Source organism: Budorcas taxicolor, chromosome 7, assembly GCF_023091745.1.
Source record: "Budorcas taxicolor isolate Tak-1 chromosome 7, Takin1.1, whole genome shotgun sequence".
In the NCBI taxonomy this organism is placed as follows: domain Eukaryota; kingdom Metazoa; phylum Chordata; class Mammalia; order Artiodactyla; family Bovidae; genus Budorcas; species Budorcas taxicolor.
The window spans coordinates 9,322,895-9,590,483 of NC_068916.1; the positions used below are offsets into that span (position 1 = coordinate 9,322,895).

A 267,589-nucleotide genomic window follows, 5' to 3' on the forward strand; every position below is an offset into this window, starting at 1 on the left:
GGTAACTCCCAGCAAAGAAGCAGCACAGATGCCTGCATCCGCCTCTAGCAAGCAGGGGCTGGGCAGGGAGGCACGGGCTGCATTGCTTAGGGTAAAGCCTGGGCCTGAATGCCCCAAGGGCAATCTGAGGGAACTAACTTGAGATAGCAAACGAGACTGTGGGATAGCTATCTCACGTAAAGCCCTAACCTAAGACACCGCCAGGCCCACTCACAGAACAAAGGACTGAGCAGAGCTAGCTGGCTGCAGACCGGGCCATCCCCCGCTGGAGACAGGCAGGCAAGGGCAGCCGGAGCCAGAAGGGGGCAATTGTGGCCCCAGAGAGGTGTCATCTACCCAACTGCAAGCAGGCTTCATTGATAACCAAGACTTCTTGGGATTCTGGATGGTCGACATCCGCCAGGAGGGTCGCAGCCAGAGATCAGCTCCCCAGAAGAGACACACAGCACACCTGAGAAGGTGTGCCCATTGTACACCAAGAAAACTGAGCAGCAGGGATGGGGGAGGTGATAAGTCACAGCAACCACGCTTGCCAAGCACCTGGTCACCTGAGCTGCTCGGACCTGGGAAGGGCACAAAATGCAGGCCCAAACAAGTCTGTGCCTTTGTGGAGCACCCGAGTACCTGAACCTGAGCAGCTTAGACCGGGGAAGTGCATACAACCCAGGGCCATCCTCAGACAGTTCCCGGCAGAGCAACCTAGAGCCTCAGCAGCGTAGACAGGGAAAGCACATACGCTGTGAGCAGGGGCAAACCCAGTGTGGCCAAGACACTGCGGGCACATGCCAGTGTTATTTGTTTGCAGTGTTCCTCCCTCCCCACAGCACGACTGAACAAGTGAGCCTTAAAAAGTGTCCACCACCGCCCCCTTGTGTCAGGGTGGAAATTACGCACTGACGAGACCAGCAAACAGAAGAAGCTAAATCAAACAGAGGGAACTGCCTTGGAAGTGACAGGTGCAGTAGATTAAAACCCTGTAGTTAGCACCAACTACATAGAAAGGGGCCTATAGATCTTGAGAACTATAAGCTGGATCAAGAAACTATCTGAAAATGAACTGACCCCACATTGTCCACAACAACACCAGAGAAAGTCCTAGATATATCTTTACTATTATCATTCTTTAAGTTAAAATTTTTTTTATTTTTGAGTCCTCTATTACTCTTTTAATTTTCATTTTTATAACCTACTGTTACTTTGCATTAAAAACTCTATTTTTTAAAGCAAACTTCATACATATATATTTTATATTTTTTATGGCTTTGTTTTTTTCTTTAATATTGTATTTTTGAGAATACAACCTCTACTCTAGATTTTTAATCTTTGCTTTGTGGTATTTCTAATCAATTTTGTACCTTTAAGAACCCAATCTTCATACCCATTTTGACTTGGGAGTGAGATTACTGGCTTGACTGCTCTCTCCCCCTTTTGACTCTCCTTTTTCTCCACCAGGTTGCCTCTACCTCCTCCCTCCCCCTTCTCTTCTCTACTCAACTTTGAATCTCTTTGTGTGTTCTGGGCTGTGGAGAACACTTAGGGAACTGATTACTGGCTGCATCTATCTCTCACCTTTTGATTCCCCCTTTTATCTCCTGGCCACCTCTGTCTCCTTCCTCCCTCTTCTCTTCTCTTCTCTGTGTAACTCCATGAACATCTCTGAGGGATCCACACTGTGGAGAGCACATAGGGAACTGACTAGCTTACTGATTACTGGCTAGCTCACTCTCGTCCTATTTGATTCCCCCTCTTCTCCTCCTGGTCACCTCTATCTCTCTCCTCCCTCTTCTCTTCCTCATGTAACTCTGTGAACCTCTCTGGGTGTCCCTCACTGTGGAGAAACTTTTCATCTCTAACTTAGATGTTTGATCATTGGTGCTGTATAGATGGAGAAGTCTTGAGGCTACTGTAAGAATAAGACTGAAAACCAGAGGCAGAAGGCTTAAGTCTGAATCCTGAGAACACCAGAGAACTCCTGACTCCAGGGAACATTGCTCAATAGGAGCTCATCATACGCCTCCATACCAACACTGAAACCAAGCACCACCCAAGGGCCAACAAGTTCCAGAGCAAGACATACCATGCAAATTCTCCAGCAACACAGGAATATAGCCCTGAGCCTCAATATACAGGCTGCCCAAAGTCACACCAAACCCATTGACATCTCATAACTCATTACTAGTCACTTCATTGCACTCCAGAGAGAAGAAATCCAGCTCCACCCACCAGACACCGACACAAGCTTCCCTAACCAGGAAACCATGACAAGCCACTGGTCCAACCCCACCCACAGTAAGGAAACTCTACAATAAAGAGAACACCAGAAACTGCCAGAATAAAGAAAGGCCACCCTAAAAACAGAAATATAAACAAGATGAAAAGGCAGAGAAATGCCAGCAGGTAAAGGAACAGTATAAATGCCCACAAAACCAAACAAAAGAGAAAGAGATAGGGAATCTCCCTGATAAAGAATTAAGAATAATGATGGTGAAAATGATCCAATATATTGAAAACAAAATGGAGTTACAGATAACTAGAGCAGAGGCAAGGACTGAAAAGATGCAAGAAAGGTTTAACAAGGACATAGAAGAAATAAAAAAGAGTCAATATATAATGAATAATGCAATAAATGACATCAAAAACAATCTGGAGGGAACCAACAGTAGAATAATGGAAGCAGAAGATAGGATAAGTGAGGTAGAAGATAGAATGGTGGAAATAAATGAAATAGAGAGGAAAAAAGAAAAATGAATTAAAAGAAATGAGGACAATCTCAGAGACCTCTAGGACGATGTTAAATGCTCAAACATGCAAATCATAGGAGTCCCAGAGGAAGAAGACAAAAAGAAAGACCATGAGAAAATACTTGAGGAGATAATAGTTGAAAACTTCCCTAAAATGGGGAAGGAAATAATCACCCAAGTCCAGGAAACCCAGAGAGTCCCAAACAGGATAAACCCAAGGTAAAACACCCCAGGGCACATATTAATCAAATTAACAAAGATCAAACACAAAGAACAAATATTAAAAGCAGCAAGGGAAAAACAACAAATAACACACAAGGGGATTCCAATAAGGATAACAGCTGATCTTTCAATAGAAACGCTTCAGGACAGAAGGGAATGGCAGGACACACTTAAAGTGATGAAAGAAAATAACCTACAGCCCAGATTACTGTACCCAGCAAGGATCTCAATCAAATATGAAGGAGAAATCAAAAGCTTTACAGACAAGCAAAAACTGAGGGAATTCAGCACCACCAACCCAGCTCTCCAACAAATGCTAAAGGATCTTCTCTAGACAGGAAACACAGAAAGGATGTATAAACTCAAACCCAAAACAATAAAGTAAATGGCAACGGGATCATACTTACCAATAATTACCTTAAATGTAAATGGGTTGAATGCCCCAACCAAGAGACAAAGACTGGCTGAATGGATACAAAAACAAGACCCTTATATATGTTGTCTACAAGAGACCCACCTCAAAACAAGGGACACATACAGACTGAAAGGGAAGGGCTGGAAAAAGATATCCCATACAAAGAGAGACCAAAAGAAAGCAGGAGTAGCAATACTCTTATCAGATAAAATAGACTTTAAAACAAAAGCTGTGAAAAGACAAAGAAGGACACTACCTAATGATCAAAGGATCAATCCAAGAAGTGATATAACAATTATAAATATATGTGCACCCAACATAGGAGCACCGCAATATGTAAGACAAATGCTAACAAGTATGAAAGGGGAAATTAACAATAACACAATAATAGTGGGAGACTTTAATACCCCACCCACACCCATGGATAGATCAACTAAACAGAGAATTAACAAGGAAACACAAACTTTAAATGATACAATAGACCAGTTAGACCTAATTGATATCTATAGGACATTTCACCCCCAAACAATGAATTTCACCTTTTTCTCAAGTTCACACGAAACCTTCTCCAGGATAGATCACATCCTGGGCCATAAATCTAGCCTTGGTAAATTCAAACTATTGGAAATCATTCCAAGCACCTTTTCTGACCACAATGCAGTAGGATTACATCTCAGTTACAGGAGAAAAACTATTAAAAATTCCAACATATGGAAGCTGAACAACACCCTGCTAATAACCAACAAATAACAGAAGAAATCAAAAAAGAAATCAAAATATGCATAGAAATGAATGAAAATGAAAACACAACAACCCAAAACCTGTGGGACACTGTAAAAGCAGTGCTAAGGGGAAGGTTTATAGCAATACAGGCATACCTCAAGAAACAAGAAAAAAGTCAAATAAATAAACTAACTCTACACCTAAAGCAACTACAAAAGGAAGAAATGAAGAACGCCAGGATTGGAGGGAGGGGTGTTCAGGATGGGGAACACGTGTATACCTATGGCTGATTCATGTTGATGTATGGCAAAACCAATAGAATATTGTAAAGTAATTAACCTCCAAATAAAATAAATAAATTTATATTTTTAAAAATTAGGACAGAAATAAATGCAAAAAAAAAAAAAAACAAACAAAAGAGACCATAGCAAAAATCAACAAAGCCAAAAGCTGGTTCTTTGAGAAGATAAATAAAATTGACAAACCATTAGCCAGACTCATCAAGATACAAAGGGAGAAAAATCAAATCAATAAAATTAGAAATTAAAATGGAGAGATCACAACAGACAACACAGAAATACAAAGGATCATAAGAGACTACTATCAGCAACCAGATGCCAATAAAACGGACAACTTGGAAGAAATGGAAAAAATCTTAGAAAAGTACAACTTTCCAAAACTGAACCAGGAAGAAATAGAAAATTTTAACAGACCCATCACAAGCACAGAAATTGAAACTGTAATCAGAAATCTTCCAGGAAACAAAAGCCCAGGACCAGACGGCTTCACAGCTGAATTCTACAAAAAATTAAGGAAGAGCTAACACCTATCCTACTCAAACTCTTCCAGAAAATTGCAGAGGAAGGTAAACTTCCAAACTCATTCTATGAGGCCACCATCACCCTAATACCAAAATCAGACAAAGATGTCATGAAAAAAGAAAACTACAGGCCAATATCACTGATGAACATAGATGCAAAAATCCTTAACAAAATTCTAGCAAACAGAATCCAATAACACATTAAAAAGATCTCCATATTCATTTATTATCAAATATGTAGTTTGTGGGATTGGCTGGAGCAAAATACTATAAATAAACAGAGAACCACTAGCAAAAAAAAAAAAAAAAATCATATTCATCATGACCAAGTGGGCTTTATCCCAGGGATGCAAGGATTCTTCAGTATCCTCAAATTAATCAATGTAATACACCAGATTAACAAATTGAAAGATGAAAACCATATGATTATCTCAATAGATGCAGAGAAAACCTTTTCAAAATTCATCATCCATTTATGATAAAAACCCTCCAGAAAGTAGGAATAGAAGGAACACACCTCAACATAATAAAAGCTATATATGACAAACACTCAGCAAACATTATCCTCAATGGTGAAAGATTGAAAGCATGTCCCCTAAAGTCAGGAACAAGACAAGGGTGCCCACTCTCACCACTACTATTCAACATAGTTTTGGAAGTTTTGGCCACAGCAATCAGAGTAGAAAAGGGAATAAAAGGAATCCATATTGGAAAAGAAGTAAAACTCTCACTGTTTGAAGGTGACATGATCCTCTACAGGGAAAACCCAAAACACTCTGCCAGAAAATTACTAGAGCTAATCAATGAATATAGTAAAGTTGCAGGATATAAAATCAACACACAGAAATCCCTTGCATTTCTATACACTAATAATGAGAAAAAAGAAAGAGAAATTAAGGAAACAATTCCATTCACCATTGCAATGAAAAGAATAAAATACTTAGGTATATATCTACCTAAATAAACAAAAGATCTATATATAGAAAACTATAAAACACTGATGAAAGAAATCAAAAAGGACACTAATAGATGGAGAAATATACTGTGTTCATGGATTGGAAGAATAAATATAGTGAAACTGAGTATACTACCCAAAGCAATCTACAGATTCAATGCAATCCCTATCAAGCTGCCAACGGTATTTTTCACAGAACTAGAACAAATAATTTCATCATTTGTATGGAAATACAAAAACACTTCGAATAGCCAAAGCAATCTTGAGAAAGAAGAATGGAACTGGAGGAAACAACCTGCCTGACTTCAGGCTCTACTACAAAGCCACAGTCATCAAGACAGTATGGTGCTGGCACAAAGACAGAAATATAGATCATTGGAACAAAATAGAAAGCCCAGAGATAAATCCACACACCTATGGACACCTTATCTTTGACAAAGGAGGCAAGAATATACAATGGAGAAAAGACAATCTCTTTAACAAGTGGTGCTGGGAAAACTGGTCAACCCCTTGTAAAAGAATTAAACTAGAACACTTTCTAACACCATACACAAAAATAAACTCAAAATGGATTAAAGATCTAAACATAAGACCAGAAACTATAAAACTCCTAGAGGAGAACATAAGCAAAACACTCTCCGACATAAATCACAGCAGGATCCTCTATGACCCACCTCCCAGAATATTGGAGATAAAAGCAAAAATAAACAAATGGGACCTCATTAAAGTTAAAAGCTTCTGCACAACAAAGGAAACTATAAGCAAGGTGAAAATACAGCCTTCAGAATGGGAGAAAATAATAGTAAATGAAGCAACTGACAAAGAATTAATCTCAAAAATATACAAGCAACTCCTATAGCTCAATTCCAGAAAAATAAACGACCCAATCAAAAAATGGGTCAAAGAACTAAACGGACATTTCTCCAAAGAAGACATACAGATGGGTAACAAACATGAAAAGACCCTCAACACCACTCATTATCAGAGAAATGCAAATCAAAACCCCAATGAGGTACCATTTCACGCCAGTCAGAATGGCTGCGATCCAAAAGTCTACAAGCAATAAATGCTGGAGACGGTGTGGAGAAAAGGGAACACTCTTACTCTGTTGGTGAGAATGCAAACTAGTACAGCCACTATGGAGAACAGTGTGGAAATTCCTTAAAAACCTGGAAATAGAAACCCACAGCAATCCCACTGCTGGGCATACACACCGAGGAAACCAGAACTGAAAGAGACACGTTCATCAACCCCAACGTTCATCACAGCACTGTGTATAATAGCCAGGACATTGAAGCAACCTAGAATGTCCATCAGCAGATGAATGGATAAGAAAGCTGTGGTACATATACACAATGGAATATTACTCAGACGTTAAAAAGAATGCATTTGAATCAATTCTAATGAGGTGGATGAAACTGGAGCCTATTGTACAGAGTGAAGTAAGCCAGAAAGAGAAACACCAATACAGTACAATAACGCATATACATGTTATTTAGAAAGATGGTAACAATAACCCTGTATGTGAGACAGCAAAAGAGACAAAGATGTATAGAACAGTCTTTTGGACTCTGTGGGAGAGGGCAAGAGTGGGATGAAATGGGAGAATGGCATTGAAACACGTATATTATCATATGTGAAACAAATCGCTAGTCCAGGTTTGATGCATGATACAGGATGCTCGGGCCTTGTACACTGTGATGACCCAGAGGGATGGGATGGGGAGGGAGGTGGGAGGGTGTTCAGAATAGGGAACATATGTACACCCATGGTGGATTCATGTCAGTGTATTGCAAAACCAATACAATATTGTAAAGTAATTAGCCTCCAACTAAAATAAATAAATTTATATTTTAAAAAAGAGGTAAAAAAAGATATCTCCTCCTTTCCCTTGCTGTTGTTCAATTTCCAGATCTGACCCACCTCCTCCAGGAAGTCCTTTCTGATTGTCCTAGCCAGTCTCCCCTCCCTCATCTATTCCTTTGGGTCTATGTCTCATGTTCCCAGGCCCTTGGCCAAGACTCACTCTTGGCAATTGCTATCATAACTGAAGACGCATTTCTGCAAACTGTCCAGGGTCATGAGGCTGATGTGTTCAAACATGTCCAGATGGGTGTGGCCTTCTGTGATCAGACGCTGCCACTTGGCCTGGACAGAGAAGGGAACAGTGTTAGAGCTGAAAGCTTGTTTCTCTGAGCCTCTCCTCAGTCTGAACCACTTGGATGGACTCCCCCAGATCCTGCATCCTGGGCCTGGACTCCCCTTTCCAGGAAGAACCAGGCTTGGGTGGGAGTGAAAGTTGTTACTGTTAGGACATTAAGTCTCCATGGCTAGGAGTCAGGAGATCTGGGTTTTTTAAATCCTGGCTCTGCTTCCAACATCTTTGTATCCTGTGGTAACAATGCATAAAGTGGGTACAGAGCAAATGTTAACTTTCTTCCTGCTTATTTTGATAAATTGATTAAGAAAATGTCCCCTATGTTGAAAGAAGTAGTCTTACATGAACCCTGAGTAACCCTGCCCTTTAATGTTGGGTATGCAAAAAAAAAAAAAAAAAATTGCAAGACCTCTACATTCTTTACCTTAACCATTTTGCAGAGTTATATTTATAGGCAACAACCTTGAGGGGTGAGGTTATGTCTCCCCCTGGACAAATATCAAGCTTCCTCCTAATTCTATAAAATTCAGAGTCCCTAAACCTATACTCCTACCCCCAGTAATACAGCATGCTACATGAACAGGCAGCAATCAAAGTCCACTTGTGGCATCTACATGGGATTTGGTGACATGGAGGAAGAATGCAACCAACTAGAAGCACATGCTGTTTGCTGTGCCAAAAGTAAGAAACTGTCCTTTGTCTCTGACCCAGGATCTCATGTATTCTGGCAGAATCCATGAAACAGTGGCAAGCTCACTTGAAGCTTGTATGTAGGAAAAAATCCCAAACGCTTCACAGAAACCTGCCTTCTAGTCCTTCATTTCCCTATGTATATATCCCAAGCCTTTTCAATGTAATTTTTCAGAAGCCTCTATTATGAGATGGAGCCTATTTCACCATCTTTCATTTATGACCTGCTTCTGGACTTGTTTTGGCCAGTAGACCATGCTGAAAATGATGAGATGCTCATCCCAAACCTAGATCCCAAGGGACATTGCAGTTCCTCTCAATCTGATGGAACCCTGCTTCTGTGATGTGAACAAGCCTCAGATACCTTCTAAAGGAAGACAGTCATGAAAGGAAGTCCATTTGCCCCAGGGGAGGTCGTCCTAGATCAAATTGCAGTCAGCCAAGCTCTTAATGTGACAGAGCACAGAACTTCAGCTCAGCAAAGCTTCCTATCTGACCCACAGCTGATCACAGATACACGGGCGGCCCCGTCCACCTCCACAAGGACTGGCCAACTGACTCACAGTCCTGTTGTCAATACTAAACTCTTATTGTTTCAAAGCTGTTACTCAGGAATAACCACTACACAGTGTGCATCATTATCACCAAACGTGTTCCCAGATTTCAAGGCTTCCCTAGTGGAAATAGAGAAACTAAAACCTACTGTGTGCCAGAGACATGGCTTCATATGTCTTGACCCCCTGCAAAGCAGGGATCACAGTGTACAGCTGAAGAAACTGAGGCTCAGAAAGAAAGAACGATGGACTCAAGCTTCCCAGAAGAGGCAGAATTCCAAAACAATATCTCTGAGTCCCCATTGTCCCCAAGACTCCAGATGGGACCCTAGGTTCAAGAGACTCACATGCATGATGTCTGCGCTCTTGGTGAAAATCTTCACATAGGGCTTCAGGATGTTGAAGTGAAAGGCAGGTGTCAGCATGCGACGGTGCCTGCTCCACTTGTCACCAGCACTCAGCAGGAGCCCATCCCCTAGCAGAGATAGCCATGGGGAGTGGGCAAAGGAAGACCTTCTCCTGGGTCCCCAGGGTCATCCCCAACCCCCTTTACAAACAGTTACTCACCCAGCCATGGCTTCAGAAAGTCATAGAAGATCACATCCTTGGGTGCAGCAGCAGCTGACATGAAAGAGGACCATCAGGGGCCAGGGAGAGGGGGAGGGGAGGATTTTTTGTGTGGAATAGAGGATCCCAGCCAGGAATCTGCCCTTTCTGAGCCCTCCATAGCAGGAATGGGATCAAGAGCATAGGAAGCCAGAAGCCAGGTGGAGAGATGACAGAAGGCAGGGACCAGACCAGGCTGAAAACCAGAAAAGAGCAAAGCAGAGTCCATAAACACAACTCTGTGTGCTTTGACACACCCCAATAGGACACAACATGCCCCAACATTCCCTGACATGGCTCCTACATGGTCCAACAGGTTATGAAGACACAGGCATAACCCAGCACTCTACAAAACATCATTATGGGGACCAAGGACACCTCATCTGCCCAGTACTGACCTCTCCTGAGACATCTGACATGGCCATATGTGTTAACATGTCCTGACATGGCCCCAACATGAATGACACAACCTGATATGACCCAACAACTCTGCCATGGACCTGAAGACCATCTGACCTGACCTCAGTGTGCCCCAGGCAGGCTCCAGACAGGACTTGAATATACTGATGACCTGAACCATACCTGAACCAGGTGTCCCAAGCATACCCTAAAACCTGCATCAGATGAGACTCACATAAGGTCTCAGGCATTTCTCAGAGTGACCCTGAGTCCCAGACCCCAGACAGACCCCAAATGTGGCCCAAACATGACCAGCAGGAGAATCAGACAATCTCAGAGAAGAACCAGTCAGGCCCTAACATGCCTCAGATATCTTTGGCCACAGCTGAGCCTCAGGTATGAATCTCTGAGCTCAGGTGTGAACATATATCAGGTGTCACAGCTGTAACCAGAGTTCAGGGAGAAACATAAACCTGACCAGACATGGCCATGCATCCCACATCACACAGACATGCCCTAGGCATGAGTAGACATGTCTGGAGGTCAGGCAGATGAGGGGTCCAGGTGAGAGAGACACGTTGGTATCTCTGCCGCGCCCCCCTCTGCTTGCACCCTGGTCACTCACACACCTGAAAGTAACACTTTGTCCATGGCAACAAGCAAGCTGTGGCCAGGGAGGCATCTACCTGGAGCAAAGAGCACAGGCTTGATGCAGGTGGCGTGGAAGATGCGGATGATCACATTCCAGGAGCCGACCTACTAGCAGTACACATCCCCATAGGTGCTGGTCAGGCCCTGTGTGTACAGGAGACCTTCCTCTTAGCTCCAAATCTGGAGAGGAACAAAAAGGACCCAATTCACAATCTTCTAGGCTGCCAGAGGCAAGGACTGGCAAGGCAGTGATTGACACCTGCACCTGTGGATCACCTCTAGCAGCTGCTCCTCTGTTCTCAGTCTCTTCCCAGGGTCCCTCCCGCACTTTGTATGAACTGGGATCTGTTGGGTACAGAATGGGCTTCCAGGTGGTGCTAGTGGTAAAGAACCCACCTGTTAATGCAGGAGATATAAGAGATAGGGGTTCAATCCCTGGGTCAGGAAGATCCCCTGGAGGAGGGCATGGCACCCCCACACCAGTATTCTTGCCTGGAGAATCCCACAGACAGAGAAGCCTGGTGGGCTACAGTCCATGGGGTCACACAGAGTTGGACATGACTGAAGCGACTCAGCATGCATGCAAGGATACATGATAGAAAGGGGACTTCCCTGTTTGGACCCCAAACACCATTTTCATGCAACTTCTCTTCCGTCCCCATATTCCAGGTGGAGAAACTCTGGCTCTACATAATAAAGTAATTTGCCGACATTCTCATAGACAGTAATCCTGAGGTGGAAGTCCAAGTCTGTCCAAACACAGAGCTTGAGTTCTTAGCCATTAAACTGATCTGAACCCCAAAACAATAGCTCAGAGGACCCTGTGCCTCCAAGACCAGGCACTCAGAGGCTTGTGGATGCAGGAACTGGTCCTATGAATCTGGCAAGGGAAATTAAAGGAAATCTTATCATTTTCCTAGAAATGTTGTGAATGAGCTGACTTTTCTGTGGGAATTGAGCTTCTGGGCTTCATCTTAACCAGGATGAGAAGGAAGCCATCACAGATGAACTCGGGACTAAATGATGAAGACAGATGTCTGATGACATTATTTAGTATCTGGAGCCCAGCTAGGCCTGAATATACCCTCAAGGAGAGTGACTTCAAAGTCAATTGATTTTGTGGCAAAGTTCATAGTAGGGTGGTTTTTTTCCCCACTACTAACAATGAAAAATAACTTCAGCAGCCAGAGGCAGCCAGGGTGCTTCCAAGGCTCACCCAGCATTCTGGTGTCAGAGCCAAGGTTTCTGCAGCATGTTGCCTGTCCCCTTTGCTTGCTTGGACTGTCGAAGGGTGGGAGGGGCAGAGGACAAAGGAAGGGAGCCAGGGTGTGGTAGAGTCTCCTCAGGAAGATTCCTGGGGACTGGAGAAGGAAGGCACTGAATTGGAAGTGGTCAAGCCCAAGGACTGGGTCAAAGAAACTGACCCTTCAGAGAGGTAGATGTCATGGAAATAGCAACCCGGATCCTGCACCAGCTAGAAGCCTTTGTTGCTCTCGGACAGGGGATGAGTGGGATGAGGACAGACCTGGAAAGGGGTCTAGGAGGCCATGGTTGCGATTGACATCCCTCTACTCTCTGCTTGAAAAAATTTCTGCTCATCACTCCAGACCCAGTTCCAGAAACTCCACCTCCAGGAAGCCTTCCAGCATGCCCCAGCAGAGAGCCTTGCTTCTTCTCTGCATTGTCACAGACCAACATCTTCCTCTGGCCAGGTCCTGACCTACCACACCAGATATGTGACCTCAAGACTAAGGGTGTCCTTCACCCAGAACACCAGGGTTGGGTAGAGACTGCTTTGGAAGGAGGGAAGAGGCAGCGAGAATGGTATTGGTGAATATTTGAAGGAAAGAGAAAGATGGCTGAGAGAGACGAGGGGAAGTGTAGTGGGGTTGGTAGCGGCCCCATAGAAGCTTGGCAGGAAGGAGCTGGAAGCCCAGAGGTGTGTCATGACACCCACCATCACAAGCTCTGCATGGGTACCTGAGGCGTTGGCGACAGTCCGGATCATGTCAGGGTGGCAGAAAATGATGATGGGAATGGCAGGGCCAAGGCAGATCCTAAATCCATGGGGGTACTTGGCTACAAGCTGGGTGAAGTCCCGCATGCCCTTCTCCGTGGGTGGGTACTGCAAGCAAGGAAACAGCCATCACTCTTTTAAAGAAGCCACTGCAGCGGACAGTGTGTGGGATTCTGCACAGATGGAGGGAACTTCTGCTTCCTCCTTCCCTCTGGGAGAGAGAGGGTCCTGGAGCATTTCCAAGTCCCAAGGATATACCCCAGAGCACAGGAAAAGACAGGCTCTCTGCCCACAGGGAGGCTGACCTTGGCTTGAGAAGGCAAGTTTTTCTTGACCTGGGAGTGATTTCAGCCCCAAGGGGTGGCCATAGAAGGAGATGCTCATTGGGGAGAAGGGATGCCCACTGGGGAGGTTTGTGGATAGCAGGGTGGCCTCAGGACTCCTCCCTGGGTTTGTTCTCACTTTATTTCATATTCTGTTCCATCTACATAGCCTCCAGTTCCTGGCATGCTGAAGGGTCTGCAGATCTAGGACCTTCCAGTCCTGATCTACTGCAAGGGACAGATGTGAACTCTGTTTATCCATCAGGAGAACAGCTCTAATCTCTGCTGGCTGGGCTCTGCATCCTGTCTAACTTATGGGCATACCATTTACACAGAAGAAACAGAGGCCATGTTCCCCAAAGGGGGTAGAAGAGAGGGTTGTCTTCTGGTGAAACCCTCAGAATCCTCCCCGTCTGGATGCTCCATTCAAGTGTGACAAACACCCCCAGATGCTCTTGGCAAGTGAACATAAGTCACTTTCACCTCTGTGACTTGCTTTCCTCTGACCAAAGGCCAGCTGAGCACTCAAAGCACTTGAGATTGGTCTAGAGAGGAAGAGTCACTTATCTGAGGTCACACAGAAAGAGAGGCTAGAGAAAGGAAGACTGACCAAGACCAGACCCCACTGCCAAGCTGTTAGAGGGGACGGCAGAACTGCAGTGACTTTGTAACATTCCTACTTCCCCCAGACTTGGCCGAGACCATTTCAAGACCCAGAATCTCAGGAAATCTTCCCTGCAGGCTTTAGAATCTATGTCCCTTCTGAATGTTGCCATAATAAACAGTAAATTTGCAGTAAGTCCTCGCCCAAATTGTAGTTCTCATCCCAGGAAGGAAAGAAAAATTGCATTCATCTCTTAGCTGGGCTGCTAGGCAGAAGGTGCTGGATACCCATTCATTTGACTTTGACCGAGCGAGGTGATGGAAAGTTCATTACCTAGGTCCTCAAGCATTTATTTTGCATGCCAGCCCTGCACTTGGCAATGTAGTGTCTGCTCACCAGAACTATCATCAAATTGGGAGGTGGTTAATAAGTAACTGGACAATTCACTGTTCAATTATGAGAAAGGCCAATGAAAGTCCAAGGTCTGGGGTACAAGGTGGGCAGGTGTGGAGGAGAGGAAGGTCTAAAAAGGCTTCTGAAAGAGGAAATGGTTGACCAACTTTATCCAGATGGGGCAAGGAGACCAGTGGGACCTCTTAGTTGGGGGGCAGTAAGAGAAGAGGGAGGGATCCCTGAAAGGGGAGGGTGTGAGTAGCTCTACGCCATAGGTGGGGATGGGAAGGTGATAGCTGTTTCCTGGAAGAAAGCTGTAACCCAGAATGAAAAGACACAGGAAAGTGGCCACATGCAGAGCAGACCCTGGACAACACCCTTGAGGAGGTCTCAAGGCCACCATGCAGACTAGAGAGGCCAAGGGACCAGGTTCTATGCAGCCTGGACTCAGAGGTGCACAAATGTGTGCAAGGCAGGCAGGAAATGGACCCCAGAGCAGGCTAGGGCTGGAAAGACAGGATGTAGGGAAGGTCTCGATGGCAGAGCAGAGGAATGAGTGAGGGAGGGAAGAGGGGGCTCCCTGGCCTCCCTGGCTTCTCTGATGTCCTAGACCCCAGCCCAAACCCTGAGGCCTATTCATGAAGTCCATCCAACCTGATCCCCCGGATCTGTCCTGCTGCTCACACTCACCTGGCCCATGTGACCCAAGAACCAGTTGCGTTTTGGGGGCTGCGGGAAACATCGGAGGCGCCGAGAGTTGTTGTAGGAGGTGTAGGTCCAGGCCAGGACGCGGGCCAAGATCCAGGAGGCACCAACCAGCAGCAGCAGCAGCCACGGGGAGGCTGCCACCAGCCCGAGCCCCAGCCAGGACAGGCTCAGCTCCAGCATCCTGTGGTCAGATGGGGTGGAGGGTGAGTCCTGAGGATTAAGGAAGAGACAGTGATGGTGAGCTGTGAGGCAGAGATGGAACGAGGGAGAGGAGCAAGGGAGTGAGGGGCAGGGATGGAGAGTGATGGGGACGGGCAAGAAGGGGTCAGAGACAGGCAGACGGGCTGGGAGAGGGGAGGGAGAAACAGAAATTCAGAGGAAGAGGGAGAGAGAGACTGAGGCTGGAAGAGGAAAGGGAGAACCAGAGAAATTCAGAGGAAAGACAGAGAGGCAAAGAGAGAGAGACAGAAAGACATGCACACAGACTGTGTGTATTCACTTCCCAGGCCAGTTTATTGCCTGGAGCCACTGCCTAGGGCAGTCTTCCCCATCCCTGGCTATGGCACCCCCGCCTCCTCACCACCTGCCTCTTGTCTCCCAACCTAGCACTTTGTGTCAGGAGTGGCTTGCTGCCACACGGATTCCTGCCCCCCCCCCCCCCCCCCCCCCGCCCCAGAAAGCCTCTCTCCCTGGCTTGACCTCTGATCTAGGGGAGACTGGGCTTGGTGGCCCAGTCAGCCAATCCCCACAGCCTCTTTACCACCCCCACCCCACTCCTGGCAGCTGCCCAGATAGACTTTGGAGGAAGAGGGACTATACTGAGAGAGGTCTGCAAATCAGCTCAGAGTACCATAGTGTGAAAATTGGATCTGCAGGACTCAGTACCTCCCATGATAACGAGCTGGGGGGCGGGAAAGAGTGACTCTGAATCTCAAGTTTACAGCCTCCCCTGCCCTTCCAAGCTCAGGGTGAAGCAGGCAAAAGCATAAAGGTTCAGGTGCCAGGTGAGCAGGGGAAACATCTCCTGGACTCTTTGTGGGCCAGAAGGACATGATGCACAGATGGGCTTCCCTGGTGGCTCAGATGGTAAAGAATCTGCCCATAATGAGGGAGACCTGGGTTCAATGCCTGGGTCGGGACAATCTCCTGGAAAAGGGAATGGCAACCCACTCCAGTGTTCTTGCTTGGAGAATTCCATGGACAGAAGAGCCTGGTGGGCTACAGTTCACAGGGTCACAAAGAGTCAGACATGACTGAGCAACTGACACACTAGGCACAAAATCAGGAAGCTCAGAATTATGAAGCCTCTGGTCTCCAGGGCACACAGCCTGGCAGGAGTTCAAGTCCTATTTCCAAGCAACCCAGGGCCTGGGGTGAGACATGACTTTTGGGAACAGAATAGAATCCAGCCTGACTGTGGATTACCTGCATCAGATTCAGAGGGTAAAGGGCCCAGTTGGAAGAGGACATCTAGAGGCATGAGGGTAAGGCTGCAAGGGGCTCATAGGGAATAGGGTCCACACAGGGGAGGGAAGAGCTGGAATATCCTGAGTAGGCAGCCTCACCGTGACTATGGGCTGTGCCGACCTTCCCTGGGCTCAGTCTTCCCATCTGGCAAATGGGATTGTTGGATGAGTGCCTTGAGAGGGGCACCAAAGAGGATTTCATGGAAAAACGGGAAGGATCAGGAGCCCCAAACCTCCTTCCCCCAACCCTGGTGAGGGGATTCAAGAGCAGGATCCTAAAACTCTCAGTGGTGTGGTGTGTACCCGCCCCCCCCCACTCCCCACCCCCACCCCAAGCCCTGCATAATCTCCTTCCCCTCTGCAGGAGATTTCACCACCTGACAGTCCCATTCACACCAGGGCCCGGCAGGCAAAGCCAGAATATGATAAACCACGCAGAGTCCTGGGACACACAAGAGACACACAAGAGACCAGTGCCCAGAGGGGCTCAGCTCACTGCAGACCTACTGTGTGCCAGGAATAGGCAGTCATCCTACAGCAGGACCACAGCCATCACACCAACATTTTTCCACATAAGCCATGGAAGCTGTTTTAAGTTCTCTAAGTATATTAACCTTTTTTTTTTTTATTTTCATTTTATAAATGAGGAAACTGAGACAAAAACTATGTGAGTGGCTTGCCCAAAGCCACACAGCTGTCAGACCAGGCTGTGCCCAGACTTCACCCTGGGTACCCTGAACCACTAAGCTCTGCTCCTTCCATATCTATAAATTGACATTTCATTAGCACCACCTCCACAGATGGTGGAAATCATTAAGGGAGACCATGAGTGTAAAACACAAAGAACAGAGGAAGGGCCCAATAAATGCAAGTCATTGTTTTGCTGTTGTTGTCATTGTGGTTGTTCTTCATGCAATCATCCAATCGACCTGCAAGATAAAATCCATGAGCCTCTTTTACAGAAGAGGGGATCCAAACAGGTGAAACAACTTTCTCCAGCCTCCCAGAAAATTAGGTAAATACGACATTAGAAATGACTGAAAAGCCTGGCATGCAGTACATGTTCATTAAATATCTGGGGAAAATAGAAAAGTTTCAAAGAGTGAATTCTAAAGTTCAGCTGCTGAAACTCTGACCCTTGAACCAGCCCCCTCCTATCATCAGTATCACCTGAGAGTTTGCAGCAAATGCAGAATCTCACACCCCCACATGGAAACACAGACTCAGAACTGCATCTAACTAGATCTGCTAGGGAACTGTGTACACTTCTTCAAGTATTCGAAAGTGTTGCTTTAAGACTCCCTGGAGTCTGGACTCTGCAAGGGATGCAGGAAGCCAATATCTCCACCCTTCTGGTTCTCACAGTTGTTTTCAGTTATAAAATAAAGAGAAAAATCTATATCTCCTGGGACTATAACCATATGATTATGCACCACGTATTATGAGCTGGGCTTCCCCAGTGGCTCAGAGATAAAGAGTCCGCCTGCAATGCAGGAGACACAGGTTCAATCCATAAGTCAGGAAGATTCCCTGGAGGAGGAAATGGCTACCCACTCCTGCCGGGGTCCAGCCCCAGTGGATCCAGGGTAATTTGAAGGGGAGACGGAATCGGCGTCCTAGGAAAAAAACTTATTTAATTACAGATATAAAGACAAATTAGAAAAGAATAGTGTAGTAAGAAATATTAGTGGAGAAAAAGAGGCTGAATAACTTGGTTTACATGGAATACCAATAAAGCTTCGAGACAAGAAGCTTGCACCACCTACATAGGCCACAGGCATCTTTCCATTCTCCCGAAGGAGAGGAGGCACTGAGGCCTCCCTGGTCTGATCTTAGAAGCCCAGGCAAAATTAGCAGGCTTGGTGAGTACCCACACTCCAGATGGAAATTCAGCCAGAAAAACGGAGAACAAGAAAGAAGCGACACGGGGGAATCAGTCTTTTCATAAACTGATCCGTTTTCTTTATTTTCAGGTTTGCTTATATAGTTTTTGTTATACATAGGGATGAATACAGAGTCACGCAGGGTCAGCAGACCTGACCCTTGTCAAAATCAGGTGCTTCATATAAAATTATACAAAGGTCTTAGGGGTTTTACATCATCTTCTGGCCATGAGGCCTGCAGACATTTTATGGCTGTTTCTGATAACGGTCAGTCAACCAGAAAACTTATTTTTTCCAGGGGTGATTTTTTTCTTAAACCAGGCCCCACCCTCCAAATAATGTTGCATTCCTATAGGGTGAGGGTGTAGCGGGTTACAATCAAGAAAAGGAATTTACTTAGCCTAAGGTTTAACATGATTAATCTTAAAGATTAATACTTATTTCTCCTATATGCTAGTTATATTCATTATAAGGGCAGGGAATGTGGAGATTTAGCAGCAAATATTGGCTAAACAAATGAAAAACCCTTCACCAATATAATTTCTAATCAACCTACTAATACTATACTAATAGTTTTGTAACTTCTCAAAAGAATCTGTATATAGAAAGTTTAAAGCATCTCGTGCCTCTCACGGTTGGGCGGCTGTAAACAATCACATGTGGCTGGACAAACCTGCTCAGGCAGGCTAGAGAACCTTCAGAGGAGTTTGTAAGTTGAAACACTCTTGTCATGCCCAGGAATTTTTATTAACTGGAGCTGCAGGTTAACTCCTTCTCCAAGAGAGGTGGTGGGGGGTCAGCCCCCTGTAAAGTCAGAGGTATAGGTGAAAGCATAAAACAGTGAAGTAGGCACTCTGGTTTGGGGGGTAGATGCTCTGGAACAGGAGGTCTCCTGAGGCTCGATCCCACCTTTGCGTATGCCGAAGCCTCCTTCCTCATGACCTTTGCCATGGGCAGAGTTCCTCATGCTGGCTCCCGGCACACTCCAATATTCTTGCCTGGGAAATCCCATGGACAGAGGAGCCTGGTGGGGCTACAGTCCATGGGATCACAAAAGAGTCGGTCATTACTGAATGACTAAACAACAACAGCAACAACATTATGAGCTAGACACTATTTTGGTCACTTGAAGCAGTGAGCACTGCAGATGTCATTCCTGCTGTCAAAAGGCTCACATCTTGTGGGGAGATGGGCTTTGATGGAACCAATGACCAAAGATGTGTCAGACAGTGATAAGTGATGTGCCTGAGGAGGGGTCCTACCATAGTCCAGGAGCCAGGGTGAGCAGAGACCTGAATGAGGAAAGAGAGCCTCCAAGAACAGAACAAGGTGGAAATCTCAGACTGCACAAAAAAGCAGGTGGGTTTTATTCTTTTGACACTGGGTCTAACATTTGACATCATGTAATTGACACTTGGGAAAGCCAACATGGGCAGCAAATTCTGGCCCCTTATGGAAGCAATAAATGAGTGTCCAACTTCCCCGTCTATCACCTGGCTCCTCTGATTTCCTAGATCAGGTGGTAATGAAAGGGACAGAAGAGGATAGTTGCACAGCTAGTTTAGAAAACACACTTGGGGAAGATAGAGAGGGACTCATGGAGATCACCAAAAGCTAGACACCAAACAGGAGATGCCCAGAACATCTGACAGCTAAACAACAATCAGGATACTTTAAAACTAAACAGACTTACTTAGACCACTAGTCTATATGATCAGGAATAAGGCATACCACAGAACAATGGATATGAGATCTGCATTTGGCCTGGTGATGTCTATGACATAATGGACTCTGAAAAACTGCTTTCTTGTACACAGCTCCCATAGGAATATGGGGGAAAGGTGAGAGAAACTAGGGCAAGGTGACATCATGCTGAAACCTAAGATGATTCACCATGAATGTGTGTATGTTGCCAGCCTTCTGCTCTTTTACATAGCACCATGACACTCCCGGTTGGGCCATATAGGGTCAAAAACTCCCCCACAAGACTTGTAGGAGGAATTAATGATGAGAACTTGACATTTACTCAAAAATGAGTAAGAAGGGGATCTTCGCCACTTTTCTTTCATTTATGAAACTAAAGCCTACTCACTTCTAAGGGGAAAGCTCTTCTGCCTGCCCGCTTGTATCTGTCACAAGCACCCGAAGCTAATAAATTCACTCTTTGTCTGTTACTTTGCCTCTCACAGAATTCTTCTGTACCAAGATCAAAGAAACGGAGCTTCAATAAGTCCTGAGATGAAGTGTGTGATTTCAGTACGAGGGGAAAGGAACCAGAACAGGAGGCAGGAAGCCACAAGTGGGGACATTCTATTCATCGATAGGAAAGTTCTGGGTCATTGTCAAAGGACTTTCATCAAACAAGGAGCATCTCAGCTGCCAACTCACACAAGCTTGGCTTATGGAATATTCCTCAGCCAGTGCTGGAAAGAGAGGACCCACTTGCCTCCTGTCCCATCTTCATGGTCCTTCCACCCCAACCCAGAGTCAGGCAGAGGGCAAACCTGTATCAAACACGTGGGGGCAGTCACTGTGAGTCACCAGCTTGGGCACAGCACATCAGCCATTTGAACCTCACTCTTCACACCTAAAATGGACCTGATAATACCTCACAGAGAGTTGCAAGCATCCCATTAGACACAGGCAGAAACAGCAGGGGAAAGTATGTTTCAAAATGGTATGTGAATAAAGGTTCTATCTATAAATAAAACTTGTGAATGTGTGTGTTGGTGGGGGGGGGGGGGGGGGGTGGGGAATGTCTGTATATCCATTGAAAAGATCCAGAAGAATCTGCACATCATGGTGGAATTGGAGGAAGTAGAATTGAAGTCTCTAGTGTATTTTTCAGCCACATTGAGCTGCTAGAACTTCTACCACTAAAACACAATCCTAAAAACAAATAAGTATTTGGCACAGTGAGGGGTACAGTTGTTGTTGTTGTTCAACTGCCAAGTCTTGTCCGACTCTTTGCAATCCCATGGACTGCAACACACCAGGCTTCCCTGTCCCTTCACTGTCTCCTGGAGTTTGCTCAAATTCATGTCCATTGAGTCAGTGATGTTATCCAACCATCTCATCCTCTGTTGTCCCCTTCTTCTCCTGCCCTCAATCTTTCCCAGCATCAGGGTATTTTCCAATGAGTTGGCTCTTTGCATCAAGTAGCCAAAGTGTTGGAGCTTTGGCATCAGTTTTTCCAATTAATATTCAGAGTTGATTTCCTTTAGGGTTGACTGGTTTGATCTTGCTGCCCAAGGGACTCTCAAGAGTCTTCTCCAGCACCATTCAAAAGCATCAGTTTTTCTTAGCTCAAGACTTCCTTATGGTCCAACTCTCACATCTGTACACGACTACTGGAAAAACCATAGCCTTGACTATATGGACCTTTGTCCACAAAGTGATATCTCTGCTTTTTAATACACTGTCTAGGTTTTGTCATAGATTTTCTTCCAAGAAGCAAGTGTATTTTTAATTTCCATGGTTGCAGTCACTGTCTGCAGTGATTTTGGAGCCCAAACAGCTGAGCAGTTCTTATTTTGTGTCACCATAAAGACACACTTCCCAGGAATCAGTCAGGGGTCTCTCTAGAGCAAGCATGCAGAATGCCTGCTGGCTGGCATTTCATCTCTCCTTTCCTTGGCTGCAGTGAAGAAATAAGCACTAGATTCAGCAGAATTGAGTTCAAATCCAAGCTCTACCACTTGCTGGCTGTGTGACCTTGGGCCCGCCGATTGCCCTCTCTAATCTTCATGTTCTCTTCTGTAAATAGAGAGGTGGGTTTATACCTCCCAGGTAGTTCACTCCTCAACAACAAACTGTACCTGACCACTCACTCTGTACCATGCACAGCGCTGGGGCCCAAACACAGAATGAACAAGACAGACAAGGTCTCTGGATTGTGTGCTCATGTCTCATGGGGGAAGCAAATAGGAAATAAGACCAAGTAAGAAGGTGGTAATGATGATGAAAAGTAATAGTGTGGCCTGCTAGAAAGTGCCCGAGGGGGCTCTTCTGAATGGAGCAATCAAAGAGAGCCTCCCTGAGGAGGTAGCCCTGTTACAGAGTCCAAGCTTTAATAGCCTGCCTCACTGCCAGGCAGGCTATTAAATCAAGAGCAGAGGTTTGAGGCAAGGTATGATGACTTTATTCGGAAAGCTAGAAGACCAAGGAGATGGTGGACTGATGTCACAGAGGACCATCTTGTGCTTGCGCTCAGTCACGTCTGACTCTTTGTGACTAGACTGTAGCTCAGGAGGCTCCTCTGTCCATTGGATTTTGCAGGCAAAAATACTGGAGTGGGTTGCCATTTCCTCCTCCAGGGTATCTTCCCTACCCAGGGACTGAACTCGAGTCTCCTGTGTTTCCTGCATTGCAGGCATATTCTTTACCCACTGAGTCATTAATTAAGCTGAGAACCATCTTACTGAAGTTAGAATTCAAGCTTCTTTTATTCTCAAAGGAGGGTTGGGGGTGTAACTGGTTGTTGCAAGCTTCTTGATGCTAGAACACTTTGTTCCTGCAGTTATCCACAAAGGTCCAGTTACAATGTTCCTGTAAACCTCCAGTAACACAAGTGTTATTCTTTATGCCACAACTTTTTACCTCTATATGAATAAAAAGTTTTATACCTTTAAATGTCAAGCCTGGAAGACAGAGCCTTGAGAATGGGCTACCACCGTGTATTTCAGACTAAGCACAGACAACGGAGCACAGAGATTAAAGGTAAAGGAATAGATACAAAATAGAATCAGGTTTGTTCTTTTCTGTTAGGACCTTTGAGCAAAACCTGAATGACATGGAGAAGTGGGTAGTGAATAAAGATCAACCCCACACACATTCCCCCAAGTCTGGCCAGCCCTGAAAGGACCCAGCACAAGATGGAGCATTCAGATGGACTTAAAAAGTGTCATTCTTGCTTCCTTCCTCAGATGTGCTGAGATAAATGGAGAAAGTGAGGCAATTTCCCTCCATGTCTAACCAAGGGGGAACTAAGAACTAATCATACTGGAGACTCACACTGATGGTGAAGTCTGGCCAGACACTCAAGCAGGAAGCAGTATTTCACTTACCATAATAAAGATTAGGACATTTAACCAGACTCTGAAGGCACACTGAGTCAGGGCAGATCTGTTAGTTGATATTGCCAAATTCTTGGCAGAGGTACCAGGAGAACAAATAAGCTGGTTTAAAAAAAAAAAAATACACAAGGAACATTTCAGGAAAGTCCTGAAAACATGAGAGTCAGCTTCAGTTTGCCATGGATGGGATTTTTTGCTGATACCAGTTCTGAAAAGTAGCCTGACCACTCCCGCCACTCAAAAGTAGGAGGATAAGAGAGAGGATTAATAGAGTATATCCCTGTGGAGGAGGAAGGGTGTTTCTCACCCCCTCCAAAGAAAATGAATGTGGGTAAGCTGCAAGAGTAGTGTTAGTTGCTCAGTCATATCCGACTCTTTGTGACCCCATGGACTGTAGCCCATGAAGCTCTTTTGTCCATGGAATTCTCCAGGCAAGAATACTAGAGTGGGTTGCCATTCCCTTCTCCATCACTCAAAAGGAGAGGAGGGAGCCTGCAGGGGGAGAGACAGAATTTTTATCCTAATTCAGGTGTCTGCTTAGTTAATGGGCAAAGGCACTGGCCAGGTATACAGCGGGTGAGTAAACTCCTGTCTGCAAGGGCATGTGGACCTGACACTGACCCAGGATGATAAAATGGGCTACAACAATGTTACTGATTCCAAGCTCATACTCCTCGCTATACAGCAGGCCAATAATTAAGAGAAGAATTGTTAGGACCAGAAAACATGACTTTAGACAGAGAAGGAGAAATAGCATATGACATCCCTTATAAGTGGAATCTAAAAAGAAATGATACAAATTAACTTACTTACAAAGCAGAAATAGACTCACAGATTTAGAGAACAAAATAATAGAACTTACGGTTGCATGGCGAAGGATTGGGGGAAGGGATAGTTAGGGAATTTGGGAATGGACATGAACACATTGCTATATTTTAAATAGATAACCAACAAGGAACCCTGCTCAATATTATGTGGCAACCTGGATGGGAGGGAGGTTTGGGGGAGAGTGAATACATGTAGTGGAGGACAGAGGAGCCTGGGTTGTGCAGCCCACGGGATCACAAAGAGTAGGACATGACTTGACAACTGAACAACAACAAATATGTATGGCTGAGTCCCTTTCCTGTTCACCTGAAACTATCACAACATTGTTAATACAAAATTTTAAAGGTTTAATTTTAAGAAAATGTGACTTGGAGACCAAATGTCTTAGAGCTTGTTGTTTCCAAATCTTCCAGCAGAAGGAGCCTCCAAAACACTCAGGAGAGGAATGGACACCCTCATAGCAGCCAGTGACAGGACCAGGGCTGGGTGTGTACTGAGAATTAAACCCACAGGTGCAGCACCATCTGGGGCCCCACAGGGACCACACCTCTCCTCCTCCCTCTGTCTCATTCATTCACCATCACAGTCTTTAGTGGCAAGTCAAAGCCTTTGTCTAGTGAAAGGGGAGACATGTGACACCCAAGTATACATAACTCTTCGAAGGGGTTAGCTCCACAGTGGGGGAAAACATAGTGTATTAACAATGGGAAAATGGGGTTGTGAGGAAGACTCTCACCAGCCCAAACTCAAAAGAATGGACTTGGAGACATGAGATGCAGCGGGAAGCAAGGCTTGGATGATGGTCTTGCAAGATCGGGTGTCTGGTGGGCAGGTACACCCAGAGTCATTGCACAGAGCAAGTAATCCTAGCACGCAAATCCCTCCCCCAGTTCCTCACTGGCTGAGTATTATGGGGTGAACAATCTTCCCAGATGTCTCCTAGGTTTGTTCCCTTCCTCTTTATGGGCTGGCCCCTCCCTAACATCTTGTTTCCTCCTTTCCTACGCATGTATTCCCGTTCTTGTGTTTTGAATTCACCAACAGAACGAACCCTTTGAAAATTCTAGGCATCCCACCTTCCCTTTGTTTGCCCGGACTTTCCAGTTTTGTAAGCCTTGTGGCTATCAGCTGTTACATCAGCAAGCTGTCACTCAAAGCTAGCTATTCTTAAAAATGGACCACTTAAAACTTTTTATTTCTTACAGGGTCAATTGAAAGTGTTTTGCTTTTTTTTTTTTTTTTAAGACTGAGGTAAAAACATCATTTGTATTCCGTTAGGAACGATCCAATAGACTTCAGGATACATGTTCAATATACAAAAATTAATTCAATTTCTGTATTCCCGGAGTTATCAAACTGTGGTCTATGGACTAATCCTGGCTTATGGCCTATCTTAGAAAGATATGCAAGAAAGTAATTCTTCTATATTTTTCAAGGATTATAAAAGAGGGGGAGGGAGAGAAGGAGGAGTTCCTGAACATGACTTGCGAGCACTAAAATATTTACTATATGGATGTTTATAAAAAAGATTAGCCAACCCACTGAGAAGGAGGCGTTCCTGAACATGACTTGTAAGTCATGTTCAGGAACGCCTCCTTCTCTTCCTCCCCCTCTTTTATAATCCTTGAAAAATATAAAAGAATCATCCTTCTATACACTAGGGGCTTCCCTGGTGGCTCAGAAGGTAAAACATCTGCCTGCAAAGTGGGAGACCCGGGTTCAATCCCTGGGTCGGGAAGATCCTTGGAGAAGGAAATGGCAACCCACTCCAGTATCCTTGCCTGGGAAATTCCATGGATGGAGGAGCCTGGTAGGCTACAGTCCACGGGGGTCACAAAGAGTCAGACATGACTGAGCTACTTCACTTTCACATTCACTTTCACTTTCTATGCACTAGCAGCAAACAATTGGGAAATGTTTTCACACACCATTTTTCAAGAATCATTCACTGGAAGAAGTGAGATATTCAGGTATAAATCTAACAAAATGTGTTCATGAATTTCAGGATGAAAACTTTAAGCCACAGATGAAAGAAATCCATAAATACCCAAGTGAGTAAAAAAGATTAAAAACCTTCATAGAGCAGAAGACTCAATATCATTAAGATGTTGAGTGGTGGTGGTTTAGTGGTGAAAGGTTGTTGCTGAATGAAAAGACGCCAGGATTCTTGGCCTCCAGAGGAGAAGAATTAAATCCGGGGCCAGAGACGAGGCTTGATCACTCAGAGCTTTTGTGTAATAAAGTTTTATTAAAGTATAAAGGGGATAGGGAAAGATTCTGACACAGGCATCAGAAGGGGGCAGAAAGAGTATCCCCCTGCTAGTCTTCAGCTGGATGTTATATAGTCACTAGCAGTCTGTTAATGAAAGAAAGGAATATCTTAAAACTCAGAATGGCACCAGGCCCCTCACCCATAAGATTTATTTTGGGATAATCTTGGCACCAGATGGGCCATAACACAATTGACTTGAATGTTGTAGAAGGGCAGATTACCATACAAATAGTTTCATTTACATAGATTAGGGGAACAATATCTGCATATAACATACTGGTTTGTCAAGTCAGTTCTGAGCCATTAGGTGGAACTGACTTGAAGACAGAGTTTGGGGTAAATGCATAGTACATTAACATAGCTTAAGACAAACATTTCCATAAGAAAAACGCATTGGTTAACTTAAGGTTTGAGAATAGTTACCTTCAGGTAAAATCAGGTGTCATTATGGCAACAGTTTTTTAACCTACTTTTAAATTTGTATAGACAAGGAAAAAAAATATTGCTAGTTTGTTTCCTCCTGCTGCTTAAGAGAGATAAAAATGTCTGACACTTGCAGCCTATTTCCTCCGTTTGGAGACCCCTGGCCTTCCTCCCTGTTACCCTCGCAGTGGCTAAGTGGTATCCGACTCTTTGTGACCCCATGGACTGTAGCCCACCGGGCTCCTTTGTCCATGGGATTCGCCAGACAAGGTGTGGGTTGCCATTTCCTTCTCCAGGGGATCTTCCCGACCCCGGGATGGAACCCACATCTCCTGCAGGCAGATTCTTTACCTACTGAACCATCAAGGAAGCCCCATTAAGATGTTAAGTCTCCTCAAGTTGATCTACAAATTCTAAGTAATCCCAATCCTAGAAGGACTTTTTGTAGAAATAGATAAACTGATCACAAAATCTACATAAAATGCCAGGGACTTAGAATAGCCAATATATTTCTGGAGAAGAGCAATGTATAATAGTTGAAGGATTTATAAGACCCCTTTCAAGATGTACAATAAAACAACAGCAATCATAACAGTGTAATATTGATCAAAAACTAGATACATAAATCAATGCAACTGAATATAGAGTCCAGAATTTTAAAAAAAAAAAATGCAGGGCAAGTCAATGTGCAAATGATAGTCTTTTCAATAAATAGTGCTAGAAAAATTGGACATCCACATGTAAACTAAAAACATCAACACATACCTCACACCTTATATAAAACTTAACAGAACTAAAAATGTAAGAACATAAAATTGTATAACTAACTTTTAGAAGAAAATATGTAAGGGTATCTTTGTGGCCTCAGGTTAGACAAAGAGTTCTTATATTTAGTACCATAAGAATAATCATATCTGGAGGAGGGCATATAACCCACTCCAGTATTCTTGCCTGGACAATCCCATGGATGGCAGGCTGCAGTCCATTGGGTTGCAAAGAGTTGGACATGACTGAGTGACCAAGCACAGCACAGCACAAGTATAATCATACAAAGAAAAAAATGGACATTATAAAATTTCTGAATGTTTCTCTGTGAACGAAACTTAAGATAATGTCAAGACAAGCCATACACTAGGAAAAAACATCTACAAATTACATATCTCATGAAGGATCTTTATGCAAAATACAATAATCAGAAGACCCAAAATTAACGAGCAAGCCTAGGGAATTCTACTCAATACCCTGTAATGGCTTATCTGGGCAAAGAATCTACAAAAGAGTGGATATATGTACAACTGATTCATTTTGGTGTGCATTTGTAACTAAATACAACATTGTAAATCAATTATACTCCAATAGAAAATTTAGTTAACTTTTAAAACTAAAAATGGGCAAAAGATTTGAATAGGCAGTTTACCACAGAAGATATATGGATGACCAATAGGCACATGAAAAGCTGTTCAACATCATTAGTCATTAGGAAATGCAAAGATCACAGGAATGTAGCAATGCATACTTGTAATAATGGCTGGGGGAAGAACTGAGTGACAGTACCAGGTGCCAATGAGTTGAAGAATCAAAGCTACTCTGTTTTGTATGGTTCCGGGAAAAGAGCCTTTGGAAATCCCCTGACCTCACCCCACCACCTGCGAGCCAATCAGAACCCTTGGCCAACCCGGGAAATTCGAGTCAAGCCTGGGAAAGGAGAACCAATCAGAACTCAACACCTACCCCTTCACCAGAAGGTGACCAATCAGACCCGGAGACTCCCGTTTTTTTAATTTTTCGCCCGATAATACCCTACATAAGCAATGTAACCCAGACCTCAGGGCTCCTCCCTATAGCTGCTGCGTCGGTATCGGTGGGAGCCCCAGCTCGAGCTTGGTAATAAAAACTCTCTTGCTTTTGCATTGGATATCGGCTCCCTGGTGGTCATTGGGAGATTTCGTGACTTGGGCATAACAGAGTGTGGGGAGAAACTGGAAATCTTATACTTAAATGACAGATATTGTCAGTTACATGTAGGCCTATGAAAAACAGTATGGAGATTCTTTAAAGACTTAAAAATAAAATTACCATATGAGACAGTAAAATTGAAATTAGTATCTATTAGATATATCTGTACTTCCATCCTCACGGCAGCATTATTCACAACAGACAAGATATGGAAACAGCCTAACTCTCCATCAATGGTTGAAGAAAATATGGTATACATTAGAATACTATTCAGTCGTGAGAAAGATGAAAGCTTGCTCCTTTGTGACAACGTGGATGGAACAACGTGAGGGCATTTGCTAAATTAAATGTTAGAGAAAGACAAATACAGGAAGCCTTCTGTATCTGTGGATTGTGCATTCACTGATTCAACCAACCATAGTTCAAAAATATTTCTTCCCCAGATATTCAGTGAGTAGGTACTATGTGCCAGGCTTTGCTGTCACCCGTCCTGTCACATTTACCTAAATTGCTGGTGAGTTGGAGCAAGTTGCTTCACCTCTCTGAAATCTCCAGCTCCTCTTCTGTAAAAACAGGTAGTGAATTTGATCTTGCAGGTCTGTCGGATGATTACAACGAAAACAATGACAACAGCAATAATGACTTCCTTTATTGAGCCCTTCCTCCATCCTATGTGTTTTACATGTGTTATCTCTTTCAGTGATTTCCACCATCTTGGAAAGTGGTGCTAATGAAATGCCCGTTTACAGATATGGAAGAGGCAGAGCTTAGTGGTTCGGAGTACCCACTGTGAAGCCTGGGGCAGAGCATGGTTCCCCCAGCTGTATGGCTTTATGTGAGCCACTCACATGATTTTCAACTCTCAGTTTCCTCAACTGTATAAAATGAAAAAAGTTAATATACTTGTGTGTGTGTTAGTCTCTCAGTTGTGTCCAACTATTTACAACACTATGGACTGTAGGCCACCAGGATCCTCTGTCCATGGAAGTCTCAAGGCAAAAATACTGGAGTGGGCAGCCAGTCCCTTCTCCAGGGGTCTTCCCTACCCAGGGAAGGGGCTTAAAACAGCTTCAGTGGCTTATGTTGGTAAATGTTGGTGTGGTGGTTACAGTTACTACTCTAGGCTGCCTGCCTATTCCCAGTACACAGTAGGTCCACAGTGAGCTGACTCCTCTGAGCACTGGGGACTCTTTCTCCTGCATGTCCCAGGACGCTGCTTGGTTTATCATATTCTGGCTTTGCCTGCCTGACCCTGATGTAAATGGAACTGTCAGGAGGTGAAATCTACAGAGAGGAAGGAAATTCTGGGGGCAGGATGCACCCCCACCCCACTGACAGTTTTAGGATCTTCCACTTAATTCCCCTGGCCAGTGTTGGGGGAGGAGGTTTAGGGTCTCCCCAGCATCCTACCAGTGTCAGGACTCCTTCCTCCCCACACTACTTTCCTGATCAGTAGCTCTGCCAGGAGCCCCATCCTTCAAGTTTTCTCTCACCAGAGCCCACCCCACAGGGCCAGGAAGAGATGGTGCATTCACTGAAGAACCTTTGGGTGGTGCACCCTGAATATGGTTGTGTGATCCATGTGATGATACAAAGACCTCAAGGTATCTCCCCCTTGGGGTCAGCACTTTGCCTGAGAGTACATCTTTATAAGTATCCCTGGATTAACAGGGCATTGTCCCTTGTGAATGAGGGTGGAGCAGCATGGCAGAAGGGAAAGACAGGCCTGGTGATATGACAGACATGGGTTCCTTCCAGTTCAGCAACTTAGGCTAGAGGCTTGCCCTCTTTGAGCCTCAGTTTGCTCTTCTGTTCATAAGTATCTCCCCACTTGTCATCACTTGGGTCTCTGCCTGATCCCAGGGTGCTGGCCCAGAGCACTGAGGGAAGGATGATGTATTATCTTGCTGACAGAACTTCTGGCACATAGCAGGTGTACTTTGTGTAGAGCACCTGACTCATAGCACGAATATTTTATATACAGTACCTGGCACATAGTAGGTATGATTCTTTTAGAGGACCCAGCACACAGTAGATATTCTTTGTGTATTATGTCAGGCATTCAACAGGCATACTTTATGTAGAATACATTGGATATGATAGATAGGATTTGTTTAGAGTAGCCAGTGTGTAGTGAGCTTCCCAGGTGACTCAGTGGTAAAGAATCTACCTACCAACACAGGAGATGCTGGTTCAATCCCTGGGTCAGGAAGATTCCCTGGAGAAGGAAATGGTAACCCATTCCAGTATTCTTGCCTGAGAAATCCCACAGACTGAAATCCCTGGTGGGCTACAGTCCATGGGGTGGCAAAAGAGTTGAACATGACTTAGCAACTAAACAATAACCCAGCATATAGTAAGTACACTTTTTGTAGATTAGCATATAGTCAATATGCATGTGTCTGTGCTAAGTCACTTCAGTCGTGTCTGACTCTTTGCGACCCTTTGGACCATAGCCCGCCAGGCTCCCGGGTCCTTAGGATTCTCCGGGCAAGAATACTGGAGTGGGTTGCCATGCCCTCCTCCAGGGAATCTTCCTGATCCAGGGACTGAACTCATGTATCGTAAGTCTCCTGCATTGGCAGGTGAGTTCTTTACCACCAGGCCCACCTGGGAAGGCCACGTAGTCAATACGCTTTATGTAAGTACTTTGCACAGAAGAGGTTTATTTTATTTAGAGCAGGTGACACACAGCAGGTATGCTTTATGTCAGGCATGTGGCGCACAGTAGGCGTATTTACATAGAGCAACCTGCACACAGTGGATGTGCTTTACGAAGATGACCAGACTCACAGCGGGCATGCTTTGTGTACAACACGTGCCATACACTAGACAAGATTTATACAGAGTACATGGCACAGTAGATGCGCTTTACGTAGAGCATCTGACACACAGTAGGCATGCTTTATGTAGAATTTCTGACCCCTGTAGGCATGGTTTTTGAGGTACCCAGCACAGAGTAGGCAATCTTTACATACAGTTGTCTGCACAGAGTAGGCTTACTATATGTGGGCTACTGGCACATGTCGTGGTCTGTGTATGGGTTGGAAAAGAATTTCCAGACATGAGGCAGAATGAGAGGAGACTATTTTATTAGAGTAGGAGATGTTTTTAGAACAGCGGGCAGGCTCAAGAGAGAGCTGAACCCTTTCACAGGCTAGTAGCCAATTTTTATAGCCTCAAGACTGCAGATGGTGACTGCAGCCATGAAATTAAAAGACGCCTACTCCTTGGAAGAAAAGTTATGACCAACCTAGATAGCATATTCAAAAGCAGAGACATTACTTTGCCGACTAAGGTCCGTCTAGTCAAGGCTATGGTTTTTCCTGTGGTCATGTATGGATGTGAGAGTTGGACTGTGAAGAAGGCTGAGCGCCGAAGAATTGATGCTTTTGAACTGTGATGTTGGAGAAGACTCTTGAGAGTCCCTTGGACTGCAAGGAGATTCAACCAGTCCACTCTGAAGGAGATCAACCCTGGGGATTTCTTTGGAAGAAATGATGCTAAAGCTGAAACTCCAGTACTTTGGCCATCTCATGAGAAGAGTTGACTCATTGGCAAAAACTCTGATGCTGGGAGGGATTGGGGCAGGAGGAGAAGGGGACGACAGAGGATGAGATGGCTGGATGGCATCACGGACTCGATGGACGTGAGTCTGAGTGAACTCCGGGAGTTGGTGATGGACAGGGAGGCCTGGAGTGCTGCGATTCATGGGGTCGCAAAGAGTCAGACACGACTGAGCGACTGAACTGAACTGAACTGAACTAAAGACAGAGAAAATTACTACTGCAATGGTGGTATTAGGTGATCGGTTAGGATGCTATGTGTGTATTCAGTTGCATACAAAGAGTTGACTCTTTGTAACCCCATGGAATGTAGCCCGCCAGGTTTCTCTTGTCCATGGATTTCTCAGGCAAGAATGCTGGAGTGGGTTGTTATAGGGCGGGTATTTCACCTAACATGGTGTCAGGAAACAGGCCAGTTTAGGTCCAGATGTTCATGGCAGCAGTTGCTATGGGACTTGGTCATTTGCAGAGCTTTTTGTCCTGTGACCTTGACATAGGGCTCCACAACACGCACTAGCACAAGTAGTAGTAGCTAGCCCTTTTCCTTCATTCCATCTTTTTGGGTGGTCTTGATCCTTACCATCTTCCTGTAGAACCCGTCTCGGTCCCCCTCTCAGGGTCTTATCCAACTTCCCATTTCCCAGATGGGAAGACTGAGCCCACAGAGGGTACACAGAGCCCACAATCAGAGCAAGGGCAGGGCAGAACACTCCCAGCTCTGCCCTCCCTCGTGTGGACCCTGCTCTCTCTAAGCCCCTCACAGCCTCCAGGAGCCCTCTTCCAAATGGGCCCTTTATCTTCTGAGTCTGATGCAGGTAATCCCCAGTCAAGTAGGTTTCTCTGTTCCTGTTCTGCAGCAGTCACGTCTCACCCCAGACCCTGGGCTGCTTGGAGACACAACCTGAACTCCTGCCAGGCTGTGTGTGACCCCAAAAGCCAGAATTTTAACAGTTCTGAGCTTCCTGATTCCAGGCCCGGAAATGGTGTGTGAAGGCTTCCTGGCCCATGTGTGGAGAGGAGCTGCAGAGAGCTTTGCCCTGCCCTCCTGTGGATGCTTTTGCCTGCCACACACTGGCCTTGGAAGTGCAGGGGTGGCTGTGAACCTGGAGGCCCAGAGTCACCTTTGTCTGCACCACAACTTGCTCACGTGGGAGGTACTGAGTCCAGAGGAGCCAGTGTCCACACAGGAGGGCAGATCCTGAGCTGATTCACAGGCAGCTCCCCCTCCCCCCACCCTGTATCCAGACAGCTGCCAGGTGGGGAGGAAGTAAGGAAGCTGTGGGGATTGGCTGATTTAGCCCAGCCGCTGGCAGCTTCCTCTAGATCTGGGGTCAGACCCAGCCATCCCAGGAGGAGGGTAGAAGAAGTTGTGTGCCACAAGCCAGCCCACACAGAAGGTAAGAAGCTGAGGGTTCTGGCCCAAGTTGGGGAAGGCAGATGCCCAAGGCAGGGTGGCTCCAGGGAATGAGATGACCTGGGAGATGAGTGGATACCAGTGTGTGTGTGTGTGTGTGTGTCTGTCTGTCTGTCTCTGTCTCTGTCTCTCCCTCTTCCTCTAAATTTCTGTTTCTCCCTCCCCTCTCCCAGTCCCTGTCTGTCTGTCTCTGAGTCCTTCTTGCCCGTCCCCAGCCCTCCCTATCCCTGCCCCTCACTCCCTTGCCCTTTTCCCTCTTTCCATCTCTGCCTCACAGCTCACCATCACTGTCTCTTCCTTCATCCTCAGGACTCACCACCCTGCACCCCATCTGACCACAGGATGCTAGAGCTGAGCCTGTCCTGGCTGGGATTCGGGCCAGTGGCAGCCTCCCCGTGGCTGCTGCTGGTGGTGGTAGGGGCCTCCTGGCTCCTGGCCCATGTCCTGGCCTGGACCTACACCTCCTACAACAACTCTCGCCGCCTCCGATGTTTCCCGCAGCCCCCAAAATGTAACTGGTTCTTGGGTCACCTGGGCTTGGTGAGTGTGGGCAGCAGACTGAGTCTGGGAAGTCAAGGTGGATGGACTTCCTGGGAGGTCAGGAATGGGGCTCAGGTTTGGGCTGGGGTCTAGGACAGCAGAGAAGACAGGGAAGCCAAGGAACCCCCTCTTCCCTCACTCATTCATTCCTTTACTCTGCCATCGGGACGTTCTCCACATCCTGTCCTTCCAGTCCTAGCCTGCTTTGGGGTCCATTCCCTGCCTGACTTCCACACATTATGCACCTGATAAGATTCACCATCCAGCATCTGCTCTGCACAGGGCCCATACCCTTGTGTCTTGTTCTCAGCCACAGCTTTCCTAAGGGAAATAACTACCACTGCCCCATTCCCACCTACAGGAGCACAGCTGCCCACCTCCTCCCCTTTCCAGGACCCCTTCCTCTAATTTAACTCTCATCCCTCCCCCGAAGATGTTCCAATGGGCCTGTTGCCCAATCTAGATAAAGCCAGCTACTCACTTTCTCTTTCAGAAGCCTTCTTAGACCTACCCCACCTCCACACCTTCCTAGCTTGTACCCCAGACTGATACTTATGACTTGACCCCACTCATGATTAATGAAATGGGTAACCATCCATTACTTAGTAACCACTTCCCAATTTGATGATAGTTTGGGGGAGCAGACACTACAGTGCCCAGTCCAGGACTGGAGCAATGTAAACGCTCAAAATAAATGCTTGATGACTGAGGTGATCAACTTGCCATCATCTCCCTCAGTCAAGGTCAAAGGGATTATATTCAGCTCCCCCAATCTCCCAGACAACTTTTCCTTTCATGCCTGGGATGAGAACTACAACTTGGGGGAGGACTTATTGCAATTGCTATTCATTAATGCAAAGTTCACAGCGGAGGGTGTCCAAAGCTCACTGCGAAGATTTGCTGAGGTTCCAGATCTTCAAATGGTCTCAGCGGGCCCTGGAAGCAGCAGGAATGTTACAAACTTCTCCAGTTCTGCCTTCTCTGCCTCCAAGGGCGTGGCCGTGGGGACTGTTTCAGTCACTCTTCTGTGTGACTTCAGCTGAGCCACGCTCCTTCTCTGGGCCAGTCTCATCTAGTGCTTTGAATTCTCACCTTAGGGCCTTGGGAGAGGGGAGAAAGTCACAAAGGTGAAAGCGTTTTATGCCACCTGCCTAGAGTACCTGAGGGTATTTGTCAGGTTTGAATGGAGCATCGTGAGGGAGAGGGTGCTTCACTAGGAGGCAACGTGCACTTCTTCCCCTTTGAGGGGATATGGCATCAGTTTCTGCTTTTGAAAATGGCACAATTGAAAGGCATGCCCATAACTCACAGAGAAACAGACAGGATGCACTCTGCACCGAGCCTGAGCAGTGAAGACCATGTTCCTCCTTTGGTTAACAGGCAGAGTTCATGTTGTCCCTGGGGGATGGCCAGGGCTATAAGGTCAGAGGTCTGCAGAGCCCTTGCCGTGCAAGAAATCAGAAGCCGAGTGGAGCAGGAAAAACATGGGAGAGTGTTGGACCAAAGCCCAGTCACCCTGCTACCCACCCTGCTACCCACTGAGGATCTCCTTTTTTGTGTCCCAGGACAAGAAAAATGTGTCTTCTCAAGCCAAGATCTGCCTCCCTGTGGGCAGAGAGCCTATCTCCTCCCTGTGCCTTGGGATAGACCCTTGGGACTTGGACAGCCTCCAGGTCCCTCCTTCCCCCAGAAGGAAGGAGGAAGCAGAGATTCCCTCCATCTGTATAGGATCCCACACTCTGTCCACCTCAGTGGACTCTCCTGTGAAGTGATGGCCCTTACCTTGCTTACAGGTCCCCCCGACGGAGCAGGGCTTGAGCAAAGTAACTCAGCTGGTGACCAACTACCCTCAGGGTTACTTGATGTGGATGGGCCCCATCATCCCCCTGGTCATTTTCTGCCACCCTGACTTGATCCGGACTTTTGCCAGTGCCTCAGGTACCCAGGCAGAGCTGGTGGTGGTGGGTGCCATGACACACCTCAGGGCTTCCAGCCCCACCCCTGCCAAGCTTCCGTGTGGCCCCTACAGGACCCCAACCCCCTCCCCCTCCTCTCTCTGCCATCTTCCTCTTTCCTTCATGTATTGATCACCGCCATCTCATAGCCTCCTCCTTCCTCTCACTGCCATTTACACCCCACCCTGGTGTCCTGGGTAAAAGACAGGACATGAAGATTCAGATTCAGGCAGAGAGATCTGTGACCTGGTGTGGTCAGGAATTTGCCAGAGGGAAATGAGCTCTGCAAACCCAGAGAAGAAGCAAGGTTCTCTTCTGGGGGATGCTGGAAGGCTTCCTGGAGGAGGAGTTAGAACTCGGTCCGGAACAATGAGCAGAAAGTTTTTAAAACAGAGTATGGAGTGATGTATGGGCATCCATAACATCCCAGGTCCCCTGCCAGACCTGCTCTCAGTCCTCACCTATCCCCAGGTGCTAAGCAATGACGGCTTATGGCTGGTGTACATAGAAGTTGCTATTCCCATGACATCCACCTCTCTGGTGGGTGGGTCACTTTCTTCTACCCTATCTTGGAGCTGGTCCACTTCTAGATCAGTGCCCTCCTTCTCCAGTTGCCAGGAATCTTCCTGAGGAGACTCCACCCCAACCTGGCTCTCTTCCCTTGTCCCCTGCCCTTCCCATCCACAGACAGATGACCAGGCAAGCAGGGGAACAGGCAGCGTGTAACACAAACCTGGGTTCAGACCCAAGAATGCAGAGTGAACATGAGAAGGGCCCTGGCTCTCTCTGGCTGCTGAAGTCTCCTCCAGCTGTTAGTGGCAGAAATGCCATGCTGTATGATGGATGGAAAGAAAAGGAATCAAGTGACTATATGAAATCCAAGGAGGGGTATCTTCAGACCCAGATCTATCCATGTCTATATAATGTAAGAAATCTGTTTTCATTGTTTAGTTGTCTGTTCCTCTGTGGTGGCTTTCCTATCATCTTGGTAAAACTGAATCCAACAAGCTCTACCCCCATGGAAAAGTGAGCTCACTGACAACATTTTCAGGAAAAGACACAGGATTTCCTTTAATTTCCCTAGCCTGTGTCATAGGACCCATTCCTGTGTCCCTGAAACTCTGAGTACCCAGTCTTGGAGATGGTTTAAGGGTCCTCTAAGCTGTTGTTTTGAGGCTCAGAGTGATTTGATGGTTAAGAACACAGACCCTGGGTTCAGACAGATGTTGGCACATGTCTCAGGTTTATTGTCTGAGAGAATGTGGGCAACAGACTCCATCGTTCAGAGCCTCAGTGTCCTTATCAGGAATATCGTGATGGAAGAGAAGTCAGGGGAACACGGTGTTTGGGATCCAAACAGGGAAAGACCCTTCCTATCCCTAAACTCAAGGGACCCCAATTATCATATATGGAGGATAAGGGGACAGAGGGTGGCAGGAGGCTGTGGACAGAGGAGCAGCTGCTGGAGGTGATTCATCATCCCAGCTCTGGATCACTGCCCTGCAGATCCTTCCCTCTGGCAGCCTAGAAAAGTGCGAATTAGGTCCTATTTGTTCCTCTCCAGATTCAGAGCTCAGAGGAAGGTCTCCTGTACACACAGGGCCTGGCCAGCAGCTATGGAGATGCGTGCTGCTGGTGGGTGGGGCCCTGGCACGCGATCATCCGCATCTTCCACCCCACCTGCATCAAGCCTGTGCTCTTTGCTCCAGGTAGATGCCTCCCTGGCCATAGCTTGCCCATCGCCATGGTCTCTGTGTTGCCTCTAGTTGTACAAGTGACCGGGATGCAGGCAGAGGGGGGCATGGCAAAGATGCCACTGTCTCCCACTGCAGAATCCCAGCTGTATGCTCTCCAGTCATGTCTGTGCAATGTCTGCTGAATGGCAATGTCTGATCAGATGTGTGTTTCTACATGGATTCTGGTCACAGTTAGTGTATGTTATACCTAGTGATACCTGGTATATGTTTAAATCTGAGTTCAGAGATGTTCTCAGTCATGTCTAGAGCTCATCTGTGGCCAAGGACATTTGAGGCATCTTGGAGCCTCTCTGGTTCTTGTCTGAGATGCTGTTAGAGATTGCCTGGTTCTCCAGTTGGTCACTTCTGGATGTTTGTCTGAGGTCTGGAACTCTAGGATCACTCTGAGAAATGCCTGAGACCTTATGTGAATCTTGTCTGATGTTTAGTAGATGTTTGAGTTTTGCCTGGTTCAGGTCTGTGTCATCAGTGTATTCAAGTCCTGTCTGGAGTCCACCTGGGGCACACTGAGGTCACGTTAGATTGTCTTCAGGCCCATGGCAAAGCATTCTGTCATGTCATGTTGTGTCATTCATGGTGTGGCCTTGTTAGGATTTGTTAAGACATGGGACCATGTCAGATGTCTCAGAAGGGGTCAGTGCTAGGGCAGATGTGGTGTCCTAGGTCCCCATAAAGGTGTTTTGTAAAGTGATGGACTATGCTTGGGAGGTAGAAGATGCAATGTCCAGTCATGTGTCAGGTTGGGGTGTGTCTAAGCACATTGTGTCTATGGGCTCTGCCTTTGCTCTGTTCTGTACTGCGGCCTGGTCTGGTCTCTCCTCCCAGCTTCCTGTGCTCTCGGTCCTGTTCTGCTATGTTGGGCTTGGAGGGGGAATGCAGATTCCTGTCTGGGAGCCTCCACTCCCCACCAAAAGACCCTCCTCTCCCCCTCTCCTTGGTCCCTGATGGTCCTCATTCATATCAGCTGCCATTGCACCCAAGAATGTGATCTTCTACAACTTTCTGAAGCCTTGGCTAGGTGAGTAACTGTGAGTGAAGGGGGTTGAGGATGACCTTGGAGACCCAGGGGAAGGTTCTTTCTTTGCTCATTCCCCGTGATTATCTCTTCTAGGGGATGGGCTCCTGCTGAGTGCTGGTGACAAGTGGAGCAGCCACCGTCGCCTGCTGACACCTGCCTTCCACTTCAACATCCTGAAGCCCTATATGAAGATTTTCACCAAGAGTGCTGACATCATGCATGTGAGTCTCTTGAACCCAGGGTCCCAGCTGGAGTCTTGGGGACAATGGGGACTCAGAGACATCTTGTCTGGATTTCTCCTTCTTCTGATTGCCTCGAGTCCGTTGTTTTTCCTTTCTCAGCCTCAGTGTCCTTGGCTATGTAAAGAGTGTAATATGATCCCTGCTTTGCAGGGTGGTCAAGATATCCTGCAAGCTGAGCTTCCCTGGTGGCTCAGATGGTAAAGAATCTGCCTGCAATGCAGGAGACCTGGGTTCAACCCCTGGGTCAGGAAGATCCCTTGGAGAAGAAAATGGCAACCAAGTGTTGCCATTCTCCAATGTTCTTGCCTGGAGAATTCCATGGACAGGGGAGCCTGGCAGGCTACAATCCATGGGGTCACAAAGAGTCAGTACATAACTGAATGACTTTCACTTTCAAGATATCATAATGGAGCCACGTCCCTGGCCCATAGTAGATGCTCAGAAGGTGTTAGCTTCTGTTTTACCTTCACAGAAGGCCTTAGAATCTTGAGACATATTTGATGATAATAATGAATATGAGTGTCAGGGAGTAGTTATTTCTGAGTAATGAATCACTTGAAAACAATAAGGGTTTAGTACTTACAGCGAGACTGTGAGTCAGTTGGGTGGTTTCTCTGGATGTGGATGGGGCCACTCATGTACCAGTGATCAGCTGAGGGTCTGGCGTGTTGGACTGTCCCCTGAAGCACTGCAAGACTCAAGACTGAAGAAAGAGCTGGAGTCAATAACACAGACACACATCAGTGGTTTAATGGATAAAGGGATCTTATGTGTCTGAAGCAAAGTCCAGGAGTGATATCCCATCATGTGTATCTGTGGCTGAGAGCAAGTATGTCAGCATTTACTGATTAGGCTCCATGAGTAAGAGGAAATGTGAATAAGGTGTAGGTGAAGCAGGGACTGGTCAAGCATGGGATGTACAGAGAACAAGAGGACAGCTGTATTGGGCAGCCTGACCATACAGATAGGAAGTATTGCTGGTCTGGGGTCAGTCCTCTCACAGGTTTGAAGCTTGGTTGGCTGTAAGCTGATCTAGCATCACCTCGGGTAGGGTAAATAGACTTGCGTTCATGTGATTCTCTCCCTTCAAAAGGCATCTCAGGCTGGTCCACATGGTAGAGGCAGGGTATGAAAAGACTGAGAGGAAGCTGCAGTGCCCCTTGGGGTCTAGATTTGGAATGATCACCTCATCATTTTCACCGCAGTCTGTTGACCAAAGAAAGTCCAAGGCCAGCTCAGAATCAAAGGATGGTGAAAGAGGCTCCACCTCCAAGTAGAGTTACTGAAAAATTACATTGAAAGGGTTTTGATATATACATAGGAAAGTAAAGAACTGGAGCACAGACTTTTGTGAAGTGCCTGTGATTTTTTTCATACTTGCAAGCCGATAAGGGAGCTTGTCACTGTTTCTTGGATTCTGCCAGAATATATGAGACTCCTAAGTCACAGACAAAGGACAGTTTATTACTCTTGGCACAGCAAACAGCATGTGCTTCTTGTTGGTTTGCATTCTTCTTCCAAGTCACCAAATCTCATACAAATAACACAGGTGAGCTTCTGTGGATGTCTACTCATATAGTGTGTTATATCACAGGGGAGGGAATATTAGTTTTAGGAACTCTGTGGCATTTATAGCAGTTAGAAGCAGATTGTTTGCTACAAACACAACTCTGAGAAATGGCCCAGATAAAGAACATAGGGGTCTTAGAATTTTTTGGCAAAACCAAAAAAAAACAGTGCAGGAGTACTCAGGGCTCATGGAGGACTATCTCTGTTAACATAGGGATCATTTCCCTAATCAACTTATAACAATGAAAATTATGAAAACCAACATTTGTTAGCACTTAACTTTATGAAAAGTTGACCAATGATGAACAAAGTATGGGCTCAACAGGTAAAGAATCCGCCTGCAACGCTGGAGACTCAGGAGATGTGGGTTTGATCCCTGAGTTGGGAACACCCCCTAGCAGAGAAAATGGCAACCCACTATACTATTCCTGCCTGAAAAATCCCAAGGACAGAGGAGACTGGGGGGCCACAGTCCAAAGTATCAGACACAGCGTCAGACATAACTGAGTAACTGAGCACACACTCATGCACATAAAGCGTAGAGGGTAGAATCAGGATTACAAAACCCAGATCTTCTGACTCCCAGTAATGGAGACTTCATGTCCTAATAGTAACAGTTTTCACTCCTACATGAGCCTGGTCCTCCCTGGGGGTGGGTGCCTCGGACCAGGAGACAGACTCCAGGGAGTGCATCTTGGTATCTGGGGTTAGGAAGGGGCACCAGGGAGGCAGTTCTCAGCATCAGCTGTGTCCCCTTCTCTGTCCAGGCTAAGTGGCAGCGTCTGATCACAGAGGGCCACACCCATCTGGACATGTTTGAACATATCAGCCTCATGACCCTGGACAGTCTGCAGAAATGCGTCTTCAGTTACGACAGCAATTGCCAGGAGTGAGTCTCACCCAAGGGCCTGGGGAACATGAGCCACAGATCCACGGGAGTAGATGGGTGAGGGAGGGTTGACCAAGACAATCAGAAAGGTCTTCTTGGAGGAGGTGGGTCAGATCTGGACATTGAAGAACAAGAAGGGGAAAGAGAAGAAGCCATCCTTTTAGGTGGGTAGAACTGTTTGATAAAGGCCAGGAGGCTAGGAGGAGCACGGTATGTGCAATAGTGAGGAGACATCTTGGAGATAAGGATGGAGCCATGGGTATCTTTATATCTTAAGAACATTCTGAAACCAAAGAGGATAAGAACTATCTCCTGGGCTTTCCAGAGAGCCATGGAAGGTGTTTGAGAAGAAGAGGGTTCTGTTCAAAGTTTATTTCAGACATCAGATATTTTAAATTGTTGCATTTTCATGCTCTCATCCTGTAGGAAGCCCAGTGACTATATTGCTGCCATCTTGGAGCTCAGTGCCCTTGTGGCAAAATGATATCAGCAGATCTTCCTGCACATGGACTTCCTGTACTACCTCACCCCTGATGGGTGGCGCTTCCGCAGGGCCTGCCGCCTGGTGCACAACTTCACAGGTGCTGTCATCCAGGAGCGGCGCTGCACCCTCCCCAAGGAAGATATTGGTGACTTCCTCAAGGTCAAGGAGAAGACCAAGACTTTGGACTTTATCGATGTACTCCTGCTGACCAAGGTGGGCTCCTCTGGGATCTGAATTCAAGAAGCAGTATAGGCCTTAGGAACTTGATTTAATCAAAGAACTTGAACTGGATGCAGAGGGTGCTGGGGAGCCACGTGAGATTCTTGTTGAAAGAAGGGCTGGGTTAGGGGTACGTTTTAGAGATGACCATGTGGAATACACAGGACTTCCCCGGTGGCTCACACAGTCAAGAATCCACCTCCAGTGCAGGAGGCCCAAGTTCAATCCCTAGGTCAGGAAGAGCCCCTGGAGTAGGAAATGGCAACCCACTGCAGTATTTTTGCCAATAGAATTCCATGGACAGAAGAGCCTGGTGGGCTTCAGTCCATGGGGTTGCAAAGAATCAGACAGAACTGAGAGACTAACACACACGCCCATGTGGGGTGCAGCCTGCAGGGGACTGCTAAGTCTGAAACTGTGAAGGCTTGAGATTTTACTCTCCTTCCCAATTAGTAAGTTAGTCTACTACAGAAATAAACTGTATATATCCATGTATACATACAGAATACTGGATCATATGAATCCATTTATTACTTTTAGCAGTAACAGTAACCAGAGTAGAATGGTATCTCTGCTCCCCCATTCCCAAATTCCTCTGAAATCTCCATGATTCCTTTATTTGCCCATGTAGCCATGCTTGACATTACAGAACAAATACCTTCAGGGTTTTTTTTTTATTAATTTATTTATTTTAATTGGAGGCTAATTACTTTACAATATTGTAGTGTTTTTTGCCATACATTCACATGAATCAGCCATGGGTGTACATGTGTTCCCCATCCTAAATCCTCTTCCCACCTCCCACCCCATCCCATCCCTCTGGGTCATCCCAGTGCATCAGCCTTGAGCACCCTGTCTCATGCATCGAACCTGGACTGGCAATCTATTTCACATATGGTGATGTATATGTTTCAATGCTATTCTCTCAAATCATCCCACCCTCACCTTCTCCCATAGAGTCCAAAAGTCTGTTCTTCACATCTGTGTCTCTTTTGCTGTCTCGTATATAAGGTCATCATTACCATCTTTCTAAATTCCATAAATATGCATTAATATACTGTATTGGAGTTTTTCTTTCTGACTTACTTTACTCTGTATAACAGGCTCCAGTTTCATCCGCCTCATTAGAACTGATTCAAATGTATTCTTTTTAATAGCTGAATAATATTCCATTGTGTATATGTACCACAGCTTTCTTATCCATTCGTCTGCCGGTGGACATCTAGGTTGTTTCCATTTCCTAGCTATTGTAAACAGTGCTGCGATGAACATGGGGTACACATGTCACTTTCACATCTGGATTCCTCAGCGTGTATGCCCAGCAGTGGGATTGCTGGATCATATGGCAATTAAAAGATGCTTACTCCTTGGAAGGAAAATTATGACCAACCTAGATAGCATATCAACAAGCAGAGGCATTACTTTGCCAGCAAAGGTCCGTCTAGTCAAGGCTATGGTATTTCCAGTGGGCATGTATGGATGTTAGAGTTGGACTGTGAAGAAAGCTGAGCACCGAAGAATTGATGCTTTTGAACTGTGGTGTTGGAGAAGACTCTTGAGAGTCCCTTGGATTGCAAGGAGATCCAACCAGTCCATTCTAAATGAGATCAGTCCTAGGTGTTCATTAGAAGGACTGATGCTAAAGAAACTCCAATACTTTGGCCACCTCATGTGAAGCGTTGACTCGTTGGAAAAGACCCTGATGCTGGGAGATATTGGGGGCAGGAGGAGAAGGAGACGACAGAGGATGAGATGGCTAGATGGCATCACCGACTCGATGGACGTGAGTCTGAGTGAACTCCGGGAGTTGGTGATAGACAGGGAGGCCTGTCGTGCTGCGATTCATGGGGTCACAAAGAGTTGGACACGACTGAGCGACTGAACTGAACTGAACTGAATGGCAGTTCTGTTTTTTTTAAGGAATCTCTTCACTATTCTCTATAGATGCTGTATTAGTTTGCATTCCCACCAACAGAGTAAGAGGGTCCCCTTTTCTCTGCACCCTCTCCAGGATTTACTGTTTGTAGACTTTTGGATAGCAACCATTCTGACCGGTGTGAAACGGTACCTCATTGTGGTTTTGATTTGCATTTCTCTGATAATGAGTGATGTTGAACATCTTTTCATGTGTTTGTTAGCCATCTATATGTCTCCTTTGGAGAAATGTCTGTTTAGATATTTGGCCCATTTTCTGATTGGGTCTTTTATTTTTCTGGAATTGAGCTATAGGAGTTGCTTGTATATTATTGAGATTAATTCTTTGTCAGTTGTTTTGTTTGCTATTATTTTCTCCCATTCTGAAGGCTGTACTTTCACCTTGCTTATAGTTTCCTTCATTGTGCAGAAACTTTTAATTTTATAGAGGTCCCGTTTGTTTCTTTTTGCTTTTATTTCCAATATTCTGGGAGGTGGATCATAGAGGATCCTGCTGTGATTTATGTCAGAGAGTGTTTTGCCTACATTCTCCTCTAGGAGTTTTATAGTTTCTGGTCTTACATTTAGATCTTTAATCCATTTTGAGTTTATTTTTGTGTGCGGTGTTAGAAAGTGTTCTAGTTTCATTCTTTTACAAGTGGTTGATCAGTTTTCCCAGCACCACTTGCTAAAGACATTGTCTTTTCTCCATTGTATATTCTTGCCTACTTTGTTAAAGATAAGGTGTCCATAGGTGTGTAGATTTATCTCTGGGCTTTCTGTTTTGTTCCATTGATCTATATTTCTGTCTTTGTGCCAGTACCATACTGTCTTGATGACTGTGGCTTTGCAGTAGAGCCTGAAGTCAGGCAGGTTGATTCCTCCAGTTCCATTCTTCTTTCTCAAGATTGCTTTGGCTACTCGAGGTTTTTTGTATTTCCATACAAATGGTGAAATTATTTGTTCTAGCTCTGTGAAAAATACCGTTGGTAGCTTGATAGGGATTGCATTGAATCTATAGATTGCTTTGGGTAGTATACTCAGTTTCACTATATTTATTCTTCCAATCCATGAACACGGTATATTTCTCCATCTATTAGTGTTCTCTTTGATTTCTTTCACCAGTGTTTTATAGTTTTCTATATATAGGTTTTTTGTTTCTTTAGGTAGATATATTCCTAAGTATGTTATTCTTTTCATTGCAATGGTGAATGGAATTGTTTCCTTAATTTCTTTTTCTGTTTTCTCATTGTTAGTGTATAGGAATGCAAGGGATTTCTGTTAATTTTATATCCTGCAACTTTACTATATTCATTGATTAGCTCTAGTAATTTTCTGGTGGAGTCTTTAGGGTCCTTAGGGTTTTCTATTAGAAGATCATGTCATCTGCAAACAGTGAGAGTTTTACTTCTTCTTTTCCAATTTGGATTCGTTTCATTTCTTTTTCTGCTCTGATTGCTGTGGCCAAAACTTCCAAAACTATGTTGAATAGTAGTGATGAGAGTGGGCACCCTTGTCTTGTTCCTGACTTTAGGGGAAATGCTTTCAATTATTCACCATTGAGGATAATGTTTGCTGTGGGTTTGTCATTATAGCTTTTATTGTGTTGAGATATGTTCCTTCTATTCCTGCTTTCTGGAGGGTTTTTAGCATAAATGGATGTTGAATTTTGTCAAAGGCTTTCTCTGCATCTATTGAGATAATCATATGGCTTTTATTTTTCAATTTGTTAATGTGGTGTATTACATTGATTGATTTGCGGATATTGAAGAATCCTTGCACACCTGGGATAAATCCCACTTGGTCATGATGTATGATCTTTTTAATGTGTTGTTGGATTTTGTTTGCTAGACTTTGGTTAAAGATTTTTGCATCTATATTCATCAGTGATATTGGCCTGCAGTTTTATTTTTTTGTGGCATCTTTGTCAGGCTTTGGTATTAGGGTGATGGTGGCCTCATAGAATGAGTTTGGAAGTTTACCTTCCTCTGCAATTTTCTGGAAGAGTTTGAGAAGGATAGGTGTTAGCTCTTCTCTAAATTTTTGGTAAAATTCAGCTGTGAAGCCATCTGGTCCTGGGCTTTTGTTTGTTGGAAGATTTCTGATTACAGTTTCAATTTCCATCCTTATGATGGGTCTGTTAAGAGTCTCTATTCCTTCCTGGTTTAGTTTTGGAAAGTTGTACTTTTCTAACAATTTGTCCATTTCTTCCAAGTTGTCCATTTTATTGGCATATAGTTGCTGATAGTGGTCTCTTATGATCCTTTGTATTTCTGTGTTGTCTGTTGTGATCTCTCCATTTTCATTTCTAATTTATTGATTTGATTTTTCTCCCTTTGTGTCTTGATGAGTCTGGCTAATGGTTTGTCAATTTTATTTATCTTCTCAAAGAACCAGCTTTTGCTTTGTTGATTTTTGCTATGGTTTCTTTTGCATTTATTTCTGCCCTGGTTGTTAATATTTCTTTCCTTCTACTAACCCTAGGGTTCTTCATTGTTTCCTTTTCTAGTTGCTTCAGGTGTAGAGTTAGGTTTTTATTTGACTTTTTCCTTGTTTCTTGAGGTATGCCTGTATTGCTATGAACCTTCCCCTTAGCACTGTTTTTACACTGTCTCACAGGTTTGGGGTTGTGGTGTTTTCATTTTCATTCGTTTCTATGCATATTCTGATTTCCTTTTTGATTTGTTCTGGATTTGTTGTTTATTCACCAGCGTGTTGTTCAGCCTCCATATGTTGGGATTTTTAACAGTTTTTCTCCTGTAATTGACATCTAATCTTAATGCATTGTGGTCAGAAAAGATGCTTGAAATGATTTCAGTTTTTTGGAATTCACCAAGGCTAGATTTATGGCCCAGGATGTGATCTATCCTGGAGAAGGTTCCGTGTGAACTTGAGAAAAATGTGAAATTCATTGTTTGGGGGTGAAATGTCCTATAGATATCAATCAGGTCTAACTGGTCGGTTGTATCATTTAAAGTTTGTGTTTCCTTGTTAATTTTCTGTTTAGTTGATCTATCCATAGGTGTGAGTGGGGTATTAAAGTCTCCCACTATTATTGTGTTATTGTTAATTTCCCCTTTCATACTTGTGAGCATTTGTCTTACATATTGCGGTGCTCCTATGTTGGGTGCATATATATTTATAATTGTTATATCTTCTTGAATTGATCCTTTGATCATTAGGTAGTGTCCTTCTTTGTCTTTTCACAGCCTTTGTTTTAAAGTCTATTTTATCGAATATGAGTATTGCCACTCCTGCTTTCTTTTGGTCTCTGTTTGCATGGAATATCTTTTTCCAGCCCTTCACTTTCAGTCTGTATGTGTCCCTTGTTTCGAGGTGGGTCTCTTTTAGACAACATGTATAAGGGTCTTGTTTTTGTATCCATTCAGCCAGTCTTTGTCTCTTGGTTGGGGCATTCAACCCATTTCCATTTAAGGTAATTATTGATAAGTATGATCCTGTTGCCATTTACTTCATTGTTTGGGTTCTAGTCTACACACCCTTTCTGTGTTTCCTGTCTAGAGAAGATCCTCTAGCATTTGTTGGAGAGCTGGTTTGGTGATGCTGAATTCTCTCAGCTTTTGCTTGTCTATAAAGCTTTTGATTTCTCCTTCATACTTGAATGAGATCCTTCCTGGGTACAGTAGTCTGGGCTGTAGGTTATTTTCTTTCATCACTTTAAGTATTTCCTACCATTCACTCCTGGCCTGAAGAGTTTCTATTGAAAGGTCAGCTGTTATCCTTATGGGAATCCCCTTGTGTGTTATTTGTTGCTTTTCCCTTGCTGCTTTTAATAATTGTTCTTTGTGTTTGATCTTTGTTAATTTGATTAATATGTGTCTTGGGGTGTTTTGCCTTGGGTTTATCCTGTTTGGGACTCTCTGGGTTTCTTGAACTTGGGTGATTTCCTTCCCCATTTTAAGGAAGTTTTCAACTATTATTTCCTCAAGTATTTTCTCATGGTCTTTCTTTTTGTCTTCTTTTTCTAGGACTCCTATGATTTGAATGTTTGGGCATTTAACATTGTTGCAGAGGTCTCTGGGGTTGTCCTCATTTCTTTAAATTCGTTTTTATTTTTTCCTCTCTGTTTCATTTATTTCCACCATTCTATCTTCTACCTCACTTATCCTATCTTCTGCCTCCGTTATTCAACTTTGGCTCCCTCCAGAGTGTTTTTTATCTTGTTTATTGCATTTTCATCATATATCGACTCTTTTTTTTTCTTCTAGGTCCTTGTTAAACCGTTCTTGCATCTTCTCAATCCTTTTCTCCAGGCTATTTATGTGTAACTCCATTTTGTTTTCAAGATATTGGATCATTTTCACTATCATTATTTGGAATTCTTTATCAGGTAGATTCCTCTTTGGTTTGGTTTGGTGGGCATTTATCCTGTTCCTTTACCTGCTGGGTATTCCTCTGTCTCTTCATCTTGTTTATATTTCTGTGTTTGGGGTGGCCTTTCTGTATTCTGGCAGTCTGTGGTTCCTCTTTATTGTGGAGGTTCCTCACTGTGGGTAGGGTTGGACAGGTGGCTTGTCATGGTTTCCTGGTTAGGGAAGCTTGTGTCGCTGTTCTGGTGGGTGGAGCTGGATTTATTCTCTCTGGAGTGCAATGAAGTGTCCAGTAATGAGTTATGAGATGTCAATGGGTTTGGTGTGACTTTGGGCAGCCTGTATATTGAAGCTCAGGGCTATGTTCCTGTGTTGCTGGAGAATTTGCGTGGTATGTCTTGCTCTGGAACTTGTTGGCCCTTGGGTGGTGCTTGGTTTCAGTGTAGGTATAAAGGCCTTTCATGAGCTCCTACCAATTAATGTTCCCTGGAGTCAGGAGTTCTCTGGTGTTCTCAGGATTTGGACATAAGCCTCTTGTTTTCAGTCTTATTCTTACAGTAGCCTCAAGACGTCTCCATCTGCACAGCACCAATGATAAAACATCTAAGTTAAAGATGAAAAGTTTCTCCACAGTGAGGGACTCCCAGAGAGGTTTACAGAGTTACATGGAGAAGAGTAGAGGGAGAAGGGAGATAGCGGTGACCAGGAGGAGAAGAGGGGAAATCAAATAGGGCGAGGGCAAGCTAGCCAGTAATCAATTCCCTATGTGCTCTCCACAGTCTGGACCGCTCAGAGATGTTCACGGAGGTACACAGAGAAGAGAAGAGGGAGGAAGGAGACAGAGGTGGCCAGCAGGATAAAGGCTGGAATCAAAGTAGAGAGAGATCCAGCCAGTAATCAGTTCCCTAAGTGTTCTCCACAGCCAAGAACACACAAAGAGATTCAAAGTTGAGTACAGAAGAGAACGGGGAGGGAGGAGATAGAGGAGACCTGGTGGAGAAAAGGAGAGTCCAGAGAGGGAGTGAACAATCAAACCAGTAATCTCACTCCCAAGGAAAAATGGGTACTGAAGATTGGGTTCTTAAAGGTACACAATTGATAACAAATATCAATAAGCAAAGATTAAAAATCTATAGTAGAGGTTAGATTCTCGAAAATACAATATTAAAGAAAAAAGTCAAAAAAGTTATAAAATATTTATATATGAAGTTTGCTTTAAAAGATAGGGTCTCTTTTTTTTTGAAAAGTAGTAGTAGGTTATAAAAATAAAAATTAAAGGAGTAATAGAGGACTTAAAAATTTTTAATTTAAAGAATGATAATAGTAAAAATATATCTAGGACTTTCTCTGGTGTTGTGGACAGTGTGGGGTTGACTCATTTTCAGATAATTCCTTGATCCGGCTTATACTTCTCAAGATCTATAGGCCCCTTCCTAGGTGGTTGGTGCTAACTACAGGGTTTTAATCTATTGCGCCTGTCACTTCCAAGGCAGTTCCCTCTGTTTGATTTAGCTGCTTCTGTTTGCTGGTCTCTTCAGTGTCTAATTTCCACCCTGACACAAGGGGGTGGTGGTGGACACTTTTTTAGGCTCACTTGTTCAGTCGTGCTGTGGGGAAGGAAGAACATTGCAAACAAATAACAGTGTCGTGTGCTCACAATGTCTCAGCCACACTGGGTTTGCTCCCACTCACGGCGTGTGTGCTTTCCCTCTCTACACTGCTTAGGCTCTGGGTTGCTCTGCTGGAAACTGTCTGAGGCTGGCCCTGGGTTGTATGCACTTCCCAGGTCTAAGCCTCTCAGGTTCAGGTACTCAGGTACTCCAGAAAGGTGCAGACTCGTTTGGGCCTGAGTTTTGTGCCCTTCCCAGGTCCGAGCAGCTCAGGTGACCAGGTGCTTGGCAAACACAGTCGCTGCAACTTATCGCCTCCCCCATCCCTGCCGCTTGGTTTTCTGGGTGTACAACTGGCGCACCTTTTCAGGTGCGCCGTGTGTCTCTTCTGGGAAGCTGATTTCTGGCTGCGACCTTCCCAGTGGATGTTGACCATCCAGAATACCAAGAAGTCTTGGTTAGCAACGAAGCCTGCTTGCAGTTTGGTAGATGATCCCTCTCTGGGGCCACGATTGCCCCCTTCTGGCTCTGGCTGCCCTCACCTGCCTGTCTCCAGTGGGGGATGGGCCAGTCCACTGCCGGCTAGCTCTGCTCAGTCCTTTGTTCTGTGAGCGGGCCTGGTGGTGTCTTGCTGCTGCTGCTGCTAAGTCACTTCAGTCGTGTCCGACTCTGTGCAACCCCATAGACGGCAGCCCATCAGGCTTCCCCATTCCTGGGATTCTCCAGGCAAGAACACTGGAGTGGGTTGCCATTTCCTTCTCCAATGCATGAAAGTGAAGGGTGAAAGTGAAGTCACTCAGTCATGTCCGACTCTTAGCGACCCCATGGACTACAGCCCACCAGGCTCCTCCGCCCATGGGATTTTCCAGGCAAGAGTACTGGAGTGGGGTGCCATTGCCTTCTCCGGGTGGTGTCTTAGGTTAGGGCTTTTCACAGGATAGCTATCCCACAGTCTGGTTTGCTATCTCAAGTTAGTTCCCTCAGATTGCCCTCAGGGCATTAAGGCCCGGTCCTTACTCTAAGCAATGCAGCCCATGCCTCCCTGCCCAGCCCCCTCTTGCTAGTGGTGGATGCAGGCATCTGCACTGCTTCTCCTCTTAGAGTTACCGTTGGACACATAATCTTTTGAAGACAATGAGCTGCTTTTCTGGGTGCCTGATGTCCTCTGCCAGCATTCAGAAGTTGTTTTGTGGAATCTACTCAGCTTTCAAATGTTCTTTTCGTGAATTTGTTGGGGAGAAAGTGGTCTCCCCATCCTATTCCTCCACCTTCTTAGGACCCAAGTGTATGATCTTTTTAATATGTTGTTGGATTCTGTTTGCTAGAATTTTGTTGAGGATTTTTGCATCTATGTTCATCAATGATACTGGCCTGTAGTTTTCTTTTTTTGTGGCATCTTTCTCTGATTTTGGTATTAGGGTGATGGTGGCCTCATAGAATGAGTTTGGCAGCTTACCTTCCCCTGCAATTTTCTGGAAGAGTTTGAGTAGGATAGGTGTTAGCTTTTCTCTAAATTTTTGGTAGAATTCACCTGTAAAGCCATCTCATCCTGGGCTTTTGTTTGGTGGAATGTTTCTGATTACAGTTTTGACTTCTGTGCTTGTGATAGGTCTGTTTCTTCTGTTGCTGCTAAGTCACTTCAGTTGTGTCTGACTCTGTGCGACCCCATAGACGACAGCCCACCAGGCTCCTCTATCCATGGGATTCTCCAGGCAAGAATACTGGAGTGGGTTGCCATTTCCTTCTCCAATACATGCATGCATGCTACGTCACTTCAGTCATGTCCGACTCTATGTGACCCTATGGACAGCAGACCACCAGGCTCCTCTGTCCACAGGATTCTCTAGGCAAAATACTGAAGTGGGTTGCCATTTCCTTCCCCAGATAGGTCTGTTAAGATTTTCTATTCTTCCTGGTTCAGGTTTGGAAAGTTATACTCTTCTAAGAATTTGTCCATTTCTTCCAAAATGTCCATATTACTGGCATATAGTTGCTGATAGTAGTCTGTTATGATCCTTTGTATTTCTGTCATCTGTTGTGATTTCTCCGTTTTCATTTCTATTTTTTTTATTTGATTCTTCTCGCTTTTTTACTTGATGAGTCTGGCTAATGGTTTGTTTATTTTATTTATCTTCTCAAAGAACCAGCTTTTCGTTTTGTTGATTTTTGCTATAGTTTCCTTTGTTTCTTTTTCATTTATTTCTGCCCTAATTTTTATGATTTCTTTCCTTCTGCTAACCTTGGGGTTCTTCATTTCTTCTTTTTCTAGTTGCATTAGGTGTAGTTAGGTTATTTATTTGATTTTTCTGTTGTTTCTTGAGGTAAGCTTGTATTGCTATGAACCTTCCCCTAGCACTGCTTTTACTGAATCCCATAGGTTTGGGGTTGTTGTGTTTTCATTTTCATTCGTTTCTATGCATATTTTTATTTCTTTTTTATTTCTTCTGTGATTTGTTGGTTATTCAGAAGTGTGTTGTTTAGCCTCCATATGTTTGTATGTTAATACTTTTTTCCCCTGTAGTTGACATCTAATCTTACCACATTGTGATCAGAAAAGATGCTTGAAATGATTTCAATTTTTTTGAATTTACCAAGGCTACATTTATGGCCCAGGATGTGATCTATCCTGGAGAAGGTTCCGTGTGAACTTGAGAAAAAGGTGAAACTCATTGTTTGGGGGTGAAATGTCTATAGATATCATTTAGGTCTAACTGGTCCATTGTATCATTTTCTGTGTAGTTGATCTATCCATAGGTGTGATTGGGGTATTAAAGTCTGCCACTATTATTGTGTTACTGTTAATTTCCCCTTTCATACTTGTTAGCATTTGCCTTACATATTGTGGTTCTCCTATGTTGGTGCATATATATTTATAATTGTTATATCTTCTTCTTGGATTGATTCTTTGATCACTATGTAGTGGCCTTCTTTGTCTCTTTTCACAGCCTTGATTTCAAAGTCTATTTTATTTGATATGCATATTGCTACTCCTACTTTCTTTTGGTCTCCATTTGCATGAAATACCTTTTTCCAGCCTTTCACTTTCAGTCTGTATGTGTCCCTTGTTTTGAGGTGGGTCTCTTGCAGACAGCATATATGGGGTCTTGTTTTTGTATCCATTCAGCCAGTCTTTGTCTTTTGGTTGGGGCATTCAACCCATTTACATTTAAGGTAATTATTGATAAGTATCATTCCACTGCCATATACTTTATTGTTTTGGATTAGAGTTTATACACCCTTTCTGTGTTTCCTGTCTAGAGAAGATCCTTTAGCATTTGTTGGAGAGCTGGGTTGGTGGTGCTGAATTCTCTCAGCTTTTGCTTGTCTGTAAAGGTTTTGATTTCTCCTTCATATTTGAATGAGATCCTTGCTGGGTACAGTAATCTGGGTTGTATGTCTTTCTCTTTTGTCACTTTAAGTATGTCCTGCCATTCCCTTCTGTCCTGAAGAGTTTCTATTGAAAGATCAGCTGTTATCCTTATGGGAATCCCCTTGTGTGTTATTTGTTGCTTTTCCCTTGCTGCTTTTAATAGTTGTTCTTTGTGTTTGATCTTTGTTAATTTGATTAATATGTGTCTTGGGTGTATTGCCTTGGGTTTATCCTGTTTGGGACCCTCTGGGTTTCTTGGATTTAGGTGGCTATTTCCTTCCCTATTTTAGGGAAGTTTCCAACTATTATCTCCTCAAGTATTTTCTCATGGTCTTTCTTTTTGTCTTCTTCTCCTGGGGCTCCTATGATTCGAATGTTGGGACATTTAACATTGTCCCAGAGGTCTCTGAGATTGTCCTCATTTCTTTAAATTCTTTTTTTTTTTTCCTCTCTGCTTCATTTATTTCCACCATTCTATCTTCCACCTCACTTATCCTATCTTCTGCCTCAGTTGCTCTACTGTTGATTCCCTCCAGAGTGCTTTTGATCTCACTTATTGCCTTATTAATTATTGATTGACTCTTCTTTGTTTCTTCCTGGTCCTTGTTAAACCTTTCTTGCATCTTCTCAGTCCTTGTCTCTAGTCTATTTATCTGTAACTCCATTTTGTTTTCAAGATTTTGGATCATTTTCACTATCATTATTTTGAATTCTTTATCAGGTAGACTCCCTATCTCCTCCTCTTTTGTTTGGTTTGGTGGGCTTTTATCCTGTTCCTTAACCTGCTGAATATTTCTCTGCCTTTTCATCTTGTTTAGATTGCTGTGTTTGGGGTGGCTTTTCTGTATGCTGGAAGTTTGTGGTTCCTCCTTATTGTAGAGGTTCCTCCCTGTGGATGGGGTTGGACGAGTGGCTTGTCAAGGTTTCCTGGTTAGGGGAGCTTGCATCGGGTTCTGGTAGGTGGAGCTATATCTCTTCTCTCTGGAGTGCAATGAAGTGTTCAGTAGTGAGTTTTGAGATGTATATGAGTTTGGTGTGACTTTTGGCCACCTGTATTTTAATGCTCAGAGTTATGTTCCTGCATTGTTGTAGAATTAGCTTGGTATGTCTTGCTCTGAAACTTGTTGGCTCTTGGGTGGAGTTTGGTTTCAGTGTAGGTATAGAGGCTTTGGATGAGCTCTTGTTGGTTAATGTTCCCTGGAGTCAGGAGTTTTCTGGTGTTCTCAAGTTTTGGACTTAAGCCTCCTGCCTCTGGCTTTCAGTCTTATTCTTGCAGTAGCCTCAAGACTTCTCCATCCATACAGCACCAATGATGAAACATCTAGGTTAATGGTAAAAGATTCTCCACAGTGAGGGACACCCAGAGTTACATGGTTCACAGAGTTACATGGTTCACAGAGTTACATGGAGAATAGAAGGGGGAGAAGGGAGATAGAGGTGACCAGGAGGAGAAGAGGGGGAATCAAAAGGGGCAAGAGCAATATAGCCAGTAATCAATTCCCTATGTGTTCTCCACAGTCTAGAACACTCAGAGAGGTTCACAGTTACATAGAGAAGGGAAGAGGGAAGAAGGAGATGGAGGTGACCAAAAGAAGAGGGGGAGTCAAAAGGAGAGAGACAAATGTAGCCAGTAATCATGCCCTAAGTGTTTTCCACAGCCCAGAACACCCAAAGAGATTCACAGATTCAGGTAGAGAAGGGGGAGGGAGGAGATAGAGGTGACCTGGGGGAGAGAAAGGAGAGTCAAAAGGGGAGAGAGCAATCAAGCCAGTAATCACACTTCTAAGTAAAAATGGGTACTGAAGATTAGATTCTTAAAGGTACAAAATTGATAACAAATACCAAAAAGCAAAGATTAAAAATCTAGAGTAGAAGTTAAACTCTCAAAAATATAATATTTAAAAAATCACAAAAATTATAAAATATATATATATATGAAATTTGCTTTAAAAATAGGGTCTTTTTGCAAGGTAATAGTAGGTTATAAAAATGAAAATTAAAGGACTAATAAAGAACTTAAAAATAAAAACACTTTTAAATGATAATAATAAAAAATATCTAGGAATTTCTCTGGAGCTGTTGAGGGCAGTATGGGGTCAGTTCAGTTTCTGATAGTTCCTTGTTCCAGCTTATACTTCTTCTCAAGGTCCATAGGCCCCTTCCAATGTAGTCAGTGCTAAATACAGGGTTTTAATCTGTTGCACCTGTCACTTCCAAAGCAATTCCCTCTTCTTTGTTTCTTTTGGCTTCCTCTGTTTGCAAGTCTCTTCAGTGTCTAATTTCCACCCTAATACAAGGGGGCTAAGGTGTTCATTTATGTAGGCTCACTTGTTCAGTTGTGCTGTGGGAAGAGATGAACACTGCAAGCAAATATCACTGGCATGTGTGGGGAGTGCTCGCCGTGTCTGAGCCACACTGGGTTTGCCCCCACTCACGGCACGTGTGCTTTCCTGGTCTACACTGCTCAGGCTCCAGGTTGTTCTGCAGCAGAACTGTCCAAAGAAGGCCCTGGGCTGCATCCACTTCCCAGGTCTAAGCTGCTCATATTTAGGTTCTCAGGTACTCAAGGCACAGACTTGGTTGGGCCTGCATTTTGTGTCCTTCCCAGGTCCAAGCAGCTCAGGTGACCAGATGCTTGGCGAGTGCACTGTCTCATGTGTGTGGTGCGTCTCATCACCTCCCCAGTCTCAGCCGCTCAGTTTCCTGGGTGCACAGCGAGAGCACCATCTCAGGTGTGCCATGTGTCTCCTCTGCAGAGCTGATCTTAGGCTGTGACCCTCCTGGCAGACATCAACTGTCCAGGATCCCAGGAAGACTTTGTTAGCAACCGGGGGAGGGGCCGCTCTGCAACCAGCTAGCTCTCCCCTGTTATTCACTCAATCCTTTGTTCTGTGAGTGGACCAGGCTGTGCCTTAGGATAGAGCTTTTCACGAGAAATTTCTCTCTCTCTCTCTGTTTTTTTTTTTTTTTTCCTCTCTCTGGTTAACCCACAGTTTGGTTTGCTATCTCAAGTTAGGTCCCTCAGATTATCCCCAGGGCATTCAGGCCCAGTCCTTACCCTAAGCATGCAACCCGTGCCTCCCTGTTCAGCCCCCCTTGCTGCTGGCAGGCACAAGCATCTGGGCTACTTCTCCACTGGGAGTTGTGGTTAGGTGTGTATTCTGTGGGTTGTTTTTTCTTTTTTCCTCCTGGTTATGTTGCCCTCTGAGATTCCGAAACTCCCCACAGACCTGCCAGTGAGAGGGTTTCCTGGTGTTTGGAAACTTCTCCTCCTTCATGACTCCCACCCCAGGATGGGTCTCCATCCCTAACTCTTTTGTCTCTCTTTTTGTCTTTGTGTGTGTGTGTCCTACCTCCTTTCAAAGAGAATGGGCTGCTTTTCTGGGTGCCTGGTGTCCTCCACCAGCATTCAGAAGTTGTTTTTTAGAATTTTCTCAGCATTCAAATGATCTTTTGATGAATTTGTGGAGGAGAAAGTGGTCTCCCTGTCCTATTCACCCACCATCTTAGGACTGCCCCCCCCCCCAACTTATTTATTTTAATTGGAGGCTAATTACTTTACAATATTGTAGTGGTTTTACTTCCAGTTTTTGAAATTTGGAACATACACAGGACTTCTCCTTCGTTCCTGTGTTCGAGGAGGGAAGGGAGAAGGAAAAAGAGAGAGGAGGGAAGGGAAGGGAGGGGAGTAGAGGGGAAGGGAAAATAGTGAAGAGGAGAGAAGAATAGACAAGAGCAGAGCAGAGATGAGAAGTTGTTTTGGAGCTTAATAAGAACCTTTTCACTGAGAAGGCAAAGACTGGATGTTCTACAGGTGTACAACCCATTCCTTATCTCCAGGAGGCATTAGGAATGGGTTTTAATCTCTACTTCTAAGGTAAACTTGTCATCAGTCATCCTGTAACCCAGGTTACATCATGTAGAAACATGAAAATATTTATGGATCATTGATTCCCTTTACCATGGATGCCACAGGAGGCAAAGAGTTCAAGGAGGAAGTCTGTGGGTGGGGCATCTGGTGGTACTGAGCAAAGGAGGTCTAGGACTTCAGGTTGAGCTTGGGTTTCTAGATGGATAATGGAGCTTCAGAGATTGTCTCAGTTTAGGCTCGGGGACTCTCAGAACTTGTGTGAATCTGGGAATCTTGCTTTCTCTCCAGGATGAAGATGGGAAGGGATTATCAGATGAAGACATCCGAGCTGAAGCTGACACCTTCATGTTTGAAGGTGAGGGTCCCAGTGTGTAACTACACAGAGGGATAGGTCTCTCCCCCAGCCCAGGAACTTGGCGAGTGGACACTGGATCACGCCATCCCTCCCCATCCCCCCATGGGCCTTAAGGTGAGGGTTTTGTCCACACTAGTGCTGAAGTAGGCCAGAGATCCAAGCCTCTCTGCATACTCCTCAGGCCATGACACCACAGCCAGTGGCCTCTCTTGGGTCCTGTACAACCTTGCAAAACACCCAGAATACCAGGAACGCTGCCGGCAGGAGGTGCAAGAGCTCCTGAAGGACCGTGAGTCTAAAGAGATTGAATGGTAAGTGCAAGTCTTTGTGGCCTTTTTCTGATCCCCTGCTTCCTGGCTTTGGAAGAGTGAAAATATTCTTGTGGATTTTGTCTTTATTTCTTAGTAGGAATGTGAGAAGATTCCAGAAACAGGGTCTGGGAAAAGTTTGCAGGTTTGGAGGACAGAAAGTCCTGCACTAACTAGCAACAATGTGTGAGGGCAGATGATACCAGTGAGCGCCTATTCAGTAAATGAACTTTCCCTCCACTTCTTTACTTTTCTCTCTGAAGTCACATGTTTTCAAAAATCTTCATTCTATTTCCTCATATCTTAATTCCTCATATTATTTAGTCCAGGATTTAAAAGGAACACCTGAGGACTAAAGTCATTCAACTCCTTTCCAGGACTATCTGCATCTTCTTCCATCCATTCCCCATTTAGGAAACACTGCAAAACTGCCTCCCTCTCCCCAGTTCTATGCCATCTCCAATTCTCCCCACCTCATTGTGTGTCCTGGAAATTCAGGAAGGACCAGTCCCAGTTTTTGCCTTCCAGGATCTTCCAGCTTGATGAGAGATAGTCCCAGGTCAGGACACTCCCAGTGTGCATGGACCAGGCTGGGGTTTGATATGATAGGCTTGTGGAAAACAGATTACTTAGTAATATTAACATGCTATTCCAGAGTGTGGAATGGATATCCATTTTTAGATATTCATATAATCTTTAGGCTTTTAATAGAGTCTAAAATTTTAGCATAGAGATCTTAGGCAGCTTTTGCTAAACAAACCCTTAGGTACCTCTTGTTCCTATGGTGAATCATAGTCTATCTGGATTGAGAAACATTTATAAGCTCATTTGGAATATAGACATTCACATGTCTTCCAGATATTTTATATCATCACCATTTTTCTCTCATCTATTATATTATTTCTAAAAAAAAAAACTAATAATTTATGGGTATAAATCTTGCCCAGTGAACATAGTAAGTGCTAGATATGGTCTTATACCAACAGGACAAAGAAAGATCATTTATAATAAAAACTCTTGTAACAACTGGACAGCTACATGGAAAAAGGTTAATTCAACATGATCTTATGTCTTTTCAGAAAATAACATATACACTAATCAAAGAGTTAAAATAAAAAATAAAAGAGCCTTGGGACATCCCTAGTGGTCCAGTGGTTAAGAATTCACCTTGAAATGCAGGAGACTTAGGTTTGATCGCTGGTCAGGGAACTAAGATCCCATGTGCACAGTAGCAACTAAGCCCACATGCAGCTAAAGAGTCCATGGGCCCAGTGAAAGATCCCACCTGACACAACAAAGATCTGATGCAACTAAGATCTGCTGAAACCAAACAAATAAATATTTTTTTCAGAAAATAATAAAATAAAGGAGTCTTAAAGGCTCTAGAAGAAACCAGGGGAAATTATTTTATAGCTCCAGAGTAGGAAAAGCCTTATTTTGGACACAAGTCCCAAGAGATGTACAAGAAAAGTTTGACACACTGTTACATGAAAAAGATACAGAGCAATGTGTATGGTATACAGCATGATACTGCATAATTATTAATGCAAAAAAGTACTCCTGGAAGGATACATAAAAAAAATAACCACTAGTCAAACTGTGAGGAAGGAAAATGAGTGATACTGAGGCATGAGGTGGTGTTTTGTGGTTTTCCGATTTGGAACTAGCTAACTATATCAGCTATTGAGAATTTAAATCACCACACAAAATTAAGGGGATAAAGAAAAAGAATTCAGTCCCCTTACTGGGTCTTATCTTCATTATTTGTACAAGATTTCCAGTGAGTTGCTTCCCTGATAGCTCAGTTGGTAAAGAATCTGCCTGCAATGCAGGTGACCCCAGTTTGATTCCTGTGTTGGGAAGATTCGCTGGAGAAGGGAAAGTCTACCCACTCTGGTATTCTTGGGCTTCCCTTGTGGTTCAGCTGGTAAAGAATCTCCCTACAATGCGGGAGACCTGGGTTCGATCCCTGGGTTGGGAAGATCCGCTGGAGAAGGGAAAGGCTACCCACTCCAGTATTCTGGCCTGGAGAATTCCATGGACTGTATCACAAAGAGTCGGATGCAACTCTCACTTTCACTTTTGCCAGTGAACTCTCTTGTTTTCTAAGTATAAAACGACTATCTGCCAAAAATAACACATTTACCCCCATGTTTCAAATGGCATTTCTCTCTTTTCCCCCCTTCTAAGCTCATTAGCTAGTATCCCTAGTGCTGTTTATAAATAAGAGTAAACATTGAATCTGACTTTTTATTTCTTTCTCATTTGCCTTTTGATTTTTCTCTTACCATAAAGAATATTTCACTTTGAAACAAATAAGTAAAGTTTCTTTTTGGTTGGTTCTTTGATGTTTTGCTTAGAAAAGCTTCTAAAAATATGTGGCTACTTCTGTGATTTTTCTTTCTTTTTAGGAACCATCTTATTGAGCTTTGATGGACAAAGAAAAAGTTGTACATATTTAATGTATACAGCATAATGGGTTTGGCACTATTTGATCCATCTGTGATTATGTAATAAACAGAAGGGATCTTATGGGGCAGTAGGAGTGCTGGAGGGTGGCATGTCTATTTTTGCTCCCTGGATGATTGTCATGGGGTTTCCTTAGGGACGATCTGGCTCAGTTGCCCTTCCTGACCATGTGCATCAAGGAGAGTCTGCGGTTGCACCCCCCAGTCACGGTCATCTCCCGCCGCTGTACCCAGGACATCATGCTTCCAGATGGCCGGGTCATCCCCAAAGGTGCTCACAATGACTATGGAATGAGGCTCCTGGTTAGAAAGGGGGCCCATCAGGCAGGTTGAACCTAATTCTGACTGCTCCCTCCTCTTCCACAGGTGTTATCTGCCTCATCAGCATTTTCGGGACCCACCACAACCCATCTGTGTGGCCAGACCCTGAGGTGATGCCTCCGCCACGCCATACCTCTATCATCCCTGTCCATTCCCTTTGGGGGACCCAAGGGCAACTACAGAATTCTGATTGGCCAATCAGACATCACCTCCATCCCATTATACACACATCCGCCTCTCTAAGGATGGATGTTCTGGGAGATACCACCCAGAAACCCTGTCTTGTCTTGCCCCCAGGTCTATGACCCCTTGCGCTTCGAGCCAGAAAACATCAAGGGGAGGTCACCTCTGGCTTTTATCCCCTTCTCAGCGGGTCCCAGGTGAGAGCATTGGGCATTTGAGGTGACGATGGAGTAGTGGGAGGCAGGGATCTGGGACTAAGATTCCAGGCTTAACTGTAGGGACCAGGAAGGGGGAACATTTAAGACTGTGCTTCCCTCCCCTCCCCCAGACATAATGGCAAGGACCTAGGGAATGGTGGGAGGGCACAAGAAGGGGTCCACAGTGTGCTGAGGGGCCGGTTTCCCTGTGTTCTGGTCTGAGTTCAGGACTGGAGTGTGGGCAAGGGTCTGGGAATATGCAAGCCCACGCAGGGGTTCCTGGCACGGTTAGCTTCCCTCTCTACCACTGTGCGTGTAAGTTGTGGGCCAGGTGCTATGGGGCCCAGATGAGGGTTCCGGGTGCAGTCAGAGCCCCTGATCTTGCCCACAGGAACTGCATCGGGCAGACATTCGCCATGACAGAGATGAAGGTGGTCCTGGCGCTCACACTACTGCGGTTCCGCGTCCTGCCAGATGAGGAGGAGCCTCGCCGGAAGCCAGAGCTGATCCTGCGCGCTGAGGGCGGACTTTGGCTGCGGATGGAGCTGCTGAGCACAGGGCAGCAATGACACACCCACCTTCTGGCCTGAGATCCGCCATGACCATAGACACCTCACCGCAGATTCCAAGGAATAAATCTGGGACTTCGCTGGCGGTGCAGTGGTTAAGACTTTGTGCTTCCACTGCAAGGGGACGGGATCCTGATCCGGGAGCTCACGTCTGTCCCAAGCCTCATTGAGAGCCAGCAGAGGGCCCCTGGGGCCTGGACGGATCCAGGCAGATGGGTGTGGCTGTGAACCTGGCGGGGGAAGTGGGGGAGGAAGAGGGTGGGGGAATGGAGGCGATTTTTTTTTATGATAGCTGGAGCTCCATCTTGGATCATTAGGACAAGATGACTTTTTAAGGAAGGTGAAGCAGAGAGCTAGATGCACTCAGGGTCAAATGACCCTGGATCCACCACTCCCTCCTTCCAAACGTTTGCCATTTTTACCTATTTGGCTGGGTTGGGGGAAATCTCTCTCTAAGCCTCAGTGCCTTTATTACATAATAGTAGCCACATTATTGCGCTGTTGTGGAGATTTATAAAAAGCTTATGCAAAATGATTGACTCAGTATCTGGTAAGCAGCCCTACAGAATGTGCATACATTTCCACACTTTGTGATGTTTTTGCATCACTTTCTCACATTTAAAATGCTTTAAAGTCATAAAAGTTATACTGAAGTTTGGGGACATGCGGAAACCTGCTGTTGAAGAAAATTGCCATTAGAAGATTCAGCAAATTCAAAATCTACATAGATCTGTCACACAGTTACAAGCTGCTCTGCTGTGAAACAGACCTGAAGCTAAGGACCAAAAAGAAATTTTTTCCCTCAGAGAGGCATGACCCAGGACTTCATTTTCATCAGGATGTTCTAGAAAGTGGAGGTGAAGAGAGTTCCCAATAGTGAGAGAAGGTGGAGAGGGCAGGAGTGGGGCCACTTCCTTCAGCACCTGGGACAGCGGCTGCTCAAGGACTAGCCCCACTGAGGTGGCAGGGGGTCCTGGGATAGTCTTAGTATCAGACCCTTTTGGGGTTCTACAAGCTGGGGTCAGAAGACTTAATGATTGAATAATAAGAAATAAATCCTATAACATGAAATTAGTAAATATTTTATTTATTAGTAAATATTTCATGTAGTCTAAACTGAAAATTGCATATGTTTCTGTTTGCCTTCAGAGTTCTTATTAAAATGGTTTTCTTTAAAAACAAAACAGAAAAGTGGGAGGAACTGCCCTGGTGGTCCAGTAGCTTAGACTCAGAGTTCGCAATGCAGGTAGCCCAGGTTCAATGTCTGGTCCACGAATGATATTCCACATGCCGCAACTAAGAGTTTGCATTCTGTAAATAAAGATTCTGCATGCTGCGACCAAGACCCAGAACAGGCAGATAAATAAGTAAATACTTATTAATGTTTTTCCTTTCCCCCAAATTATACCTTGTCATAGAAAAAACCACAGTGAAGAAAAAGTAAGAAATAAAAATCATATCTATAATCCAAACACGCCAAAGTAATCATTTCATATTCTCTCAATTATACTGCCAAATTTTAAAGTGAAAGTATCAGTCACACCCAGCTCTTTGCGACTCCATGAACTGCAGCCTGCCAGGCTCCTCTGCCCATGAAATTTTCCTCGCAAGAGTACTGGAGTGGGTAGCTATTCCCTTCTCCAGGGGATCTTCCTGACCCAAGGATCGAACCTGACTCTCACACATTGCAGGCAGATTCTTTACTGGCTGAGCCACCAGAGAAGCCTATGAAATACACTTTCTCAGAGGCCACATGTACTCAAGAGTCTACAAAATCTTTAGCAGAGGATGGTTTCGATCCATCGACCTCTGGGTTATGGGCCCAGCACGCTTCCGCTGCGCCACTCTGCTCTGCCTTCTTAACTTCAAATTTCTATATAATCCTTAACAGTAAAAATTTGACTTTACTTCTGAATGTATTACATTTACATATAATCTCCCTTTAAAATTTTTATTTTACTGGCTAAAAGCACATGGAAATATCTGAACATCATGAGTCATTAGGGAAATGCAAGTCAATGCCACAAGGTGATATCACTTCACACCCACTAGGATGACAAAATCATAAAAATGGAAGATCACAAGTGTAGATGAGGATGCAGGGGTAATTGGAACCCTAATATATTGCTGTTGTGAATATAAGAGTGCAGCCACTATGGAAACAGCTTGGTGTTTTCTCAATAAATTAAGCCTAAAATTGCTTTGTGACCATACCATCCTATGCCTGGGCATGTATCCAAAAGAATTGAAAACAGAAGTTTGAGGGGGGTTCAGGATGGGGAACATGTGTACACCTGTGGCAGATTCATGTTGATATATGGCAAAACCAATACAATATTGTAAAGTAATTAGCCTCCAATTAAAATAAATAAATTTAAATTTTTAAAAAGAGTTGTATACATCCCTTCAGTATTGGCACATCCACAGTTGCCTAAAGTTGAATATTTGGGAAACAATTCAAATATTCATTAACAGATAAGTGAATAAAGAAAATAAGTTATATCCATAACAAGAAATGTTGTTGTTGAATTACTAATTCATATCCGACTCTTTGCAACCCCATGGACTGCAGCACACCAGACTCCTCTGTCTTCCACTGTCTCCTGGAGTTAGCTCAAATTCATGTCCATTGTATCAATGATGCCATCCAAACATCTCATCCTCTGCTGCCCCCTTCTCCTCCTGCCCTCAGTCTTTCCCAGCATTAGGGTCTTTTTCAATAAGTCAGCTCTTCTCATCGGATGGACAGAGTATTTGAAATTCAGTTTCAGCATCAGTCCTTTCAATGAATGTTAAGGGTTGATTTCCTTCAGGATTGACTGGTTTGATCTCCTTACTGTCCAGGAGATTCTCAAGGGTCTTCTCCAGCACCACAATTACAAAGCATCAATTCTTCAGCACTCAGCCTTCTTTATAGTCCAACTCTCACAGCCACACATGACTACTGAATAGACCATAGCTTTGACAGTACAGACCCTTGTCAGCAAAGCAATGTCCCTGCTTTTTAACATGCTGTCTATGTTTGTCATAGCTTTTCTTCCCAAGGAGCAAGTGTCTTTTAATTTCATGGCTGTACTTACCATCCGCAGTGATTTTTAAGCCCAAGAAAATAAAATCTGCCACTGCTTCCACTTTTCCCCCTTCTATTTGCCATGAAGTCATGAAACCAGAAGTCATGATCTTAAGTTTTCTAATGGTGAGTTTTAAGCCAGCTTTTTCACTCTGCTCTTTCACTCTCATCAAGAAGCTTTTTGCTTTCTGCTATTTTAGTGATATCATCTACATATCTCAGGTTGTTGACATTTCTCCTGACAATCTTGATTCCAGCTTGTGATTCATTCAGCCTTGCATGTCACATGATGTACTTTGCATATGAGTTAAATAAGCAGGGTGACATCCTTTCCCAATTTTGAACCAGTCCGTTATTCCATGTCCGGTTCTAATTGTTGCTTCTTAGCCCACATACAGAATTCTCAGGAGTCAGGTGAGGTGACCTGATACTCCCACCTCTTTAAGAAGTTTCCACAGTTTGTTGTGATCCACACAGTCAAAGGTTTTAGCATAGTCAATGAAGCAGAACAAAACGTTTTATTGGGTCATGAAAAGAAAATAAATAGGGAGTTCTCTGCAGGCCAGGGGTTAAGACTCTGCACTTCCAATACAAGAGGTGCAGGTTCAATCTCTCGTTAGGGAACTAAGATCCCACATATCATGTTGCATGGCCAAATTTTTTTTTTTTTTTTAAGATTTGAGGTTAGGTTTTATTTTTTTTTATTTTTTTTAATTTAAAAATCTTTAATTCTTACATGTGTTCCAAATTTTTTTTAAAGGGATGAAGCACTGACACATGCTTCAGTATGAATGAACTTTGAAAGCATTATGATAAAAGAAAGGAACTGGACACAAAAGGTCACATATTGTGTGATTCAATAGATATGAAATGTGCAGAATAGGCAAATCCATATAGATAGATCTAAGAGCTGGGGGACAAAACAGAGGGTGACTGCTAATGGGTACAGATCTCCTTTTCAGGTGATGGAAATATCTTGGAGCCAATAAAGGAGAGGCGGTGGTTTCACAACACTGTGAATGTACTAGATGCATGAAATTGAACACTTTTTAATGTCATAAATTCCATAATTGAATAAATTTATTTTATGTGACTTTTACCTCAACAAAAAAAATGCTATTTTATCTTACATTTTTCTTGTTAATCTGGATTTTTCATTAAACAATATATCATGAACATCCCTCCTCAATATACAATTCCATGGACTGTACAGTCCATGGAATTCTCAGTTGGTAAAGGCAGATTCTTTACCAACTGCACTATCAACAGGAAGCCCAATAATACTGGAGTGGGTAGCCTATTGCTTCTCCCGTGGATCTTCCCAACCCAGGAATTGAACCAGCATCTCCTGCATTGCAGGCAGATTCTTTGCCAACTGAGCTATCAGGGAAGCCTTATAATTGAATAAATGTTATTTTATGGGGGTTTTAACCTCAACAAAAAAATGATATTTTATATTTTTCTTGTTAATCTGTATTTTTCATTAAATAATAAATATATCATTAATCTAGATTTTTGCATTAAATGAAAAATTGTGACATCCCTCCACAATGTGCAATCATCATCTTGAAGATCTTTAAAATCTTTAAGTGTTAAGTATTCAATGCACTCTTTGTTTTCATAAATGATATTATGATAGAAAACAATTTAGTTTGCCTTCACTTTACAAAAAATAATCTCTTTATGTACCTTGACAACTGGAGATATCATTATCAATTACTTATTGAGTTACTCTTAATCACATAAACTTTGGTGTAGAAATTTTATTTCTATAGCAGTAGCATCTTACATGCATTCATATAAGAAGTGGGTGTATTAAACACTTTTCATACAACACATAAGACTTGATGACTCCACAGACCTTGATGCTTTTGGTCCTATTAACAGAAGTAGATCACTGGAAGGGAGAAGGTGAGAACACTTCAGATCCTCCAGATAAACCCTGATTTCATCCTCACCTCAGTCTTTCATATTGGAGTGATGAGTTGATGAGTGGTGGAGTGGAAGTAAGTTTGGTTAGCTTGGCTTCAAAGGTCATGCCTCATCTCCCAGGGAAATAATTTTCAAGATGTAGCTCATTCCCAAGTGCATTAGATCAGTGGAGAGCCCCTGAAGCTTTAGTAGATGAGACTCTTTGAAGACTGATGCTTAACTTTTTAAATGTAATATTCTTTACAGAGAATACATTCACTCATGTAGAAAATAAGATGCTCAGTGAAAAGCATTGCTTCTCCATATGTACTTCATTTTCCCTTTTTCTCCATCTTTCAGTTCAGTTCAGTTCAGTTCAGTCTCTCAGTCGTGTCCAACTCTTTGCCACCCCATGAATCGCAGCACACCAGGCTTCCCTGTCCATCACCAACTCCCAGAGTTCACTCAAACTCACGTCCATCGAGTCAGTGATGCCATCCAGCCATCTCATCCTCGGTCGTCCCCTTCTCCTCCTGCCCCCAATCCCTCCCAGCATCAGAGTCTTTTCCAATGAGTCACCTCTTTGCATGAGGTGGCCAAAGTACTGGAGTTTCAGCTTTAGCATCATTCTTTCCAAAGAACACCCAGGACTGATCTCCTTGCAGTCCAAGGGACTCTCAAGAGTCTTCTCCAACACCACAGTTCAAAAACATCAATTCTTCAGTGCTCAGCTTTCATCTTTAGGTAAATGCTTTACTTTTTGTACGAGGCTTCCCTTGTGGCTCAGCTGGTAAAGAATCTGCCTGCAATGTAGGAGACCTGAGTTCAATCCCTGGATTGGGAAGATCTGATGGAGAAGGGAAAGGCTACCCACTCCAGTATTGTGGCCTGGAGAATTCCATGGATTGCATAGTCCATGGCGTCACAAATAGTTGGACACATCTGAGCAACTTTCACTCTCTAACTTTTTGCATATCATTTCATAGTATATTTATGCTGATAATATATGTGCTTAATACCCTCAGCCTCATCTTAAACAAGTATGTGAGTTTATCAAATTTATAAAAAGTAAAGATTGCTCTATTTGGTGAACAGTTCTAAGTTTTGAAGTGTCTAGAGTGGTGTAACCACCACTACCACAGTCACCCTTGATAATCAAAACATTTTCATCCCAACTCCTGCCAAACAGTGACCTATTCTCCACCCTTATCATCTAGTATCTTTCACCTAACAATGCATTTATGATTCATTCATGTTGCATTATTCAGTATTTTGGCATTTTATTGCTAAGTAATATTGCATAGTATGATGAGCCACACTTTCTTCCACAGTTGGAAAACATATGGATAGTTTTAAATTTTGTCCTATTATAAATAAAGCTACTGTGGATATTTGTGTATAAGTGGTCATTGGTCTTGGAGTGGGATGGCTGGGTCATATTATATGTGTGTGTTTAACATTAGAGGAAACAGCCAAACAATATTTCAAAGTGCACCTTTTAAAATAATTTTCCAAAAGTGAACCAGGAAGAAATAGAAAATCTTAACAGACCCATCACAAGCATGGAAATCAAAACTGTAATCAAAAATCTTTCAGCAAACAAAAGCCCAGGACCAGACAGCTTCACAGCTGAATTCTACCAAAAAAATTTAGAGAATAGCTAATACCTATCCTCCTCAAACTCTTCCAGAAAATTGCAGAGGAAGGTAAACTTCCAAACTCATTCTATGAGGCCACCATCACCCTAACACCAAAATCAGACAAAGAAAAAAAACTACAGACCAATATCACTGATGAACATAGATGCAAAAATCCTTAACAAAATCCTAGCAAACAGAATCCAACAACATGTTTAAAAGATCATATCATGACCAAGTGAGCTTCATCCCAGGGATGCAAGGACTCTTTAATATCTGCAAATCAATCAATGTAATACACCACATTAACAAATTGAAAGATGAAAACCATATGATTATCTCAATAGATGCAGAGAAAGCCTTTGACAAAATTCAACATCCACTTATGATTAAAAAAAAAAAAAAACCTACAGAAAGCAGGAATAGAAGGAACATACCTCAACATAATAAAAGCTATACATGACAAAGTGAAGTCACTCAGTCATGTCTGACTCTTTGCGACCCTGTGGACTGTAGCCCTCCAGGCTCCTCCATCCATGGGATTCTCCAGGCAAGAATACTGGAGTGGGTTGCCATTTCCTTCTCCAGGGGATCTTCCTGGCCCAGGGATCGAACCCAGGTCTCCTGCATTGCGGGCAGATGCTTAAACCTCTGAGCCACCAGGGACACTCAGCAAACATTATCCTCAATGGTGAAAAATCAAAAGCATTTCCCTTAAAGTCAGGAACAAGACAGGGTTGCCCACTCTCACCACTACTATTCAACATAGTTTTGGAAGTTTTGGCCACAGCAATCAGAGCAGAAAAAGAAATAAAAGGAATCCAAATTGGAAAAGAAGAAGTCAAATTCTCACTGTTTGCAGATGACATGATCCTCTATATAGAAAACCCGAAAGACTCCACCAGAAAATTACTAGAGCTAATCAATGAATATAGTAAAGTGGCAGGATATAAAATTAACACAGAAAAATCCCTTGCATTCCTATACACTAACAATGAGAAAACAGAAAAAGAAATTAAGGAAACAATTCCATTCACCATTGCAACGAAAAGAATAACATACTTAGGAATATATCTACCTAAAGAAACAAAAAACCTATATATAGAAAACTATAAAACACTGGTGAAAGAAATCAAAGAGGACACAAATAGATGGAGAAATATACCGTGTTCATGGATCAGAAGAATCAATATAGTGAAAATGAGTATACTACCCAAAGCAATCTATAGATTCAATGCAATCCCTATCAAGCTACCAACGGTATTTTTCACAGAACTAGAACAAATACTTTCAGCATTTGTATGGAAATACAAAAAACCTCGAATAGCCAAAGCAATCTTGAGAAAGAAGAATGGAACTGGAGAAATCAACCTGCCTGACTTCAGGCTCTACTACAAAGCCACAGTCATCAAGACAGTATGGTGCTGGCACAAAGACAGAAATATAGATCAATGGACCAAAATAGAAACCCCAGAGATAAATCCATGCACCTATGGAGACGTTATCTTTGACAAAGGAGGCAAGAATGTACAATGGTGAAAAGACAATCTCTTTAACAAGTGGAGCTGGAAAAACTGCTCAACCACTTGTAAAAGAATAAACCTAGAACACTTTCTAACACCGCACACAAAAATAAACTCAAAATGGATTAAAGATCTAAACATAAGACCAGAAACTATAAAACTCCTAGAGGAAAACATAGGCAAAACACTCTCTGACATAAATCACAGCAGGATCCTGTATGACCCACCTCCCAGAATATTGGAAATAAAAGCTAAAATAAACAAATGGGACCTCATTAAAATTAAAAGCTTCTGCAAAACGAAGGAAACTATAAGTAAGCTGAAAAGACAGTCTTCAGAATGGGAGAAAATAATAGCAAACGAAACAACTGACAAAGAATTAATCTCAAAAATATACAAGCAACTCCTGTAGCTCACTTCAGTTCAGTCACTCAGTCGTGTCCGACTCTTTGCGACCCTATGAACTGCAGCACGCCAGGCCTCTCTGTCCATCACCATCTCCCGGAGTTCACTCAGACTCACGTCCATCGAGTCTGTGATGCCATCCAGCCATCTCATCCTCAGTCGTCCCCTTCTCCTCCTGCCCCCAATCCCTCCCAGCATCAGAGTCGTTTCAAATGAGTCAGCTCTTCGCATGAGGTGGCCAAAGTACTGGAGCTTCAGCTTTAGCATCATTCCTTCCAAAGAACACCCAGGACTGATCTCCTTCAGAATGGACTGGTTGGATCTCCTTGCAGTCCAAGTCTTCTCCAACACCACAGTTCAAAAGCATCAATTCTTCGGCACTCAGTTTTCCTCACAGTCCAACTCTCACACCCATACATGACCACAGGAAAAACCATAGCCTTGACTAGATGGACCTTTGTTGGCAAAGTAATGTCTCTGCTTTTTAATATGCTATCTAGGCTGGTCATAATTTTCCTTCCAAGGAGTAAGCGTCTTTTAATTTCATGGCTGCAGTCACCAGCTGCACTGATTTTGGAGCCCCCAAAAATAAAGTCTGACACTGTTTCCACTGTTTCCCCATCTATGCCATGAAGTGATGGGACTGGATGCCATGACCTTCGTTTTCTGAATGTTGAGTTTTAAGCCAACTTTTTCACTCTCTTCTTTCACTTTCATCAAGAGGCTTTTTAGTTCCTCTTCACTTTCTGCCATAAGGGTGGTGTCATCTGCATATCTGAGGTTATTGATATTTCTCCTGGCAGTCTTGATTCCAGCTTGTGCTTCTTCCAGCCCAGCGTTTCTCATGATGTACTCTGCATAGAAGTTAAATAGGCAGGGTGACAATATACAGCCTTGACGTATTCCTTTTCCTATTTGGAACCAGTCTGTTGTTCCATGTCCAGTTCTCACTGTTGCTTCCTGACCTGCATATAGGTTTCTCAAGAGGCAGGTCAGGTGGTCTGGTATTCCCATCTCCTTCAGAATTTTCCACATTTTATTGTGATCCACACAGTCAAAGACTTTGGCATAGTCAATAAAGCAGAAATAGATGTTTTTCTGAAACTCTCTTGCTTTTTTGATGATCCAGCAGATGTTGGCAATTTGATCTCTGGTTCCTCTGCCTTTTCTAAAACCAGCTTGAACATCTGGAAGTTCACGGTTCACATATTGCTGAAGCCTGGCTTGGAGAATTTTGAACATTACTTTACTAGCATGTGCTGCTGCTGCTGCTGCTGCTGCTAAGTCGCTTCAGTCATGTCTGACTCTGTGCGACCCCATAGATGGTAGCCTACCAGGCTCCCCTTACTAGCATGTGAGATGAGTGCAATTGTGTGGTAGTTTGAGCATTCTTTGGCATTGCCTTTCTTTGGGACTGGAATGAAAACTGACCTTTTCCAGTCCTGTGGCCACTGCTGAGTTTTCCAAATTTGCTGGCATATTGAATGCAGCACTTTCACAGTATCATCTTTCAGGATTTGAAATAGCTTAACTGAAATTTCACACCTCCACCAGCTTTGTTCGTAGTGATGTTTCCTAAGGCCCACTTGACTTCACATTCCAGGATGTCTGGCTGTAGGTGAGTGATCACACCATCGTGATTATCTTGGTCATGAAGCTCTTTTTTGTACAGTTCTTCTGTGTATTCCTGCCACCTCTTGTTAATATATTCTGCTTCTGTTAGGTCCATACCATTTCTATCCTTTATCGAGCCCATCTTTGCATGAAATGGTCCCTTGGTATCTCTAATCCTGCAGCTCAACTCTAGACAAATAAAGGACCCAATCAAAAAGTGGGCCAAAGAACTAAATAGACATTTCTCCCAAGATGACATACAGATGGCTAACAAACACATGAAAAGATGCTCAACATCACTCATTATCAGAGAAATGCAAATCAAAACCACAATGAGGTGCCATTTCACAGCAGTCAGAATGGCTGTTATCCAAAAGTCTACAAGCAATAAATGCTGGAGAGGGTGTGGAGGGAACGGAACCCTCTTACTCTGTTGGTGGGAATGCAAACTAGTACAGCCACTATGGAGAAAAGTGTGGATATTCCCTAAAAAACTGGAAATAAAACTGCCATATGCTCCAGCAATCCCACTGCTGGGCATACACATCGAGGAAGCTATTGAAAGAGACACGTGCACCCCAATGTTCATCGCAGCACTGTTTATAATAGCCAGAACATGGAAGCAACCTAGATGTCCATCAGCAGATGAATGGATAAGAAAGCTGTGGTACATATGCACAATGGAGTATTACTCGGCCATTAAAAAGAATACATTTGAATCAATTCTAATGAGGCGGATGAAACTGGAGCCGATTATACAGAGTGAAGTAAGCCAGAAAGAAAAACACCAATACAGTATACTAACACATATACATGGAATTTAGAAAGATGGTAATGATAACCCTGTATGCGAGACAGCAAAAGAGACAGATGTATAGAACAGTCTTTTGGACTCTGTGGGAGAGGGAGAGGGTAGGATGATCTGGGAGAATGGCATTGAAACATGTATATTATCATATGTGAAATGAATCACCAGTCCAGGTTTGATGCATGATACAGGGTGCTCAGGGCTGGTGCACTGGGATGACTCAGAGGGATGGGATGGGGAGGGAGGTGGGAGGGGGGTTTCAGGATGGGGAACACATGTACACCCATGGTGGATTCATGTCAATGTGTGGCAAAACCAATACTATATTGTAAAGTAATTAGCCTCCAATTAAAATAAATAAATTTATATTTTAAAATAAATAAATAAAAATTTTAATTAACATTCCCAGCCTTATTATGATATAATTGACATGTAACATTTTGTCACATTAAGGTGTACACATTGATTTAATAGATATATAACTTTAAAGTGATGACCACATGATGTTAATTACCACCTCTTACACCATCACATACTTATATTATTTTTTCTGACCAGAATATTTAAGATCCCCTCTCTCAGGGACAATCAAGCTTGTGCCACAGTACCATGCAGTCACCACACTATACATTATATACTCAAACAAGCTAACTTATAACTGAAAGGTTGCATCCTTTGGTCAGTATCTCTTCATTTCTCAAACTCCTGGTAACCACTACTCCATTTGTAGTTTCTTTGAGCTTGTCTTTTTTAGATTTTTTTTAGATTCATAATACATATAGGTATTATCATACTACAGTTACCCCTCAGTACTTTGCGAAGGGGGTCGGGGTGGGCGGGGAATGGAGGGATTGGTTCCAAGACTCCTTGTGGATACCCAAATCTGGCGATGCTCAAGCCCTTCATGTAAAATGGTGTAGTATTTGCATATAACTTACACATAACCTCCTGTATACTTGAAATTATCTCTAGATTACTTATAATGCCTTGTTGTTGTTTAGTTGTTGTTGTGTAGTTGCTGAGCCATGTCCAACTCTTTTGTGACTCCATGGACTGTAGCCCACCAGCCTCCTCTGTCCATGGGATCCTCCAGGTGAGAATACTGGAGTGGATTGTCATTTCCTGCTCCAGGGGACCTTCCCAACCCAGGGATTGAATCCATGTCTCCAGCATTAGTAAGCTGGTTCTTTACCACTGAGCCACCAGGGAAGCCCTTTTGATGCCTAACACAATGTAAACAATATGTAAATATTTGCTGGTGCACAGCAAATTCAAGTTCTGCTTTTTAGAACTTTTTGAACTTCCCCTCCTCCCCCTGAATCTTTTTGGATTGGAATTGGCTGAATCTGCAGATGCAGAATCCCCAGATATGGAAGCCTAGCTATATTTGTCTTTCTCTAACTTATTTCACTTAGCATAAGGCTGCCAAGTTCCAACCATGTCATCACAAACAGATTTTCCTTCTTTCTCCTAGCTGAATTATATTCCATTGTTTATTATCCATTCCTCCACTGATACCGTGAGTAATGCTGCAATGAAGATCGGAATGCAGATATCTCTAGGAAATCCTGATTTCAATTTTGCTGGACCATACGGTAGCTTTATTTTTAATTTTTTGAGGAACCTCCATACTGTTTTCCATAGGTGTCCATGTCATTGAAAATTCTTATCATTAATATATGAGAGTTCTCGTTGTTCCCCATATGCACTTCACCTCAAGTTGTCAGTTTTTCCCCAGCCATTCTTATGGGTATGCAACAATATATCACAGTGAATCTGGCTGCCAGTGCAGGAGATGCAAGACACATGGGATCGATCCCTGGGTCTGGAGAATCCCCTGGAGTAGAAAACGGCAACTCACTCCAGTATTTTCGCCTGGAAAATTCCATGGACAGAGGAGCCTGGCAAGCTATAGACCATGGGGTCGCAAAGAGTCAGACACAACTGAGTGCGCGCACACACACACACACACATACACACACAAAATAACTAATGATGTTGAACATTTTTTCATGTGCCTATTTGCCGTCCATATACCTTCTGTGGTAAAGCATCTTTTCAAATCTTTTGCCCATTAATTTTCCTTGAATTGTTTACCTTCTGATTATTGGATTTTACATAAGTCCTTAATCGGATATATGATTTGCATGTCTTTTTTTCCAAGTGTGTGCCTGGTCTTTATCTTATATTTCTTTCACAAAGCAAAATTTTTAAATGTTTATAAAGTGCAATTTACCATTTCTTTATTTTTATAATTTATGCTGATGATGTTATATATAAGAATTTTTTGTTTAACTTATGGCCACAAAGATTCTCTTCTAGTTTTTTCTTCTAAAAGTTTTATATTTTTGCATTATTTAATTCCATGATTCATATTAAATTGAATTTTACATAAGGTATGACACAAGTTGACTTTTTTTCATATGAATGTTCAGTTTCTCCAGTACAACTTATTGCAAAGACTGTGTTTTGTGCTTTGATTTGCCTTGCTTTTTTTTTTTTTTAAGTTATGGACTCTCTGTTCCATTCAATTGATTTATGTGTCTAGTCTTTGGCCAGTATCATCACCCAGTCATGATTACTGCTGTTTTATAATATGTCTTGAAAAGGGTCTCATAAATCCTTCAACTTTATTTTTCTTTTTCAGAATAACTTTGGCTATTCTAGGTCCTTTGCATTTTCATGAAAATTTTATAATCATCTTATTTCTACAAAAATTCCTCCAGAGACTGTGATTTCTCAGAATTTGTAGATCACTTTTAGGAGACTTAAGATCTTACCAAGATTGAGTCTTCCAGTCCATGAACATTGTATATCTCTTCACTAATTCGGGTCTTCTTGGATTTCTTTTATCAGTGTCTTTAAGTTTTCATCCTGGAATTCATGCACATATTTTGTCAGATTTATACCTGAGTATTCCACTTTTTCCAGTTAATGACACTTGAAAAAATGGCATTTGAAAACGTTTTCCAATTGTTTATTGCTAGTGTACAGCACAGTTGACATATTTTTTCTGTAGGGACCCATATAGTAAATATTTTAGTGCTTGCAGGCCATATTCAGTTACTCCTCCTCCCCCTCCTCCCCTTATTTTACAATTCTTTTATATATATATATATATATATATATATATATATATATATTTTTTTTTTTTACTTTATTTTACTTTACAATACTGTATTGGTTTTGCCATACATCAACATGAATCCACCACGGGTGTACAGAATTGTATCCAGCAAAAGAGTATACAATTATTTTAAAATATAAAATGATTTTTTGCTTATATATCTTACAAAAACAGGCCACGGGTCAGATGTGGCCCATAGATCATAGTTTGCTAACCTCAGGAATATAAAAATAAAATTAATTTTTTCTATTAACCATGTATCCTGAAGTCTATTGCATCATTCCCAGTGGAATACAAATAATGCTGTTATTACATCAATCTTTAAAAGAAAAAAAAAAAAAACTTTGCTTCATCCCACTTTCCTACCAGTTAATGCAGAGTTTCTTTTCCCCACCATGGAGCGAACCCCTTCAAAGAGTTATCTGTACATAAGTTTCAAATATTGCACATGTGTGTGCACACGTGTATAAGAGTGTGTATGTAAATTCAAGCACATGTGGGTACATGTCACTCTGTTTGTATGTATCTATGTGCAGACAGTACGTATGCATATGTGATTGTTTATGTAACTGTGTACATGTGTATATGTGTGTAAGGATGTGAGTGTATGTACCTTGAAGTCACTGAACCACTCTAACAGTCCACACTGCGTTAAGTTCCTCACATCAACAGCTGTGGGAGGCCCCTACTTCTGTCCCCAGATCTCAGCCATACAGTACTGGAAGGACATTATGGAGAAATAATGCCCTTAAAAGCAACCTTGAATAAGGACTGGTGGGTGCATGTTCTCTTCTGTCCCCCATGGACTGAGACCCAGGTGCCCACAATGTGAGCTTTCCCGCTGAAGCACCCTTTTCCTGCTGCCTTCCCTTCACAGTCTCTCTTCCACAGTGCCCTGCTGGCATTTCCTGGGATCACTTCCCAAAGAATCAACATGCATTAGAAGCCTTGCCTCAGCATTACCTCAAAATAAAGTATTTACACTTGAATCCTTTCATCAGGATCTACTTCCAGAGAATGCAAACTAACACACACACATAAGCTTACTCCTCCAAACACAACAGCCTATTATTATTTCCATTTTGCTGAGGAGGAATATGAGGCACAGAGAAGGCAAGTCACTTCCCCAAGGTCATCCAGCTAGAAAGGGACGATTGACCCTAGCATTGACCATGGGTCATCTGTTCTAAAGCAAGTGCTTGTACCTTTCAAGGGAGTAAGGAACATGTACATTCATAGACTCCAAGAGAGCTGATGTCCATGCCAGTGGAGATCAAGGCTCATGGCTGGTGTCCCTGTCCTCCTTCTGTCATAAAATAAGTGAAATAAAGGCAATTATTCAGGCTTAGTGATGACTGTGAGCCTGGAAGTATTGTTATTAACAGTTGACTCATTCCAATTTATTTGAGTTTCACATTTGATTTTATTGGTCATTACCTTCAATTTGGGGGTTAGAAGTTGAGGCACAGAAAGGTAAAGAGACCTGTCCAGATTCACTGAGTGGGGCCTGATTTGGCACCTGAAGTCCTAGTTCTCAATCTCAATTCTCTCTGGTTTCTACAGATCCCATGTATTGTTGCTTCCACCTGGTTGGCATAGCACTAAGCAAGCAGTCAGCATGGTATTATGCACAATGCTAAGAATTTTTCCTTTTAAAAATATGATTTGTAATTACATAGATTACTGATCATAATGAAAAATGATGTGCAGGCTTCATCTAAAAAAAGGGAACAGTTGGTTAAATGTAGACATTTAACAGAATCATTGTTCCTCCTGTTCCGCCCTCCCATTCCAGGTGTCAGGTATAATTTTTCAAGATTTTCCATGTCTACGCAAACATGGACACTCACATGACTGGTTTGCTGAGGTGTCCTTTCCCTTTGGTCAATGTAATAGTCAGGTTCTGGCAGACCTCAAATGAGCTACATAAGAGTTGATTTAAGTAGGGGCCATTTACAAAGTATGAGCTCTACAAACAAGGACTATTGCATGTCATTGGTTCTACAAGCATTAAGGCATTCATTGAGGAATTAAGGACTGTTTTTCCCATACTCTCCTGCTCAGCAGCTCCTCTAGGAGTCCCATCCTTCAAGTTTTCTGTCTGCCTGAGACCACACCTCAGAGCAATTCTGGACAGGATCAAGAGAGGGCCAGGTAGATCCACTGGGTGGTGCATTCTGAATATGGTTATATGATCCATCCATGTGGTGATACGAGGACCTCAAGATATCTCCCCACAGGGGTCACCATATTGCCTGAGATTCCACCACTATAAATGTCCCTAGATTAACCAAGCATTGTCCCTTATAAATGGGAGTAGAGCAGCATGGCAGAGGGGAAAGGCTTAGGTTTGAGGATAGGGCAAACATAGATTCCTTCCAGCTCAACAACTTAGGCTAGAGGCTTGCCTTCTTTGAGCCTCAGTTTGCTCTTCCTTTAAATAGGTATCGTCCCTCCTGCTATCCCTTGGGTCTCCTGCCTGATTGCAATGTGTTGGCCAGGAGTACTGAGGGAAGGAGGAAGTATTATCTTGTTGCAGAACATCTGACGCTCAATAGGTATACTTTATATAGAACACCTCTCTCACACATAGAGTACAGTACTGTACTCTCTACAAGTACTGTACTGTATTTTATGTACAGTACCTGGCACACAGTAGGCATGCTTCATGAATACCCAGGACACAGTAGATGTTCTTTGTGCAGTATGTTGGCAACTCAGTAGGCGTGCTTTATGTAGAACACCTGGGATACAGGAGAAAGGATTTGTTTAGAGTATCCAGCATACAGTAGGCATGCTTTATGTAGAGTACCTGACACACAGTAGGCATATTTACATAAAGCACCGAGCACACAATTGGTGCTCTTAACATAGAGTAATTTGCACATAGCAGGGATGCTTTATATAGAGCACCTGGCACTGAGTAGGCTGCCTTCTGGAGAGCATCCAATACACAGTAGGCATGCTCCATTTGCAACAGCTGGCACAGAGTAAACCAGATTTGTGAAGAGTACTTGGCATACAGTAGACAGGAAGGAGATAAAATCAGTCAGTCCTAAAGGTAATCAATCCTGAATATTCATTGGGAGGACTGACGCTGAAGCCAAAGCTCCAATACTTTGGCTACCTGATGTGAAAAGCTGGAAAAGACCCTGATACTGGGAAAGATTGACAGCAAGAGGAGAAGGGGGCAACAGAGGATAAGATGGTTGGATGGCATCACTGACTCAGTGGACATTAGGTTGAGCAAACTCGGGGAGATAGTGAAGGACATGGAAGGCTGGTATGTTGCAGTTGATGGGGTTGCAGAGAGTCGGACACAAGTTTACCACTGAACAACAGCAAGATGCATTTTATGTAAGCACCTGATATATAGTAGGCGTGCTTTATATAGAGTTCTTGGCAAACTACAGGCATGCTTTTTGAGGTAACTGGCACACAGTTTTTACATGCAGTTCTCTACACAGAAGAGGAATATTTGTGTGGAATATTGGCACAGAGAAGCGTGAGTACTAGGTGACAGGCCTTTTCCTTCATTCCATCTTTTTGGGGGGATCCTGATCTTCCCATCTTATTGTGGGACTCTCCTTGGTTCCTCTCTCAGGCTCTCATCCAACATCCCACTTGCCACATGGGAAGACTGAGTCCAGGGAAGGTCAGCACAGCCCACAGTCAGAGTGAGGCTGCCCACTCAGAATCTCCCAACTCTGTCCTGCCCTGAGTGGATCTTTTTCTCTATGAGCCCCTTGCAGCCTTACCCTCAAGCCACCAAGTGCCCTCTTCTGGCTGCGGGCTTTTTATCCCATGAGTCCAAGGCAGGTAATGCCCATCCAGGCTGGTTTCTCTGCTCTGGCTCCCAGAAATCATCTCTCAAACAAGGCTTCGGGCTGTTTGGAGGAAGGGCTTGAATACCTTTCCAGGCTGTGACCCAGATGGTAGAAACTTCATGTCTCTGAGCTTATTGATTCTGTGCTGAGACATGGTGCATGAAGCCCTCCTGGCATGCATGGAGCAGAGCCCCAGACATGTTTTGGGATAAGGCTGGAGCCAGGTCCTACTTACCTGGCACCTGAATATACACTCTTTTACCTGCTGTACCTTGACCTTGGAAGGGCAGGGCTGGTTGTAAACTGGGAAGCCAAGAGTCACCTTTGCCCACACCCCTATGTGCCCACATAGGAGATAGTGAGTCCTGAGGACTCGGTGTCAACAATGTGTGATTCTGAGCTGGTTCACAAGCTGCTTTCAATAGCACTGTGCTCCCCCTCCCTCCACCTTCTATGTGGGCAGCTGCCAGGTAGGGAGGAAGTAAGCAGGCTCCAGGGATTGGTTGGCTTAGCCTGGCCCCTGGCAGCTTCCCATAGGTTCAGGAGCCAAATAAAGCTCCAAATCCCAGGAGGAGAGGAGAGGAACTTGTGTGAGACAAGCCGCTTTTGACAGAAGGTGCCAGGCTGGGGGTCAAAAGGCTGAGGGTCCTGGCCCAGGGTGGGGAAGGCTGCTACCCAAGGCAGGGTGGCTCCAGGCAAAGAACTGGCCTGGGAGATGAGTGAATACCAGTGGGTAACTAACACACATTCTTTGTGCGTGTTTGTATATGTCTTTCAGTCTATATTTCTCTTCCTCTGAATTTCTGTTTTCCCTCCCCTCTCCCAGTCCCTGTCTGCCTGTCTCTGAGCCCTTCTCGCCCTTCCCAGCACTCCCCATCCCTGCCCTCACTCCCTTGCTCCTCTCCCTCTATTTGTCTTTGGCTCACAACTCACCATCACTGCCTCTTCCTTCATCCTCAGGACTCAGCCTCCACTCTGACTGCCCCACAGGATGCTGGAGCTGAGCCTGTCCTGGCTGGGACTCGGGCCAGTGGCAGCCTCCCCATGGCTGCTGCTGCTGTTGGTTGGGGCTTCCTGGCTCCTGGCCCACATCCTGGCCTGGACTTACACCTTCTACAGCAACTCTCGTCGCCTCCAGTGTTTCCCGCAGCCCCCAAAACACAACTGGTTCCTGGGTCACCTAGGCATGGTGAGTGTGGGCAGCAGCATGGGTCTGGGGGATCAGGGTGGATGGACTTCCTGAGGGCCAGGAATGGGGCTCAGGTTTGGACTGGGGTCTAGGACAGCAGAGAAGCCAGGGAGGCCAGGGAGCCCCTCTTCCCTCACTCAATCATTCCCCTGCTCTGCCATCAAGACCTTCCCCACATCCTGTCCTTCCAACCCTAGCCTGCTTTAGGGTCCACCTGCTGCAGGCCTTGCACACATTATTGCATCTCTGAGGCCGGGCTGCACAGAACCTGGTTCCCTGGCCTCTCCAGTCTCCATGGTGGCCTTGAGGTCCTCTCAAGGGTGCTGTCCAGGGTCTGCTCTGCATGTGGCCCCTTTCCTGTGTCTTTTCACTCTGGGTCACAGCTTCCTCACAGGAAATAGCTATCACTTCCCTATTCCCACCTACAAGAGAAAAGCTCCCACCCTCTCCCATTCCCAGGACCCTTTCCTCTAATCTTACACCCCACCCTTCCCCAAGATGTCCCATTAGGCCCCTCCCCCCATCTGGATAAAGTTAGCTACTCCCCCTTTCAGAGCCTTCTTAGACCTACCTCTCCTCCACACCCACCTATCTTGTGCACTAGACTTGGACCTTTGACTTGGTCCTAGTCACAATTAATTAAACAGTTAATCACCCAATTACTTATTAACACATCCCAGTTTGATTATTATTCTGGGGAGGAGACACTACAGTGCCCTGTGCAGGGCTGGCACAAAGTAAGCACTCAAAATAAATGTTTGATGACCCTGGTGATGAATGTGCCATCATCTCCCTCAGTCAAGGTCAAATGGATGGGTATCCAGCTCCCCCCTCCAATTTCCAGGCAGCTTCCCTCTCCTGCCTGGGACAAGAACTAAACTTGGGGAAGGACTTATAACAACTACTGTTCATTAATGCAAAATTCACAATATTGATGTCCAAGGCTCATTGTGAAGATTTGCTGAGATTCTGGGTCTTAAAATGGTCTCAGCAGGTCCTGGAGGCAGCAGGAATGTTACAAGGTGACCACAGTTCTGCCTTCCCCACAAGAGCTTGGCCATGGGGGCCATCCTTGCTTATACTTCCTTCCTCCAGCCCCTCTTGATAAGTGACCTCGGCTGAGTCACGCTCCCTCTCTGGACCAATCTCATCTAGTGCTTTGAATCCTCACCTTAGGTGCTTGGGGAGACAGGAGCAATGCACAAAAGTGAAAATGATATCACCTGCCTAGAGCACCTGGGGTATTTGTCAGGTTTGAAAGGAGCATTGTGAGGGAAAGGGTGCTTCACCAGGAGAAAATCCACACTTCTTCCCCTTTGAGGGGATATGGCATCAGTTTCCTCATTCATAAGTGGCACAGTTGAAAGTGTTGTCCATAGAAATAGACAGGATGCACTCTGCACAGAGACTGACCAGCGAGGGAGTTCCTAGGTCACAGTTCCTCACTGATTAATATGCAGAGTTCATGTCTGTCCCTGGGGTCAGCCAGGGCTAGAAGGTCCCAGGTCTGCAGATCCTTTCCTATGCAAGGAAGCAGAGGCCATGTGGACTGGCCCAGAGATAAAAGGATATGGGACCAAAACCCAGGGAGAAGTCTGAGGTCACCCTGATATCCACAAACCTCCCCCATAAGGATTTCCTCCTGTGGCCATCCCTGGTGGACAACTCCCAGGAGGACCAGAAAAATTTGCCTTCTCAAGCCAAGGTCCACCTCCCTGTGGGCACAGAGCCTGTCTTCTCCCTGTGCCCTGGGATAGACCCTTGGAACTTGGAGAGCCTCCAGGTCCCTCCCTCCCCCAGAGGGAAGGAGGAAGCAGAGATTCCCTCCATCTGTGCAGGATCCCACACTCTGTCCACTGCCGTGGACTCTCCTTCTGCAGAGTGATGGCCCTTACCTTGCTTACAGATCCCCCCCACGGAGCAGGGCATGAGCAAATTAACTGAGCTGGTGGCCAAATACTCCCAAGGATTTAGGGTCTGGATGGGTCCCATCACCCCCGTCATCGTTTTCTGCCACCCTGACTTGATCCGGATCGTCGCCAATGCTTCAGGTACTCAGGCAGAGCTTGTGGTGGTGGGTGCCATGACACATTTCAGGGCTTCCAGCCCCTCCCTGCCAAGCTTCCATGTGGCCCCTACAGGACCCCAACACCCCTCCCCTCCTCTCTCTGCCATCTTCTTCTTTCCTTCATGTATTCATCATCCCAATCTCATAGCTTCCTCCCTCCTCCCTTCTCCCATTGCCATTTACACCCCACCCTGGTGTCCTGGGTGAAAGACACCCCCAAACATAAAGGCTCAGATTAGGGCAGAGAGATCTGTGACCCTGGTGTGGTCAGAAATTGGCCAGAGGGGGGAAAAAAAAAAAGGAAATTGGCCAGAGGGAGATGAGCTGCACAAACGCAGAGAAGAAGCAAGGTTCTCTGCTGGGGAATGCTGGAAGGCTTCCTGGAGGAGGAGTTGCTGAAATTGGATCTGGAACAATGAGCAAAAAATTTTAAAGCAAAGGATAGAATTATGCAGTGGGCATCCATAATATTCCAGGCCCCCTGCCAGGCATGTCCTCAGTCCCACCCATCCCCAAACAGAGAGCAATGAAGGCCTGTGGCTGATAGAAGATCTGGGTTGCTATTTCCATGGCTATTTACCTCTCTGGTGGGTTGGTTTCTTTGAGCCTGTCCTAGGGCTTGAACACTTCTAGTTCAGTGTCCTCCTTCTCCAGTCCCCAGGAATCTTCCTGAGGAAACTTCACCCAACCTTTTCTTCCTTCCCTTGCCCTCTGCCCCTCCCATCCACAGACAGATCAGGCAAGGAGGGCAACAAGCAGCATGTGACAGAGACCTGGGTTCAGACACCAGAATGCTGGGTGAACCTGGGAAGGGCCCATCCTCTCTCTGCCTGCTAAAGTCTCCTTTAGTTGTTAATGATGGAAATGCAATGCTACATGATCTACCAAGAGAAAGCGAATCAACTGGTTGTAAAATCCCAGATGGGTGTCTTCAAGTCCAGGTGGACCCAGGGCTTAAACAGTCCATCAGAGATAGACAATCTGAAGACAAAGAAATCTGTCTCCATCGTTTAGTTCCGTGCTCATCTGTGACAGCATCACTTTCATCCTGGTACAGAAGAAACCCAGAAACTCAACCTTCATGGAACAGTGAGCTCATTCACGACACTTCCAGGAAAAGATAGAGGGTTCCCTTTAATTTCTTTTGCCTGGGTCATAGGACCAATTCCTGCATCCCTGAAACTCTGAATTCCATGTCTTGGGGACACAGGGTCCTCTGAGCTATTGTTTTGGAGCTAAGAATGCAGGCCCTGGATTAAACAGTCCTGGACTAGTGTCTCAGATTTATTATCTGTAAGAATGTGGGTAAGTGACTCCATCACTCAGAGCCTCAGTTCTTATCTGGAATAAGGGAATGGAAGAGAAATCAGGGGTACATGGTGTTTGGGATCCAAACAGGGAAAGGCCATTTCTTTCCCCACACCCAAGGGACCCCAACTGTCATATATGGAGGATAAGGGGAAGGAACCTTGCAGGAGGCTGAGGACTAAGGAGTTGCTGTTGAAGGAGATGCATAGGTTCAAGTTGGGATCACTTTCCTACAAGTCCTTCCCTCTGGCAGCCTAGAAGAGTGTGAATTTGGTCTTGTTTGTTCCCCTCCAGATTCAGAGTTCAGAGGAAGGTCTCCTGTACACACAAGGCCTGGCCGGCACCTATGGGGATGTGTCCTGCTGGTGGGTGGGGCCCTGGCATGCAATCTTCCGCATCTTCCACCCCACCTGCATCAAGCCTGTGCTCTTTACTCCAGGTAGACATGCCCTTGGCCACAGCTTGTCCCCTGTCATAGTCTCTGTGTTGCCTCTAGGTGTGCAAGTGACCAGGATGCAGGCGAGGGGGCATGGCAAAGATGCCACTCTCTCTCATTGCAGAATCCAACCTGCCTGACCTCCAGGCATGTCTGTGCAATGTCTGCTGAATGGCCACATCTGGTCATGTTTATATTTCTACCTTGATTCTGGTTACAGCTGACATGTGTTATACCTGGTGACACCTGCTGTATTTTATAACTGAGCTCAGAGATGGTCTCAGTCACCTCTGGGGCTCAGCTGTGGCCAAAGACATTTGAGGCATCTTGGAGTCTCTCTGGTTCTTGTCTGTGATGCCATTAGAGACTCTCTGGTTCTCCTACTTGTCACTCCTGGGGTACATTTCAGATTTATCTGAAGTCTGAGACTCAAAGCCACTCTGAGGAATGCCTGAGACCTTGTGTGGGTCTTGTCTGATGCAGGTCTTAAGGTGGGTCTGGGTCTTGCCTGGTTCAGGTCTGTATCATCAATGTAGTCAGGTTCTGTCTGGAGCCTGCCTGGGCCACACTCAGGTCAGGTCAGATGGTCTTCAGGTCCATGGCAGAGCTCTTGTGTCCTATCAGGTTGTGTCACACATGTTGGGGCCATGTCAGGCCCTGTTAACACATGGGGCCATGTCGGACATCTCAGGGGTTGGGGGGTCACTGCTGAGGCAAGTGTGGTGTCCTTGGTCCCCATAAGGATGTTTTGTAGAGTGCTGGGTTATGCTTGGGTGTTCAGAAGATGCCGTGTCAAGGAATGCTGGACATGTTGTGTCATGTTGGGATGTATCTAAGCACACAGAGTCGTGTGGGCTCTGCCTTTGCTCTATTCTGTGCTGTAGCCTGGTCTGGTTCCCCCCTCCCCTCACACCCCTTCCACATTTCCTGTGCTCTTGGCCCCATTCTGCTATCGCTGGCTTGGAGGGGGAATGCAGATTCCTGGTTAGGATCCTCCACTCCCCACCAAAAGCCCCTTCCCGCCCCCCTGTCCCTGGGGAGAGGACCCTGACAGTCCTCATTCATGTCAGCTGCCGTCGCACCGAAGGACGTGATCTTCTATGAAGTTCTAAAGCCCTGGCTGGGTGAGTAACTGTTCACAAAGGGGGTTGGGGACATCCCTGGGGACCCAGGGGAGTATTTTTCCTTTGCTCACTCCCTGTGGCTGTCTCTGCTAGGGGATGGGCTCCTGCTGAGTGCTGGTGACAAGTGGAGCAGGCACCGTCGCATGCTGACACCCGCCTTCCACTTCAACATCCTGAAGCCCTATATGAAGATTTTCACCAAGAGCACAGACATCATGCATGTGAGTCTCTTGAACCCAGGGTTCCAGCTGGAGTCTGGGGGACATGGAGGCTCATAGACATCTTATTTATAATTCTGGCTGTTCTAAGTGGCTTTGAATCCATTGTTCTTCCTTTCTGAGCCTCAGTTGCTTTGGCTATAAAATTAGTATATTGTGATCCCTGCTCTCAGTCAGTAGAGCTAACATATTGGAACCAGATCCCTGGCACATAGTAGGTGCTCAAAAGGCATTAGTTTCTATTCTACCTTGACAGAAGCCTTGGAATCTTGAGACATGTTTGATAATAATAATGAATATTGGACTAGTTATTTCTAAGTAATAAATCACTTGAAAACAAGAAGGATTTTAGTATTGACAACAAAGGTCAGCCCAGGTGGCTCAGCAGTAAAGAATCCTCCTGCCAGTGAAGTAGCCACAAGAGACACAGGTTTGATCCCTAGGAAGATCCCGTGGAGGAGGAAAGGGCAACCCACTCCCATATTCTTTGGGGGATAATCCCTTAGATGGAGGAGCCTGGGGTCACAGAGTTGGACATGAATGAGCATACAGGCACACTGACAGCAAATCTATGAGTCAGTTGTTTGGTTCTTCTAGATGGAGATGAGGTCACTCATGTATCTGTGATCAGCTATGGGTCTGATAGTGTTGCGCTGCACCCTGCAGGCCCGCAAGCCACAGAACTGAAGGAGCTGGAGTAAGAAACAGGGACATCAGTGTTTAAATGGATACAGGGATCTTGCATGTCTGAAGGAAGGTCCTGGAGTGATACCCCACCATGTGCAGCAGACAGCAGGAAGGCCATGGCAGAAGTCTTCCCTACCAGGGTGGGGAGTGGGATGTAAGCAGTTGTGGGGAAATTGATGTCAGGTTGTTTCATAAGTTATCAAGAAAACTAGTAGAGGAGCCCACCCCCTCACTACCGCTTAAATAAACTATTATGATGGCGATGCTTTGATATAAAGATGAGAACAATCACTATCGGGGGCTGAAGACAAGTATGTAGAATTTACTCATTAGGCTCCATGATTAAGAGGAAGGTGTGTCATGCAAATAGGGTATAGGTGAAGCAGGGACTGGTCAAGCATGGGATGCACAGAGAACAAGAGGACAGCTGTCTTGGGTGGCCTGACCATACAGATAGGAAGCCTTGCTGGTCTGGGTCAGTCCTCTCACAGGTTTGAAGCTTGGTTGGTTACAAGCTGATCTAGGATGATCTCAGCTGGGGTAACTAGACTCCCTTTCATGTGATTCTCTCCCTTCAAAGGGCATCTCAGACTGGTTCAAATAGCAGAGGCAGGGTTTGAGAAGACTGAGAGGAAGCTGCAATGTGCCTTGGGGTCTAGGTTTGGGTTGGTCACCTCATCATTTTCACCACAGTCTATTGGCCAAAGCAAGTCCAGGGCCAGCTCAGGATCAAAGGATGCTGAAACAGGCTCCACCTCCAAGTAGAGTTACTGAAAAATTACATTGCAAAAAGTTTGGATACATACATAGGGAAGTGAAGAATTATAGGTCAGGCTTTTGTGAAGTGCCTGTAATTTTTCCATGCTTGCAAACTGACAAGTGAGCTTGTTACTGTTTTATGAATTCTGCCAGAATACATGAGACTCCTGGGTCATAGACAAAGGTTAGCCCAGCAAACAACACGTGCTTCTTGTTGGTTTGCATTCTTCATCCAAGTCACTGAATCGCATGCAAGTGACACAGGTGGGCTCCTATAGATGCCTGCTCAGGTGGTGTATTTTGTCACAGGGGAGGGGGTGCTAGGTTTAGGGACTCTATGACTCTTATAGCAATTAGAAGCAATCCTGATGTTTGTCCAGGAGGAGTCACTACCTCACTTCTCAAGGCTGTCTGCTGCAAACAGAACTCTGAGAAATGGGCCAGGTAAAGAACATCAGGGCCTTCCAATTTCTTGGCCTACCCAGCAAAAAAGTGCATGGGTACTCTGAGCCTGCACAGGATTAACTCTTCTAACATAGGGAATATTTTCCTAATCTATTTATAACAATGAAGATGATAAAACCTAACATTTGTTGTTCTAGGTTGGTCAGTCATTAAGTCCTGTCTGACTCTTTGCAACCCCATGGACTACAACACGCCAGGCTTCCCTGTCCTTCACTAGCTCCCAGAGTTTTCTCAAACTCACGTCCATTGAGTCAGTGATGTCGTCTAACCATCTCATTCTCTGTCACCCCCTTCTGCTCATGCCCTCAATCTCTCCAAGCATCAGGGACTTTTCCAGTGAGTCCACTCTGCACATCAGGTGGGCAAAATAATGCAGCTTAAGCTTCAGCATCAGTCCTTCCAATGAATATTGAGTTGATTTCCTTTAGGATTGGTTGGTTTGATCTCCTTTCTGTCCAAGTGATTCTCAAGCATCTTCTCCAGCACCAAAATGTGAAGCACCAATTCTTCAGTGCTCAGCCTTCTTTATGGTCCAACTCTCATAGCCATACATGATTACTGGAAAAGCTATAGCTTTGACTATAAGCACCTTTGTAGGCAAGGTGATGTCTCTGCTTTTTAATTCACTGTCTAGGTTTGCCATAGCCTTTCTTTCAAGGAGCATCTTTTAATTTCATGGCTGCGGTCACTGAATAACAATTGTTAGCACTTAACTTTATTCAAAGTTGACCAATGATACATAAGTATAGAGCACAGAGCCAGGATTCACAAACCCAGATCTCCTGGCTCCCAGCCATGGAGTTTATACTAATAATAGTAACACAAGCCCAGTCCTCCCTGGGGCTGGGTGCCTGGGACCAGGAGACAGAGTCTGGGGGAATGCATCTTGGTGTTTGGGATTAGGGAGGGGCACCAGGGAGGCAGTTCTCAGCCTCACCTGTGTCCTCTTCTCTGTTCAGGCCAAGTGGCAGCGCCTAATCAAAGAGGGCCACACCCATCTGGACATGTTTGAACACATCAGCCTCATGACCCTGGACAGTCTGCAGAAATGTGTCTTCAGTTACGACAGCAATTGCCAGGAGTGAGTCTCAGCCCAGGGCCTGGGAATATAGACCCACTAGAGTAGATGAGGGAGGGAGGGTAATCAGAAGAGTCTTCCCAAAGGAGGTGAATCAGAGCTGGACATTGAAGGACAGGGAAGGGAAAGAGAAGGAGTGATTCCTACAAGTAGGTAGAACTGTTTGATAAAGGGCAGGAGGTTATAATGAACAAAGTGTGTGCAATAGTGATGAGACACTTTGGAATTAAGGTTGGAAGAGTGGGCAGGTTATATTTTAAGGGCATCTGAAGCCAGACAAAGAGGATATGAACTTTATCCTGAGGTTTCCAGGAAGCTATGAAAAGTGTTTCAGAAGATGAGAGTCATGGTCAAATCTGAGCTCTGACATCTGACTCAAGAGAAGACTGACCATAACGTAGACCCTGGATGGTGTTGACAATGGATCTAAGGAGAATAGGGAAGTGAAAGAAAGTGAAAATGAAGTCGTGTCCAGCTCTCTGTGACCCCATGGACTCCTCTGTCCATGGGATTTTCCAGGCAAGAGCACTGGAGTGGGTTGCCATTTGCTTCTCCAATTGACCTGCTACCAGAAGATCTGAGCAAGTGGACAGTTTTGGAGAAAAAGGGCAGACACTGGATAAGAGAGAGAGGAGCAGCTGTGCTCTGGCTCCCTGGGGTATGGAGGCAGCTCACAGAGATGGGAAGTGGGTTGAGAAGAGTCTGGAGCATCACTATCCTGGCTCATCACCATACTGGATCTATGGGCCCACCTGTTCTTGGAGCCTCAGTTTCCAGAAGAGAGGTAGCCTTTGGCTTCTGGGTTTCAGGTGTTTTGAGTTGTTGCATCCCTTCATGCTCTCATTCTACAGGAAGCCCAGTGAATATATTGCTGCCATCTTGGAGCTCAGTGCCCTTGTCGCAAAACGACACCAGGAGATTTTTTTGCACATGGACTTCCTGTACTACCTCACCCCAGATGGGCGGCGCTTCCGCAGGGCCTGCCGCCTGGTGCACGACTTCACAGATGCCGTCATCCAGGAGCGGCACCGCACCCTCCCCAGTGAGGGTATCGATGACTTCCTCAAGGCCAAAGCGAAGACCAAGACATTGGACTTCATTGATGTGCTCCTGTTGACCAAGGTGGGCTCCTCTGGTTTCTTGTTCAAGAAGTAGAACCTTGATTTGGATCTTGGGAACTTGACTTGATCAAAGAACTTGGACTGGATGCAGAGGGCACTGGGGCGCCATTTGAGATGCTCGTGGAAGGGAGGGGTGGGTTAGGGTAACTTTTACAGATGACCAATATGGAATACTGCCTGCAGGAGGGCTGCTAAATCTGAAATTGTGAGGGGCCTGAGATTTCCCTCTACTTCCAAGTGAATAAGACAGGATATGTGCATATACATATGTGTGAGCTCAGTCGTGTCTGACTCTGTGACCTCGTGGATTGTAGCCCACGAGATTGCTCTGTCCATGGGATTTTACAGGCAAGAATGCCAGATTGGCTTGCCAGTTCTTCCTCTAGGGGACCTTCCCGAGCCAGGGATCAAACCCATGTTTCCTTGTATCTCCTGCATTGGCAAGCAAATTCTTTACCACTGAACCACCTGGGAAGCCCCACATGTCTGCATACTTGCATACATATATATATACATGTATGCATATATACAGAACCCTAGATAAGAGCAATCTATGTATTATTTATAGCAGCAACAGTAGTCAGAGTAGAATTGTAGCCCTGGTTCCCCATCCCCAAATTCCTTTGAGGGCACCATGATGCTTCTATCTTTACATGCAGCCATGCTTGCATGGAGGGGAATTACTGCCAAGTGTTGAATTCTAGAACTCTTTTTCTTTTGACCACCCCACTTGGCATGCTGGATCTTAGTTCCCCAATCAGGGATGGAACCTCTGTCCCCTGCGGTGAAAGTGTGGAGTCTTAACCATCAGATTGCACTGACATTCTGAATTTTAGAACTAATGCGAGATATATGCTCCCTTCTTCCCTACAGGGGTGGTCAAGGAGAGGGAAAGAGAGAAAGAAAAGAAGGGAGCAGTGAGGAGGGGAGGAGGGGAGAGAAGAGAAGAAGATATGAAACAATATGAGACAAGAGTAGAAAAGACAGACAATGTTCAGGAGTTTAAATAAATCCTCACTGGAAAGAAATTGAAGTCTAAAGATCTATAGGTTTATAACCCATTTCTTATCTTTAGGAGAGAAAAGGAATCTCTGAATTTATTGGGTTGCCAAAAACCTAAGCAAGCTTTCTGTCCAACCCAATACTATCATACAAAGTGACCAAATGGCGTTGGGGCAATGCTCAATCTCTAGTTTCTAAGTTCAGTTTCCATTCAGTCGTTCTTTAACCCAGGTTGCATAACATAAAAACATGAAAATATTTATGGATCTTTTATTCCATTCACCAGGGACAATTAAAGAGGCAAAGTGGTCAAGAGGAAGTCTGTGTGGTGGGTCCTCTAGTGATAGTGTCCAGGAGTTCAGGGTGCCCATGGGTTTCTAGATGGATGATGGAGATTTTCAAAGATTGTCTCACGTTAGACTCAGGTGCCTTCAACTGAAACTGAAGTTGCTCAGTTGTATCCAACTCTTTGCGACCCCATGGACTGTAGCCTACTACGCTCCTCTGTCCATGGGATTTTCCAGGCAAGAGTACTGGAGTGGATTGCCATTTCCTTCTCCAGAGGATCTTCCTGACCCAGGGATCGAACCCAGGTCTCCCACACTGTAGGCAGACGCTTTACCCTCTGAGCCACCAGGGAAGCTGGTGTGATTCTGGGGATCTTGCTTCCTCTCTAGGATGAAGATGGGAAGGGATTGTCAGATGAAGATATCCGAGCTGAAGCTGACACCTTCATGTTTGAAGGTGAGGGTCCCAGTGTGGGACTACAGGAGGAGAAAGAACTTGCTGAATGGACCCTGGGCCACCCTATCCCTCCCCATCCTCTCCATGGGCCTTAATGCAAGGGAGCTGTCCGTGCTCTGGTGCTGAAGTAGCCCAGAGACCCAAGCCTTTCTGAATGCTTCTCAGGCCATGATACCACAGCCAGTGGTCTCTCCTGGATTCTGTACAACCTTGCCAAGCACCCAGAATACCAGGAGCGCTGCCGGCAGGAGGTGCAAGAGCTCCTGAAGGATCGTGAGCCTAAAAACATTGAATGGTAAGTCCAAGTCTCCTGGTCTATTTCTGAGCCCCTCTCATTGGTTCTGTTGAGAAGAGAGGGTTGGTTGGTTCTGTCATTATTGCTTAGTAGGAATATGATCAGAGACTTGGCAGGATCTAGTACTAGAATACATTAAAAAAATAATAATTATTAGGCAAACTGCGAGGAAGGGAAATGAGTGCTGTTGGGCCATAACTTGTGTTTCGTGGTTATCCAATTTTGAATAAGTTAACTGTATCACCTGTTAAGAATTTGAATTCAGTTCAGTTCACTCAGTCATGTCCTACTCTTTGTGACTCCATGAACTGCAGCACACCAGGCTTCCCTGTCCAGCACTAACTGCCAGAACTTGCTCAAACTCACATGCATTGAGTCAGTGATGCAATCCAACCATCTCATCCTCTGTCATCCCCTTCTCCTCCTGCCTTCAATCTTGCCCAGCAACAGGGTCTTTCCCAATGAATCAATTCTTCACATCAGGTGGCCAAAGTATTGGAGTTTCAGCTTTAGCATCAGTCTCTCCAATGAATATTGGGACTGATTTCCTTTAGGATTGACTGCTTGGATTTCCTTGCAGTCCAAAGGACTCTCAAGAGTCTTCTCCAACATCACAGTTCAAAAGCATTGATTTTTTGGCCCTCTGCTTTCTTTATATTCCAACTCTCACATCCATACCTGACTACTGGAAAAACCATAGCATTGGCTAGACAGACCTTTGTTAGTGAAGTAATGTCTCTGCTTTATAATGTGCTATCTAGGTTGGTCATAGCTTTTTTTTTTTTCCAAGGAGCAAGCATCTTTTAATTTTATGGCTACAGCCACCATCTGCAGTGATTTTGGAGCCCAAAAAAAGTCTCTCACTGTTTCCATTGTTTTCCCATCTATTTGCCATGAAGTGATGGGACCAGAGGCCATGATCTTCGTTTTCTGAGTGTTGAGCTTTAAGCCAACTTTTTCACTCTCCTCTTTCACTTTCAACAAGTGGCTCTTTCGTTCTTCTTCACTTTCTGCCATAAGGATGGTGTCATCTGCATATCTGAGGTTATTGATATTTCTCCCAGCAATCTTGATTCCAGCTTGTGCTTCATCCAGCCCATCATTTCACATGATGTACCCTGCATATAAACTAAATAAGCAGGGTGACAATATACACCCTTGACGTACTCCTTTCCCAATTTGGAACCAGTCTGTTGTTCTATGTCCAGTTCTAACTGTTGCTTCTTAAACCACATATAGATTTCTCAGGAGGCAGGTCAGGTGGTCTGGTATTCCCATCTCTTTCAGAATTTTCCACAGTTTGTTGTGATCCACACAGTCAAAGGCTTTGGCATAGTCAATAAAGTAGAAATAGATGTTTTTCTGGAACTCTCTTGCTTTCTCAATGATTCAATCAATGTTGGCAATTTGCTCTCTGGTTTCTCTGCCTTTTCTAAATCCAGCTTGAACATCTGGAAGTTCTCAGTTCACATACTGTTGAAGCCTGGCTTGGAGAATTTTGAGCATTACTTTACTAGCATGTGAAATGAGTGTAATTGTGCGGTAGTTTGAACATCCTTTGGCATTGCCTTTCTTTGGAATTAGAATGAAAACTGACTTTTTGCAGTCCTTAGGCCACTGCTAAGTTTTCCAAATTTGCTGGCCTATTGAGTATAGCACTTTCACAGCATCATCTTTTAGGATTTGAAGTAGCTCAACTGGAATTCCATCACCTCCACTAGCTTTGTTTGTCGTGATGCTTCCTAAGGCCCACCTGACTTCGCATTCCAGAATGTCTGGCTCTAGTCCAGTGATCACACCATCGTGGTTACCTGGGTTGTGGACATCTCTTTTGTATAGTTTTTCTGTGTATTCTTGCCACCTCTTCTTAATATCTTCTGCTTCTATTAGGTCCAGACCATTTCTGTCCTTTATCGAGCCCATCTTTGCATGAAATGTTCCCTTGGTATCTCTGATGTTCTTGAAGAGTCTCTAGTCTTTCCCATTCTATTGTTTTCATCTATTTCTTTGCATTGATCCCTGAGGAAGGCTTTCTTATATCTCTGTGCTATTCTTTGGAACTCTGCATTCAGATGCTTATACCTTTCCTTTTCTCCTTTGCCTTTAGCTTCTCTTCTTTTCTCAGCTATTTATAAGGCTTCCTCAAACAACCATTTTGCCTTTTTGGATTTCTTTTTCTTAGGGATGGTCTTGATCACTGCCTCCTGTACAGTGTCATGAACCTCTGTCCATAGTTCTTCAGGCGCTCTGTCTATCAGATCTAATCCCTTGAGTCTATGTTAAGAATTTAATATATACTACTGATACTATGTATAAAATAGATAACTAACAAGAACCTACTGTATAGCATAGGGAAACTCGACTCAATGCTCTGTGGTGACAGAATGAGAAGAAAATAAAAAATGAGGAGATACATGTAGCTGATTCGCTTTCCTGTACAGTAGAAATAAAATGTTGTAAACCAACTATACTCCATTAAAAGCTTTTTACAAAGGAATTTAAATCACCACCCAAAATGAAGGGGATTAAAGAAAAATAATTCAGCCCCTTTACGGGATCTTCAATGTCTGTAAAAGTTTTCCAGTGAATTCTCTTGTTTACTAAGCATAAAATCACTGTCTGCCAAAAATGACATATTCACCCCACATTTTGAATGGCATTATGCTCCTTTTCCACATCTAATTGCGTTAGCCAGTGTCTCTAGTGCTGTAATAAATAAGAGTAAACATTGAATCTGATCTTTTACTCATTTGCCATTTGACTTTGCTGTTTTGCCATAAATAATATTTTATTTTTTTTATAAATTTGTAAACTTATGGTTGCCTTTTCCATGTTTTGCTTTTAAAAGTTCTAAAAATACCTCACTAAACTTTTTCTGGTACTTCTATCACATTGCTTTTTTTTTTTTTAAGAACCATTTTTTTGATGTATGATGGACAAAGAAAAAGCTGTCCATAAATAATGTATACAACCTAATGCGTTTGGAGATATTTAAACCAACAATCCAATTTTGTTCCTAGGCAGAGAGGATCTTATGGGGCACAAGGAGGGCTGGTGGTGTGTCTCTATTTTTGCTCCCTGGATAATTGTCATGGGGTTTCCTTAGGGACGACCTGGCCCAGTTGCCCTTCCTGACCATGTGCATCAAGGAGAGTCTGCGATTGCACCCCCCAGTCACGGTCATCTCCCGCCGCTGTACCCAGGACACTGTACTTCCAGATGGCCGAGTCATCCCCAAAGGTGCCCACAATGACTAGGGGAGGAGGTTCCTGGTGAGAAAGAGAGGCCAATCAGGCAGGTGGGACCTAGCCCTGACTGCCCCTCCTCTTCCGCAGGTGTTATCTGCCTCATCAGCATTTTTGGGACCCACCACAACCCATCTGTATGGCCAGATCCTGAGGTGATATCTCCCCCACCCCTCCCACCTCCCTTATCCATGTCCACTCCCCTCAGGGGACTCAGGGGAGGGTTCAGGGTTCTGACTTCTGGCAAATCAGCCATCACCTCCCCCTACTATACAAACATATGCCAAGTAGCCCTGTCTTGTCTTGCCCCCAGGTCTTTGATCCCTTCCGCTTCGACCCAGAAAACATCAAAGGGAGGTCACCTGTGGCTTTTGTTCCCTTCTCCGCAGGGCCCAGGTGAAGACAGCGGCCATATGAGATGGGGGTGGAGAGGTGGGGGTAGGAGGCTGGGGGTGAAATTCCAGGTTAAGTGTGAGGGCCAGGAAGGGGGAAAACTTTAAGATGGTCACTTTCTCTCCCCTCCCCTCAGACATTATGGTAAGGGTCTGGGGAATGGTTGTGGTCTCAAGGAGGGGTTCATGGTGTGTTGAGGGGACCCACTCCCCTGTCTGCTGGTCTGAGTTCAGTAGTGGAGAGTAGACTAGGGTCTGGAGATATGCAAGCCCACATAAGGTTCCAGGCATGGTTAGCCTCTTTCTCTATACTGTGGGTGGGAATGGGGGTTGTGGGCCAGATACCAGGTGCTTTGGGGTCCGGGTGAGGGTTCCAGGTGCAGTCAAAGCCTCAACTCCCGCCCACAGGAACTGTATCGGGCAGACATTCGCCATGACTGAGATGAAGGTGGTCCTAGCGCTGACGCTACTGCGGTTTCGCATCCTACCGGACAAGGAGGAGCCTCGCAGGAAGCCAGAGCTGATACTGCGCGCTGAGGGTGGACTTTGGCTGCGGGTGGAGCCGCTGAGCACAGGGCAGCAATGACCCATCACTTCCTTGCCTGGGATCCACCGTGACCCTAGACACCTCCAGATTCCCAGGAATAAAACTATGCTTGTCACTTCTGTTCCAGTTGCATTGAGAGCCAGCCAGGGCGCTTGGGGCCTGGGAGGATCTAGGTGGGTGGGCGAGGCTATGAACCTGGGAGGTGGGGGGAAGGAGGAAGGGGAGGGAGATGGGGGCAGGTATAGTCATGATAGCTGGAGCTCCATCTCGGATCATGAGGACGAGACTACTCTTTAGGGAAGGTGGAGCAGAGAGCTAGATGCAGTCAGGATCAGATGTCGCCGGATCCACCACTCCCTCCTTCCAAGAGTCACCATTCCAGTCTGCCATTTACTAGCTGTTAGGTTTGGGGAAAGTCATATCACTCTCTAAGCCTCAGCGTCTTTATTACCTAACAGTAGCCACTTCATTGCCATGTTTTGAAGATTTATAAGCAAGCGTGTGCAAATGACTGACAATATCTGGTAAGCATCTTCAATAAGTGTTCATTTCCTCCCTTCGTTTTGCATCATTTTCTCAAAATGAAAATGTTTTAAAGTTACGCATTTAAGTTTTAGGACTTATGAGAATCTGCTGTTGAGGAAAACTGTCGTTAGAAGATTCAGTAAATGCAGACTGTCCATAATTACATCTGTTACATATTTACAAGCTGCTTTGATGTGATGCTAGTCTGAAGCTAGGAGCCGAAAAAAAATTTCCCTTCAGGGAAGCATGACCCAGGATTTCGTGTTCATCTAGATGTTCTAGGAAGTGGGGGTCAAGAGAGTCCACAACAGCACAACAGTGAGAGGTGGTGAAGGGGGCAGGAGTGGGCCTTTTCCTTCAGCACCTGGGACAGCGGCTGCTCCAGGACTAGCCCCACTCAGGCGGTGAGGTATCCTGGGATAGTCAGTCTCAGACCCTTTCAGGGGCTAGAAGATTCGTTGGTTGCAAAATAAGAAAGAAATCTTGTAAAATGATATAAGTAAATATTTGATATATTCTAAGCTGAAAATTGCAAATATTTTTCTTTTCTTTCGGTTCTTTAAAATGTTTTTCTTTTCCCACAAATGATACTCTGTCATAGAAGAAACTATAGATAAGAAAAAGTAACAAATAAAAATCACATCCATAATCTAAACATGTCAAAGTAATCTCCATTCATATTCTCTCACATAATCTGCTAAATTTAAAATTCTATGTAATCCTTGTTGTTGTTGCTGTTCAGTTGTCCAGTTGTGTCCAACTCTTTGTGACCCCATGGACTGCAGCACATGAATCCTTATATCAGCAAAAATTTGACCTTGTATCTAAATGTATTACATTTACATGTAATCTCCTTCTTTTTTAAACTTCTTCTTAATAATGCTATTTTACTGACTAAGAGGGCTTCTTCAGTGGCTCAGCAGTAAAGAATCCACATGCCAATGCAGGAGACACAGGTATGATCCCTGGAGGAGGGCGAGGCAAGCCACTCTAGTGTTCTTGCCTGAAAAATCCCATGGACGGAGGAGCCTGGCAGATTAAGTTCCTGGGAGTCTCAAAAAGTCAGATATGACTGAAGCAACTGAGCATGGCACAGCACTAAGCACATGGAAATATACCCAACATCATTAATTGTTAGGGAAATGCAAATCAATGCAACAATGTGATATCAGGTCACACTCACTAGGATGACAAGAATATAAAACAATGGAAAATAACAAGTGTTGGTGAGGCTGTGGTTGTGGGAATCCTCTTATATTGCTGTTGAGATTGTAAAATAGTGCAGCAACTGTGGAAAATTGTCTGGTGTTTTTCCTCAATAAATTAAACCTCTTGTCCATCTCTTTGTGACCCCATGGACTGTATCTCCCCAGGGTCTTCTGTCCATGGAATTCTCCAGGCAAGAACACTGGAGTGGGATCCTTCTCCAGGGGATCTTTCTGACCCAGGGATTGAACTCAGATCTCCTGCATTGCGGGCATACTCTCTACTGACTAAGCTACGGGGAAGACCTCAAATTAAACCTAGAATTACCAATTGACCCTGCCATCCTACACCTAGGAAGGTACCCCCAAAGAATTGAAAACAGGTGTTTCAACAAAATGTTGTACACAACTCTTCACAGTGGCACCATCCACAGTTGCTGAAAGTTCAAATTTGGGAAGCAATTCAAATTTCCATTAACAGAAAAATGAATAAATAAAATGAGGTATATCCATAATAAGAAATATTTTTGAGTCATAAAAAGAAATGAAGCAGAGACTTCCTTGGCACCCCAGGGGTTAAGATTACGTGCTTTCAACGCAGGGGGTGTGAGATTGATCCCTGGTTGGGAAACTAAGCCATGTGCCATGGCCAAAAAAAATTGTTTTTTAAAAGGAATGAAATACTACAACGTGAATGAACTTTGAAAACAGGCTAAGTGAAAGGAGTCGAACACAAAAGATCACATATTGTATGATTCCATTTAGATGAAATGTACAGAATAAGTAAATCCATAGAGATGGATCTAGGAGCTGGAGGAGGAAACAGAGCGTGACTGCAAATGGGTACAGGTCTCATTTTCAGATGACAAAAATACCTTGGAACTAGATAGGGGAGAGGTGGTGGCTGCACAGCACTGTGAGTGTACCAGAGGCATGGATTTGAACACTTTAAATGTTACGGAAAACATCTATTTCTGCTTTATTGCCTATGCCAAAGCCTTTGACTGTGTGGATCACAATCAACTGTGGAAAATTCTGAAAGAGATGGGAATCCCAGACCACCTGATCTGCCTCTTGGGAAATCTATATGCAGGTCAGGAAACAACAGTTAGAACTGGACATGGAACAACAGACCGGTTCCAAGTAAGAAAAGGAGTACGTCAAGGCTGTATATTGTCGCCCTGCTTATTTAACTTCTATGCAGAGTACATCATGAGAAACACTGGGCTGGAAGAAGCACAAGCTGGAATCAAGATTGCTGGGAGAAATATCAATAACCTCAGATATGCAGATGACACCACCCTTATGGCAGAAAGTGAAGAGGAACTAAAAAGCCTCTTGATGAAAGTGAAAGAGGAGAGTGAAAAAAGTTGGCTTAAAGCTCAACATTCAGCAAATGAAGATCATGGCATCTGGTCCCATCATTTCATGACAAATAGATGGAGAAACAGTGTCAGACTTCATTTTGGAGGGGAGGCTCCAAAATCACTGCAGATGGTGAGTGTAGCCATGAAATTAAAAGACTCTTACTCCTTGGAAGGCAAGTTATGACCAATCGGGATAGCATATTAAAAAGCAGAGATACTACTTTGCCAACAAAGGTCCGTCTAGTCAAGGCTATGGTTTTTCCAGTGGTTATGAATGGATGTGAGAGTTGGACTGTGAAGAAAGCTGAGCACCGAAGAATTGATGTTTTGAACTGTGGTGCTGGAGAAGACTCTTGTGGGTCCCTTGGACTGCAAGGAGATCCAACCAGTCCATCCTAAAGGAGATCAGTCCCGGGTGTTCATTGAAAAGACTGATGCTGAAGCTGAAGCTCCAATACTTTGGCCACCTCATGCGAAGAGCTGACTCATTGGAAAAGACCCTGATGCTGGGAGATATTGGGGGCAGAAGGAGAAGGGGACAACAGAGGATGAGATGGCTGAATGGCATCACCAACTCGATGGACATGAGTTTAGGTGAACTCCAGGAGTTGGTGATGGACAAGGAGGCCTGGTGTGCTGCGATTCCTGGGGTCACAAAGAGTCAGACATGACTGAGCGACTGAACTGAACTAAACTGAACTGAATGTCATGAATTTTGTGAATGTATGAATTTTATGTAAGTTTACCTCAACCAAAAATGTTATTTTATCTTCCATTTATCTTGTAATCTGGATTTTTCATATACTAATATATCATGAACATCTTTCCACGATATACAGTCATCATATTGGTGGTCTTTAAAATCTTTAAATGTTAAATATTCAAGCCATTCTTTATTTTTTATCTCTTTATGAATTCTCTTAATGCACTTTGATGGCTTGACATATCACTACCAATTGTAAATTGAGTTACTCTTAATCACATAGCTTTTGGTGTAGAAATTTTATTTCTGTAGCAATATTTGCACATATATTCATGTAAGATGTGGATGAGTTTAAGCACTTTTCATACAGCATGTAAGGCCTGGTGACTCCACAGACATTGATGTTTTGGGTCCTATTAAAGAAGTAGACCACTCAAAGACAGAAGGCAACAACACTTCATCTCCCCCAGGTAAACACCAATTTCACCTCACATCAGTCTTATGGACTGGAGAGATTAAATCATTAGCTCAAGGTCATTCAGTTGATGGGTGACCTTATAGGTGAAGGGTATGTTTGGTCAGCTTGGCTTCAAATGTCATGCCTCACCTCCCAACGAAGTGATTTTCAAGGTGTCTCAGCTCCACATGCATCAGGTCACCTGGAGAACACCTGTAGGCTTATCAGATGAGACTCTTTGCTGGGTAGTGCCTAACTTTTTTAATGCAATATTATTGACAGGGAATTCATTCACTCGTGTAGAAAATAAGATGCTCAGTGAAATATATTGGTCTTCCATATGATGTTCATTTTCCCAGTTTTTTCATCTATACTTTTTGTATATCATTTCATAGTGCATGCATGCATGCTCAGTCGCTTTAGTCATGTCTGATTCTTTCCAACCCCAAGGACTGTAGCCACCAAGATCCTCTGTCCCTGGGATTTTCTGGGCAAGAATGGGTTGCCATTTCCTCCTCCAGGGCATCTTCCCAACCCAGGGGTTGAACTCAAGTCTCCTGTATTGGCAAGCAGATTCTTTACCCACTGAGCCACCTGGAAAGCCCATCACTTCACAGTATATTTATGCGAATAATATATGTGCTTAGTTACCCTCAGCTTCTCTCAAAATTGTATGTAAATTTACAAAATTTACAGAAAGTGAAGTGTCAGTAATGTTTGCTCTATTTGGTGTACAATTCGGAGTTTTGAAATGTCTAGAGTCCTATAACCACCACTAATATGGTTAAAAATCTTTTTACCCAAACTCCTGCCAAATATATAGGACAATCTAGGAGCCGTGTCCAGTCATTTTGGGGCATATTGTGTCATGCTGAGGTGTGTCTAAGCTCATAAGGTGGTATCTGTGGGCTCTGCCTTTGCTTTATTCTGTCTTGCAGCCTGGTCTTATCCTCCCTCCTCCCTTTACCCTTCTTTCTAGCTTCCTGTGCTCTTATCCCCATTCCTGCCATGCTGGGCTTGGAGGGGGAATGCAGATTCCTGGCTGGGAGCCTCCAAGCAGCACTAAAATTCCCTCCCCTCCCCCTCTCTCTGGCCCTTGATTATTTTCATTCATGTCAGCTGCCATCGCACCAAAGGACATGCTTTTCTACAACACTCTGAAGCCCTGGCTGGGTGAGTAATTGTGAGTGAAGGGGGTTGGGGGTGACCCTGGGGACCCAGGAGAAGGTCTTCCTTTGCCCACTCCCTGTGGCTGTCTGTGCTAGGGGATGGGCTCCTGCTGAGCAGCCACCGTTGCATGTTGACACCCGCCTTCCACTTCAACATCCTGAAGCCCTATATGAAGATTTTCACCAAGAGCACAGACATCATGCACGTGAGTCTCTTGAACCCAGGGTTCCAGCTGGAGTCTTAGGGATCATGAGGACTCAACAATGTCTTGTCTGGAATCTGACTCTTGTGGGGACTTTAAGGCCATGGCTCTTTCTTTCTGAGCCTTGGTTTCCACAGTTGAAAAATGAGGATTATGTGATCCCTCATTTTTGAGTGGCCAAGATGATGTAATGGGGTCATGTTCCTGGCACACAGTAGGTGCTCAGAAGGTGTTAGTTTCTATGTTTCCCTCACAGGAGGCTTGAAACCTTGAGACATGGTTGATGATAATGATGAATATCAGGCAGTCATTATTCCAGAGTAACAAATCACTTGAAAACAATAAGTGCTTAGTATTGACAAGCTTGTGAGTCAGTAGGCTGGTTCTTCTGGACATGGATGGGGCCACTCGTGTATCTGTGATCAGCTGGGGTGATCAGGTGGTCTGGTGGAGGTCAGATAGGAAGACTTACTGATCTGAGGTCAGTCCTCTCTCATCTCTGTGGCTTGGCTGACTGCAGGTTAATCTCAGATGACCTCAGCTGAGACAACTAGATGTCCCTTCAAGTGATTCTCTCCCTTTAGAGACATCTCAGGCTTGCTCACATGCCAGAAGCAAGATTCCAACAGACTGAAAGGAAGCTGCAATTCTGCTTGGGGTCTAGGTTTGGGATGACCACTTCATCATTTTCACCAGTTTATTAGCCAAAGCAGGTCCAGAAGCAGCTCAGAATCAAAGGATAGAGAAAGAGGCCCCCACCTCCTAAGAGAAGTTACTGAAAACTTACACTGCAAAGGGTTTGGATATATATGTGGGAATGAAGAACTGGAGGCCAGGCTTTTGTGAAGTGCCTGGGATTTTTTCCATACCTGCAAGGTGACGAGAGAGCTTATTACTGTTTCATGGATTCTTCCAGGAGACATGAAACTCCTGGGTGAGAGACAAAGGGCAATTTATTACCCTCAGAAGGCAACCAAATGTGCTTCTTGTTGGTTTGCATTCTTCTTCCAAGTCACTAAATCTCATGAGGGTGACAGAGGTGGGCTTTGATATATACCTGCTCATGTAGTATGCTGATGTATATGCCTGCTATTGTATTATGGTTGGCGGGGGGTGGGGGGGAGGCCAAGAGACTCTGTGACTTTTATAGCAATTAGAAGCAATTGCCCCTAATACCTGTCGAGGAGGAGAGATTACCTCACTCCTCAAGGTTGTTTGCTAAAAACACAACTCTGAGAAATGGCCCAGGTAAAGAATATGAGAGTCTTGCTTTTTTTTTTTTTTTTTTTGGCATATGAAGCAAGAAAGTAGGAATGTACACAGGACCCATGGAGGACTACCTCTCTCAACATAGGGGACCTTTCCCTCAATAATTTCTAACAATGAAGATGATGAGATCTGACATTTGCTGTACTTGTACTTGTTACTTTATGCAGTAAGCTGACCAACAGTGCACAAAATGTAGTGGGAGGAACCAAAGTTATATTAATAGCAGGTCTCCTGACTCCCAGGCTGGGGACTTCATGGCTTAATGTAACAACTTCCACTCCCACTCAAGCCTGGTCATCTGTGAAGATCGGTGCCTAGGACCAGGAGGCAGGGTCTGGGGAGTGCGTCTTGGTGTTTGGGGTTAGGGAAGAGGCAGTTTCCGGCCTCAGCCATGTCCCCTTCTGTGTTCAGCCCAAGTGACAGCACCTGATTAAAAAGGGCCACACCCATCTGGACATGTTTGAACACATCAGCCTCATGACCCTGGACAGTCTGCAGAAAGGTGTCTTCAGTTTCAACAGTAATTGCCAGGAGTGAATGCTCAGCCCAGGGCCTGGGAAGATGAGCCCTAGACCCAAAGGTGTAAATGAGTGAGACTGAGGTGGACAATCAGAAAGGTCTTCCTGGAGGAGATGGGTCAAACTGGACATTGAAAGACAGGAAAAGGGAATGAGAAACAGCAAAGCTTACAGGTAGGCAGGACTGTTTAATAAATGCTAGGACGTTAGAATGGGCAAAGTATGTGCAACACTAAGGAGACAATTTGGGTATGGGGTGGAAGGAATGTCTTAAGGACATTCTGAAGTGAGACAGAGGATATGAACTATATCTGAGGTTTCCTAGGAGCCGTAGAAGGTGTATGAGCAGATGAGGGTCGAGGTCAAAGCCGAGCTTGGACATCTGACTGGAGAGAAGACTGACCACAATGTAGACACTGGATGATGTTGACAACTGGATGTAAGGAGACTAGGGAAGCCATTGTCCTCATTAACCAGCTGGGAAAGGATAAGGTCTGAGCCAAGTGGACAGTATGGGGAAGGAGAAGCAGACAGATACTAGGAGAGAAAGAAAGGAGAGAAGCCTGATGTCTAAGCTGTGCTCTAGGTGCCTGGAGAATAGAGTCAGCTCATGAAGATGGGATGTGCGTTGAGAATAGTTTGAAGAGTCACCCCCTGGCTCATCCCCACACTGTATCTGTGAACCATCTGTTTCTGGAGCCTCAGCTTCCTGAAGGGAGGTAGCCCCCCAGCTTCTGGGCTTCCAGTGTTTTAAGTGGTGGCTTCCCTTCATGCTCTCATCCTTCAGGAAGCCCAGTGCATATATTGCCGCCTTCTTGGAGCTCAGTGCGCTTGTGGCAAAGCGGAACCAGCAGATCTTCCTGCACATGGACTTCCTGGGCTTCCTCACCCCAGATGGGCTGTGCTTCTGCAGGACTTGCCCTTGTGCACGGCTGCACAGATATGGTCATCCAGAAGCAGCGCTGGCTCCTCCTCAGTGAGAGTATTGATGACTTCCTCAAGGTCAAGGTGAAGACCAAGACTTTGGACTTCATTGATGTGCTCCTGCTGACCAAGGTAAGCTGCTGTGGGATCTGAGTTCAAGAAGTAGAAAGAACTTCGAACTGATCAGAGATCTTGGATGGGATGCATAGGGTACTGGAGAGCCAAAGGAAGTGTTGAGGAAGGGAGGAATGGGTCATGGATAAGTTTTAGACATGACCATGTGAAAAGGGTCTGCAGGGGAGTGCTAAGTCTGAAATTGAGAAGGTCTGAGATTTTACTCTACTCCCAAGCTAATCAGTTATCTACCACAGAGGTAGACTGTATATATACATGTACACATACATGCATACATGGTCTTCCCACGTGGCTCAGTGGTAAAGAATCCACCTGCAATGCAGGAGCTGCAGGAGGCGTGGGTTCAATCCCTGGGTCAGGAAGATCCCCTGGGGGAGGAAATGGCAACCCACTCCAGTATTCTTGCCAGGATAATCCCATGGACAGAGGAGCCTGGTGGGCTACAGTGCATGGGGTCACAACGAGTTGAACATGACTGTGTGACTGAGCATGCATGAGTGAGTGAGTGAGCAAAGTCGCTCAGTCATGTCCGACTCTTTGCGACCCCGTGGACTACCAGGCTCCTCCATCCATGGGATTCTCCAGGCAAGAATACTGGAGTGGGTTACCATTTCCTTCTCCAGGGGATCTTCCCGACCCAGGGATCGAACCTGGGTCTCCTGCATTGGAGGCAGACGCTTTAACCTCTGAGCCACCAGGGAAGACCGACTGAGCATGCATGCATACATATATATACACATATATGGGTGTGTACACACACACATGCACACACATAGAGAGAAGGAAGCCTGGATCAGAGCAGCACATTTATTTCTCATAGTAGAAACAGTAGTCAGAGTAGAGTTGTAGCTCTGGTTCCATCCCCAAATTCCTTTCAGGGGACCATGATGCTTTTACCTGTACATGCAACCATGATTGCATCACAGAACAGGTACCTCTGGATTTTGAAATTTGGAACTTATATAGAACAGCTAATGTATCTTCTCCTTCTTCCCTTCATCCCCTTTCCCTTCACCCTAGCGGGTGAGGGGCTTCCCTTGTGGCTCAGCTGATAAAGAATCTGCCTGAAATGTGGGAGACCCAGCGTTCGATCCCTGGGTTGGGAAGTTCCCCTAGAAAAGGGAAAGGCTACCCACTCCAGTATTCTGGCCTGGAGAATTCCATGGACTGTATAGTCCATGGGGTTGCAAAGACTTGACAGTCCATGGGGTTGCAAAGAGTTGGACATGACTGAGCGACTTTCACTTTCACTTTAGGAAGTGAGGGGAAAGGAAAGATAAAAAGGGGAGAGAGAGATGGAGAGAGAGGAATGGGAGGGGAGGGAGGGAGAGAGGTTGTTCTGGAACTTAAACAAATCCTTATCAGTGAGAAGACAAAGTTTATAGGTTCCATAGGTTTCTAACCCATCCCTTATCTCCAAGAGACTAAAGAATCTCTGGATTTACTATCCTAGCCTGTGAGCAAATGGCTTTGGGACAATGTTTAAACTCTAGCTTCCGTGGCAAGTTGTCATTTAATCATCCTGTAACCTAGGTTGCATTATGTATAAACATGAAAATTTCTATGAATCTTTGATTCTCTTTACCATGGATGACATAGGAGGCAAGGAGGTCAAGGAGGAGATCTCTGGATGGGGCCTCTGGTGATAGAGTGCACAGGCAATCTAGTATTTCAGAGTGGGCTTGAGTTTCTGTATGGATAATGGAGTTTCAGAGATTGTCTCAGTTTAGGCTTAGGGACCCTCAGAACTAGTGTGAATCTGGGGATCTTGCTTTCTCTCCAGGATGAAGATGGGAAAGGACTGTCAGATGAAGATATCTGAGCTGAAGCTGATACCTTCATGTTTGAGAGTGAGGGTCCTAGTGTGGGACTACAGAGGGGAGCATGGGTCCCTCCATTGCAGGGACTAGGTGTGGAGACCCTGAACCATCCCCCATGCCTCTCCGTCCTCCCCATGGTCCTTTCTGTTAGGGTGCTGTCCACCCGTTGGTGCTGAAGTAGCCCAGGGACCCAACCATGTCTGGCTACCCCTCAGGCCATGACACCATAGCCAGCGGCCTCTTCTGAATCCTGTACAACCTTGCAAAGTGCCCAGAACATCGGGAGCGTTGCTGGCAGGAGGTGCAAGAGCTCCTGAAGGACCATGAGCCTAAAGAGATTGAATGGTGAATTCAAGTCCTCAGGGCATTTTTCTGAGTCCCTCTCTCTGGCTCTGCTCCATGGCTGGGGAAGAGAAAAAATCTTTTTGTGGACTCTGTCATTATTTCTTCGTGGGAGACCCGGAGACAAGGTCTGGTACACAGCATGTATAGAAGGAGGAAGTTTGCAGGCTTTTGAAACAGAAAGACCTGGATTTCTGAAGTAATCAGTGACAATGTGTGAGAGTAGATGATACCACTTAGCACATATTCACTAAGTGAAATTTCCCTCTACTCTCTTACTTTTCTCTCTAAAATTACATGTTTTCAAACATCTCCACCCCCTGAGTGTTTCTTCATATCCTGCTCCTTAATTCCTCATATTATTTAGTCCAGGTTTCACATGGAACTGTTAGGAACTAAAGTCACTCAACACCTATCCAGGAATACCTGCATCTTCCTCCATCCAGTCCCCATTCAACAAACACTGGCACACTTCTTCCCTCTTCTCAGTTCTATGACATCTCCAATTCTTCTCAGCCATTCTGTGTCCTGGAGACTCAGGAAGAACCTAGACCTGGCCTTTGCCTTCCAGGATCTCCTAGTCTCATGGAGGAATAGTCAAAAAATTTCCTGTATAAATGGGCAGAGCTAGAGTCAAGAAACTCCCTGTATACATGGACAAAGCTTCAGTTTAGAGTAACACAGACAAAGTAGAGGGTAGGAAAAAAATGCCTCATCTCAGACCCTGAAAGTTGATCAGTAGAGAGGTGGGTGCATTTCAGTTAAGGTCAAAAAGGTAGCTGGTCAAAAATGAAGAGATGGAGGCAGAGAGGGAGAGAGACAGAGAGATAAAGGAGGAAAGGAGGGGGTTGATATATGATTGACCTGTGGAGCATAGATTACTTCATAATGTTAATACACTGTCCCAGAGTGTGAAGCAGATATCCAATTCTGGACAGTAAAATAATACTTGGTCTTTTAGTAGAGTCTACAATTCTAGCATAGAGATCTTGAGCAGCTTTTGCTAAATAAACCCTTAGGTACTCTTGTTGCTATGGTGAATAATATAGTCTATCTGGATTGAGAAACATTTACAAGTTCATTTTGAATACAGACATTCACATTTCTTGTTAAATTTAATCCATGTATTTTATATCATCATCTTTTCTATTTTTTCTAATAGAAAAATTAATAATTTATGGATATCAATTTCTTACTCAGTGAACTTAGTAACTGATAAATATGGAGTCCTATATCAATAGGAGAAATAAAGATCATCTTAATAATATAAACTTTTGCAATAACAGGGAAATTACATGGATAAAAAGTTAATTCAACCTGCTTCTCACGTCTGCCAAGAAAACAACATCTCCACAAATCAAAGGCTTAAAATATATAATAAGGGAGTCTTAAAGGCTCTATTTTGGGTGGCTCCAAAATCACTGCAGATGGTGATTGAAGCCACGAAATTAAAAGACACTTACTCCTTGGAAGGAAAGTTATGACCAACCTAGATAGCATATTAAAAAGCAGAGACATTACTTTGCCAAGAAAGGTCCGTCTAATCAAGGCTATGGTTTTTCCAGTGGTCATGTATGAATGTGAGAGTTGGACTGTGAAGAAAGCTGAGCACCAAAGAACTGAAACTTTTGAACTGTGGTGTTGGAGAAGACTCTTGAGAGTCCCTTGGACTGCAAGGAAATACAACCGGTCCACCCTAAAGGAGATCAGTCCTGGGTGTTCATTGGAAGGACTGATGTTGAAGCTGAAACTTCAGTACTTTGGCCACCTCATGTGAAGAGTTGACTCATTGGAAAAGACCCTGATGCTGGGAGGGATTGGGGGCAGGAGGAGAAGGGGACGACAGAGGATGAGATGGCTGGATGGCATCACTGCCTCGATGGGCATGAGTTTGGCTGAACTCCAGGAGTTGGTGATGGACAGGAAGGCCTGGCGTGCTGCACTTCATGGGGTCACAGGGAGTCGGACACGACTGAGTGACTGAACTGAACTGAACTGAAAGGCTGTAGAGGAAACTATAGGAAGTTATATTACCGCTCCACAATAGGAAGGCTGTATCATGTCATAAATCCCAGAGGGTGTACAATAAGACATTGATATGCTATACAGTATAGAGTATGCTACTATATAATTTTTAATGAAACAGAGTTTTTGATATATACAATGGAGTATTACTCAGCCATTAAAAAGAGTAAAAAATGCCATTTGCAGCAACATGGATGGACCTAGAGATTGTCATACTGACAAAAGTAAGTCAAACAAAAGGAGAAATATATGACATCCTTTATATGTGGAATCTAAAAAGAAATTATACAAGTGAGTTTAATTACAAAACAAAAATAGACTCACAGACTTAAAGGATGAACTTATGGTTGCCAGGGGGAAGGATGGGGGAGAAGGATAGTTAGGGAGTTTAAGATGGACGTGTACACACTACCATGTTTAAAATGGACAATACACAATGGTCTACTGTGTAGAACATGGAACTCTCCTCAATGTTATGTGACAGCCTGGATGGGAGGGGAATTTGGGGGAGAATTGATGCATGAATATGTATGGCTGAGTCCCTTTGCTGTACACCTGAAACTATCACAACATTGTTCACAGCTATACCCCAATGCAAAATACCCTAATGCCTCTAGGAAGATACATAACAATAACCACTAGGCAAACTGTGAGGAGAAATGAGTGCTGTTGGGCCATAGGGGTGATGTTTTGCATTGTTCCAACTTTGAACTATGTTAACTGTATCATCTATTTAAATCACCACACAAAAAGAAAGAAATTTTTTAAAAAAAGAATTCATCCCCGTTACTGGATCTTACCTTCAATGTTTATGAAAGTTTTCCAGTGATTTCTCTTCTCTTCTAAGTATAAAATCACTATGTGTGAAAAATGACACATTTTCCCCATGTTTCAAATGATATTACTCTTTTCCCCCTGTCTAATTGCATTAGCTAGTATTTCTAGTGCCATAACAAATGAAAATAAATATTGAATCTGCTTCTTTTGTTTCTTATGCATTTGCCTTTTAATTTTGCAGTCTTGCCACACAGAATGTTTTGATTTTATACAATTTTGTAAATATTTTTATTGTTGGATTTTTGTAGTTTTTCTCAGAAAGGCTTCTAAAAATATGTAAGTAAATTTTGTCTGGTACTTCTGTGGCACTACTTTTCTTTCTTTATAAGAACCATTTTATTGAAGTGTGATAGACAAAGAAAAGGCTGTACATATTTAATGTATACAACATAATGAGTTTGGAGCTATTTGGTCCATCTGTTATTTTGTTATAGGCAGAGGGGATCTTATAGGGCAGTAGGAAGGTTGGAGGGCCTCTGTTTTTGCTCCCTGGATGTCATATGGTTTCCTTAGGGATGGCCTTACCCTGCTGCCCTTCCTGACCATGTGCATCAAGGAGAGTCTGCGGCTGCATCCCCCAGTCATGGTCATCTCCTGCTGCTGTACCCAGGACATTGTGCTTCCAGATGGCTGGGTCATCCCCAAAGGTACCCTAATGACTAGGGGAAGAGGTTCCTGGTGAGAAAGAGGGGCTCGTCAACAGGTTAGACTTAGTCCTAACTGGCCCCTCTTCTTCCACAGGTGTTATCTGTTTCATCAATATTTTCAGGACCCACCATAACCCGTCTGTGTGGCCAGACCCTGAGGTGCTGCCCCCCTCTCCCCATGGGGGATGCAAGGAAGGGCAAAGAGTTCTGACTTGCATAGCAGACATCACCTCCCTCCATTATACACACATGTGCCTCTCTAAGGATGGACAGCCTGGGAGATCCCGCACAGTAGCCCTGTCTTTTCTTGTCCCCAGGTCTATGGCCCCTTCTGCTTCATGCCAGAAAACAGTAAGGGGAGGTCACCTCTGGCCTTTGGTCCCTTCTTTTCAGGGCGCAGGTGAGGGTAGTGGGCATCTGAGGTAAGGATTTGGGGGGGGGGGGGCGGATCTGGGGCTTGTATTCCTGGCATAACTGTGGGGCAGAGAAGTGGGAAAAACAAAGATAGAGGTCTGGCTCTCCCCCTTCCACTCCCCTGGACATAATGGGTAAGAGTCTGGGAATCGTGGTGGGCCCAAAGAGGGTGTGTGGTGTGCTGAGAGCCCCATTTCCCTGTTTGCTGGTCTGAGTTCAGGACCAGAGCAGCGGCCAGGTTCATATTCAAGCCCACGGAGTGATCCCGGGCACAATTGGGCTCTACTTCTGCAGTCATGGAGGGGGGGTTGCAGGCCAGATTCCAGGTGCAATGAGGCCGGAATGATGGTGCAGTCAGAGCCCCCACTCTCACCCACAGGAACTGCATCAAGCAGACATTCACCATGACCGAGATGAGGGTGGTCCTGGCGCTCACCCTGCTGTGCTTGCGCGTCCTGCCTGACAAGGAGTCACTCAGGAAACCAGAGCTGATCCTGACAGCTGAGGGTGGACTTTGGCTGTGGGTGGAGCCACTGAGCACAAGCCAGTAGTGACCCAACTTCTTCTAGCCTGGTATCCAACAAAGGATATAGGGAGACCAATATTTTTCACTGAGCATCTTATTTTCTACATGAGTGAATGAATTCCCTGTCAAAAATATTAAATTTAAAACTTTAGACACCACTCATCAAAGAGTCTCATCTTGTAAGCCTGCACAGGTTCTCCGGGTAATATGACACAACTGGGGCTGAGACACAGTAAAAATCACTTCACTTCCTTAGAAGGTTAGGCATGACCACTGAAGCCATGCTGATAAAATGTACCCTCACTCCACCACTCATCAATCGAGTGACCTTGAGCAAGTGAGTTAATTTCTGCTATCCATAAGACTGGTGTGAGGATGAAATCAGTGTTCACCTGGGGGAGCTGAAGTGTCATCACCTTCTTCCTTCCAGTGGTCCACCTCTGTTAATAGGACCAAAAACATCAGTGTCTGTAGTGTTATGAAGCCCCCTATGTGTTGCATAAAAAGTGTTTAACCACACCAACATAAATGTATGTGTATCTATTGCTAAACAATAAAATTTCTACACTCAAAATTTTGTGATTAAGAGTAACTCAGTATGTAATTGGTAGTGATATTTCAAGTCATCAAGGTGCATAAAGAGAATTCTTATAAAGTGAGACAAACTAAATTATTTTCTAACATAATGCCATTTACAAAAATAAACAATGGCTTAAACACTTAACACTTAAAGATTCTAAAGACCCCCAAGATGATGACTGTATGTTGTGGAAGGATGTTCACAATATATTATTATATGAAAAGTCCAGATTAACAAGAGAAATGTATAGTATAATAGCATTTTTTTCTTGTGGCAAAATTCACACTGCATAAAATTTACCATTGTGACCATTATAAAGTGTTTTGAGTCCATGCATCTAGTACATTCACAATGTTGTGCAGTCAACACTTCTACTAGTTCCAAGATATTTTTGTCATCTGAAAAAGAAACTTTATACCTAGTAGCAGTCACTCTCCATTTTCACCTCCACCCTCCAGCTCCTGGATCTATCTCTATGGATTTACCCATTCTTCACATTTCATATACATGGAATTATACAATAGATGACATTTTGTATCCAGTTCCTTTCATTTAGCATAATGTTTTCAAAGTTCATTCATGTTGTAGCATGTATCAGTGCTTCATTCCTTTTTATGACCCAATAATATTCCTTGTTATGGATATGCCTCATTTTATTTATTTATCCATCTGTTAATGTATACTTGAGTTGTTTCCCAAATATCCAACTTCTGGCAATTGTGGATAGTGCCACTACAGAGACTCATGTAGTTTTTTGTTTGAACACATTTTCAAGTCTTTGTGCATACCTAGGCATGAGATGGCTGAATCATATGATAACTGTAGGTTTAATTTACTGAGGAAAAATAAAATAATAAAAAAAAGAAAAAAAAAATTTGCTGAGGAAATACCATGCTGTTTTCCGCAGTGGTTGCACCATTTTACATTCTCAGCAACAATGAATGAGGTTTCCAATTACCCCACATCTTCACCAACACTTGTCTTCCATTTTTTTTATATTCTTACCATCCTATTAGGACTTGTCTGGTAGCTCAGATGGTAAAGAATCTGCCTGCAAGGCATGAGACCCCGGTTCGATCCCTGGACCAGGAAGATCCTCTGGGAAAGGTTATGGCAACCCACTCCAGTATTCTTGCCTGGGAAATTCCATGAACAGAGATTACAGTCCATGGGGTCACAAAGAGTCAGACATGACTGAGTGACTAACGCTTTTACTTCCACCATTCTATTGGGTGTGAAGTGGTATCCCACTGTAGCATTGACTTGCATTTCCCTAACGACTAATGAAGTTTAACATATTTCCATGTGCTTGTTAGTAAAATAGCATTTTAAAAGGATATTACATGTAAATGTAATACACTTATATGTAAAATCAAATTTTACTTGTATAATTATTACATATAAAACTAAATTTGGCAGTATATGTGAGAGAATATAAATGGTGATTACTTTGACATGTTTCAATTATAGATAAGACTTTTAATTCTTATTTTTTATTTTCTTCAATGACAAGGTATCATTTGGGGGGGAGAAAAACATTTTAAATAAGAGCTCTGAAGGCAAAGAAAAATATATGCAATTTTCAGCTTAAAATATATTAAATATTTACTCATTTCATGTTACAGGATTTCTTTCTTACTTTGCCACCAGTAAGTCGTCTGGTCCCTGAAAGACCCTGAGAGTAGGACTCTATCCCAGAAACCCCTGCAGCCTCAGTGGGGCAAGTCTGCGGCCTCAGTGGGGCAAGTCTGCGGCAGCCACTGTCCCAGGTGCTGAATCAAGTGGCCCCACTGCTGCCCCCTCCACCTCCTCTTATTATTGAGGACCCTCTTGATCTACATTTCCTAGAACATTTAGGTGAAAATGAAGCCCTGGATAATATCTTTTAGAGGGAAAAAAAATTTTTTTGGTTCCTAGCTTCAGACCAGCTTAACATCAGAGCCCCTTGCAATTACGTAATAGATGTAACTATGAAGACTTTGAATTTACTGAATATTTTAATGACAATTTTCTTCAGCAGTATTTCCACGTGTCTCAAATCTTTAAATATATCTTTTATGATTTTAAAACATTTTAAATTTGAGAAAGTGATGCAAAAAGAAGAGAGGAAATGAACCCTTATTGAGTACTGATGCTTACCAAATATCGTCAGTCATTTCACACATGCTTGCTTACAAATCTCCACAACATCGCAATTAAGAGGCTACTATTATGTAATAAAAGAAAATAAACGATTTTCCCCAAACCAAACAACTAGTCAACAGCAGACTAGGATGGCGACCTTTGCAGTGGGAGAGCAGTGGATCAGTGGGTCATCTGACCCTTATTGCATCTCTCTGCTCCACCCTTCGCTAAAGAGTAGTCTTGTCCTCATGATCCAAGACGGATCTCCAGGTATCACACCAATATCCGCCTCCAAGCCCCCTCCCTCACCTTCCATCCCACCTCCCACGTTCACAGCCACCCCCACCCGCCTGGGTCCTGCCAGGGCCCAAACGCCCCCTGCTGGCTCTCGATGAGACTGGGACAGACTCGACAGCACAATTTTATTCCTGGGGATCTGCAGTGAGGTGTCTGTGGTCAGGATGGATCCCAGGATAGAAGGTGATGATGGGTCATTACTGGCCTGTGTTCAGTGGCTCCACCTGCAGCCAAAGTCCGCCCTCCGCGCGCAGGATCAGCTCTGGCTTCCTGCGTGGCTCCTCCTCATCCGGCAGGATGCGGAACCGCAGTAGGGTGAGCGCCAGCGCCACCTTCATCTCGTTCATGGCAAATGTCTGCCCGATGCAGTTCCTGTGGGCGTTAAGTGAGGGCTCCGACTGTGCTGGGAAACCCTATCATGTTCCACCATGCCCAGAAACTAACTGGGACACCCCTCCCCTCTTCAGGGATGGACAGGGAGGCTAATGGTGTCTGAGACACCCCCTCCACGTGGGCTTGCATGTTCCCTGAGCCCCTGCACCATCCTCAAACCATCCCTACCTCACACACCAGCTGGCCTTACCTGGGCCCTGCCGAAAAGGGAATGAAAGCCAGAGGTGATCTCTTCTGGGGGGCTTCTGGATCAAAGCGGAAGGGGTTGAATACCTGGAGGACAGAGAGAGGCAGGGCTACTGGGTGGGACATCTCAGGATACCTGGACACCCCCAGATGTGAACAGAGTGGAGGAGTGTTTGATTTTCCCAGTGGAGGGCAGCACCTCAGGGTCTGGCCAGACCGATGGGTTGTGGTGAATCCCAAAGATGCTGATGACACAGATGTTCCCTATGGCAGAGGAGAGAGTGGTCAGGTCAAGGTCTCAGCTGATGGGACCACCAGCCTCCCTCACACCCATTGTTTTGAGCACCTTTGGGGATGACTCGGCCGTCTGGGAGCACAACGTCTTGGGTACAGCGGCGAGAGATGACCGCTACTGGGGGATGCAAACGCAGACTCTCCTTGATGCACATGGTCAGGAAGGGCAACCGGGCCAGGTCGTCCCTAAGTAACCCCCAGACAATTATCCAGGGAGTAAAAACAGGGACACACCCCTAGCCCTCTTACTGCCCTAAAGACCCTCTTTCCACCTTCCTCTGACTCTCACTGCTATAACAAAATTAATTCCAGATGAACCAAAGATTTAAGACTTAGGATATCAATATTTCAAGTTACTATTAATAGAAGAAAACAGCCTGATATTTTTAGAAGAATTTCTGAGCAAAGCACAACACTCCCAGTATACCCTTTAAAGTGTTAATGTGTTAGCATTTTAAAGCTTTTTGAAGTTTATAATTAGTTTACAATGCAAAAAAAGTCTCTGTAATGGATTTATAAGTTTATTTGAGTAAGTTCTACTCCACGCTGTATAGTGAGATAACCTAATATTATTAAGGTGTCAAATCTTTCTAAATTAATCAGCATATTCAATGTAATTAAATAAAAATCTAGTTGGTTGGGGGGGCACTTGGTAATCTTCAATTTGAAAGAATTGGAGTTCATCAAGAGCTAGGTCAATTTGAAAACAGAAGATCGATACGGGATCTAGGGGGCTTCCCAGGTGGTGCTAGTGATAAAGAACCCTCCTGCCAATGCAAGAGACATAAGAGACTCAGGTTCAATCCCTGGGTCTGGAAGATCCTCTGGAGGAGGGCGTGGCAACCCACTCCAGTATTCTTGCCTGGAGAATCCCATGGACAGAGGAGCCTAGTGGGCTACAGTCCAAAGGGTCGCAAAGGGCCAGACACGACTGAAGTAACTTAGCATGCATGCATGCACGCATAAAAATGGTACTGATTAGCCTATTTGCAGGGCCGGAATAGAGATGCAGATATAGGGGATGGACTTGTAGACACAGTGGGGCAAGGAGAGGATGGGAAGAATTGAGAGAGTAGCACTGACACACATACAGTACCCTGGGTAAAATAGATAGCCATTGGGAAGCTGCTGTATAACACAAGGAGTCCAGCCTGACGCTCTGTGCTGACTTAGGAGGGGTGGGATCGGGGGCTGGGAGGGAGGGGGGATATATATATATATATATACATATATATATGGTTCACATTGTTGTACAGCAGAAACAAACACAACATTGTAAAGCAACTATCCGCCTATTTAATTTTTTTTTAAAGAGAAGAAAATAAAAGATAATAGGAGAACCCAAGGTTTCCCAGGTGGTGCTAGTGATAAAGAACTTGTCTGCCAATAAAGGAAACCTAAGAGACGTGGGTTCAACCCCTAGGTTGGGAAGGTCCCCTCGAGGCAGATATGGCAATCCACTTCAGTATTCCTGCCTGGAGAATCCCATAGACAGAGGAGGCTGGCAGACTACAGTCCATAGAGTCACAAAGAGTCAGACATGACTGAAGCAACTGAACACACACAGAAGAACCCAACCTATCAGATATTAAGAACTATTACAAAAATGTAGTAATTTTTAAAAAGCGTGGTATTGTTGCAAGAACAGTAAAACAGACTCATGGAACAGAATAGAGAACTTGGAGATCAACATGAGTTGGTGAAAACAGTATCTAGAAAGGAGGCCCTGTAAACCCCTGAGCAGTGGATGGGATCATTGGTAGAAGGTATTCAGACAAGTGGTGATGTAGGAACAGACCTAAATCCTCGGGAATTTCCTGGCAGTGTAGTGGTTAGGACTCTGCACTTGCACTGCAGGGGGCCTGAGTTCAAACCCTGGTCCAGGAACTGAGACAAGCCCTTGTGGGACAAGCCCTGTAGCCCTACCAAAAAAAAAAAATTTAAGAACTAAGTCCTCATCTACTCAATATACAGAGTGGGGACTTCCCTGGTGGTCCAGTGGTTAAGAATCCACTTTGCAATGCAGGGGATGTGGGTTCAATTCCTAATTGGAGAACTAAGATTCTGTGTGCTGAAACTAAGACCCAACATAGCCAAATAAATAAATGAATTTTTAAATATATACATATACACAAAGTGTAATCTCCTCTTATATGTGAAAGGTAAAGCCATAATATTAGAAGACAATATCGGAGATATCTTCATGATCTAGGTGTAGGAAAGAATTCTTAAAATCCCAAAAGTACAAACTGGAAGACAAAAGGAAATGGATAAATATGCACAGAATTAAGGAGCTCTTCTAGTTAATAAAACATACCAGGGGACCAAATTAACATTTATCACAGATGAGATATCTGCAATAAATATATAGGTCTAGAAAAATATCTTGAATATACATGGAATTCCCACAAATCGACAAGAGAGGTGGCAGGGCTCTGGGAGAAAAATAAGCAGAGGACATGATCTAGGAATTCATGGAATTTCAAACACTGAGATTTCAAACGAAGAGATGCTCAAAATAACTGGTATCAGAAAAAGGGCAATTACATAGTAAATAGATGTTCAGTTCAGTTCAGTTGCTCAGTTGTGTCCGACTCTTTGTGACCCCATGGACTGCAACACACCAGGCTTCCCTGTCCAGCACCAGCTCCTGGAGTTCACTCAAACTCATGTCCATCAAGTCGGTGATGGCATCCAACCATCTCATCCTCTGTCGTCCCCTTCTCCTCCCACCTTCAATCTTTCCCAGCATCAGGGTATTTTCAAATGAGTCAGTTCTTTGCATTAGGTGGCCAAAGTATTGGAGTTTCAGCTTCAGCATCAGTCCTTCCAATGAATATTCAGGACTGATTTCCTTTAGGATGGACTTGTTGGATCTCCTTGCTGTCCAAGAGACTCTCAAGAGTCTTATCCAACACCACAGTTCAAAAGCATCAATTCTTCAGTGCTCAACTTTCTTTATAGTCCAACTCTCACATCCATACATGACTACTGGAAAAACCATAGCTTTGACTAGACCGTTTTTGGCAAAGTAATGTCTCTGCTTTTTAATATGCTGTCTAGGTTGGTCATAAATTTTCTTCGAAGGAGCAAGCATCTTTTAATGTCAAACTTCACATCTGTTTGAGGCAAGAATTCACGGGGTGGGTAATGGTAAGGAGTGGCTGAGGTTGTGCGGATAGAGTGCTGGGCACTGAAATGAGGATGTGTGGACAGAGACCACCAAGCAGAGGGCATCAGCATTGTCAAGGAAAGGCAATGTGTCTTTTACAACCCAGCAAGCTGGCTCCTGGGTAGATTCAGAGAGCTTCTAAGACAGGTAAATAAAGACACATACACAAAGATGTTTGTTGAGTAATGTGATGGGAGCATCCTGGATATGCAGTACAAAGGGCTATTCTGGCCAACTGTGATAGCCAGATCGTCATTACTTTGAAATTCCACAAAATGAGGAATATTTGTATTCTCACATGTGCATTTTAGAGGTTTTGTTAATTATATAAAAAAATAAATGTATTCTTTGATATATTTGGTTGATGAATATTAATCTGAAGTTTTTCACGTTCTTTGCTATTTTGAGTTCCATTATAGATTCATGAATAAAGTCATTAGCAGAGGAAAAAGAAAAACAAATAAACGTAGGGACAGACTGAACAATGTCCAGAAGGACACAGGAAACCACTGAAGGATGGTATGGGATTGGGACACTGGCATATGACAGAGGTTTATATGAGGTGGTGGATGTGTTAACTACCCTATTGTAATCATTTTGCAATATATACATACATCAGGTCATGTCGTGCACCTAAAATGTACATAATGTTATACATTGATTACATCTCAATAAAGCTAGGGGTGGGGCTGATGGGAGGCTTAAGTTCATTGTAAATCCTTTCACGCCTGCTGTTTGGATTTTAACCAAGTGCATAATTTTTTGAAGTTGGGGGAAGCACAAAAACATTTTTCCACCTTACAGGACTGCTATGCTGAGCAAAACCTTGAAGTTGAGGGCATGACCTCCTTTCTCTGGTCCTATACTTCCTCTCCATCCTTCAGTTCGTGGCCCAGAATCTTCCTCTGGACCCCCAGACTACAGCTCACCCCCTCCAGTTTGCCCCTGTAGCTACAAAGAGATATTTCTTTCTTTTTAAAAAAGAAGATTTATTTTTGGCTGCATTGACCTCGTGGCACGTGGGATCTTAGTTTCCTGACCAGGGATCAAACCCATGTCCCTTGCATTGGAAGGTGGATTCTTAACCACCGGACCACCAGGAAAGTCCCTGCTAAGAGATATTTCTAATACTCATATCTGACCTGCCCCTCTCCTGCTCAAATATCTCCCAAGGCTCCCCATTGCCCTCCTGCATTAGTCATGGATCTCCCTTCAAGAAAGAACCTGCTGGAGAGCTATAAGGAGAGCTGTCCGCTGACAGCCTCCAGCTATATGGTCTCTGGGCTCTGCTGTAGGATTCAAGCCAAGTCTGCACTTTCCTAGGCAGCTCACAGTCAATGACTGAGCACACTAGTGCCTGACTGACCATTTCTGCCCAACTTGGCTTTTCCTTAATTGTGGCATACCTGCCCATTTCTATCTTTTATCCAATATTGGCTCCCTAAAGGACTTAAACTGATCCCTTAAAAATTCTTAACATGACTTTCAAAACATTTAAAGAAGAGCTTCCATTACAAATTCCAGCCTTACTGGGAGCCCCTTTGATACTCACACTGTATATTTCACAACTATCAAGCACTTTTACTTCCAAACTCAGGCTCACTCCTGGCCTTTGCACAAGATACCTCCTTGGCCTGGCACTGCCCACTACCTACACCCAGAGTGGTGAATTCATATTCACTGTTTTACTATCAAGCCTTATCTACTTTCCTCTCTGCCCCAGCAGAAAAATCCCTGGACTAAGATGGCGGAGGAATAGGACAAGGAGACCACTTTCTCCCCGACAAATTCATCGAAAGAACATTTGAACGCTGAGAAAATTCCACAAAACAACTTCTGAACGCTGGCAGAGGACACCAGGCACCCAGAAAGGCAGCTCAATTGTCTTCACAAGGAGGTAGGACAAAATATAGAAGATAAAGAGACAAAAGAGTTAGGGACAGAGATCCGTCCCGGGGAGGGAGTCATAAAAGAGAAGTTTCCAAACACCAGGAAACCCTCTCACTAGCGGGTCTGTGAGGAGTTTTGGAATCTCAGAGGGAAACATACCTGGGAGGGAAAATTAAATAAATAACAAACCCACAGATTATGTGCCTAATGGCAACTCCCAGCAGAGAAGTAGCCCAGACTCTCGCATCCGCCACCAGCAAGTGGGGGCTGAACAGGGAGGTGCGGGCTGCATTGCTTAGGGTAAGGACTGGGCCTGAATACCCTGCGGGCAATCTGAGGGAGCTAACATGAGATAGCAACCCAAACTGTGGGATAGCCAGAGAGAGAGAAAGAGAGAGAGAACTTTCCCGCAAAAAGCCCTAACCTAAGGCACTCCCAGGCCGCTCACACAACAAAGGACTGAGCAAATACCAGAGGAGAGCTAGCCGCCAGCAGAACAGCCCATCCCCCACCGGAGGTAGGGAGGCAGGCAGGCAGCAGTCAGAGCCGGAAAGGGGCAAACTCAGCCCCAGAGATGGCATCCCCTACCAAACTGCAAATAGGCTCCCAGTTGCCAACCAAGTCTTCCTGGGATCCTGGACAGTTGACATCCATCAGGAGGGTCGCAGCCAGAGATCAGCTCCCCATAAGAGACACACAGCACACCTGAGAGGGCGCTCCCACTGCAAACCCAGGAAACCAGGCATCTGGGATGGGGGAGGTGATAAGACACACCACCCACCTAAGGAGAGTGCACTCGCCAAGCACCTGTCACCCGAGCTGCTCAGATCTGGGAAGGGCACAAAATGCAGGCCCAACCAAGTCTGTGTCTTTGTGGAGTACTCAAGAACCTGAACCTGAGCGGCTTAGACCTGGGAACTGCACGCAACCCAGGGCCTGCTTTAGAATGCAGAATTCCAAAGAACAGCAAGAAGAGATAAGAAGGCCTTCCTCAGTGATCAATGCAAAGAAATAGAGGAAAAGAACAGAATGGGAAAGACTAGAGATCTCTTCAAGAAAATTAGAGATACCAAGGGAACATTTCATGCAAAGATGGGCTCGATAAAGGACAGAAATGGTATGGACCGAACAGAAGCAGAAGATATTAAGAAGAGATGGCAAGAATACACAGAACAACTGTACAAAAAAGAGCTTCACGACCAAGATAATCACGATGGTGTGATCACTCACCTAGAGCCAGACATCCTGGAATGTGAAGTCAAGTGGGTCTTAGCATCACTATGGGGCAGCGGTCCTAAGATGGCAGAGGAATAGGACGGGGAGACCACTTTCTCCCTCACAAATCCATCAAAAGAACATTTCAACGCTGAGTAAGTTTCACAAAACAACTTCTGAATGCTGGCAGAGGACATCAGGCACCCAGAAAAGCAGATCATTGTCTTCAAAAACAGGTAGGAAAAAATATAAAAGATGAGAAAAGAGACAAAAGAGATAGGGAGGGAGCTCCGCCTGGGAAGGGAGTCTTAAAAAGAGAGAAGTTTCCAAACACCAGGAAACACTCTTGCTGCCGAGTCTGTGGTGAGCCTTGGAAGCACAGAGGGCAACAGAACAGGGAGGAAAAATAAATAAATAATTAAAACCAACAGATTACGAGCCCAACGGTAACTCCCCCAGCGGAGAAGCAGCGCAGATGCCTGCACCTGCCACTAGCAAACGGGGGCTGGGCAGGGAGGCACGGGCTGCAGTGCTCTTTAAGAATTGGGCCGGAATGCCCTGAGTGTAACCAGAGCAAACTAACTTGGGCTAGCAAACCAGACTGTGGGATAGCTACCACGCGAAAAGCTCGAACAGAAGACACCACCAGGACCACGCACAGAACAAAGGACGGAACAGAATTAGCCAGCTACAGACCATCCCCCTCCAGTGACAGGCAGCCAGAGCCAGAAGGGCTGGAAGGGGGCAATCACAGCCCCAGAGAGACATTAACTACCAAACTGCAAGCAAGCTTCTTTGCTAACTAAGACTTCTTGGGGTTCTGGACAGTCACCATCTGCCTAAGAAGGGGCACCAGGCAGCCAGAGCCAGAAGAGCTGGAAGGGGTCAATCACAGCCCCAGAGAGACATTAACTACCAAACTGCAAGCAAGCTTCTTTGCTAACTAAGACTTCTCGGGGTTCTGGACAGTCACCATCCACCTAAGAAGAGGCGCCAGTTGTATACCCAGAAAACTGAGCAGCAGGGACGGGAAAGATGATAAGTCACAGCGACCGCTCTCGCCAAACACCCGAGCTACTCAGACCTGGGAAGGGCACAAAATGCAGGCCCAATCGAGTCTGCACCTCTGAGGACTACCTGAGTGCCTGAGCCTGAGCAGCTTAGACCTGGGAGGTGCATGCAGCCCAGGGCCGGCCTCAGACGGTTCCTGGCAGAGCAACCTAGAGCCTGAGCAATGTGTGCCTTGAGCGGGGGCAGGCCCACCGTGGCTGAGACACTGTGAGGACATGCCAGTGTTATTTGTTTGCAGCAGCCATCCCTCCCCACAGCACGACTGAACAAGTGAGCCTAAAAAATGTGTCCACCACTGCCCCCCTTGTGTCAGGGCGGAAAACAGACACTGAAGAGACCAGCAAACAGAAGAAGCTAAAACAGAGGGTACCGCCTTGGAAATGACAGGTGCAATAGATTAAAACCCTGTTGGTACCGACTACATAGGAAGGGGCCTATAGATCTTGGGAAATATAAACCAGACCAAGGAACTATCCGAAAATGAACTGACCCCACACTGCCCACAACACCACCAGAGAAAGTCCCAGATATACCTTTACTAATTTTATGATCATTCTTTTTGTTTGTTTGTTTGCTTTTTCTTCTTTTCTTTTTCTTCTTTTCTTTAACATTTTTTAAGTCCTCTATTTCTCCTTTAATTTTTATTTTTATAACCTACTATTAGTTTTCAAAAAAAAAAGACCTATTTTTAAAACAAACGCCATATTTTTTTTTGAGGTTGTTGTTGTTTAATAATTCTTGTGACTTTTTTTTTTCTCCTTCTTCTTCTTTTCTTTAATATTGTATTTTTGAAAATCCAACCTCTACTCTAGATTTTTAATCTTTGTTTTTGGTATTTGTTATCAATTTTGTACCTTTAAAAACCCAATCTTCAGTACCTATTTTTACTTGAGAGTGAGATTACTGGCTTGACCGCTCTCTCCTCCTTTGGATTCTCCTTTTTCTCCACCAGGTTGCCTCTGTCTCCTCCTTCCCCCTTCTCTTCTCTTCTCTACCCAACTCTGTGAATTTCTGTGGGTTCCAGATGGTGGCGAACACTTAGGGAACTGGTTACTGGCTGGATCTGTCTCTCTCCTTTTCATTTCCCTCTTTTATCCTCCTGGCCACCTCTGTCTCCTTCCTCCCTCTCCTCTTCTCTGTATAACTCCGTGAACATCTCTGAGTGGTCCAGACAGTGGAGTGCACATAAGGAAGTGATTACTGGATAGCTTGCTCTCTCCTCTTTTGATTCCACCTCATCTCATTCCAGTCACCTCTAACTACCCCCTCCCTCTTCTCTTCTCCATGTAACTCAGTGAACTTCTCTGGGTGTCCCTCAATGTGGAGAAACTTTTCATCTCTAACCTTGATGTTTTATCATTGGTGCTGTATAGATGGAGAAGTCTTGAGGCTACTATAAAAATAAAACTGAAAACCAGAAGCAGGAGGCTTAAGTCCAAATCCTGAGAACATCAGAGAACTCCTGATTCCAGGGAACATAAATCTATAGGAGCTCATCAAATGCCTCCATACCTACACTGAAACCAAGCACCACCCAAGGGCCAACAAGTTCCAGAGAAAGACATACCACGCAAATTCTCCAGCAACACAGGAACACACCACTGAGCTTCAATATACAGACAGCTCAAAGTTACTCCAAAACCATTGACTTCTCATAACTCATTACTGGACACTTTATTGCTCTCCAGAGAGAAGAAATCCAGCTCCAGCCACCAGAACTCTGACACAAGCTTCCCTAACCAAGAAACCTTGACAAGCCATTGATACAACCCCACCCACAGTGAGGAAACTCCATAATAAAGAGAACTCCACAAACTGCCAGAATACAGAAAGGCCACCACAAACACAGCAATGTAAACAAGATGAAGAGACAGAGGAATACCCAGCAGGTAAAGGAACAAGAGAAATGCCCACCAAACCAAACAAAAGAGGAAGAGATAGGGAATCTACCTGATAAAGAATTCTGAATAATGATAGTGAAAATGATCCAAAATCTTGAAATCAAAATGGAATCACAGATAAATAGCCTGGAGACAACGATTGAGAAGATGCAAGAATAGTTTAACAAGGACCTAGAAGAAATAAAAAAGAGTCAATATATAATGAATAATGCAATAAATGAGATCAGAAACACTCTGGAGGCAACAAACAGTAGAATAACGGAGGCAGAAGATAGGATTAGAAGATAGAATGGTAGAAATAAATGAATCAGAGAGGAAAAAAGAAAAATGAATTAAAAGAAATGAGGACAATCTCAGAGACCTCCAGGACAATATGAAATGCTCCAACATTAGAATTATAGAAGTCCCAGAAGAAGAAGACAAAAAGAAAAAAATACTTGAGGAGATAATAGTTAAAACTTCCCTAAAATGGGGAAGGAAATAATCACCCAAGGCCAAGAAATCCAGAGAGTCCCAAACAGGATAAACCCAAGGTGAAACACCCCAAGACACATATTAATCAAATTAACAAAGATCAAACACAAAGAACAAATATTAAAAGCAGCAGGGGAAAAACAACAAATAACACACAAGGGGATTCCCATAAGGATAACAGCTGATCTTTCAATAGAAACTCTTCAGGCCAGAAGGGAGTGGCAGGACATAACTAAAGTGATGAAACAAAATAAATTACAGCCCAGATTACTGTACCCAGCAATGATCTCTTTCAACTATGAAGGAAAAATCAAAAGCTTTACAGACAAGCAAAAGCTGAGAGAATTCAGCACCACCAAAACAGCTCTCCAACAAATGCTAAAGGATCTTCTCTAGACAGGAAACACAAAAAGGGTGTATAAACCCGAACCCAAAACAATAAAGTAAATGGCAAAGGCATCATACTTATCAATAATTATCTTAAATGTAAATGGGTTGAATGCCCCAACCAAAAGACAAAGACTGGCTGAATGGATACAAAAACAAGACCCCTATATATATTGTCTACAAGAGACCCACCTCAAAACAAGGGACTCATACAGACTGAAAGTGAAGGGCTGGGAAAAGATATTCCATGCAAGTAGAGACCAAAAGAAAGCAGGAGTAGCAATACTTATATCAGATAAAATAGACTTGAAAACAAAGGCTGTGAAAAGAGACAAAGAAGGCCACTACATAATGATCAAAGGATCAATCCAAGAAGAAGATATAACAATTATAAATATACATGCACCCAACATAGGAGCACCACAATATGTAAGACAAATGCTAACAAGTATGAAAGGGGAAATTAACAATAACACAATAATAGTGGGAGACTTTAATACCCCACTCACACTTATGGACAGATCAACTAAACATTAAATTAGCAAAGAAACACAAACTTTAAATGATACAATAGACCAGTTAGAACTAATTGATCTCTATAGGACATTTCACCCCAAAACAATGAATTTCACCTTTTTCTCAAGTGCTCACGGAAACTTCTCCAGGATAGATCACATCCTGGGCCATAAACCTAACCTTGATAAATTCAAAAAAAAAAAAAATTGAAATCATTCCAAGCATCCTTTCTGACCATAATGCATTAAGATTAGATCTCGATTACAGGAGAAAAACTATTAAAAATTCCAACATATGGAGGCTGAATAACACGCTTCTGAATAACCAACAAATCACAGAATAAATCAAAAAAGAAATCAAAATATGCATAGAAACGAATGAAAATGAAAACACAACAACCCAAAACCTGTGGGACACTATAAAAGCAGTGCTAAGGGGAAAGTTCATAGCATTACAGGCATACCTCAAGAAACAAGAAAAAAGTCAAATAAATAACCTAACTTCACACCTAAAACAACTAGAAAAGGAAGAAATGGAAAACCTCAGGATTGGTAGAAGGAAAGAAATCTTAAAAATCAGGGCAGAAATAAATGCAAAAGAAACAGAAGAGACCATAGCAAAAATCAACAAAGTCAAAAGCTGGTTCGTTGAAAGGATAAATGAAATTGACAAACCATTAGCCAGACTCATCAAGAAACAAAGGGAGAAAAATAAAATCAATAAAATTAGAAATGAAAATGGAGAGATCACAACAGACAACACAGAAATACAAAGGATCATATGAGACTACTATCAGCAATTATATGCCAATAAAATGGACAACGTGGAAGAAATGGACAAATTCTTAGAAAAGTACAACTTTCTAAAACTAAACCAGGAAGAAATAGAAAATCTTAACAGACCCATCACAAGCACGGAAATTAAAACTGTAATCAGAAATCTTCCAGCAAACAAAAGCCCAGGTCCAGACGGCTTCACAGCTGAATTCCACCAAAAATTTAGAGAAGAGCTAACACCTATCCTCCTCAAACTCTTACAGAAAATTGCAGAGGAAGGTAAACTTTCAAACTCATTCTATGAGGCCACCATCACCCTAATACCAAAACCTGACAAAGATGCCACAAAAAAAGAAAACTATAGGCCAATATCACTGATGAACGTAGATGCAAAAATTCTTAACAAAATTCTAGCAATTAGAATCCAGCAACACATTAAAAAGATCATACACCATCACCAAGTGGGCTTTATCCCAGGGATGCAAGGATTCTTCAATATCCGCAAATCAATCAATGTAATTCACCACATTAACAAATTGAAAAATAAAAGCCATATGATTATCTCAATAGATGCAGAGAAGTCCTTTGACAAAATTCAACATCCATTTATGATAAAAACTCTCCAGAAAGCAGGAATAGAAGGAACATACCTCAACATAATAACAGCTATATATGACAAACCCACAGCAAACATTATCCTCAATGGTGAATAATTGAAAGCATTTCCCTTAAAGTCAGGAACAAGACAAGGGTGCCCACTCTCACCACTACTATTCAACATGGTTCTGGAAGTTTTGGCCACAGCAATCAGAGAAGAAAAAGAAATAAAAGGAATCCAAATTGGAAAAGAAGTCAAACTCTCACTGTTTGCAGATGACATATCCTCTATATAGAAAACCCGAAAGACTCCACCAGAAAATTACTAGAGCTAATTAATGAATATAGTAAAGTTGTGGGATATAAAATCAACACACAGAAATCCCTTGCATTCCTATACACTAACAATGAGAAAACAGAAAGAGAAATTAAGGAAACAATTCCATTCACCATTGCAACGAAAAGAATAAAATACTTAGGAATATATCTACCTAAAGAAACAAAAAACCTATATATAGAAAACAATAAAACACTGATGAAAGAAATCAAAGAGGACACTAATAGAAGGAGAAATATACCATGTTCATGGATCAGAAGAATCAATATAGTGAAACTGAGTATACTACCCAAAGCAATCTACAGATTCAATGCAATCCCTATCAAGCTACCAGCGGTATTTTTCACAGAGCTAGAATAAATAATTTCACCATTTGTATGAAAATACAAAAAACCTCGAATAGCCAAAGCAATCTTGAGAAAGGAGAATGGAACTGGAGGAATCAGCGTGCCTGACTTCAGGCTCTACTACAAAGCCGCAGTCATCAAGACAGTATGGTACTGGCACAAAGACAGAAATATAGATCAATGGAACAAAATAGAAAGCCCAGAGATAAATCCACACACGTATGGACACCTTATCTTTGACAAAGGAGGCAAGAATATACAATGGATTAAAGACAATCTCTTTAACAAGTGGTGCTGGGAAAACTGGTCAACCACTTGTGAAAGAATGAAACTAGATCACACTTTCTAACACCATACACAAAAATAAACACAAAATGGATTAAAGATCTAAACGTAAGACCAGAAACTATAAAACTCCTAGAGAACATAGGCAAAACACTCTCCCACATAAATCACAGCAGGATCCTCTATGATCCACCTCCCAGAATACTGGAAACAAAAGCAAAAATAAACAAATGGGATCTAATTAAAATTAAAAGCTTCTGCACAACAAAGGAAACTATAAGCAAGGTGAAAAGACAGCCTTCAGAATGGGAGAAAGTAATAGCAAATGAAACAACTGACAAACAACTAATCTCAAAAATATACAAGCAACTTATGCAGCTCAATTCCAGAAAAATAAATGACCCAATCAAAAAATGAGCCAAAGAACTAAACAGACATTTCTCCAAAGAAGACATGCAGATGGCTGACAAACACATGAAAAGATGCTCAACATCACTCATTATCAGAGAAATGCAAATCAAGACCACAATGAGGTACCATTTCACACCAGTCAGAATGGCTGCTATCCAAAAGTCTACAAGCAATAAATGCTGGAGAGGGTGTGGAGAAAAGGGAACCCTCTTACCCTGTTGGTGGGAATGCAAACTAGTACAGCCACTATGGAGAACAGTGTGGAGATTCCTTAAAAAACTGGAAACAGAACTGCTTATGACCCAGCAATCCCACTGCTGGGCATACACACCGAGGAAACCAGAATTGAAAGAGACACGTGTACTCCAATGTTCATCGCAGCACTGTTTATAATAGCCAGAACATTGAAGCAACCTAGAATGTCCATTAGCAGATGAATGGATAAGAAAGCTGTGGTACATATACACAATGGAGTATTACTCAGCCATTAAAAAGAATTCATTTGAATCAGTTCTGATGAGATGGATGAAACTGGAGCCAATTATACAGAGTGAAGTAAGCCAGAAAGAAAAACACCAATACAGTATACTAACACATATATATGGAATTTAGAAAGATGGCAATGACGACCCTGTATGCAAGACAGGAAAAAAGACGCAGCTGTGTATAACGGACTTTTGGACTCAGAGGGAGAGGGAGAGGGTAGGATGATTTGGGAGAATGGCATTCTATCATGTATACTATCATGTAAGAATTGAATCGCTAGTCTATGTCTGACGCAGGATACAGCATGCTTGGGGCTGGTGCATGGGGATGACCCACAGAGATGTTATGGGGAGGGAGGTGGGAGGGGGGTTCATGTTTGGGAACACATGTAAGAATTAAAGATTTTAAAATTAAAAAATAAATAAATAAATAAATCCAAAAAAAAAAAAAAAGGATACATTTGAATCAGTTCTAATGAGGTGGATGAAACTGGAGCCTATTATACAGAGTGAAGTAAGCCAGGAAAAAAAAAAATAACACCAACACAGTATACTAACACATATATATGGAATTTAGAAAGATGGTAATGATGACCCTGTCTGCGAGACAGCAAAAGAGACACAGGTGTATAAAACAGTCTTTTGGACTCTGTGGGAAAGGGTGGGATGATTTGGGAGAATGGCATTGAAACATGTATACTATCATGTAAGAAATGAATCACCAGTCTAGGTTCAATACAGGATATAGGATGCTTGGGGCTGGTGCACTGGGATGACCCAGAGAGATGATATGGGGAGGGTGGTGGGAAGGGGGTTCAGGATAGTGAACTCATGTACACCCGTGGCAGATTCATGTCAATGTATGGCAAAACCAATACAGTATTGTAAAGTAAAAAATAAAGAGCAAAGAAAAGAAAGAAAGAAAGCATCATTATGAACAAAGCTAGTGGAGGTGATGGAATTCCAACTGAGCTATTTCAAATCCTGAAAGATGATGCTGTGAAAGTGCTGCACTCAATATACCAACAAATTTGGAAAACTCAGCAGTGGCCACAGGACTGGAAAAGGTCAGTTTTCATTCCAATCCCAAAGAAAGGCAATGCCAACGAATGCTCAAACTACCACACAATTGCACTCATCTCACATGCTAGTAAAGGAATGCTCAAAATTCTCCCAGCCAGACTTCAGCAATACGTGAACCATGAACTTCCAGATGTTCAAGCTGGTTTTAGAAAAGGCAGAGGAACCAGAGATCAAATTGCCAACCTCCGCTAGGTCATGGAAAAAGCAAGAGAGTTCCAGAAAAACATCTATTTCTGCTTTCTTGACTATGCCAAAGCCTTTGACTGTGTGGATCACAATAAACTGTGGAAAATTCTGAAAGAGATGGGAATACCAGATCACCTGACCTGCCTCTTGAGAAATCTGTATGCAGGTCAGGAAGCAACAGTGAGAACTGGACATGGAACAACAGACTGGTTCCAAATAGGAAAAGGAGGATGTCAAGGCTGTATATTGTCACCCTGCTTATTAAACTTATATGCAGAGTATATCATGAGAAACACTGGGCTAGAGGAAGCACAAGCTGGAATCAAGATTGCTGGGATAAATATCAATAACCTGAGATATGCAGATGATACCACCCTTATAGCAGAAAGCAAAGAGGAACTAAAAAGCCTCTTGATGAAAGTGAAAGAGGAGAGTGAAAAAGTTGACTTAAAGCTCAACATTCAGAAAACGAAGATCATGGCACCTGGTCCCATCACTTCATGGCAAATAGATGGGGAAACAGTGGAAACAGTGTCAGACTTTATTTTTGGGGGCTCCAAAATCAGTGCAGATGGTGATTGCAGCCATGAAATTAAAAAACGCTTACTCCTTGGAAGGGAAGTTATGACCAAGCTAGATAGCATTTTGAAAAGCAGAGGCATTACTTTGCCAACAAAGTTCCGTCTAGTCAAGGCTATGGTTTTTCCTGTGGTCATGTATAGATGTGAGAGTTGGACTGTGAAGAAAGCTGAGCACCGAAGAATTGATGCTTTTGAACTGTGGTGTTGGAGAAGACTCTTGAGAGTCCCTTGGACTGCAAGGAGATCCAACCAGTCCATTCGAAAGAAGATCAGTCCTGGGTGTTCTTTGGAAGGACTGATGCTAAAGCTGAAACTCCAATACTTTGGCCACCTCATGCAAAGAGTTGACTCATTGGAAAAGACTCTGATGCTGGGAGGGATTGGGGGCAGGAGGAAAAGGGGACGACAGAGGATGAGATGGCTGGATGGCATCACCTACTCGATGGACATGAGTCTGAGCAAGCTGCGGGAGTTGGCGATGGACAGGGAGGCCTAGCGTGCTGTGATTCATAGGGTCACGAAGAGTTGGACACGACTGAGCGACTGAACTGAACTTTAGAGCAACCTGGAGCCTGAGCAGTGTATACTGGGAGGACACACACACCGTGAGCAGGGGCAAACCCAGTGTGGCTCAGACACTGCAAGCATGCCCCACACATGCCAGTGATATTTGTTTGCAGTGTTCCTCCCCACAGCACAACTGAACAAGTGAGCCTAAATAAGTGACCACCTTCACCCCGTTGTGTCAGGGTGGAAATTAGACACTGAAGAGACTTGCAAACAGAAGAAGCCAAAATAAACAGAGGGAACCGCTTTGGAAGTGACAGGTGCAACAGATTAAAACACTGTAGTTATCACCAACTACATTGGAAGAGGCCTACAGATGTTGAGAAGTATAAGCAGGAACAAAGAACTATCTGAAAGTGAACTAACCCTACACTGCCCAACTCCAGAGAAATTCCTAGATATATTTTTACTATTATCATTTTTTATTTTTTTATTTTAAAATCCTCTATTACTCCTTTAATTTTCATTTCTATAACCTACTATTACCTTGCAAAAATAGACCCTATTTTTAAAGTAAACTTCATATATATTTTTTATAACCTTTGTGATTTTGTTTTGTTTGTTTTTTTAATATTGTATTTTTGACAGTCTAACCTCTCTAGATTTTTAAACTTTGTTTTTTGATATTTGTTATCAATTTTGTACCTTTAAGAACCCAATCTTCAGTACCCATGTTTACTTAGGAGTGTGATTACTGGCTTGATTGCCCTCTCCCCCTTTTGACATTCCTTTCATTCCCCTAGGTCACCTCTATCTCCTCCCTCCCCCTTCTCTTCTCTACCCAACTCTGTGAATCTCTTTGGGTATTCCGTGCTGTGGAGAACACTTAGGGAACTGATTACTGGCAAGATTTGTCTCTCTCCTTTTGACCCCTCTCTTCTCCTCTTGATCATCTCTATATTCTTCCTCCCTCTTCTCTTCTCTATGTATCTCCGTGAACCTCTCTGGCTGTTCCAGGCTGTGGAGAGCACATAGAGATTTGATTACTGGCTAGATTGCTCTCTCCCCACTTTTGACTCCCCCTCTTCTCCTCCTGGTCACCTCTATCTCGCTCCTCTCTCTTCTCTTCTCCATGTAACCCAGCAAACCTTTCTAAGTGTCCCTCATTGTGCAGAATCTTTTCTCCATTAACCTAAATGTTTTATCATCAGTGCTGTATGGATGGAGAAGTCTTGAGGCTACTAAAAGAATAAGACTGAAACCAGACAGGAGGCTTAAATCCAAAACCTGAGAACACCAGAGAACTCCTGACTCCAGAGAACATTAATCAATAAGAGCTCATCCAAAAGCCTCCATACCTACACTGAAACCAAGCTCCACCCAAGAGCAAACAAGTTCCAGAACAAGACATACCACTCTAATTATCCAGCAAAGCAGGAATATAACCCTGAGCTTTAATATACAGGCTGCCCAAAGTCACACTAAACCCACAGACATCTCAAAACTCACTACTGGACACTTCATTGCACTCCATAGACAAGAAATCCAGCTCCACCAACCAGAACACCAACACAAGCTTCCCTAACCAGGCAACTTGACAAGATACTCATCCAACCCCACCCACAGGGAGGAACCTCCACAATAAAGAGGAACCACAAACTGCCAGAATACAGAAAGGCCACCCCAAACACAGCAATCTAAACAAGATGGAAAGGTGGAGAAATATTCAGCAGGTAAAGGAACATGATAAATGCCCACCAAACCAAGCAAAAGAGGAATAGGTAGGGAGTCTACCTGAAAAAGAATTCAGAATAATGATAGCAAAAATAATCCCAAATCTTGAAAACAAAATGGAGTTACAGATAAATAGCCTAGAGACAAGGATAGAGAAGATGCAAGAAATGTTTAACAAGGACCTAGAAGAAATAAAAAGAGTCAAAATATAATGAATAACACAATAAATGAGATCAAAAACACTCTGGAGGGAACCAACAGTAGACTAACTGGGCAGAAAATAGGATAAGTGAGGTAGAAGACAGAATGGTGGAAATAAATAAGCAGAGAGGAAAAGAAAAAGAAGAATGAAAAGAAAGGAGAACAACCTCAGAGACCTCTGGGACAATGTCAAACACCCCAACCTTCGAATCATAGGAGTCCCAGAAGACAAAAAAAAAGGCCATGAGAAAATACTTGAGGAGATAATAGTTGAAAACTTCCCTAAAATGGGGAAGGAAATAGTTACACAAGTCCAAGAACCCAGAGAGTCCCAAACAGGATAAACCCAAGGCAAAACACCCCAAGACACATATTAATCAAATTAACAAAGATCAAACACAAAGCAGCAAGGGAAAAACAACAAATAACCCACAAGGAGATTCCCATAAGGATAACAGCTGATCTTTCAATAGAAACTCTTCAGGCCAGAAGGGATTGGCAGGACATACTTAAAGTGATGAAAGAGGAAAAACCCACAACCCAGATTACTGTACCCAGCAAGGAGCTCATTCAAATATGAAGGAGAAATCAAAAGCTTTACAGACAAGCAAAGGCTGAGGGAATTCAGCACCACCAAACTAGCTCTTCAACAAATGCTAAAGGATCTTCTCTAGACAGGAAACACAGAAAAGGTGTATAAACTCAAACCCAAAATGACAAAGTAAATGGCAATGGGATAATACTTATCAATAATTACCTTAAATGTAAATGGGTTGAATGCCCCAACCAAAAGACAAAGACTGGCTGAATGGATACAAAAACAAGACCCCTATATATATACTGTCTACAAGAGACCCACCTCGAAACAAGAGACACATGCAGACTGAAAGTGAAGGGCTGGGAAAAGATATTCCATGCAAGTAGAGACCAAAAGAAAGCAGGAGTAGCAATACTCACATCAGATAAAATAGACTTTGAAATAAAGGCTGTGAAAAGAGACAAAGAAGGACACTACATAATGATCACAGGATCAATCCAAGAAGAAGAGATAACAATTATAAATATATATGCACCCAACATAGGAGCACCGCAATATGTAAGGCAAATGCTAACAAGTGTGAAAGGGGAAATTAACAGTAGCACAATAAAAGTGGGAGACTTTAATACGCCACTCACACCTATGGAGAGATTAACTAAACAGAAAATTAGCAGGGAAACACAAACTGTAAATGATACAATAGACCAGTTAGAACTAATTGATATTTATAGGACATTTCACCCCAAAACAATGAATTTTACCTTTTTCTCAAGTGCACATGGAACGTTCTCCAGGATAGATCACATCCTGGGCCATATATCTAGCCTTGACAAATTCAAAAAACTTAAAATCATTCCAAGTATCTTTTCTAATCACATGCAGTAAGATTAGAAGTCAATTACAGGGAAAAAAAAACTATTAAAAATTCCAACATATGGAGGCTGCTGTATAACCAATAAATCACAGAAGAAATCAAAAAAGAAGTCAAAATATGCATAGAAACTAATGAAAATGAAACCACAACAACCCATAACCTATGGGACACTGTCAAAGCATGCTAAGGTGAAGGTTCATAGCAATACAGGCTTATCTCAAGAAATAAGAAAAAAGTCAAATAAATAACCTAACTCTACACCTAAAGTAACTAGAAAAGGAAGAAATGAAGAACCTCAGGGCTAGTAGAAGGAAATAAATCTTTAAAATTAAGGCAGAAATAAATGCAAAAGAAACAAAAGAGATCATAGCAAAAATCAACAAAGCTAAAAGCTGGTTCTTTGAGAAGATAAATAAAATTGACAAACCATTAGCCAGATTCATCAAGAAACAAGGGAGAAGAATCAAATCAACAAAATTAGAAATGAAAATGGAGAAATCACAACAGTCAACACAGAAATACAAAGGATCATAAGAGACTACTATCAGCAACTATATGCCAATAAAATGGACAACTTGGAAGAAGTAGACAAATTCTCAGAAAAGCAGAAGTTTCCAAAACTGAACCAGGAAGAAATAGAAAATCTTAGCAGACCCATCACAAGCATGGAAATCAAAACTGTAATCAGAAATCTTCCAGCAAACAAAAGCCCAGGACCAGACGTCTTCACAGCTGAATTCTACCAAAAATTTCGAGAAGAGCTAACACCTATCCCACTGAAACTCTTCCAGAAAATTGCAGAGGAAGGTAAACTGCCAAACTCATTCTATGAGGCCATCGTCATCTTAATACCAAAACCAGACAAATATGCCACAAAAAAGAAAACTACAAGCCAATATCACTGATGAACATAGATGCAAATATCCTTAACAAAATCCTAGCAAATAAAATCCAACAACATATAAAGAAGATCATACATCATGACCAAGTGTTCTTTATCCCAGGGATGCAAGGATTCCTTGATATCTGCAAATCAATTAATGTAATACACCATTTTAACAAATTGAAAGATAAAAACCATATGATTATCTCAATAGATGCAGAGAAAGCCTTTGACAAAATTCAACATCCATTTATGCTAAAAACCCTCCAGAAAGCAAGAATAGAAGGAACATACCTCAACATAATAAAAGCAATATATGACAAACCCTTAGCAAACATTATTCTCAAGGGTGAAAAATTGAAAGCATTTCCCTTCAAGTCAGGAACAAGACAAGGGTGCCCACTCTCACCACTACTATTCAACATAGTTTTGGAAGTTTTAGCCACAGCAATCAGAGAAGAAAAAGAAATAAAAGGAATCCAGATTGGAAAAGAAGTAAAACTTTCACTGTTTGCAGATGACATGATCCTCTATATAGAAAACTTAAAGACTCCACCAGAAAATTACTAGAGCTAATCAATGAATATAGTAAAGTTGCAGGATATAAAATTAACACAGAAATCCCCTGCATTCCTATACAGTACAACGAGAAAACAGAAAGAGAAATTAAGGAAACAATTCCATTCACCATTGCAATGAAAAGAATAACATACTTAGGAATAAATCTACCTAAGGAAACAAAACACTATATATAGAAAACTATAAAACACTGATGAAAGAAATCAAAGAGGACACAAATAGATGGAGAAATATAACATGTTCGTGTGGGCTGTAGCCCACCAGGCTCCTCCATCCATGGAATTCTCCAGGCAAGAATACTGGAGTGGGTTGCCATTTCCTTCTCCAGGGGATCTTCCCGACCCAGGGATCGAACTCAGGTCTCCCACGTTGCAGGCAGACGCTTTAACCTCTGAGCCACCAGGGAAGCCCATGAAGAATTAGTATAGTGAAAATTGAGTACACTACTCAAAGCAATCTATAGATTCAATGCAACTCCTATCAAGCTACCAACAGTATTTTTCACAGAACTAGAACAAATAATTTCACAATTTGTATGGAAATACAAAAAACCTCGAATAGCCAAAGCAATCTTGAGAAAGAAGAATGGACCTGGAGGAATCAACCTGCCTGACTTCAGGCTGTACTACAAAGCTGCAGTCGTTAAGAGAGTACGGTACTGGCACAAAGACAGAAATATAGATTAACTGACCAAAATAGAAGCCCAGAGATAAATCCACACACCTACAGACACCTTATCTTCGACAAAGGAGACAAGAATATACAATGGATTAAAGACAATGTCTTTAACAAGTGGTGCTGGGAAAACTGGTCAACCACTTGTAAAAGAATGAAACTAGAACACTTTCTAACACCATACACAAAAGTAAATTCAAAATGGATTAAAGATCTAGACATAAGACCAGAGATTATAAAACTCCTAGAGGAAAACATAGGCAAAACACTCTCTGACATAAATCACAACAGGATCCTCTATGACCCACCTCACAGAATATTGGAAATAAAAGCAAAAATAAACAAATGGGGCATAAGTTCAGTTCAGTTCAGTCACTCAGTTGTGTCTGACTCTTTGCGACCCCATGAATTGCACCACGCCAGGCCTCCCTGTTCATCACCAACTCCTGGAGTTCACTCAAACTCACATCCATCAAGTCGGCAATGCCATCCAGCCGTCTCATCCTCTGTCATCCCCTTTTCCTCCTGCCCCCAATCCCTCCCAGCATCAGAGTTGTTTCCAATGCGTCAACTCTTCACATGAGGTGGCCAAAGTACTGGAGTTTCAGCTTTAGCATCATTCCCTCCAAAGAACACCCAGGACTGATCTCCTTTAGAATGGACTGCTTGGATCTCCTTGCAGTCCAAGGGACTCTCAAGAGTCTTCTCCAACACCACAGTTCAAAAGCATCAATTATTCGGTGCTCAGCTTTCATCACAGTCCAACTCTCACATCCATACATGACCACTGGAAAGACCATAGCCTTGACTAGACAGACCTTAGTCGGCAAAGTAATGTCTCTGCTTTTGAATATGCCATCTAGCTTGGTCATAACTTTCCTTCCAAGGAGTAAGTGTCTTTTAATTTCATGGCTGCAATCACCATCTGCAGTGATTTTGGAGCCCAAAAAAATAAAGTCTGACACTGTTTCCACTGTTTCCCAATCTATTTCCCATGACGTGATGGGACCAGATGCCATGATCTTCATTTGCTGAATGCTGAGCTTTAAGCCAACTTTTTCACTCTCCTCTTTCACTTTTATCAAGAGGCTTTTTAGTTCCTCTTCACTTTCTGCCATAAGGGTGGTGTCATCTGCATATCTGAGGTTATTGATATTTCTCCCGGCAATCTTGATTCCAGCTTGTGCTTCTTCCAGCCCAGCATTCCTCACGATGTACTCTGCATAGAAGTTAAATAAGCAGGGTGACAATATACAGCCTTGAAGTACTCATTTTCCTATTTGGAACCAGTCTGTTGTTCCATGTCCAGTTCTAACTGTTGCTTCCTGACCTAATTAAACTGACAAGCTTTTGCACAACGAAAGAAACTATAAGCATGGTGAAAAGACAGCCTTCAACCTATTATGGGAGAAAATAATAGCAAACGAAGCAACTAACAAAAGAATTAATCTCAAAAATATACAAGCAACTCCCCCAGCTCAATTCCAGAAAAATAAATGATCCAATCAAAAACTGGGCCAAAGAACTAAACAGACATTTCTCCAAAGAAGACATACAGATGGCTAACAAACACATGAAAAGATGCTCAACATGACTCATTATCAGAGAAATGCAAATCAAAACCACAATGAGGTACCATCTCATGCCGGTCAAAATGGCTGCTATCAAAACGTCTACAAACAAACACCTGTACACCCGTGGCAGATTCATGTTGATGTGTGGCAAAACCAATACAATATTGTAAAGTAAAATAATAATAATAAATTTTTAAAAAGAAATTTTAAAAAAAGGTCTACAAACAATAAAGGCTGGAGAGGGTGTGGAGAAAAGAGAACCTTCTTACACTATTGGTGGGAATGCAAACTAGTGCAGCCACTATGGAGAACAGTGTGGAGATTCCTTAAAAAACTGGAAATAGAACTGCCATGCTGCTGCTAAGTCACTTCAGTGGTGTCTGACTCTGTGCGACCCCATAGATGGCAGCCCATCAGGCTCCCCCGTCCCTGGGATTCTCCAGGCAAGAACACTGGAGTGGGTTGCCATTTCCTTCTCCAATGCAGGAAATGAAAAGGGAAAGTTAAGTCACTCAGTCGTATCTGACTCAGCAACCCCATGGACTGCAGCCTACCAGGCTCCTCTGTCCATGGGATTTTCCAGGCAAGAGTACTGGAGTGGGGTGCCATTGCCTTCTCTATATGACCTAGCAATCCCACTGCTGAGCATACACACCGAGGAAACTAGAATTGAAAGAGTCACATGTACCCCGATGTTCATCGCAGCACTGTTTTTTACAGTGAAGACATGGAAGCAATCTAGATGTCCATCAGCAGATGAATGGATAAGAAAGCTGTGGTACATATTCACAATGGAGTATTATTCAGCCATTAGAAAGAATACATTTGAATCAGTTCTAATGAGGTGGATGAAACTGGAGCCTATTATACAGAGTGAAGTAAGTCAGAATGAAAAACACCAATACTAATGAATATATATCGAATTTAGAAAGATGGTAACAATGACCCTATATGTAAGACAGTAAAGAGACACAGATGTATAGAACAGACTTTTGGACTCTGTGGGAGAAGGTGAGGGTGGGATGATTTGAGAGAATAGCATTGAAACATGTATATTATAATATGTGAAACAGATCACCAGTCCAGGTTCAATGCATGAGACAAGGTGCTCAGGGCTGGTGCACTGGGATGACCCTGCGGGATTGGATGAGGAGGGAGGTGGGAAGGGGGTTCAGGATCGGAAAGACATGTATACCCATGGCTGATTCATGTCAATGTATGGAAAAACCTACTACAATATTGTAAAGCAATTATCCTCCAATTAAAATAAATAAACTTTTTAAAAAAGAAAAATCCCTGGAATAGACTATTACATGGGAATCAGAGAAAAGAACAAAAAAGAGAAATGAGAGTCTTTTCAGGAAAAATGCAACTTCAGGCAGAAAAGTCAGAGAGAGGAAAAAGAGTTCATATACTGAGTATATATTGGGTGGCATCTGTTCAACACATATTATCAAAGTACTCCAAATAGCACTGTGGGGGAGAGATTTCCCATCCCATCCCCAATTTATAGACTAGAAAATGGTATTCATAAAAGAAAACTGATTCTATTAAAGTGACATAGCAAGTTAGTAGGGACATTAATGTGGATGCTCAGATCTTTCTGCCCCAAAGGCCTACAAACTTTCACTTGCTATTCAGACTAGGTATCAGACCCTGCCTCTGGGCTCTGCTCCTATTCCCACTGAGCAGTAATTATAGAATCAACAAAAAAGATCTTTCCCGGCTCCCACCTGGAGAGCAGAGACAGTGGGAAGGGTTCAGGAGCACACCATGAGGACTTGCACTCACCATTCAATCTCTTTAGGCTCGCGGTCCCTCAGGAGTTCTTGTACCTCCTGCCGGCAGCGCTCTTGCCATTCAGGGTGCTTTGCCAGGTTGTACAGGATCCAGGAGAGGCCGCTGGCTGTGGTGTCATGGCCTGAGGGGCAGTCAGATAGGCTTGGGTCTCTGGGATACTTCAGCACCAAAGGGTGAACCATGCCAAGCCACCCTTCCCCACCTCCCCGCAAAGAAGGTGGGAAGGATAGGCAAGATGGAGTGATCCAACACCCACCAACCCTGGGATGAAGAGACCCCTGCCCATTCTCTAGTCCCAACCGGGACCCTCACCCTCAAACATGAAGGTGTCAGCTTCAGCTCGGATATCTTCGTCTGACAATCCCTTCCCATCTTCATCCTGAACAGAAAGCAAGATCCTCAGAGTCACACCAGCTCTGAGGACACCTGAGCCTAACCTGAGATTATCCCTGAAGCTCCATTATCCAAGCAGGATCCTTCCCTCTTCATCTCCATAAACCACTCCACTCCAGGGGACTCCTCCTTGGTCTCCTGCCTCCTCTTTACTCCTTCCAGGCAGCTTTCTACACAGTCACATCTGAAACTTCTCTCTGACCTGCCCCTCCCTTCCTCAAGCATCCTCTATGACTCCCTAGCACTCTCTGGATCAAGTCCAAGTTCTTTAATCAGACCTTTGAAACCAAGATCCAGTCTACATCTTGAATTGAGATCCCAGAGAAGCCCACCTTGAGGCTTTCTGGGTGCTTAGCAGTAAAGAATCTGCCCGCAGTGCAGCAGCTGCAGGAGACATGGGGTGATTTCTGGGCTGGGAAGATCCCCTGGAGGAGGGCATGTATTCTTGCCTGGAGAATCCCATGGACAGAACCTGGTGGGCTACAGTCGATAGGGTCACAAAGAGCTGTACACAACTGAAGCGATTTGGCATGCACGCACGCACACAAGAAGCCTACCTTGGCCAGCAGAAGCACATCGATGAAGTCCAAAGTCTTGGCCTTAGTCTTGGTTTTGAGGAATTCTTGGGAACCCTGACTGATTAGAGTACAACGCCTCTTCTGGATGACGGCATCTGTGAAGTCGTGCACCAGGCGGCAGGCCCTGTAGAAGCGCTGCCCATCGGGGGTGAGGTAGTACAGGAAGTCCACGTGCAGGAAAATCTGCTCAATTCGTTTCATCACCAGGGCACTGAGCTCCAAGATGGCAGCAATATATTCGCTGGGTTTCCTACAGGGTCAGACCAGAGAAAGCCTTAAGAAGTACTGAGGGACTTCCCTGGTGGTCCAGTGGTTAGGGCTCTATGCTTCCACTGCAGAAGGCACAAATTCCCCTGATTGAGGAAGCTACATGGCATGGCCAAAAAAAAAGGAGTACTGTATATCTGTGGGCCATCTCTTCTTAGAAACTGATTCCTAATAGGAAGTCTTGGGAACCCTGATAAGAGATATCAATAGCTGTGCACTTCTGGATTTCAGATGTTTTAAGCTATTGCCTCCCTTCATGATCTCATACTGCAAGAGCACTTCTGGTCAGTTACTCAGGACCACATCCCATTCAATCACATTTCTCTCTCTGACCCCCATCTCTGTGAGCTCCCTCATGTCCTAGACATCAGGGCAGAGCATGGGAATCACCCTCATCTCTCCTTTCTCCCACACAATATCTGGGCCTGCCAATATCTTTCTCAGTTTCCCCCAAATCTTCCCCATTTTCTACACCAAGCTCAAACTTCCTCCCCTCTGTGGTCTCCTCACATCCTGTGTCTACACAACAATCAGTCTTCTCTCCAGTCATATGTCCAAGCTCAACTTTGACCAAGATCCTCATGTACTCAAACATCTTCCATGGCTCCCAGGAAACTTCAGGATGAAGTTCATATCCTCTTTGTCTGGCTTCAGAATGTCCTAAAGATAGAACTCTGCCCATTCCTCCAACCTCAAGATGTCTCTCCCCAGCTACACACACAGGTTCTGCTCATCCTGGCCTCATGGCCTTTATCAAACAGTTCTGCCTACCTGCAAGAATCGCTCCTTCTCTTTCCCTTCCCTGTCCTTCAGTGTCCAGCTCTGACCTACCTCCTCCAAGAAGATCCCTTCTGTTCACCTTGGTCAGTCCTCCCTGACCCATCTACGCCCATGGATCTATGCCTCATGTTCCCCAGGCCCTGGGCTGAGACTCACTCCTGGCAATTGCTGTCGTAACTGAAGACGCATTTCTGCAGACTGTCCAGGGTCATGAGGCTGACGTGTTCAAACATGTCCAGATGAGTGTTGCCCTCCAAGGCCAGGCGTTGCCACTTGGCCTGGACATAAAAAAGAGCAAGGTTAAGGCTGGGACTTCCCACTCAAGTCCCTGCCCAATCCCAACCACCTGGCTGAATTCCCTGAGACCCAGCCTTCTGGTCCTGTGCTCCAAACACCCATCCCCAGGGAAGACCAGGCTTGAGTGAGAGTGGAGTCTCCTACTATCAAGACATGAAGACCCTACAGCTGGAAGTCAGGAGACCTGGGCTCAAGGTCCAGCTCTGCCTCTTCTGTTCTGTGTGTCCTGGGTTAACTCATTGCTTTCCATTTGGCTTTTCCACTATCCAATTTTTAGTAGCAGTTAAGATGGCCTGTTCAAACTACCTTGCAATTACACTCATTTCACATGCTAGCAAGTTTATGCTCAAAATTCTTCAAGCTAGGTTCCAACAGTATATGAACCAAGAACTTCCAGAAGTACAAGCTGGATTTAGAAAAGGCAAAGGAACCAGAGGTCAAACTGCCAACATTTGTTGGATCATAGAGAAAGCAAAAGTATTCCAGAAAAATATCTAATTCTGCTCCATTGACTACACAAAAGCCTTTGACCAGGTGGATCATGACAAACTGGAAAACTCTTAAAGAGATGGGAATGCCAGACTACCTTACCTGATGCTTGAAAAACCTATATGCAGGTCAAGAAGCAATAGAACTGGACATGAAATAATGGACTGGTTCAAAATTGGGAAAGGAGTACAACAAGGCTGCATAGTGTCACACGGTTTATTTAATTTATATACAGAGTACATTATGCAAAATACCAGGCTGGATGAATCACAAGCTGGAATGAAGATTGACAGGAGAAATAACAACCTCAGATATGCAGAAGATACCACTCTAATGGCAGAAAGCAAAGAGGAACTAAAGAGCCTCTTGATGAAGGTGAAAGAGGAGAGTAAAAAGCTGTCCTGAAACTCAACATTCAAAAAACTAAGATCATGACATTCAGTCCCATCACTTCATGGCAAATAAATGGGAAAAAGGTCAAAACAGTGACAAATTTTATTTTCCTGGACACCAAAATCATTGTGGATGGTGACTGCAGTGGTGAAATTAAAAGACACTTGCTCCTTGGAAGAAAAGCTATGACAAACCTAGACAGTGTGTCAAAAAGCAGAGACATCACTTTGCTGACAAAAGTCTGTATAGTCAGAGCTATGTTTTTTCTTGTCAATTCAGTTCAGTCGCTGAGTCGTGTCTGATTCTTTGTGACCCCATGAACCACAGCACACTAGGCCTCCCTGTCCATCACCAACTCCCGGAGTTTACCCAAACTCACGTCCATTGAGTCGGTGATGCCATCCAACCATCTCATCCTCTGTCATCCCTTTCTCCTCCTGCCTTCAATCTTTCCCAACATCAGGGTCTTTTCAAATGAATCAGCTCTTTGCATCAGGTGGTCAAAATATTGGAGTTTCAGCTTCAATATCAGTCCTTCCAATGAACACCCAGGACTGATCTCCTTTAGGATGGACTGATTGGATCTCCTTGCAGTCCAAGGGACTCTCAAGAGTCTTCTCCAACACCACAGTTCAAAAGCATCAATTCTTCTGTACTCAGCTTTCTTTATAGTCCAACTCTCACATCCATACATGACCACAGGAAAAACCATAGCCTTGACTAGATGGACCTTTGTTGGCAAAGTAATGTCTCTGCTTTTTAATATGCTATCTAGCTTGGTCATAACTTTCCTTCCAAGGAGTAAGCATCTTTTCATTTCATGGCTGCAATCACCATCTGCAGTGGTTTTGGAGCCCAAAAAAATAAAGTCTGACACTGTTTCCACTGTTTCCCCATCTATTTCCCATGAACTGATGGAACCGGATGTCATGATCTTCGTTTTCTGAATGTTGAGCTTTAAGCCAATTTTTTCACTCTCCTCTTTCACTTTTATCAAGAGGCTTTTTAGTTCCTCTTCACTTTCTGCCATAAGGGTGGTGTCACCTGCATATCTGAGATTATTGATATTGCTCCTGGCAATCTTGATTCCAGCTTGTGCTTCTTCCAGCCCAGCGTTTCTCATGATATACTCTGCATAGAAGTTAAACAAGCAGGGTGACAATATACAGCCTTGACGTACTCTTTTTCCTATTTGGAACCAGTCTGTTGTTCCATGTCCAGTTCTAACTGTTGCTTCCTGACCTGCATATAGGTTTCTCAAGTAGTCATGTACACATTTGAGAATTGGACCATAAAGAAGTCTGAGGGCCGAAGAACTGATGCTTTCAAATTGTGGTGCTGGAGAAGACTCTTAAGAGTCCCTTAGACTGCAAGGAGATCAAATTCATCAATCTTAAAGGAAATCAACATGAATATTTATTGGAAGGACTGATGCTGAAGCTGAAACTCCAATATTTTGGCCACCTGATGTGAATAGCTGACTCATTGGAAAACACCCTGATGCTGGGAAAGATTGTGGGCAAGAGGAGAAGGGGTTGACAGAGGGTAAGATGGTAGGATGGCCTCACTGACTCAATGGACATGAGTCTGAGCAAACTCCAGGAGATAGTAAAGGATAGGACAGCCTGGTATGCTGCAACCCATGAGGTTGCAAAGAGTCAGACCCAAGTTAGCAACTGAACAACAGCAAAGATGACCTGTATTGGTGTTGCACAAACCAAGTTAGAATACCTGCCTCACTCCGCATAGCTCACTTACTAATGAGCTATCTTGGGCACTCTCCCTAACCTCTCTAACCTTCCATTTTGTTATCCTTAAAGTGGCAAATATAACCATCTCTACCTCACAGGATTGTGAAAATAAATTAGACAACACCTGTCATGGACCTGGCTCACTGTTCCATTTCCTCCTCCAGGAGATCTTCCTGACCCAAGAATTGAACCCATGCCTCCCATATTGCAGGCAGACTGTTTACCGTCTGAGCCACCAAGGAAGGCCCTTCTGATATACAATAAGTGTTAAATAACTTTTAACTATCATCATCATCTTCATCACTATCATAGTGGAAGACAACTGCAAACAGGTCCCCATTTCTTCAACCTTCCCTTTATTTTCACTCTTTGCAATGAGATTTCACAGCTGTTTCATTAGGAGGTGCAACCTCTTTCTCCACCTGTTGAATCTGAACTGAGCAGGGACTTGCTTCAGTTAACAGGAGGTGGTGTGTTAGTTTCCAAACTAGGTTTTAAGAGATATTGCATGTTTCTGCTCATTCTCTTGGATCCCAGCCTCCACCATGCAGTCAAGCTCAGGTGATGAGAGCTACCAGAAGAGACAAATGCAGGAGTTCATTGTCCCACCAAGGCTATCTTAAACCAGCTGACAGCTAGCCAAGCTCCGAATACATGCCAAAGCTAAATCCAGAACAGCAGAGCTGTCTGCATAACCCACCCATGACCACAAATGCATGCATGATTCCAACCAGGATGAGAAGAATGACTCAGCTGATGTATCATCTCATGAACAATAATAAACACTAATTCTTTCTTTCAAGTCCACGAGTTTTAAGGTGGTATGTAATGCAGAAAGAACTGCTATGCAACGTTCACCATTTCTGTCCTGAATTTACAGAGCTTCCATGAAGCAGTCTAGCAACTAAAGCTTTCTGAGTACCTAATGTGTGCCAGGAACCTGATTCCATTACGCCATCTTGACCACCCTTTTATTGCTATTGTTCAGTCACTAAGTCGTGTCTGACTCTTTGCAACCCCATGGACTGCAGCACACCAGGTTTCCCTGTCCTTCACTACCTCCTGGAGCTTGCTCAAATTCATGTCCATTGACTCGGTGATGCTATCTAACCACCTCATCCTCTGCCGCCTTCATCTCCTTTTGCCTTCAATCTTTCCCATCATCACGATCTTTAAAAAGGGGTACCTCAAGCGGTAAAGAATCTGCTTGCAATGCAAGAGACCCTGGTTCGATTCCTGGGTTGGGAAGATCCCTTGGAGAAAGGATAGGCTACCCACTCCAGTATTCTTGGGCTTCCCTAGTGGCTCAGCTGGCAAATAATCTGCCTTCAATGTGGGAGACCTGGGTTCGATCCCTGGGTTGGGAAGATCCCTTGGAGAAGGGAAAGGCTACCCACTTCAGAATTCTGACCTGGAGAATTCCATGGACTATATAGTCCATGGGGTCACAAAAAGTAGGACACAACTGAGCGACTTTCACTTTCACTTTCATCCCAGTTTTACAGATGAGGAAACTGAGGTTTAGAGAGGAAAATCAGTGACCCCCTTCAAAGCCATCCAGCTCAACGAAGATTGCAGACCATATGTGTTTGAGCCCATTCCCCCTTTCCCAACACTCCAGCTGGGACCCTGGATTCAAGAGACTCACATGCATGATGTCTGTGCTCTTGTTGAAAATCTTCATATAGGGCTTCAAAATCTCGAAGTGGAAGGCAGGTGTCAGCAGGCGACGGTGGCTGCTCCACTTGTCACCAGCACTCAGCAGGAGCCCATCCCCTAGCAGAGACAGCCATGAGGAGTAAGCAAAAGAACCTTTCCCTGGGCCCCCAAGATCATCCCCTTCACTCACAGTTACTCACCCAGCCAGGGTTTCAGGAAGCTGTAGAAAAACATATCCTTGGGTATGATGGTGGCTGACATAAGAAATAGATCAGGGGCCATGGTGGATGAGGGGGAAGAAGTAACTTTTGCTGGGGGCTGGAGGCCCCCAGGAAGGGGTCTGAATTTCTCCTCCAAGCCCAGCATAGCAGGAATGGGGCCAAAAGTAGAGGAAGCTGGGAGGAGGTAGGAGGTGGCGGTTGAGGGGGAGGGGGACCAGACCAGGCTGCAGCACAGAGTGGACCCCATCGACACAACCCAATGTGCTTAGACACACCCCAACGTGACACAGCATGTCCCAGCACAGCTTGACGTGGCTCCTACGTGGTCCAGCATGTCCTAAATCCCCAGGCACAGCACAGCACTCTACAAAATGCACTTTTAGGCACCAAAGACACCATGCTTGCCCCCGCATTCTCTGACCTCTCCTGGAACATCTGACATGGTGGACCAACAGTGTTGATTTTCCACCACCCAAAACTGAAAAAAGACTTCGGCAACCAGAGAGAACTGGAGACTTTCCCAGCATCACCCAGCAGGTCTCTGTCAACGCTGTCCATTCTCCTGCTCAACCTGGTCTGTCCAGGAGTGGGAAGGGGAGCAGGGGCCAGGGAAGAGGCTGGGAGGGAGTGCTCCTGGGAGAGATACCTGAGGCCTGGAGCAGAGGGGCAACGAAGTTAGGGTGAACAAGCCGCAGGATGGGGAAGAAGGGCCCCATCCACCAGAGGTGGACGTCGCGGAAGTGGTGGCCCAGCTCCTCCACCAGCCGCATGCCCTCCTCATTGCTCTGCGCCTGGGAACAGGTAGGGTTGAGGCCAGGCTTGGCAGGAGGCGCCAGAAGTTACGCACTCCCACTTCATCCCCCTACCCGCCACACCCACTCACCGCCTTATCCTCTTCTACCTGGACTATTGATCTATACTCTCTCCATCCGAGTCAGCTTTTCTCTCTTGGCCTCTGTCTTTTTTCATGTCTCTCTATGTGCCTTTCTCTATCCCCTTATTCTCTTCATCTCTGTATTTTGACTGAGAGAGAGGGGGGAATGGTCGGGGAGAGAGAGAGAAAGAGGGCAGGGGCTAGAGGTGGGAGGAGAGAATGGGTGGATGGGTGGATTTAGATAGATAATCTACTTATCAATCATTAGATGATGGGTAGATAGATGGATGGATAGAAAGATGGATAAATGATAGATGGATAGGTACAGATACATGGTAGGTGACAGACAGATGACGGATGTATGGACAGATGGAGAATATATAGATAAATAAGCAGATATGACACATGTGATAGGAAGTGGGTAGATGGACTGATAAATAGGTAGAAGATAGATATGTTTGTATCTATGTATATGTATTTTCTTTTGCTCCATTTTATGTCTCTGTGTGTCCTTCTCTCAGTCTCTCTCCCTCACTCTTTCTCTGTATCTCTCTTTTGCTGCCCCTATTTCTCTGTCCATCTCTCTGACTCCCTATTCCTGTTCCTCCTCATCTCCACACCTTCCCTGGCTCCCCACTGCTCTCAGAATCAATCCCTTGTTGCTACCTGGTCTCAAAGCCCTTGTCTCCCTACTCTCCTCTCCACCTTTTCTCTGCCTCTCACCTGCATCAATGTAGCTGCCTTGAACCCCTCCCTATGGCTCAAAACCCAGGTGCTCACTCTTCCACTTACAAGCCTTTGAGTGCACTAGTCCTCTCCACGGAATATACTTTCACTTTTTTTTCTTAAAAAAAAAAAAAGCCTATTAATTGTTCCAGACCCACTTCCAACAATTCTTCCTCCAAGAAGTCCTTCAGCCTGCCCCAGTAGCAAAAGCTCCGCTTTCTCTCTGGGCTCCCCCAGCCTGTGTCTCTCCCTCAGACCCACCCAGACCACATAGGATCAGGGATATCTCTAATCCTGTGTGACCAAGATTGGAGGGTCTGCCACAGCAGAGCCCGGAGCTCAGTCTCTGCAAAGATCCCCAAGCAATGTTCAGAACACCAGAATAGGGTTGGCAAATAAATGAAAGAGGAGGGGAAAAAAGATGACCAAAGGTGTCCAAGAGCAGGAGAGGCCCTGGGACCTGCAGGAAGTGAACAGAAGTTTGCCAGTGAGGGGCTCACTGCCCTCAGAAACTGCCGTGGCACCCACTACCACCTGTCCCAGGCAGACACCTGTGGTGTTGGTGACAGATCAGGCAATGTCATGGTGGCAGTAAATGATGAGGAAGATGATGGAGCCCAGCCAGATTGTAAGTCCCTGGGAGCAGGTGAGTGAAGTGGAGTGAAGTCCCTCAAGCCCTGCACTGTTAGGAGGACCTGCAAGCAAGGCAATAGCCATCACTCCCCCAGAAGAAGCTGCTGCAGTGAACAGTGTGTGGGAACCTGCACAGATGGAGGGAATCTCTGCTTCCCATGCTTGTTCGTGCCACAGACGGGAGGGACTCGGAGGCTCGCCAAGTCCCAAGGGGGCATCCCAGGGCAAGGGAGAAGACATTCTCTGCCTACAGGGAGGATGACCTTAGCTCAAAGAAATCATTTTTCTCATCCTGGGAGTGGTGCCAGCCCCAGGGGTGGACACATGAGAAGATCCTTATGGAGGAGGTATGTCAGTAGCAGGGTGGTCCCTGGGTTTTGAGTCCACATTCTTTCATGTTCTGGCCCATCCACAGAGCCTCAGATTCCTTCCATGATTAAGGGTCTGCAGTCCTGGGACTTTCCAGCCCTGGTTGACCCCAAGGGACACAGGTTAACTCTGTCCATCAATCAAGACCGCCCGTCTCACCTGTGAACCCCTTCTGCTGATGAGGCTTTATGCACAGTACATCCTCTCTGTCTGCTAGCTAGCTAGCTACTGGGTTGGCCAAGAAGTGCGTTCAGGTTTTCCATAACATCTTACAGAAGGCTTGAACGAACTTTTTGGCCAACCAAATATCTATCTGGATATAGATACCTATCTGGTACATCCTGTCTATTATTTCTCACAGCACATCCTAGCTATCTATCTCTTTCCTGAACCTAGGGACACTCGCATGCTGCTACTATTGCTCTTTAGCCTCTCAGTGGGGTCCAACTCTTTATAATCCCATTTGGTGGACTACAGCCCACCACTATGGAGACTCCTCTCTCCATAGAATTTTCCAGGCAAGAATACTAGAGTGGGTTGTCATTTCCTTCTCCAGGCGATCTTCCCAACCAAAGATCTTCCCAAGAAGCAGGGATAGAACCTGATTCTTGGACACTCCCGTAAATCATGCCAATTACAAATGAAGAAACTGAAGCCATACCCCCCAAAAGAAGAAGAAGGGGGGTTGCTTTCTGGTGAGGCACCCTCTCCAGTCCCTCAGGACACCCTATCCAAGCCCCCAGGTGCTCCAGGTAGGTGAACATAAGTCATTTTTACCTTTGTGACTGCTCCTCGCTCACTGGGGACTTCCCAGGTGGCACTGGTGGTGAAGAATCTCCTTACAAATGCAGGAGACACAGGTCCAATCCCTAGGTCTGGAAAATCCCACTCAAGTATGCTTTCCTGGAGAATCCCATGGACAGAGAAGCTTGCTGGACTATAGTCCATGGGGTTGCAAAGAGTTGGACATGACTGAGTGACTGAGAACACACACTCTCTGCTCTCTAAGGACCCTGAGGCATTTGATAAGTTCAGCTCAGAGAGGGAGAGAAACTTAGCCAAAGTCACACAGCAGGAGATATTGGAGGAGAAAAGCATGACTAAGACCAGCCTCCACAGCCAAGCCCTGGGATGGGGAGTCAGAAGGGTAACTTTAGGGCTCTCTGAGAACATTCCAAGTGAGAGGGTAGCAGGCAGGAAGGCCAGAGGTCTCCAAATGGAGGAAATAAGCTGCAAGTGTCAGACATCTTTATCTCTTTTAAGCGGCAGGAGGAAACAAACTAGCAATAATTTTTTCCTTCTCTATAGAAATTTAAAAGGAGGTTTCTCTTAAAATACTGTGTTACCATAATGACACCTGGTTTCACCTGAAGGTAACTATTCTCAAACCTTGAGTTAACCAATGCACTTTCCTTATGGAAATGATTGTCTTAAGCTATGTTAATATACTATGCATTTACCCCAGATTCTGTCTTCAAGTCAGTTCCACCTAATGGCTCAGAACCTACTTGACAAACCATTATGTTATACTCAGACATTGTTCCCCTAATCTATGTAAACGAAGCTATTTATGGTAATCTGCCCTTCTACAAGATTCAAGTCAATCAGGATGACTCGTCTGGTGCCAAGATTATCCCAAAATACATTTTATGGATGAGAGGCCTGATGCCATTCTGAGTTTTAAGACATTCCTTTCTTTCATTAACAGACTGCTAGTAACTATATATAACATCCAGCTAAAAACTAGCATGGGGGTATTCTTTCTGTTCCCTTCTGATGTCTATGTCAGAAGCTCTCTCTATCTCCTTTATACTTTAATAAAACTTTATTACACAAAAGCTTTGAACAATCAAGTCTCATCTCTGGCCGAGGATTGAATTCTTCTTCTCTGGAGGCCAAGAATCCTGGCGTCTTTTCATGATTCAGCAACAACCTTTCACAAGCCCTGTAATCTCAGGCAAGCCTTACTATGTGCTTGGCACATACTGTTCTGTGAGATGCTGGTCTGGGGGAGGAGGAGAGAGGAGCTGGACACCTGTGCCTTTGGCCTTGGATAAGAAAGGAAAGTGATGGCAAGTTACCCAGGCCTCCACCACAGTATTACCAAACATTTATCAACAGGCTGGGCTACTATATATATTATGTTTGTCCCCAGAGCAAACATCTAGGGTGACAGAGGGATAATAAATAAGTAACTGGACAATTGACGATTTAATCATGAGCAGGGCCAAGTCCATAAAACTGTGCTCATTTCACATTCTAGCAAGGTAATACTCAAAATCCTTTAAGTTAGGCTTCAACAATACATGAACCAAGAACTTCCAAATGTACAAGCTGGATTTAGAAAAGGAAGAGAAACCAGAGATCAAATTGCCAACATCAGCGGGATCATAGAAAAAGCAACAGGATTCCAGAAAAACATCTACTGCTGCTTCTACACTAAAGCCTTTGACTGTGTGGATCTCAGCTAACTGTATAAAATTCTTAAAGATATGGAAATACCAGACCACTTTACCTGTTTCCTGAGAAACCTGTGTGCAGGTCAAGAAGCAACAGTTAGAACCAGACATAAACAGAAGACTGGTTCAAAACTGGGAAAGGAGTACAACAAGGCTATATATTATCACCCTGATTTTTTAACTTACATGCAGAGTCCATCACGAGAAATGCCAGGCTGAATGAATCACAAGCTGGAATCAAGACTGCCCAGAGAAATATCAATAACCCAGATATGCAGAGGATACTATCCTAATGGCAGAAAGCAAAGAGGAACTAAAGAGCCTCTTGATGAGGGCGAAAGAGGAGAGTGAAAAAACTGGCTTAAAACTCAACATTCAAAAAATTAAGATCATGAATTCTGGTCCCATCTCTTCATCTCAAAGAGATGTGGAAAAAATGGAAACAGTTTTCCAGGGCTCCAAAATCACTGCAGATGATGACTGCAGCCATAAAACTGAAAGATACTTGCTCCATAAAATTGAAAGATACTTGCTCCTTGGAAGAAAAGCTATGACAAACCTAGAAAGTATATTAAAAAGCAGAGACATCACTTTGCCAACAAAGATCCATATAGTCAAAGATATGATTTTTTCAGTAGTCACGTACGGATGTGAGAGTTGGACCATAAAGAAGGTTGAGTGCCAAAGAACTGACACTTTTGAACTGTCATGTTGAAGACTTTTGAGAGTCCCTTGAACTGCAAGGAGATCAAACCGGTCAATTCTGAAGGAAATCAAGCCTGAATGTTCGTTGGAAGGATTGATGCTGAAATTTTGAAGCTCCAATACTTTGGCCACCTGATACGAAGAGCTGGCTCATTGGAAAAGACCCTGATGCTGGGAAAGATTGAAGGCAGGAGGAGAAGGGGATGTCAGAGGCTGAGATGACATCATCAACTAAATGGACATGAGTTTGAGCAAACCTTGAGATGATGAAGGACAGGGCAGCCTGCTGTGCTGCAGTCCGTGGGGTTGCAAAGAACAGACGTGACTTAGAGATTGAACAATAGCAACAAATGCGCAAAGTCAGAGATCAGAGTCTGGGGGAGTCAAAGGAAGCTTAGAGAAGACAGTTATACTTGAGCCAGAAATGGAAGGATAAGGAGGAATCCAGGGGGTAAACACAGGAAAGGGAGTGCTTCCTGCAGCACAAGCAAGAACCCTGCTTGTGGGAAGAGCTTGGCTCACCGAAGAGCTAAAGCAGAAGCTCAGAGTGACCATGGCATGCGCAAGGCTAAGGAGAACGGCGGGTGCCGGCCTGGAAACATTGTCTTTATCTTCAGAGCGATAGGCAGCCATTGAACAGTTTTCAGCCAAGAAACGGCGTGACCTAAATGGAATTTCGGAGAAGTCTATCCAGGGCTAAAAAGAGAAAGAGGATGGAGGGGACGCCAGTGGCAATAAGGAGACCAGAGAGTAGGCTTGGCAAGGATTCCTGGAGAAAAGTGATGGCGGATGGGGCCATGGGTGATAGGAGATGCAGAGAGGGGACAGACTGGGGACAGATTGTGGAGGCAGCACATTAGGATTGGGTGCATGGGTGAGGGAAACGGGCAGGATCAGGGCCCCAGGGAATGGGATGTGGACAACTAGAAGGGTGCACTAGACTGAGGGCAGAGGCAGGACTGGGGAGGGAGCCACGAGTTCAGATTCTGACCGAAGAACGAGGTGTTCATGAGAGCCTCCCCCTTCACGTGAGAAGAGGAGGAGGGAGCTGGATGACTTGGGGTCAGGAGAGATGTGAACTTAAAATTCACTTACGGAGGAAACTGATGGCCCCCTTACGAGCTGGAGTCCTAGGGGAGGAAATGTCCTCAGAAGAAGCAGAAGAAGGAGAAAGGGTTAGAACGCTGGGGGCAGAGAGCTCCTCACATGGAAGGATGGAGCAAAGGAGGAGCCAAGAGGAGACAGAGGAGCTATGGGGAGGTAGGGGAGAGACCAGAGAAGGCCGTGTGCTGGAACCAAGAGGAAAAGCAGGTTTCAGGAGGACAGGGTGGTTCACAAGATCAGAGAGCTGCTGGGAGTTGGATGAGATGGGGCTGGATGGAGTCCATGGGATGTAGAGACCTAGAGATCACAGCCATCTGGCAGAATCAGATGCCAGATGGAGGTAGGGACCAGACTGGAGCAGGAGAAAGCAAACAGAGAAATGGAGGCAGTGAGTGAAAGCAGCTCTGAGACAGCAGATCAGAGGTTTTATTCAGAAGAAAGCCCACTGGGAAATGGGCAGGTGGAGATGTTCATGTCATCTCTTTGTCCTGTTTTGTGACCTCTAGCATCATCGTGGAGAAAAGATCAGAGTACTTGGAGGGTTTAGCTCTTATTCAAAGAGTCACAAAGGAAAGCCCAATTGGCCAGACACTGCAGCCCAAGTACAAAGCATGAGAATCTAAGCTAAAGATGTCCAAAGCAGTAGGATGGAAAGGAAGCCATTGGACTGGGGTGTAGAAGGCACTGGAAATCCTGGCAGGATCTAGGATGGGAGATGAAGAAAACAGAAGTTCGAAGGAAGAGGAGTTGTGATCAGAGAATGCAATCCTCAGATCAATGGTTTTGGAGGTGGCGCCCTTACGGGTGATGACAAAATCCTAAGTGTGATTGTGGCAAAAAGGGGCCGACTCAACACAGTGGAAAGGCCTCTGAGGATAAGACTAGGAAGGTGGGCCAGAAGCCTCCTTCCAGGAAGTTTGACCATTAGAGCAGAGTGATTCTGAAAAAGAGAGTGGTCCACTTTTATCCAAGCTGGGCAACAGGGCTCACTGATGCATCTTGGGGGTGGAAGACAAGATAGGTAAAGGAAAGTGCCTGAGGAAAGGGAGAAGGGGAGACGGTCCACACATTCCTCTGACCCCATCGGGGGAAGATGGAGTGGGGGTCATAGTTCATTCCTCCTGGGACTCAGAAGCCCGCAGAAGAGTAGACACTGGCCCAAGGCCCAGCTGGAACAGATCCTGGACAGTGGCTCCGAGGAGGCCTCAAGACCAGCTGTACAGTCTGTGGGGACACCACGGGGCCCAGCTCTCTGCAGCCCACCCTGAGAGCCCCTCAAATGTGTACAAATGTGGGGAAGACAAGCAGGAACATGACCCAAAACAGGCTTGGGGTGAGGACAGCACTGGAGAACAAGAAAGGCACTGGGGGGACTTCCCCGGTGGCCCAGTAGCTAAGACTCCATGCTCCCTGTGCAGAAGGCCCAGGTTCGATCCTTGGTCGGGGAACCAGATCCTGCATTCTGCAATTAAAGCTCCCACATACAGCAAAGGTTGAAGATCCTGCATGCCACAACTAAGATCCAGTGAGCGAAATAAGTAAATTTAAAAAAAGAAGAAGAAGAAGGAAGGCATTGGAGCATAGGACGGACAGAGAAGAGAGGACTGGACCCAATGGGTGGGAGGTGAGGCAAGAGGTTTCCCTTGCCGCCACAGACCCCAGCCTAGTCCCAGACTCCCAGCTCTCCGAGCCCCATTCCTGACCCTCAGGAAGTCTATCCACCCTGATCCCCCGGACCTATCCTGCTGCCCACACTCACCAGGCCTAGGTGACCCCAAAACCAGCTCCGTTTGGGGGGCTGCGGGAAACATCGGAGGCGACAGCAGTTGTCATAGAAGGCATAGATCCAGGCCAGGATGCGGGCCAGGATCCAGGAGGCCCCGAGCAGCAGCAGCAGCAGCCACGGGGAGGCTGCCACCGCCCCGAGTCCCAGCCAGGACAGGCTCAGCTCCAGCATCCTGTGGTCAGATGGGGTGCAGGGTGAATCCTGAGGATGAAGGAAGAGACAGTGATGGTGAGCTGTGAGGCAGAGATGGAAAGAGGAAGAGGAGTAAGGGAATGAGGGGCAGGGATAGGGAGGGCTGGGGACGGGCGAGAAGGGCTCAGAGACAGACAGACCGGGACTGGGAGAGGGGAGGGAGAAACAGAAATTCAGAGGAAGAGGGAGAGAGAAAGAGAGACAGAGAAAAAGAAAGAAAGAAAGAAAAAGGAAAGGAAAGAAAGGGAAGGGAAATGAAAGCAAGAGAGAGAAGAGAAAAAGAAAAAGACAGATGAAGAAAGGAATTAGTGGAAGGTTGCCAGGAGCTCCATTTGCGAGGAAACCACCATCCCCGGTCGGGGGAAGGAGGGGATGTGCGGCTCTCTCTGTGGAGCCACCCCATCTAGCGCAGCACCCACTTCCTACCCCAGGCCAGAACCCTCAGCCCCAGCAACACCAGCCCGGCACCTTCGGTCAGGAGCGGCTTGTCCCACACAACTTCCTCCGTCCTCCTTCTGGGAGGTCTCTTTCCCTCTGGCCCAATCTCTGAATCACAGGGAGGCTGGGCTTGGCTGACAGCCAGTCCCTGCATGCCTCCTCCCCAAGCTGGCATCTGGCCCAAGACTTCAAACCAGAGGTGTCTGGCCAGAGACCAGCTCAGGGTCACATGGCACAAACCCTGAACTCTCAAGACTCAGCACCTCCCGCATGGGTTTGTTGGAGTGCGAGCAAAGGTGACTCTGGGCCCCCAAGTTTACAGCTGCCCTTGCTCTTCCAAGGCTAGGGTGTGGCACTCAAAGCATGAACGTTCAGGTGCCAGGTGAGCAGGGCCTGGCCCAGCCTTGTCCCAAAACATCTCTGCAGCTCCTCTCCCTGCGTGTGCCAGGAGGGCATCATGTATTATTTTTCAGCACAGAATCAGGAAGCTCAGAGATCTGAAGCCCCTGCCCTTTAGGGCACAGGAGCCTGGCAGGAGTTCAAGTCCTTCTTCCCAACAGCCCAGGGTGTGTGTTGAGCCATGACTGTGGCAAGCAGGAACAGAGAATCCAGCCTGACTCGGAATTACCCACATTAGATTCAGAGGAAAAAGGATTCAGTCGAAGAGAGCACCTGGGAGCATGAGTTGTAAGGCTTGCATGGCACTCATAGAGAGCAGGGTTCACACAGGGGAAGGCAGGGCAGGGAGATCCCGAGTGGGGAGCCTCACTCTCACTGTGGTTTGTGCCCACTTTCTCTGGGCTTCCCTGGTGGCTCAGACGGTAAAGAATCTGCCTGCAATGCAGGAGACCCAGGTTCGATGCCTGGTTCGGGAAGATCCCCTGGAGGTGGACATGGCAATCCACTCCACTATTCTTGCCTGGAAAATCCCATGGACAGAGGAGCCTGGCGGGCTACAGTCCTGGGGTTACAGAGTCAGACATGACTGAGTGACTAACACTTTCACTTTCTCTCGGCTCAGCCTTCCCTTCTGGGACATGGGATGTAAGCGTTACAGGGGACACAAATTCTTCCAGATCCCATTCCCAAATTTCCCTGTAAAGTGGTCTCAGCACCCCATGAGCTCTCCTCATGGTCAGGCTAAAAGATGAGGGTGGGTTTGAAGGATGCAGCTGCTGAATGAAAGAAGCTCAGACATTCTTCCTGCATCTCAGAAAGCTGGAGAGATGCCCAACTTTCCTCCTCCACCTCTGCTACCCCCTATTTCTTCCGGGTCTATCTGATCCAGCTTCAGGTGGCTTCAGGAGGCTTAATCCGGCTTCAGGTGCCTGGTCCTTGTTGTTGTTTGGTCACTAAGTCAACTCTTTGCAGCCCCATGGACTATGTAGCCAGCCAGGCCCTTCTGTCCATGGGATTCTCCAGGCAAGGATACTGGAGTGGGTTGCCATGCCCTCCTCCAGGCGATCTTCCCAATGCAGGGTTCGAACATGCATCTCCTACAATGGCAGGCAGATTCTTTACCACTGAGCCACCTGGGAAGCCTGGAGCCCCCAGCAAGCTTGGGTGCACTGTCCTAGACTCTTCTTCTCTGCTGAGGTGGATCCAGCCACTGACAATTCCATCCAGAAAAGAGCCAGGAGCAAGGTGGGAGCAGGTGAGAAGCGGCAGAGCTAGCCAGAGAAGGGTGGGGAGAAGCAGGAAGAAAGAAGAGCAAACAGGGGTCCAGAGAGGTGCAATAACTCTCCAGCCACACAGAGCAGTAATTCAACAAGATAGGACTAGTGAAAGTGAATCTTGGCATATATTCAGAACTCATCAACTGTTTAGGGAAGAAAGGGACCTTTATAGCTACAAGCTGTAAAACCTGGCCAGCCAAAATGGGGTCCTCAGACCAGCAGCGCTGGCAAAAGCAGCAACATCTAGGAAATGCAGAACTTTGGGCTCTAACACACCAAGGTGATGGCTGCAAACTTTCTTCCATTGTCCCCAGTAAGAGGAGGAATTATTTTGTCTTCTCCTGGAATCAGGCCTGACACTGTTTAACTAACATTGTGCGGTCAGGTGGTATCATGCCAGTGATGGGCCTTAGACTGGTTTGGCAGCTTAAATTTACAAGTTTTTTATGTATATAATTGTATTTATTTATTATTTTTGGCTGCGCTGGGTCTTCACTGCTTCATGGGCTGCATCGGCTTTTCTCTTGTGGCTCCCAGGCTCTAGAGCAAAGGCTCAGTAGTCGTGATGCAGGGCCTTCGTTGCTCCACAGCATGTGGGATCTTTCCAGACCAGGGATCAAACCTGTGTCTACTACATTGGCAGGCAGATTCTTTACCACTGAGCCACCAGGGAAGCCCTACGTGCTGTTCTTGAAACACAGTCCCTTGGAACTCAGTCACCATGCGATAGAGAAGCCCAAGCCAGGAGGAGAAGCTCTGATCAGCAGCCTTGGATTCTCTTCCAGCCGACAGTCAGTGTCACCTGCCGGCCACAAGAGGGAGCCATCTGTACGGTCCAACCAGCTGAGCCTCCAGATGATCACAGCCTTGGGTGACGTCACAGGGTTCCCCGTTGACATGCAGAATCATAAGAGAAAATAAAGTAGCCATTGTTTTAAGCCACGAAGGTTTGGGGGCTGATTTCAAAGAACGACATAATGCGATCTGCAGCAACATGGCTGGACCTAGAGACTGTCATATCGAGTGAAGTAAATCAGACGACAAACGTCGCATGACATCCCTTACAAGTGGAATCTAAAAAGAGATGATACAAATGAGCCTACTTACAAAGCTGAAAGAGACTCACAGACTTATAGATAAATTTATGGTTGCTGGCGGGAGGGATCAGTGAGGATGGGGGAAGGGATAGTAAGGGAGTTTGGGGTGGACAGGTACACACTGCTATATTTAAAAGTGAAGTGAAAGCGAAAGTCACTCAGTCGTGCCCTGCTCTTTGTGACCCCATGAACTATACAGTCCATGGAATTCTCCAAGCCAGAATGCTGGAGTGGGTAACCTTTCTCTTCTCCAAGGGATCTTCCCAACCCAGGGATCGAAACCTGGTCTCGCATTGCAGGTGGATTCTTTACCAGCTGAGCCACAGACAACCAAATGGACCTACAGGCTCAGTGTTATGTGGAAGCCTGGATGGGAGCAGAGTTTTGGGGAGAATGGATACATGTAGATGCCTGACTGAATCCCTTAGCAGTCTGTCTGAAACTATCACAACATTGTTAATCAGCTACACCCCAAAACAACATTTAAAAGTTATTGATTTAATTTAAAATAATTAGAAAAAAAGATTTTGCGAGTGTTCATTTCACAGTGACAGATCATTACTGTCGGATTGTACTTACCTAATCAGAATTTATGTGTTAACCAGATTCCAGGGATTCTTGTGCTTGTTAAAGTTTGAGAGTCACTGCTTTAAGAGACCTGGGTCAGGCTCTGCAATATATGTCAGGGAACCGTACCTTGTTTGTCTCTTGCTTTTTTTAATCTGTAAAATCAGGAGAAAAATCTGTCCTTGCCAGGCCTGGGTGGCTGTGGATTTACTGAGTGTCTACTGTGTTCTAGAAACAACTCTAGAGGGTAGGTTGTAGCTCTAAGCACAACAGACATTGTCTCTTCTGTCAAAGGACTCCTCTCAGGGGGAGAAGGGCGATGATCAGAGAAATGATCAAGAATTGCCGGACGGAAATAGGGATATGAGGGCTTCCCGGAGGAGGTGACCTTTGAGCGGGACCCAAATGAAGAGGGGAAGTGGACTGCGTGGTTAAAAGGGCCCCACAGTCACAGAGTAGGCGCAAGCAAGCCTGTCCTTGTCCTTTCAGCACCCACACTGTGAAGGCAGTTGCCAAATCCTTGGGGGAACCAGCTAAGGTGAAAATTTTGGTCCAGCATTCTCTCCAGAAGCCAGGATTAAAGACTGCTTCACCATGTGGCCAAGAATTCAAAATCCAGCAGGCCTAGGGCCTACAGGAGGGGCAGGATCCATCACCCGCTTCCTGGATCAAATGGTAGGAGAATAAAGGGACCCAGCATGGAAGGATAGGAAGCCTCAGATGGGGACCTTCTGTTCTGTGCCTGAGGAGACTGGAGCATCTCCAGTGGTTTCTCATCAAAGAACATCTCAGCTGCCAAATCACACAAGCCTGGCTTACAGGACGTCCCCCAGCCAGGGTTGAAGAAAGGAGCCACTCTCCCTCTGTCCCTTTGCCAGGCATCCTTCCACACCCATCCAGAGCCTGGCAGTGGGCAAGCCTGTGCCAGACCAGCTGTGGTGGTTGCTTGGAATCACCAGCCACTGGCACAGTCCATCACCCTTCTGAACCTCACTTTTCACATCTGTTAAATGGGTTGATAGAACCTCACAAAGAGTTGCAAGCATCCCATTAGACACAGGCAGAAAGAGTAGGAGAAAGTATGTTTCAAAATAGTTTGCAGGTGGCACAGTGATTAAGAATCCACCTGCCAATGCAGGAAACGCAGGAGGCATGTGTTCAATCCCTTGGTTGAGAAGATGTCCTGGAGAAGAAAAGAGCAACCCACTCTGGTATTCTTGCCTGGAGAATTCGGTGGACAGAGGAGCCTGGCAGACTACGGTCCATGGGGCTGCTAAGAGTCAGACACAGCTGAGCAACTGAGCACAGCACAAAGGTGAGATTATAAACAACGCCTGTGAATGCATGTGTATGTGTGCACGTGTTTGTATATGGGATGAAAAAGTCCAGAAGAATCCACACAACACAGTGGAACTGAGAGAAGTAAATTGGAGTCTCGAATGCATTTATCGCCCACATTGAGCTGCTAGAATGTTTATCACTAAAACACAATTTTAAAAAGAAATACGGATTTAGCACAGTGAAAGGCACATAGCTGGCCACACAAAACAGATGAGGAGTTTTTATTTATTGTCATAATAAAGACATACCTCTCACGAACCAGCCTGGAGTCTCTCTAGAACAAGCCTGCAGGCTGCCTGCTGGCTGGCGTTTCACCTCTCCTCCCTCAGCTATTAGGAAGGAACAAGTTCCGGACTCAGAAGAACTGACTGAGTTCAAGTCTCAGCTCTGCTACTCACTGGCTGTGTGACCCTGGGCAAGTCTACTGCCCTCTCTAAACTTCATGTCCTCCTCTGCAGATGAAGAGAGGATTTATATCTCTCCCAGGTGGCTCATTCCTCAACAACAAGCTGTACTTGCCCATCCACTCTATAGCAGGCACAGGGCTGGGACCCAGCACATGGGATGAACAAGACAGACAAGGTCTCTGGATCATTGAGCTCACATCTAGTGGAGGAAGTCGACAGGAAATAAGACCAAGTCAGATGGTGGCAGGAATTAGGGAAATTAACAGAGTGAGATGCACTAGAAAGTGACCGAGAGCACTGCTCCGGACTGGGCAGTCAGGGCAGGCCTCCCTGAGGAGGTGGCTTTTGGGCAGAAACCTGAATGACATGGAAAAGTGGGCCATGAATAAGAACCACCCCCTGAAGCCACACCAGGACTATAGAGATAGGGTGGGACACACATGTTCATTCTGCTTCTGTCTTCAAATGGGCTAAGATAATCAAGGCTGGCTAAGATAATCAATGGGCTAAGATAATCAATATCACGAACCTCATTCCATAGTTCATCAGGCACTCTACCTATCAGATCTAGTCCCTTAAATCTATTTCTCATTTCCACTGTATAATCATAAGGGATTTGATTTAGGTCATACCTGAATGGTCTAGCGGTTTTCCCTACTTTCTTCAGTTTAAGTCTGAGTTTAATAATAAAGAGTTCATGATCTGAGCCACAGTCAGCTCCTGGTCTTGTTTTTGTTGACTGTATAGAGCTTCTCCATCTTTGGCTGCAAAGAATATAATCAATCTGATTTCGGTGTTGACCATCTGGTGATGTCCATGTGTAGAGTCTTCTCTTGTGTTGTTGGAAGAGGGTGTTTGCTATGACCAGTGCATTTTCTTGGCAAAATAGCTATGAAGAGAAGAGAAGCGAAAAGCAAAGGAGAAAAGGAAAGATATAAGCATCGGAATGCAGAGTTCGAAAGAATAGCAAGAAGAGATTAAAAAGCCTTCTTCAGAGATCAATGCAAAGAAATAGAGGAAAACAACAGAATGGGAATGACTAGAGATCTCTTCAAGAAAAGTAGAGATACCAAGGGAACATTTCACGCAAAGATGGGCTCGATAAAGGACAGAGATAGTATGGACCTAACAGAAGCAGAAGATATTAAGAAGAGGTGGCAAGAATACACAGAAGAACTGTACAAAAAAGAGCTTCACAGCCAAGATAATCACAATGGTGTGATCACTCACCTAGAGCTAGACATCCTGGAATGTGAAGTCAAGTGGGCCTTAGAAAGCATCACTACGAACAAAGCTAGTGGAGGTAATGGAATTCCAGTTGAGCTATTTCAAATCCTGAAAGATGATGCTGTGAAAGTGCTGCACTCAATATGCCAGCAAATTTGGAAAACTCAGCAGTGGCCACAGGCCTGGAAAAGGTCAGTTTTCATTCCAATCTCAAAGAAAGGCAATGCCAAAGAATGCTCAAACTACCACACAATCGCACTCATCTCACATGGAAGTAAAGTAATGCTCAAAGTTCTCCAAGCCAGACTTCAGCAATACATGAACCATGAACTCCCTGATGTTCAAGCTGGTTTTAGAAAAGGCAGAGGAACCAGAGATCAAATTGCCAACATCTGCTGGATCATGGAAAAAGCAAGAGAGTTCCAGAAAAACATCTATTTCTGCTTTCTTGACTATGCCAAAGCCTTTGACTGTGTGGATCACAATAAACTGCGGAAAATTCTGAAAGAGATGGGAATACCAGACCACCTGACCTGCCTCTTGAGAAATCTGTATGCAGGTCAGGAAGCAACAGTGAGAACTGGATATGGAACAACAGACTGGTTCCAAATAGGAAAAGGAGGATGTCAAGGCTGTATATTGTCACCCTGCTTATTTAACTTATATGCAGAATACATCATGAGAAACGCTGGGCTGGAAGAAGCACAAGCTGGAATCAGGATTGCTGGGAGAAATATCAATAACCTCAGATATGCAGATGACACCACCCTTATGGCAGAAAATGAAGAGGAACTAAAAAGCCCCTTGGTGAAAGTGAAAGAGGAGAGTGAAAAAAGTTGGCTCAACGTTCAGAAAACGAAGATCATGGCATCCGGTCCCATCACTCCATGGCAAATAGATGGGGAAACAGTGGAAACAGTGTCAGACTTTATTTTTGGGGGCTCCAAAATCACTGCAGATGATGATTGCAGCCACGAAATTGAAAGACGCTTACTCCTTGGAAGGAAAGTTATGACCAACCTAAACACCATGTTCAAAGCAGAGACATTACTTTGCTGACTACGGTCCGTCTAGTCAAGGCTATGGTTTTTCCTGTGGTCATGTATGGATGTGAGAGTTGGACTGTGAAGAAGGCTGAGCGCCGAAGAACTGATGCTTTTGAACTGTGGTGTTGGAGAAGACTCTTGAGAGTCCCTTGGACTGCAAGGAGATCCAACCAGTCCATTCTAAAGGAGATCAGCCCTGGGTGTTCATTAGAAGGAATGATGCTAAAGCTGAAGCTCCAGTACTTTGGCCACCTCATGTGAAGAGTTGACTCATTGGAAATGACTCTGATGCTGGCAGGGATTGGGGGCAGGAGGAGAAGGGGACAACAGAGGATGAGATGGCTGGATGGCATCACTGACTCAATGGACGTGAGTCTGAGTGAACTCCAGGAGTTAGTGATGGACAGGGAGGCCTGGCGTGCTCCGATTCATGGGGTCGCAAAGAGTCGGACACGACTGAGCGACTGAACTGAACTGAACTGAAGATAATCAAAGCAGCCAGAACCAGCCATGCTGGAGACCCACAGTGGAGCTGATGCAATCTGACTCAACACTCCCAGCCCTGACGCAGGTTTGAGGTAAAAAAACCAACAGGTCCCTGAGGCCACACTGTAGGGAGAACCAGATGGCAGAGCTGCCAGATTTCTGGCCCAGGTGGCAGCAGATCAAATAAACTGGCTTGGGAGCCCCAAAGCCTGGAGGAAAACTTCGGAAAAGTACAGAGAACACACACAGTGAGGAAAAGCCGCTAGGGTGTATTATTTTTGGCAATACAGTCATGAATAGTCTCCTTCCTCCCCACATCCCTCCTCCTGCCCTTCCTCCTCCTCCTTCTTCATCATCATCATCTGCCCTGTCTACTTACTGGGTAATGATTGTTCACAAAAACTAGCCTGACCACCAAGGACCACCCCAAGCCACAGAAGGGAGGCTTGGAGAAATGCCCCTTGGGAAGTGTAGTGCTAAAAAAGAGATCATTTGCCCCTTCTAACTTCCCAAGTAGTAAATCAAAGTTAGCAGTAAACTCTTTGCCATCCCTCCCCTTAAGAGATTATGACGATTTTATTTTGTGCGTCAGCTAGACTAGGGTATTTGTCGTTGTTATTCAGTCACTAAATCGTGTCTGACTCTTTGTGACCCTGCGGACTGCAGCACGCTAGTTCCCTGTCCTTCAGCATCTCCCAGGGCTTGCTCAGATTCAAGTCCATTGAGTCGGTGATGCCATCCTACCATCTCATCCTCTGCCACCCTCTTCTCTTCCTGCCTTCAGTCTTTCCCAGCAGCAGGGTCTTTTCCAATGAGTCAGCTCTTTGCATCAGATGGCCAAAGTACAGGACCCAGTTATTAAACCCTTATCTAGGTGTTGCTGAGAAGATGTTTTTTTAAGTTTGCCAGGGAGCTAAAGTTTATCATTTTAAATTACTAAACTTCCTGGAGGTTTATTATACAATAAAAGTTAACAAACAGATATATTTCCTAACATGTTTAGAGTCCTCAAACATGGGGATGGTAAAGAAATGCAAAAAATAGTTATGTGTGCACAAATGTGTGCCTTGAAAATGCTCTTTATATGCAATTTTGTAAAATGAAAAAGAAATCACACCACATTGCAGGGCTGGTGGTTGGGGAGCGGGAACAGAGTGAAAATGTTTCCCATGTCATACGTGGAGAGAAAGGAAGGGGGAGAGAGAGAGGAGAGAGGAGATAAATAATAAAGTGCTCCCAACAATGTTCCTTGACGCACAGTCAGCGCCAAGCATGGTGTTTGCCATTATTCTTCTTATTTTATGACAGAATGAGGACATGAGCACAAGGCAAGAGCTTTGGGTCCATCCAGCACACACATCAGTAACCTACCGGCTGTTTACGAGCCTCACCCCATTTATTCCCTGAGCCCTTATCAAGGCGGAGACTCCCAGAGGGGAGAAAGCCCTGGACTTGGGGTCAGATAGCCCATGGTGAGTGCCCACCTTTGCCTGATCTCCAGCTGTGTGACCTTGAACAAGTGATTTTCCTTCTCCTTCTTGGTAAGAAGAGGCAGAAGATTAGGTCTACAGATGGTAAAGACTCCACCTGCAGTGAGGGATATCCGGGTTCCATTCCTGGATCAGGAAGATCCCCTGTTGAAGGGAACGGCAACCCACTCCAGTATACTTGCCTGGAGAATCTCAAGGACAGAGGAGCCTGGTGGGCTACAGTCCATGGGGTCTCAAAGAGTCGGACACAACTGAGCAAATAACACTCGCATGAGAATTAGGGAAGTAAACCCATATATGTGTCTTAGTTTGGGTTCTCCAGAATTTAACGCTGATGAAAAGATTCAAGTGAAAATACCTTATTCGGAAGTGACCTTGAGACAAAAATTCAACTGTAAGTTGTTTCTTTGGGAGGTGATTCTAGAAAATGCCAGTAAGACAATGGGGAAGTGAGACAAAGAAGTGAAGGCAGCAGGTAAAGGATGCTTTATCAGGGAACCTTACTCTATGAGTACCTGGGGCTCAGTCCCTTAGGGAGAGAGCAGAGAACATGTACCCGCCCCCCACCCCCCCCCCACCCCCCGCCCCGCCCAGCCCCAGTCCTTACTTAGGGCTGCTTCCAAAGGCATTATTTCTCCAGAATGTCCTGCCTGAGGGAAGTTTGAACAGCAGCTCCTGCGATAAGCCCAGCCTGATGTGAACAGTTGCAGTCATTCAGTGAGTGCAGTTCTGCTCTTCGCTCTTCCCAACACACCCACCCACACACATGCACACACACGGATGCATGCACGCACCATCTCACACAGCGCGCAATCACACACTGTGCACACATTTTGACTCTTACACACGTACACACCCTCACATACTTGCACACAGTTACATGGATGCTCGCATATTCACTCAAATGCACCCTAAAATACCAAGTCACAGACGACCTCGCGTGCACTCACGCTCACACGTTAAACTAGTGGAGACCAGACGCTTTAGAGCCTGTTGTTCCCGAATCGTCCAGCTGAGGGAGCCTCCGACACACTCAGGAGAGGAAAGATTTGATTAAAAGCATCCCCGCACCCCCGGAGAAGGCAATGGCACCCCACTCCAGTACTCTTGCCTGGAAAATCCCATGGACAGAGGAGCCTGGTGGGCTGCAGTCCATGGGGTCGCTAAGAGTCGGACACGACCAAGCGACTTCCCTTTCACTTTTCACTTTCATGCATTGGAGAAGGAAATGGCAACCCACTCCAGTGTTCTTGCCTGGAGAATCCCAGGGACGGGAGCCTGGTGGGCTGCCGTCTAGGAGTCACACAGAGTCGGACACGACTGAAGCGACTTAGCAGCAGCGGCAGTGACAGCACCAGGCCTTAAGAATCACGCACAAGGGTGCACCTGCGTCTCGGGGACCTTGTCTCTTTCCCCTCCTCCTTGTGTCTTTCATTCACCACCCACAGCCCTTAGCGGAAAGTCAGTCTGCATTAATTGCATGGATGATGATCCTGTAAAATCCACACGATCAGGGAGAACGAAGCAGCAAAGAGGGGCAGTCATGCGCCCAAGCCCACCGCTAGGAGGGGGCAGAGCCGGGGTTTGAACCCACATCTCTTGCCTCCCAAGGCCAAGTTATTTTTGCCGGTGGAGGACAAGGTGGCAAGGGAAAGGGTGGCGCGAAAGATGCCGTTGAGATATTTAGGGAATGGTATGCTCCTGGAGACCCTCAGCCTGAACAAGGATGTGGAAGACGGAGCATCATCAAAGCCGAGTGGTGCCTGCAGGGCCCGGAATCGCAAGTTCCCCACTTAGACCTCTTGTAGCCTCTGACACAGGATTTCGAGCGACGACCCCACTTTACGCCACCTGAGGGCGCGCCAGGATCGGCTTCCCAAGTTTGCCTCCGCTCCTCCATGCCCCCAACCCCACCCCGTTCCCTAGCACACTCCTTTCCGGGAAAGGGGGGCTAGAGACCCCGCCAGGACAAGGAGCCCGAAGCACAGGGTAGAAAACGACTCCGGGCCCCCTCTAAGGTCCCAAGGACATCGTTGTATGATTCGGGGTGAGTCGTTTCATTCTGGGGAACTCAAGTTTCCACCTCCGTGAAACGAGACAGTGCGTGTGTGCACAGTTGCTAAATTGCCTGAGACTCTTGTGATCCCATGGATTATAGCCCGCCAGGCTCCTCTGTCCATGGAATTTCCCAGGCAAGAATACTGGAGTGTGTTGCCGTTTCCTCCTCTAGGGGAATCTTTCCGACCCAGGGATCCAACCCTTGTCTTCTGCTTGGCAGGCAGATTCCTTACCCCTGAGCCACCTAGGAAGCCCAAAAAGAGATAATAACAGCACCCTTGAGAACTAAATGAAAATATCTGGGAAGGGCACACAAGAAGTATTCAATCGACTTATACCTCGTTATTAATTTGGACACACCAGGGCTGGGTCCTTGAGCCCCTCCTTCGTGTCCTCACAAGCTCGCCAGTGTGTAGAGGTGCAGACACAGGCACACACACACACCAAGGGATCCCTCCTGGCCCTGAGGCTTTCTAAACATCTAAACACTGAGCCTCCCCAGATGTACGTCACCAGCCCTGGACTTGTCCAAATTAAGAACCCATCTGCTCAACTGGCCAGGTTGACTTCTCCAACTACCCCAGCCCAAACAAACATGCTAATCTCAAACCACCTCCCGCTTCCCCGCTGCCCCCCCTACCCGCCCCTCGCCAAAAAAACACGCCATTTGGGATTCTCCATCTCGGTTGGTAGAATTTCCATCTTTCTAGGTGCTCAGACCCAAACCTGGTCTTCCCTCATAGCTCAGTTGGTAAAGAATCCACCTGCAATGCAGGAATACACCTTCAATGCAGGAGACCCGGGTTTGATTCCTGGGTCTGGAAGATCCCCTGGAGAAGGAAATGGCAACCCACTCCAGTATTCTTGCCTGGAAAATTCCATGGACAGAGGAGCCTGGCAAGCTACAGTGCATGGGGTTGCAAACAGTCGGACACAACTTGGCAACTAAACCACCACAGACCCAAACCTGGTGTTGGCCCATTCTCCCAAACTTCACATTCCATTTATCTGCAGACCTGCCAGTATGACCATCATGAAACAGTCATTTCTCATCATAATCCAACCGCCACTAGTCGCCTCTATAGCCCCCAGCTTGGGCAGAGCCACCATCATCTCACCACGCCACCACCCCCCCACAACCAATCTGATTTCCCTCATCCCATCCTCGCCACAGTCTCTATTCAAATAGTAACCCACGACTGTCAGATAACATTTTTTTAATATTTGTTTATTTATTTGGCTGTTCCAGGTCTTAGCTGCAGCACGTGGAATCTTCAGACTTCTGTTTTGTGGCATGCGGAATCGCTAGTTGCAACCTGTGCACTCTTAGTTGTGGCACGTGCTATGTAGTTCCTTGACCAGGGATCAAACCCATGTCCCTGCATTAGGAGCATGGAGTGGTCTTAGCCACTAGACCACCATGGAAGTCCCTGTAAGACAAATCTTGTCCCTCTTTTGCTCTGAACCCTCCATGGCTCCCGATTTCTGTCACAGTGAAATTCATAATCCATCCAGTGACCTCCAAGACTGTGTGAATTTACTTATTTATTTGCTTATTTATCATCTGTCATCTGTTTCCCCCACTACCACCAGCACCAGAATGTCAGTGATGCAAGGACTCAAACACTCCCTGGCTCACAGCAGATGCTCAAAAAAATATGTGATGAATTAATGTGATCATTGCAGTCACTGTCATCGTCCCACCTCTACAGGAGGTGGTGCAGTAGTAAAGAATCTGCCTGCCAGTGCAGGAGGCACAAGACACTTGGGTTCAATCCCTGGGTCAGGAAGATACCCTGGAGTAGGAAATGGCAACCTGCTCCAGTATTCTTGCCTGGAGAATTCCACGGACAGAGGAGTCTGGCAGGCTACAGTCCACGGGGTTCCAAAGAGTCAGACACAACTGAAGCGACTTAGCACACACACAAACACACACACACACCCTCTGCATGAAACCTGTACTGTGACATGACCCACCCTTCCTCCATTCCAGCCCCACTCCCCAGATCCAGCCACCCTAGTCCCTTTGCGAGTTCCATGAGCACACCACACTCTCTTACCCCAGGACATTTGCAGATGCTGTTCCTGCTTCCTGGAAAGCACTTCGCTCCCTCCTCAACACTCAACTTCTACTCCAGGTTCAGCATCAGAGTAGCTCTCCTTGAGCCACCCTCCATCCCCTGCTATGTTTGCCCAGAACCAAAGCCTCTCTTTTGCAGCACTTCTCACAGGTTGCAAATACATTTACCCATGGAATTATTTGTCCAACACATGTCCCCCATCCTCCTGAGGGCAGGGATTTGCCTGCTGTCGTGCTCCCAGCCCAGTGCCATTGGACACTTACTAAGCAATATGTTGAAATAAGGGGCTTCCCAGGTGGCACTAATGGTAAAGAACCCATCTGCCAATGCAGGGGACAAAAGGGGTTTGATCCCTGGTTTGGGAAGATCTCCTGGAGGAGGGCATGGCAATCCACTCATTATTCTTGTCCAGAGAATCCCATGGACAGAGGAGCCTGGCGGGCTACAGTCCATAGCTTCGCAAAGAGTCGGACACCACTGAAGAGACTCAGCACACACGCACATGTTGAAATAAACGAATGCACGAACTGTCCCAAAAAGCCCAAGTTTATGTCAGAGGACAAATGTCTTCCCAGCCTCCTAGCCCACAACTTCCCAGCTGTCCAGGACCCCTCATTTCCTTGCTGGAATCCAGGTGTGAGGATCTGATCTAGCTAGGGAGTAGGTGATGGGAGCTGTCTGCACCTTTGCTTATATTCTACAAAATTCAGGACACTCGCCTAAGGGGTTTTGAGCAAGGGAAGAAGGAAGGGGCTTGAGAGGGAGAGTCTGGGCTTACAAGTCAACAACAAACATCCTGGGCTTGAGAGGGAGAGTCTGGGCTTACAAGTCAACAACAAACATCCTGGGCCCTGGGATGCAGCCTCGGGAGTTCATCCATGTGAGTTGGGGGCCTCAAGAAAGTGATGGTCAGGGTTCTGATCTCAGGCTCCAGTTTCCACGTCTTCAATTTAAAAGCGGCCGAGATCTGAGGTAGACTGGGCTCGTAGCCTAGAGGCCTGAGGTATCTAACCTTGGTCCTCAGAAGGTTCAGTTGGTGGGGCCTGAACATCGGAATCCGAGAGATGCTGGGGCGGGGCCTGAGCCCGAGGGAACGTGGCCAATCCTGGTTGCTCAAACAAGAGGGCGGAAACTGGCACTCAGGAGGGCGGGATCTCGACCTCGAGGGGCGGGATCAGACCCTCCAGAGGCGGAGCCTTGCCTTGAGTGGGTGTGACCTGCACCATCAGGCTGCTTAACGGTCCTCCAGGAGCAGAGCCTTCCGGGGGGCGTGGTCTATGCCCTCCTGCTCTTGGGGGCGGGGCCTGGTCCCTCGGGGGCGGGACCTAGGCCTCTCTGGGCGGGGCTTGGGCCCCGGGATCCGCAGGGGCGCGCCGACCTTCTGGGGCGCGCCGACCTTCAGGCCCGCGGAGGCAGCGGCTCCACCTTGAGCCAGATGCCATTCTCCGTGCGCAGAATGAGCTCGGGCTTCCTCCGCACCTTGCGCGTTCGGTCCACGCTCAGGCGGAAGCGCAGTAGCGTCAGCGCCACAGCCACGCGCATCTCAGCCATGGCGAAGCTCTGTCCGATGCAGTTCCTGGTGGACGGAGGACAGGGGGCTCAGGCTCAGCCGCTGTGTGAGCGGGGTCCCTGGGATGGGGTGAAATGACCTCCCCCTTGGAGCCTCAGGGTTTCCTGGGTAGCTCAGATGGTAAAGAATCTGCCTGCAAAGCGAGAGACCTGTGTTCGATCCCTGGGTTAGGAAGTTCCCCTGGAGGAGGGCATAGCAACCTACTCCAGTATTCTTGCCTGGAGAATCCCATGAACAGAGGAGCCTGGCGCGCTACAGTGCATGGGTCGCAGAGAGTTGGACATGACTGAACGACTAACACACACTGGGAGCCTCAACTCCCGGACAAAGGCATCATAGAGCCATTAAGAGCACATGAGCCCAGAACTCAGGGCTTGGCACAGAGTAGATATCTGATACCCTGGATGATATCGTAGGGTCTGATTTGGGGGCTTCCTGATGTATTGAGGGCACGAAAAGGGTACCAGGTTGGTGGACAGGACACCCCCAGTGGTTTCTGCTCCTAACAGGCACATCCCTGACCTTCCACAGGCCTTGATGTTCCTCCTACACTTCACTTGGATTGGGGGAAATAAAAGTTACCTTGGTCCTGCAGAAAAGGGCACGTAAGCCAATGGGGAGCGCTGCTGTGGGTTGTCTGGATCAAAGCGATAGGGGTTGTACACCTAGGCAGAAGTAGATTGGGGGTGAGTTCTGGCTGTCCCAGCGTGGCTCCCTCCCTCAGCCTGTGGGGGCCAGACAAGCTGGACTAAGAGGCCCAGCCACACCTGCCTCCTTTCCATTTCCACCACAGGACCTTTGCACTGGCAGGTTCCTCCACATGGGACACAGTTTTCCCTGCTCCTCACACTTTAAAGTGTGAACATTTTCAGTTTTAGCTCACCCATCTCTTCTTTAGTAAGGACTTTCCTCACTGTGTGAGCTAAACTGCTCTCCCCCAACTCAGGTCAGTTTTTGTTTTCTTTGTGTATATATCACAGTTCAAAATGATCTTATTTATTTGCTTATTTTCCTCCTCCTCACTTCGCTGTCTGCTCTGTGAGGGCAAAGACAGAGTGCCCCAGAGGGCCCTCAGTGTCCCATACACAGCAGATGCTCAATAAAGGTATGTTGGGGTTTCCCTGGTAGTCTTGGACTCCAAAATTACTGCAGATGGTGACTGCAGCCTTGAGGTTAAAAGGTGCTTGCTCCTTGGAAGAAAAGCTATGACCAACCTAGACTATTAAAAAGCAGAGATATTACTTCACCAACAAAGGTCCATCTAGTCAAAGCTATGGTTTTTCCAGTAGTCGTGTACGGATGTGAGACTTGGACCATAAAGAAAGCTGAGCACTGAAGAACTGATGCTTTTGAACTGTGGTGTTGGAGAAAACTCTTGAGAGTCCCTTGGACTGCAAGGAGATCCAACCAATCAATCCTAAAAGAAATTAATCCTGAATATTCAGTCAAAGGACTGATGCTGAAGCTCCAACACTGTGGCCACCTGATGCAAAGAGCTGAGTCATCGAAAAGACCCCGATGCTGAGAAAGATTGAAGGCAGGAGGAGAAGGGGACGACAGAGGATGAGATGGTTGAATGGCATCACCGACTGGATAGACATGAGTTTGAGTAAGCTCCAGGAGTTGGTGATGGACAGGGAAGCCTGGTGTGCTGCAGCCCATGGGGTCACAAAAAGTCAGACACAACTGAGTGACTGAACTGAACCCTGGCGGTCCAGTGGTTAGGACTCCGCACTTCCACTGCAGGGAGCATAGGTTCAGTCCTTGATCAGGAAACTCCCACATGCCACGTAGTGCAGTCAAAAAGTTAAAAAAAAAAAAAAAAAAGATTTGTAGATATGATGAATTAACAATGAATGGGGGAATGAATGGCGGGTGAGGAGAAGAACTCAAGCCCTGCATTCAGCCCTACCATCTGGCTCCCTGGGGAGGAGGAGAGGGGAGGCCTTGCTGACCAAGGTCTTAGGAGGAAGAAACTGAGAGAAGGGAGGGTTGGGGCAGGAGCTCACCTTGGAGTCAGGCCACACTTCAGGGTTATAGTGGGTCCCATAGATGCTAACCAGGCAGATGATTCCTGCGGGGAAGGGGAGGGTCAGTGGGGTCAGTGGAAATGAGGGAAACCAGGACCTCCTCTGGAGACCTACCCCTCCCCCAGGTCTCTCCAGAGCCACACAATTCCCGCAAGCCGTCTGCCACTCTTTCCTGCCCATCCTTCCTTAAAAACTTTCGCCTCACCATCCACTGCCTTGCTTCTCCATTAGAGCTCCCCATAGCCTTCTTCCTAGCTGTCATCCTGGCCACACAGGGATCTTCCTCACACATCTGACATTGCTCCGCCACAGCTCAAATACCTCCCGTGGCTCCCTACTACCCTGAGGATCAAGTTCAAGTGCCTCAACTGTACATTCAACTTCTTTCACTATGTGTATTCCGAGGCCCTGCTCCATAAACATGTTCCCTCTTCCATTTCCCAAGGCTCACCTCTCATGTTCCCTCTTCCAGGCAGCCCTCCCTGCATTCCATGCCAGATACCATCATCGCTCCTTATCTGGGGCTGCTCCAGTCCCTGTCCCTCCCTGTAGCCCATCCCTCACCCCATGTGACTGGGAACATCCATGCCCTGCTGTGTCTTCCCCAGACTGGCTGGTAGTCAAGGCTTGGACCTGGGGATGAGGCTTCACTGCATGCCCAGCCTCACCCAGGACAGGACCTGGTCTCCAAGGGATATCTGGCAACAGAAAGAAGCCAACCCTTCTCTACCTGCACTGTCACAGAGCCCACGCCATCATACCTACTCCTTTCTTTCTGCTTGGATCCACACACCTCTGCCTCCCCGATACACACACACAACTGGATCTCCCCACCAACCCCAGAAGCCACAGGCTATAAACTGCCTACAAGGATACCGCACCTGGGGCAGGCATGGCCAGACCCACGAGCGATAGAGCAAGCAGGCAACAGGGAACACAAAGGGGGCACCTTTGGGGATGATGCGTCCGTCTGGGAGCTTGATGTCCTCCGTGCAGCGGCGGGAGACCAGGGTCACAGGTGGGAACTGGCGGAGGCTCTCTTTGATGCACATAGTGGTGAAGGGCAGTTGGGTCAGGTCGTCCCTGGGGAATGTGGACAGTGGGTGACTAGAGGCCAGGCCATGATGCCACCCCCTCCCCTAGAGACACACACACACGTGCAGAGGCTATTAGGAGCAACTGCAGGAAACCAGTCCAGGATTTCAGACTTCCCCCAACTTGCATTTGCAGTTATGCCCTGCACACACCTCTAATCCTCAACAGAAAAAATATCTGCCCTCTGACCAATCAGAGCAGCTCCAGCTGGATGTCTTTGAGCCCAGCATTAATTCTCTAACTGATGAATTGTGTGGAGGTCAGGGGGCACCCCTGCGGATGTGCCAGGACAAACAGAGCGACCTGGAGTAGCAACAGTTTACCAGCCTGAATGGATCAACTTCAGTATCTACAGACCCACACATCATCTCCTTACACTGCATTAATTGTTTTTCCTTTGGACTTCAGCGCCCAACATTAGATCAATTATAATTGTTCATGATCTAAATTGTCTTCTTTACACTCACAGGTTGTCTTTCAAAGAAATTTTATGCTGCTGTCACAAAGGGCAAATGGCGTGCCTGGTATAAAGAGACCCATAAATATAACCACCACTGGGAAAAGAGACGAGAGGTGTTGAATTCTGGCTAGATACCACCTCCTGCCAATTCTCAGAGTCTGAGGCATCTTCTTCCTTCCTTAACAAGGCAGATTAGCAAGGGTTAGCAAGGTGTGAATTGGCATCAATGTAAGATGGCATCAACTGAAAGTGTCTCCCTGAGTTCGTAATCCAAATGACTGATAATGAGCCAAAAGGAACTTTCTAGTTGTTTGATGCTGCATAATGCTGGATCATGTCCAGTATGGCTGCTGGTCTAAGGAGAATGAGGAGACATGTAGGACAGATCTGAATTCAAACCTGAGCTTGGAAACAAACCAATTCAACTCAGTGACGCTCAGCAGCGGTAAGAGAAATATGCAGATGAGAGCAAAAAATATGTGCAGACGAGAGCAATAAAAAAATGCTTGCTGCAAACCACTGAGCTTAGGAACTGTTTGTTACACAGTATTATTGCAACCTTTGCTGACTAAAACATTCCCAACTAAGAATTCCTGCACTATGAAGAATGCCTATGCATTACTGTCATCCCCATTTTACAGCTGAAGAAACTTAAATTCAAGAAGTTTAAGTGACTTGGCTAAGGTTAGTTAGACAGTAAGTGGTAGAGAGATGAATACTCAAGGCTCTATACTCAACCTGCCCCCAATATCCCCAGGACCGAAGACTGACCACTCCAGTTCCTCCAGCTCCCGGCCTTTCATGACTTCCTGGATCTCTTCTCGGCACTTCTCCTGGTACTCTGGATACTTGGCCAAGTTGAACAGTACCCATGACAGCCCGCTAGATGTTGTGTCATGACCTGCAGGCAGATGAGGAGCCTAGCTAGAGGCTGCCTGAAGGTAGCAGAGATGCTGTCCTCAGACAATGGGGCCCTTTTCCATCCTTCCCTAGCCTCACCCCACATCCTCACCCTCAAACATGAAGGTGTCTGCCTCAGCTCGGATGTCCTCGTCTGAGAGTTCCTTTCCATCTTCATCCTGGAATGGGCAACAGACTGCTCAGCTCATTTTGTCTCACCCGCCACAGCCTAGGAGTTCTTCCTAGGACATGCCCTTTGGGACGTCCCTGTGGCCCAGTGGTTAAGAATATGCCTGCCAATGCAGGTGTCACGGTTCAATCTCTGGTCCCAGAAGCCCACACACCTAGAGCCCATGCTCTGCAACAAGAGACGCCACCACAATGAGAAGCCTACACACCCAAACGAAGAGTAACCCCTTGTTGCTGCAACTCGAGAAAGCCCGAGCAGCAACAAAGACCTAGTACAGCCAAAAATAAATAAATAAAATTTTTAAAAAGATCTCACATGCTGCAACTAAGACCCAGCACAGCCAAATAAATGAATATATATTTTTTAAAGACACCCACCTCTTTCTGTTAAGCCAAGCTGCAGGGGAAAGGATTCCAGGTAGTTGTGTGTGTGTGTGTGTGTGTGTGTGTGTTAGTCACTCAGTCATGTCTTGACTCTTGGCCACCCCATAGACTGTAGTCTGCCAGGCTCCTCTGTCCATGGAATTTTCCAAGCAAAAATACTGGAGTGGGTTTCCATTCCCTTCTCCAGGGTATCTTCCTGACCCAGGGATTGAACCCAGGTCTTCTGCATTGCAGGCAGATCCTTTACCATCTGACCATCAAGGGAAGCCCAAGCAGACAGAGGTATGCAACTTGTCCAAGAAAGAGGGAAAGAGAGCCAAAGGTGAGAGGAAGAAGGGAGTTTGCATTTCTTCGGCAGTTCCTATCACCAAGCATCTTGCCAGAAGCCTGACAAAATCCCATGATCAGATCTTATGATCGTCATGCTGTGAATGAGGAAACTGAGGCTCAGAGGGAAAACTAAGGTCAAATATGTATGAAGTGGTAGAGCTGGAACTAGCATCCAGGACCGTCTGAATCCAAAAGCCAGGCGCTGCTCAGAAACTCCACAGAAGCATCACAAACAGGTGACCACCCATCTCTGCAACTGTCATATTTCTTCAAGATCTTGTATTTCATCTTTGTTAGTGCCGTGGGCCGAATTGTGCCCCTCCTCTCCCCCACCCCAGAACCCATGAGTTAAAATCCTAACCCCAAAATGTGACCTTATCTGGAGATAAGGCTTTTGCAGAGGTAATTAAGTTACAGTGAAGTCATTAGAGTGGGCCTTAATCCAGTGTGACCGGTGTCCTTATGAGAAGAGGAGATGAGGACAGACTCGGACAGAGGTGAGGCCATGAAGACACAGGTGAGGACAGCCAGCTGCAAGCCGAGGAGAGGGGCCTCGGGAGAAACCAGCGCTGCCGTCAGTGTGATCTCAGAGCTCTAACCTCCAGACTGAGAAGACTGATTTCTGCCCTTTACCCTCGCAGTGCTGGGACTTCCCTGGTGGTCCACTGCATACGAATCTACCTGCCAGTTCAGGGGACAATTCAATCCCTGTTCCTGGAAGACCCCACATGCTCTGGATCAACTAAGCCGGTGCGGCAAAACTACTGAGCCCACGTGCTGCAACTACTGAAGGCCTCCCCTTAGAGTCCGTGCTCTGCAGCAAGAGAAGCCACCACAAGGAGAAGCCTGCACATGGCAATGAAGAGCAGCCCCTACTCGCCGCAACTAGAGAAAGCCCGCACACAGCAACAAAGATCAGCCAAAATATAAGCAAATAAATAAACCACCCAGTGTCATGGTGCTTTTTTTTATGGCAAATCTGTGCTCAGTTGCTCAGTCATGTCCAACTCTTTGCAGCCCTATGGACTGTAGCCCACCAGCCTCCTCTGTCCATGGAATTTTCCAGGCAAGAATACTGGAGAGAGTATCTATTCCCTTCTCCAAGGGGTCTTCCCAACCCAGGGATCAAACCCGCGTCTCTTGCATCTCCTGCACTGGCAGGTGGATTCTTTACCTCCGCACCACCTGGGAAACCCCATTGCAGATCCAGCAAATGAACACAGTCTCACGTGTTCTACAGCTGCTTGCATTCTAGATCCACATTCTGTGTGTGCACTCAGTCACACCCGACTCTTTGCAACCCCACGGGTTACAGCTGTCAGGCGCCTCTGTCCATGGGAGGGCCCAGGAAAGAATACTGGAGTGAGCTGCCGTTTCCTTCTCCAGGGGATCTTCCTGACTCAGGAATCGATCCCGTGTCGCTTGCATTTCCTGCACTGCAGGCAGGTGCTTTACCACTAATGCCTCCTGAGATCCACCTTAGTTCGGATTTTCCACAGTTGTGGCAACTCATGAGGAAGCTGTCCCAGGCAGGATTCCACCCTCCAGGGTCCCGTCTCACCTTGGCCAGGAGCAGCACATCAATGAAGTCCAAGGTCTTGCCCTGCTTGGCCTTAAACCAGGCCTCAGCCCCCTGTTGGCGTAGCGCCCGCCGCCGCTCCTGGATGACCTCTGTGGTGAAACCATGCACGGTGTTGCAGGCCTGCCGGAAGCGCCGTCCATCAGCCGTGCGGTAGTAGATGAAATCGAGGTAGTGATGCAGGCGATACTGGCGCCGGACCACCAGGGCACTCAGTTCAATGATGGCCGAGATGTAATCGCTCATCTTCCTGCCAGGGAGAAAAAAGGACGTGAGCATAGGCCCTAAGACAAGCTTCCTCTCTCAATAGGCAGGTGACAGAGCTGTTGTTGTTGTTTAGTTGCTAAGTTGTGTCCGACTTTTTGTGACCCCATGGCTCATCTGTCCATGGGATTCTCCAGGCAAGAACACTGGAGTGTGTTGCCATTTCCTTCTCTGGGGGATCCTCCCAACTCAGGGATTAAACCCAAGTCTCCTGCATGGGCAGGCAGGTTCTTTACCACTGAGTCACCTGGGAAGCCCCCAGGTGACAAAGGGCAGCCCTGAATTAACTCTACTTTCTTATTTCCTTGTTTGTTTTGGCTGCACTAGGTCTTAAGCGCTGCGTGCAGACTTTCTCTAATTGTGACAAGCAGGGAGCTACTCTTCATTGAAGTGCACAGGCTTCTCACTGTAGTGGCTTCTCCTGTTACACAGGACAGGCTCTAGGCCCACCGGCTCTGTAGTTGTAGCACAGAGGCTTTGTTGCTCCAAGGCCTGTGGGGTCTTAATTTCCAGACCAGAGGTTGAACCCCTGCATTGGCAGGTGGACTCTTAACCTCTGGACCTCCAGAAAAGTCCATTTCCTTGTATTCTAGATGTTCTTCCATCTGGAGCCTCACTGACTGGACAGATACCACCCCTTCCAGGACTAGCTGTTTCTTAGAGGCTGCAAATGACTCCCCCAGGAGCATGCCCTTCTTTTGCAAACTAACCAATCCAGAGTCCATACTCCAAACATTATTGGGCTGAGCCACTATATACCCCTACCTTAATTATCCCAAGGCCAAGCACTGGATAACTTGGGGCACCTCTCTGCCCCAGAGCCAGCTGAAATTATTCAAAGTTAGCCAACCCTAGGAGTCGCCTGGTGGTTCGGTGGTTAAGAATTTGCCTGCCAATGCAGGGGACGCAGGTTGGATTCCCCGGTCCAGGAACTAAGATCCTACATGCCTCAGGGCAACTAAGGGCATGTGCCTCAACTACTGAAGCCTGCTGTCGAGAGCCTGTGAGCTGCAACAAGAAAACACACTGTCACAAGAAAACCCACCTCAATAAGAAGCCCACACACCACAGCAACTAGAGAGTGGCTTCTGCTCATGGCAACTAGAGAAAGCCCACACGCAGTAACCAAGAGCCCACATCAAAGGCTCATCTCACCTATAAACAAACTTTTTTAAAAACTTAAAAAAGAAAAACTACCCAGTCCTAAGGCTGCATCCCCTGCCTTTCCCATTGCTTTCCGTAGAAGACCCCCTGAAAATGTTCCTGCCATGCCCCTCCTGGTGCTTCTCCAGGTAGCCTTGTGTCTTGTGGCATACCCCACCCACCCCCATCTTGGAAATGGGAAGTAATAAACTATCTTTTCAATGGCAATTGCTTCCTCATCTGTAGTCCTCACCATAACCTGAATAAAACTAAATTCCAGGTACATTTTAAAACAGGCCCAAAGAGAGATGAGGACTTCCATATAAAGAAAGCATCACTAAATGACTACAACCCACAGTGCGGGAGTAAATATTTGCAAATCATGTATCTGATGAGGAGCTTGTATCTAAACTATGCAAAGCACTCTTCAAAGTCAATAATAAGGACTTCCCTGTGGTCTCATGGCTAAGACTCTGCTCTCCCATTGCAGGAGGCTCAGGTTTGATTTCTGGTTGGGGACCTAGATCCCAAGTGACTAAGAGCTCACATGTGACGACTAAAAGGTTCTGCACGCCGCAACGAAGACCAAGGATCCTGCATGCTGCAACTAAGACCTGCCACAGCCAAACAGATAAATACAAGCTCAGCAATAAAAAAGACAAGCAACCCAACTTTAAAATGGGCAAGGAATATGAAAAGACATTTCTCCAAAGAAGACATACACCTGGCCCATAAGCACACGAAAAGATGCTTCACAGTATTAGCCACTATTGTTGTTTTCAGTTGATAAGTTGTGTCTGACTCTTTGTGACCCTATGGACTGCAGCACGCCAGGCTTTCCTGTCTCCTGGAGTCTGCTCAAATTCATGTCCATTGAGTTGGTCATGCTATCTAACCATTAGGGAAATTAACCATTATCCATTCAGTTCAGTTCAGTTCAGTTCAGTCGCTCAGTTGTGTCCAACTCTTTGAGACCCCATGAACCGCAGCACGCCAGGCCTCCCTGTCCATCACCAACTCCCTGAGTCCACCCAAACCCATGTCCATCGAGTCGGTGATGCCATCCAATCATCTCATCCTCTGTCGTCCCGTTCTCCTCCTGTTCTCAATCATTCCCAGCATCAGGGTCCTTTCAAATGAGTCAGCTCTTCGCATCAGGTGGCCAAAGTTATCGGAGTTTCAGCTTCAACATCAGTCCTTCCAATGAACACCCAGGACAGGTCTCCTTTAGGATGGACTGGTTGGATCTCCTTGTAGTCCAAGGGACTCTCAAGAGTCTTCTCCAACACATTATCCATTAGGGAAATGCAAATAAAAACTGCAATGTAATACCACTTAACCCAACTAGGATGGCAATAATAAAAACGATAGATAATAACAAGTGTTGCTGAGGGTGTAGAGAGACTGGAGCCTGCACCTACGGCTGGTAGGAATGTAAAACGCCACAACCAATTTTTGGGAAAAGTTGCCAATATCCGCTGGATCATGGAGAAAGCAAGAGAGTTCCAGAAAAACATCTATTTCTGCCTTATTGACTATGCCAAAGCCTTTGACTGTGTGGATCACATTAAACTGTGGAAAATTCTGAAAGAGATGGGAATACCAGACCACCTGACCTGCCTCTTGAGAAATCTGTATGCAGGTCAGAAAGCAACAGTTAGAACTGGACATGGAACAACAGACTGGTTCCAAATAGGAAAAGGAGTACGTCAAGGCTGTATATTGTCACCCTGCTTATTTAACTTATATGCAGAGTACATCATGAGAAATTCTGGGCTGGAAGAAGCACAAGCAGGAATCGAGATTCCTGGGAGAAATATCAATAACCTCGGATATGCAGATGACACCACCCTTATGGCAGAAAGTGAAGAGGAACTAAAAAGCCTCTTGATGAAAGTGAAAGAGGAGAGTGAAAAAGTTGGCTTAAAGCTCAACATTCAGAAAATGAAGATCATGGCATCTGGTCCCATCACTTCATGGGAAATAGATGGGGAAGCAGTGGGAACAGTGTCAGACTTTATTTTTGGGGGCTCCAAAATCACTGTAGATGGTGATTCCAGCCATGAAATTAAAAGACGCTTACTCCTTGGAAGAAAAGTTATGACCAACCTAAACAGCTTATTCAAAAGCAGAGACATTACTTTGCTGACTAAGGTCTGTCTAATGAAGGCTATGGTTTTTTGGGTAGTCATGTATGGATATGAGAGTTGGACTGTGAAGAAGGCTGAGTGCCAAAGAATTGATGCTTTTGAACTGTGGTGTTGGAGAAGACTCTTGAGAGTCCCTTGGACTGCAAGGAGATCCAACCAGTCCATTCTGAAGGAGATCAGTCCTGGGATTTCTTTGGAAGGAACGATGCTAAAGCTGAAACTCCAATACTTTGGCCACCTCATGCGAAGAGTTGACTCATTGGAAAAGACTTTGATGCTGGGAGGGATTGGGGGCAGGAGAAGAAGGGGACGACCGAGGATGAGATGGCTGGATGGCATCACGGACTCGATGGACGTGAGTCTGAGCGAACTCCGGGAGTTGGTGTTGGACAGGAAGGCCTGGCGTGCTGCGATTCACCAGGTCGCAAAGAGTCGGACATGACTGAGTGACTGAACTGAACTGAACTGAACTAGGCAGTTCCAAAAAAGATTAAACAAAGAATTATCATAAAGACCGATGATTCTATGATTAGATATGTACCCAAGAGAATTTAAAATGTTCACACAGAAACCTGAACACAAATGTTTATAGCAGCATTGTTCATAATTGCCCCCAAAATGGAAATAACCCTGTCTTTCAACAGATGCTTGGGTAAGCAAAACTTGGTATTATATGGTAATACCATTTAACTTCTCGGTCATGTCCAACTCTTTGCAACCCCATGGACTGCACCCCACCAGGCTTCTCTGTCCTGGGGAATGTGAGAGTAGGTTAACATTTCCTTCTCCAGAGGATCTTCCCGACCCAGAAATTAAATCCACGTCTCCTATATTTCCTCCGCTGAAGACGGATTCTTTACCGCTGAGCCACATTATATGGTAAATCGAATGTTTTTCAACAATTTTTAAAATTAATTCTTGATAATTCAACTGCAACATGGGTGAATCTGGAAACAATATATTGAAACCAGGCATGAAATTCTGTATCTATGTGAATTTTATGGAAATCTACATGAAATTTCAATAAAAGACAAATCTACAGAGACATAAGGAAGATCAGTAATTGCCTAGATCTGGAGGGCAAGTGGGAAGTGGGGGATGAAAGAATAATACAGTGATACAGGGTTTCTTCTCAGTGAAAATATTCTAAAATCAATTATGGTGAGGGGCGCACAATTCTGTGAACAGACTAAAAGCCACTGGTTATATAATTTGAACAGGTGAATTGTGGGGTATATCAACTACATCTTGGTAGAGTTGTTATTTTGAAAAAAGAAAAACGAAATCTCAAGGGGCCAGAGCTGCCAAGAGCTGTCCTTAGTTCTTAAGTGTGCTTGTCGTCTTCATGCCTTTATCACCAGCTGCCGTTTTCTTCCTTATTTGTTCCTGGTTACTGCCCCTCTTCCCACTAAAATGTAAGTTCCTTGTCTGTGTTGCTGACCACCGTGTTCTACTCTAGAGTTGGGGCATAGCAGGCACTCAATATATATATTTTTGGATCAACTGATGAATTAATTATGAAGGCCATCTCCACCTTACCTAACTGAAACAATACCACTACAAGGCCCAGAGTAACAGAGTCAGCAGCTCATTGTTGAGGACCTACTATGTGCTATAAACTTGGCAGTCATTATGTCCAGTATTCCTTATATCCCTACTTAGACTAGAAGCTCCAAGGAACCGGGACTGAGTGCTCACCACCATATCCCCCATAGCTAACATAGTTCCAGGCACGTAGTAGGTGCACAACAAACATTTGATGAATGAATGAATGAACCAGGGCAATGGATATTTTACTTATTCACTCAACAAATATCCACTTATCACCTACTGTGTGCCAGGGCAGTGCTACATCATTCTAACCTTTAAGTATGTCTCAGATCAGGGACTGTCATTCTTATTTTACAAACAAAAAACTGAGGCTCAGAAGGTGTGGGGAGGGACTCTTTCCAAAGACCACATACTTTCCATGGAAGAATAAATTAAACTTAGCACTCACTGAGCATCTACCGTGTGCCAAGCCATTGACCCATATTATCTCATTTAATTCCCCTACAACGACTATGAGGACCAGAAGGAGATGTGCATTTGGGGGCTAAGGAAGCAGGCTGAGAGGTGATGTCAGTTTCCCAGAACCACACAGCCTGTCAGTGGCAGAGCACCAACAGCCCAGGAGTGCCTAACAGCTAAGCGTTTTCTCTCTCCTCTCACCACCTTGCCCCTGCAGCAGCTGGCGCTATGTTCCCTAGGGAGGCCATACTCACTCCTGGCAGTTGCTGTTGTAGCTGAAGACACATTTCTGAAGACAGTCCAGGGTCATGAGGCTGACATGCTCACACATGTCAAGGGAGACCTCTGAGCCCCCTGCCAGGCACCGCCATTTAGCCTGGAAGACAAAGACACGTGACAAATGGGCATGGAGACTGCAGAGTTTCAGCCAGGCAGACAATAACCCAGTTGCAAGCTCACTACAAGCCCACTTCATAAGGAGAGGAAGTGAGGGCTTTCCTGGTGGTTCAGTGGTAAAGAATCCGCCTGCCGATGCAGGAGATATGGGTTCAATCTCTGGCCCAGGAAGATCCCACATGCCTCAGAGAAACGAAGTCTGTGCACCACAACTATTGAGCCTGTGCTCTAGAGGTCGGACGCGCAACTACTGAGCCCACGTGCCACGATTACCGAAGCCCACAGAGCCTGTCCTCGGAAACAAGAGAAGCCCCCACCGTGAGGAGCCCACGCACTGCAACTAGAGAATAACCCCTGCTCTCCACAAGCAGAGAAGAGCCCAGGCGGCAGTGAAGACCCAGTACAGCCAAAAATAGGTAAATAGTTTGTTTTAAAAAAAAAAAAAAAGGAAGTAAGGCTTCCGGACGTAGGCTTCCTGACATCACATGACTTGCCACGAGCTGGAGTCTGGACCAGCCCCACTTCCAGACACCCTCTTCCCGAGAAGCCTTGGGACTCACATGCATGGTGTCAGCGCACTGGTTGAAGATCTTCATGTAGGGCTTCAGGATGTCGAAGTGGAAGGCAGGCGTCAGCAGGCGGCGGTGCCGGCTCCACTTGTCACCTCTGCTGAGCAGCAGCCCGTCTCCTATGCCCAGGAGATGGGGTTAAGGACCTCTCCAGGAAACCTCACATTCCGCCCCCTCTTCCCTGAAGCCCCAGCTCCAGCCTACCCAGTCCCAAGCTCACCCAGCCAAGGTTTCAGGAAGCCATAGAAAAGGTCATCCTTAGGGGCAACGGCAGCTGTGGGGAGAGAAGAGGTGACGATGCCTCAAAACAAGGTTCTGACATTGACCTCTGCTTACGACCTCCTTGGGCCCCTCCACTCTGGGCTCTCACCTCCCACTTCACCCCTCCAGTCCAATCCTTCACACCTGCCCCAGGGAGATTCTTCTAACACCCTGATCTGAACATGAGCCTCCCCTGCTCAAACACCTCCTGTGGCTCCCTATTGCCCTTGTAAAACATTTCAAGCTCAGGCTAGCACTGAAAGCCCAGCCCCATCTGGCTGCCATATTCCTCTCCCTTTCAGCCTTCAGCAAATGCCAAATAACCCCACATGCTGACCCCAACTTCCAAACTTTTGCCCAGACTGTGCACTCTCTCCAGCATGGCTTTCTTCACCTGACTCTTCCCCTAATTCACCCCTTCTTTTCTGCCAACTCAGGCCATCTGAACCATACCTCCTGTGCTCCCAGCCTCCAGCCTCTCCCTTCCCAGTCTGCCCTGAACCCTAGATCCAGGAGGATCTTATCTGCCTCTAGATCTGACCACGTCCCTTCCTGCCCACACACCCGTCAGTCTCAAACACAGCTGCTCAGCCCATTTCCAATGCTCTGAATGACCTATCCCAGTCCACACCACTCTCAGAATACCTCTGCCCTCCACCTCAACCATCCCTCAGCCCACACACACTCAACTTGCTAACGTCACGGAACTTTTCTCAGCTTCTTGAAAAGCTATGTTCTCTCTCGGTTCTGAGTCTTTCCACCAGGCACCCTCTGTCTCAAAAACTCTTTCCTCATTCTTCTGGTCTCCACTTGGATGCCATTCCCTCTCCCATCAGTCACTCTGGATGAGGGGAGGGATCTTGTTGATCACTAATCTATTGGTGCTAAATAAATTTTTATTGTATGAAGGAATTAGCCAATTAAAGGATGAATGAATGAAAACTATCAATGGTTGGATGGATGAATGGATGGATCATTGGATGGATGGGTGGAAGGATGGGTGGATGGAGTGAGTGAATTCCTTTTCTATGTGCTAAATAGAATTGGGACAGAATGGGCAGGGTGCAGGAAGGAAGTACCTGAAACTCAAGTGATGTCACTTTTACCTGAGATATTACTCAGCCACCTACACACACACTCCCTAGGAATTGGCCAATTGTATGCACAACCACCTGTCCACTCATTCTCCCATTCAACACACCTCTTCCACCACCCTTTTGTGCCCAACCCATGGTGAGCGATGCTGAGGACCCAGAGATGGCTCAGCTCCACGCCCTGCCTGGTGGAGCTCTGGGTGTGGTAGAAAAGGGAAGCAGAGGCACGCCACGTAACTAGCAAGCAGGTAGAATGTATGCCAAGAGCAGAGGGAGGCACAAAGAAAGGGCTACTAGAAGTCAAGGTAGACTTCTGGGAAGAGGCAGCTTTGGAGGGGGAGGTGGAAGTCTCGTGTCTCCTCCCTGGGCTCTGGACTCCAGGCTAGGCCCTTTAGAGCTCTTTCTGACACATGAACCTGTATAATGGCCGTCCTGCTCAAACACCTCCCATGGCTTCCTAACACCCCCAGGATAAAACACAAGCTCCTTCACTTTGTACACTGGTGCTCTGAGTCCAACTCCTGTCTCATTTCTTACTTCTCCCCACACATCATCTTCACTCCAGACACCCCAAGTCACCTGAGTTTCCCTGACACTTTCACACATCTGCACTTTTGCACTTGGGACCCTCTACCTGGGACCTCTCATCAGGCAAACTCCTATGCATCCTTCAATGCCCACTTTCACTGATGCCTCCTCCAGAAAGCCTTCTCCAGACCTTCTCCCCACTGAACCCTTGCTCTGCCATCCTCAGATCCTTCCTCAAATCCAACCCTGACCACTTGATGCCAGAGGGGCTGTGTCCAGTCTGCCCCTCCCATCACTTTTCCCTCCAGCAACAAGGAGATGGTAACATCTACCCTGGAGGAGGTCATATAAGAAAAGCTCCCCCAAGGTGCCCAGTAGGAAGCTGCATATTACTGTGGTTGAGACTTCAGCCTCTGGGATGGCCACAAATCCGGTGGCCGGTTCAAATCCCAGGCCTACCACTGACTGGCTGTGTAAACTTGGGCAAGAAAATAGAGCAGTCCTGCCTGCCTCGTGGCAACCCTACAAAAACTCAAGGAATTAGTGCTCCTGGCACTCAGTAGGTACTCATTAAATATTTCTGCATATAGATGAATTAACCAACTGTCGGCTACTTTTCATGGAGGAGGAAATGGCACCCCACTCCAGTATTCCTGCCTGGGAAATCCCATGGACAGAGGAGCCTGGTGGGCTACAGTCTATGGGTCTTAAAGAGTCGGACGTGACTGAAGCAACTTAGCATACATGGCTGTTTTTACTGTGTGTGTGTGCTCAGTTGCTCAGTTATGTCCGACTCTTTGCAACTCCATGGACATAGCCTGCCAGGCTCTTCTGTCCCTGAGATTTCCCAGGCAAGAATACTGGAGTGGGTTGCCATTTCCTCCCTCAGGGTACCTTTCTGATCTAGGGTTTGAACCCATGTCTCCTGTGTCTTCACATTGGCAGGTGGATTCTTTACCACTGAACCACCTGGGGTACTACTGTGATCATAATTATTGCACAGTGGTATCAAGAATTTGTGAGATGAAAAATCTCAGTCCCCAGCTCACAGGAGGACCCTGATAGGGAAAAATGAATGCATAGGAACCATGGAAAACAGTTTGGTGGCTCCCTGAAAAGTTAAACATAGAATTCCCATAAACATACATGCGTGCTTCATCGTGTCTGATTCTTTGCGACCCCCATGGTCTGCAACCCCCCTGGCTCCTCTGTCCATGGGATTTTCAGCCAAGAATACTGGAGTGGGTTGCCACTTCCTTCTCCAGGGGATCTTCCTGACCTGGAGATTAAACTCGTATCTCCTGTGTCTCCTGCATTGGCAGGTGGATTCTCCACTGAGCCACCTGGAAAGCCCCATATGACCCCACAATTCTACAACTAGGTATCTGCCCAAGAGAAATGAAAACATATGTCTAAAACTTGTACACATATGTTCATAGCACCCTTATTCATAACAGTCAAAAGGCAGAACAACCCAGATGTTTATCAGCAGATGAATGGATAAACAAATGTGGTATATCCATATATCCATCAATGAAATATTACTCAGCCTTAAAAAAGGAATGAAGTCTTAGTCATTGCTACCATGTGGCTGAACCTCAAAAAACATTATTCAGCATAAAAGAAGTCAGTTACAAAAGACCACATGTTGTATAACTTCTTTCTTATGATATGTCCAGAAAAGAAAGTCCATGGGGATAGAAAGTATATACCAGTGGCCAAAAAGAGAAAGGAACGAGAGATGACAACTTCATGGCTATGGGGTGTTTCATGGGGTGATGAAAAGGTTTTGAAACTAGGGAGGGTGGATGGTTGCACAACTATGAACACACTAAATACCTTCCACTTTAAAGTAAGTAATTATACAGTATGTGATTTCAACTCAATTTTAGAAATGAGTATATAAAAACAAAGCTACAATTATATGGCTATATATCCTGCTTTGTTATTCTAGAGAGCATTTTTCCTACCTTCTCTCTCTATCACAAACATCTCTTGGAAGATAAAGAAACAGAGGTTGAAGGAGGAGCCATGCCTTTCCCAGAGTCCATCAGGTGTGGTTTTAAGACCAGAAGAGCAAGCCCCTCTCCACCCCACCAGATGTGGTCCCTAGACATTGGCATCTAAGACTTGGGGCCAGGCCTGTCTAATATGAGATAGGCAGGCACAGAGGGGCCCAGACACCCTGGGGCCAGGAGCCCTGACTCCAGGCTGCTTCTCCTGACTCACAGCCCCTCCCTCCCTGAGATGCAGTCTCCCATCTGGCTCCTCCTGTTGGGGAGGCAAAGGATTTCCTGCCAGTCCTGAGAGGCGAGAAGGGAGAGGAAGCGAAAAGACCTGAGCATCGGCTAAAGTGCTAAGCTTAATTTTTCCTTTGTTTTCTTTTGGCTGCTCTCCACTGCATGTGGAAACGTTCTTCCCTGACTAGGGCTTGAAGCCACGCCCCCTGCATCGGAGGGTGGAGTCTTAACCGCTGGACCTCTGGGAAAGTCCCATAAAGTGCTAAGCTTATGATGGGGGCTCTACTTCCTGGTCTATTTGCAGGGGGGATCTCACAATCATGCAGGATGACCTTCAGAAAACAGATGCTCTGAGTTGATAGGGAGGGGGAGTGGGAAAGAAAGGGAAAAAAAAAAGATTTAAAAGGCAGATTCATGTTGATCTATGGCAGAAACCAACACAATATTATAAAGCAATTATCCTCCAATTAAGATAAAATTTTTTAAAGGCAGAAGAGAAGAAAGCCTTATTTAGGACCTACGCAACACTATATTACTGAGTCTTCACAGCTGCCCCATTTAATAGATCAGAAGCTGAAGCCCTGAGAAGCTAAATAAATCGCTGGGTCACACAGCACGTGCGTGCTCCAGCCTGGATTCAAACCCAACCCACCCAAGTCCTGGTCCAGGCCTCTTTTCCGCAACTTGGTGTCCATCCCTTGGAAGTGTCATTGCCCCCCCGCCCCGCAGAGTCTGGGTTTCCCTCTTTGTTCTATGGGGATGTTTATTCCCCTACAAGAGGCTTCTCCGGTGGCACAGTGGTAAATAACCCACCCGCCAATGGGAGATGTGGGTTCAATCCCCTGGAAGAGGAGATGGCAACGCACTCCAGTATCCTTGCCTGGGAAACCCCATGGACAGAGGACCCTGGCGGGCTACAGTCCATGGAGTTGCAAAGAGTCAGACACGACTGAGCAACTGAGCGCACTCCCTCACACATGCAACAGTGGGGGACCCGGAAGCAGGAGAAGGGCAGAGCTGAGAAGAACAGAATGACAGCCTCTTTCACCTTCGTGGCCCCAGGGGGCCACCTTGAAGGTAGTCTCCAGAAGTGTGTTTGCAGAGGCCAAAGCTGAAGCCAGAGGGCTTAAAATTCCTGGAGCTCTTTATTTCCCATCCCTCCTCTCTCAAACATCCCCTGATGCCTCTGGAGATGCCCAGGTACATGCAAGGCCACCTTGGGGGCCTAGAGACTCACTTATGAGGAAGATACAATGCTGGACGCAGATAACTCAGCCCTAAATGGTTAGGAGTGAGACTGGAAGAGTTCAGAGGAAAGAGCTATGGTCTGTGTGGGGAATCAAGGGAGGTTTCCAGGAGGAGGGGGTTATTCGAGCTGCATGATGAAGGCTGAGCAAGAGCTCCCCAGGAACACTTGGGAATCCTAACCCTGGGATGGATGTGGAATGCAGAAGGGAGAGGCAATCTTTCTACATTTCCCTCTCCACCAGTCAGCCTAGGTTAACCGAACAGGCTGCAGATTTGGATAGCCACAGTGGGAGTGTCAGAATCCAAGTGATGGGAGTGCCGTGGCTTAAAATTAAGCAACAACCATTTAACAAAAGCTTGGGCAAAACAACTGCCTATCTGAACATGTTTGTTCTGACCTTGAGAAATAAACAGCCTGTCAAAGTTCCTGGGACTTTTAGATATTGTCGCCTCTTTTCCCTTGCTGTCTTCATAATCTGTGTTGCTGAGTCAGCTCTGGTAAACTCCTATTCATACTTCAAAGCCCTACTCAAATGGCCTTTCCTCTGGATAGCCCACCTGCTTAGAAACCCAGGTAGGCCGTGGGAGTTGAGGGTTTACCCACCAATCAGAGGCCCAGCCCACCTACCTGAGGCGCCCACCAGGGGCTTGATGTAGTCAGGGTGCACCAGAACCACGAGTGGCAGGACAGGCCCTAGCCACACGAGGACCACGTGGTGCATGTTGTCCAGCACCTTCTTCTCATCTTGGAGGCCTCTCTCATTTGGGAGATACTGCAGGTGGTGGTAGAGAAAGGTAGTGAGATGGTTCCCAGCCCTGGTTTCCCTTGGCCCTCCCCTCCTACCACTTCCTCTGCCCTCAAAAGAAGCCAGGAAGGGCAGTGTGATTGTAGGCAGTCAGCTGCACCCCAGTGAGCCTCCATTCCCTCAGCTGAAAACCGGGGCGGGGGGAATCAACTCCCCTTCTGAGGACAATTGAGACAATTTATGAAACAGCAACATGAAAGAGTCCTAGCACAGGGCTTGACACACGGCTGGTGCTCAAGAAATAAAAGCAGTAACAGCAAACACAATAACGCTAATGATTAGCATTTATCGAGTATTTCTGTTTGTGATAAAATATTACTGGCATTGTTCTAACACATACACATGCCTTGCAGTGTTGGGCACTGCCATGGGCATTTTTCATATATTCATATGTTCAACCCACACAAAAACCCTATGATGTAGTTGCTACTACTTCCCCCATTTTACTTTACTCAGTAGGGTCAAATGACTTGTGTCAAGTTACAGGTGAGTAAGGGATTGTCTTCGTTTGGGCTCCCCTAGAAGCAGAAAGACAAGGGTTCTAGAGCAAGCAGTTTACTTGGGAGGGTAATCCCCCAGAACATGGGTGAGGAGAGGAGGAGTGAGATAGACAGAAAAGGCAGCCAGTAAAGAGTCATCAAGGGAATTATCCCCATGGGCAACTGGGGCTCATTCCCACTAGGGACCTCTGGGGGGACAGCCATCTCAGGGTCAACCCACCAACCATTTGAGGGTGAGGGGGCAGGGATGTTTTTATACCAGCTCCTTTAGTCCCATAGTCACCGACTGAGGGCTATCCTGGGGCATTAATTCACAAGCTAACAATCCACCCGGGCAGAGTGGGTTACAGCTAGAGAAAGGCCTAGAACTCAGGCAAGTCAGCCCCTTGCAGCCAGAAATGGGCAGAGAAATGTGAACAGACAGTGGCGTCACCTGCCACAGTGGTGAAGGCAGGATTTGAACCCAGGCCCCCCAAGCTCCAAAACACCTGCTCTTAGCCAACATGCTCTATGAGGCAGAGCTCTTCAGGCTCGGTATCAGGTGGATCTGAGCTCAAACCCATCCTCAGCAGCTGTGTGACCTTGGGCAAGTAACTCGACCTCTTTGAGCCTCAAAGATCAAATCCAAAATGTCAGACAGGTCCATCCCTATTTCATAAGCTATGAGAACTGGGAGAGCTCAAATACAAAAGACCTAATCCAGTGCCTGGTGAATGACAGGGTCCAGAAATTGAAGAATGAATCAATGAATGACTCTTCTCTGGTTTCTGCCTCTACTTCTGGATCAAGTTCAGCCCTGAGCCTGTCCATCCAGATCGCTCGGCCCCAGGATGGGCCCATGGGATCGAGGCTGAACTGCAGAGCTGGCCCTGGCCTACCACCTGTGGCAGCAGGGCCTGGCCGCCACTTTCAGCACCACCAGCATGCTGGAGGGCTTCCTGGAGTAAGGCTGGATATGGGGCATGGCGAATGAGCAGAAGTTCATCTGACAGGAAAAGATATTCTAGCAGAGGGCAGTTTTGGCAAAGGTCATGGAGATGGGAAGTCAGAGCTTGTTCATGGAGCAGAAAGTCATTCTATGAGACTAAAGGGAGACAGCGGAACAGGTGAGGAGGGTGAGGGTTAGAGTCTAAAGGGACTTGAACTCCAGCTGAGGAGTTAGGAGTTTCTCAGGACAGCAGTGGGGAGCCTTGGAGGGTGTGTGAGCAGGGAAGGAACACGGTGGGATTCAAGAATCTTTCTGGAGCCTGGATGAGGCATGAACCAGAAGGGTGAGAATTAAGGCAGGAGCCCGGGAAGGACTCTGGACCATGGAACAACAGAAGAGGAGAAAGGAGGCCTGAGCAGGGCTCGGAGAACAGAAGAGAGGGAGATGATTCAGGTACAAAGAGGCAAAACTTGGTGAGTGCTGGCTCCAGGAAGGTAATTCCCAAAACTGAGTAAAATTAATGTATTTTGCACTATTGAATGGACGTGTGTTTCCTCCTTCCTTCTCCTGAGACACTCACTCCAAGCAGTATCTAAAAGACATCTAGAATCACTTGTTCCTTTCAGTCTCTGCAGGACCCCGGGGTGAAGTGCAGACACCCACCTCTGTGGAGCAGGCCCAGCACCAAGCATGCCACAGAAACAACTTCAAGAATCATTGGAACACTCTCACGGGGTTATCAGGGATGATCCTATTTCCACAATGCAGATGAAGTACAGGGAGGAGAAGAAGCTTCTCAAGGTCACACAGGCAGCTCATGGTCGAGACAGGCAAGTCCATGCTGATGACCACCGCCCCAAACTGCCTCCCCAAAGTCCTCCAAGTTCAGCATAAGGCTTTAACTCGGAAGGTCTCCACAACTGTCCCTCAGCTTCATTGAGGGCTGGAAGGGGAACCAGGTGAGTCCAGCAGGGAAATAGGGGCTGGACTCTGGGGCCCCCCACAGTCTCAGCACCCTCAGGGATCTGAATTTCTCTCTTACAACCTCTGAAGCCTATTTAGAAAAGTCCAGCCTTTCTCATCCAGAAGACAGACGGGCAAGGGTAGAGAGCTAAGATCAGGTGTGCTGGGACCAGACAGCGTGGGTTTGAACCCAGACTCTGCCACTTACGAGCTGTGTGGCCGAGGGCCAGCTACTCAACCTAACCTCTCTGTGCCACAGTATTCTCCAGAAGAAAAAAAAAAAAAAGGAGATAGTTGCTGGACCTACTTTCTAGAACTGTCAAGAGGACTAAATGAGTAAATATTTATAAAGTGCCTGAACTAATACTCAGAATATATATGTGAAATAAGAAAATATTTATATTTTTAAAAAAAAGAAACTCCATATTGGATGATTTTTTTAAAAAAAGAAAAGAAAGAAAAAGGCTGAAATCCTCACCTGGGACCACAGCATTAAAGAGGATGAGAGAGTTTGTGAAACCACACTGGGGGACAGGTGAAGCAATGAAATCTACAAGGATACCTCCCACTCTCCCTCCCTTGGGATTTCATAAGCACTGGTGCCTGTTGCTATAGCAATAGCCCGGAATTATAGAGAGAACCTTAGAGTCAGCTCTGCCTCGTCAAAGCTGTGTGACCTTGGGTAAACTGCCTGCCCTCTCTGAACCTCAGTCTCACTCAGATCCTGTAAAATGGGTCTGTTCATGGCTCCAACCAGATTCTTGAGGGGATAAGGGAAGCCAGCAGGGCCATCATCCCTACTGAATACCTGTACCTGCCCTGGCCCGCCCAGCCCACCTGCCCAGCCACACCCACCATGCCCAGGTGGCCCAGCAGCCAGTTGCGCCGGGGTGGCTGGGGGAAGCAGCGTAGTCGGCGGCAGGTGATATAGAAACCCCAGCAGAGCCTCAGGAACTGCAGCAGCAGACGGAAGAGGAAGAAGAGCAGGGTGAGAAGGAGCCCGGACACAGCATACAAACGGAACGCCGTCTTCTCCAACCCCAGGAGGTGCAGCAGTTGCTCTGTGATGGGCAGCATCCTGCGGGGGGACACGGGATGGGGGTCAGTGAAAGTGGGAACCACCCTCCGGCCATGGGTGTGTCATACACACCCTGTGGAGGTGTGTATACCTGTGGAGCCAAGCTGTGGAGCCAAGCATGATATGCCTGGCACATTAATACATGTAAGTCCCAGGCGCCAAGGACGCTTCCTCCCCCAAGGAGGAGGAACTACCCAGTTGGCCCCTCCATATACCCTCAGCCTTAACTTTACAGAGTATCCTTCCTGACGCCTCTGCCAGTGCAGAGCTGGCCAGAGTGTTAGAAAATTAAAACCAACTCCCTCCCCTCCTCCCTTCTGAAAGGAGCTCTCAACCAATGACTGATGAGCATTGCTGATGAGTCTCAACCAATGACTGATGAGCTTTGCTGATGAGTCTTAACCAATGACTGATGAGCTCCAGCTCTTTCTTTCTGGTGCTAAGACCGGTATGTGGTTCTACGTGTGTTACTAAGGTTCTCCAGAAGGACTCCAGCTCCCCACGAGAAAAAACTTTCTTTTTAAGCTGCCTCCTTTCCCGTCTTACTTCTCTCTTCATCTTTTAATTGAAGTGAAATCTAAATGATATAAAATGAACCATTTTAAAGCAAGCAAGTCACTGGCATTCACAGCGCTATGCAACCATCACTTCTAACCTAGTCCCGAAACACTTCCATTACCCCAAAAGGAGACCCCGTCCCCATCAGCAGTCCACTCTCCCCTCCCCCCACCCCTGGCAATCACTAATCTCTCTCTCTCTTTTTTTTTTTTTTTTTTTTTTTTTTTTGCCTCTACGACTTTATCTGTTCTGGACATTTCATATAAATGGAATCAAACACTGCAACCTTTTACATCTTTTGTAGCTCCGTTCACTCAGCACAATGTTTTCAAAGGTCATTACCTTGTAACATGTATCAGTGCTTCATTTCTTGTACTGCTAGTAATACTCTTGCCTGGAAAATCCCATGGACGGAGGAGCCTGGTAGGCTGCAGTCCATGGGGTCGCTAAGAGTCGGACTCGACTGAGCGACTTCACTTTGACTTTTCACTTTCATGCATTGGAGAAGGAAATGGCAACCCACTCCAGCGTTCTTGCCTGGAGAATCTCAGGGATGGGGGAGCCTGGTAGGCTGCCATCCATGGGGTCGCACAGAGTCGGACACGACTAAACTGACTTAGCAGCAGCAGCAGCAGCTAGTAATAGTTCTTTGTAAGAATGTAGCACATTTTGTTTATCCATTCAACTGTTGGACATTTAGGATGGTTTTTGTTTTATTTTGTTTCATTTTGGCCACACAGGTAGCATCTTAGTTCCCCCACCAGGGATCCAACCCTTGCCCGCTACATTGGAAGCAGAGTCAACCCCTGGACCACCAGGGAAGCATTCCCTGTTTCCACCTTTCTGGCTACTGTGATGTGTGCTGCTATGACCATGGGTGTATACGCATGTGTTTGAGTCCCTGTTTGCAATTCTTTGGGGTTCGCTTCCTCCCCGCTTACTGGTCTTTTCTATGATCACTTCTCAAATAAACTACTTGCACTCAGATCCTTGCCCTGAAGAACCCAAAGCAGAGTGGGTGGGTAGCAGTAATATTAGTAACAGTGAGCAGGTATGGAGCACGGACTGTGTGCCATCTGGGTGGTGGCTCATTTCTTGGAACCTTAATGCAATCCTTGGAGGCAGGTCCTATCATTCTTTCCATTGTCCAGACAATTCAAGCTCAGTGCCTCTAATTCAAGGGAGACAGGGAGCAGGCAGAGGTCCCCTGAATCCCCCACCAAGGCCAACTTCAATCACGTTTGAGGGCCCATGGATCTCAGACAACACCAAGGAGATTGCTGAAAATGCTCAGGTCCTGCTCTCATCAATCTCTTCCACTCTGTCCTATGAGCCAAAGGTTCCCCCTGTGCTCCTACCTCCTTGGACAACACTGCTAAAGGAACCCTTCAGCGCAAGTTCTCACCTGTGTCCTCAACCTCCCCCACCTCTGCCGGGGGTGCCCCCCACTAGGGGCTCTGACTGACTGGCTCTTCCACCAGCCAAAGTGTTTGCAAGGATGTGAAGAAATTGGAAACCTATGCATTGCCGGAGGGAATGGAAAATGGAGAACATTATGGTTGTTCCTCAAAAAAAATTAAACGTAGAATTACCATATGTTCTAGCAATCCGACTTCTGGGTAGATCCTCAAAAGAAGTGAAAGCAGAGACTCAGATAGATATATGTACACTCATGTTCATGAAGGAACTGTTCACAATAGGCAAAAAGTGGAAGCAACCCAAGCATCTGTCAGTGAAAGAATGGATAAATAAACTGTGGTCCATTCACATGTACACTCTGCTGTATTTAAAATGGACAACCAACAGGGACCTACTGGGTAGTACATGGAACTCTGCTCATAATGTTATGTGGCACCCTGGATGCGAGGGGAGTTGGGAGAGAAGGGATACATTGTATGTATGACTGAATCCCTTCCCTGTTCACCTGAAACTGTCACAACATTGTTAATTGGCTATACCCAAACACAAAACAAACTGTTTTTTTTTAATGTGGTCCATTCATACAGCAGAATATTGCATGTGTGTGTGCTGTCTCTTTAGTCATGTCCCATCTTTGTGACTCCGTGGACCATAGCCCGCCAGGCTCCTCTGTCCATGGATTTCTCCAGGCAAGAATACTGGCGTGGGTTGCCATGCCCTTCTCCAGAGGATCTTCCCAGCCCAGGGATTGAATCTTAATCATTTATGTCTCCTGCATTGGCAGGCAGGTTCTTTACCTCTAGCACCACCTGAAAACCTCACAGTAGAATATTATGCAGCCTTTAAAAGGAAGGAAATTGTCACACGTGATATAACATCAATGAACCTTGATGACATTATGCTAAAGGAAAAAAGCCAGACACAGAAGGGCAAATAATGTATGATATCCTCAAATGAGGTTCCCTGTGGGGTCAAATTCATAGACACAGAATATAGGATGATAGTTGCCAGAGCCTGGGGGAGGGAACAGAAAGTTAGTGTTTAATAGATCCAGGGTTTTAACTAGGGAAGATGTAAAAGTTCAGGAGATGGTTGGTGATGATGACTGCACCACGATGTGAATGTACTTAATACCACTGAACTATACACTTTAAATTATTAAGATGGTAAATGTTTTGTGTATTTTACCACAATTAAAATTCCTTTCAAATATACAGGCAAGGACTTCCCTGGCAGTCCAATGGTTAAGACTTTGTCTTCCAACACACGGGGTGCAGGTTCAGTCCCTGGTCAGGGGCCTAAGATCTCACATGCCTCATAGTCAAAAAACCCAAATAGGAAACAGAAGCAATGTTGTAACAGGGGCTTCCGCGATGGCTCAGTAGGTAAAGAATCCACCTGTAATGCAGGAGACACAGGAGATGCGGGTTTGATCCCTGTGTTGGGAAGATCCCCTGGAGGAGGGCATGGCAACCGGCTCCAATATTTTTGCCTGGAAAAGCTGATGGACAGAGGAGCATGGTGGGCTACAGTCCAAAGGGTCACAAAGAGTCAGACACAATTGAGCATACACACACGCATGCAATTTTATAACAAATTCAATAAAGACTTTAAAAACAGTCAGAATCAAAAAATTTTTGTTTTAAAAATACAGACAGACTGATGTAGGCAATATGTCCTCTGGAAGGCTGAGGAGATAGAGAAGAAGGGAAAGAGGGAGGGGTGAGGAGTAAGCAACCCTCCCTAATGAAACACAGAGAGCTCTGAGTCACAAGTCCCAGGCACAAGCTCTAAATTAGGGCCACTAATGTGGGCCACCACTCCCATGGACGACTGGAGGTGACTTGCTCCGCAGGAAGGATCCATGGGTATTTATTTCTTTACTGATTTCACTGGTTAATGATTTTTCCCAGTGATACAAGGAAGCCAGCTAGTGGTTGAGTACATGCATGCTAAGTTGCTTCAGTCATATCCAGCAGTGGTCCAGGAAGGCCTTTCAGGGGAGGAATATCTGAGAGGCCTTCACAAAGGCCAGATTGAAAAGAGGAACCTGGAGGGGGGAAAAAGGGGGGCTTTCTTACTACACATGTGTGTGTGCGTGCACACACACACACACTCACACACATGTGTGTGCACGCACACACACTCACACAGACACACTCACACCCACGCTCACACACACACACTCACATGTGCACACACACATGCACACATATGCACGTGTATGCACACGCACACACACATGCATGTGCGTGCACACATTCACACACACGCTCACACACACACTCACACACACACACACTGTAAGCAGCTGGGTTCTAATCCTGAATCTCCCACTGCCTGGCTTTAACTGTCACCCCAAGTTCCCCCATCTGGAAGTGGGGGTGCCTGTAAGAGATCATCTCTGAGTCCATCAGGTTTGACCACTCCTGTGTGTAGTCTTGAGTGGAACGCTGGGGTCAAAGTCACCATCCTGGCAGGTCCGAGACTCCTGGGGGTGGGGTGTGGATTCAATATATTCAGCTATGGACATCCGCTGAAGCTCCAGTACTATACTCCAATACTTTTGCAACCTGGTGTGAAGAGCCAACTCATTGGAAAAAAATTCTCATGCTGAGAAAGATTGAGGGCAGGAGGAGAAGGGAGTGACAGAGGATGAGATGGTTGGATGGCATCACCAATGCAATGGACATGAGTTTGAGCAAATTCCAGGAGATAGTGAAAGACAGGGAAGCCTGGCATGCTACAGTCTATGAGGTCACAAAGAGTCAGATACGACATCATGATTGAACAAGAACAATGATGGACACCAAAGAGGGAAGGGGGGTGGGATAAATTGAAAGATTGGAATTGACATATACACACTACTACATACACAGAAGATAACTTAGAAGGACCTACTGTATATCACAGGGAACTCTACTCAATGCTCTATAATGACCTATATGGGAAGAGAATTTTAAAAAGAGTGGATCGACATATATGTATCAATATAACTGATTCACTTTGCTGTACAGCAGGAAGCTAACGCAACATTGTAAAGTAACTATGGTGGTGGTTTAGCCACTAAGTCCTGTCCAACTCTCTGCAACACCATGGACTGTAGCCCACCAGACTCCTCTGTCCACAGAATTTTCCAGGCAAGAATACTGGGGTGGGTTGCCAGTTCCTTCTCCAGGGGAATCTTCCCCACCCAGGGATCAAACTCTCATCTCTTGTGTCTTCTGCTTGGCATGCAGATTCTTTACCACTGTGCCACCTGGGAAGCCTTAAAGTAACTATATTTCAATAAAAGGTTATATATATATACATATAGTCAGCCAACAGGCCACCTGGGCCACATCTAACACCTGGTTGCAGTCTGCCTCCCATCCCAGCCACCGTACATGCACCCTTTCTAAAGGCTTGTCATGCCCTTGGTCTAACTCTGTCTTTGGCTCCCTACTCCCCAACCCTGGCATCCAAAGCCCTTTGGGAGGTGAACCCTGCGCATTCTCCACCTCAGCCACAAAGATTCCCCTTCTCAATCTGTTTTTGGACCTGGCCCCTGCTTTCCTCACTTGGTTTGTAAATGCTGGTTTTCCTTAGAGCTTGGGCCTGGGTCGTCCTCTCCTAACCTTCTGTGCACACCTCCTGAGACTTTCAACCCCTCCCTTGGCCGCCAAGACCCATCTCTGAAGTCCCTCCCGTGTCTCAGTGCCCACCCCCGCAATAGGTCCAGCCAACTCCTGGATATTCCCCCAAAGGTGCCCCCTAGACCCTCAGATTCACCTCACCTCCTACCTCCCTCCTTCTTCCTCCATCCAATCTGTCATCATCTCCACCCTAAACATCCTTCACTTCCATTCATTTTTCTCCATCGCCATCTTTCCAACCTGTGTCACCACTGTGGTAGCCTCCTCCCATTGGTCCCCTGAGTTCCCTCCTTGGCTGCCAGCAGTCTATTCACACAGCAGCCAGGGGCTCTTTCTAAAATTAAATCAGACATGACTTTCCCCTTCCTCCTATGCTCCCCCTATTTTACTCTGAAAATAATTCAGGCTCCTTTCCAGGGATCCCAGGGCCCTGTATGGTCTGCCCCTACTGACCCCCTCCAATTGTGCCTCCCACCACTTTCCCCGTGACTCACTCAACTCTGGCCACAGCAGCCACAGGCCAAGTCCATTCCTACCTCTGAGCCTTTGCACATGCTGTTCCCTCCACCTGGCATGTCTTTCCCCCAGCTCTGCCCATGCTGGCTTCCCCTCACCCTCCAGGCCCAGCCCTGCCCCTAACAGTTCATTTTACTGCAGTCATCCACCTCCCCTCCTTTGTTCTTGACAGAATTGATGAGTACCTGCTGTATGTGGTGGCTTTCACAGTCAGGCATGTCTTCCATCTTTCTAGTAACCCTCAGAGGAAATTGTGGGGTTCTTTAGTGGAGTTGCAGCAAAAGCCCCCTCCTCCACCCAGGAAAATCCCAGCTGATATCCCAACCAACAAAATGTCTTCCTGAACTGAAATGGGAAGAAATTGGAACAAGATAAAGTATGATCCCTGGAAAAGTGGTCCCTGCTCCAGGTGGGTTGCTGGAAAGGCAGGACCAGAGAAACCCTGTGCCTACTTCATCATCCCCCAGGCCAGGTACAGGCTGCAGTCTTTCCCAGGGCAGACATCAGCTCTACTCCTAGCAGAAAAAAACACACATGCTGTGAATCCCCAACTGGTTCTCACCCTGGGAGCCTCAACATTCTCATCCACATAATGGGAATAAAATAAAGAGGTCTATCTGATGCTAATGGGAAGAGCTCAATAAATGGGTGCATTGAGGAATTCCTCTACTTTTTTCAGCTGGGTTCCTCAAACAAGAGCACTTCTGTCCAATGCCCCTCCCCCAAAAGAAGGTGCTACAAAAAGTTTTGAGGTGCTGCAGCTGCTGTAGGAAAGTTTGGTGGTCTCACAAAAAGTTAAATACAGAATCACCCGATGACCCGGCAATTCCACGCCTAGTGAACTGAAAGTCACTCAGTTGTGTCTGACTGTTTGTGACCCCATGGACTATAGAATCAGTGGAATTCTCCAGGCCAGAATACTGGAGTGGGTAGCCTTTCCCTTCCTCGGGGGATCTTCCCAACCCAGAAATTGAACCCAGGTCTCCCACACTGCAGGTGGATTCTTTACCAGCTGAGCCACAAGGGAAGCCCAAGAATACTGGAGTGGGTAGCCTATCCCTTCTCCAGTAGAGCTTCCAGACCCAGGAATTGGACCAGCGTCTCCAGCATTGCAGACAGATTCTTTACCAACTGAGCTATCAGGGAAGCCCAAGGTGTATAGCCAAAATAATTGAAAACAGTGACTTAGATACTTGTGTACAAATATTGATAGCAACACTTCACAACCACCAAAAGATGGGAGCAACCCAAATGTCCATCAATTGAAGGTGGATAAATATCATATAGTGTATCTATCTATACAGTGGAATATTATTCAGCCACATAAAGGAATGAAGCACTGACACATACTACAACATGGAGGAACCTCAGAAATATCATGCTGAGTGAAAGAAGCAAGACACAAAAGCCCACGTATTGTAGAATCCAATTTATATGAGATATCCAGAGTAGGTAAATCCATAGAGACAGAAAGCAGATTCGTCGTTGCCAGGGGCTGGGGGTGGGGAAGGGGAAGTGACTGCTAATGGGTATGTGGTCTCCTTTCAAGCTGATGAAAATGTTTTGGAAATAGATACATGCAATGATTGCACAACACTGTGAATGTATTGATACTAAATGCCACTGGATTGTTCCCTTTAAAATAGTTATTTTAGGGACTTCCCTGGTGGTCCAGTGGCTAAGACTCCAAGCTCCCAATGCTAGGGGCCCCAGGTTCAATCCCCAGATGGGGAACTAGATCTCATATGCTGCAGCAAAAACATCCTGCACGTTGCAATGAAGATCAAAGATCCTATGTCCGGCAACTAAGACCCAGCACAGCCAAATACATGCCTAACTAAACACAAAAATAGTTTTAGTTATTTTATATTAGATGAATTTTGCCTCAATTTTTAAGTACAATACAAAGTTTGAGGACCCATGAGAAATTTATCATGGTGGCTGCTCCTGAAAGGAAACTGGCAGAACTGGGAGCAGGACTGAAAGAGAGATTTACCTTTCCTTCTCCAGCCTTGGGGGCCTTTCTGACTTTCTATACCCTGAGCATATATTAAAGTAGCAGTAGTAGAAGCAAACATCTACTTCTGCTTTACTGAGAGCCTTTATGCCAAAGCCTTCGACTGTGTGCATCACAATAAACTGTGAAAAATTCTGAAAGAGATGGGAATACCAGACCCCCCGACCTGCCTCCTGAGAAATCTGTACACAGGTCAGGAAGCAACAGTCAGAACTGGACATGGAACAACAGACTGGTTCCAAATCGTGAAAGGGGTGCGTCAAGGCTGTCTATTGTCACCCTGCTTATTTAACTTCTATGCAGAGTACATCATGAGAAACACTGGGCTGGATGAAGCACAGGCTGGAATCAAGATTGCCGGGAGAAAATATCAATAACCTGAGATATGCAGATGACACCACCCTTATGGCTGAAAGCGAAGAAGAACTTAAAAGCCTCCTGATGAAAGTGAAAGAGGAGAGTGAAAAAGTTGGCTTAAAACTCAACTTTCAGAAAACTAAGATCATGACATCCAGTCCCATCACTTCATGGCAAATAGATGGGGAAACAATGGAAACAGTGACAGACTTTATCTTTTTGGGCTTCAAAAATCACTGCAGATGGTGACTGCAGCTATGAAGTTAAAAGATGCTTGCTCTTTGGAAGAAAAGTTACAACCAACCTAGACAGCATAGTAAAAAGCAGAGACATAAATTTACCAAAAAATGTCCATCTCGTCAAAGCTATGATTTTTCCAGTAGTCATGTGCAGATGTGAGAGTTGGACTATAAAGAAAGCTGAGCACTAAAGAATTGACACTTTTGAACTGTGGTGTTGGAGAAGACTCTTGAGAGTCCCTTGGACTGCAAGGAGATCCAACCAGTCCATCCTAAAGGAGACCAGTCTGAATATTCATCAGAAGGACTGATGCTGAAGCTCAAACTCCAATACTTCGGTCACCTGATGCAAAGAACTGACTCATTTGAAAAGACCCTGATGCTGGGAAAGATTGAAGGCAGGAGGAAAAGGGGACGACAGAGGATGAGATGGTTGGGTGGCATCACTGACTCAACAGACATGAGTTTGGGTGAACTCCAGGAGTTGGTGATGGACAGGGAGGCCTGGCGTGCTGCAGTACATGGTGTCGCAAAGAGTCAGACATGACTGAGCAACTGAACTGAACTGAGCACATATTGACCACTCAAAAATGTTTTAACTGTGAAAATTAGTGAATTGTACAACCCAAAGAATGAACTCTACTTTAAACTGTGGACTTTGGTTAGTAATAATGTTCTATATTGGTTCATCAATTGTAACAAATGCACCATGCTGATGGGAGATGTTAATAACAAGGGAGTTGCGGGGGGCAGGTGTTGGAGCTCTGTACTTTCTGGGTAATTTTTCCTTAAACCTAACACTGCTCCTAAAGGTAAAGTCTAGAACTGAGAGGGGAGCATTGAAATACATATATTACCAAATGTAAAACAGAGAGCTAATGAGAAATTGTAACAGGGTGTTCAACCTGGTGCTCTGTGACAACCTAGATGGTAGGGATGGGGTGCAAGGTGGGAGGGAGGTTCAAGATGGAAGGGACATACATATACCTTTGGCTGATTCATAATGACGTATCGCAGAAACCAACACAACATTGTAAAGCAATTATCCTCTATTTAAAAAGAAAGAAATTAAATTTTAAAAATAAATAAAAATATAATTCTCTATTTTTAAGAAAAATTAATTGATAGCACAGTGAACTATATTCAATATCCTGTGATAAACCATAATCAAAATGAATATAAAAAAGAACAGAGGAGCATGTTTGGGGATGCAGGCAGCTATTCCTTTTCTTAATATGGGTGTTGGTGACATGTGGGGGTTCACTGTGAGGAAACACCAGTTCTAGAATGTGCACTTTCTGGTATATATATTGTACTTCAACTAAAAAAAATAAAAAATAAAATGAAGAGGTGTTAGGGGGTTGCATTATCCTTCAAAATGCATTTTGGGTTCAAATCACAGCTCTGCCCCTCCCCAGTTAAGCAGCCTGGAGGGGGCCCAGTCCCCATCCTTGGCTTCCATTTTCCAATCTGTGAAATGGTTAATAACAACAGGACCTACCCATTAAGGATGTTTGGAACACTTCAGTGAGATAAGGCTTGGCACATAGCAGGCATTATTCTTCAAATTTCAGCCATTATTCTTATTTCTGTTAGCATTTTATGGAAGTGAGAAAAATTAAAAGCTGACACTCTCAAGACCATGTGGGAAGCTGGCATGCCTGTTCCTATCTGCACCAGCCCCCAGTCTCATTCCAGAAGCCAAGAAAGGCCTTCAGCAGACCTGCCCTGGCAGAGGTGACCCCGCCCACCCTACTTGGGCAGTCATTATCTGGAGATGGAGATGCCAGAGACTGGCTCCAAAGCCAGCCCACGCCCACGGAGTGCTGGTTTGTCAGGTTAGCCCAGCCTGCAAACGGGGACTCGTCATTCAAGGCGTGCGGACTCCTGAGAAGGAATGCAGTAATGTGGACCCCGACCCACCAGAAACCATATGTCTGCCTCTCCTTAAACCACAGGTACTACGCATCCTACCTCTGCCCCCACCCACAAAGTGGCCCGACAAACAAGTACCCAACACTGACTGTCCCCAATACCTCACATCCCAGCCCTGCTCTCCATCCTGTCTCACAGCCTGTAGTCAATACAGTCTGTCCCTGTGACCCCCCCCTCTAGCCAAAGAGCTATCCCAGGCACAACTCTTAGATGGTATGAGCCAGAAGGGAGCCTACCCTCAAATTTCTGGGATTCTGAGAAAGAGACTGAGGGGGCAGTTACGAGGGCAGGGCCAAGTTGGCAGTTCAGGGTGTGAAGTCAGGGAGTCTCAACACAGCTTTGTACATATTGTAGGCGTATGCTTGCAGTTACTTTGGCCCAAAGGAAATCCTGACAGAAAAAGAAGCTTAAAAGACACCAGTAATCTAGCTCATTCCAGGGCTGCAATTGTCTCTGTCCATCCAGAGTGACCATACTTGGATGTGCACCTTGAAAAGGACTCCATGAAGCTCTGCCTCGTAGCTGTGTGACCTCAGGGGAGTGTCCGTACACCTCTTGGAGCCTTCATTTCCTCATCCAAAAGACAGGAACCATATTACCCACCTCCTGGGGCTGAGATGACATTTCCACGATTTTTAATCGGCTCAGCTCAGTGCTTGATCAAGGACAAGAAGTCCTTGATCAAAGGTATCTCTCATGGCGGTTGGTACTGCCATCACATTCATTATTGTTGGCCTGCCATTCGAGGATTTAGAGAATCATGCCCACATCTTACTAGGGAGGAGAAATGGGGTCCCTTTCTCTGAATGTCCCCAGAGTCATCCAAGCACCTCTGCAGATACAAACTCAGGTCACGGCGGGACACTAGTCTGGATCTAATGTTACTGCTCCGAAACCCAAGCTGGGCTATACCGAGAGGCAGCAGCCATCGGAAAGTACCCAGGATTTGGGGGTCAGCCAGGGCTGGTTTGTTCAAATCCCAGCTCCTCAACTGTTTCCCTCCTACCTCCATCCTGAGACTTATCAGCTGATGGGCCTCAGTTGCCTTGTGGTGCTTCCAGCTGGCTAGCCACCCTGTGGTCCAAGCGGGCTGGTTCTGACCCCTGGGACACAACAGAACATCATTTCTTCATCATACGACAGACATCAGCTGGGAACATCAGCAGGACCTCACACAATCCTCACAGCCAACTGTGGGGACCCAGGCAGGCATCTTCTTTTCATAGAGGGGCTCTTGGAGGCTCTATGCCTGCAAGGTGTGTGACCCAGGTGGGACCACAAGCCTAAAGTTCACCAGCGTCATGCAGGCTTCCCTTTAAGACAAGGTGAAGTGAAATCCCAGTGACCCCACTCAGTCTTAAGGAGGCGTCATACGGCTGGGCTTGGATGCGTCTACGATGACGTGATGAGGAGTCTGTGCCTTCTTAAGATCTGGGTCTGCACGGAAACCCGGAGAGAAGCATGTATCCAGGACTCCTAGGCTCACAACAGGAGAAACTTCTCACAGATGCACAGACGGTCGGAGATATGGTCGGGGATACACACAGACACACACAGACACACACACAGAGACACACACACACACACACACACACACACACACACACACCAGAGTCCCTTACAGGCAGTCCCGTCTTGGGTCCTGGGTATCCCTGGGGCCCACGGTGCCCCGCCAGCCGCCGCGCGCAGCCGCTCGCACCCGCGGTACCAGCCCGAAAGCTGGTGCACCTCGGGTTACCGCGCCGGGCTGCCGCCCCTCTTAGGTTACAGCCCGCCCCTCCCGACCCGCACTCACCCTGCGGGTCTCGGCCTCCGGCCCTCGATCCGGATCTGCCTGAACCGCAACCTCGGCTCTGACCGCGCAGTCAGGCAACCCAGCCCTTTAAGCAGCCCTGCCAGCCGGCCGGGACGGGAGGCCCGCCCCGGGCACGCCCCCGATCTCAACAGCCTCTGGGCGGGCACCGCTGCGTGGCCCCCAGAGACGGGAGAAAATGAGAGACGTGGAGACATGCAGGCGTGGACAGGAGCAGAAAGGGAAGACACCGGAGGCCCCAGTGAGAGAGAGTGACAAGTGGAAAGATGGAGAACAGGATGCTGAGATAGAGAAAGAGACAGGTGAAGAGACAGACTTAACCCAGAGGCCCAAAACCATCAGGCTTCCTGCCACCCTGACTGCCTTTGGCGCCTTTATTCCCCTCTGGACCACTCTCTAGGACTCACCGCCCACACCAGCACCCCTCATGGCCCCCAATCCAGGGCCTGCTCCCAAGCTGGAACTGGGGTCCCTAAGCCAGCACCCGCAGGCCCCCAGGACCCTCCTCTGGGATCCCCAGAAATCCTCAAACTTCAACAGCCCTTGGGAGTCAGCTCTCTTTCTCCCTCTGGATCTCGGGTCCAGCCCACCCGCCTGGGGCTCTGCCATCAGGAAGATTTCTGGCTTCAATAGGCACCACAGACTTTTTCTGCTCCTCCCACTCCACCCGTCTCCTGCCAGCCACCTTGACTCCTCCAGCTAGGATGTTGTCGTTGGCCAGCCCACCTGCTCCAGATGTGCCCGGATGGAGTCAGGCAGCCTCCAGACTTGCACACACCATTGCCTGATCTGACCTGGGCAAGAGGGCAGGCAGATAGCAGGACTCACAGGTGGTCTCCAGCTCCCCACAGTCCCCCCAGGGCAAAGCAAATGAACTTGTACATACTGGATGCCCAAAACTATCTGTCAAAGGGGGGAGAAAAAACTCTGGAGAACAAAGGCCCAAGCTCTTATTTCAGGGCCATCTAGGGAACCTGAGGCACAGGCTGCAGGCTCGAGGGGAGATATCTCCCCTCAAGACTGTCCAGATTCAGGCAAGGACCAGGTCAAACAGAGAAGCCTGAAGCTATGAGAAAATAATGATGCCCTTTTAATGAGCTCCAGAGTTAAAACTATAGTAAACCATAACGAAATTGAAAAAAGGGCAAACACATTCAGATTTCATCCACCAGAGGACCACTATTCCGAAGCCTTTTGATTTATCAAATAAAAATAAGTTCTGGATGCAGTTACAGACTTAGTGAGGGTCAGATGAGCCAGTCCCGGCTCAGGGGGCTGATGAGGCAGGAGGTCTGAGTAGCCTGGTGGAAGGGCCGAGAGATGGAGCAGGCCCAGAGCAGTGCTGGACTCTCAGAAGACAGAGCCAGGGACCAAGGTCAAATGCAACGCTGTATAGCACAGTGGTAGACTGTGAACTCTGAAGGAAGAGTTCAAATGGCTTCTTCACTTACTATATGTCCACCTCAGAAGGTTGTCAGAATGCTTTAGGGAAGCTGTTCACACCCAACGCAATTCTGCCGCCCACCCCCCACCCCCAACCCCTGCTCCTTAGACACCTTTGGCAATGTCTGGAGATACGTTTGATCATCACATCTGGGATCTGGGGTACTATTGGCATCTTGTGAACAGAGGCCAGGGATGCTGCTAAACACCCTACGATGCCCACATCGGAGAGCCTCTCACAGCAGAGAAAGTCAACAAGGCCCATGTTGAGAAACCCTGTTTCAAGGTGTAAGGAGCACTTTTGTTTTTCCCTTGGGTTGCAAGGAGATCCAAATAGTCCATTCTAAAGGAGATCAGCCCTGGGATTTCTTTGGAAGGACTGATGCTAAAGCTGAAACTCCAATACTTTGGCCGCCTCATGCGAAGAGTTGACTCATTGGAAAAGACTCTGATGCTGGGAGGGACTGGGGGCAGAAGGCGAAGGGGACAACCGAGGATGAGATGGCTGGATGGCATCACTGACTGGATGGACGTGAGTTTGAGTGAACTCCCAGAGTTGGTGATGGACAGGGAGGCCTGGCGTGCTGCAGTTCATAGGGTCGCAAAGAGTTGGACACGACTGAGTGACTGAACTGAACTGAACTGAAGTACTATGTAAGCGCTGACTGCTATTATTAACCACTGGGAAGCTTCCAGCCTTCTCCCTCACCAGCAACTCCTGATTGCTAATTCCATGTCCTGGTTCAGAGACAGCCAAGACTTCCCTACCCGGTCCACGTGCAGGTCCCACTTTAGCTTGGCTCTGTCTCTCCTTGAGATTGGAGTCTTCCTAAGAGTGCCCCCCCCCAAGACTAGCCAGTGCTGAGCTGAGCAGCCATTGGCTCAGAATTAGTCCATACAACAGTGAAGTACCCACTGTATTCTAAGCATTGTTTTAGAGCTGGGAGTATGGCAGAGAATAAAACAGGCCAAATATCTGTCCTCATGGAACTGAGATTCAAGTGGGGGAAATAGCTACAGATATTTCCACCAGTAAAGGGATATAACACAGGGTTTTACCATGAGGTAGAAAAGGGTCTACTATATGAGGTTAGGTATCAGTTTTCCAGCTAAACTCTGAATAATGAGAATAAATGTCAAATCACATTGAACATCCTGAATATACACAAGTTTTATTTGTCAATATACTTAAAGCAAGCTAGGAAAAGAATACACTTTCAGTGAATGAATGAATGAATGAAGTTTTACAAGTCTGAACCTTACAGAAAGTACTCTGACTGGTTTCCAAAGCATGATACAAGTATCCTTAGCTATTCAGTCTACTAGTCTTATTTTTATTTTATTTTATTTTATTTTAGGCAGAGAAAGGTTTGTTGCAGAGCCAAGCAAGGAGAACAGGTGGCTCATGCTGAAAAAGAACCTGAACTCAAGCCTGGTAATTTTATCTGTCACACAGAGGAACATTTTCTATTCATTTTCTATTTTATATATTTATATTAAATGAGAGATTTGTTTTCATATGTAGAAGAAAAAATACACTTGGCCTGAACATCGAATCCCCAGTCTCATGGATGTAATAACAGCAGTATGAATTTTGCTTAAAATAAATAAGGCTTAAAAGGAAAAGCACTGAGAGAAAACTATTAAGTAACAGAAAGGTAAGACCTAGTCTGGGCAAAAATGGTGACAGGTGATTGTGAATGGCTGAAATTTCAGAATCCAAAACCATCTGTCTGGATTAAGATGAAGACAAAGGAGGAGGCTGAAAATCCCTGAATTTGAGTTTTGGAAAAATTAGGGCACTGGTCTTTCCCAAATTCCAGAAAGAGGCAGAGGGCTCAAAGCTTGAAGAAGAGAATTCTAGAACAAATGTAAGATGCACCACTTGCCCCAGAGGGTGGTAAATGTGGGTGATTTCTTTCTGTCATTTTCATGAAGTTCTCAGTAGGTGGCGAGAGTGGGAGGGGGTAGTGTTTCGAGGTGAAGGAGAGGATATACAAATAATTGAAGCTTTGTGGCTAGGAGGAGGCGGAAGGGAGGCCAGAGGAGGCAACGTGAGGGATGTGACATCTGAGCCAGGACTTCAGGGAGAGGTTGGATTTCAACAGGTGCGGGAGAGGGGGTGGGGCTTCAGCACAGAGACACCAGAGGAGGTGGCTGGGCAGGTGGGTTTCCCTGGCCTTGGGGTGTGAGCGACAGGCAGGCTGGAGATGTCCCGTCCGAGTGCCTGAGGGTTGACCTGGTGAGCAATGGGGAGCCGCAGATGGTACTGGAACAGGGAAGAGCCCTCCATTGGTTGTTTTGTTCAATGTTTATTTATTTTGGCTGTGCCGGGTGCACTGCGGCACAGGCTCTTCTCTAGTTGCAGCCCGGGGGGCTCCTCTCTAACTGTTTGACACAGGCTTCTCATTGGGTGTCTGCTCCGTTGTGGAGCACAGGCTGTGGGCACTCCGGCTTCAGTAGTTCTGGCTCCCGGGCTCCAGAGCATGGCCCAGCAGTCGTCTGGCACAGGCTTGGCTGCTCCGTGGTACGTGGGATGTTCCCGGATCAGGAGTCAAACACTTGTCTACTGCATTGGCAGGCAGATTCTTTGCCAGGGAGCCACCAGGGAAGCCCTGGTTATTGTTGCTGTTGTTTTTAATCTTAATTTTTTTTTTTTTTTTTTGGTCTGTGCTGGCCCTGTGGCTTGTGAGATTTTAGCTCCCTGACCAGGGATTGAACCTCAGCCCTTGGCAGTGAGAGTGTGGAGTCCTAAACACTGGACCACTAGGAAATTCCCAGTTGGTTTGTTTTACAGCACATTGGAGCTTTTTTATTATTATTTAATTTTACTTTTAATTGGAGGATAATCACAGTATTGTGTTGGTTTCTACCGTAAATCAACATGAATCAGCCATAGGTATATGTGTTACTCCTCCCTCCTGAGCCTCCCTCCCAATTCCCATCCCATCCCACCCCTCAAGGCTGTCACTGGTGAGTGTCCTCACTGGTGCCCCGTGGGATGTGGGTTTCTAGGGGACTGAGGAGGAGAGGAGAGGGTGTCAGCCCAGCTTTTCTGCCCTGAGAGATGGAGGCAAGGAAGGAGGAGCAAGCTGAGAGGCCAGGGGATGCGGAAGCACTAAGAGTAGGCTTCCTGGCTGTGCGACCTCAGGCAAGTCACATGATCCCTGTGGTACTCCATCCCTGGACAGATAAAATGCAGGCAATGACCAGGAGATGAGACGGCGTTTGCAGTGTCCTCAGCGCCATGCATGGTACAGAGCATGGGCTGGAAAAGTGTCAGCACAAGTTTCAGGATTGATTTGGGCTATCCTAGAAGGAAATGGCAACCCACTCCAGTGTTCTGGCCTGGAGAATCCCAGGGACGGGGGAGCCTGGTTGGCTGCCGTCTATGGGGTCGCACAGAGTCGGACATGAATGAAGCGACTTAGCAGCAGCAGCAGCAGTTCTCAACTAGGACAGATTGTTTCCCCAGAGAACATTTGGCAATGTCTGAAGACACTTTGGGCAGGCTGCAGAGTGGGAGGCGTTACAGGGATCCATCTAGTGGGTGGAGACCAGGGATGCTGTTCAGCATCCTATGATACAAAGGAGGCCCCCCACAGCAGAGAACGATCTGGCCCCAAATGTCAGCAGTGCCAAGGCTGAGACACCCTGATTTGCCTTGAGTCTGAAAAAGACCTCTTGGTCATGCACGCAGACACCCAGGAGGCAGCAAGAACCATCGTGAGCAGTGTGTCTGTGACTCACCTGTATTGGGAAGACAGTAGATGCCAACGTGATGTGTCACTGACATTACTCCAGCAGTGGGACTGAGAAGAGGATGAAAGAAGTGTTGATCACAGCTGTGTTCAGAAAGACGACAGGCAGAGACATGGAGCTGGAGGTCACATCGAGAAAGTGGAGGAAGCCAGGTAAGAAGCAGCATCCCCTGTGCCAGAGGTCAAGAGGCCCAGGCACTGACAAGCATCAGGACTGTGTGGTTACCAAGTCACCAGAGTCCTCAGCCAGGCTCAACAGACAAGTCTGAGTAGGAGGGGAGGAAGTGGAGGCAGTGATCAGACTAGGGAGATGGTGCCAGAAAGACACCTGGAAGCGAGTAAAGGTGAAGTGTGGCTTGGTACGGGGAAGGGCTCCAGAAGCCCACAGCAGACTTTAAGGGGCAGAGGTGAAAAGAAGAGAGCTTTCCTCATGGACTGATAATGGGGATGTAAGGTGATGCAACCACCATGGGAAAACGTTTGGGCATTCCTTTTTAGAGGAATAAAATTACCATATGAACCAAGTTCCACTTCTAAGTATATGCCCCAAAGAACTGAAAACAGGGACTCACACAGACATATGAATATAAATGTTTATAGCAGCATTATTTACAGTAGTCAGGAGGTGGCAACAATCCACGTGTCCATCAGTGGATGAATGGATAAACAATTATGGAGTATTTGTACGATGGAGCATTACTCAGCTAGGAAGGAGAGAGTGGGACAAATGGAGAGAGTGGCATGGAACATATACACTAACATATGTAAAATAGATAGCCAGGAGGAACTTGCTGTATGACGCAGGGAACACAAACAAGGGCTCTGTGACAACCAAGATGGGTGGGATGGGGTGGGAAGAAGGAAAGAGGCTCCAGAGGGAGGGGACATGTGTAGACCTATGTTGATGTATGGCAGAAATCAACACAATATTATGATTATCCTTCAATTAAAAATAAATAAATTTTTTAAAAAGAACAAAGAAGCATTGATTCATTGACAGTGTGATGAACCTTGAAACAACTATGCCAAATGAAAGGAGTCAGACAGGAAAGGCCATGCACTGTATGATTCCACTTATATGAAACGTCCAAGAATAGGTAAATCCATAGAGACAGAAAGCTGATTAGTGGTTACCGGAGGCTTGATGGAGGGGCAATAAGGAGCCAATACCAAACAGGGGATGGATATAAAATCTCCTTTTTGGGGTGATGAAAAATTTTGGAACTAGACTGAAGTGATGGTCACACAATATTTGTGAATATACTATGGCCACTGAATTGTATATTTTTAAGTGATTAATTTCTATTGTTATTGTTCACTAGCTAAGTCATGTCCAGCTCCTTGTGCACCCATAGGCTGCAGCATGCCAGGCTTTCCTGTCCTGCTTTATATCCTGGAGTTTGCTCAAATTCATGTTCATTGAGTCAGTGATGCCATCCAACCATCTCCTCCTCCTCCTCCGCCTTCTCCTCCTGCCCTCAATCTTTCCCAGCATCAGGGTCTTTTCCAGTGAGTCAGCTCTTCACATCAGGTGGCCAAAGTATTGGAGCTGCAGCTTCAGCATCAGTCCTTCCAATGAATATTCAGGGTTGATTTCCTTTAGGACTAACTGGTTTGATCTCCTCGCCCAAGAGACTCTCAAGAGCCTTCTCCAGCAACAGAATTTGAAGCATCTATTCTTTGACACTCAGCTTTCTTTATGGTCCAACTCTCACATCTGTACATGACTACTGGAAAAACCATTGCTTTGACTAGACAGACCTTTGTTGGCAAAGTGATATCCCTGCTTTTTAATATACTGTCTAGCTTTGTCAGAGCTTTTCTTCCAAGGAGCAAGTGTCTTTTAATTTCATGGCTGCAGTAACCATTTGCAATGGTTTTGGAGCCCAAGAAAATAAAATCTGTCACTGTTTCCACTTTTTCCCCTTCTATTTGCCATGAAGTGATGGAACTGGATGCCGTGATCTCAGTTTTTTGAATGTTGAGTTTTAAGCAAGCTTTTTCACCCTCCTCTTTCACCGTCATTAAGAGGCTCTTTAGTTCCTCTTCCCTTTCTGCCGTTAGAGTGGTATCATCCACATATCTGAGGTTGTTGACGTTTCTCCTTTCAATCTTGATTCCAGCTTGTGATTCATCGATCTTGGCATTTCCCATGATGTACTCTGCATATAAGTTAAATAAGCAAGGTGACAATATACAGCTTTGTCATACTCCTTTCCCAATTTTGAACCAGGCTGCTGTTCCATGTCCAGTTGTAAGTTGCTTCTTGATCTGCATACAGGTTTCTCAGGACACAGGTAAGATGGTCTGATATTCCCATCTCTTTAAGAGTCAAAGGCTTTAGTGTAGTCAATGAAGCAAAAGTAGATGTTTTTCTGGAATTCTCTTGCTTTCTCTGCAATCTAATGAATGTTAGCAATTTGATCTGTGTTTCCTCTATGCTTACCTGTGCTTCTTGAGTTTTCTAAACTCAGCTTGTACATCTGGAAGTTCTTGGTTTACGTACTGCTGAAGCTTAACTTGAAGGATTTTGACCATAACCTTACTAGCATGTGAAATGAGTGTAATTGTGGGTGGTATGAGCATTCTTGTTCACGATTTGGGGTGTTGGAGAAGACTCTTGAGAGTCCCTTGGACTGCAAGGAGATCCAACCAGTCCATTCTGAAGGAGATCAGCCCTGGGATTTCTTTGGAAGAAATGATGCTAAAGCTGAAACTCCAATACTTTGGCCACCTCATGCGAAGAGTTGACTCATTGGAAGACTGATGCTGGGAGGGATTGGAGGCAGGAGGAAAAGGGAACGACCGAGGATGAGATGGCTGGATGGCATCACTGACTCGATGGACGTGAGTCTGAGTCAACTCCGGGAGTTGGTGATGGACAGGGAGGCCTGGCATGCTGCGAATTCATGGGGTCACAAAGAGTTGGACACGACTGAGCGACTGAACTGAACTGAACTGATGAACATTCTTTGGCATTGGAATGAAAACTGACTTTTTCCAGTCCTGTGGCTGCTTCTGAGTTTTCCAAATTTGCTGACATAGTGAGTGCAGCATTTTAACACAATCATCATTTAGGATGTTAAATAGCTCCACTAGAATTGCATCATTTCCACCAGCTTTCTTTGTAGTAGTGCTTCTTGTGACCCACTTGACTTCACACTCCATGATGTCCAGCTCTAGGTGAGTCACCACACCATCCTGGTTATCCAGGTCATTAAGATCTTTTTTGTACAATTCTTCTGGCTAATCTTACCACCTCTTCTTTATCTTATCTGCTTCTGTTAGGTCCTTACCATTTCAGTCCTTTATTGTGCCCATCCTTGCATGATATGTTCCCTTGCTAACTCCAATTTTCTTGAAGAGATCTCTAAGCCTTCCAACTCTCTTATTTTCTTCTATTTATTTGCATTGTTCACTTACAAAGGCCTTCTTAATCTCTCCGTGCTATGCTCTGGAACTCTCTGTTCAGTTGGCTGTATCTTCCCTTTCTCCCTTGCCTTTCAGTTTTCTTCTCTTCTCGGCAGTTTGCAAGGCCTCCTCAGACAACCACTTTGCTGTCTTGTGTTTCTCTTTTTGGGGATAGCTTTGGTCACTGTCTCCTGTACAGTGTTACAAATCTCTGTCCATAGTTCTTCAGGCACTCTGACTACCAGATCTAATCCCTCGAATCTATTCGTCACTGCCACTGTATAATCAGAAGGGATTTGATTGAGGTTAACTTTATATTATGTGAATTTAACCTCAGTCTTAAAAAAGAGAGAGTCCTGAAACAGAGTACTCAAATGGGGTAATTTGAAAAGGATTTAATAAAAGCACTATTTTCAAATGGATAATACAGTACCCCAGAATGGTTCCTGGTGACGGCCCCCCTGGGACTGGAGCCAAGGAGTACATGGTTCCTACAACTCGGACCAGATCAGGCTATGTGGAAAGGACTGTCTGGCAGGGGTCATGAACCTTTGGCCAAGAGCCTCAGCCTGCTTGCACCAACTACAAGGAAAGGGGATGAGGTAGAAACACACTGATCTCACTCTCCTCCCTCCCATGCCTGCTGTGGCTCCCCATTTTGAACCCATCTGTAAGTCACAAGGCAAAAGAGCTGCTTGAGTGGTCCTTAGCAATCTCTCCTAGGACACAAAATAGGGCACAAAGACCTGGGGAGATCTGAAGCCAAGATGAGAGCAGTTCAGGAGTTCTGAGTGAATAAGGGAGCAAACCGCCCTTTCCCACTCGTCACTCACCACTTTCTTGCTCATAGTCCATATACCAGTCACTTGAGACCATTTTTCACCAAACTCGCCAAGGCCATCTCCCGCTTCAAAGCCTGTGTACATGCTGTTCCTTCTGCCTAGAATTCTGTTCCTTCTCACCTGCTCAGCTGACTTCTATTTATCCTTTAGGTCTCAGCTCTGAGGACTTCCCCAGCTTCTGTCTTCAGTTCAAAAATCATACTCAAGGCAGCCATGGCGCTCCTAGGCATCTTCAGTCACAGAAAAATTATTCTTGAAATGGTCTGTTTAGTGACTGTCTCCCTCTGGACAGGACTGAACTCCAAGCAAGGAGACATTCTTTTTCATTCCATGCCTCTCCCAGTCCCAGCTGGCAGAGAGCACATGTTTATTCAACAAACAAGTTCGGGTTTTCCCTAGCAGTGCCGTGGTTAAGACTCTGCACTTCCAATACAATGGGAGCAGGTTTGATTGATGGTCAGGGAACTAAGATCCCATATCCTGTGCAGCACAGCCAAAACATAAAAATAAATAAAATAACAGTAAGAATAATACAATAAATTTTTAAAAGTAAAGAAATACTTTTAAAAGTCCCCAGAGAGTACCAGGTGTTGTTCTACGGTGAATAAAACAGATCACATTCCCAATCTCTGGATATATATATATATATATATATATATATATATATTTAAAGCATGTGATCAGCAGCATATAATTTTTTATATAATTTTACTTATTTATTTATTTTATCTCTGCTGGGTCTTCATTGCTGTGCAGGCTTTTCTCTAGTAGCAGGGAGTGGGAGCTACTCTCTAGAGCATGAGCTTATCATTGCAGCGGCTTCTCTTGCTACAGAACACAGACTTTAGGGCACACAGGCTTCAGTAGTTGCAGTTCCCGGGCTCTAGAGCACAGGCTCAATCGTTGTGGTGCAAGGGCTTAGCCATGCATGTGGGATCTTCTAGAACAGAGGTCAAACTTGTGTCTCCTGCCTTGGCAGGTGGGATTCTTCACTACTGAGCTACCAGGGCAGCCTGCAGCACATAATTTAAGGGGGTGTTTTATGTGATATATGTTTCCTATGGAGGAACAATCTAGTGAGATAAGGAAAAGAGAAAGGCCTCTCTGAAAGTGAAAGTGTTAGTTGCTTGGTTGTGTCCAACTCTTTGTGATCCCATGGACTGTAGCCCACCAGGATCCTCTGTCCATAGATTTTCCAGTCAAGAATGCTGGAGTAGATTGCCATTTCCTTCTCTGGGGGATCTTCTCGACCCGGGGATCAAACCAAGATCTCTCACATTGCAGGCAGATTCTTTACCATTTGAGCCACTAGTCTTCTCTGAGGAAGTGACATTTAAGCAGAGACCAGAAGGAAAGGGGGAATTCCAGGTGGTAAAGAATCTGCCCACCAATGCAGGAGATGCCAAAGACATGGGTTTAACCCCCGGGTCAGAAAGATTCCCTGGAGCAGGAAATGGCAACCTACTCCAGTATTCTTGCTGGGAAAATCCCATGGGCTGAGGAGACTGGTAGGCTGCAATCCATGGGGTGCAAAGAGTCAGACACAAGTGACATGCATGAATGTTCATTCAGAAGAGAAGAAGGAAGATATTTGGAGAAAGCTTACCAGGCAGAGGGCACAGTCTGTGCAAAGGTCCTGAGGGTGGACTGTGTCTTAAGAAACATCCAAGAGACCCATGAGTCTACAGCAAGTTGAGTGTGGAGGAGAGTTGGAAGAGAAGAGGGTTGGGAGGTGACAGTGCAGATCGTGCGTATCCTGGCGGGCCCCTGAAAAGATCTGCTGACAGATTGAATGCAGTGTGAGAGAAAGAAAAGTCATGGGTAACTCCAGAGTTTTTGGCCTGGGCCCATTTAGACTGGAATTTTCAGTGGAGAATGTGAAAGAAGCTTTTTAGTTTCAGGTCTTGCATTTAGGTCAACATTGAATTTATTTTTGTATATGGTGTGAGGGAATGTTCTAACCTCATTCTCTTACATATAGCTTTCCAGTTTTCCCAGCACCACTTGTTGAAGAGATTGTCTTCTTCATTGTATATTCTTGCCTCCTTTGTTGTAGACTAATTGGCTATTGGTATGTCGGCTTATTTCTGGGCTTTTTATTCTGTTCCATTGATCTATGTGTCTGTTCTACCATGCTGTTTTGATTACTGTAGCTTTGTGGTATACCCTGAAGTCTGGGAGGATTATACCTCCAGCTTTTTTCTTTTCTCTTTTTTTCTCAGGATTGCTTTGGCAATTCCAATTGCTTTGGCAATTTGTGGTTCCATATAAATTTTAGGATTATTTGTTCTAGTTCTGTGAAAAATGTCATGGGTATTTTTATAGGGGTTTTCAGCTTCCCCGATGACTCAGTGGTACAAAATCTGCCTGCAGTGCTGGAGGAACAGGGGACATGAATTCAATCCCTGGATTGGGAATATCCCCTGAAAGATGAAATGGTAACCCACTCCAGTATTCTTGCCTGACAAATCCCACAAACAGAGGAACCTGGTAGGCTACATGGGGTCACAAAGAGTTGGACAGTGGCTGAGTGCACACATGCCCTGAATCTATAGACTGCTTTCAGGAGTATGGCCACTTTAACAATATTGATTCAACCCTCTTTGCAACCACTAGCCAGTTCTCTGTGTCTGTGACTCTCTTTCACACATGGGTTCATTTGCGTCATATTTTAGATTTCACATGTAAGTGATATCGTATGGTATTTGTCTTTCTCTTCCTGACTTATTTCACTTAGGATGACAGTGTCTAGTTACATCCATTTTGCTGCAAGTGGCATTATTTTGTTCACGTTGTTTCCATGTCTTCACTATCGTGAAGCTTTTACGCCATTGTGAAGAGTGCTGCTATGAACATAGGGATGTATGCACCTTTTTGTCCAGATACATGCCCAGGAGTACATGGGCATGTATGCCATATACTCATGCCCATATGATTGCTGGATCATGTGATAATTCTATTTTTAGTTTTCTGAGGAACCTCCATGCTGTTTTCCACAGTGCCTACACCAAATAACATTCCTGCCAATGGTGTAGGAGTATTCCCTTTTCTCCATACCCTCTCTAGCATTTGTTGTTTGTAGACTTTTTAATGGAGAAGGCAATGGCACCCCACTCCAGTACTCTTGCCTAGAAAATCCTATGGATGGAGGAGCCTGGTAGGCTGCAGTACATGAGGTTGCTAACAGTCGGACATGACTGAGCGACTTCTTTCACCTTTCACTTTGATGCACTGGAAAAGGAAATGGCAATCCACTCCAGTGTTCTTGCCTGGAGAATCCCAGGGACAGGGGAGCCTGGTGGGCTGCCGTCTATGGGGTCACATAGAGTCGGACACAACTGAAGTGACTTAGCAGCAGACTTTTTAATGATGGCCATTCTGACCTGTGTGACCTGTGTGAGGTTGTATCTCACTGTAGTTTTTGTTTGCCTTTCTCTAATAATTATAGGCCAATATCTTTGCTGAATATAAGATGCAAAAATCCTCAACAAAACATTAGCAAACTGAGTCCAACAATTCATAAAACGGATCATACAGCATGGTCGAGGTGGATTTATTCCAGGGTCACGAGAATGGTCCAACATATGGAAATCAGTCAATGTGATGTACCACATTTTAAAAAGGAAAGATAAAAATTATGCAACCATCTCAACAACGGAAGAAAAAGCATTTGACAGAATTCAGCATTCATTCATGATGAAAACGCTCATTGAACTGGGTATAGAGCAGACATACATCAACATAATAAGGTCTCTTTATGATAAACTCACAGCCAACATAGTGCTCAATGGTGAAAATTGAAAGCCTACATACTAAATTCAGGAGTAAGACAAGGATGTTCACTTTTGCTTCTGTTTAACATAGTACTGGAAGTCCTAGCCATGGCAATCAGAAACGAGAAAAAGAAATAACGTGTATCCAAGTTGGAAGGGAAGAGGTAAAACCATCCCTATTTGCAGATGGCACGATACTCTATATGCAGAACCCTAAAGTCTTCATTCCAAAACTTTCAGAACTAACAAATTCAGCAAGGTTGCTGGGTCCATGATTAGTAAACAGAAATCTGCCGTGTTTCTATACACTAATAATGAAATATCAGAAATAGAAAGTAAAAAAAAAAATCCAATTTAAAGTTGCATCAGCTTTTATATATAGATTGGATAAACAAAGCCCTGCTGTATAGCCCAGAGAACTATATTCAATATCCTATTATAAAACATAATAGAAAAGAACATTTTTTAAAAAGAATGTATATATATGCATAACTAAATCATTTCACTGTACAGTAGAAATTAACACAACATTGTAAATCAACTATACTTCAATTTTAAAATATTGATAAAAACAATAACAAAACAGACACTGGCCTGTAATTTTCTGTTTTGTGTCTTTTTGTTGTTGTTGTCTTTGTCTGGTTTTTGGTATCAGAAACTCCGAGAATGAGTTTGGGAGTGTACCCTCCTCTTCAATTTTTTGCTGTAGTTTGAAAAGGATAGGTATTAGTTTTTCTTTATATGTTTGGTAGAATTCCCCTGTGGGATTGCCTAGTCCTAAACTGTTGTTTGCTGGGACATTTTTTTTTTTTAATTTCAGGTTCAATCTCATTTCTGGTGATCAATCTGTTCAAATTGTTTCTTTTTGACTCAGTCCTGATAAAGTGTATGTTTCAGAACGAGAGGGATGAATGAAAGGGAGAGAATTTCAGGGAAGACAAGGACTATAGCAATATAGGCCCAGGTGGAGATGCTTGCCAACAAAGGTCCGTCTAGTCAAAGCTAATGGTTTTTCCAGTAGTCATGTCTGGATGTGAGAATTAGACCATAAAGAAGGATGAGCGGGTGCTGAAGAATTGATGCCTTCAAATTGTGGTTCTGGAGAAGACTCTTAAGCATCTCTTAGACTGCAAGATCAAACCAGTCCATCCTAATGGAAATCAACCTTGAAAATTCATTGGAAGGACTGATGCTGAAGCTGAAGCTCCAATACTTTGGCCACCTGATTTGAACAGCCAACTCACTGGAAAAGACCCTGATGCTGGGAAAGATTGCAGGCAAAAGGAGAAGGAGGTGGCAGAGGATGAGATGGTTAGATAACATCAGTAACTAAATGTACATGAATTTGAGCAAACCCCAGGAGATTGTGGAGGACAGAGGACCCTGGCTGCAGTCCACAAGGCCACAAAGAGTCAGACATAGCTTAGTGACTGAACAACAACAATTGCTTTGAGGTGGGTGGAGGGAGGACAAGCCTTGGTCCTCAGAAACCTCTCTCTGATTGGCTTGCTGCTACTGCAACAAGAGAGAGGTGGACAGCATGTTTCCCTAAAACTAGGGGTGCTGTCAGGGAATGTGGGAAGCTCAGAGGATCAAGAACTTCACCTTCTGCTGGTGGAGGGTTAGCTTCACTCTTCTCCTGCCTGGACAAGAATCCTAGTAATCCAGTCACTCTGGGGACGGCAAGATGAGCAGTAGGGAACAAGGTGTCTTCTCTGGCCTTTGCCTAGAGTGACCCAGCCCCCTCCCTTCCTCCACACACACCTGTCTCCATTTCCCCATAGTTCGGGGCGGGGCTTAATCTCCACCTCCCCATACCAGAGCCTAGGGATAAAGGACTTATGAAACAGAGGGTAAATGATACTGCTGATACTTCATTTTGACCTCCCCTAAGCCAATCAGTCGTGTCCAACTCTTAGCGACCCCATGGACTGCAGCCCACCAGGCTCCTCCGTCCATGGGACTCTACAGGCAAGAGTACTGAGCGACTTCACTTTCACTTTTCACTTTCATGCATTGGAGAAGGAAATGGCAACCCACTCCAGTGTTCTTGCCTGGAGAATCCCAGGGACGGGGGAGCCTGGTGGGCTGCCGTCTATCCGGTCGCACAGAGTCGGACACGACTGAGACGACTTAGCAGCAGCAGCAGCAAGCCAATCAGACTCTATCCTTCTACACGTTAGCCAATTAAATGCTCTCCTGTCCTTCAGCTGGACAAATTCCAATCTCCTGCTTCTTATCCAATTAGACTCCACCCCCCCCCTCGCCCCCCAGCCCTCAGCAAATCAGACTCTATCCTCCCTCCCTTCAGCCAATCAGACATTCTCCCGCATCTCACACAACCAGACTCCACCTTCCCACCTCAGCCTATTAAAAACAACCATCTTGTCCCTCAACCAATAAGAATACCTCTTTAGGAGAAGCCAGCAGTAATCCTGTTCTAACAATTACCAGCTCTGTGAACTGGTGTGCTCTTCTTAGCTCTGTGCCTCCTTCTTCTCAGCTGTAAAAGGAGGGCAATCATCTCCTTTCCTGTTAGGGTGGACCTGAGAATCCAACCCCAAAAGTGGACTGTATGCTGTATAAATATGTGTTATTATTTCTCCTCTCTCCCTTAAATCCCCAGAAGCTAGCTTGCCTCTGCTGGAATACCCATTTCTGGCAAACTAACTCCTATTCATCCTTCAAAGCCCAGCTGCAGCAGCCCCTCCTCCAAGAGCCTTTCTATGCTTCATCCCTAGGCTGTACTCAAGCTCCCACTGTCGGCTCTCCCAGCTAGCTCATGACTAGGTCTTTTGGGACCCCAGAATCTCCCAGCATGAGGCTAAGCACAGACTATTGATATCATTTAACTAGCTGCTGACCAGTGAGTCCACAAACAAATCAATTTTGATACTGATTATCTGGAGAGGGAAAACTCAGAATTGGACTCTGGGCAGGGCATTAGTAAATCCCTTAAAATCATGTACCAAATCATGAGTTCAGTTTACCAGGGGAGACTGGGAGCCACAGCTTTCGCCAGCTTTTGAAAAAAAAGGGGGGGGGTGGGGAGTAGTTAAGAGTTAAAGACTTTATTTGACAAATTGGAGGCCAGTGACTTGCCCAAGGTGACACTTCTGGTGGTGAGAACAGAATCAGGATTTTAATTGCTGAGACCCTGTTGAGAGTTCCGGAACTTGAATGCTAAGCATGAAAAAGGTCTTCACATTCGTCCTCCAATTTGGGAGGAAAAATAATTCATATTTATGATAAGGAACCTTGTGGCCACTCCATTGACAGACATTTTTGAACACCTGAATACTATGTGCAAGGCACTGGTCTCAGCCTAGAGATACAGTACTGAGCAAACGGGTTCCTGCCCTGATGGAGTTTACATTCAAGTTGCCGAGGCAGCAGTAAATGAACAAATGAGGGGCTTCCCTGGTGGTCCAGTGGTTAAGACTGTGCCTCCACTTCAGGGGACATGAGTCCCATTCCTGGTCAGGAGCTAAAGATCCCACATGCTGTGCAATGCAGCCAAAAAATAAATTTAAAAAAAATTTAAATAAACAAATGAATACAATAATGTCTGGTGAGGATCTTAGTAAGTAGGATGTGCTCACAGGAAGGACAAGGAACCTAGTTTAGATAAGGTGGTCAGAGCAAGGCCTCTAAGGGGAAGTGATGTTTGAATGATCCCAGAATGATAGGAAGACAGGAAGAAGAGCATCCTGAGCAAAGGGAACAAGTGCAAAGGCCCTGGGGCTGAATGAGGGGAGGCTCCTCAAGGGGCAAGAGGTCAGTGGGCTGGAGTGGGGAACCCACGGGGAGAGGAGACCAGAGGTGACGGAAGAAGTCGACTGGGAAGATTCTAGAGTATGCAGGGCAGAAATGAAAGGCAAGGGTGATGGGTGACTCAAGGCAGAGGGACCAGCGGGTTCCAATGCCTAGAGGCAAGGAAGCACCTGGGCCAGCCTGTCTGGGGCACCGGAAGTCATCCTGCCTTCGGCTGTGCTGATATAAAGTGTAGAACAGGAAAGAGGAGTGAACAGTTAGGGGCAAAGGTAACCTCCCCCGGGGGAACCAATTGTCGCTCCTGACCACAAGCCACCCCAGGCTGATTCAGCAAGATTCTGTTATCAAAGTTCAGCTCCCCAAAGAACAAAGCAACACAGCAGCAAGTCCCTCCCCTCCACACAAGAGAACCTGCCTTAAGGATCTCACCTCACCAGCTTCCAAAGGGGTTCAGGAAACCTCAAAAATGCTTGCAGGCTGCATCTAGCCACCAATTGCTATGTGATTTTAGCAAGTTACTCACCCTTTTGAGCCTGAGTCGATCACTTTTTTGTTTGATTCATCTTTAAATCAAAAGCCTGCTTTATTTTTTGGCCATGCTGCGTGGCTTGTGGGATCTCAGTTCCCTGACCAGTGATTGAACCCAGGCTCTCAGCAGTGAAGGTGTAGAGTCCTAACCACTGGACCACCAGGGAATTCCCTCAAAGGTTTATTTAACGCACGCCCCATCGTCTGCCTACATTCTGCACGTTAAGATAGGGACTGAGATAATAGAAGGGCTTCCCAAGTGGCGTTAGTGGCAAAGAACCCGCCTGCCAACACAGGTGAACGTGAGAGATGCTGGTTCGATCCCTGGGCCGGGAAAGATCCCCTCAAGGAGGGCAAAGCAACCCACTCCAGTATTCTTGCCTGGAGAATTCCACAGACAGAGGAGCCTGGCTGGCTACAGCCTGCAGGGTTGCACAGAGTTGAACACAACTAAAGCAACTGAGCATGCATGCTGATGGAAGAGGGAGATGGAGATCCAGAGTATACCTTGCCCAAGGTGGGAGTTAAACCCAGATCTGTCGGATTCCGGGGATGGTGAGGCTATGGGGGTACAATCCTAAAACCCTCCTTAGCAAGTGTGTGGCACCCAATGATCACGAAGCAGATGGGAGCTATTCTGTGGTCATTAAACTCAGAGTGGTGTGGTACCTCTCCCAGCCTCAGATTTTTGGCTGCCAAATGAAGACTTAGAATTCTCTCCTCGCTGGCTTTGGGAGGCATCAGAGATCCCAAGTGTGTAAATAAATGGTGGAGTTTCATGACCTCTCAAAAGATTAAACATCCTAGTAATTCCACTCCTGGGTGGAAACCCCAAAGCACTGAAAACTGTACTCAAACAAGTGCAAGCACACACTCACGTTCACAGCAGCACTATTCAAAGCAGCCAAAAGTGGAAGCCACCCAGATGCCCATCAAATGACGACTGGAGAAACAAAATGTCAAATATCTACAGCAAAGAAAATTATTCCTCCACAAAATGGAAGGAAGCTCTGACGTACGCTACATGTAGATGAGCCTCAAAAGCATTATGTTGAGTGAAAGAAGCCAGACACAAAATGTCCTATAATATATGACTCCATTTTTATGAAATGCCCAGAATAGGTAATTCTTACAGACAGGAAGCAGACTGGTGGTTGCCAGAGGCTGGGGAGGGAGAGGGGAAGGAGGAAATGGGGAGTGATTACTTAATCAGTATGAGGTTTCCATCTAGAGTGATGAAAATGTTTTGGAACTGGATAGAGATAATAGTTCAGAGAAGGCAATGGCACCCCACTCCAGTACTCTTGCCTAGGAAATCCCATGGACGGAGGAGCCTGGTAGGCTGCAGTCCATGGGGTCGCGAAGAGTTGGACAGGACTGAGCAACTTCACTTTCATTTTTCACTTTCATGCACTGGAGAAGGAAATGGCAACCCACTCCAGTATGCTTGCCTGGAGAATCCCAGGGACAGGAGCCTGGTGGGCCGCCGTCTATGGGGTCGCACAGAGTCGGACACGACTGACGTGACTTAGCAGCAGAGATAATAATTGCCCAACATTGTGAAGGTACTAAATGCTACTGGATTGTTCACTTTGAAATGATTAACTTTATGGTACATGGATTTCACCTCATTAGTAAATAAATTAGATATAAATCATAAGTAGGTTGATGTTATTTCATATCACTCATACCTTTGCTCCAAGCATAAGATAGACACATTATTATTCACATTTAGAGATGGAGGAATTAAGGCATGGAGAAAGGAGGGGCTCCACCCAGGGAGTAGGGAGGCCTGAATTGGACCTGGGGTCTCTCTGCCTTCTATCATGCTCCACTCCTCTGCCTGGAAGGTAACCTCCAGACAGGTAACAGACTCACAGTGGACACATCAGCCTTAGAGCACAGGTGACTTAGCAAGAGGGCAAACAGGAGAATCCAGAATACTGGCTAGCTTGACCTAGTTCTTTTCCTCTGGCCCAGGAGGACTCAGCCGGAGAGGCCCATAGCTAAGGGACTGCCCTGTGTTCAGGCAGAAAACCTTCTGTTATTGTCACCTTACTGTTCTCAGTCTTGTGCTGAATGCCCCTAGAAGACTCAATTCTGGAGCCAGCACTCAAGGAGCTCCCAGTCTGGAGAATATGGAGCTTGAGACACTCTCAGCCTCTCGATGTCAGGACTGAACCAGAGGAAGGACTCTGGAGCTGGGAAAGGCAAGAAGGGAAAGCCTGAGGAGAAGGGAAGTCTTCCTGGATGTTGGGGATGGGTTTTGAAGTATGTATAGGAGTCCACCAGGGGTCCCAGGTGGCACTAGTGGTAAAGAACCCCCCTGCCAATGCAGGAGACACAAAAGACATGGGTTCAGTCCTTGGGTTGAGAAGGTCCCCTGCAGAAGGAAATGGCAACCCACTCCAGTATTCTTGCCTGGAGAATCCCATGAACAGAGGAACCTGGCAGGCTGTGGTCCATAGGGTCACAGAGAGTCAGACACGACAGAGGTGACGTAGCACACACGCATGCATAGGAGTCCATCAGGTCAAATGAAAAAGCTTGTGAGTATTTTACACACTCACATACTTTACTAGGGAGAATGCAAAGTGATATGTGTCCTGGAGGGGGGAAATTAGTGAATATCTGGCAAAATTACACATGTATTTATCCACTTAGACGAATATACCCCAATAAAAGCTTTTTCACAACAAAGGAAACTATAAGCAAGGTGAAAAGACAGCCTTCAGAATGGGAGAAAATAATAACAAACGAAGCAACTGACAAAGAATTAATCTCAAAACTATACAAGCAATTCCTTCAGCTCAATTCCAGAAAAATAAATGACCCAATCAAAAAATGGGCCAAAGAACTAAATAGACATTTCTCCAAAGAAGACATACAGATGGCTAACAAACACATGAAAAGATGCTCAACATCACTCATTATCAGAGAAATGCAAATCAAAACCACAGTGAGGTACCACTTCACACCAGTCAGAATGGCTGCTATCCAAAAGTCTACAAGCAATAAATGCTGGAGAGGGTGTGGAGAAAAGGGAACCCTCCTACACTGTTGGTGGGAATGCAAACTAGTACAGCCACTATGGAAAACAGTGTGGAGATTCCTTAAAAAACTGAAAATAGAACTGCCTTACAACCCAGCAATCCCACTGCTGGGCATACACACCGAGGAAACCAGAATTGAAAGAGACCCGTGTACCCCAGTGTTCATCGCAGCACTGTTTACAATAGCCAGGACATGGAAGCAACCTAGATGTCCATCGGCAGATGAATGGATAAGAAAGCTGTGGTACATATACACAATGGAATATTACTCAGCCATTAAAAAGAATACACTTCAATCAGTTCTAATGAGGTGGATGAAACTGGAGACTATTATACAGAGTGAAGTAAGCCAGAAGGAAAAACACCAATACATTATACTAACACATATATATGGAATTTAGAAAGATGGTAATGATAACCCTGTATGCAAGACAGCAAAAAAGACACAGATGTATAGAACAGTCTTTTGGATTCTGTGGGAGAGGGCAAGGGTGGAATGATCTGAGAGAATGGCATTGAAACATGTATATCATCATATGTGAAACAGATCGCCAATCCAGGTTCGGTGCATGAGACAGGTGCTTGGAGCTGGTGCACTGGGATGAGCCAGAGGGATGGGATGGGGAGGGAGGTGGGAGGGGGGTTCAGGATGGGGAACACCTGTACACCCATGGCTGATTCATATCAATGTATGGCAAAATCAATTCAATACTGTACAGTAATTAATGGAATTTAGAAAGATGGTTATGATAACCCTGTATGCGAGACAGCAAAAGAGACACAGATGTATAGAACAGTCTTTCGGACTCTGTGGGAGAGGGAGAGGGTGGGATGATTTAGGAGAATGGCATTGAAACATGTATAATATCATATATGAAATGAATCACCAGTCCAGGTTCGATGCATGATACTGGATGCTTGGGGCTGGTGCACTGAGACAACCCAGAAGGATGGTATGGGGAGCAGGGTTCGGAATGGGGAACACGTGTATACCTGTGACGGATTCATGTTGATGTATGGCAAAACCAATACAATATTGTAAAGTAATTAACCTCCAGTTAAAATAAACTTATATTTAAAAAAAAGAAAAGAAAGGATGAGTGAAAAAGGTTTTTCATAGCGACACCATTTAAATTGTCAAAAGATTGGAAAGTTCCATATGTCCAACAGCAGGGAGCAGTTGAATAAACTGTGGCACGATCACATGGTGGAGTACTATGCAGCTGTTAAAAAAGAAAGAGGAGGCACTCTGTATACAGGAAAGGGAGAGAAAAACATGAAAAATTGTAAATTGTTACTGAAAGGAAGGGAAAGAACATGATGAAGGGTTCTCCATCCAAGAATAGAAGCTAGATGTCTCTCTATATATCTTATTCTGTACATCTGATTTTGGAACCATACAAGTATTTTGAGGGCAAGAGGAGAAGGGGGCGACAGAGGATGAGGTGATCGGATGGCATCACTGACTGAATGGACATGAGTTTGAGCAGACTCTGGGAGATGGTGAAGGACATCTGAGCCTGGCCTGCTGCTGTCCATGGGGTTGCAAAGAGTTGGACATGACTGAGCAATTGAACAACAACAAAATGATATTAGATTTAAAAATCAATCCCCTCACTTCATACGCATTAAGATAGCTAATATATAGAAAAAAGAAAATAACAAGTGTTGGTGAAGATGTGGAGAAATCAGAACCCTGTTCATGGTTGGTAAAATGTAAAATAGGGCAGCCACTCTGGAGAACACAATGATGTTCCTCAAAAAAGTAAACATACAACTACCACATGATCCAGCAATTTCACTCCCGGATATACACCAGAAAGAAGACAAAGCAGGAGCCTAAATAGATATTGTACATGCATATTCGTAGCAGAACTAAGCTGCATTTGTTATAGCACAATATTCAGTTTTTGTTCAGTTGCTCAGTGGTGTTGGACTCTTTGCGACCCCATGGACTGCAGCATGCCAGGCTTCCCTGTCTTTCACTATCTCCTGGAGCTTGCTCAAGATCATGTCCATTGAATTGGTGATGCCATCCAACCATCTCATCCTCTGTCATCGCCTTCTCCTCCTACCCTCAGTCTTTCCCAGCATCAGGGTCATTTCCAATAAGTCAGTTCTTCACATCAGGTGGCCAAAGTATTGGAGTTTCAGCTTCAGCATCAGTCCTTCCAATGCATATTCAGGGTTGATTTCCATTAGGATTGACTGGTTTGATCTCCTTACAGTCCAAGCGACTCTCAAGAGTCTTCTCCAACAGCACAGTTCAAAAGCATCAACTCTTCAGCACTCATTCTTCTTTATGATCCAACTGTCACATCCATACACAACTACTGGAAAACCACAGCTAAGAATATACAGAACTTTGTTGGCAAGGGGATCGCTGCTTTTTTTTTTTTTTTCTTACTATCTAGTTTTGTCATAACTTTTCTTCCAAGGAGCAAGTGTCTTTTAATTTCATGGTTGTAGTGATTTTGGAGCCCAAGAATACAAAATCTGTCACTGTTTCCATTGTTTTCCCATCTATTTGCCATGAAGCGATGGGACTGGATGCCATGATCTTAGTTTTTTGAATGTTGAGTTTTAAACTAGCTTTTTCACTTTCCTCCTTCACTTTCATCAAGAGGCTCTTCAGTTCCTCTTCACTTTCTGCCATAAGGATGGTGTCATCTGCATATCTGTCATTGGTATTTCTCCCAGCAATCTTGATTCCAGCTTGTGCTTCTTCCAGCCCAGCATTTCACATGATGTACTCTGCATGTAAGTTAAATAAGCAAAGTGACAATATACCGCCTTGACGTACTCCTTTTCCTGTTTGGAACCAGTCTGTTGTTCCATGTCCAGTTCTCACTGTTGCTTCCTGACCTGCATGCAGATTTCTCAGGAGGCAGGTAAGGTGGTCTGGTACTCCCAGCTCTTGAAGAATTTTCCACAGCTTGTTGTGATCCACAGTACTCAGAGATAGCTTTAAATGGGGTGGTGGAATAGTGATGTGAATGTTTTAATAATAACAGCAGGCTAATAATTATCATTATAACACAAACCCTGTTACTTGAGATGCTTTCTAATCACACATTGTTTCCAGTTGCACAATCTTATCATGCTGGGTTTTTATGGTTTAAAAAAATAAAAACTTTCTATCGTTATAAAGAAATTTCCTAAAAATAGAAAGCTTCAAGTTAGAGACATAACCTTACAAAATGAAACTATCTCAGATGACATTGCATGCATGCTCAGCCCCTCAGTCATGGCCGACTCTTTGGGACCCTGTGGACTCTAGCCCCCATGCTCCTCTGTCCATGGGATTTTTCAGGCAAGAATACTGCAGTGAGTAGCCATTTCCTCCTCGAAGAGATCTTTCTGACCCAGGGATCGAACCCTTGTCTCCTGTGTCTCCTGCATTGGCAGGCAGATTCTTTACTACTGAGCTACTAGGGAAGATTCTCAAGTGACAATGCAGGACAGTAACTTGGCAGCACATTCCCAGTGGGATATACCCAACGGACAAAAAGCAGGAAAAAAAAAAAAACAGAAAAAAACACTTCAGTGGATTTTCAATAATCATACAGTTTCAGGCACTGTTTTGTTATTCTGAGATGATACATGTGCCTTGTGGAATAAAGGAAATGTCAGTGTCATTGAGAATTTGAATTTTCAGCGTGGGGAATACAGGTATAAGATTTATCAGCTGAAGTAAGTCATATAACCCTAAATATGAATTAGAAGTATCGATATAAATTCATGATGTATTTTATTTTTTAAAAAATAGTGAGGTGTTTGGGAACACATGTAAGAATTAAAGATTTTAAAATTAAAAAAAAAAAATAGTGAGGAATTTCCTATTTCTGTCCAGTGAAAACACTAGAAAAAACTAATAACCCATTATTCATGAGCACCCTTGACTGCAGTGTTAGACCACTTTCCAATCAAAGGAACAAGATCTCCTTGGAGAAATGGCTGCTTCCATGCTTGAGGCAAAAAAAATGTGTAAGATGTCCCTTATCTTGTTACATCCTATAGCAAGGAAGCTACCTAAGTGTCCTGTCCAAAAGAGCTCAGGAGTCAATGTGAAGAGCCTCCTACTGACCAGAGAAGGGAAAATAATTTGATTAGTCAAAGCTGTGTTTTTTCCAATAGTCATGTATGGATGTGAGAGTTGGACTATAAAGAAAGCTGAGGGCGGAAGAATTGATGCTTTTGAACTGTGGTGTTGGAGAAGACTCTTGGGAGTCCCTTGGACTGCAGGGAGATCCAACCAGTCCATCCTAAAGGAGATCAGTCCTGAATATTCATTGGAAGGACTGATTTGAAACTGAAACTCCAATGCTTTGGCCACATGATGCAAAGAACTGACTCATTTGAAAAGACCCTGATGCTGGAAAGGATTGAGGGCAGGAGGAGAAGGGGACGACAGAGGAAGAGATGGCATCACCGACTCAATGGACATGAGTTTGAGCAAGCTCCGGGAGTTGGTGCTGGACAGGGAAGCCTGGCGTGCTGCAGTCCATGGAGTCGCAAAGAGTCAGACACGACTGAGCGACTGAACTGAAACTGAAACTGCATGATAAAGACTGCAATGTGTGTGTTTGTCAGCGGCTCAGTTGTGTCCAACTCTTCGCAACTCTATGGACTGTAGCCCACCAGGCTCCTCTGTCTGTGGAATTCTCCAGGCAAGAATACTGGAGTGGATTGTCATTCCCTCCTCCAGACGATCTTCCTGACTCAGGCATCAAATCCAGGTTTCCCGCATTTCAGGCAGATTCTTTACCACTGCACCATTTGGGAAACCAATGAATTAATAGATCTAGGCAATAATCATCGATAGCAGATAGCATTGCAGAGGAGAGGCAGTGAGTGGAGGTTATGGAAGTAGAAGATGTCTCATGAATCAACATATATCAACTAGGTGATGGAAATTCATGGAGGTTCATTACACTGGGTTGGCCAAAAGGTGTGTTCAGTTTTTTCCATAAGATGGCTCTACTAGCACTTTATTGTCTTTAATTTTATTTGGAACAATTTTTTATTGTATTGTGACAGCTGTCATATCAGCCTGCCTTTAAAATTTAACATCAAAATTGGTGAAGCTCATGTAGCCATTTTAATATTGAAGATGGGAAAGAAAAAAGCAACATTTTGGAATATTATACTTTATTATTCCAACAAAGGCAAAAATGCAACTGAAACCAAAAAAAAAAAAAATGATTTGTGCAGTGTATGGAGAAAGCGGTGTGTGTGTGTGTGTGTGTGTGTGTGTGTGTGTGTGTGTTTAGTTGCGTCCGACTCTTTTTCAGCCCCACGGACTGTAGCCTGCCAGGCTACTCTGCCCATGGGATTATCCAGGCAAGAATACTAGAGTGGGTTGCCATGGCCTTCTCCAGGGGATCTACCCAACCCAGGGATCAAACCCAGGTTTCCAGTGTTGCAGGTGGATTCTTTACCATCTGAGCCACCAGGGAAGCATGGAGAGAGTGCTGTGACTGACGAAGCATGTCCAAAGCAGTTTGCGAAGTTTTGTGCTGGAGATTTCTCTCGGGATGACACTCCATGGTCAGGCAGACCAATTGAAGCTGATAGCATTCAAATCAAGACATTCATTGAGAACAGCCAATATTGCACCACATGGGAGATAGCCGACATACTCAAAATACCCAAATCAAGCGCTGAAAATCATTTGCACCAGCTTGGTTATGATAATCACTCTGATGTTTGGGCTCCACATAATTTAAGTGAAAAAAACCTTCTTGATCCTATTTCCACATGCGATTCTTTACTTACACATAATGAACAGGGCTTTCCTGTTGCTTCAGCGGTTAAGAGTCCACCTGCCAATGCTGGCAACACTGGTTCCATCCCTGGTTAGGGAAGATTCCACATGCTGTGAAGCAGCTAAGCCCCTGCACCACAACTACTGAGCCCATATGTAGCAACTATTGAAGCCTCGGAGCCCTGGAGCCAGTGCTCCACAGCAAGAGAAATCACCACAATGAAAAGCCCATGAACCACAGCTAGAGAGTAACCTCCACTCTCCACAACTACAGAAAGCCCGCGTGCAACAGCAAAGACCCACAGTAGCCAAAAATACACGAATAAATTAAAACTACCTTATTTTTTAAAAAGCATAACAAAAATGTTCCATTTTTTAAAACAAATTATGACAGGCAATGAAAAGCAGATACCATATAATAATGTGAAACAGAAGGGGTCATGGGGCAAGTGAAATGAACAGCCGTCAACCACACCAAAGGCTGGTCTTCATCCAAAGAAGGTGATGTTGTGTATATGGTGAGATTGGAAGGGAGTCCTCTATGATAAGCTCTTTCTGGAAAACCAAACGATTAATTCCAGCAAGTACTGCTCCCAGTTAGACCAACTGAAAGCAGCACTTAACAAAAAGTGTCCAGAATTAGGCAACAGTAAACACATAATCTTCCACCAGCATAATGCAAGACCTTTTATTTATTTGATGACAAGGCAAAAATTGCTACTGATTGACTGGGAAGGTCTGACTCATCTGCCATATTCACCTGACATTGTACGTTTGGATTTGCATTTATTTTAGCCTTTAAAATACTCTTAGTGAAAAAAAGTTCATTTCCCTGGAAGACTATAAAAGATACCTCAAACAGTTCCTTGCTCAAAAATATAAAAATTTTGGGGAAGATGGAATTATGAAGTTGCCTGAAAAATGGCAGCAGGTAGTGGACAAAATGGTGAATACATTGTTCAAGAAAGTTCTTGGTAGAAATGAAAAATGTGCCTTTTTTTAACTTAATAACTGAAGGAACTTTTCGGCCAATCCAATGCAATTCTCTCTACTTTTAAAAAATGTATTTATTTTCAATTGGAGGATACTTACTTCACAATATTGTGTTGGTCTCTGCTGTCCCCTCCCTCCTGAACCTCCCTCCTTCCTCCCACCCCATCCCACCCCTCTAGGTCGTCACAGAGCACCAAGTTTGAGTCCCCACGTCACACAGCAAACTCCCACTGGCTATCTGTGTCACATACGGTAATATATATGTTTCAGGGGTGCTCCCCCAGTTCGTCTCACTCTCTCCTTCCCGTGATGTGTCCACAAGTCTGTTCATTATATCTGCATCTCCATTGCTGCCCTGCAAATGGGTTCATCAGTTCCATCTTTCTAGATTCCATATATATATACTTTAGTAAATTATATTTGTTTTTCTTTCTGACTTACTTCAGTATATAATAGGCTCGAGGTTCATCCACCTCATTAGAACTGACTCAAATGCGTTCTTTTTTATAGCTGAGTAATATTCCATCATATATATGTACTACGACTTCTTTATCCATTCATCTGTCAATGGATATCCAGGCTGCTTCCATGGACTGGCTATCGTAAATAGTGCTTCGAGGAACACTGGGGTACAGGTATCTTTTTCAATTTTGGTTTCCTCACTGTATATGCCCCATAGTGGGATTGCTGGGTCATATGGTAGTTTTATTCCTAGTTTTTTAAGGAATCTCCATACTGTTCTCCATAGTGACTGGATCGATTTACATTTATACCAACAGTGCAAAAGTGTTCTTTTTTCTCCACACCCTCTCCAGCAATTATTATTCATAGATTTTTTGATGATGGCCATTCTGACTGGTGTGAGGTGATACCTCACTGTAGTCACATTTGCATTTCTCTAATAATGAGCAACGTTGAGCATCTTTTCCGGTGCTTGTTAGTCATCTATACATCTTCTTTGGAGAAATGTGTCTGCTTAGGTCTTCTGCCCATTTTTTGACTGGGCGGTTTGCTTTCCTGATGTCGAGCTGTATGAGTTGCTTATATATTTTGAAGATTAATCCTTTGTCGGTTGTTTCATTTGCAACTTTTTTTACAATTTTATTTCTTATTTATTTATTTGTGGCTGTGTTGGGTCTTCACTGCTTTACAGGCTTTGTCTGCAGTTGTGGTGCACAGGCAATGGCGTCTCTTGTTGCGCAGCACAGGCTCTAGGGAGAGAGAGTCACAGTAGTTGCTGCACACAGGCTCGGTAGTTGCAGCTCCCGGGCTCTAGAGCACAGGCTCCGTAGTTATGGAGCACGGGCTTAGTTGCTCTGCAACATGTGGGATCTTCCCAGACCAGGGATTGAACCCATGTCTCCTGTTTGGGCAGGAAGATTCTTTACCACTGAGCCACCAGGGAAGCCCAATTCTCTACACTTTTGAATATACTTGAAATGTTCTGTTTAGGAAAAAATGTTAAAAATTATTTTGCCCTGTATCATTTCCTCAAAGCAGGGTGATTAGGAGCTCATTGGTGCTGGGGAAACATTTCTCAAGAAGTGCCAACATCTGACCCATTTACCTCACACTCACTCTTGACCTCTAGTATACCACCCAGGGCCGAGCTCACAGTTTTGCTGCAATATCCAGAGTGTTCAGTTGCAAAACCCCCTTCTCTCTAATTCCAGGTGTTGAGAGATTAAATCTCACCTCTAGGCCCCGTAAAAAAGCAACTGAAGTCAATCTCTGCCCACTGCAGAGGGTAGAATAACACCAGCTGGAAGCTGTGAGGTCACTCTTACACATCACAAGTTGTTTTTCCCTTTGCAAAATAGATCTGATCAATTCTTGGAGCAGTCTGCCCTGGATGTAACAATTTGGCTGTGGTTTCAGACTGTCTAGAGGGCCAGCCCTAAGGCCTAGCTGGCTGCTAGGGGTGCTGAGAGGGGGCCAGTGGGGAAGACTTGGCTTGATAAGGGCCCCAGATGTGGAAATAATAAAGGACTGAGTCTGGACTCATCCAGGATGTGGGAGTCTGGCCATAATAGATTGTCCTGTGGGCTGGCCCTCTGCTGGGGAGGCCGGGGCAATCAGGTAGATGGGCAGAAATGACTCTACTTATTGAATACTTTCCACACCCTGGCACAGTTATTGTTCAGTCGTTCAGTTATGTCGGATTCTTTGTGACCCCATGGACTACAGCACGCTAGGCTTCCCTGTCCTTCACTGTCTCCAGGGGTTTGCTCAAACTCATGTGCATTGAGTCGATGATGCCATCCAACCATCTCGTCCTCTGTTGCCCCCTTCTTCTCCTGCCCTCAGTCTTTTCTGGCATCAGAATCTTTTCCAGTGAGTCAGCTCTTCGGGTCAGGTGGCCAAAGCACTGGAGCTCCAGCTTCACCATCAGTCCTGCCAATGAATATTCAGGTTGATTTCCTTTAGGATTGATTGATCTTGCAGTCCAGGGGACTCTCAAGAGTCTTTTCCAGCACCACAGTTTGAAGGCATGGTCCTTCAATCCATTTGGCATGAATCTCCTCATTTAACTCTCTGAGGCACCAGGGAAGCCCATTTAACTCTCACAATAACCCTGAGGTTGATACTATTCTTCCATTTCAGAGATGGGCAAAATGAGGGCTCGAGACTAAGTCTTTCTCTAGTTAGTAAAGAACAGAGTGAGAATAGGAATACGGGTGGGCTGGCTCAGCAGGAGTCAGCAAATTTTATCTAAAGGCCACATGAAGCTGAATGAAATGAAATTACTCCCCAGAAAGGTTTCTGTGCCCCATGTTCACTGATGCATTTTTTTTCATAATAGCCAAAATAGGGAAACAAGCTAAGTGCCCCCTCAATGGAAAAAGAAAATGTGATATGCTTATAATATACAAGGGCTTCCCTGATGGCTCAGTGGGTAAAGAATCTGCCTACAATGCGGGAGACACAAGAGATTCAGGTGCGATCCCTAGGTTGAGAAGATTCCCTGGAGAAGGAAATGGCAACACGCTCTAGTATTCTTGCCTGGAGAATCCCATGGACAGAGGAGCCTGGCAGGCTACAGCCTAAAGAGTTGCAAAGAGTCAAACATGACTGAGAGACTAAGCATGTATGTATATTATGTATATATATATGCATATATATATACACATATATCTCACAAATGTGATATTTATTGCATATTTATTTGTATTTATATAAGTTATGTATACAATTCAGGCATAAAATATAAGGAAGTCCTGCCATTTGCAATGACATGAATGGAAGCTGATGGCATTATGCTAAGTGAAATAAGTCAGACAGAAAGACAAGTACTGTTTGATCTTGCTTATATGTGGAATCTACAAAAGAAAAAATGAACTCATAGAAACAGAGAGTAGAATGGTGGTTGCCAAGGGCAGCAAGTAGGGGAAACGGGGTGATGTTGTTCAAAGGGTACAGACTTTTAGCTATAAGATAAATAACTTCTGAGAACCTAATGTACAACATGGCCACTACAGTCACCAATTTTGTATTCTTGAAACCTGCTGAAAGAGCAGATCTTAAACATTCTCAGCACATACACACAAAATGCTAACTATGTGACGTGAGGGGTTGGACGTGTTAACTAACCTTATTATGGTCATCATTTTGCAATATATACCTACATCAAATCATCACGTTGCATACCTTAAGCTTACACAATGCTTTATGTCAATTATATCTCAATAAAGCTGGAGGTGGAGGATGCACATTGTTAAGCATTTTCAACTTTGCACAAGAAATGATCTCCATTGCAGGGACACAACTCTGCTGTTAGAGCATGGAAATAACCATAGGTAATGTGAAAACAAGTGGGAGAAAATGTATTCCAAGAAATTTTCCTTTTACATAAACAAATTGTGCTATATCCATAAAATGGAATATTACTCAGCCATATAAAGGAGTGATTCATAGTAAAATGCATTGATTCAGGCTACAACATAAATGAAATTTGAAAACATCACGCTCAATGAAAAGAAAACGCCAGACACAGAAATCACATATTGTATGATTATATTTATATGAAATATCCGTAATAGGTAAATCCAGAAACCAAAAGATTGGCAATTGTCAGGGGCTGGTAAATGATGCAAAATAACTGCTTATTGGGTACAGGGTTTTATACTGGGGTGATGAAAACTTTGGTAGATCAGATACAGGTGATGGCTGTACACAACTGTAAATGTAATAATGCCACAGAATTGTACACTTCTAAGTGGTTCACTTTATGTTAGGTGAATTTCACCTCGAAAACAAAAAACAACTGTTTACAAAAACAGATGATCAGTCCACAGACTGTGTTTTGGCCACTCCTGCTTTAAAACATCTCTTCACAAAACCCAGAGCTGAACTTAAAAAATGTAGGCTTACACAAAACATGGAAACAATTTTAAATGCCCATCGACAGATGAATGGATAAAAATGTCGTGCATATGTACAGTGGAATACTACTCAGTCATGAAGAGGAACGGAATGCTGTTATTTGCAATGATGTGGGTGCAACTAGAGGGGTTTCCCTGATGGCTCGGATAGTAAAGAATCTATCTACAATGTGAGAGACCTGGGTTTGATCCAGAGAGTCAGACAGGATGGGTATGACCAGAGATTATCATGCCATAGTGAAGTGAGTTAGAAAGAGAAGGACAAATATCAATACTACAGGATATCATTTATACATGGGATCTAAAATACGGCACAAATGCACTTATCTGCAGAACAGAAACAGACTTACAGACATAGAGAACAGACTTTCAGATGCTGAAGGGGAAAGGTGGAGGAGAGAAGGATTCCCAGGATTGTTGTTGTGTAGTCCCTAAGTCGTGTCTGACTCTTGTGGCCCCATGGACTGTAGCCCACCAGGCTTCTCGGCCCATGGGATTTCCCAGGCAAGAATACTGGAGTGGGTTGCCATTTCCCTCTCCAGGGGATCTTTCTGACCCCCCCCCAGGATTAGCAGATGTAAACTATTATACATAAGATGAATAAACAACAAGGGCTTACTGTATATCCCAGGGAACTATATTCAATATTCTATAATAAATCTTAATGGAAAAGAATGTTCTAAAAAATCGTATCTATATGTGTATAACTGAGTCACTTTGCTGTATAGCAGACACTGACACGACATTGTAAATCAGCTGTATTTCTGTAAAGAAAAAAAATGTTTAACATGGGCATATAAAATCTTTTCTTGGCCTTCCATGATGCTCAGTGATAAAGAATCCCCCTGCCAATGCAGGAGACACAAGTTCGACCTCTGATCCAGAAAGATCCCACATGTCTCAGAGCAAATAAGCCCGTGATCCACACCTACTGCGCTTGTGCTCTGGAGCCCAGGAGCCGCAACTGTGTCCATGTGCTCCAACTACGGAAGCCCACACTTGCCCCAGAGGCTGTGCTCTGCAACAAGAGAAGCCACTGAAATGAGAAGCCTGGGCTCCGCCACTGGAGAGTAGCCCCCGCTTTCAACAACTAGAGAAAAGCCTAAGCAACCACAAAGAGCCTGCCCAGCCAAAAATAGATCAAGAAAATTATTTTAAAAATAAATAAATAAAACCTTCTCTCAGAGACCCGTACACAAGTTTATCAGGGTCTTCACTCTTATTATCGTTACTCTTACCAAAGAAAGTGTAGTGAAAATGTTAGTTGTTCAGTCATGTCCAACTCTTTGTGACCCTCTGGACTGTCCCAAAGCTCAGGCTTCTCAGTCCATGGGATTCTCCAGGCGAGAACACTGGAGTGGACTGCCATGCCTCCCGAACCCAGGGATCAAACTGGGGTTTCCTGGATTGCAGGCACATTCTTTACCGTCTGAGCTGCCAGGGAAGCCCACTGTTACCAAAGTGAAAGTTATTAACTCAGATCTTGGCCCCCCCAAACCCAGCCCTGCCCCCAAGCTCCTTTTTCTCTGTGCTCTGGCCTTGATCCCAGCGTCACTTTAGATCCAGATTCCAGGGCTCTGCCGGTGTGTGCTGAGGCTGGACCCAGGCACCAGGTACTCTCATAAGACCCCTGGTCTGTCCGCAGCCTGGAGGAGCCTTGACCTTCACTGACAATGGGCTTCACAGAGGTGGGAGGGACGTGGGAGCGGGGGATGACTCATCACGGGAATTCCAGCCTTCCTGTAGCCTCCCAAGCCCAGCCCAGCCCAGGTGCCTTGGTGTGTGGGTGCCTGCATGTGCCTGACCTCAAACTGGCCCCCCTCAAGAAGGCCTATTCTATATTCAACAGTCACTCCCTGCTACCCATCTGGTCTCTGAGCTGTGGTGGGCATTCTTGGACAGCCTAAGAAAATTCAACATCTTCTAGCCTGGGGGAGATGGAACCCCAGACAGAGAAACTCGGGATTTTGTATGGATAGGTCTGGGTCAAAGGTAGGAATCCTGGGCTAGGGAACCAGAATGGAGAAACTGGGGAGCCAGGGGTAATCAGGGAGGTTTCCTGGAGGAAAGGTCCTACCCGAGAAAGTCACTAATCCCAGACGGACCCTTAGGGAAATGCTGGCTGGCTATGTCCCTGGCTCCAAAACCACCAAGCTCCTATCACAAACTTCAAGCTTTAAAAGGGTATCAGGGCTGCCCATCTGGCCCAAGAATTACTGGGTGTGAAGCTGAGCTGTCGCCAGTCTTGCCTCTGACCCTGATCTCACCACAGGATGGTGAACACACGCACTGAGCTTGGAGCTCTCCCCAGGTTCTCTTGCCCAGGTGTGACCTTGGGCAAGTTATTTAACTTCTTTGAGCTCACCGTCCTGCTGGGTAAAATGAGCATCAATGGGTGGTTAAGTAAAACTTCAAGGGACTTAGAGAACAAACTTACGGTTACCACAGGAGGGGGATGGTAGAAAGGGATAGTTACGGAGTTTGGGAGGGACACGTCCACACGGCTATATTTATTTATTTATTTTTGGGGTTTTTTTGTTTTGTTTTTTTTTACGGCTATATTTAAAATGGATAACCAACAAGGACCTACTGGGTAGCACGGGGAGCTCTGCTCATGTTATGTGCCAGCCTGGATGGGAGGGGAGTTTTGAGGGAGAATGAATACATGATATACATATGGCTGAGGCCCTCTGTTGTCAGCCTGAAACTATTACAACGTTGTTAATCGGCTATACTTCAGTATAAAATAAAAAGTTTAAAAAATTAAAATGGATGACCAACAGAAAAAGTTTTTTTAATAAAACTGCAAGTGCCCCCCGACAGCCACGAGAATCAGAGAGACAAAACCAGGGTTCATGAGGCCGCATCAAGGTCATTTCCAGACTGAGGACAGCAGGTAGGAATCTCATGGGACAGTCCACCTGGCAACCCCTGGGGGCTACCTCCAGTGGATCCAGGGCCTGAATGAAGATAAAGCAAGTGAGCCACAAAGACAGCATCAAAATTCCTGGTTTTTCCTTTCACCTCTGGCTCCAATATGTCTGAGCACAGGCTGCCCCTGATCCTGTCTTGACTAAAATGTTGCTAATTTGTTCATCATGGATTTTTTTGGTTTTTTTTTGCTTTGCTTTTAGTCTTTTAAAACATTGCACTATGAGGTAGGGCGCTGAAAGCTGGTGCTCTGTGACAGCATAGAGGGATAGGATGAGGAGGGAGGTGGGAGGGGATTCAGGATGGGGGACACATGGATACCTGTGGCTGATTCATACTGACGTACGGCAAAAACCATCACAATACTGTAAAGAAATATCCTCCAATTACAATAAATTAATAATTATTTTAAATAAATACATAAGTAAAACACTGCATTAGCAGGACTTCCCTGGTGGGCCAGTGCTTAAGACTCCATCTTACAATGCAGGTGGCGTAGGTTCCATCCCAGGTCCGGCAACAAGGATCCCACATGCCAGCATAAAAAATTGCATTAGAATATTGTTATCTTGATGGCTGAGATTTTTAGCACCACCTTAAATTCTACACTCTCCACTCTAGTCCTGCACCCAACAGACACACAGCCCACATCCTCCACATGGTTCTACCAGGCCAAGCCCCTCACCCCAAATCCTCAGAAACTGGAGCTTGGGGGAGGAGATTTCCTCAGAATCTCCTGGGGAGCAGGCTCTGAGGTAAACACCCCCCTCCTTTAGCACCTATGAGCCCCCACTGTGTGCCCAGATTTGTGCTAGGCCATGCTTCGAATTTTGGAATTTTGGCGAATGTGAGGTGCTTGCTTGGTTGCGTCCGACTCTGTGACCCCGTGGACTGTAGCCCTCCATATTTCTCTGTCCATAGGATTTCCCAGGCAAGAATACTGGAGTGGGTGGCCATTTCCTTCTCCAGGGGATCTTCCCGACCCAGGGATCACCTTCCCAACCCAGAGACCAACCCGTATCTCCTGCATATCCTGCATTGGCAGGTGGATTTTTAACCTCTGAGCCACCAAGGAAGCCCATGCTGGGTGACTCTCAATAGTTAAGTAGGCCCCCTGGGGAATCCCAGGCCTGGCTCCACCGGAATATCCCCAGGCCCGCCCAGGGCCCGCCCTCTGCTGAATGCCCAGCCTGGTGGGTCTCCTGGAAACTCCCCGGGCTGGTTTTGAGATGGGAGGCCCACGGTGAAGCAATAACCATGGCAGCTCCAGTCACGTTGAGCCCATCCCACCTGACACCAGATAAAGGGGAGACAGGCTCTCTTCAGCAGGACTTGGCCACGGACACCAGCGGAAAAGGGAGAGAACCCCTCACCACCAGCCCAGGTGAGCCCAGAAGTCAGGTCCGGGGACAGAGTCAGGGTCCTGAACACCTCCCCCGAGCCCAATTCCTCCTCTCAGCTATCCCTGATGGCATGGGATCCGGAGCTGGAAACAGACGAGAGGTAACATCTCAGAGGCCCCCTACACTCTGAGCAGACTTCACCTCGGCCCCTGCACCCACCCTCTGCCTGAGGCTAAAGCGCTGGCATCAAAGAAGGCAAGAGGTAGTGTCAACTTCAGGCAGGCCTCCCCTCTCTCCACTCTCAGCACAGCCTGTCCTACCAGTTGGGCAGGCACTTGAGAGTCCCCTCTGGTGGCCAGAAGCAGCCACAAAACTATCCCCATAGGAAGGGTGGAATGCTGGACGGGCCTTAGTCTACCTCCCTTGGGGAATGGGCTGACTCTGATGGAGTCTGAACTATCCGGTTTCCAAGACCCCTCCTGGAACTTACTGATCCTTGACCTCGGCCTGGGAGGAATGGGATAGGCTAGGGGAGCCCCTGAGACCCAGATGACCTTGAGGCAGGGCACTCTGTACCCGTGCCTCTGCTGCCTCCCGCCCACAGCTCTACAAGTGGCAGCCGTGTCATTCACCGCTGGACTTTGACAGTAGCCAAAGGTACTACTTGTTTTCCCTGTCTGTCTCCTTCCAGCCCTGCTGAGATCTCCGCTGAGGTCAACCGGCTATGTCCTTTGGAAACTGGAAGCCCACAGTGGTGGTCCAGGGTATACTCTGGATCCTGTATGGATTGCTGCTGCAGCCGGAGCCAGGGACAGGTGGGTCAGAAGGCAGAGCCCTGAAGCCAGGACTCTTAGTTCAGTATATTGCTGCCCCTCTGCGTCCAGCTCTTTACAGGGTGAGGTTGGACTCACAAGGCTCAAGTCTCTAGGAAACTCCAGTCTGGGAACACAGATGTTCCCAGCCCCATAGGATCCGGGCAAGGGTTGGGGGAAGAAACTTAGGCCAAAAGAGCAAAATTTAGGAAGACCTCCTGGAGGAGGGGAAAGAAATCTAGGACAGGAAGAATTTTACTTGGTGGTGAAGCAGTAAAGGACATTTTAGGCAGAGAGTAAAGCAAAGTTATAGAGGAATTACTATGTGAACTGTCTGGAGAAGAGTCTGAATTGCAGCAGATGGTGGAGTGTAAGGATTACTACTTTCTGTGTTCAGATCCTGCCTCTGCCACTTCCTCGCTGTGTGACCTTAGGTAGGTAATTTAACCTCTCCACGCTCATAGGGTCCTTGTGCAGATTAAATGTGTTGTTATATAAGTCACCTACAATGGTGCCTGGCATATAGTAAATGTTTAATTAATGTCAGCTATTATTCAACAATTCACCCTAGATCTGAGCCCCACATTTCTAAGTTCCAAGTTCAGCCACTGACATTTCTCCCACATGGCACAGGCTCACCCTCCGCTGGGGACCCTTCAAGACACCGTTCCCTCTATACTTCTGCAAACTCCATCCACTAAGAAAAACTGTCCATCATTCCCTTAAGATACCTGAGGACACTGCCCACTCTTATCCATCACAGCGTCACCATCCTGGCTTCAGCCACCTTCACTACTTACCTCCACCCTCTCTCCCCTTCTCTACTCTGATCTGCCCTCCAAAAAATTATATTCTTCATACGGCACTCAAAAGTGCAATCTTAGAATTTCAACCAGGCTGTGTATCTCTCCTGCTTATGAAGCTGCTGTGGCTCCCCAGTGCCCACTGATAGTCTAAGCTCCTTAACTTGTTGTCGGCGTTTCAGTTTCCTCACCTACACAAGGGCAGTGTCAGACATCGTATAAAGTTGTCCAACAAAGAGCTGGGGGCATTGAGAAGATGCAGAAGCGGCAGGAGGAGGCTGAGGAATGGGGGTGCTGGGCTGTTGGGTTAATGCCATCCCTCCTCCCACAGCGACCCTGCCCCTGCTCATGGACTCTGTCATCCAGGCCCTGGCTGAGCTGGAGCAGAAGGTGCCAGCCACTGAGGCTGGCCATAGTGTCGCTGCATGGCTGCTGTCAGCCCAGGGCTCTGGTACGCACAGTCCCCTCCATCACTTCCTGCTGGAGAGGAAGCGTATCAACATCACCGAGCTGGATCCTCCTTCGCTGAGCCCAGAGCTTCAAGGCCTGATGGGAGAGGTGGCGAGACACAGCATGCAGGATGGGAAGGAATATGGGGTGGTACTAGCACCCGATGGCTCGACTGTGGCTGTGGAGCCTCTTCTGGCAGGGCTTTGGGCAGGCCTTCAGGGACACAGAATCGTAAACCTCTCCTTAGAGAGCACGGCCACCCCTCCGGATGCTGGAGTCACCTTTCCAGACCTTGGCGACACCTCCCCAGGGCTCAGCAATGCCTCTCCTGATGTCACCTCTGCGGATGTCGGAGCTGTGTCTCCAAATGTTAGCACCAAAGATCTAGATGTCGGAGCCACCTCTCCAGCAGTTAGACCTGGCTCTCCAGATGTCCAAGCCTCCTCTCCAGATACCAAGGCCAAGTTACCAACCGCTGTGGACAGCCTCCTCGTGGTCACCCTGGCCGGGGACCTGGGCCTGAACTTCCTCCAGGGCCCTCAGACCTGGAATCATTCTGGACTGGGAGCTGAGGGATGCTGGGACCAGCTCTCTGTTCCCAGGACCTTCACGCTCCTGGATCCTGAGGCATCACCCCTCACCACAGCCTTCCTCAACGGTGCCCTGGACGGAGTCCTCCTTGGAGACTATCTGAGCCGGACCCCTGAGCCCCGGCCAGCCCTCAGTCATCTGCTGAGCCAGTACTACGGAGCCGGGGTAGCCGGAGACCCAGGATTTCGGAGCAACTTCCGACGGCACAACGGAGCTGCTCTGACTTCGGCCCCCACCCTGACCCAGCAAGTATGGGGGGCCCTCATCCTGCTACAGAGACTAGAGCCAGCACACCCTCATCTACAGGGCATGAGCCAAGAAGAGCTGGCACAGGTGGCCACCCATGCTACCAAGGAGTTCACTGAGGCTTTCCTAGGTGAGTAGGACCCCCACCCACTGAGACAATCCTTCTCACAGATACCTTCTCAGTGCCAGACAGGTCAGTGGGATCTATGGTTAGGGGATTCCAGAGGGGGCCAACAGGACTAGGATGCTGTTAGATTTAGTTCCCAGTGGGGGCCAGAGTGATTGAAAAGTGAAAAAAGTAAAAAGTGTTAGTCGCATTGGACTCTTGGTGACTCCATGGACGGTGGCTAGGCTTCTTTGTCCATGGGATCCTGCAAGCAAGAACACTGGATTGGGTAGCCATTCCCTTCTCCAGGGCATCTTCTCCACCCAGGGGTTGAACTCGGGCCTCCTGCATTGCAGGCAGATTCTTTACCATCTAAGCCACTGGGGAAGACTGATGTGAGAATGAACCGTCCCCAAATCTGGGAGGAGACTAGGGGGATGATCCTTACGTGCCCTCTTAGTGTGAGAGAAGGCAGCAGGCAGAGAAACGCTCGCTGACTCCCACTCTCGATTCCCTTCCCCTCAGGGTGTCCAGCAATCCACCCGCGTTGCCGCTGGGGTGCCGCACCGTACCAGGGTCTCCCGACGCCGCTGAAGCTGCCGCTCGGGTTCTTGTATGTGCACCACACGTACTTGCCCGCGCCACCCTGCACCAGCTTTGAGCGCTGCGCGGCAGACATGCGCTCTATGCAACGTTTCCACCAGCAGACACGCGGCTGGGCCGACATAGGATACAGGTGGGCGGGAACCTGCGGAGCGCTGGCAAGGCAGACCAAGGGGCGGTGCAGTGGAGAGGCTGGATGGGCGGAGCCTGACTCAGGGGGCGGGGTTTGAACCTGAGCGAAGCAGGCAAAACGGAGGCGGAGTTTAGGGTGGGTGGAGCCAGGGTGGAGAGGGGCATGGCCTAGACTGGGGTTGGAGTCTTAATAGCTACTAGAAAGAGCTCACTTGCCTGGAGAATCCCAGGGATGGAGGAGCCTGATGGGCTGCCGTCTACGGGGTCGCACAGAGTCAGACACGACTGAAGTGACTTAGCAGCAGCAGCAGCAGCAGCAGAAAGAGCTCAACAGTGGGACTCTTTTTAGCCTGGGGTGGGAACCAGGAAAGGTGTCCAGACTTGGGAGAAGAACAGGACCTGTGGTAGCGGCTGAGTCTGGGATGAAGCAATAATGGATATGATCTCAGCCAGAAGAGGGTCAGAACTGCGGAGGAGTTAGACTTGAAATAATGAGGAGGGAGCTGGGTAGAAAGAGACCGGGCTAATGTTGAGGACAGATCCAGAGAAACGAGACTATTTCTGGGGTGGCATTTGGAGGGAGAGTGGGACATGGCTGGACCAGGTGGAGTCTGCGTGACCGGGGGAAACTTGGGGTGACGGTGGCCCTTGGCACGGGTGCGGAAACTGGGATAGAGAGCCAGATGCGGACCGAGACCTCACGCCGTCTGGTTCCTGCTTCCCTCTCTCCTCCGCAGTTTCGTGGTGGGCTCAGACGGCTATGTGTACGAGGGCCGCGGATGGCACTGGGTGGGTGCGCACACACTCGGCCACAACTCCCGCGGCTTCGGCGTGGCCTTTATAGGCAACTACACCGGGGTGCTGCCCTCAGAGGCCGCGCTGCGAGCGGTGCGAGACGAGCTCCCGCGCTGCGCTATACGCGCCGGCCTCCTGAGACCAGACTATGCGCTGCTAGGCCACCGCCAGCTCGTGCTCACTGAGTGCCCTGGCGACCTGCTCTTCAACCTGCTGCGCACCTGGCCGCGCTTCGACAAGGTGAGTCCCCGGCGCCCGCACTACCTCGGCCTGAGGCCCCTCTGTTCACACAAGCTCAGCGCGTGCCCTGATCCCTGCCTGCTTGCCTAACTCCAGCAGGCCCCTCTCACTCCTTCCTGTAACCCTGTGTCCACAACCTCAGCCAAGACCCTTCACTCCCTTGCAATCTATTCAGGCAATCTAGACCCAGACTTCAGTCATTCTGCTTGCAACATAGCCGACTGCCCCTGCCCCTCTACATTTCACAACCTTATCCCAGCCACCCAACCTTGCCCTCATCCTTGCTCCCAACCCAAAGGCTCTCTGTCCACACAACAGTGATCAAGCCTGTGACCCTCTACAGAAAACCTCTTTGCATAGGACAGCTTCTGTGCTGTGTGCTGAGTCATTTCAGTGATGTCAGACTCTTTGCCACCCTGTGGACTGTAGCTTGCCAGACTCCTCTGTCCATGGGATTCTCCAGGCAATAGTGGAGAGGGTTGCTGAGCCCTCCTCCAGGGGATCTTCCCAACCCAGGAATGGAACCCAAGGTTCTCATGTCTCCGGCATTGGTAGGTGGGTTCTTTACCACTAGCACCACCTGGGAAGCCCACACAGCTTCTGCCCAGCCCCTAACCCAGTTGTTGCAATCCTCAGCCCAGATCATCTCAGTCCCAAGGATGCTTGTTCAGCCCCAGGCTCCCTGACCCTTGATGACAACTTCTTTGCTGGAGCAATCTAGGCCCAGTCAGCACGTTCTCAGCTTGGTGATGGCACCACACCACCAACCATAATGACAAAGCCACCTCTATAATCACCCCTGTATAATCAAGCTCCACTTTCAAACTACCATTCCATTTCAATAAGCTGGCCTGCAGTTGGGGTTGTACCCACCTCCTCATTTTGGGCCCCTGTCCTCTTACCCATCCAGGGTGCCACCACGAAGAGGGCAAACCCAGCTCCATTATCACCACCACCCCCACCACCCCCACCTAAACTCTCTTGTCTTTTTCAGAACGTGAAACCAAGAACTGCCAGGAGGGCCTCCAGCATATCCAAGAGAAGACCACCTCCAACGATACTGCTATCCACTGACCTCCAATAAAGAGACCTGGGAGAGACTTCCCCGGTGGTCCAGTGGTTGAGAATCCACCCGCCAATGCAGGGGATATGGGTTTGATCTCTGGTCTGGGAAGATTCCACATGCTGTGGAGCAACTAAGCCTGTGGTCAGAACTGCTGAGCCCCGGCTCTAGAGCCTGCAAGTCGCAAGTACCGAGCCAGAGCGCTGCAACTATTGAAGCCTTGCGCACCTAGAGCCCCGTGTTCCACAAGAGAAGCCACAAGGAGAAGCCTGAGCACTGCAGTGAAGAGTAGCCCCCACTTGCTGACACTAGAGAAAGCCCACCCACAGCAACAAAGGCCTAGCACAGCCAGAAAATAAAATGATTTTTTTTAAAACATTTTTTTTTTTAAAAGGACACCATGAATAGAAAGCCTGTGTTCAAGCATCATGTGCATTTGCATGTTCAGTCACAGTTTGGGGTTGCCCAGAAGCAGACCCTGGGACAAGAATCCCAGTGAAAGTAGTCTGTCTGGATGGTGATCCCAGGACATATCACCTGGGGAATAAGGAAATGACACAGAGAAGGGAAGTCATGTTGGTATGGGAGGCACATGGAGCTCCATCCTACTGGGGACGTCTGGGGGACAGTGTAGGGCATATACCTCACAGACATCCCACTTAAAGGGCAAGCGAGCTGGAGTACTGACCCTCCAAGTCCCATAGTCATTGGTTGAGGGCAGCCCCCTGGTTATTTTCTTTTCTTTTTTTTTTCTGTTTAGTCACTCAGTAGTGTCCAACTCTTTGCAACCCCATGAACTGTAGCCCACTTGGCTCCTCTGTCCTTGGGATTTCCCAGGCAAGAATACTGGGATGGGTTGCCATTTCCTTCCCCAGGGGATCTTCTCATGTCTCTTGCTTGGCAGGTGGATTCTTTACCACCAAGCCAGCTGGGAAGCCCCGAGCTCCCAGGGAGGTGTTAACGTGCTGACACTTTGGGATTGCTAGCTGTATGGGCAATGTGGACTCCACCTGTCAGAGAAAAGTCCTCCAGCAAAAATGCAGGGACTGGGGCCAGTGCACAATGAAGAGGTGAAGGCTCAGAGATCCAGGAGAACACTGGGAGAAGCTACCTGTGTGTGCAGTGAGTGGACTGAGTGCCTCGTGGATGAGGAGGGCATAGCTAAGGTGTGTGCATCTGCGTGAACATGTCCAGCCCCGGGAGAAGGGGTGTTGATCCTCACTGAAGACCCTCCTCCTCAGGACCGGTTATAGAATGTTCGAGGCCCAGTGCAAAATGAAAACGTAGGCCCCTTGTCCAAAAAGCAGGAACTTCAAGACAACGACAGCAGAGCATTAAATCAAGCTCAATGTAGAGCCCTGAGCATGGGGCCCTGGGTGACTGCACAGGCCACATGCTAATGAGGGCAATTCTACCCATCCCATCACGTAAACGCTGGTCACCCTTGCCTTTGCACAAGCTGTTCCTTCTATCTGGTATGCCCTTCCCACGACCAGCTCTTTCTCATGCTTCGGGTCACAAATGCCAGCTCATTATGGAGGCCCTCCTGGGTTTTTCCAGCTCAAAGTGGGTCTCTTGTGCTCAGCCTTTGCTCTAGTCTGTTTATTTTCTTTTAAGTCCTCCTCACCAGCTAGAAATGTCCTACATTCATGTTTAGGACTTGTCTCTCTCGCTGTACTATGAGTTCCAGGAAGGCAGGAATCACGTTCATCTTGTTCCTTGTCACTTCTCCAGTACCAGCACATAGTAGGCACAAAGAGAACATTGGTTGAAGAAACAAGGTGTCCCATTATAAATCTTTTGAAACTGATGTTATCATCTTGTACAAATCAGGAAACCAAGGCTCAGAGAGAGGAAGTGACTTGCCTGAGGTCACACAGTGAGAGAAGGACCAGCTGGCACTCAAACTCACCCTGGGACCAGTGGGCCAGCATTCTACTGATTCTCACATTAACTCACTCATTCCTTAGAACAGCATTTGGCCACCCGTTTTTTTTTTTTTTTCCAAGTGAACACTTTTTGTGGTATTAGCAGAGATGCAAGAAAGGGCACCCAAATGTGTGGTTAATGAATTTTCACAGCAGAACACACCCATGTAACCAACATTCAGCTCAAGAAATAAAAGAGGTTATATTTATACTATGTGAAGTTCACTTCATTAAAAAAAAAATGATCAGCTCCCAAAAGGCTCCTTTGTTCTCCTCCACCTCCCCAGTCTCCAGCCCCTCCAAAGGGAAACCCGTCTCCTGACTTGTTACACATGTTTTGCCTGCTTTGGAACTTACCCAGGAATCAAACCTACGTCTCCCGCATTATAGGCAGACGCTTTAACCACTGAGCCACTAGGGGAGCCCATAAATAGAAATACATAGTGTTTAATCTTCATCGTATTTTTTTATTCAGCATTGTTTGTGATTCATCTGAGTTCGATTATTTGTATTGCTCCATAATATTTCACTATGCGAAGAGACCACAATTTATCCATTCTACTGTATTTGCACATGTTGGTTGTTTTCAGTTTGGGGCTACCAGGTGGTGCAGTGGTAAAGAATCTGCCTGCTAGTGCAGGAAACACGGGAGACACGGGTTTGATTCCTGGGTCAGGAAGATCCCCTGCAGGAGGATATGGCAACCCACTCCAGTATTCTTCCCTGGAGAATTCCATGGACAGAAGAGCCTGGCGGGCTACAGTCCATAGCGTTGCAGAGTTGGACACGACTGAAGCGACTTGGCACGCAAGCATGTAATCTTTATAAGGGCTTCTCTCGTGGCTCACCTGCCAATACAAGCACCACAGAAGACCCGGATTTGATCCCAGGGTGGGGAAGATTCCCTGGGGTAGGAAATGGCAACTCGACCCAGCATTCTTGCCTGGGAAATCCCATGGACAGAGGAGCCTGGTGGGCTACAGTCCATGGGGTTGCAAAGAGAAAGACAGAGTAGAACACGACTGAGCAACTGAGCACACACACATTATGAATAGGGCTGGTGGGCATGTCTATTGTGTGTTTACCTAGCATATACACCCAATATGTGGAGCTGCTGAGTCAGAAAAGAGGTATATGGTCAATATTCAAAGATCACACCAGGTTTCCAGCTTGGATGAGTCGGTCTACATTCTGCCCAGCAGTGGATGAGAGTTCCAGCATTTAATCTGCATGTACCCATTTTGCAGAGAAGGCAACTGGGGCTCAAAGAGGGGCATGAGCTACCTCCTGGTCACTGAGAGATTCTGAGTCCTGCTTTGTCACCTCCTCTCCTCTAGCATCCTGCCCCCTGTTGTGCCCTCCCAGCCTGGCTGTGGGGTGGGGTGGGACAGACAGGGTCACGTGGAGTTGCGTTCAGCCGGAGGAAGCCGGGCAGGGTGCAGACGGCTGCTGATTCTGAGGCTGGTCAGGAAATCAAGGTAAGAGAGGGAGTGTGTGTGGCCCCCAAAGGGGGTTCCCTGGGGACAGAGCTGAGAGTGAGGAGGGGGCAGAAACGAAGACAGCACAACCCTGTCCAGTGGGCAAACACCGGACAGAATTATCACCGTCTCATTCCCCCAGGAGAATCTCGGCCATGGACCCACCTTCACCAAGCCAGGCCTCCCAAACCCAGCCTGCAGCCCCATCCCCTCTAACCTCCTACCGCTGGCACTCAGGGGGTGGTGGGGAGAAGGGAGCTGGGGGGTTCCGCTGGGGCCGCCTTGCAGGATGGGGGAGGGCACAGAGCCACCAGGAGACCACGGCCAGCAGCCAGCCAGCCCCGCGCTCGCTGTTTCGTCGCGTCCTCTCTGCACCCGCCAAGGAGTCACGCACAAGCCGCCTGAAAATATCCAAGAGCCTCTGGGGGAAAAACAAGAGCCCACCCCTGGATTCAGAGCCGGAGCCAGAAAACCCAGGTACGTGGCTCCCCCACCCAGGCTGGGAGGCCCGGATGCAGGGAGGTTTTGTCTGCCTCCAGAGCATCAGCCTTACAGACACAGGAAGTTGTGGGGAGTGCAAAAGCCCAACAGGAAGTGGCTGGGGGCCCGGCTGGCTGCCCTCTTCCCTCTTTCCCCCTCACCCCAGGGGCCTGGGCATGGTGGGAGTGGCTAGGAACCTATGAGCTGGGGGTCCAGCCGGGGGAAGGGGCAGGGAACAGTCTGATGCGGCAGCACTGTCCAAATGCCAAAAGGCTCTTGGCCCTGGCAGGTCTATCCTCATATTCAATGGCCCAGGCATCTTCTCTCCTGCCTGGATACCCATTTCTGCTGTCTTCTACTTTCCTGCCCTCCAGTCTCGATGTCTTAGTATCTCCTCTTCCTTGAGCTTCAGTTTCTCCACAGGTTAGAATGGAATCATGACTCCTATCCTGAAGGGTATATCATTCATTCATTTGGTCATTCAAACAGAGGTCTATGAGCATTTACTGTGTTCTAGGCCTGCCCTGATTTAGACACTGAGGACACAGCAGGAACAAAACAGATGAAAGAGCCTGCCGGCCTCATGGAGTTCAGGGTGCAGTGAGTGTGACCGACCGTAAACAAGTAAATAAGGAGATGACAGATGGGGCTAAGTGTCACACAGAGAGATCTAGAATTCTAAAGGATACCATGAGGGTTGGAGCTCAGGAATGTCTATGACTCAGCACATTTTATGTGCTCCATTAGCAAGTGGAGTTATCGCTTATTCCCCTGGTGGTAAAACAGTAGGACAGATGGGTCCCCTGGGAGGGTTGATTCTGTCCTCCTAATTCTGAAAGCTCATTTAATTCTCATCATTCATATCCCCACTTTGCAGAAGTATCCCTTCAGCCCCCTCCAGGGTATCAGATATTGCCCACTCCATAGCATCCAGTGAGAGCTCTCTGACAAGCCCACCTGCTCTTCCCCGACTCAAACACCTCCCATGGTTCCATAATACCTTCAAGATGAATCCCCATCTCCTCTAACTGACACTCAAGGCTCTGCCAATCTCTTCCTTAACCTTCCCCTCCAGCCTTTAAGCCTTCCAAGCCCTCCTCACCTCTCCGTTTAATTCTCTGGACCAGGCCACGTGCCAAATCCCAGCCTTTCCTCAAGCTGTGTGTGTGTGTATGTGCGGGTGCCCTCAGTTGCTCAGTCATCTCCAAATCTCTGTTACCTCATGGACTGTAACCCACCAGGCTCCTTTGTCCATGGAATTTTCCAGCAAGAATACTGGAGCGGGTTGCCATTTCCTACTCCAGGGCATCTTCTCAACCCACGGATTGAAACTACGTCTCTTGCATCCCCTGCATTGGCAGGCAGGTTCTTTACCGCTGAGCCAGCTAGGAAACCCTGCTCACTCTGTTAATGCTACCATCTCCTCAATCTCTGTCAAATCAAACCTGCTCATCAAGATCCAGTGCAGGGCATTCCCTGGTAGTCCAGTGGTTAAGGGGCTTCCCTAAGTAGCTCAGTGGTAAAGAATCCGCCTGCAATGCAGGAGACCTGAGTTCAGTCCCTTGGTCAGGGAGATGCCCTGGAGGAGGGCACAGTAACCCACTGCAGTATTCTTGCCTGGAGAATTCCATGGACAGAGGCGCCTGGTGGGCTACAGTCCACAGGGTCACAAAGAGTCGGACACGACTTAGCAACTAAGCAGCAAATGGCAGCAGCCTTGGTAAAATGGGGGTTTTAATAGCCCTTTGAATGGCTTTTGGAGGATTAAATGAGAGAAGGAATGCGGAGTAGAAAGCACAGTACAGGACACGTAGTCTGTGGGGCTGCATCCACTACCCATTACTACCCATGGCTACTGGAGACAAGGCCCAGAGAGGGCTGGGGGCTTGTCCAGCACCTGACATGACTACTGAGTGGGTTGGGAAAAGGAGGCACTTAGGAGGGAACCCTTGATGAGCCTTGGTGAATGGAAAGGTTGTCCTGAGGGAGAAGAAAGGACTCCCAGGTCCCTAGCGCCGCTTCCTCTACCCAGAGCCTGCGCCAGAGCTGGAGCCCCTGGCCGCACAGATCCCAGAGGCCCCCACCCCTGATGTCCCCGTCTGGAACATCGAAGCCTTCACACTACTTGATGGGAAGCTGGTGCTGCTTGGGAATGAAGAGGAGGTAAGAGGGGCCACATAGGCAAGGGAAGGGGAAGAAAGGAAGGGAGCGAGAACAGCAGTAAGGGAGCATGAGGGGTATAACAGAAAGGTGTCCGCCTCTCCTTCTGTCTGTCTGCCTCCCCTTTCTGACCATCCACTCCTGTTGGGGGACAGGGTCCTCACCAGCCCCGGATTGGGAGCACTAGCTCTGAGAGCAGCATCCAAGTGGCCTTGGGGAATCTCAAGGATCCAGGTAAGCTTGAGAGACAGGGAAGGCTGGGGCATTTGGGAACCTGTTAAAGTGGGGCAGAATCCAAGATGATCCCACCCACCCCCAATCTTCCACCCCTGACCACCCACAGATCGGACCCCTGGAAAGACAGAGCCAGAGGCTGCTGGCCCCCACCAGATCCACAATGTTCGCGTAAGTGGTGGGTGGAGGGGAGAGGAAAGATTTCAGACCCTCAGAGGTGAAAGGGGGGACTTTTCCTGGGTGATATTTTTTCATTAATTTCCTGGGATTTTTTTTTTTTTTACTGTTTAATTTTTTAATTTATTTGTCTTTATTCTTGGCTGTGCTGGGTCTTTGTTACTGCTCATGGGCTTTCTCTAGTTGCTGCGAGCAGGGGCTCCTCTTCCTGGAGGTGAGTGGGCTTCTGCTAGCAGTTATTTCCCTTATTGTGGAGCATGGCCTCTAGGCACATGAGCTGTAGTAATCACCACCTGGGCTCTGTAGTTGCAGATCATGGGCTCTAGAGCTTGGCCTCAGTGATACAATGCTCAGGCTTATCTGCTCCAAAGCATATGGAATCTTCCCATACCAGAGACAGAAGCTGTGTCCCCTGCAATGGCAGACGGATTCTTACCCACTGAACCACTAGGGAAATCCTCCTGGGCCATCTTGACCAGGTCACTGACCCTCTCTGGGCCATAGCATCCCTATCTGTCAAATGAAGCAGGTGAGAGAAGCTCCTTCTTGGGGCTGTTTATGAGAAGTCCATAGAGAATGTAGGAAAGCACATTTCTAAATGGCTGGTGCTTTAGAAATGGCAGCTGTTGATTGTCTTTAATATTCCGGCAAATGTAGTCTGACCTTGTGATTTCCCCCAAGATCAATAGATCTTCCAGGACATCCTGGGTGGGGCAAGGAAAGGACCTAAAGACTGAACATAGGGTTCTGCCCAGCTGACTTCCCCCTCCCCACAGGGGCTGCTGAAGCGGTTGAAAGAGAAGAAAAAGGCCAAGTCAGAGCTAGGAGCCAGTGCTTCCCGAGATGGGTAAGGGTCTCTGAGGAGGTAGAGGGGTTGGGATTCAACACTACCCCTCCCTCCCATTCCTCCTGCCGATAATTCTGATCTTCACCAAATATACCCTGTAGGCCTCTGTGTCCTGCCCCTTGTTGAGCAATGCAGGGGCCACTGAAAGACCCTAAGGATGGAGTCAGCCCTCCACTGAAGGGTGGGAGCAGAGTGTGACACAGTAACTCTAAAATAGCAGCCGAGTCAACACCTTGGTTTGGGAGTGAGTGTCTCGGAAAGGGACGCTTGATCTGAGACGTGAAGGATGTGTGTGTGTGTGTGTGTTTGGTCATGTCTGACTCTTTGCAATGCCACGGACTGTAGCCCACCAGGCTCCTCTGTCAGTGGGATTTTCCTGGCTAGAATACTAGAGTGCTTTGCTATTCCCTCCCTCCGGGGAGATCTGAAGGCTGCTGCTGCTGCTAAGTTGCGTCAGTCTAGATGGAAGTTAATCAGGCCAAAAAGGATAGGAAAAGCGTTCCAGGCAGAAGGAACATCAAGTGCAACAGTCAAGAGGACGAATGAAGTGACAGAAGGCCAGTGTGACTGGAGTACAGACAGTGAGGAATTCAGTGTCAAAAGGATGGATTTACGTTTCAACTTAGGTTCAAATTCCCTCTGGGTTCCTTCCACCCTTTGGGCTGTAGGGAGCAGGTTGTGGGGGTCAAGGGAGTGAGTAGGAATGACAGCTTGCCCACGTGCGCCTTCACCAGGCCCCCCAGTGCTCTGGGCTCCCGGGAATCGCTGGCCACGATTTCCGAACTGGACCTCGGAGCCGAGCGGGACGTGCGGGTCTGGCCACTGCACCGCAGCCTGCTGGAGGAGCCCCACTGCTTCCAGGTAAGTAAAGGGAACTGTCCACCTCGCCTGACCCTTTGGCTCAACCCTTGGCCTCAACCGTACTCTTGGATTCCCCCTCCTCAACAGGTCACATGGGCAGGCGGGAGTCGCTGCTTCTCCTGTCGCTCGGCTGCCGAGAGAGACCGCTGGATCGAGGACCTTCGTCGCCACTTCCAGCCTAGTCAGGTAGGTACGCGCAAGGTCGGACGTGGAGGCCCCGCCCACAGCCCGGGCCCCGCCCCTTCCACCCAATCCAAATTTCTCTCGCGTTAAAACTTTGCCCCTTGGACACATCTGCCTTCCTACACGTTTGCAACCACTCCGAGATCCTCCGCCGATTCCATGAATTGCCAGCCCCTTCCACAGCTCGGATTGTATTCAGTCCAAGCCCTATTTGCACCCCAGGGAGTCGCCAAGTTTCCACCTCGCGGTTACTCCTCCATGCCCTGGACCCCGGATCTCTCCGGGAGGGCCCAGAAAAGCTAGAGGATCGTCGTGGGACCCCCGTAGTCCCGCTGTCTTCCCCCAGAGGCACAGCGAACCCTTGGGAGTACGCGTCCCGCGCTTCATCTCTGATGCGCCATGTGGAGCACCGAAGCCACGCTCCTGTCTCTGCTTTGGTCCGCAGGACAACGTGGAGCGGGAAGAGACGTGGCTGAGCGTGTGGGTGCACGAAGTGAAGGGGCTGCCCCGGGCGGCGGCGGCGGCGGCGCCAGGAGTGCGCGCGGAGCTGTGGCTGGACGGAGCGCTGCTGGCGCGCACGACTCCGCGGGCCGGCCCGGGCCAGCTCTTCTGGGCAGAACGCTTCCATTTTGAGGCGCTGCCGCCAGCGCGTCGCCTGTCCCTGCGACTACGCGGAGCGGGCCCCGGGGACGCGGTGCTGGGCCGAGTGGCCTTGGCGCTGGAAGAGCTGAGCGTCCCCCGGGCGCCCGCCGCGGGTCTGGAGCGTTGGTTCCCGCTGCTCGGGGCGCCAGCCGGCGCGGCGCTGCGGGCACGAATCCGGGCGCGGCGCCTGCGAGTGCTGCCGTCGGAGCGCTACAAGGAGCTGGCGGAGTTCCTCACGTTCCACTACGCGCGCCTCTGCGGGGCTCTCGAACTCGCGCTGTCTGCTCAAGCCAAGGAGGAGCTGGCCGCCGCCATGGTGCGAGTGCTGCGGGCCACCGGCCGGGCTCAGGTGCGGCGCCGCGAAGGGACGAACCCGGGTGACCAGGGGCTGACCGATCGCGAGCTCCAAGGGGGGAGTTAGCGGGGACCAGTACCAGAGTGGTACCTTCGAGGGGCGGGGCAGCTTGAGCGGTGGAGTCTGAACTGAGCTTCTGCACCGTGAGACCCAAGTTTCTGCTTTGATTCGGAGGTTCCCGTTTTGTTAAGAACCCCAGCCGCGAGGCCAATGGGCCCGAGCAGCAGCTGCGAGGGGCAGGGCCTGTGCCCCAAGGGTGAGGGATCCGCCAAGAGCAGGGATTCTCACGACTCAGTCCGCGCCCAGCGCAACGTAACCCCACTATGCCTAGGCCCTGGTGACAGACCTGGGCACCGCAGAGCTGGCACGCAGTGGAGGCCGTGAGGCACTGCTGTTCCGGGAAAACACATTGGCCACCAAGGCCATCGATGAGTACATGAAGCTGGTGGCACAGGATTACCTCCAAGAGACGCTGGGTGAGCAGAGTTGGGCGGGGGTCAGAGGCTTAGTTGAGCCCGCTAGGGCAACCCAGGAGAAATCTGAGAACCCTTGGGTAAACTTGGATTCTGGTAGTGGGTGATGCCCTGGGGATGCTGGGATCCTAGAGTGAACTGGAGGTTTCCCAAGATTTTAGGTGCCTCCGAAGTAGGTTGGAGATGGAACTGGAGGCTGGGTACTGTGGGTTGTGGTCATGGTCCAGGCCCTCTCTTGTTGTGCTGGACTGCAGGACAGGTCGTGCGGCGTCTCTGTGCCTCCACCGAGGACTGTGAGGTGGACCCCAGTAAATGCCCAGCCTCAGATCTGCCCCAGCACCAGAGCAGACTGCGAAACAGCTGCAAGGAGGTCTTTGAGAACATCATCCACTCCTACAAGTGAGTGTCAGTGCTCTCAGTCACTATGCTAGCTCTGACTCCAAATTAAGGTTTCCAGATAAAATATAGCATGCCCAGTTAAACGAGATACCATATTTGTGACATACCTTTTTATACAAAAAAAAAAAAGTATTCATTTTTTTTAATCTGAAATTCAAGTTTAACTGTTTTTCCTAAAATTTTATTTGCTAAATCTGGCAACTCATTCCAATGTCATGCTACCTAACCCCAAGTAACATGGGACCCAATTCTTTGTCTTCTAGACTACAGGTGACCCCATACCCTAATTCCATGCCCCCGACCCCAGTTAAATAGGGTCTCAATCCTATTGGGGCTTCCCTGGTGGCTCAGACAGTAAAGAATCTGCCTGCAATGCAGGAGACCCGGGTTTGATCCCTGGTTTGGGAAGATCCCCTGGAGACGGGAATGGCAACCCCACTCTAGTATCCTTGCCAGGAGAATTCCATGGACAAAGGAACCTGGCAGGCTTCAGTCCATGGGGTTGCAGAGTCAGACAGGATTCAGCAACTAACACTTTCACTTTCACTCAATCCTATGATCTCTGATGCCAGTAATGCCATACTCCCAATCCCATGATCCCTGAACTTAAGTAACCCTGTATCCCAAATCCCATGTAACTGGAATTCCTAGGCTTCCAATTCCTTGACCTCTGACCCTAGGTTAACCTGTGTGCCTAATCCCATGTCACGTAGGACATCAATCTCATGATTTCTGAATCCAGATGACTCTGTGACCCAATCTTATACTACTTCATATTATGTACTCTGTCTGGCACCCCAGTTTCATGTCCAGTTATAGCTGGACATGAAGCTCAGGGCTTCTGTCCTCCTGTGAACCTATACCCCCAAATCTAAGATTTCTGACTCCAGAAGTCACCACAATGAGTACACCACCAACAAGCCCTGACCCCAAGGAGACCTATAACCCCAAGCATCATTATCCCCAATGTCTTCTATCCTGGAACTTAGCAAGCAGGCATCTATTGACCCCGACCTTAGGATTTCGATCATCCATGAACCTTATGCTCATATCTTTCCCCTCTGACTATTGCCTCTTCTCTCCCAGCTGGTTCCCAGCAGAGCTGGGCACTGTGTTCTCAGGCTGGCGAGAAGCATGCAAAGCACGTGGCTCTGAGGCACTGGGGCCCCGACTCGTATGTGCCTCTCTCTTTCTGCGGCTCCTGTGTCCTGCTATTCTATCACCCAGCCTCTTCGGCCTAGCATCAGAGCACCCGGCGCCTGGCCCAGCCCGCACCCTCACACTGATCGCCAAGGTCATCCAGAACCTTGCCAACCGTGCTCCGTAGGTGCTGGGAGGCTGGGTAGCCACACTGGGGTGGTGGGGATGGCAGATTCTGGACCTGACCCATCCACCACTTGGGCTCTGATGCAGGTTTGGTGAGAAGGAAGCCTACATGAGCTTCATGAATACCTTTCTGGAGGATCATGGACCTGCCATGCAACATTTCCTGGACCAAGTGGCCATGGTGGATGCAGACACAGCACCCAGTGGTTATCAGGGCAGCAGTGACCTGGCCCTCCAGCTGGCAGTCCTGCATGCCCAGCTCTGTACTATCTTTGCTGAACTTGACCAGGTGTGGCCTGAGCACAGAGCCCAGAACATGAGGTAGGGAGGCAAGAGAGTAGGGGTCTCTGGTCCTGGAGAGTTTGCTCAGCATCCTCCCTGCATGCTTTACCAGGCCACCCGGGACAACCTGGAACCGCTGCCCACTATCCTGCATGCCATTGAAGAGGGCCGACCTGTACCTGTGACTGTGCCAATGTGTTTCCCAGCACCCCACACCCAGGGCCATTCCAGGTAACTACTTGCCTCAAGTCCGACCTGATCCAGTTCTGATGGGTGGGAGTAGGGGAAGGGCCAAAGGCATGCATGGGGTCAGAGATGAAGACAGGATCATGTCAGGGGTCAGAGACAGGGTCATGTTCATCATCAGAGACACTGTAGGATGGAGGTCAGAGGCTAGAGACAGGGTCATCTCGGGGGTCAGGGAGAGGCTCACAGTGCCATCAGAAAAGGGGGCATCAGGTCAGATTGGACTCTGAGGTGGGGATTAGGCATTGCAGAGGTCACATCTAGGGTCAGAGAGAGAAAGTGACATTGTCACTTTCAGCAATGAGGGGCAGATCTCAGGTCAGGCCCAGGGGGAGATGGGGTCAAAGTTTATGGGCAGAGTCATTTGGGGGGTCAGAAGTCAGGGATCATGTTCTTTCAGAAGGCAGAGACAGGTTCAGTTGAAGGTCAGAGGTTGGGGACAAGAGGGAGTCAGATTGGGAAGGAAGAGGGTAGAGTTTTGAGCACAGGTCAAGCTCCAGGGGGCTCTGCAGGGGGTGCGAGTGGTAAAGAACCTGCTTGCCAATTCAGGAGATGTAACAGTTGCAGGTTTGACCCCTGGGTTGGGAAGCTTCTCTGAAGGAGGGCAAGAGAACCCACTGCAGTATTCTTGACTGGAGAATCCCATGGACAGAGGAGCCTGGTGGGCTACAGTCCTTAGGACTGCAAAGAGTCAGGCAGGACTGAAGTGATTTAGCATGCAGACAAGCTCCGGCAGATTGGAAGTAGAGATTACACAGAGGCTCAAGTCAAGGGTAACAGTGTGTCAGAGCTCCGGGACAAGGCTAGAGAGGGCTCAAAGGTTAGATTGAGGTCATAGAAGGGACAATATTATCGGAAGTCCAGGACAGGATCAGAAGTCAAAATGGGATCCCTTCAGTCACAGGGCTTGCAGAGAAGTAAAAGATCAGGGGTGGAGTTATTTCTGGTGGATGGTTGAGGTGGGGTCAGCGCAGAAACCGGTGGAAGTTCTGAGCTCCCCATCCCACCCCCAGCCTCTCTGCAGGGGAGAAGCCTGGCTTTCTGGCCCCCCGCGACCTCCCCAAGCACACCCCTCTCATCTCCAAGAGTCAGTCCCTGCGCAGCGTTCACGGCGCAGGTAGTTGGGCCCGGCCGCGGCTGGAGGAGGAACAGCCCCCCCGGCTGCCTCGGCCGGTACAGCGCACGCAGAGTGTCCCGGCTGGCCGCCCCGCTCGCCGCCGCCCGTCTGCCGGACCGCGGCCGCGACCCAAAGGCTCCCTACAAGCGGGACCCGCGCCCCGCGGCCGGCCCTGGACTGGAGCCTCAGCATCGTTGCCTCGGAAGCCGTCGGTGCCCTGGCAGCGCCAGATGGACCAGCCAAGAGACAAAGACCAGGCGCTGGGCACCCACCGACCCGTGGGCAAGGTGAGGTGTACAACTCAGGTCTGCGCATAGAGTGGGGAGACAGGATTGGAAAAAGACTGAAAGATAGGCAGGTCTCGGTTCAAACACCGAGCTTGCTGTGGTCTGTGATTCAGGCCTAACCCAACCCTCTCTGAGCCTCAGTTTTCCTCTTCTGTACAATTAGAGCGTCATTACCCTATAGGCAGGGCGGTTAGGAGGCAGAGCAAACGGAACAGGGAGGTCAGTCAGTGTCCGTGGGGAGAAGGGGCAGGACAGTGGCTCAGGTTACAGTTGCTCCCTCCCCACAGCTGGCGGAACTTCAGTGCGAGGTGGCTGCCCTGCGTCAGGATCTGAAGATGCTGTCCGGCCTCGTGGAGTCACTCAGCACCCACATCCGGTCCTTGAGCGAGCAGCAGGAGCAGCTTCGGACCCAGCTTCAGCTTCTAGATTCCAGGCTCCGAGAAGGGTAAGCCCCGCTCTCCCTATTAGCTCCGCCCCAGGCGGCCTTACTAAAGAGAGATCGGCTCAGGCCCTGCCTCCCAGTAAGTCCACCCAAATCACGCCTGGCACGGCCACGCCCCCTCCGTAAGACCCGCCCCTACACATCTAAGACCCGCTTCTTGGTCACCTCCATCCACCCCAAGTCTCTGGGAGGTCCTCTCGAGCAGTCCCTCAGTCAGCTCCTTCCAGACAAGTTGGGACAGACCCGCAATCTCTTAGTCTGGGCCCGCCCCTATTCTGCTCACGACCTCACGCAGGACTGGTTGATTGGTCCTTTCATCGCAGCCAGTCCAGGTTCTAATTCAGCAGTCCCTTCTTCAAACGTATCTAGGCCCCACCCCCAGGCTGGATAAACCCCACCTCCATCTCAAGCTCCGCGCCGGAGTCCCTGACTCCAACCAGGAGCTCTAGGGGAGTCTCTCAGCCTCTGACTCTTTCCTTTCACCCGTAATCCCTACAGGACCGTGAAGTTGGATCCAGGGCGCGATCCTTCAACCAATGAGAGCCACAGGCTGAAAAGTCTGGTGAGACCCATGCCCGAGCCCTGGGACAGATTTAGGCTGGGTGAGGGAACACGAGTTGGGATGCAACCCTCACCCGGCTCTGAGTCCACTGCTGCTGCCTCCCCAGGAGTGCCGACTGGCTGAGATAGAGAGTACTCAGGCCCAGCTGAAGGATACCATCCAGAACCTGCAGCTTCTTCCCAGGACATCAGAGTCCCAGAGCCAGCCCCTGCCTCTCAAAGCTCCCTGCATCAACGGAGACACCACTTGAGTTGCCCACTCGGCCCGACATGCTTTGGGAGCAGAGAGAAAGCGTCTAAGGGGCCTGTCCACCCCCTGCCTCAAACCCACGTGGCCTATAGTAGGGAATGGAGCTGTAGGTGCCAAACAGTCTGGCACTGTCAGGTTGCCCAGTAAAATCTTGATTTCAGTAAAAATCGATGGTTTTTTTTGCCCCTGAATTTTGCCAATCAGAAAGCAAACTCCATTCCCTCAATCCAGCTCTCTCAAACTCTCCCCTAATTGCAGGTTTCAGGGGAGTGGGGCGATGCAGGGAGATTCTCACCAGCTGTGTGACCTTAGTCCCTCACTTTCTCAGAGCCTTGATCTCCTCATTTGTAAAATGGATTTAAAGATCCTCATACAGTAAAAGACCTATAGTTTAAAGTGTTTGATAAAAGGTATTGGTCATTGTTAGCGGTAGCAGCTGATTCTCTGTAAAGCCCAGATCTCATCTCCACTAATTTCCAGATCTCAGATGAGAGCATCTTCTGCTGCTGCTGCTTCTGCTAAGTCGCTTCAGTCGTGTCCGACTCTGTGCGACCCCATAGACGGCAGCCCACCAGGCTCCCCCATCCCTGGGATTCTCCAGGCAAGAACACTGGAGTGGGTTGCCATTTCCTTCTCCAATGCATGAAAGTGAAAAGTGACAGTGAAGTCACTGAGTCGTGTCCAACTCTCAGCGACCCCATGAACTGCAGCCTACCAGGCTCCTCTGTCCATGGGATTTTCCAGGCAAGAGTACCGGAGTGGGGTGCCACTGCCTTCTCCAGAGCATCTTCATAGCACTCCAATTCCAACACTGGCTCCTTGATTCAGTGAGGGCGTGGGTCTAGGAGACAGATGAAAGAAGGAGTGGGTAGATATGTAGAAAGTTAAGCTGTGTGTGTGGTGGTTGAAAAAATGAATGGGCACTTGAATCATGAGTAGGTAAATGGGTGAGGGTTAGGGTGGATAAGACAATAGGCAGATGAATAGGTTAGCATTTGCTGGATGTTTGCCCTGGTAGGTGAGTAGTTGAGTAGGTGGTTAGCTGGGATGGGTATGTCTGTCTAGGAAAGACCTGGTTCATAGTAGGAAATAAATATTTGAATTAAATGAGTAAGCAGTTATATGTATTACATGTACATTTGTTGAGGTATCCTGAGACTCTCAGGCTGTGCAGTGGGGAAACAATAATGAACTCCACAGACAGACTCTTGTTGCACTCTAGTGGAGAAGACAAACATGCAATTGATGGATTGGTGTTTGGGTGGCTATCTTCCCTATTGGCTCAAATGGTAAAGCAGCTACTTACAATTCGGGAGACCTGGGTTCCATCCCTGGGTTGGGAAGAGCCTCTGGAGAAGAAAATGGCAACCCACTCCAGTACTCTTGCCTGGAAAATCCCATGGAGTCCATGGTATCACAAAGAGTTGGACACGACTAAGCGACTTCACTTTGGGGTGACTGTATGAAAGGATTATGTGCAGAGATGTGTGGATGTTTGCTTGGTTGTATGGATAAGTAGGTATTTACATAGGTAGTGGATGGATGAGTAGGTAGATGGGAGGTGGATGGTCATTGAGTGAGTGTTTGGATGGATGGGTGGCTAGATGGATGGATGGATAGATAGGTGGTTGCAGAGGTGCACGGCTAGGTGGTTAATTGATTGGATGGGTAAATGAGTGGTTGGCTGTGTGGGTGAATGGGTGGAGAGATGAATGGGTAGTTTGGACATGTGGATAGGTGATGGGTGGGAGAAGTAGCATTGTGTACATTATGGGGTTGTCCAGGCAACTGTGATCTTGCGGGTTTGGTGGAAAGGGGGACTTTGCACTAGGGACCTAGGCCGGCTCTAGGGGCATGAAAGTACTGAAGTCCAGTGTAGGTAATGGGGAAGGAGGGAACGAGCTCATGGTTGGAAGGTAGCAAGGGTCTGAAGGCTAGGGATTGGCCATGTGGAATCCCCAGTGACCTATGAATGACCCACGGGGAACTTCTCTGCCCCCTCCCCACTCTTCTGGTGCCATTAGCGGACCTAGCATTGGAAGAACCAGTGGGGTGATGAAGAGCCATTGGGGACAAGAGGACAAGAGTGTTGTCATGGTAACAGAGCCTCTCCCTGGACTCTCAGGTCGCGCGGGCCCTTTAAGGGTCACCCTTCTGGCCACTCCCAAAATGGCGGCGCGCCTGCTGGCTGCCCCCCCACCGGGGTGGCGCGGGGGGGCGCCCCAGACCTCCCCATCATGGCGGCGCGGCGGGGCTGTCGCGCTGAGGTCACGGCGGCGCGCCGGGGGGGCGGGGCGGCGGGGGGAGCGATTTAAAGGGACAATGTCCCCCGAGCGGTGGAGGCGGCGGCGGCTGCGGAGGCCGCGGCACCGGTACCGGGAGCCGCAAGGGCGGTAGCGGCAGCGACGGCCGCACCAAAGAAGGGAGCGCCGAGCCCCGGCACCCAGCCGGCGGCGCCGCCTCCCCGGTGAGGCCCGGCCCGGCCTGGGGAGCCCGCGGGCGGGGCGGAGCCGGCACGGGGAGGGGGAGGCCCGGGCCGGGCCGGGCCAGGCGGGACCCCCCGGGGCGGGGGGCGGGGGCGGGGCCTGTAGGGGCGGGGCCTGATCGGGGGCGGGGCCGCACAGGTTGGGGGGAGGAGCGGGGGTCTTGGGGCAGGTGTCCCCCACCCAACCTCGGCGCGTCCCGCGGGGTCTCCCGCCCCGAGGTGCACGGGCGGAGGGCGCATCGCGTGGACCCTGGCGCCCCGAGGGGTGTGCTGGCGCGGCGCCGCCACCACCCCTGCGACCCCCGGGGGCGTCCAGGAGGGAACCCCCTTCCCCACGCTGCCAAAGTGCTCCGAAGTTGAGGTCCCGCCCGTTCCCCGCGGGCAGTGCCCACCCGGTGGGCACCCGCAGGTGGTTCCTCGGGGCCTGGGCAGGGACCCCCACCACAACGGCCAGTCCACGGATAGGCCCCCTGGGAGCCCCCAGGCCCTCGAGGGCAGCGCCTGCAGCCAGGCCTGGAGCCCCGGCCCCGCCCCGGTTGCCTGGGATCGGCCTCCCTACCATCTCCCTTGGGAGGGCGCCTCATTCCTGCCCTTCACTTTCCGCCGTTACCTTGAAGGTATTTATAGGTGGAGAAGACAGCCCCCAGCCCCCATGGCCTCCCCAGGGTCCTCATTTCTGGACCAGGAGCTCCATCCTTCCCTTTTGCCCGCAGACTGGAGAGATCTTGGGAGGGTGGGATGGAGGAACCCAGGCAGGGTATGCATGAGGGGTAACGTTGGGGTGAAGCAAGAGGGTGAAGGCTGGGGTCACTTGCGGCTGAGTGTGAGGGTGAAAGGGTTAATGCTGGAGAACCCTAAGGTTGTGTGTGGACGGAGGGTTGGAGTGTGGGAAAAGTGAGGGGTAACTGATCTGGGCAACAGGAGTGAGAAAAGTGCAGGGGTAAAGATGGGGGGACTTGAGACAGTGTATGGGATCAGAGTGTAGCAGTGCTGAGGCACGTGCATAGGATATACATGTGCATGGAAGTGAGTTCACAACTGGGAAAAGTGCAACCATGAATGAATGAAG

The 267,589-nt window shown here is 46.2% G+C and overlaps 7 protein-coding genes, 2 non-coding genes and 1 pseudogene across 9 annotated transcripts in view; 5 read left to right on the top strand and 5 right to left on the bottom strand.

The window, feature by feature from the left end:
• LOC128050411 (cytochrome P450 4F2-like) overlaps nt 1-15,159 on the bottom strand; it is a 21,736-nt gene extending 6,577 nt beyond the window's left edge. Inside the window, exons 1-5 of the mRNA XM_052642662.1 lie at nt 14,962-15,159; nt 12,915-13,059; nt 9,846-9,899; nt 9,626-9,753; nt 7,903-8,024 (exon numbers count right to left, since the gene is read on the bottom strand). Of these exons, the coding sequence (XP_052498622.1) occupies nt 7,903-8,024; nt 9,626-9,753; nt 9,846-9,899; nt 12,915-13,059; nt 14,962-15,159 (647 nt within the window). The remainder of the gene's footprint in view (nt 1-7,902; nt 8,025-9,625; nt 9,754-9,845; nt 9,900-12,914; nt 13,060-14,961) is intronic.
• A 19,045-nt stretch (nt 15,160-34,204) lies between these two features.
• On the top strand, nt 34,205-62,032 carry LOC128050355 (prostaglandin E2 omega-hydroxylase CYP4F21-like). Its single transcript, XM_052642589.1, is given in 12 exon segments — nt 34,205-34,402; nt 36,196-36,340; nt 39,079-39,132; nt 39,226-39,353; nt 41,711-41,832; nt 42,259-42,529; nt 57,920-57,986; nt 58,168-58,297; nt 60,900-61,033; nt 61,129-61,193; nt 61,381-61,463; nt 61,855-62,032. Coding segments are annotated over 12 exon segments (1,575 nt in total).
• Nucleotides 62,033-63,811: 1,779 nt separating this feature from the next.
• Nucleotides 63,812-63,883, bottom strand: TRNAM-CAU (transfer RNA methionine (anticodon CAU)). Its single transcript has one exon. It is a non-coding gene; the product is annotated as a tRNA-Met (tRNA).
• Nucleotides 63,884-80,945: 17,062 nt separating this feature from the next.
• Nucleotides 80,946-96,671, top strand: LOC128050384 (cytochrome P450 4F2). The gene is made up of 12 exons (XM_052642625.1): nt 80,946-81,143; nt 83,050-83,194; nt 86,026-86,079; nt 86,173-86,300; nt 89,168-89,289; nt 90,138-90,408; nt 92,087-92,153; nt 92,319-92,448; nt 95,555-95,688; nt 95,784-95,848; nt 96,007-96,089; nt 96,494-96,671. Exons 1-12 carry the CDS (start codon nt 80,946-80,948, stop codon nt 96,669-96,671), a joined length of 1,575 nt encoding a protein of 524 aa, XP_052498585.1.
• Nucleotides 96,672-102,010: 5,339 nt separating this feature from the next.
• LOC128050597 (prostaglandin E2 omega-hydroxylase CYP4F21-like) lies at nt 102,011-111,743 on the top strand (annotated as a pseudogene).
• TRNAW-CCA (transfer RNA tryptophan (anticodon CCA)) lies at nt 105,737-105,808 on the bottom strand. Its single transcript has one exon. It is a non-coding gene; the product is annotated as a tRNA-Trp (tRNA).
• Nucleotides 111,744-114,916: 3,173 nt separating the features above from the next.
• Nucleotides 114,917-156,326, bottom strand: LOC128050378 (cytochrome P450 4F6-like). The gene is made up of 12 exons (XM_052642619.1): nt 156,129-156,326; nt 148,146-148,290; nt 147,479-147,532; nt 147,268-147,395; nt 142,846-142,967; nt 141,622-141,892; nt 140,984-141,050; nt 140,663-140,792; nt 115,645-115,778; nt 115,498-115,562; nt 115,303-115,385; nt 114,917-115,091 (listed from the first exon to the last, which is right to left on the bottom strand). The coding sequence occupies exons 1-12, from the start codon at nt 156,324-156,326 to the stop codon at nt 114,917-114,919; spliced, it is 1,572 nt and encodes a 523-aa protein (XP_052498579.1).
• A 15,333-nt stretch (nt 156,327-171,659) lies between these two features.
• LOC128050613 (ultra-long-chain fatty acid omega-hydroxylase) lies at nt 171,660-195,096 on the bottom strand. Its single transcript, XM_052642898.1, has 13 exons — nt 195,068-195,096; nt 194,754-194,976; nt 191,330-191,474; nt 185,551-185,604; nt 185,322-185,449; nt 184,620-184,741; nt 178,781-179,048; nt 176,429-176,495; nt 176,188-176,317; nt 174,811-174,944; nt 173,841-173,905; nt 172,414-172,496; nt 171,660-171,837 (listed from the first exon to the last, which is right to left on the bottom strand). Exons 1-13 carry the CDS (start codon nt 195,094-195,096, stop codon nt 171,660-171,662), a joined length of 1,626 nt encoding a protein of 541 aa, XP_052498858.1.
• A 49,094-nt stretch (nt 195,097-244,190) lies between these two features.
• PGLYRP2 (peptidoglycan recognition protein 2) lies at nt 244,191-249,328 on the top strand. Its single transcript, XM_052644318.1, has 5 exons — nt 244,191-244,281; nt 245,413-246,498; nt 247,000-247,210; nt 247,947-248,244; nt 249,239-249,328. Exons 1-5 carry the CDS (start codon nt 244,191-244,193, stop codon nt 249,326-249,328), a joined length of 1,776 nt encoding a protein of 591 aa, XP_052500278.1.
• A 3,540-nt stretch (nt 249,329-252,868) lies between these two features.
• Nucleotides 252,869-264,066, top strand: RASAL3 (RAS protein activator like 3). Its single transcript, XM_052643915.1, has 17 exons — nt 252,869-253,190; nt 255,226-255,356; nt 255,509-255,587; nt 255,697-255,758; nt 256,541-256,611; nt 257,346-257,472; nt 257,560-257,658; nt 258,101-258,646; nt 258,984-259,128; nt 259,380-259,524; nt 260,611-260,847; nt 260,938-261,139; nt 261,245-261,363; nt 262,392-262,782; nt 263,070-263,227; nt 263,723-263,786; nt 263,893-264,066. Exons 1-17 carry the CDS (start codon nt 252,869-252,871, stop codon nt 264,034-264,036), a joined length of 3,042 nt encoding a protein of 1,013 aa, XP_052499875.1. The 3' UTR covers nt 264,037-264,066.
• The last annotated feature ends 3,523 nt before the right edge of the window (nt 264,067-267,589 follow it).

Bases quoted from the DNA above. Each gene is read 5' to 3' on its own strand.
- LOC128050378 (XM_052642619.1), bottom strand. From the start codon at position 156,326: ATGCTGGAGCTGAGCCTGTCCTGGCTGGGACTCGGGGCGGTGGCAGCC. The intron at 142,968-147,267 runs GTGAGTCTCTTG...TTTTATGTCCAG, and splicing joins AGAGCACAGACATCATGCAT to GCCAAGTGGCAACGCCTGGC. The intron at 141,051-141,621 runs GTAGGCTTCTTG...CTTTCTGTTCAG, and splicing joins ATGTGCTTCTGCTGGCCAAG to GATGAAGATGGGAAGGGATT.
- LOC128050613 (XM_052642898.1), bottom strand. From the start codon at position 195,096: ATGCTTGGCTCCACAGCTTGGCTCCACAG. The intron at 191,475-194,753 runs GTGGGTGTGGCT...CACCACCTGCAG, and splicing joins TGCTGGGCCACCTGGGCATG to TATCTCCCAAATGAGAGAGG. The intron at 179,049-184,619 runs GTGAGTATGGCC...TCTCCCTGGCAG, and splicing joins TACAACAGCAACTGCCAGGA to GAAGATGAGCGATTACATCT.
- LOC128050384 (XM_052642625.1), top strand. From the start codon at position 80,946: ATGCTGGAGCTGAGCCTGTCCTGGCTGGGACTCGGGCCAGTGGCAGCC. The intron at 81,144-83,049 runs GTGAGTGTGGGC...CCTTGCTTACAG, and splicing joins TCCTGGGTCACCTAGGCATG to ATCCCCCCCACGGAGCAGGG. The intron at 90,409-92,086 runs GTGGGCTCCTCT...CTTCCTCTCTAG, and splicing joins ATGTGCTCCTGTTGACCAAG to GATGAAGATGGGAAGGGATT.
- PGLYRP2 (XM_052644318.1), top strand. From the start codon at position 244,191: ATGTCCTTTGGAAACTGGAAGCCCACAGTGGTGGTCCAGGGTATACTC. The intron at 244,282-245,412 runs GTGGGTCAGAAG...CTCCTCCCACAG, and splicing joins GCAGCCGGAGCCAGGGACAG to CGACCCTGCCCCTGCTCATG. The intron at 246,499-246,999 runs GTGAGTAGGACC...CCTTCCCCTCAG, and splicing joins GTTCACTGAGGCTTTCCTAG to GGTGTCCAGCAATCCACCCG.
- RASAL3 (XM_052643915.1), top strand. From the start codon at position 252,869: ATGGACCCACCTTCACCAAGCCAGGCCTCCCAAACCCAGCCTGCAGCC. The intron at 253,191-255,225 runs GTACGTGGCTCC...TCCTCTACCCAG, and splicing joins GCCGGAGCCAGAAAACCCAG to AGCCTGCGCCAGAGCTGGAG. The intron at 258,647-258,983 runs GTGCGGCGCCGC...CACTATGCCTAG, and splicing joins GGGCCACCGGCCGGGCTCAG to GCCCTGGTGACAGACCTGGG.